Source organism: Dama dama, chromosome X (genome assembly GCF_033118175.1).
Source record: "Dama dama isolate Ldn47 chromosome X, ASM3311817v1, whole genome shotgun sequence".
NCBI lineage: Eukaryota > Metazoa > Chordata > Mammalia > Artiodactyla > Cervidae > Dama > Dama dama.
In genome coordinates this window covers 33045340-33280615 of record NC_083714.1, presented here as the reverse complement: position 1 = coordinate 33280615, position 235276 = coordinate 33045340, and the positions used below count along the sequence as shown (strand labels likewise).

General features: G+C 39.8%; 4 protein-coding genes across 10 annotated transcripts; 2 read left to right on the top strand and 2 right to left on the bottom strand.

The window, feature by feature from the left end:
- The first annotated feature begins 24614 nt into the window (after window positions 1–24614).
- On the top strand, window positions 24615–102282 carry LOC133052602 (fibrous sheath-interacting protein 2-like). Its single transcript, XM_061137533.1, has 20 exons — window positions 24615–24788; window positions 25486–25575; window positions 25781–25920; window positions 26998–27139; window positions 27759–27869; window positions 28288–28435; window positions 48068–48136; window positions 50851–50951; window positions 53617–53662; window positions 54758–54843; window positions 56694–56754; window positions 60819–60855; window positions 64230–64263; window positions 88095–88262; window positions 90866–91357; window positions 92497–92597; window positions 93967–94013; window positions 96080–96123; window positions 98209–98275; window positions 100579–102282. Exons 1-20 carry the CDS (start codon window positions 24615–24617, stop codon window positions 100722–100724), a joined length of 2304 nt encoding a protein of 767 aa, XP_060993516.1. The 3' UTR covers window positions 100725–102282.
- A 5351-nt stretch (window positions 102283–107633) lies between these two features.
- On the bottom strand, window positions 107634–117118 carry RBMX2 (RNA binding motif protein X-linked 2). The gene is made up of 6 exons (XM_061137108.1): window positions 117054–117118; window positions 116740–116855; window positions 115580–115631; window positions 110512–110641; window positions 108744–108921; window positions 107634–108288 (listed from the first exon to the last, which is right to left on the bottom strand). Exons 1-6 carry the CDS (start codon window positions 117116–117118, stop codon window positions 107729–107731), a joined length of 1101 nt encoding a protein of 366 aa, XP_060993091.1. The 3' UTR covers window positions 107634–107728.
- Window positions 117119–125559: 8441 nt separating this feature from the next.
- GPR119 (G protein-coupled receptor 119) lies at window positions 125560–130413 on the top strand. The gene has a single exon (XM_061136286.1). The coding sequence runs from the start codon at window positions 125728–125730 to the stop codon at window positions 126730–126732; it is 1005 nt and encodes a 334-aa protein (XP_060992269.1). The 5' UTR covers window positions 125560–125727; the 3' UTR covers window positions 126733–130413.
- Window positions 130414–140463: 10050 nt separating this feature from the next.
- On the bottom strand, window positions 140464–177259 carry SLC25A14 (solute carrier family 25 member 14). 7 transcript variants are annotated; one of them, XM_061136248.1, is made up of 12 exons: window positions 177164–177226; window positions 176784–177033; window positions 175814–176547; window positions 171752–171845; window positions 170242–170389; window positions 167648–167742; window positions 166299–166384; window positions 161016–161111; window positions 151039–151163; window positions 150126–150261; window positions 141916–141996; window positions 140464–140907 (listed from the first exon to the last, which is right to left on the bottom strand). In XM_061136248.1, exons 4-12 carry the CDS (start codon window positions 171813–171815, stop codon window positions 140866–140868), a joined length of 873 nt encoding a protein of 290 aa, XP_060992231.1. In that variant the 5' UTR covers window positions 171816–171845; window positions 175814–176547; window positions 176784–177033; window positions 177164–177226; the 3' UTR covers window positions 140464–140865. The 7 variants fall into 7 exon arrangements, with proteins under 7 accessions (XP_060992231.1, XP_060992233.1, XP_060992229.1 ...); XM_061136250.1 differs by lacking the exon at window positions 176784–177033 and having other exon boundaries at window positions 177164–177227; XM_061136246.1 differs by lacking the exon at window positions 175814–176547.
- Between the last annotated feature and the right edge of the window lie 58017 nt (window positions 177260–235276).

The following is a 235276-nucleotide window of genomic DNA, read 5'->3' as shown; positions in this document are numbered from 1 at the left end:
GGTGTGGTCACTGCAGAGGCCTGAGAGGATGGGGTTACTGCCCAGAGATCAGAGATGGGGTCACTTCCCTGGCCCAAGTAGGTGGGTTATTGTTCAGGCCAGAGATGGTGAGGTCACTGCTCGGAGATCAGATGGTATTGTCATTATCCAGAAATCAGAGGGTGGGATATCTGCCCAGACATCAGTCTCTGCCCAGAAATCATTAGGGGAAGTCACCGTTCAGAGATCAGAGGGTGATGTCACTATCAAGAGATCAGAGGGTGGGGTCAATGCTCAGAGATCAGAGGCTGAGGTCATTGCCCAGAGTTCAGAGGGTGGGGTCACTGCCCAGAGACCACAGGGTAAGGTCAGTGCCTTGATATGAGAGGGTGAGGTCACTTCCCAAAGATCAGAGGGTGTGGTCACTCTCCAAGCCAGAGGGAAGGCGTCACTAACCAGAGACACTAACCAGGTGACATCACTGCTGGGGTCACTGTCCAGGCCTGAGAGGGTGGGGTCACTGCCCAGGGCTCAGAGGCTGGGGTTACTGTCCAGGCCTGATAGGGTGGGGTCACTGCACTGAGATCAGTGATAGTGATCTATCACTATCCATCACTGGATAGTGATGTCACTGTCCAGGGATCAGAGGGTTGGGTCACTGTCCTGTCCCGAGAGTATGGGAGCACTGTTAAAACATTGGAGGGTAAGGCCACTGTCCATGTCTGAGAGGGCGGGGTCACTGGCCAGAGACCAGAGGGTGGGGTCACTCCTCAGAGTTCTGAGTATGAGGTCACTGGCCAGAGACGAGAGGGCAGGGTCAGTGCAGAGAGGTCAGATGGTGGTGTCACTGCCCAGAGACCAGAGGCTGGGGTCGCTGCTCAGAAATCGTAGGGTGAGGTAATGCCCAGAGATCAGAGGGTTAAATCAGTACCCAGAGATCAGAGCACGGGTTCACTGCCCAGAGATCAGAGGTAGGATCTTCCCAGAGATCAGAGCGTAGAGTCACTGTCCAGAGATCAGAAGGTGATGTCACCCTCCACAGATCAGAGGGTAGGGTCAGTGTCCTGAGATCAGAGGATAGGGTCCCTGCCCAGAGATGAGAAAGGGGTGGGGGTCACTGCCCAGAGTTCAGAGGGTGATGTCAGTACCCAGAGATCAGAGCATGGGTTCGCTGCCCAGAGATCAGAAGTAGGATCTTCCCAGAGATCAGAGGGTAGAGTCACTGTCCAGAGATCACAAGGTGATATCACTGTCCACAGAGCAGAGGGTAGGGTCAGTGCCCAGAGATCAGAGGGTGGGGTCACTGCCCAGACCACAGGGTAAGCTCAGTGCCTTGATATGGGAGGGTGAGCTCAATTCCCAAAGATCAGAGGGTGTGGGCACTCTCCAGGCCTGAGAGGGTGAAGTCAGAGCCCAGTCACAGGATGATGCCACTATCTGGAGATCAGAAGGTGAGATACCTGCCCAGATATCAGAGGGCGGGGTCACGGTTCATGCCTGAGAGTTCGGGCTCACTTCCGAAAGACCAGAATGTGGGAGCATAGTCCAGGCCTAAGAGGATGCAGTCACTCTCCAGAGATCAGAGGGTGGGATCTTTTCCCAGAGATCAGCGCGTTATGTCACTGCACAGGCCTGAGAGGGTGCTGCGGTTACTGCCCAGATATCAGATATAGACCAGATGGTGAGGTCACTGCACAGAGATCAAAGGATGAGCTGTCTGCCCAGAGATCAAAGGGTGGTGTCACTGTCTAGTCCTGAGAGTATGGGATCACTGCTAACACATCCGAGGGTGAGGACACTATCCAGGCCTGAGAGGGTGGGGTCACTGTCTAGAGATCAGCGTGTGGGATCATGACCAGAGATCAGAGGGTAAGCTAACTGCCTAGATATCAGAGGGTGAGGTCACTTCCCAAAGACCAGAGGGTGTGTTCCTCTCCAGGCATGCAGTGGGGGTTCGCTAACCAAAGTCAGAGGGTGAGGTCGCTGCACAGCCCTGAGACGGTGGGGTTACTGCCCAGAAATCAGAGATGGGGTCATTGCCCTGGCCTGAGAGGGTGGGGTTACTGTCCAGCCCAGAGAGGGTGGGGTCAATGTCCAGAGAACAGAGGTTGGTATCTGTGCCCAGAGGTCAGAGATTCAGGTGACTCCCCAGAGATCAGAGGCTGGGGTCACTGTCCAGGCCAGAGAGGGTGGGGTCACTATCCAGAGATCAGACGGTTGGGTCAATATCAAGAGATCAGAGGGTGATGTCACTATCAAGAGATCAGAGAGTGGGGTCACTATCCTTAGATCAGAGGGTGGGGTCAATGCTCAGAGATCAGAGGCTTAGGTCATTGCCCAGATATCAGAGCATGGGTCACTGCTCAGAGATCAGAGGGTGGGATCCTGCCCAGAAATCAGAGGGTGTGGTCACTGCAGAGGCCTGAGAGGATGGGGTTACTGCCCAGAGATCAGAGATGGGGTCACTTCCCTGGCCCAAGTAGGTGGGTTATTGTTCAGGCCAGAGATGGTGAGGTCACTGCTCGGAGATCAGATGGTATTGTCATTATCCAGAAATCAGAGGGTGGGATATCTGCCCAGACATCAGTCTCTGCCCAGAAATCATTAGGGGAAGTCACTGTTCAGAGATCAGAGGGTGATGTCACTATCAAGAGATCAGAGGGTGATGTCATTATCCAGAGATCAGAGGGTGGGGTCAATGCTCAGAGATCAGAGGCTGAGGTCATTGCCCAGAGTTCAGAGGGTGGGGTCACTGCCCAGAGACCACAGGGTAAGGTCAGTGCCTTGATATGAGAGGGTGAGGTCACTTCCCAAAGATCAGAGGGTGTGGTCACTCTCCAAGCCAGAGGGAAGGCATCACTAACCAGAGACACTAACCAGGTGACATCACTGCTGGGGTCACTGTCCAGGCCTGAGAGGGTGGGGTCACTGCCCAGGGCTCAGAGGCTGGGGTTACTGTCCAGGCCTGATAGGGTGGGGTCACTGCACTGAGATCAGTGATAGTGATCTATCACTATCCATCACTGGATAGTGATGTCACTGTCCAGGGATCAGAGGGTTGGGTCACTGTCCTGTCCCGAGAGTATGGGAGCACTGTTAAAACATTGGAGGGTAAGGCCACTGTCCATGTCTGAGAGGGCGGGGTCACTGGCCAGAGACCAGAGGGTGGGGTCACTCCTCAGAGTTCTGAGTATGAGGTCACTGGCCAGAGACGAGAGGGCAGGGTCAGTGCAGAGAGGTCAGATGGTGGTGTCACTGCCCAGAGACCAGAGGGTGAGGTCACTGCCCAGAGATCAGAGGGTGATGTCAGTACTCAGAGATCAGAGCATGGGTTCACTGCCCAGAGATCAGAGGTGAGATCTTCCCAGAGATCAGAGGGTAGAGTCACTGTCCAGAGATCAGATGATGATGTCACTGTCCACAGGTAGCAGCTAGGGTCAGTGCCCAGAGGTCAGAGACTAGGCTCACTGCCCAGAGATCAGAAAGTGGGGTCATTGCCAAGAGTTCAGAGGGTAGAGTCACTGCCCAGAGATAACAGGGTAGGGTCATTGCCCAGAGATCAGAGGGTAGGGTCACTGCCCAGAGATAGATGGTGTTGTCAATATCTAGAGATCTAGGGCAGGATATCTGCCCAGAGATCATTCTCTGCCCAGAAATTATGGGGGAAGTCACTGTTCAGAGATCAGAGGGTGATGTCACTATCCAGAGATCAGAGCGTAGGGTCACTTCCCAGAGACGACAGGGTAAGGTCAGTTCCTTGATATGAGAGGGTGAGGTCACTTCCCAAAGATAGAGGGTGTGGTCACTCTCCAGGCCACCTGGGAGGGATCACTAACTAGATAGAGAACGTGAGGTCACTGGGCAGGCCTGAGATAGTGGGGTCACTGCACAGAGATCAGAAAGTGGGTTCACGGTCCAAGCCTTTGATTTGGGGTCACTCCTGAAAGATCAGATGGTCGGGTTGGTCCAGGTCTGAAAGGATGCGATCACTGTCCAAAGATCAGAGGGTGGGGTCACTGCCCAGAGATCAGAGGTTATGGTCACTGTACAGGCCTGAGATGGCAGGGTCACTCTACACAGATCAGAGGGTGTGGTAACTGCCCAGAGATCAAAGGGTGAGGTCACAGTCCAGGCCTGAGAGTGTGGTCACTCCTAAGAGAACAGAGGGTGAGGTCACCGCCCAGAGATCAGAAGGTGAGGGCACTGTCCAGAGAGAACAAGTTGGTGTCACTCCCCAGGTCTGAAGTGTGTTGCCACCGCTCAGTGATTAGAGTTGGGGTCACTGCTCTGTCCTGAGAAGGTGGGGTCCCTGCCCAGCGATCAGAGTATAGGGTCATTGCCCAGAGATCAAAAGTTGAGGCCACAGTCCAGGCCTGAGAGTGTGGTCACTCCAAAGAGAACAGTGGGAGAGGTCACTGCCCTGAGATCAGAGGGTGAGGTCACTGCCTAGTGATCAGAGTGTGGGGTCACTGTCCAGGCCTGATATTGTGGGATCTCTGTCTAAAGATCAGAGAATTTATCACTGCCCAGAGATCAGACAGATGGGTCACTGCCCGAAGATCAGAGGGCAAAGTTACCACCTAGGGTGCAGGGGGCCAGGCTGCCTCCTGTTTGTCTGAAGGCAGAGCCGCTCCCTCAGTTTTGCAGAGGGCAGGGCTCCTGCCCATGATGGAGGCAGGTGGCCACTGGGGAGTGTCCATGTTCTGGGTTCCAGAGAGTGGGGCTCCCTCCTGGGTCCAGGGAGGGACCCCCAGAGCTCCCACCGGGAGTCTCTCCACAAGGCTAAGAGGTTCAGACCTCCTCCTTTCCTGAGGGCAGGGCCTCCTCCGGGTTCCAGAGAGCAGGGCTAAGTCCTCAGATGCAGAGGGCAGCATAGCTGCCCAGGTCTGAGGGGAGGAACCTCCACGCAGGGCTTGGGGACACCACCGAGAGCCAGGGGGCCTGGCCACCTCTTCTTTCCAGATGGTGGGCTGCCACCTAGAGCTGAGGTGGGCCAGTGGCTAGAGCCACAGAGAATTATTCTAAACCCGTTATTCCTAATGGAATTTGCCCTGTTGTGTTACAAACTGTTTTAAAGCAGCGACAGCTTTTTTCCCTTCCAATTTCCCTGTTTGGGAATGGAAATGTTTGTCCTATGCCTGTCCCACTGTTATATCTTGAAAGCAGGTAACTGTTTTCTAGGTTTCACAGATTCACAGCTGGAGAGGAACTTTACCCCAGGATCGACCCATACCTAATTTAGATGATATTTAGACATTATTTTGGACTTAAGTTGATCCTAAAATGTGTTAAGACTTTGGGGGTGATTAGAATGTGGTAATTGTATTTTTCATGTGGAGAAGACATGAATTTGGTGGGGGAGACAAAGGGCAGATTGTTATTGGGTGAATTGTGTCCCCAGAAAAGGATATGTTGACGTCTTCACCCCCAGTGTTTCAGGATGTGACCTTATGTGGAAATAGAGTCATTCCAATATAATTAGTTAAAATAAGGTCACATGTGGGACCATGGCCCCACGAACACCAAATTTTTAGGCTTGTAGCCCCCAAGACTCTGAGACAGCAAATTTCTGTAGTTTTAAACCATCCAGTTTGTGATACTTTGTTACGGCAGCCGGAGAAAACTAATGCAGACTCTGATACTCCATGCTATCCTACACATTGCTAATGCTCCATCCTACTCATGCTCTGAATCCCCAGACTAGACCACCCTTCTGTGAAAATACCCTCGTTGACCTGCTTGGGCTCTGACACTCCATATTGAGCTGCTCATAAACTGCCCATAAATGTGATGCCTTCCTCTCTCCTCCTAGATTCTGATTCTTTACACCAAATCAAAGAAAGAAAGAGTGAAGTCGCTCAGTCATGTCCAACTCTTTGCGACCCTGTGGACTGTAGCCCGCCAGGCTCCTCCATCCATGGGATTTTCTAGGCAAGAATACTGGAGTGGGTTGCCATTTCCTTCCCCATATCAACCCCCATAGAAAAACATCCTTCTCAGGCTTTGACTCCACCCCAGGGTGCCTTCATCTATGGTTTTCCCCCTTACCACAACTGAGCAGCCTGACCCAGCACCACTCCTCTGCTTGGACAGCTATCTTGCTCTGTCCCAACTATTGACTTTAGGACTAAATTTTTATAGAAGAGATGGGAAGTGAAGGAAAGGAAGGGGTAAAAGAAGAGTCAGACTTGGCTTTAAGAAATAAAATATGAAAGATGAAGTCAAAGCCTCTTTCATATTCTTTCATGGTCTCATTCACCTCCCTTTCCCCCCAGGGGTACTACTATCCTAAATGTTTTGCTCTTTCATGCAGGACATTGTACTGCTACTACTACATAAACGGTTACCCATAAACATGATTCAAATTTCAAATAAATTTTATCATTCTGCAGTTTATTGGGTTTTGCTCAATATTACGTTTTTAAAGTACTCGTTGTTACTACATAGCTCCAAGTCTTTCACTTGTTACTGCATAAGCATAAATTACTGCATAAACATGAGTGTAGCATAATTTTTATTTACCCAATCTCCTGTTGATAGGCATTTAGTAAGTCCCACTGGAAAATCCCATGGACGGAGGAGCCTGGTAGGCTGCAGTCCACAGGGTCGCCAAGAGTCGGACACGACTGAGTGACTTCACTTTCACTTTTCATATTCAAACATAGGAGAAGGAAATGGCAACTCACTCCAGTTGCCATTCTTGCCTGGAGAATCCCAGGGACAGGGGAGCCTGGTGGGCTGCCGTCTGTGGGGTCGCACAGAGTCGGATACGACTGAAGTGACTTAGCAGCAGCAGCAGCAGTAAGTCCCACATTATAACTGTGGGTTTGTCATATTTCCATTCTCTACATCATTTTTGTTTCATGTATTTAGAGACTCTGTGTTTTTGTGCATGTACATTTTAGAATCATTTTGTTTCCTGGTGGATTGATCCTTTTAGCATTATGTAATGTGCCTCTTTGTGTCTACCAAGTAAAGTCTACTACATCTGATATAAATATGGTTGCTCTTGCTTTTTTAAAAAATTAATATTTGCTTTAAATACTTTGTCCCATTATATTACATTTAATTTACATATGTCATTATATATGAAGTGAGTGCATCTCTTATAGACATCATACATAGTTGGAGAATATTTTTAATCCACTCTGCTAATCTCTGTCTTTTAATAGGTTTGGGTTTGTTTTTTTTTAGTTTTTTTTACTAAAGTATAGTTGATATACTAGTTTCAGGTGTACCACATAGTGAGTCAACATTATATACATTAAAAATTGATTACCACAATAATCCTAGTAACCATCTCTCACCATACAAAGTTATTGCAATATTATTGTGCTGCATATTACATCCCTGTGATTATTTCACGATTGGAAGTTTGTGCCTCTTAATCCCCTTAACCTATTTCACCCAACATCCTACTCCCCTCCCCTCAGGAGACCACTAATTTGTTCTCTGCTATCTATGAGTCTGTTTCTGCTTTGTTTCATTTGTTCATTTGTTTCATTTTATAGATTTCACACTATATATACATGTCACACAGTATTTAGCTTTCTCTAACATTTCAGTTAGCATAAGACCTTCTAGGTCCATGCATATTGTCACAGATGGCAAGATTTCATTCTTTTTTTGTGGTTGAGTGATACTCCATTATGGGCTTCCCTGGTAGCTCAGACAGTAAAGAATTCACCTGCAATGTGGGAGACCTGGTTTCAAGCCCTGGGTCGGGAAGATCGCCTGGAGGAGGGCATGGCAACCCACTCCAGTATTCTTGCCCGGAGAATCTCCATGGACAGAGGAGTCTGGTGGGCTCCAGTCGATGGGGTCGCAAAGAGTCGGACACGACTGAAACTTAGCACACACACATGGTAGTTCTAGTTTTAATTTTCTGAGGAAACCTCCTAATTGTTTTTCACAGTGGCTGTACCAATTTTACATTTCCTCCAACAGTGCATGAAGGTCTCCTTTTCTGCACACCCTCTCAAACACTTGATCTTGTTATCGTGGTGACAGTGACTCTGACAGGCGTGAGATGATACCTCATTGTGGTTTTGATTTGCATTTCCCTGACGATTACTGATGTTGAGCATCTTTTCGTGTGTCTTTTGGCTGTCTTTCTCAGAAAAATGTGTATTCAGGTCCTCTGCCCATTTTTTTAATATGACTGGGCTTTTAAAATATTGAGTTGTGTGAGTTCTTTACATATTTTGGATACTAACCTCTTATCAGATATATCACTTGCAAGTATCTTCCCCCATTCAAGAGGTTGCCTATTCGTTTTGTTGATGGTTTGCTTCACTATGCAAAAGCTTTTTAAATGGTAATCCTTTTGTTTATTTTTGCTTTTATTTCCCTTGCCTGACGAGACATTTCCAAAGAAATATTGCTAAGACCAGTGTCAAAGGGCATACTATACTGCCTGTGTTTTTTTCTAAGAATTTTGTGGTTTCAGGTGTTACATTTAAGTCTTTAATCCATTTTGAGTTTATTTTTGTGTAATAGTGTAGAAAGTGGTCTAGTTTCATTTTTTATAGCTGTCTGGTTTTCTTAACATCATCTATTGAAGAGACTGTCTTTTCCCCTAAATACTGTGTTTAGATTATTTACATTTAAGGTAATCATTGCTAGGTTAGGTTTTAAGTCTGCTATTTTTTGGTTTCTGTTTGTTTCCTCTGTTTCTCATTACTCTGTCTTCTATTGCTTTCTTGTGGGTTACTTGAAAATTTTCAGGAATCCATCTTGATTTATGTATCATGTTTTTAGTCATTTGAATAATTTTTTTAATGATTGCTCTAGAAACTGCAATATACATAGGTAACTTACCAAAATCTACTTTGAGTGACACATAGGAAACTTACTTCCATTTATGTCCCTTTACACTGCCCATTTTTAAAATATAATTGTCTTAAATATTTCCTTTACATATACAAACACCACATCAGATGGTGTTATAATTTTTGTTTTAACCATAAAATATGATTTAAGAAACATAAAAAAATAAGATAGTCCATTATTCTTATCCCTATTTTTACCCATTTTGATGTTCTTCTCTCCTTTCTGAAGTTCTGAGTCTTCTTATAATTTCTTTTCTCTCTATGGTTCAGATTGGGTGAATTCTATTGATCTCTCTTTAAACTCACTGAGTTTATCCTTTGTCTTTTTCACTCTGCTATTGAGCCCATCCAATGAGTGGGGTTTTTTAAATTTCCTGTTACCGTATTTTTCAGTCAGTACTATAATTTCCACTTAGTCCTTTTTAAAGCTTCTATTTCTTTGCTGCGATTTTTCTATTTTTTATTTCAAGAAAGTATATAATTGCTTATTGAAGCATTTTTTGATGAATGTTTTAAAATCCTTGTCAGATAATTCTGACATCTGATTCATCTGACTGTTGGAGTCATATTCAAGTTGTGATTTTCCTGATTCTCAGGATGATGAAAAACTTGCTGTCTAAACCTGGATATTTTAAGTATTATAAGGCCTGGATCTTGTTTATAAATTTTGCTTTAGGAAGCCTCCCCTGACACTGTTCTAGCAAGGGAATGGGGGAGGGGTGCTGCCTCATTCATATCAGGGTTGGGTGGAGGGGGGTGTTCTAATGTCCACTAGGCTACCTTGCCACCACTCTAGCAGAAAATGGTAAAGGTACCTCGTTACTGCTAAGTGGTGGTGGAACTCTACATTTTCTGTGTGGAGGTAGAGGAGGTTAAGTGGTAGAAGGAGAGGAGATTGTTACTGACCAGTGAGTCTAAAAGTCCCACCTCCTGAGTCAGCTTCTCTGACATTACCCCAGCAGCAACAGCTGGGACACCACATTACAGTCTGTCAAGGTGGGGTGGCAAGGTGTTCTACTCAGCCTTATCTGCTGAGGGTACGGATGGAACCAGAGCTTTTGTCTGCGGTGTTTGCATGTTACACAGTTGTCTAAAAGTTTTCTGTCTCGCTAGGCTGTCCCCTTCCTGCTCTTTGGCTGAAGAGAGCAGGATTTTCTTGAGACTCTTTGTTTGCACTCATTGGCTTTTCTGGGTTGCTAGTTTCTCCAGTCTTCAGTCTGGGACATATGAAGAGAAACCCAGGAAATGCATCTCAGGTTTTAAGGTCTCCAGAGGGTCTTCCTCTTCTATTTCAGAGAAGATCATTTAGAGTCTTCCTGTGTTTTTTTTTTATATGCAATATATAAGGTTTTTAACTACACTTAGTGGGAAGAATAGGGAAAAGTATATCTGTTCTACCTTTCCAGAAGTGGAAATCTTCCTCTCTGTTATTGATTTGTAGCTTATTTCTATTATGGTCTGTATTAGGTCTCCAGGGCTGCCATAACATTGTACCAAAAACTGGGTGGTTTAAAACAACAGAAATTTATCATATCACGGTTCTGGAGGTTTGAAGCCTGAAATCAAGGTGCCAGCAGGGCCATGCTCCTTGTAAAACTTATAGGGGAAAGTGCTTCCTTTCTTCTTCCTGGCTCCTGGTGGTTGCTGGTAATCCTTGACATTCCTTGGCTTGTAGCTGCAGCACTTCAGTCTCAGCTTCTGTTGTCACATGGCAGTCTACCTTCATGTGTCTCCTTAGAGGGATGCCAGTCATATTTGATTAAGGGCACCCAACTCCAGGATGACCTCATCTTAACTAATTACATCTGCAATGATCCTATTTCCAAATTCTGTCACATTCTAAGGTATGACTACAACATATATCTTGGGAGAATACAATTTAACCAAAAACATTATCAAAGACTATACTTTCATCATTTAAATGCTTTTGAACTTAAGACTTGTTTTATGGCCCAGAATATGTTCTGTCTGTCTTGGCACTTGAAAAGAATGTGTGTTTGGGGGTTGTTGGGTGAAGTGTGGTATAAGTGTCACTTGGGATGTGCTTGTTGACAGTTCAGTTCAGGTCTCCTATGTCCTTTACTGATTTTCTGTCTATTTGATCATCAGTTACTGAGAGTGGAGTGTTGAACTATTTCCACGTTGTTGTTATTGTTTAGTCACTCAGTCGTGTCCGACTATTTTGCGACCCCATGGACTGTAACCTGCCAGGATCTTCTGTCCATGGGATTGCCCAGGCAAGAATACTAGAGTAGGTTGCCATTTCCTTCTCCAGGGGATCTTCCTGACCCAGGGATTGAACCTGCATCTCTTGCATTGGAAAGTATATTCTTTACCACTGAGCCACCAGGTAATAACCTATCTTTCGCTTTTCTCATGTCTATCAGTTTCTGCTTCATGTATTTTAAAGCTTTGCTTCTTGTTACTTCATTTCTTTCTTTCTTTCTTTCTTTTTTTTTTTTTTTGCCTTTCTGTGGGTTACCTGCACATGATTTTAGGATTTCATCTTGATTTATTTTTAGGTTCCACCAGGTTTTTTTTGTTAACCGGGACCCCTAACATATTTTTAGCTGTGAAGCCAGAAAAAGAGTAATAATGAGGTCCCAGCTTTCCTCATCTCCACTAATTCCCCCTTCACTGTCTCACTTCATCAGATGGCCCTGTAATCTCCTATTTGTCCACTCTTGCCAGCACTTCAGCATAGATGCTTAGTGACAGTTTCTCAGATCTTCTTTCTCTCCAACTCATCGAAAGTTGTGTAAGGTCCAATGTTATTTCATAAAACATATAGTGGCTCTGCCACTCCCCCAACTGAATCCTGAGAGAGGATAAGAGGTCATGTGGAGAGAAGGGCCCAGACAGTCCAGCTATTCCAACCTTCAGAGCCAAGGCCCCAGATACATGAGTAGAGCCATCTTAGACGGCTGAAATTGGTACTTAAAAATAACATGTTTTTGCAAAAAAGAAAAGAAGAAGAAAGAAAAAAAAACTAAAACAGGTGTATTAACTTTGGGACTTAGTTGTGGGGAGAGGCTAGAAAAACAGCTAGGAAAATGTTACTAAAGGCTGGGAAATGGGTGAACAAAGTACAGTCTCTAAGAGTAGTGAGGAAACTGTAATAGAAGGTTGGAAAATGACATCTCATGTCATATGGGTAAAAAACAATTGGCAAAACTGTCACCTGCAGTAAATGGAAGATGGAAAATATGTACCTAATGAACTTGTGTATCTACCTAAGCAGAATGTCCAGTCAAGCAGAATGCTGATAGTGCCATTTGACATTTAGCTGCGTGAGATAATGTACACAAAGAGAGAGGTGAGCCGAGCAGCATTTGCAAACAGAATTTTAGAGGAAATATAGAAGAGCCAGGATTTTCTGGGTCAGGAAATAAAACTTTTGCATTTCTAGTTTTCCGAGCCAGCAAAGATTAAGAGTGTAACATAAGATCCTTTGTGAAGACCCCAGAAAGATATAAGTTGGTGCTTAAGAAACCTTTTCAAATAGAAGAAAAGGCATTGTATATAGGCAGAACACTGACATAAATCATACCTATATGTTTTTTGGATCTGTCTCCTGAGAGAAAAGAAACAAAAGCAAAAATAAACAAATGGGACTTAAAAGCTTTATGCAGTAAAAGAAACCATCAACAAAATGAAAAGATAATATACTGAATGGGAGAAAATACTGACAGATGATATGACCGTTAAGGGGTTAATATCCAAAATATATAAACAGCTCATACGTCAACATCAAAATCAAAATCAACATCAAAAAACCAAGCAATCCAATTTAAAAATGGGCAGAACTGAATAGACTTTTTCCAAAGAAGACATACAGATGGCCAACAGGCAAATGAAAAGTTACTCAACACAGCCAATCATCAGAGAAATGCAAGTCAAAAGCACAATGGGATATCACCTCACACCTGTCAGAATAGTTTTCATCAAGAAAGACTACAGATGACCAATGTTAACAAGGATGTGGAGAAAAGGGAACCCTAGTACATTGTTGGTAGGAATATAAATTGGTGTAGTTACTATGGAAAACAGTATGGAGGTTCTTAAAAAAACCTGAATATAGAAATAGCATATGATCCATCAATTCCACTCATGGATACATATCCAATGAAATAAAAAACACTATTTCAGGGCTTCCCTGGTGGCTCAGTGATAAAGAATCTGATTGCCAATCAGGAGACAACGGTTCAATCCCTGATCCAGGAAGATCCCACGTGCTGCAGGGCAACTAAGCCCCTGCACCACAGCTATTGCGCCTGCACTCTAGAGCCCGGGAGCCACAACTACTGAGCCCTCATAACACAACTACTGTAGCCCACACACCCTAGAGCCTATGCTCCACGACAAGAAAAGCCACCGCAATGAGAAGCCTGCACATCACAACTAGAGAGTAACCCCCACCCCCCCCACGCACAACTAGAGAAAAGCTTGAGCAGCAACCCAGCAGAGCCAAAAATAAATAAATAAAAAATACTAATTCAATAAGATACATGCACTTCAATGCTCATAGCAGCACTTATATGGAAGCAATCTAAGTGCCCATTCAACAGATGAACAGATAAAGAAGATGCAATGGAATATTAGTCATAAAAATAGAATGAGATTTTGCCATTTGCAACAGCATGGATGGACCCAGAGGGTATTATTCTTACTGAATCTTAAGTCAAATACGGAAAGACATATACATATGTTATCGCTTATTAGTGGAATCTAAAAAATAAAACAAATTACTAAATCCATGGCTGATTCATATCAATGTATGACAAAACCCACTGAAATGTTGTGAAGTGATTGGCCTCCAACTAAAAAAAAAAAAAGTTTAAAAAAAAAAATAAAAAATAAAAAAAAAGAAAAGAAAATGAAAAAAAAAATAAAACAAATTACTAATATAACAAAACAGAAACAGACTTGCAGATATAGATAACAAATTAGTGGTTACCAGTGGGGAGAGGGAAGAGAAGAGGAGCAATACAGAGGTAGGGGATTAAGAGGTATAAACGATTATGCATAAAATAATCTACAAGAATATATTGTACAGCACAGGGGATATAGCCAATATTTTATAATAAATTTAAATGGAGTGTAATCTATAAACATATTGACTCACCATGCTGTATACTTGAAACTAATAAAACACTGTAAATCAACTACACTTCAATTTAAAAGGTCACAGCCCTTAACGTGCTATCCAAAGTAGAAAGAAGCCCATCTCAAAAAATGTGTGGGTATAACTTCCATTCTATGCACTCAGATTCATATGAACTCCATACTTTATTCCTTTAAATCTATAAAATTACACTCTTTAAAAATTGGGCTTCCTAGGTGGTGCAGTGCTAAAGAATCCTCCAGCCAGTGTAGGAAACACAAGAGACACAGGTTTGATTCCTGAGTGGGGAAGATCCCTTGGAGTAAGAAATGGCAGCCCACTCCATTACTCTTGCCTGGAAAAATTCCATACACAGAGGAGCCTGGTGGTCCCTGGGGTCGCAGAGAGTCAGACACACCTGAGCGCACACACACACATACTTTTTAAAAAATTATGTTGTAATATATTTTTTACAGAACTTATAATGACTTCTTAAAATTTATTTTTAATTGGACGATAATAGCTTTACAATATTGTGTTAGCTTCTGCCATACAACAACATAAATAAGCCATGAGTATACACATGTTACCTCCCTCTTACTGAGCCCCCAACTGAAGATACTATATAACACAGGGAATTCAGCCCGGTGCTCTGTGACAACCTACAGGGGCGGGATGGGGGGCACGGTAAGAGGGAGGGAACGCATGTATACTCATGGCTGATTCATGTTGTTGTATGGCAGAAGCTAACACAACATTGCAAAGCAATTATCCTCCAATTAAAAATAAATTTAAAAGTCATTATAAGCTCTGTAAAAATATATTACAATATAATAATTTAAAAAAGTATGTGTGTGTGTGCTCACATGGTAATGTATATGTTAGGGTTTCCCTGGTAGCTCAGAAACCTGGTTTCCCTGGTAATGAATCTGGCTGCAAAGCAGGAGACCTGGGTTCAGTCCCTGAGTTGGGAAGATCCCCTGGAGAAGGGAACCACTACCCACTCCAGTACTCTGGCCTGGAGAAATCCATGAACAGAGGAGCCTGGCAGGGGTCCCAAAGAGTCGGACACGACTGAGCAACTTCACTTTCACTTTCAATGTATATGTTTCCATGCTACTCTCTCAATTCATCCCACCCTCTTCTTCCCCCGCTGTGCCCACTAGTCTGTTCTGTACATCTGCCTCTCTATTCCTGCCCTGCAAATAGGTTCATCAGTGCCATTTTCCTAGACTCCATATGTATGTGTTAATATACAGTATTTGCTTTCCCCTTCTGACTTACTTCACTCTGTATAACAGGCTCTAGTTTAACCATCTCACTAGAACTGACAAAAATGCTGAACCCACATTCTTAAGAGAACTGAACTAGCAAAACCCCTTCAAATAGATCTAAGAGGGCTTGAGATTGCTCCGTTTGCAAATTCCAACTGTGCCCCCAACTTTCTGTGGGTAGGGAGGGAGCAGGCTGAGAAAGCCACTAAGCTGCAAACATAGGCCATTTTTTTTTTTTATGAAAGTATGACCCATGGGGCCATGTCAAGAGCCCAGAGGATGAAAATAAGAACTATGAATAACAGTAAACTAGGCAGCCACTCCAAGGGAATAGAATGAGGATTGAGTCAAGGATTTCTCTGCTCCAAGAAAAGGGGGACCTGGCAGCACGTACCCAGGTGGTTCTATGGTTGCTATGGGTCGATGACTCCTTTGCACGTCTCTTTTCAAGTGGGAGTGTTTGCTGTAGTTATATTGTTCCCATATCACCATTGTGGTTGGAGGGTGGTGCAGATAACTTGTGTGGCAGATTGCATTTTTCCATATATGGGCACATTAATATTTAGATTATCCTATATGCTGTTCTCACAATGTGACATTGATAGCTCTCCTCAAGATGGTGGCATCCATGTTCCTTGCCTTTGAGCTTGGGTGGACTTCTGCAACTGCCTCAGCCAAATAAAATGTGGTGAAAGTGAGACTTCTGAAGCTGGGTCACAAAAGGTAACAGCCTTTGCCTGGCACCCTCTCTCACATGCTCTCGCTCTCGCTCTCTCTCCCCTTGCCCTGGAAATGCAGTGCTGTGTTGTGAGGAAGCCCAGTCAATATGAAGAGATTAGTGTGGCTGTTCTAGCTGACAACCACAGACAGGCTCCCAGCCAACAGCTACAAGCACACATGTGAGTAAACAGAGACTTAAGATGACACTAGCCTTGACTGAGAGGGTCTTCCAACTGAAGCCCCAGACATCATGGAACAGAGACAAACTATACCCTCTGGTGCCCTGTCTGAAAGAGAAGCCAAGAAGGTAATAAATTATTTTGCATTGTTTTAAGCCACTAAGTATAGGGGTAGCTTGTTATGTGGCAGTAGATAACGAATGCAAAGTGTTTTACAAGAAGTTACCTCTGGGTGTGACTGTAGATGACAAAATCCTGGACATTGAGCTGAGGCTATAATTGGATGAAATATCTGAGGTCTTAGGAGAGGTAAGTATATTTTGCCTGTAGGAGGAACACAAATCACAGGTACCAGAGAGAGGACAGTGCTGTATTGTCATATTAATCACCAACAATGGTTAATCCCTTGCTGTATTGACCACCGGCTTGACTGTGTGACTTGCTTTGGCCCAGATGATGAAAGCAAAATCTTGAAACTAGTTGTACTTTGGGGTTTGCCCTTTCTTTCTGCTGGGGAATCTAAGACCACCATGTGAAGCAGCATAGCCTTGGCTCCTAGAGGATTAAAAAACTCATAGAGTGAGAGCCCAATTATACAAGTCATTCCAGTTGAGGCCCCAGAATTAGCCAGGCAAAGACAGGGCACAGTCATGCAAGGCAGAGGCGCAGAGTCACAAACGGGCTGGTTGTGTGCTGTTCTGTATTTCTGTAAGGTCAGGTTTGAGAGGTAGTATTGCAATAGGGTCTTGTAGAGGTAGATAGGGACCAAGTCACAAAAATGTTTTATGCTTTGTCTTCATACTTTCTTCCTTAGGATCATTAGGGGTTTTAAGTAAGGGAGAGACATGATCAGTTAGCAATTTAGAAAGATAATTTTGGTGGCAGAACGAAAGATGGGTGAAAGGTGGGAGATATTCAGAGGTTGTGATAATGGTGTGGTCAAGAAGTGATGAGTGGCCTAATTGGAGCAGTGGTAGAAAAAGTGGCAAGGAGAGGAAAAATATGGGAAATATTTAGGAGGTAAATACACTAGGGCTTAAGGATGGATTGAATGTCAAGATCGTGGAGGAAAGGGAGGCATCTAGGAGCATTCTCTGGTGTCTGGCTTTGGTAGAACTGGTACCAGTCACTGAGAGGAGATATAGGAAGCATAATAAGGCCTTTCCTAGTTTTGTCCTAGTGAGGGGGGGCTGGGTTGAGTCTTGAGTATGTCAGTTTCAGTTGTTTGTCAGACATCCATATAGAGATGTTTGGCTGGCAGTAGTGTATATAACCAGGCTAGAGTTTTAAATGCAGGAGTTGTAGTCATATATGTGAAAATAAAACATGAACACATACAGTGTATTGATTAAGAGTATAGCTTTTGGGTTAATTTAACTTGGATTCAAATCTCAGCTTCATCACATATTAACCACAGTCACTGAGAAAAATGTCTTCATCTACAAAGACGGAGTAAATATCGACAAGGTTGTTGTGAGGATTAAACGAGGCAAGATTTAGCATAGAATCTAAAATTAATAAATTCTCAATAAGTGGTAGATATTGTTACTAAATGACCAAGAAATAACAAAGAAGTAGACCAAAACCATGGAGACAAGAAGTGGCCGACGGGCACTTGAAAAGATGCTCAACATCACTAATCATCAGAGAAATGCAAAGCAAAAGTACAATAAGATATCACCCCACATCCATTAGGAGAGCTAGTATAAGAAGGAGAGAGAGAGAGAGAGAAAAGGAGGGAGGGAAAGAGGGAGGAAAGAAGAGAAGAAGGAAAGAAGGAAATAACAAGTTTTGGCAACAATGCGGAGAAATTGAAACTCTTGTGTACTGTTGGGGGCATTGTAAAATAGAATAACCACCATGGAAAACAGTAAAGATCCTTAAGAAATTTAAAATACAGTCACCATATGATCCAGCAACCCCACTTCTAGGTGTATATCCAAAATTTTTGAAATAGGGTCTCAAAAAAACATTTGCACATCCATGTTCATAGGAGTTCTATTCACAATAGGTTGTCTGAGGAGGCCTTACAAATAGCTGAGAAAAGAAGAGAAGCAAAAGGCAAAGGAGAAAAGGAAAGATATACCCATCTGAAGGCAGAGTTCCAACAAATAGCAAGGAGAGAAAAGAAAGCCTTTCTAAGTGATCAATGTAAAGAAATAGAGGAAAACAATAGACTGGGAAAGACTAGAGAACTCTTCAAGAAAATTAAAGATAGCAAAGGAACATTTCAAGCAAAGATGGACACAATAAAGGACAGAAACGGTACGGACCTAACAGAAGCAGAAGATATTAAGAAGAGGTGGCAAGAATACACAGAAGAACTGTACAAAAAAGATCTTCATGACCGAGATAACCACAATGGTGTGGTCACTCACCTAGAGCCAGACATCATGGAGTCCAAAGTCAAGTGGGCCTTACAAAACATCACTACAAAGCTAGTGGAGGTGATGGAATTCCAGCTGAGCTATTTCAAGTCCTAAAAGATGATGCTGTGCCGGGAGCCAACACATGAGACCCTACCCCTAAAAAGGCCATAGGGGATAAAACCTGACAGGCAAGGTGGATCAGGTTTTCAGGGGTTTTCGAAAAGGCCAGCTCACGAGATCCCACCCATGACAAGGTCATGAGGAGAAAGCCTGACAGGCAAGGCAGACCAGGTTTTCAGGAATTTCGAAAAGCTGCCCCCAGCGCTCACCTTAAAGATGATATCTGTCTTTCTGATGCCTGCCTCAATGGACTACTCCCTAATTTCTGTGACACAGGCAGAAGGCCTTCCCCGATCTCTTCCCAAATAAGAATCAATTTAGAACTTTAATCAATAAGTTTCCCAGATGGTGGTATTTTATGAGATTATTCAGGGTGAAAGGAGTGTTTTAATTTAAACTCCTTTGCTGGTAGTTTGTTAGCCAAATGCATTTATGCCCTTGGTACTAATATGCATGATTGCTTATAATATCCTAATCATAAAATAGCATAAAGAGCCTGATTATATAAAAGCCCTAATAGATATAGAGCCCTTTTAAGGGGTAAAGGAGTCCTATTAGAAAACATAAGAAAAATTATTCTATAGGTGGTTATTGGGTTGTGATCTGCTTGCTGTGTTTTTGCTTACTGTATTTTTGCCTTTAATGTGCTAAGGTTGTGTTATAGAAACCATTGTTATTATAGTTTAAGATCTAGAGATATAAGGACTTAGCCCTAGTGTGGTAACAATGAGATGGTTGTTAATTGTCAGTCAGGAGTGCTAGGCAGAAGCTGCCTCACCAAAGTTGCAGAGTCAGTATGGGGTAAACTTCTTAGATAAATGCAACTGACAACTTTTGCAGAAAGATTAATTTTTGTATTAACAAGAATATAATTCTACTCTGTCCTATTTCCCTATGACACTGTTACCTTTCAGTTAAGGTCACCATAAAAACGGAAAATAGGTTTACAATCACCTGACCTGCATAAAATGCTAATAGCCCCAAGGCCAGAAGATCATGTGCTAAGAATTACTATAGAATTAGAAAGCAAAAAAAAACCAGTTGTCAAAAAGTAAAACACAGACTTGGCCCTATCAAGGCTGGTCTCACGTGTCTTCTCTCTCTCTCACCGATGCCATTCATCCTGAGGGTACCCCCTGGATCCTGCTGAGGCTGGACCCTGGCAATGCTGTGAAAGTGCTACACCCAATATGCCAGCAAATTTGGAAAACTCAGCAGTGGCCACAGGTCTGGAAAAGGTCAGTTTTCATTCCAATCCCAAAGAAAGGCAATGCCAAAGAATGCTCAAACTACTGCACAATTACACTCATCTCACACATTAGCAATGTAATGCTCAAATTCTCCAAGCCAGGCTTCAACAGTATGTGAACCGACATGTACCCCAATGTTCATCGCAGCACTGTTTACAATACCTAGGACATGGAAGCAACCTAGATGCCCATCGGCAGAATAATGGATAAGAAAGCTATGGTATATATACACAATGGAATATTACTCAGCTATTAAAAAGAGTGCATTTGAATCAGTTCTAATGAGGTGGATGAAACTGGAGACTATTATACGGAGTGAAGTAAGTCAGAAAGAAAAACACCAATATAGTATATTAATGCATGTATATGGAATTTAGAAAGATGGTAACGATGACCCTATATGTGAGACAGCAAAAGAGACACAGATGTAAAGAACAGACTTTTAGATTTTGTGGGAGAAGGCGAGGGTGGGATGATTTGAGAGAATAGCATTGAAATATGTATATTACCATATGTGAAATAGATCGCCAGTCTAGGTTCTATGCATGAGACAGGGTGCTCAGGGCTGGTGCACTGGGATGACCCTGAGGGATGGGATGGGGAGGGAGGTGGGAGGGGGTTCAGTATGGGGAACACATGTACACCCATGGTTAATTCATGTCAATGTATGGCAAAAACCACTACAATATTGTAAAGTAATTAGCCTCCAATTAAAATAAATTAATGGATTTTTTAAAAAAAGAAACACTAAAAAAAAAAAAAGAAAAAGGTGTATGAACCGAGAACTTCCAGATATTCAAGCTGGATTAGAAAAGGCAGAGGAACCAGAGATCAAATTGCCAACATCCATTGGATCATAGAAAAAGCAAGAGAGTTCCAGAAAAACATCTACTTCTGCTTTATTGACAATGTCAAAGCCTTTGACTGTGTGGATCACAACAAACTGTGGAAAATTCTGAAAGAGATGGGAATACCAGACCATCTTACCTGCCTCCTGAGAAATCTGCATGCAGGTCAGGAAGCAACAGTTAGAACTGGACATGGAACAACAGACTGGTTCCAAATCAGGAAAGAAGTACAAGGCTGTATATTGTCACCCTGCTTATTTAACTTAAATGCAGAGTACATTATGTGAAATACTGGGCTGGATGAAGCTCAAGCTGGAATCAAGATTGCCAGATGAAATATCAATAACCTCAGATATGCAGATGACACCACCCTTATGGCAGAAAGTGAACAGGAACTGAAGAGCCTCTTGATGAAAGTGAAAGAGGAGAGTGAAAAAGTTGGCTTAAAGCTCAACATTCAAAAAACTAAGATCATGGCATCCAGTACCATCACTTCATGGCAAATAGATGGGGAAACAATGGAAACAGTGACAGACTTTATTTTCTTGTGCTCCAAAATCACTGCAGATGGTGACTGCAGCCATGAAATTAAAAGACACTTACTCCTTGGAAGAAAAGCTATGACCAATCTAGATAGCATATTAAAAAGAAAAGACATTACTTTGTCAACAAAAGTCCATCTAGTCAAAGCTATGGTTTTTCCAGTAGTCATGTATGGATATGAGTTAGACTATGAAGAAAGCTGAGTGCTGAAAAATTGATGCTTTTGAACTGTGATGTTGGAGACTCTTGAGAGTCCCTTGGACTGCAAGGAGATCCAACCAGTTCATCCTGAAGGAGATCAGTCCCGGGTGTTCATTGGAAGGACTGATGCTGAAGCTGAAACTCCAATACTTTGGCCACCTCATGCAAAGAGTTGACTCATTGGAAAAGACCCTGATGCTGGGAGGGATTGGGGGCAGGAGGAGAAGGGGCCGACAGAGGATGAGATGGCTGGATGGCATCACCGACTCGATGGGCATGAGTTTGAGTAAACTCCGGGAGTTGGTGATGGGCAGGGAGGCCTGGCGTGCTGCGATTCATGGGGTCGCAAAGAGTTGGACAGGACTGAGTGACTGAGCTGACCTGAACTGAACCCAGAGACAAGAGCTTTCCTAGTGGCTCAGTGGTAAAGAATCCGCCTGCCAATGCAGGAGATGTGAGTTCAATCCCTGAGTTGTGAAGATCCCCTGGAGAAGGAAATGGCAGCCCACGCCAGTGTTCCTGCCTGGGAAATCCCACAGACAGAGGAGCCTGGTGGGCTAAGGTCAAAAGAGTAGGACACGATTTAGCGAATAAACAAGAACAATACACTGACAAAGACTGATACATTCTGGTTTAATTTAAATTAGGGCTACTGATTTCAGGTTGAAAGGTAATCTCAACTGTGGTCCTCCTACACCAAGTCTTTTGGACCACTTCCCCATCTCGCTTGGCCCTTGAGGCTTGTGTCCTGCGCATGCGCCGGAGGTCCCAGGTGGCAGCTAGAGAGGTCACAAGGCCCCATCCCCTCACTTGAGGGCGACGCCCTTTGGGGAGGCGCCCTTTTAGGACGTCAGCGCTGCTGCGTGGAACCCAGCATTGTGAGGGGCGTGGCCTGGAGGAGGTGTTACCCTCGTGACCACTAGCTAGGTTGCCCAGACTAGATGCGGGCGTAGAGCTGGAAAGGTGTGCGCGCAGAGAAGAAACCGAGACGGCTTGTGGCACCCCAGCCCCCGGCTCCCTGGGGGCTGATGGGTGGCCATGGACCTGTACCTCAATAACTCCTACAAGGCTGCTCAGGCCGCCGCCTCTAAGGCGGCCGCCAGCAGCCTAACTGCCGAGAGGGAACGGTGTGACTCTGTGAGTGGGGGCTAGTCGGTCATCCTCCTCCTGTTTCTGGCTCCAGGGCTGGGTTTTGGGAGGGAAAGAGGGCAGGCAGACGAAAGACTACAGGGGAGGACTCAGCAGAGGCGGGTGGGTCTTTGAAGCTGGGTTTCCGGCTCCCAGACCCTCTGCAGTGACTAGAGCTCCCTCTGGCCGAGATTAGCTTTGAATGGAGCTCAGAGATTGGGTTGGTAACAGGGGTAAACTGGGAGGCCTTCGGGTTATCAACAGGGCGGTTTCTTTCAACCCTGAGTGTGTGTCTTTGGTTTATTTGGAGGTATTAGCCCATTGAAGTTTAAGTAGATTGGTCTAAACTAAAATAACAGTACTAGAAACAAAAAACAAGGTTTCCACTTTTATCTGACAGGACTCGCAAAAAGACCCCACTCCAGAGGTCGGAGCCGCTAATCTATTGGATCTTCCTCTTGGGGTCAAACTTCCCGTTATTCCAGGAAGTAATAATGTATTCTATACTACAAATTTAAGTGAAAAGGTAAACTAACTTTTAATGGTGCTTAAGTGATTTTCTTGACTGTTTTCTGCTTACTATTAAACATGAAACACTGCTATTATTTTGCTTTGAGTCAACTTCAGTTTCACACACCAAGTGAAGTTAAAATGAGTTGACATATTCAGTGTCTGAACCTCACTTTAATGATAGAAGGCCTCGTGATAGGCCTCCGCCACCCAATTCAGCCTTATCTCCAACCCAGACCTCAGCTGTGAAAGGTCTGGGTCTTTTCTCCCTGTCCACACATAGTATGATAATTTCTACTTCTGTGCCTTTGTCCATCTGGGTCCTGAAACCTGGCACGCTCTCCTCTCCTTCCTGACCTTCAACTGGAGCCATCTTTCAAGAGCTACTATATGAAGCCTTTCCCCAGTGTCCCAAACCCCAGCGGTTTCATCTTTCCTTAGAATTTACATTGCCCTTGATCTGCATTCTCTCACTCAGCACTAAAGTACTGTTTCTGGTTCAGAGTGCTGCATGCACTGTTTAAGTCCTCTGCCTAACACTCCCCACCCTGCCCTTAGCTTTAGGCCAAGCCTGGAGGGGGTTCGGAACTCTCTGAGTCCCAGAGTTCCCTGTGTGCTTTGATCACAATAGCAAAAGGTTCTAAAGGAGTGATTATGACATCCTTACCATTCTCCTCTCTATGGTGTCATCAAGGGTACATAGGGGGCTCCCTGGTATTTCTGATACTTGTCAAATATATATGATTTTTTTAAGTTTTATTGCTGGAAAGCAGTATAATTTCTATTTTCAAAACCAATACATTCTACCCCTTCCCACAAATTAGCATTCCTAAAACATACTCAAAGCCTATTTGACTACAAGGGATAACACTCCTTTTCAGTTTGTAAACATAGCTCTCTTCATTGGTTTCTTGCTCCACTATCTTCTATTTCCCATATTTACATTGTGTTACTCTTTTATTCACTTGTCAGCTACTTATTTCCTCATTTTTTCCCCATACTTATACTGATTTGCTCTACACTTTATTATATTGATTCCCCCCAAATACATGTATTTAATTATGATCAGGTACTATATTCAACTACCCTAAATACTAACTTAGTGGGATCCTTCTTTATCTTTTAACAATATCTCCTCAAGGAAGTAACATTATATTTTGCACATTTAGTTGGTTTTTTTTTTTAACTCTACCCTTGACCACCTTGTAAGGTGAAGCTATGACAGGTAGATGGTAGCAGAGTTTAGACTAGAACCACAGTCTCCTAATTTCTTAGGCCGTGCTTCTTCACCTGACCTTGCTGCTTCGTGAACTACAAATCATTTTAGCTGAGTACCACGGAAACAGAATTTAAAGGTCTTTCATGTTGATTTAAATGCAAGTGGAAGGAAAATTATAGTATTCTACTGTCTTCTTTTCAGATCAGCCCACTGTCAGTATTCTCTCACTTCAGATTCTTCTTGCATGTTTTATTTTCAATGAACAGCCTAATCACCTTAACAAATTGAGGTTTAACAGTGTGATTTCATTCATTTTACATATGTAACACTTTTCAATCTATGTGTTTGCAGCTTTATCAACCTTCTTATGACTTTAACCTGTCTGATCCTTATTGTCGGCTTTTGGGAACTGGCTATAAAAGCCTGCACGATCCACATTTAAAATCATACTATAGGCGAAAAGATATCCTGAGGAGATTAAAGAAAGGCGGCTATGTCACCAGCAATAATAAGGTGGGTTGAAGTTTGCTTCCGGTTAACCAGCATAAACCCATGGTCTTGATAGAAGCTTGCTTCTGTGCTTCACTGGAAACCTGTGTCAACTTTTAATTGAGCAATAAAGAATACCTGACAGAAAACTCAGTGAATTACTCAATATTTGAGTAAAGAGAAATCAGGTGGCTGCTTCTAAATAAAATTGTTCCCACTTGATCATTTTTCTTTGATAAAAGCAAAAGATAAACACCAAATGATTTGAATATGTAAAGATATATACATACACATTTATGTATGCATTTTCTCTCAGCTGTATTATTAGTGCCTTTCCTTTGGCTCTAAAAGTATTAATGGCACTGTATACCCATCAAGGGATATTTCCAATACCCTTTGAGAAGACTAGAGACAAAATGGAAACCTAACAGAATACAGCTTGATAGAATAAATTCTTCTGAAAGTTAAACATCATTATTATACTGACATTTTAATAACATTTATTTTGTGTGAACCATATTATTGAAATAATATTATTTAGGTAGACATTTCCTGGTGATACAGCCACTGTAGAGAGATACCGCCTTCTAAATTATTACCGAAATGTGCTATCACTACCCTTGATCCCAAAATTGTTACTAAAATGAATGTTCTTGTGACTCTTTTCTCTGGAAAATTTCATGATTATTACAACTTTCTGTTTATATATTTGTTTTTATAGGTTGTTTGCACCTTGAAGGAATTGAATAAGTACAGGCAGTATCTCACCAGTTTGAAGTTAGACTTTGAAAGAAACTATGTCAGAGAACAAGTAAGTTAAATACTTGAATTAGTTTTATTTGAGGCCTGTAAGAAAGTCTCTATGTAGGTTGTGGAAGAAAGACTTAAATGCAGGTTAATTAACCATTTGTAAACTACAGGACGTTTACCAAGCCCGAAACAGAAGAAGTCATATCAAAGGACAAGGTTATTTCTGGCCAATATAAACACTGTAATTCTTTTTTTTTCCCTCCCAGAAAATGATTGAAAAACAAGTAAATAAATTGTATAAAACCAAGAGAGCCTGTGACAGTTATGGCAATACACAGTTCCAAGATTGGCTGTTACAAGAAAATAAACAAACAACTCCAGACCAAGAGCTGTTGATAAAGCAAAGGTATGACCAAAGTTAATGCATATTTCTGTAGACATATTGTAGACCCCAGAAAGCCGTAAACGTACTAGAAATAATTGAAAGCAGAATTTAAAAAGTATTAGACACAATTTAACTTCCTATAGTCTTCAATGTGGACGGAAGAGAAAGGAGATTAAGAGAGAGCAGGGATTGGAAACTTTGGTACCATAGCTAGGAAAGAGTTTCTACATGAGAAAATGGAGTCATGAGGAAGCCAAGAGGTAAGACCAATGGATATTTGAAGAACAATGCCGAAGTACAGCTCCCTGAGCTTGGGAAACCCAAGTTCATAGTAGTAGAGGGAAAGGTGTGATTAGTACATTTCAAACTTAAGTTTAAGGAAATTACTGCAGGATAAAACAGAGAGAGTTGCTCTAACTTCATCTGATGCTAATATAAACAGGTGTTATCCCCCAACCAACCATGTATGTTCATTTAGCTGTTACTCACACACATTCAATCTTATCATTCAGCAGCTGAGCCCATGCCCTAGGAGGCAAAGGGATGAGTTATAGTTCCTTCTCTTTTTCCTTTATCAGGGGTGAGGGCCAGTTCCCCATCACCTAACTCTTACAGTCCGTGGATTCATGTCATGATATGCCAGAATATATACTGATTCACCAAAGTGGCAGACTGGTAGTCTGCAGACCTGTCTATACATGAGAGATTGTTCAAGGGCTTGAGAATGACAGAGAGGCCAATAGCCACTTCTTTTTTTAAAGAAAATTCAAATATACTTGTTTTTTGAAGTCAGTCCTTAAGTTGACTTCAGCCGTCTTTGGAAACTCATGTTACAGAGCTCCTGAATTATGACTTATCTCTGTATAAGATGCTTTTAATCAGTCTGTTCTACATTTTGCCACTGTCCCAACCACAGTAACAGTCTGATGAGTACATCATGGTGAGTTGGTGGATCAGGCTAGCTTAAAGAACTCTACATTCCTATAGTTTAAGAAATAAAAAGCAACCCAGAAGGTGGTTTGAGATATCAGAGTAGATAATACTCATCATAAGGGAAACACCCAATTTATCTTCCCTTAAATTTTCACTTTTACTTAGATATTTAGACATGATCAGCTTGGAATTAAACAAGCTTGAACACACGGCAGAAAATCAGAATGTACTCCGGATAAAGGAAGAAGAAAGACGACATCGGGACCACATTAGAAGAAAACTTAGTCTCCAGAGACAAATTGAAGAGGTGAGAAACACCAAATTATAAATATTGATGGGGAAATTATGTGTGATTGTTTTATTTATAAACATCTTTAGCAGTCCCACCATATTACCTGAAGTTATCTCAGGTCTAAGAAATAAACCACTGCTTAAAAAATCATAATTATTTTAAAATAATAAACTGCTATTAATCTTGTATCACCATTATAACAGACAAGCTTTTACCTAACATAGTGAGACTGATACCACAAATGACATATCCATCATAGTATAGACACACTTCATCTGCTCCTAAAGTTTTAGAATTTAACTCTAGTGAAAAATAATCATGTCTGTATTCTCAACGCTCAGACAAGGCTATTTGTTCAGGCTCTCTGTCAGAATACATTTAAGGGCAACATATTACATATGCTAATTCCTCGAATCTATAAGAAAAAAATCACCTTTCCAGCATCTTTTTAGATCTACCTTTGAAGCATAAGCCATTCTAAAGCCAATGTAAGATTTTCATTATAGTTGTCCAAGTTCCTATAAGGGCCTTAAAATTTGACCTAATTTGCTTATTGACCAAAAAAAAAAAAAGCAAAAAAAAAAAGATTATAAAAGAGAAGCCCTGCTGACTACCATGGCATTGTGCTCCTTAGGAATGGAAAACAAAAGAAATGTTACTTCTGTCAAAGATTGGAGAAGAAGTAAAGAGAGAAGCAAGGGTTGAAGAACAACGTAAAAAAGTTAAAGAAGATGCTCACCATAAGGTAGAGTGACCTTTGAACAATAACTTGAGCTGTTTTGAGGAAAGGGTTTTGCTCATTTTGATGCTTTAAGGTGTGGATTTTCAGAAGTGACTTAAATTCACAAGGATAACTATTGATGGAAAGAGCCAGTCTGGTCTGAACCTGGACTTTAAGGGCTGGTCTAAAATGGGACCAGTCTCCAAGAAAGTAGGCAGTGAGTTCAGTTGGACCTAGTTATTAAAATATATCCTTCAAGCTGGACAGCAAAAGGAAACTTACCCTTATTACCTTCCTAGCTCTGTACTCTTTGTGACTTTAGAAATCTCAAGAATGAGGGCTTCCTTCAAATGTACATCATATTTGAAGTATCTGTTATGCATTTCCAGTGGCAAGTTGATATTAAATTTTAAACACTGACTATGCATTTTTTAATATTTAGAAAAAAGCACTACTCGAGAAAAAAATCACTTATCATTTACAAAAAATGCAAAGGAGTGACCTTCAGAGAGAAGGGTCAGAAGCAAGTGTATTTCAAAACAAAAGTCAAGATGAAACAGAAGGTGAGAGAGAAACAATAAAAGACAAAGGTAAGTAGAATATGCTTAAATATTTATTAATTATCAGTGGCTTTGTAAAAACCCCTCCATGTGGTAATATAGTGAGGTGACAAAGCCCTTGCAAAGAGAAATTCTAGAAGCTCACACTTACAGGCACTTCCCAGTTACAGGTCAAGTTGTAGAGAATGTACAGACACCCACACACATTCACACAATATTGTTATGTTACCGACATTATAACAGATTACACACTTCTGTAAAGTGGCTCAGCAGACAAGACTGCCTTTACTAGGAGTTTAAAAAAGAGCCAGTAGAGGACACAGAACAACAACAAAAAGGGAAAGAGGAAACAAAAACAACAAACAAAAAAAAACAACAAAAGGGAAAGACAGTTATATACAGATAGAGAAAATGTGCCAGTAAGATAAAACATTACCCCCAAACAGACTGAAACAAAGAGGGAGACAATGAATGAAAAATAGAAGGAAAATTTTAACTGAGGTCCACTAAGAAAAGATTATACAAAAGAGTTAGCTAGAAAGAGAAAGAGAAAAAAAATTGAAGTAGAAAAAAAGAAGAGACGTTTAAAATATCCTAAGCAAGAAATAGAAAGAACAAAAAGGTTAAAAAGGAGAAAATATGATACAAAAAGAGAGAATGAAATGGAGATACAAAGAGGAGGAAAGTGAATGAATGAATAAGAATATTGAGCAGAAGAAGATAGTAAGAAAATACACACGTGCATGCTTACACACACACACACACACACACACACACACACACCCCCCAAAGGGAGTGGAAGGAGACAAAGGCAAAGAAACAAGAGAAAAAGACAAGTATGAGGAAGAAAGGCAAACAAAGAAAACAGAGAATGAAAGAAAGGGAGCAAGAAAAAGACATACAGACAAAAATAGAGAAAGAAGTAGGAGGGAGAGAGAGAGAATAAAGAAGTTTAAAAAGGATATGTGAATAGAAAAAAGTAAAGAAAAAAAAAAACCAGAATGTGAGAGTGAGAAAAAAAATTTGAAAAGGAGCCAGTAGGAAAATCTAATACAATTTGGGCAGGGAGTAATTAGGGGAAAAAATGAGAAGTTAGTAAAAGAAGACAAACGGAAAGAGAGAGACTTAAAAAGGAGATGCCAATATGAAAAAGCAGTACATTGAAGATAGACTGAATGGAATAAAAGGATCCAGTAGGAGAGGGAGAATAGGAGAAAAGGAAAAGATTAATATTAAAAAGGAGGAAGTTTAAAAGTCAGTAAAAGACAATATGAAAATAAAAAATGAAGAAAAGATAAAAAAGGCAAAGAAGGAAATGAAAAGAGAAGAAATAGAGACACAGAGCAAAAGGGAGAGAAAAAGTATAGTACAATAAGGAAAGAGAAGGATTTCAACAGTTACCGAAGACTAACATTAAATAAGGGGGGAGCAGGAGGTGGAAGGGAGAGAAGATGGATAGATGGAAGGCAGAAAATATGAACATACTTCAAAAAGGAAGAGCCAATAGCCAGTAAGAAAAGCAGTACAGGAAAATAGAGAAACCATGGAAGAAAGAGAGAAGGGACAGAGAAAGAGAGAGGAAAGAAATATAGAAAAGAGGTAAATAAGTTTATAAAATAGGAGTCAGTAAAAAGGCAGGACAAAAAAAATAGAAGGAAAGAAGAGAGAAAGGGAGAAGGAAAGAAGACAGTTTGAAAAGAGAAGCCTGTAAAAAGAATAAAATAGGAAGAAAGAAAAGGAAGAAGGCAGGCATGCAGGCAGGCAAAGAAAACAGAAAGCAAAAGAAAAGGCATGAAAAGGAGCTATTAAAAATGGGAATAAAGTATACTAACACATATATATGGGATTTAGAAAGATGGTAACAATAACCCTATATGCAAGACAGAAAAAGAGACACAGATGTATAGAACAGACTTTTGGACTCTATGGGAGAAGCCGAGGGTGGGATGATCTGAGAGAACAGCATCGAAACATGTATATTATCAAGTGTGAAACAGATCGGCAGTCCAGGTTGGATGCATGAGACAAGTGCTCAGGGCTAGTGCACTGGGATGACCCAGAGGGATGGGATGGGGAGGGAGGTGGGAGGGGGGATCAGGATGGGGAATACATGTAAATCCATGGCTGATTCATGTCAGTGTATGGGAAAAACCACTACAATATTGTAAAGTAATTAGCCTCCAACTAATAAAAATAATTGGGGAAAAAAAGGAAAAAAAATGGGAATAAAGGGGAAAAGGAAGGAAGGAAAGAAAAAAATTTAATGAATAAGTTATAGGAAAAAATAAAATGGAGAATGTGACTGTGTGAGAGAGAGACTTTGAAAGGAGTCAGAGGAATAAAAAAAAAAAAAAAACCTGTAAAATAAACATGCTAGATAATAGATAGGTAGAACCAACTTTTAAAAGAATAACCCAGAGGGCTTTCCTGGTGGTCCAGTGGTTAGGACCCTGTGCTTCAAATACAAGAGGCCCAGTTCAGTCCCTGGTCAGGGAAGTAGATGCACGTGCCACAACTAAGAGTTTGCATACCACAACTAAAGATTTCACATGCTGTGACAAAGATCAAAGATACCACATGCTACAACTAAGACCTGGTACAGCCAAATAAAAAAATACTTTTTAAAAGAGTAACCCATAAATAAATGAAGGTACAAAACAAGAGAGCAGATGAGAGAAAGAAAGAAATGTTTCAGAAGAGGAGCCCTTAAAAGTGAGTTTAAAAGGAGCGGGATGGATGGGGAAAGTGCGGGGAGGTGGGGAGGGTTAGGAGGGAGGAGGGAAAACAAAAATGTAAAGCAAAAGGATGAAAGGCAGCAAGTAAAAGACAAAGAGAATTAAATCAGAAAAACAAAGAAAAAGAAGGTAAGTGGTTAAAGGATGGGACAGTAAGGGAAAAGTAAAATAAAAAGAGGGAATGTGATCACATAAGAGGCTTGAAAAGAAAGAGCAAGTAAAAAGATTCAAGTACAATTTGGGGAAGAGGGCTGTTTAAAAAGTAGACTTCCAAGGGGGCTTTCCTGGTGGCTTCAGTTCAGTTCAGTCACTCAGTCGTGTCTGACTCTTTGGGACCCCCATGGACTGCAGCACTCCAGACCTCCCTGTCCATCACCAACTCCCGGAGTTTACTCAAACTCATGTCCATTGAGTCAGTGATGCCATCCAACCATCTTATTGTCTGTCGTCCCCTTCTTCTCCCGCCTTCAATCTTTCCCAGCATCAGGGTTTTTAGCAGTGAGTCAGTTCTTTGCATCAGGTGGCCAAAGTATTGGAGTTTCAGCTTAAACATCAGTCCTTCCAATGAATACAGGACTGATTTCCTTTAGGATGGACTGGTTAGATCTCCTTGCAGTCCAAGGGAATCTCAAGAGTCTTCTCCAACACCACAGTTCAAAAGCATCAATTCTTTGGCACTCAGCTTTCTTTAGAGTCCACCTCTCACATCCATACATGACTACTGGAAAAACCATAGTTTTGACTAGCCGGACCTTTCTTGGCGAAGTAATGTCTCTGCTTTTTAATATGTTGTCTAGATTGGTCATAACTTTTCTTCCAAGGAGCAAGTGTCTTTTAATTTCATGGCTACAGTCACCATCTGCAGTGATTTTGGAGCCCCCCAAAATAAAGTCTGTCACTGTTTCCATTGTTTCCCCATCTATTTGCCATGAAGTCATAGGACCAGATGCCATGATCTTAGTTTTCTGAATGTTGACTTTTAAGCCAACTTTTTCAGTCTCCTCTTTCACTTTCACCAAGAGGCTCTTTAGTTCTTCTTCACTTTCTGCCATAAGGGTGGTGACATCTGCATATCTGAGGTTATTGATATTTCTCCCAGCAATCTTGATTCCAGCTTGTGCTTCATCCAGTGCAGTGTTTCTCATGATGTACTCTGAATATAAGTTAAATAAGCAGGGTGACAATATACAGCTTTGACATACTCCTTTTCCTATTTGGAACCAGTCTGTTGTTCCATGTCCAGTTCTAACTGTTGCTTCCTGACCTGCATACAGATTTCTCAGGAGGCAGGTCAGGTGGTCTGGTATTCCCATCTCTTGAAGAATGTTCCATAGTTTATTGTGATCCACACAGTCAAAGGCTTTGGCATAGTCAATAAAGCAGAAATAGATGTTTTTCTGGAACTCTCTTGCTTTTTTCGATGATTCAGCACGTTGGCAATTTAATCTCTTGTTCCTCTGCCTTTTCTAAATCCAGCTTGAACATCTGGAAGTTCATGGTTCACATACTGTTGAAGCCTGGCTTGGAGAATTTTGAGCATTACTTTGCTAGCGTGTGAGATGAGTGCAGTTGTGTAACAGTTTGAGCATTCTTTGGCATTGCCTTTCTTTGGGATTGGAATGAAAAGTGACCTTTTCCAGTCCTGTGGCCACTGTTGAGTTTTCCAAACTGGCTGGCATATTGACTGCAGCACTTTCACAGCATCATCTTTTAGGATTTGAAATAGCTCAACTGGAATTCCATCACCTCCACTAGCTTTGTTCATAGTGATGCTTCTTAAGGCCCACTTGACTTCGCACTCCAGGATGTCTGGCTCTAGGTGAGCAATCACACCATCGTGGTTATCTGAGTCATGAAGATCTTTTTTGTATAGTTCTGTGTATTCTTGCCACCTCATCTTAATATCTTCTGCTTCTGTTAGGTCCATACCATTTCTGTCCTTTATGGAGCCCATCTTTGCATGAAATGTTCTCTTGGTATCTCTAATTTTCTTGACGAGATCTCTAGTCTTTCCCATTATATTGTTTTCTTCTATTTCTTTGCACTGATCACTGAGGAAGGCTTTCTTATCTCTCCTTGCTATTCTTTGGAACTCTGCATTCATGGGTATATCTTTCCCTTCCTCCTTTTCTTTTTGCTTCTCTTCTTTTCACAGCTATTTGTAAGGCCTCCTCAGACAGCCATTTTGCTTTTTTGCATTCTTTTTCTGGGGGATGGTCTTGATCCCTGTCTCCTGTACAATGTCATTAACCTCTGTCCATAGTCCATCAGGCACTCTGTCTATCAGATCTAGTCCCTTAAATCTATTTCTCTCTTCCACTGTATAATCGTAAGTGATTTGATTTATGTTATACCTGAATGGTCTAGTGGTTTTCTCTAGTATCTTCAATTTAAGTCTGAATTTGGCAATAAGGAGTTCATGATCTGAGCCCCAGTGCAAAAAGAATAGAAGGAACTTTGAGGGTGAAAAAGAGAAGAAAGAACAGTTTTTTAAATGAAGCCAGTAAGAAAATCAAGTAAAATTTTATGTGGTGTGTTGCTGAGGTACAGCTAAAGTGTAAAAACCAATAAAAAATACAGTAAAATGAAGATAGATGACTTGATACCTAGGTAAGCACATAGCTATACGTAGGACTGTAACAAGAAGCCAATAAAAAAGACAATACAGAAAAGAAAAGAGAGAAGAAGTAAAGAAGAGTGTTTAAACAGTGGAGACACTGAGAGGAGAAGGAAGGAAGAGAAGGAGTGGAGAGGCTGTTGCGACAGAGGGAACAGGCTGTTAGCGGGAGAAAGATACGGAGAAAAGTCATGAAGGACAAAGGAGAAGAGTGTGGAGGGAAAGTGAGAGGAATATAGGAAGAAAGAGGGAGAGAGAAGCAGTGGGGAAAAGCGAAGAGGAAAGAGAGGGAAGGAGGGAGAAAAAAGGCTTGCAGGCCAGCAGGCGAAGAAGACAGAAAAGCTTGAGAGAAAGTCATCAAGAGACATAGAGAAGGGGGAGGGAGGGAAGGAAGACAGGAAAAGAGAAGAGAGAGACAGTGAAAAAAGGGAGCAACAGATACACAGGAAAGAAGGAATGGAGGGAGAGAGGATGGAAGGAAAGAAGGAAAGGGGGGAAGGAAAGGATGGAAAATGGAAGGAAAAGAGGAATGAGAGGAAAAATAAGAAAAGGACAAGTCATTCAAAAAGGAAAAGGTAAGAGATTAAAGATGCGCATGAAAGTGTTTGAAAAGGAGTAGCCACTAAGAAAAAAATCAAGTACCATGGTCTGTACAAGTGAAAGAGATTTAAAGATGAGAAGGAATAATTTTTTAAAGACCCTAATATATAGATAAAAAAATAGACAATTTATAGTTCGGTAGCAGGCAGTCAGATGGTCAGAACAGACTATAAATAGGAAGTACCAGTAAAAAAAGAGGTATTAAAAAAAAGCATAAGAAAAATTGAGCAAAAAATGAAAAGCAGCAGGCAGGAAGAAAAACGGAGTAAAAGAAGGTGGGAAGAAGGGATGGAGGGAAGGAGAGCAGGCAGGCAACTTGAAATAGAATGAATTGATAGGATAAAGTAAAAGGAGAAAGAGTTTGAAAGTGAGAGAAGCGAAAAAAAATAAAAAATAAAAAAAAGAAAGAGAAGCTTGAAAAGATGGACTCAGTAAGAAACTCAAATAGGACTGTGGGGATGAGAGATTTAAAGCGAAGTTGGGTTGGATGCATGAGACAAGTGCTCAGGGCTGGTGCACTGGGGAGACCCAGAGGGATGGGATGGGGAGGGAGGTGGGAGGGGGGATCGGGATGGGGAACATATGTAAATCCATGGCTGATTCATGTCAGTGTATGGCAGAAACCACTACAATATTGTAAAGTAATTAGCCTCCAACTAATAAAAATAAATGGAAAAAAATAATAAAGAGAAGTTGTTAAAGAAGACAGTAAAAGATAGATAAACAGATAGAAAACAGATTATAATTTTAAAAGAAGCCAAGTAAGAAAGATAATAAAGATAGTGTTGAAAAGAGAAAGATGAGAAGGAAACAAAAAAGTGTAAAAACAGGTCCCTGTAAAAATACAGTAAAATCAAGCAAGAAAAAAGAAAAGAAAAGAATGCATCCATACATGGAGGCAAAGGAAACAAATACAGAGTGGGAAAGAAAGGGAATGAGAAAGAGACATGGGAAATAAAGAAAGAAGGGAGGGAACAAAAGAAAATAAAGAGGATGCTAGGAATAAGTAGAAAAGAAGAGTAAAATAAAGGAGACAAAGAGAACAAAAGAATGATTGAAATAGGGAGAGGAGATTGAAAAAGAGGACCCAGTGAGAAAATTAGCACAGTAGGTGGGGAAGGGGAATTCAAAAAGAAGTCAGTCACAAAAGAAAATTAAATAAATATGTATATACAGAGATAATTAATAGACATTTTTAAAATGAAAAAAGCAAGTCAGAAAACTGAACAGGAAAAGCAGAAGGAAGGAGAGAGGGAGGGAGGAAAGAGAGAAGAAGGGGTAAGGGAGGATGCATGGTCAGGGAGGGAGACAGAAAGGAAAGGAGGGAGGCAGGCAGCCAGCAGACAGAGAACAGAGACACAGTGAAAGGGAGAGCTAGAGAAACACAGCCAGGAATAGAGGAAGGAAAGGAATTAGGAAAGAAGAGGTTTAAAAGGAAGAGACTCAGGTACAGTTGGGAAAGGGGAGAATGACAGATTTTTTAAGTCAATAAAAATACAGTAAAATGAAGATGATCGATAGGTACATAGCAAGGAAGATAGGTAAGTACACAGGTTTAGGTAGGTGGAATTGTAAAAGGACAATCCAGTAAAGACAGTATAAAGGAAGGAGAGGAGGGGAGCGGGTGGGGAGAAAGAGAAGTTTACAAAGGAGCCAGTAAAAACTTAAGAAGGAAGGAGAGGGACTTTCCTGGTGGTCCAGGGGCTAAAACATTGCACTCCCAATGCAGGGGGCCTGGGTTTGATCCCTGGTCAAGGAACTAGATCCCACATGCCACAACTAAGATCCAGTGCAGCCAAATAAATAAGTCAAAACATTATTTTAAAAAATGGAAGGGAGAGAGGGAGGGAAGGAAATAAGGAAGGCAGGGAGGGGGAGCAGGGAGGGAGGAAGGAAATCAATTTAGAAAGGATGTGTCAGAAGACAATTATATGAATAAGTAGAGAGAATGAGAGAGAAGGATACAGTAAGAAAATTAAGTATAACTGTGCAGGGTGGGGAAGAGTTGTAAAAGGTAGAAGTCAATACAGAAAGAGTACAATGAACATAGATCATTAATAGCTGGATAGATAGCTAGGTAAGTAGGTATTTATGTATGTAGGTAGGTCTATGGATATAAAAAGAGAGAAGAAAGTGGGGGAGGTAGGAATGGAGGGAGGGAGGGGTGAATAAAAGGAAGAAAGGGGAGGGAAAGAAAGTTTATAAGGGAAGAATCTCTGGGAAAAGGGCTAACATAAAGAGTGTGATCGTGAGAGGCAGCGAGAGAATGCTGAAAAGGAGGAACTAGTGAGAAAATAAAGTCATGGACAGGAGAAAGAGATCTAAAAATACATTAAAATAGATAGGAAGACTGGATAGAAAGATAAACAGATTTTAAAAATAGAAGCCAATAAGAATGGCAGTATAAAAGAGCTGCAGAAGACAGAAGAAAAAATTTTAGGGGGAGTCACTTAAAAGGTATAAGAAATTAAAATAGATAACCAACAAGGACCTACTGTATAGCACAGAGAACTATATTCAATATTTTGTGATAACATAAGGGAAAAGAATCTGAAAAGTGTGATTCATAGAAACTGAATCACTGTACACCTAAAACTAAGACAACGTTGTTAACCAACTATATGCAATAAAGCATAAATAAATAAAAATTTAAAACTATAAGAGGGGAGGGAGGGAGAGGAGGGATAAAAGCAAAGGTTTAGAGATGAGACTGCAGGAAAAAGTTAAAGATAGAGAGAGTGGGCGGGGAGCCCAGGCAAGGCAGGGCATGGGCCTTGTGACTCAGCCTCTCATGGGAGCAGGCCTCCATGGCAGGCCCTTGCCAAGCCCAGCTGCCAGCCCGGGGGCCTGAAGTCACCACTCCTGTTTATAGCCTGGGTTCTTCTGGGGTTCCCTATGCAAATTCCAAAGGAATTGGTTATCTAGCTGGTTTCCCCATGAGCCTTTTCCCTCAACCTATATCTTGGAGCACATCCCACCTTCCAAACAGGTACCCTGCTGACTGCCCACTTCCAACTCCTGTCGCCCCCTGCCCCGACCACTGTGCCAATGTATGCAGCCCCAAGAATGCCTGCTTACAGCTCTGTGCCCCCTCCGTGGTCACCCCACAAACATTTGCAGATAGAGCTGTGTAGTCACATCACGGAGGGTCCACAGCTGGTGCTGCAGGTCGCATGTCTCCAACCAGGACTTTCTTCTTTATGCTCTAGTATGTATGCTTAGTCACTCAGTTGTGTCCGACTCTTGGCAGCCCCATGGACTGTAGCCAACCAGGCTCCTCTGTCCGTGGGATTCTCCAAGTAAGAATACTGGAGTGGGTTGCCATTCCCTTCTCCAGGGGTTATTGCTCTAGACAATTAGCTAAACACTACCACGGCTGACCCAGCAGGTCCCAGCGCACTCAGTCTCCAACTGACTCTGTGGGTTGGTCTTAAAGCAAATCCTGTTTGGTGGGCTGTCAGGCAATTTTTTAGCTAACTGTAATTAAACAAAGGGAGTATTAATCTATTCTGAATCATATCTAGTTGAATGCATGTTTAAAAAAACGTAAAAACAAAGCTCATGTAATTTATCCACAGTGACTGATGCAGAATCATCATATGCAAAACTCAAAAGTATGGAAAAGTATTTTACAACTTCTGTCACTAATGACTGTCATAATATTTGTAAAGTCTTAAAGTTAAAAAAAGAGAGACTGTGTGAGTAAGAATATCAAGTACAATTGTGTGTGGTATGGGAGAGATTTTAAAAGTACAAGTCAGTAAAGAGACAGTAAACATACATAGATGATTGATAGCTGGATGGACAGCTAGGTATGTAGGTATGTACAAAGGAAGATAAATATATGATTGATGGAAAGAAAAGACAGAGATAGATTAATCCAAACATGCACACATATAGAAAGGGCATTAATAGGCAGAAGCCAATAAAAAGAAAGAAAAACTTAGAAATGGATGGAAAGAATGATTTAAAAAGAGGATACTAAAAGAGAATAAAAGAATGGAAGGGGGAAAGTTAGAGACAGAGGAGGAAAGGAAAGACGGAGAAAGAGTAAAGAAGGAATTAAGGAAGGTAGAGGGTGAAGCATTGAGGGAGAGGATGGGAAAAGAACATTAATGAACAAGAAAGAAATGAGAGAAGAAAGGAAATATGAAGGGGGCAAGAGAGTGGGGACGGAAGAAAGAATCAAAGAAGGGAAGGGGACAGATAAAAAGAAGACCGAGGCAGGAAAGAAACAGAGGTTATAGAGTCCCTAGAAAAAGAGTAAAATCAAAAGAGAAAAAATGTGAGTGTGAGATGAGAGTGATACATGGGTTTGATCCCTGATCTGGGAAGATCCCACATGTTGTGGAGCAACTAAGCCTGTTTGCCACAACTACTGAGCCTGTGATCTAGAGCCCACGAGCTGCAGCTGCTGAAGGCCGCGTGCCCAAGAGCTCATGCTCCACAATAAGAGAAGCCACCACAATGAGAAGCCTGCATACCACAACTAGATAGTAGCCTTCACTTGTCGCAACTAGAGAAAAGTCCACACAGCAATGAAGACCCAGCACAAGCAAAAATAAATCCATAAAACATTTTTTTGAAAAGAGAGAGAGAAGAAAAGAAAGGGGAAGAGAGAGAAAGAAGTTTTTTAAAAAAGAAAATAAGAAATATCATTACAAAAAAATTTAAGAGAGAATAAAATAAGTTCTAAAAGGAGGACCCAATAAAGAATGCATAGAACAAGAATGACAGAATAAAATATGATGGAAGTAAAGAGAATGGAGGGAAAGAGGGAGAAAAGAAAATCAAGACTTTTGAAAGGATGAGGGAGCTTCCAGTTCAAGATGGCAGAGTAGAGGACATGCGCTCATCTCCTCTTGCAAGAGCACCAAAATCACAACTAGCTGTTGAACAACCATTGACAGGAGGATGCTGGAACCCATTAAAAAAAGATACCCTACTTCCAAAGACAAGAAGAAATTGCAATGATATGGTAGGAGGGGTGCAGTCACGATAAAAGCAAATCCCATACCTGCCAAGTGAGCAGCCCACAAACTGGAGAACAATAATACCAAAGAAGTTCTCCCACTGTTGTGAAGGTTCTGAGCCCCGCATCAGGCTTCCTAGCCTGGGGATCCCGCAAAGGGACTGAGACTCCCCAGGGAATCTAACCTTGAAGGCCAGTGGGATTTGATTACAGTACTTCCACAGGACTGGGGGAAACAGAGACTCCACTCTAGGAGGACATGAACAAAATCTTGCACATGCCAAGACCCAGGAGAAGAAAACAATGATCCCACAGGAGATTGAACCAGACCTCCCTGCTAGTACTGAGAGTCTCCTGTGGAGGCATGGGTCAGCAGTGGTTCACAGCAGAGATGGGGGCGCTAGCAGCAGCAATCCTGGAAGGTGCCCCTTGGTGTAAGTCTTCTTGCAGGTCGCCATTAACCCTACCATAGAGCCTGTAGACCCCAGGGCTGGGTCTTGCACACTAAGTAACTTCAGTTGTGTCCAACTCTTTGAGACCCTATGGATTATAGCACACCAGACACTGTCCATGGGATTCTCTAGGCAAGAATACTGAAGTGGGTTGCCATGCTCTCCTCTAGGGGATCTTCCCGACCCAGGGACTGAACCTGTATCTCTTATGTCTCCTGCATTGGCAGGCAGGTTCTTTACCACTAGGGCCACCTGGGAAGCCCTAGGGAGGGAGGGAGTGCAGCTCCATCCATCAGCAGATAATTGGATTAAAGCTTTACTGAATATGGCCCTGCCCACCAGAGCAAGACCCAGTTTTTCCCACTGCCAGTCCCTCCCATCAGGAAACTTGCACAACTCCCCTAGCCTCATCCACCAGGATACAGACAGAAGAAGCAAGAAGAGAACAATCCTGCAGCTGCCAGAATGAAAACCACATCACAGAAAGTTAATCAAAATGAAAATGCAGAGAGTTATGTCCCAGATAAAGGGACAAGATAAAACCTGAAGTGGAGATAGGCAACCTCCCACATAAAGGATTCAGAAAAATGATAGTGAAGATGATCCAAGATCTCAGAAAAAGAATGGAGAAGATGCAAGAAATGTTTACCAAAGACACAGAAGAACTAAAGAACAAAAAACCAGATGAACAATACACTGGAAACAATCAGTAATAGAATAACTGAGGCAGAATGGATAAGTAACCTGGAAGACAGAATGGTGGAAATCACTGCCACAAAACAGAATATAGAAAAAAGAATGGAAAAAAAAATGAAGACAGCCTAGGAGACCTCTGGAACAACATTAAACACACCAACATTCACATTATAGGGGTCCCAGAAGAAGACAGAAAGGACCTGAGAAAATATTTGAAGAGCTAATAGCTGAAAGCTCCTCTAACATGGGAAAGGAAATAGTCAACCAAGTCCAGGAAGCACATAGAGTCCCAGGCAGGATAAACCCAAGGAGGAACACACCAAGACACATAATAATGAAACTGACAAAAATTAAAGACAGATAAATATTAAAAACAAGGGGAAAACGACAAATAACATACAAGGGAACTCCCATAAGGTTATCAGCTGATTTCTCAACAGAAACTCTACAAGCCAGAAGGGAACAGCATTATATTAAAGTGATGAAAGGGAAGAACCTACAACCAAAACTCTACCCGGCAAGAGTCTGCTTCAGATTTGATGGAGAAATCAAAAGATTTGCAGACAAGCAAAGTTAAGAGAATTCAGCACCACCAAACCAGCTTTACAACAAATGCTAAAGGAACTTCTCTAGGCAGGAAACACACGAGAAGGAAAAGACCTACACAAAATAAACCCCAAACAATCAAGGAAATGGCAATAGTATCATATATACTGATAATTACCTTAAATGTAAATGGATTAAGTACACCAAACAAAAGACATAGACTGGCTGGGTGAATGAGAACATGTGCATATATGCACTTCCACTTACCATATCACTCTACTGAACCCCAAAATTGTATGTAATTTTTTTATATTGTTAGGATAATCATGTTTCCATTATGGCTTGCAATTGTAATTATCTTTTATTTTTTTATGGAGGTGAGTTTTTTTCCATTTATTTTTATTAGTTGGAGGCTAACCTTTTATTTTTTGTCTGACTATTGATTGTGAAAACTGATGAACATCTTTTACTATTGTGGTTACCTAACTGTTATTCACTTAATACCATTGTATTATGATTGGTCAACAGAAAATAATAAAGTTCTACATCACTAAAACTACCATTTAATAGAAAAACTTGTAATCACTTTTTAAAAACCAGATGCATATCAGAAATATCTTGGAATTTTTTGAAAAATACAAATGCCCAGGTATTGCTTTTTTTCTCCAGAGCTTCAGATGTGTTTCTAATGAGCAGCTATGTTTAAAAGCAACTGGACTATATGATGATCTTTTACTTTTATCTAGTTTGTTTCACTTTTTCTATTTCATATTTAGTGCTCCCATTTCATTTAGTTTATGTTTTCCAATGTCTTTTTTTTTTATTTTTTGACGTTCTTTCTCAAGCCTTTATCAAGTGTAGTAGAAGAGCTTTTGTATACGTATAGAGAGAGATATATAGTATGGGTAATATATATACATATATTTTAGAAAGCTTATGAATTTTTGCCTAGCTAAAAAAATTATGACATTTATGGCATTCCACTTACTATGAATAGAATGCTAGATTTCTAATTTATATATTCACTCAGAAGTTTGATATAGTTCCATGTATTTTGCATCTGGTATTCCTGCTAAAAGTCTAGAAAGTTTATCACCTTAGTGATTTTTAAAAAATTTGAATGAGGCTTGAAACTTCTAGTTCAATTCTGAGGATATAAAGAAATACTATGTTGTAAAAAAACAAAAAAAAAACGAAAATCAACATGTGATACAGTTACTAAATAAAGTGTAGACTTTGTCCAAGTTTCACACACACACAAAGAGTGGATATATGTATAACTGATTCACTTTGCTGTGCATTTGACACTGACACAACATTGTAAATCAACCCTACTCCAACACATAAAAATTGTTTAAAGGGATGAGGCTAGGAAAAAATATTAAATAAAAAACAAAATGTGAGTGAGAGACACTGAGGAGATTAAAAAGAGATGCTGATAAAATTAAATATAATTGAAGGCATGGAGAGAGAGAGATCTGAAAGAAATCAGTTTAAAATGGTAAAATAATGATACATTGATGACTATCAGATGACAGGTTGATAGATAGATATTCATAAAGGAGAAAGCAGTAGCAGTAAGACAGGACAAAGAATACAGAAAATGAGAGAGAAGAAAAGAAAGTTTTTTTTCAAAGGAGATGTTAAAAGAAGAAAGGAAGAATCAAATTCTATAAAGGATGAGTCAGGGAAAAGAATGGCATACAGAAGGAGAAGGAATGTAAGAGTGTGATGGAGGATCAGTAGGAAAACCAAGTACAACTGTGTGATGTGCGAATAGTTAAAAGTAGAAGGCAATAAACTTAACATAAAGCTAAATGATTGATACCTATGAGGATAGCCAGCTAGATAGGTAGGAAATTTAGGTAGAAGGAAGTTTTTACAGGAGAAGGCAGTTGTAAGGACACGAATGTATAAAGAAAGAGAGAGGAAAGGAAAGAAAAAAGTTTTAAGAGTAGTAATAGAAGAAGGGAGCAGGGAGGAAGGAAAGGGGAAGGAGGAAAAACAAATGAAGGAAGACAAGAGGGAGGAAGGGTGGTAGGGTGGATGATGAAAGGAGGTAGGAGGAAGGAATAAAGACGTGAGGAAAGGAAGGAGGGACAGGAAGGAAAGAGAGAGGAGGGACTTCCCTAGTGGTCCAGTGGCTAAGACTCCAAGCTCCCAATGCAGGGGGCCTGGGTTCCATCCCTCTAGGTAGGTAGAACCTTAAAAGGACAATCCAGTACAGACAGTGTAAAGAAAGGAGAGAGGAATGGGGAGCGGGGGGCAGGGAGAAAGAGAAGTTTAAAAAGAAGCCAGTATAAAAGCTTAAGAAGGAAGAAGAGGGACTTCCCTGGTGGTCCAATGGCTAAGACTCTGCACTCCCAATGCAGGGGGCCTGGGTTTGATCCCTGGTCAGGGAACTAGATTCCACATACCATAACTAAGACCCAACCAAATACACAAATATTTTAACCATAATAATAAAATAAATTTCACTTTAAAGAGAAATAGTGATGAAAAGAAAAATCTTTAAAAATAGGAGACAATGCAAAGAGAATGGAAGAAGAGTGGAAAGAGAGAACTAGGGAAGGAATGGAAGAAGGAAAGAGGAGAGAAAAGGGATGACAGAAGGAAGAGGTAAAAATAGAGGAGGAAAGACAAAGAGAAGAGGACAATGAATGAAGCAGAGCTAGAAGGGACAGAAAAAAAGCTTTTAAAGAAGGACAAAAAGAAGAGGCAAGATAGAAAGGAGGAAGTGGGAGGAAAGAGAAGTCTAAAATGATGAGCCTGTAGAAAGTGTAAAATATAAAAGAAATGAAACAGAGTGTGAAGGGCTTGAAAAGGACACATTAATAAGAAAATTAAGCACAATTGTGGACAGTGGGGAAAGAAATCTAAAAAGAAGCCAGTTAAAATATTTCAGTGATGACTGTTTGAACACATAACACGTGAATGATGGGGTTATTGTAGTTGTATTTACCCTTCCTTTGTTTATGTAAGTCTCAAGGGAATTGGGGTAGTGGGTTTGGACACATGGGGTATAAAAGATTTTCACAAATGCTGGTCGGGGCCCTTGGCTAAGAGGAGACTCTGCCTTGGGCCCGCCGGTGTAATAAACTGCACTCCACTATCAAAAAAAAAAAATATTTCAGTGATATAAGATTCATAGATGAATTGACAGGAGGGTAGGTTGATAAGTAGGAAAGTATATAAAATATAAATAGATAGAACCATAAATAGGTGATTGATAGATGATTGATGGTTAGATGGATAGATAGGTCTTATTTTTAAAAAGAACTGAGTTTTTAAAAGTCAGTGCATAAAAGATAGAAAAAGAGAAAGGGAAAGAAGTTAAAAAATATTTTTCAAAGGGGCCAGTACATAGAGAATAAAAGAAAAAGGGAAGATGGGCAGGACAGGATAGGATAGGGTAAAATAGGAAAGAGAAACAGGAAGGCAGGGAGGCTGCATGCAGACAGGCACAGAGAAGAGAGAAATACAGAAAGAACAAGAAAATGAACAGAAATAGAATAACAGAAGGAAAGAATGGAGGAAGAAAGGAAGACAGATGAAAGCAAAAAAGAGAATAGGTTTCAAATGGAATAAATTATAAGAAAATGTAAAATAGAGAAAAATACGAGAATGAGAGAAAGGAAAGAAAAAAGGAGAGTCAGAGACAGAAAGGAAGAATGTCTCACAGGCCAAAAAGTTTTAAAAGTAGGAGCCAATTTAAGAGTGAGTGACAGCTGGATACAGAGCCAGCCAGCTAGGTAGATAGATAGGTAGAAAGAACAGGTTTGTAAAGGAGAAAGCAGTAGTAAAGATAATAGCAAAATGTATAAAGAAAGGGAGAAGGAAGCAAAGAAAATGTTTTGAAAAAGAAGTAGTATAAACAAAGCAAAAGAAGAATGGAAGGAAGGAGGAAGGGAAGAAAAAAGGAAATGGGAGAGAGAAGGGGGAGGGAAGAGGAAGGAGACAGGAATGAACAGAAGGAGAGAAAAGCAAATGAAAGGATGAGAGAGAGAGAGTGTGGGTGGATGCATGGAGAAAGGAAAGGAGGAGGCAGGGGGAAGGAAGAAAGACATGAGGAAAGGGTGAAGGGTCAGTGGACAGCAAGCAGGGAGGAAGGAATGAAGTGGGGGGGGGGGGAAGACATGCATGCAGGCAGGGAAAGAAGAGAGACAGGCAGAGACCATGAAAGAAATGGAGTGAGGAAAAGACAAAGAAAGAGGAGAAAGTGAGAGGAGGCAGGAAGGAGGAACGAAGAAAGGGAGGATGTAGGGAGCAAGGAGAGAAAGCTCTAAAAAAGAGGAACTCAGTTAAAAACAAATAAATAAAGATTCATGGAGAACAGCTAGGTAGTTTGGTAGGTTGATGGACAGATGGGTAAGTAGACAGGATTTTATGTAGAAGATCTAGTTTTTAAAAGTCAATATTAAAAAGATAAGTGAAGAAGAGAAACAGGTTTAAAAGAGGAAACCCAAAAAATGAATATAAGAGGAAGAGAGGGGGAAGGAAGTAAAGGAGAAGGAAGGAAAGGAAGAAGGAGGTCAGGAAGGCAGGAAGTAGGGGAGATGGGGAGGGAAGGAGGAAGGCAGGCAGGCAATAAGTTTACAAAGGATGGGACTTGCATGCTGGCTCAGTGGATAAGAATCCACCTGCCAATGCAGGGGACACAGGTTCGGTCTCTGGTCCAGGAAGATCCCACATGCGGTGCAGCAACCAAGCTCATGTGCTACAACTACTGAGCCCACACTCTAGAGCCTGTGAGCCGCAACTACCGAGCCTGTGTGCTGCAATTACTGAAGCTCTCATGCCCTAGAGTCTGGCTCTGCAATGAGAAGCCTACCCACCACAACTAGAGAGTAGGCCCTGTTTGCTGCAACTAGAGAAAGCCTGCAAGCAGGAACAAAGACCCAGCACAACCAAAAATAAATAAAAATTTAAAAATAAAGGATGAGTCAGTAGGGAAGACAGCTAAAGAAGGGAAGAGAATGTAAGAGTGAAAATGTAGGAACCATTTTCCTACAAAAAACCTAAAACAGTTGTGTGGCAGGGGACAGATTGTAAAAGTAGGAGTCAGGAAAGCAAAGACAAAAATAAAGAAAAATAAATGGTTGAGAGCTGAATAGGTAGGTAGGCAGTTATACAGATGATAGGTAAGTAGGGAGGTAGGTATATCATTTTTAAAGTGGAAGCCAGTAAGGAGGAAAGCATGAAAAAGAGAATGAGGAAGATCAGGAAGGAAAAAATAAAAGGGGAGCCAGCAGAAAGAGAGTAAAAGGAGGATGGGAGGAAGGAAGACAGGAGGGTGGGAAGGGTAAAGATAAAGAAGGAAGGAAGGAAGATAGGAAGAAAGGATGATGGAACAGAAATAGGAAATAATGAAGAAAGAAAAGAGGTTTATAAATGATGAGTCAGTAGAGGAAAGTGAGAAAAAGCAGAAAAAGACAATGTGAGAATGAGGGGGAGAACCAGTAAAGCCAAGTACAATTGTGTGTGATGGAGGGAGATGGGTTTAAAAAGTAGAAGTCAGTTTTTTTAAAAAGAGAATACAATATAGATGGATAGACGGCTAGGTATGTAGAGGGATAGGTAGGTATGGCAGATAGGTAGGTAGATGATAGGTAGAAACATACATACATACATACATGCATGCATACACACACACATAGAACTGATTTGGAAAAGGAGAAACCAGTGAAAAGTCAATATGTGAAAGGTAGAGAGTTGGAAAGAGAAGAAATGAAATTAAAATTGGATCACTAAATAGTAAAAAGAAAGAGAAAAGAGAGGACAGGAGACAAGATGTGTTAGGAGGGACAAAAGAGAAAGAAAAAAGAACCAGATAAAAAGAAGTTTTAAGGGAAAGCAGAAAAGACTTCACTTTTTAAAAAAATGAGCAAGAGAATGGGTTCAAGAGAACTTTTAAAAAGGACCAGTCAGTAAACACAATGTGAGAGGGAAGAAAGAACGAAAAGTTCGTGAAGGAAGAGTCAGTAACAAAAGCTCATGGTTCAGTTCAGTGAGATGAGGCTGTAACCTTCTGCCTCTGAGACAGTACATCACTTTAGCAGCCAGCTTTCTCCCTCCATCTTCAACTGTTAACTTCCCCTTCCAGTAGGAAGAAAGTTTCAGGTAGGCACCTTAAACAGTGCCCACCTCAAATGCTTTTTGAAAAAGAAAACATAAAAGAACTTGATATTCACAGTATTACAGAGGTGACAGGAGAATGAAGATGTCTATTTCACATGTGAAATCGACATATCACTGTAACAAAGCCATCATGTTCTACCACGTCAACACCAAGGAATACACATAACTCTAATGAAAACCCAATTAGCACACATATAGTTTAGAATCCTTTTGTCTATTTCTGAATGATTAGAAACAGGAACAGCAGTCATCTTTTTCACAAATCAGGTATATATATGTATGGTTGCCTCAGCCAGATTTTTGAGGCACAATCAAGAATTGTCATGGCCATTGTGGGGTCTCCAGCACATGGCCTCCAGGGTCTCTAGCACAGGTATTATACTGGTCTGCATCCCTACACAAAGAAAAAGCCATGTGCTTCTTGAGCAGGACAGAGGGATGGAGTTTTTTCCCTTTGGCCAGAAGACAGTTCTGCCCCCCACCCCCGAGTAGAGCTTTAACTATACAAGATAATATTATAAAAGTGATTGTCCTGCCTCCCCTTCACATCTATCCTAAGGTTTCTTAACCTTGCCACTATTGGCGTGTTGCACTGGATAATTATGGGGACCATCCCGTGCATTGTAGTATGTGTAGCATCATATGTGGCCCCTATCCACTAGATGCCAGGAGAAATCCCCCTCTCTGATTTGTAACAACCAAAAATGTCTCCAGACATGTCCCAATTCCATTGTCCTCTGGGGTACAAATTTGCCTCCCACTGAGACCTACTACGTACCCTCTGCAGTTTCTCCCCATATACAGATTAGGATATGGTTCTCCCCCTAGTGGGCATAAAAGGATAAATAGAATCTATCTTGAATAACTTTGTCATCACCACTATTAATTTTTTTTTTTTATTTTAAGCTGCTTATCCAAAGATCAAGAAAATGAGTGTCACTGTCGGTCACCAGACGTCACACCAAGGACAAAAAAGTAATTGAAATAATTAGAAATACTAAAATAGTCATTTGTGCTTCTTTCCCAAAGGTGTTGTCTGGGGCAAGAGGTGTGGCTTATGTTTTTACTCCTCTAAGTGTCAGCAGTATGAGCAGCACTGAGGCACTCATTATAAAAGCAGAGTCTTAGGCACTGCCCCAGTACTGAATCAGAACCTGCATTTTCACAAGACCCCAGTGCATGACATGCACATTGACTTTTGGGGAACACTGGCTTCCATAGCCCCATGAAGGCAGAATAAAGTAAGGGTGCTTGGATGACTATTTGTCCTCTGCTTCCTCTGGTCTTCAGAGACATGCCCTATCTCCACTGAGATAGTGCTTGGCCTGTCATCATTCACAGTTAAATTGGCTATCACTGCAATGACTCATGGTCTGGTCTCGCTGGGCTTACTAGAACCGTCTGGATTTCCCACTCCACCTGAGTCCTGACTGCCTGCTCCATAACACTCTGGGAGGAGCCTTCTTACCCCCAGCCCAGTGACTCCTCTTGACGAGCTTCCCAGCTAGACCCTCAACCCTTTCTCGGCCATGTGTATACCACGTGGGAACCAAGAATGGCTTAAGAAAGCAAAACTTCAATCTGTATGTAACATTCTTATTAAAAAAATATCTGAAACAACAAAAAAAAAAGAAAGCAAAAGCTCAAGGGGAAATAGGGAGAAGTTGGTCAAATGGTACATTTTCAGCTGTAAGATGAATAAGGTCTGAGGATCTTATGTATAACATGGTGACTATAGTTGAAAACACTGTACTGTATAATTGAAATTTGCTAAGAACAACAACATGATAAATATGTGAGGTGATGGATGTGTTAATTAACTAAATGGGGGGGGAGAAATCCTTTCATGGTATACATATATATCAAATCACCACAATGTACACTTTAGCTATCTTACAATTTTATGTGTCCATTATATGTCAGTAAAGCTGAAATGTTTTAAAACTGAAAGAAAAAGAAAGCAAAACCTCAGCGAGAGCCTTGCTCTGCCTGACCACACTGTATTACAAAGTTTGGAGTCCATGACCCCGGTGAGGAGGAAGTCGGAGTAGGGGTAGCCAAGGAAATCTCTTTCTAGAGTCTTAAACAGAGAGCTGAGCAATAGTTCTTTTCTCTCCATTAACCTCAGTTATCAGAAGCACCAAGGCCCAAAGTAAGTAAAATGTGAAGCCCTGTCTGATTTCTTTGGTCTCCACTCACTCTCACACCTTCCCATTTTACCACCACCTCTGAGATGCTAAAGGAGTGGACATTTTCCCCCTAACTTTCCTAAAGTTATATCCTTTTTCTTCCTGAGCCCAGATAACTCTTATTTGGTAAGCTAAGGGTATCTCCAGGACACTATGAGGAATTTTCTCAACTAAGTATTCCAGCATGTTTCCACACAAAAAGGAAGATAAAACTTAAGGAAATTCTTGAGACAACTGCATGGCTTGCAAGGCATAATGTTTTGGTTGTGTCATCATTTTGGGGGATGACAGATACTGAATATTACCTGGGTGTTCATCATGGCATTTGTCCTGTTAAAAATTCTAACCTCTCCTTCCTTCCCTAGCTCCACCCGCAGTAAGTGAAAGCCTATGAAAGATGAGGGTAGAGATCTTGAGGGTAGAGATCTTGTACTTAGAGAGTCAAAAATGAAAAAGTAATATAAAATTTAAAATATAGCCCTGTTGCATAATGGCTGTTTCTCACTTCTCAAGCCCCAAAAGTGAGTACAACAAAAGGTGGTCTCCAGACCTACATCTAGAAGGCATGATCACCATAAAAAAAAAGTAAAATATAGAAAAACATGTAATATATGTAATGTGACACTGAAATAAACTTGGGCAAAAGCCATGAACAAACATTTTACTGAAGATACACAGATGGCAAATAAGCACACAAAACACTGTTTAATATCATTAGTCCCTAGGGAAATACAAATCAAACCACAATGAAATACCACTACACACCCAGTAGAATGTCTAGTAGAATTTAAGTAACTGACCATACCAAGTATTTGCAAGGACTTGAAGCAACTAGAACTGTCTGACATTGCAGATGGGAATGTAAAATGGTACAACCACTGTGGAAAACATTTTGGCAGCTCAAGTTAAACTACATCTGCCATGTGATTCAGTCATTTCACTCCTAGGTAGGTGCCCACAAGATATGAAGATGTATGTTCAGATAAAGACTTGTACATCAGTGTCCATAGCGGCATTATAGTCAAATTGGAGACAACCTAAATGCTCTTCAGCAGGCAAATGGATAAACTAGTGTATCCATACCATGGGATACTACTCAGAAATAAAAAGGAATAAAGTGTTAATACAGGAAACAATATTGATGAATATCAAAATATGCTGAAGGAAGGAAGCCAGATCACCACCCTCCCCTGACAAAAAAAGGGTGGTACAACCCCTGTTTGATTCCATTTATAGCAAACTCTAGAGAATGCAAACTAATTTATAGTGAAGCAGATCAGTGATTGCCTGGGAGATAGGAGTAGAGAGAGGACACAGGAAACTTTTGGGGATGATGTAAATGTTTACCTTGATTGTGGTGATGGTTTCAAGGGTTTATATATATACATATATATATGCCAAAGCTAAATGGTACATTTAAAATATGTTCAGTTTACTGTACTTCAGTTATAGTTCAATCAAGTTTAAAAATTAAATGATTTCTCTTTTATTTGCCTATAGGACCATCCCAGCATTTGTATAGTTCTCTAAAGACTCCTGAAAGAAGATCAACCTCCTTGCATTCTCCACATGATATACAGAGTAACACAACAGAACAAAAGGTAGAAAGCTGTATGTCTCAGGTGCTTTGTATTGGCCACTCTGGTTAATTTTTCTTCCTAGGGGATATCCCCATTCACTGGGCATGGTACTGATTGGCTAGAAATAATGGAGTTCTACACAGATCTGAACCGTCTTCCTGGTAGAGAAGGTTCTGAGTCAGCTTCATGCTAAATGTACCATGTAGTTGAGCAGAAACTAACAAATATTTGATGATGATAACGATGATGATGACGATAGCTAATGTTTATTGACAACCTGCTGTGGGCCAGGTCCTAGTAGAAGGTAGGGGAAGGTGGAAGGAAGGGAAAGGGGGGAAAGTAGGTGACATAGGATACAAAGATAGAAAAGACATCACTGCTCTTGGGGATGCACTGTCCAAGGATCAGACACATAAACAAAAGTCCTTACAGTCAAATGAGAGGAGACTTTCATTTTGTATAAAATATGAAGCACAGAAAGTGTGGAGAAATAGCCCTGCCTAGAGAAATCTAAAAAAGCTTTATAAAAGGAGGGCTTCATTGAATAAGGTCTTGAAACATGAGTGGGACATTTTCAGATGAGTAGATGTGAGGATATAGTGAGGCAGTATTGCAGACAGGCTTACAGTGTTAAGTAAAAGCATGAAAGTTCAAGCCAGCAAAACCAGAGCAGTGGAACAGAACAGACTGAAATGGTAGGTTGAAGCCAGAGCTTTGTATCCCTTGCTGAGGTATGAATTTATTCTCTCAGTAGTAGAAAAAAACATTGCCGGTTTTTGAGTAGGATGTGAAATAAGAATGATTTGGGTTTTAAAAGATACTCTAGTTGCAGTGTGAGATAGCTACACAGAGGAGATTAGAGGAAGGATAGTTATGAGTCTACTGGGATAGTCCAGATAAAAATGATAAAGGCCTGAACTAAGGCTGTGACAATGAGGGTGAACCAGAGGCCACAGATTTAAGATATTTCAGAGTCAGAGTATTTCAGGATTTGGTGACTCAACAGATGTGTGGACCCAGACAAAAGGAGATGACAATGATGGTGATGATTTAATTTTTGTGTGCAGGTTTTGTATGCTCTCATAGTGCTGAGGCCTACTTCTATCTCAGAACTCATTATCCTCCATCATATTTGTCTGTCTTTTCTACTGGGTGATAAACTTCTTGAGGTCAGGAATTATGTATCTTAGTTCCAGGCAGTGTACTCCATAAATATTAGACTGGATTAAACTGGCCTTATCTGAAATAAACAGAACAATTCTATGCTTTCTGGAATGGAGCACTGGATTATTATTATTGGTTATAGGATTATTATACCTATAACCAAAATGTGGAAGACAGACAAGTAGCAAGTTTGAAAAGATAGGAAAAGATAGCGTCAGTTCAGTTCAGTCGCTCAGTTGTGTCTGACTCTTTGAGACCCCATGAATTGCAGCACGCCAGGCCTCCCTGTCCATCACCAACTCCCGGAGTTTACCCAAACTCATGTCCATCGAGTCAGTGATGCCATCCAGCCATCTCATCCTCTGTCATACCCTTCTCCTGCCCCCAATGCCTGCCAGCATCAGGGTCTTTTCCAACGAGTCAGCTCTTCGCATGAGGTGGCCAAAGTATTGGAGCTTCAGCTTCAGCATCAGTCCTTCCACTGAACACCCAGGACTGATCTCCTTTAGGATGGACTGGTTGGATCTCCTTGCAGTCCAAGGGACTCTCAAGAGTCTTCTCCAGCACCACAGTTCAAAAGCATCAGTTCTTCGGCGCTCAGCTTTCTTCACAGTCCAACTCTCACATCCATACATGACCACTGGAAAAACCATAGCCTTGACTAGACGGACCTTTGTTGGCAAAGTAATGTCTCTGCTTTTTAAAATGCTATCTAGGTTGGTCATAACTTTCCTTCCAAGGAGTAAGTGTCTTTTAATTTCATGACTGCAATCACTATATGCAGTGATTTTGGAGCCCCAAAAAATAAAGTCTGACACTGTTTCCACTGTTTCCCTATCTATTTCCCATGAAGTGATGGGACCAGACGCCATGATCTTAGTTTTCTGAATGTTGAGCTTTAAGCCAACTGTTCACTCTCCTCTTTCACTTTCATCAAGAGGCTTTTTAGTTCCTCTTCACTTTCTGCCATAAGGGTGGTGTCATCTGCATATCTGAGGTTATTGATATTTCTCCCGGCAATCTTGATTCCAGCTTGTGCTTCTTCCAGCCCAGCGTGTCTCATGGTGTACTCTGCATAGAAGTTAAATAAGCAGGGTGACAATATACAGCCTTGACGTACTCCTTTTCCTATTTGGAACCAGTCTGTTGTTCCATGTCCAGTTCTAACTCTTGCTTCTTGACCTGCATATAGGTTTCTCAAGAGGCAGGTCAGGTGGTCTGGTATTCCCATCTCTTTCAGAATTTTCTATAGTTTATTGTGATCCACACAGTCAAAGGCTTTGTACCTGGGTACAATATAAGCTTCATTTTAAACTAGTTAAAGTGAGGTACCTATAAAAGATATCCAGCAAGAGGTTAATAATGTGTATTAGCATTGAGACCAGCACCTAGTAGAGAGGTAGAGATGAGGGGAAGGGGGAGATAAGATATTGTATTATTCTGATTGCTTTAGAATCAGCAAAAGTGTCTTCTAGAAGAATAAGTACTAATTAATTTTTTTCTTGAATGTTAAACCATACAGAAAGATAGAGAAACAATTAGGACATCATATCCTTCAAATGATGGAGGTAAGAAAATAAACAGTATTTATAATTGCTCTGATATCTTTTGGTTAAATAATTCATTTTGTCATATAGTCTTCAAAGTTGTGCTTTTTTCCCTGATTATAAGATACATTATTAATTTGATAAAGGAAGATAGAAGAATTATTCATGGTGGTAAATATAAGCATCACCTTTATAAGTGATTGCTGGGAGAATAGCCCTTCTGGAATCGACAAGGTGTGAGGAAGTTAGAGTCTGCTGTGCCTGCCCCTGTAAGTTCCCGACAATGTGGCCATTAGAGAGTGCCAGTGAAGAGAATTCTCCCCAGGAAGGTCTCTTTCACCATCTTTTCTCCCCAGACATAAAAATCCACCCTGTTTCCCATCTCCCAGGGCTGGGCTGGAGATTAGCTAAGTCTCTATTCATCTCCGTAAAAGATTCCCATGCATACCCTCCACACTTACTAAGAGCTCTAGGACATCTTCAGCTGGGCGGCCCATGAGTACCTCAGATCCAACACATGCAAAAGCAAATTCATCCCCAAACCAGCGCTCTGCTCCTCTTAACTTTATTCAGGCACAAAACCTGAGTCATTTTTGACTCTTTGCTATTTGCTCCAGTCTAGTCTGCCTCCTTAAATTCATAACTTTCCCTTCCTTTCCATTCATGCTTCCTGTGCCATTAAGCACTGTAATAATTAGTCTCCAATCTCTTTTTCTTGGTGATCTGTCCTACATTTTGCTATGAATGTAACCTTCCTGAAATACAGCTTTGGACATATAATTCCTCTACCCAAAAGTCCTCTATGGTTCCCCTTTGCTTACTGAATGAAGTGCAGAACAGTTTGTTCTAGGGCAGGGGAGTGGTGGGAAGTTTAGCTGGCAAAGTAACTTAGAGCCAGTAGTCAGGGAGTTCAGGCTTGTCCCTAATGGCATCAGTGGGCCCCTGGAAGCTGGTAAGCAGGGGACTTCAAAAAAAGGCATCTTATACTTGGAGATACTGCCTTAACTTCCATAAATAAATACATTCTTGATTATGGTAATTTTAGACTTTATGGCAGCCCAGCAAGAAGAACTATATAATTTTTTCATATTTAAAGTTACCTCTTCTTTTCCCTAGAAACTACTACACTTCAGAGTCCAGATGTTTCTGCGAAAACACCAGGTGTCTATAGATACTCTCTACAGGATACTTCAAAACAACAGGCAAGTATACTTTTCTTTTGTCCCAGATACACACAGAACCAATGAAGTATAAAATGAGGATCAAGATTGACATAACACAATTTCATTCATTAAATAACAATTCAGAACAGTCTTATTCCCTGAAATTAACCATCCTATAGTAAGATTTTATTTTAAAAAATTGAAATGCAAATCCACAGTAATAATCCTGTTACTTCAGACTTCCAATGCTTATGGCTATCTGTTGGGTTAGTGTTGCCATACTCTAAGTGTAGGCAATATCAATAACAACTAGTAAGCTAACAAAAGAAAAATGGTGAGCTTGAGATTTTAAATGTGTTAAATAGATCCAAAATTTGAATATTTGTCTCAATTCTTAATAGAAATTACCAGAAACAACGTGAGTGTTCTCACTTAGCTCTTAGGTATGTAGGCTTCTTAAAAGATGAGCTTCAAGTCCATTCACACAGGAAGCAACATATTGGACTTTCATGAATCATTTCTCTTCTCATGCTGATGGGTTGTACAGAAACAGCCATACTGCCTCATCCTCTCCCCTTTGTAGTCAGTGATCACTCAGTTGATGGTGGGAAATTGACAACAAACATTTAGGGTACAGCCTCTGGTCACAACATCTGTCATTTCTGTGGGTCACCAATTGGTCATTCACTTTCAGACTCAAACCCACATCCTTGGCTCCGTTAGCACTGTATTAAATGACTCACCTGTTCTAAAAAGTTAACAGATTTTCCTATATCCTATGTTAAATGCATAGTAAGTGACAGACTCAATTATATATAACTCTTCAAATGTAACATGTTAGCCACGATATGCTTTTCTATATAAACAAATATTTATGAAACCCCTGCTATGTCCAGGGTACTGTGCTACTGTATTAACATCCATAATCTGTATTCTCAGTATCTGAAGAAAGAATCTTAACTACCTTAAGACAGTATATTAGTTGCACATCAGGAGTTAATAACTTTTCTCACTTGCCTCACTGTGCATGTATGCTAAGTCACTTCAGTTGTGTCCGACTCTATGTGACCCTATGGACAGCAGCCCACCAGGCTCCTCTGTATACAGGATTCTCTAGGCAAGAATAGTGGAGTGGGTTGCCATTTCTTTCTCCATGCCTCACTATAGAGTCAGGAAAAAAAAGTATTTCCTGAGTGTAGTATGGATGGCAAACTTAATACTACCAGTACATATGTTACCCCCAAAATAAGCAATAAACAAATTTAGACCATTTGTTTTTTAATGCTTTAAAATACATTGGACAATATAAGTCAAATTGTCACAAATACCTAATTCATTTTGATAAATAGTATGACCACTTTTATCACAACAAAATCCAGTACTATTTTCCAGCTTATCTCACCCATCCATCAGTGTCAAGAAATGTACTTCTGGTGGTTTGTGTTCAGTTCTCAGGCCTAGGGACAAACAAAGTCTACTCTGTTGGATTTCTCTTCCTGTATGATTACCTAAGCAGGTAGAGCTCTTGGCCAGCTGAGAGAGCCACATCCCACCTAGGCAGAAATGGTGCTGTCTGTCTTCCAGCTCCCTCACAGCATTCCCCCTGTGCTTAACTTCCTTTAAAACCCACACATATTCTTTTTAGCTGTTCAACTGATTACCTTCCATGCTGGTCAGTGCACTTCAGTTAATTAATTTTAGCATACTAGGAATTCTGTAAGCCTTTGAATTATGTAAGTAATGGAAACCAAATAAAATATGTATATTTATGATAAATAGACTTCTAAAATCACTTTATTAAATTTCTGTGAGACATAGGTGGTGTTCAAATTCTTTGAAAACTCCTTTAAGGATTTTTTTTGTTTTCATTTTTCTTGTGGCATGTATAGGTGACACGTGCTGATTTGAATGAGGAAAAGGCCAAGAAATCAAGCTTAAACTATGAGCCAGGTAAACATTATCAACAGCTATTAAGGAAATCCTGCAATCCATTAATACACTCGACTAACATTTACTAAGCTTTTGCTACACGCCATGCACTGTACTAATTATTGAACAAAGTAGAGAAACCATGGTTCCTACCCTGGATTTTACAGTGTAGTATAGAACAGTCATGCCAGTAATCACAACACAATATAATAAGTGCAATAAAGGAAGTAAATACAAAGTCCACTGGAAGCATAGGGGAGACAAGAAAGCTTTTACAGAAGATGCCACAATTGAGCTGAGACATGAAGGATGAGAAAGAATTTTCTAAGCAAACAAATGGAAAGAGAACTTCCAGGAGAAAGGAATACATTTACCAAGATATATACATTAGAGCCTAGTGGGTTTGTGGAAATGCAGATTTTTTTTTCAGAATTGTTTTAGCTAAAAGTTCAAGTCAGAGAATTACAGAAGATGAAGCTTGACTGGTAGATATCGGTTGATCATTAAGATTCTGGTAAGTTGTGCCAGGAGATCTACCTTTTATTCTATTATCGAAGTGCAACTATCGAAGAATATTGACAGGAACCTAATATGGTCCGAATTTGCCTTTTCTACCCACAAAGATAGAAAATGAACTTCTGGTTACCAAAGGGGAAAGTGGGTTGGGGGGATGAATAAATTAGGAGTTTGGGATTAACAGGTACACACTACTATATGTGAAGTAGATATACAACAAGGACCTACTGCATAGCATGGGGAACTATATTCAATATCTTGTAATAACCTATAATGGAAAAGAATCTGAAAAGGGATGTGTGTGTATATATATATATACACACACATGTATATATATATATATATATATATATATATATATATATATACATATATATCTGAATTACTTTGTTGTACACCTGAGACTAACACAACATTGTAAATTAATTATACTTCAAAAAATGACCCAAAAAAGAAAGAAAGAATTTGCCTTTTCTAAAAAAGGAAAGCAGAATTGGAGGTAAGGAGACTTAAGACAATGAGACAATAAAAATAATAGCATAAAAATAATAGCACTTACTATGTACCAGGTACTATGCTAAACTGTATTCTCTTCATTTAACCCTCTGAACAACAAAACTATTTTACCTACCATTTTACACATGAATAAACTAAGTCTCAGAGTTGTAAATTATCATGCCCAAGATTTCACATAATATGTGGCAAAGCCAAGGTTTTAAAAGCCAGGTCTATCTTACTCAACCAATCCTAACCACAATACCACACTGCCCCTTATTACAATTAAGAGGCTATTATAATAGTCAAAGCTAGAAATGAGTCCTGAACAAAGTCAGTGGCAGTAAAGATGAAAGGCTGGGCACAGATTTGACTCAGACTAAGAAAGTCAAATGGATGAGATCTGGCTACTGACAGAATATGGAAGAAGAATGAATTGAAGACAATGCCCATATTTCTAGTACGGGCAACTTAATGGATTGTGGTGCCACTCAATAGATAGGCAGTACAGAAAGATGAACAAGTTTGGAAGACAAATATTTAGTTCAGCTTTGAATATATTGAGTTTGAGCTGCCTGAGGGCATCCAAGTGGGACATCTCAGTGGAGCAGTCAAGGGGGCAGTTATAGATATTGGTCTGGGATGCATGGGAGAAGAAATGAAAGGAACACCTTATGTCAAAACCTATGGGAAATAATAAAAGCTGTTCCCATAGGTTTGATATAAATGTTCTTTTTAAGGTAGATTATACTTTCTTCTCTTTATTCCATCTTTGATCTAAGAGTTATCCTTAGGTTATGTTTCTTAATTATAAAAAAATTCATATTTTCAGTCACATTTTAAAGGTTAGATTCAGAGAATGTAGCCTGTAAATATTTGACACATTGAAGTTGTTGATGTTTTCTTTGTGGCCAAATATGTGATTGATATTTTGAAAGTGTTCCGTAGACATAACAAAAAATACATATTCTCTATTTAAAGGCTGCAAGGCTCTAAATGAATTTTAAATTCTATTTATTGATTATATTATTCAACTGTTATACGTCTTTACTGATCTTTTGGTCTACTATTTGCTGAATAACAAATCACCCTAAAACCTGGCAGCTTAAAAAAACATTATCTCACAGTTCCTATGGTTAGGAATACAGAAACAACTTAGCTGGATGGTTTGGATTCAGAGGCTCTCATGAGGTTACAGTCAAGATGTCATCCAGGGCTGCTACGGTCATCTAAATCTTGATTGGGACTGAAGAAGTCACTTCCAAGGTGGCTTACTCACATGGCTGTTGGCAGGAGCTCTCAGTTCCTCGCCATGTGGGCATCTGCATACATCACTGAGTATCCTCATGATATGGCATCTGGCTTCTCCCAGAGTGCGTAGTCCAAGAGGGAGGGGCTGAAGCCACACTATATTTTATAGCTTAGTCTCAGCACACTCTCACTTCCACTCATCATTTCCACTCTATTCATTGGAAGCAAGTCTCTAAGTACAACCCACACTCAAGGGGGAAAAGAATTAACGTCCACCACTTGGAGAGAGTATTATCAAAGAATTTGTAGACATATTTAAAAAACACCACAGTATCATCTTTACACTTATTTTTTCAGGTTTGTGCACTATTAATTCCAGCTCCTTCCTTTCAAAACTGTATACACTCAAACATACACTCACACACAAAGAAACTTAAGAAAGTACACAGAATTGAAGCAAACTTTGATGCAGATCATGGAATTCAATTGATTTGAATGAATGAAATTCAATGAATTTCATGAATTCATTGGTTATTCAAAATACATGTTATATTTATTGGGAGAAAAATATCTATTCACCTTGACTTTGAACTGACTTTTAATTGGTAACATTACTTTTTATTATTCAAAGTGTTCTGTTTGTCTACGACTGTTTAGTCATGTATATGCATAACTGATGGCCTTCCTCAATGACTCAGAGGTAAAGAATCGGCCTGCAATGCAGGGGACACAGGTTCAGTCCTTGAACTGGGAAGGTCCCCTGGAGAAGGGCATGGCAACCTACTCCAGTATTGTTGCCTGGAGAATCCCATGGACAGAGGAGCCTGGTGGGCTACAGTCCATGGGGTTGCACAGAGTTGGACACGACTGAAGTGACTTAGCATGCACACACATGCATAACTGACATACACCATACCAGTATTCCTATGGACATACTCTACATGAAGACTTGCTTTAGTATCATTATCCAGAAATAGTTATTAAAATCCACTTATGGAACTTTGCTAGATGGCATACAAAGCATGTTAGTATTTAAGTGGGAAGAGATTAATGACAGGAAGACTAATGAACAAACATTGAGCCAACACATATGTTAAAGAATTAATTGAACAGACAAATGTTCTCGAGTGCTTACTATATGGCAGGCACTGTAAACTAGTACAATACAGCATAGTAAGTCCTATAACAGAGGGATGTACAGGGCGCTTCAGGAGCTTGACAGAGAACACCTGTCCATCTGGGCAGATATAAAGGAAGACTCTCTGAAGGAGGTGACACAAGCTGAATGAGTCCTAAAGGATGGGAAGTTTTAAAAAGGGACACTCGAGTTACAAGGGAAATAGTGAAGGCAGAGGAACTGTATGTTGTTCAGTACTTCTGGAGCAGAGAATGTATGTAGAATGGTGACTATAGATGAGGCTGATGAGGTAGGCAGTCACCCCAAATCTTAAGGTATATTTGATGCCTGTCTGGTAGTCCCTGGAGGATTTAAAAAGAGTGTTGACAGCAGGGAATGAAAGACCTATTAAGGGACTTCCCTGGTGGTCCAGTGGGTAAGACTCCGAGCTCTCAATGCAGGAAGTCCAGGTTCGATACCTGATCAGGGAACGCGATCCCACATGCTGTAACAAAAAAATCCCATATGCCACAACGAAGATGGAAGATCCCGAGGCTGCAACTAAGACCCAGCACAGCCAAATAAATAAAGTATTTTTTTTAAAAAAAAGACCTACTAAGATATGTCATTTACAATTTTACAAGTAGCCTGTGAAGGATACCAACAAATGGTAATTTTCTTTTTCTCTCTGAAAATTCATCTGCAGCTCCTGGAGTCTCCTTTATTCACGACTCACCAATTAGGTAAGTATCTAAGAAAGCTAATAAAGGAATGTGTTATTTTAAAGTAATATTTACATTATTACACAAGAGTGCTGCTTGAATCCTCTACTCGTGTAGTTTTACTTGTCTGTAGTAAAACTCTCACCTTTTGCAACCTCTCAGGACTAAGCTAAAATTGTAAAGTAGGCAAAGTTAATCATTCATGCTCTTCCAGTTCCTTCTCTGATCTCACTTTAGTCCTGGGCTCTCCTCATAGGCAATACTTTGACTCCTCTTTCACGTAGCACTACTACTTCTAGGATCTGGATCTGTTCTTTTCCCCTGTCCCCACTCAAAAATGCATTACTTGTACCATTTGAAGTTATTGGTTTTCAAATGATGATAAATTAGTTTACCATGTAGTATTAATGATGTAATCTGTTACTCCCTAAGGATATTTGCATTTTCATCCAAAGTAAATCAATCTCTCATGATCTAAAATAAAGGCCAGTGGAGAAGTTTTCTTTTGGCCTGGGGCCTTTCAGCTCTCAAACACTGATGGCCACCCATTCTGCTGATGTTCTGTTCCCCTCAAACTTGAATAATATGCACATAATATACCTCCTGATGGAACACATATACCTAATACTATCATCTTTTATAAACCCTCAACAAAACCAAATTAGGTTCAGGATAATTTTATAAATCCCAAACTCTGATGAATTGGTTAGGTAAAGGGAAGTAGTGTATGGTGGTAAATGGTGTTGATGTTCAGACCAGGCTTCTTAGAAAAGGATTTTGAGGTAGGAGTAATTGCAGTCAGTTTGATTTATGGAGAGCTCATGGGGTACAAGGATGCTGAAGGAAGGAAACTGACTAGCTCAGTATCAAGGTAGTTTCAAGAAATAAAAGTGAGAGAATGTGTGCATTATAGAGTGTTAATTCTTGCCTGCCTCTTCTTCCTGTCTCCACTATCATCCTAGACTACAGAACTACAGAATCACTTGAGTCTTTTCAACAGCAAATGTTCTGGATGGCCCTTTATTATAAAAATCAGTTAAGATGAAGAACTGTGCACAGGACCCAGAGCTGCTCTCTCATTCCTCACAAATACACAGGTTAAGATACCTTTAGCTGAGCCTAGGACAATTCCAAGCCAGAACACAAGAAAACACAGCTAGAATACCATCTGGTATAGCTCTGCCCATTGCACTCAAGCCACACCTCTTTACCTTACAGAAAAAAATATGGGTTCAAGGCCTTTGGCTTAGTCCTCTTGATCTGATGCAGCTCCTTGCTCCCTAAGACTCAAGTGTGGGTGCATTATGTCTGTTCCATCACCTACCTCCTCTCTCTTCTCTTCCTCTACCTCCTTAGTTCTCTATTTTTTCTAAGGCTAACATAAAGGACATACACAGTAAACTTAATAAAATAGAATTAGGAACCAAAAAAATCAGGACAAGAGGATGCCAATGTTATAAGATGGTGATGGGGTAAACAGTAGTAATAAATGGATTTGGTGATAGAATGGACCACACATATGTATGCTCAGCAGGTATCAGGCATCACCCCAAGCTAGGAGCCTGAGGTACCAATAGAGGGTCACCAATTAGATTAAAACTTAGATATTCAGAAGGATTAGGCAGATGGACTAAAATTTAGTCTTGTTACATTAATCTTCAAGGGGTGGTTGGCCAGTCATTTTCTGGACTAAAGTAAGGTTGTATGGAGGAAAAGTCTAGGAACAGAAAGGTTATGTTTATAGTTTTATAACATGGCAAATTAAACTGTGAAAAACTGGGCCTTATCTTTGGGCCTTCTAAACTAATTGTCATTAATATCACTGCCCTCTTTATTTAAGAAGTAAAGAGTTGGCAGTACAAACGACCTAAACCTTTGACACTTTAGTAGTATCAACCTATCAGGGAAAACCACCGAAGACTAGAGAAAAGTGGATGTAATATCATGGCACTCCTAGGATTGTGGTGGAACTTTGCCACATAACAATGAGTTCATTTGCATGTTTCTGCTCAGTTGACTCCAATGAGAAACTGATAATTAGTGGCAAACTGCAGATTTGTATCCAATATTACAACTAGTTTCTAGTGGTCTTATTATAAGGTTTTTTTTTTTTATCTATACGATTAGTTTTGTTTTTAAGTTTGTGCTGTTTTCTTTTATCTAAAAGTATGCCTTTGGGACAGAAAGTCTGTGGAAACAGGTAGAAACACACACAGGACTCCACTTGCTGCCTATGGTATGAGGTTAGGGAGAGCAGGAAAAAAAAAGAATCTGGGTGCATTAGATTGTAGAGGATCTACAAAAAGGAAATTGTGCTGGAGATGGCCTGAGAAACTGGGTCTCAGAAAAATTAATAAAGCCAAAGGATAGGAACTATGTCACTGATGGTGAGCCTTCATGTTCCAGGTTCCATATTGCAAAAAAGTATTAATCTGAGGATGGGCTATTGCTGCCTAACCCTAGCTGAGAGACCTTTTCCTACTAGTGTTTAAGTTGTCATTACACAGTCTGACTGTATGTCTCAAAATTGGATTGTTAGGCCTTGATAGAAAAAAGTAAATTTGATAACATAAGGGCAGGCCAAGTAAAAATGAAAATAGAGCACTATGCTTCCTTTAAGAGGGTCAAGAGGTTATGGCAAGTGGTCCATGGAAGCAGTAAAATATGAAAGTAAATCAGACTTAAGCTTTGTTTTTTTTTTAACTTATCCTATAATCTACATGATTTTGTTCTTCTCGCTACAATTTAATATAATTTTGGTTCCATGTAGTAGATCAGAATAAATAACCCTGATTAGAACATAGAAGAGAATATTGTGATACCAGAAAGGGGCTCCATCTAATTTGGCTTTACATGTGATCTGAAACCCATTATTTTAATGTCATTGTCCGTAATCATACATAGATCTTTTCCTACTGTGGGGTGAGGAGAGGAGATTAGGAATTTTGAGGGGGTGAGTAGAAAGTGAATTATCAGAAAGCTCTGATCAAGCAGGGCAAGTGGAAAGAACTAGCCCATTCCCTGTCTTTCCAACCCCATGCTCTTCTCAGCTCACTACAGAACAAACATGGCTAAGGTGGATCAAGAGTGGCAATATCAAGTGTTAGTTTATACAGAACCTATTATTCTACTGTTTATGCAGCAATTATTCTGCATAATAATTCTTCTGGGTAATAGAGCATGTCCTATGCCCAGGGGCCAATATCTAAATAAGAGGCTAAATTGAGGGATTAGATTAAAAAAATAAAGCTTAGTCTTCTTTGTGAATTGCTGGGGAGAAAACAAAACTCCCAAGCACAAAACAGGTAATCTGATTCAATGATTAGGAATTTGGAGGAAACTTACGTAAGTGATTAACCATAAGTAATAAAATCAATCTCTTTTTACTTTTTCAGACAAGACTACCATCCAAATCGCTGTCAAGAAAAAGTATGTATGATGAAATTCACTATAGAGCAATTAAGGATATTTTCTAATATGTTATTAGAGAAAAATCTGTGAATCAGACAACCAGCAAGATCATCTGTTGATTGTAGTTAGTTTTCCTCTTTGCCTTTTTCTCTTCCTTGACTTTCATTCTCTGTTAATCTTGAATTTTGCCAAGGTCTGAAATTATTTTTCAAAGAGTTATTGTTATGGGGGGTACAAAGTTACTGTTATCGCCATTTTGCCCAGGGGCCTCAGGAGGGTAGATTGGGGGAGCTTTGGGAGGTTTAATCATCACAAAGAAAATATCCAATACTACACACTCACTCCATAATGGGAAGGCATTACAGGAAATGCCTTTGCAGACCCTTGCAGATCTGGCTCAAGGGCTGAGTACCCTGCCCCTTAGGTAAGTGAACCAGGATGCCTAGATCTATTTCATAATTCTCCTGGGAGTAAGAAGAATCTTAGGATGGCTACTCCATCAAAAGAAGGGGATCACAAAGAGAGCTGCAACTTGGACCAGGCGAAGAGCATAAGGTAAGTCTGATAAGCCCCAACTTTGGGGCTAGACAGAGGGATCATGAACTAGAAAGGGGTTCAGGGGAGTAGCACATTCACATACTTTTTCACACGTACATGAGAGTTTCATAGACTGTCCAACAAACACAAAGGCTGAGACATACTGGCACCAGGAAGATATTTCTTGATTTAATAGTATAGTGAAAATGAGCTAAAAATCAGATTCTACTTATCACATTTCACTTCATTAAAAACTTGACAAATGTCCCAATTTTATATGTCAGAGTTGGACACACTTCTTCTCAGCTACTCTAAGAGTAATCATGTAGGTCTACTTACTGTACATTATCTCTGGTAATAAGAAAATAATATGTATTGAAATGCTTAGCTCATATGTATTGGAACAGATTTCGATCAATTTAGACCAAGAAGGTGAGTAACTTATTTATTAATGTTTAAATGTGATTCTTAGAAATGTCTGATTTAGGTCATGTTTATGTAAAACAAGTGTTTTTCAACCATATGCTGTCATTTCAAACTGTTAATATGTTCTTCAAACTCAGTAGCCATTTTCTGGTCTGCACGGTAGGTGAAAAAAAAATGCATTACAAGAACTAGATAGTAGTAATGTTTGCATAACACTGTGAATGTACTTAATGCTGCTCAACTGTATAATTTAAAATGGTCAATTTTATGTTACGTGCATTTTATCACAATAAAACATACATTAAGAGATTTGGGAAATGGATTCTAATAACACGACTTTTCCAGGAGGTGTCCTTCAAACCTTCTCTAACTGGTCAGGAGAGAATATGCTGCATTCAGCAAGGTGTTAACTTTTCTCTGAATGTTGGCCTAACCTTGAACAATCTGAGGCTAACTTCAGAGATAATTGTGAAGTAACAACCACATGATAGGGAATCCGGTGCCCAAATGCCAGGATATCAAACAATGCACAGCTAAAATGTCAGGCATCCAGCCTTTGCTGCCACTGGCTTATAGCCATAGCATTGAGAAACAGTTCCTGTGGAAGGTACACATGCTTGGTCTGGCTGTTATTGAGGATAATAACAACTTTAAAAAGAATGCTATTTTATTATAGGAAAAAGGATTTTTATGACCCCCAAATATATCTGCAATAAGTAAATGTACACAAACAGTTATAGAGTCTGGCAGGTGCACTTGTTATCTGCCCCTGGTCCCCTGTCTATGCTGTAACAATAAACAGAATTAACCATGAGGAAATGGCTGTTCAAGTCCAGGCCCTGGGTTTCTACTTCAGCACTTACTGAAAGAGACCCTAGCTTCCCTCAAGTGCTCCACCTTCTGGCTGTTTGAGCCAAGTTTGGGCTCAGCCTTTTTTCCTTCTGATATTAATGTGTTTCTTTTTTTTTTTTCCCCCATTTATTTTTATTAGTTGGAGGCTAATTACTTTACAATATTGTAGTGGTTTCTGCCATACATTGACATGAATCAGCCATGGATTTACATGTGTTCCCCATCCCAACCCCCCCTCCCACCTCCCTCCCCATCCCATCCCTCTGGGTCTTCCCAGTGCACCAGCCCTGAGCACTTGTCTCAGGCATCCAACCTGGGCTGGTGATCTGTTTCACCCTTGATAGTATACTTGTTTCAGTGCTATTCTCTCAGAACATCCCACCCTCGCCTTCTCCCATAGAGCCCCAAAGTCTGTTCTGTACATCTGTGTGTCTTTTTCTGTTTTGCATATAGGGTTATCGTTACCATCTTTCTAAATTCCATATATATGTGTTAGTATACTATATCGGTCTTTATCTTTCTGGCTTACTTCACTCTGTAAAATGGGCTCCAGTCTCATCCATCTCATTAGAACTGATTCAAATGAATTCTTTTTAATGGCTGAGTAATATTCCATGGTGTATATGTACCACAGCTTCCTTATCCATTCGTCTGCTGATGGGCATCTAGGTTGCTTCCATGTCCTGGCTATTATAAACAGTGCTGCAATGAACATTGGGGTACATGTGTCTCTTTCAGATCTGGTTTCCTCAGTGTGTATGCCCAGGAGTGGGATCGCTGGGTCATATGGCAGTTCTGTTTCCAGTTTTCTATGGAATCTCCACACTGTTCTCCATAGCGGCTGTACTAGTTTGCATTCCCACCAACAGTGTAAGAAGGTTCCCTTTTCTCCACACCCTCTCCAGCATTTATTGCTTGTAGACCTTTGGATAGCAGCCATCCTGACTGGCATGTAATAGTACCTTATTGAGGTTTTGATTTGCATTTCTCTGATAATGAGTGATGTTGAGCATCTTTTCATGTGTTTGTTAGCCATCTGTATGTCTTCTTTGGAGAAATGTGTGTTTAGTTCTTTGGCCCATTTTTTGATTGGGTCATTTATTTTTCTGGAATTGAGCTGCAGGAGTTACTTGTATATTTTTGAGATTAATCCTTTGTCTGTTTCTTCATTTGCTATTATTTTCTCCCATTCTGAAGGCTGTCTTTTCACCTTGCTTATAGTTTCCTTATGAAATATAGATCAATGGAACAAAATAGAAAGCCCAGAGATAGATCCACGTACCTACGGACACCTTATCTTCGACAAAGGAGGCAAGAATATACAATGGAAAAAAGACAACCTCTTTAACAAGTGGTGCTGGGAAAACTGGTCAACCACTTCTAAAAGAATGAAACTAGAACAGTTTGTAACACCATACACAAAAATAAACTCAAAATGGATTAGAGATCTAAATGTAAGACCAGAAACTATAAAACTCCTAGAGGAGAACATAGGCAAAACACTCTCCAACGTAAATCACAGCAAGATCCTCTATGACCCACCTCCCAGAATATTGGAAATAAAAGCAAAAATAAACAAATGGGACCTAATTAAACTTAAAAGTTTTTGCACAACAATGTATTTGTTTCTTGAGCTGTCCTCTGCCTCCCAATCTAAGACAGTTTGCACTGATAATCTTTTATTGGACCTAAGCCCGTTCATTTCCCTTAAATCATCAGTGCTAATTGTTGCCCATTGATTAAACTTAAGTAGCTGTGGTGATTTGCATATGCAAATCAACACAGTCAATTGACCAAGAAAGGCAGCAGCAGACCAGCCAGGGAGCCCACAGGCTGACCTTTCCACAGTGAGGCTTTATTTTTCACCCTCATCTCCTAGCTAAACAGATGCCTAAGTAAAAGGAGGCTCTGTCCACAAAGGCATATACATGTTTGAACTGCAAATTTGTTTCATGAAATAGTTTGTTGGAGGCAATCTGGTTTTTTTTAAGTATCGCTTGGATCATAAAATAGTCTTACCTCTTGCTAGAGCATTTGTTTTCTATGAACTTGGCTATTTTTTTCTAACCAAGAAACCATTTACCTTCAGTAATAAACTATTATATAGTTCCAAGGGATTTTTTTGTTTTTTTCTGCTTTATTTTTCAATGGGTGTACTACTTTATTAACATTTAAATTTCACCAACAGTGAGCTCAAGTATATGCTAGGCATATGTTCAGATTTTTGAAATAAAGATAAAACGGACAGACAGCTTTAAAATAAATATTCAACAATTAGACAATCTAGGGGATGGTATAAGTATACATTTAGGAGCACAAGTATAGCATCCAAGAGATTTTGAATCAAAGGAAATCTTATTCAAAAAATAGATCACAGCCATAGAGAATAAACAAACTTGAAATTAATCCGGTGTTCTAAATAGATTTCCTATGTTCTCTTTATACACCATGGCTGGATTCTAACTATGCATTGTTTGATATAAGGAATTAAGTTAGTTGCTATCCCTAAAACAGAGTAATTTATACATGATTTCCCTTCTATCCCCACTCACCTCCTTTCTAGGTAACTTCTGAAGAACTGAACAGTATAATTCAAAATATAATGACCTGGGTCGTGGCTGCGGTGACCAGTGTATTATACCCAGCCATCACAAAATATGAAGAAAGATTGCAAAATATTACATGCCCAATGCCTGATAACTCCACCCTCTCTTCTGATGGTGAGAGTTGCTGCAGCACATGCTGTGAGACATCTCTGTATCAAACAAGTAAGATGGTTCAGGCAGGGCCCTGTACAGAGGCAGCTGACAGGTCAATAGAGCAACGAGTGGCGCCATCAAAATCATCTTTTGCCCGTAAAGAAAGAACAGATGTAGAAACAACATATCACAGGAAAGAACACTTGGAAAACAAACCTAAAGCCCCCAAACCTGACGCACCCAAACCTAAATATAATGAGGTATCTGAATCCCCCAACCTTAAACCCTGTAAATCCGACAGTCACCTTGTTGTACGGATTGAAACAGGCACTAGGAAATGTAAAGATGCTACCACTGAAACAGATGGCCTAGAATGCCCACTGTCTTCGGATGAAAAAGCAAAAGCTATCAGTGAGATGCAGGAGTTAAATAATGTTTTTGTTAACTTTCACCATCATCTAAAAGAGGAAGTTGAGTTGATTTTAGGAAACATTTTTCAGGAAATGGTGTCTGAACTAACCCAGACCATCCCCACCCTTCCCTCTGTTACAACCGAAGCTTTGCCTGCCCAAACTGACACTGACAAAGAAGACTTGCTCTCCAATGTTGATATTTCCTCAGCAGCTGCTGAAATTATGGAAAATGTGTTTGAAAAGTTACAGTCTGCAGTTAAGAAAACATGTACTGAGGAATTTTCACCAGAAAATGTATCAGTTCACTTTAAATCAAATTTAGTCAGTGGAGAACACTGTATTTCTCCAAAAGAAAAAACTTCAGAAGTTTCACTGCCTTATGCTTTGGAGAACATGAATGATGTTGCAGAGGATATGGTTCGTGTGATTTTAGAAAAGCTGACGGTCCTTGCATCTTCTAAGCAAAGTGAATTGGCTCATCTTAAAATCACTACTGACCCAGCTTATCAGCAACACAGAGAAGATCCAATGTATACGTTCCTTCAAAGAGCCAGCAAACGGAAATCCAGTGCTAAGACTGATGCTGCCAGTTTGATTGGCAAAGAAGAAATACAAAATTTAGTGTCAAATATTTGTTCCCAGTCCTCTCTGGTTGGTTATATAAAGGAAGCAATCAGCACTATACTAGGTTATATACAAGTTGGACTTAATAATGAAAGGCTAGTTGCAACCAAAGAAACAGTGGTCATCCTACAGCTACTTGATGCTCTCTTGGCTCAGCTCCATCAGAAACCAGTGAAAACAGATGTCCAAAAGAGCAGACACTCCAGAATGAGCAGTCCCTCTGGCACAGAAGAAAGGAACAGACTCACCAGCACTGGAGTAGCTAGTGCTCCTAGGTGTAGGAGCCCGTTTCCACCTATTAATGTTCCTGGTATGGTCCTTTATTCTGAAGACGAAAAGGAAGAAATAGACAGAATTGTAGAAAATGTATTGATTTCATCTACCAAAGATGAAAAAGCAAAATTACAAGAACAGGTTCCTGACTACTGGTTAACTGGGGCAAATGCTGATTTTAAACGCAAAAGAAATATGAACTTACCTACAAAGCCTGCTTATCGACGCAAAGTAGCATTTCATGATCAGGGATTAAATACTGACCTTCCAACTTTTAATAAGGACCCTTTAAAGGACAAGCCAGGTTTGAATAAAGACATTTTGCTTTTCAGCCAAGATGAAACATATCAAATACAAAAAGCCTCAGAAGATATAATTAGGAGTATCTTAGCAGAGCTACTCAAAGATCTATCTTCTGGGCCGTCTGATCACTCAGATTATGAAGATGGTAGAGAGGCTTCGCTTCTTACCTCAAGAAAACCACAAGATCCATCACATCAAGAATGGATGGACCAGATGTTCTCTGTGTCAGAAATCCATATGGTATCTCAAGATATTGTAGATGATATATTAAAAATACTTCACATAACTTCTTGTCATATTATCAGACATTCTTCATCAGTACATCAAACTTCTCTAAATAATGCTGACGTACCAAACGAAGAGTCATTACAAATATGGTTTGACAGTAAAAGGAAGATGAAATTTTTATCTGCACTTAGCGTGGACCCTACAAAACTTCCCTGGGTAGAATCTGGAACAAGTGGCTCAACATCAGAATCTGTAGATAACCTTATTGATAAAATCATTAACACAATTTTTAAGAAGTTGAACTCATTTATTTGTCCAAAATTACAAACCTGCTTCAAACCAGAAAGCCACGCTACCCATTCAAAGCCTGCTCCCGACAAGAAATCTTCGTTTCGATCTCACCTTAGTACTTTCACAACTAAAGTGGTAAAAATTGTTTTGGATGCTATCCATAAAGAACTACGACACAATAAGAAAAATCTAAATGTTAGGAAGAATAGCCCTCCCAAGAACTTTAGAGATACAGGATTTTTTGCTGACGCTGAAAATGAATTAGACTCTGTTGTCACAAAGCTAAATAATGACATTATGACAAGTTCATTAGCTACTTGCATTTGTGAGGTGTTAAGTGGAAATACAGATAAAAGTAATATTTTAGTCCCTTCAGATAAGCTAAGGTCTAAAATCTCACATGGGACTGATGGCATTGATCAACAAAAACTTTTGCCTTCTCATTGCCCTTGCATGCAGGAGGAGGTTCACCAGTGTACTAGATTTCAAGTGTTAGACAGAATTGGAGATGCCTTGTATGACATGTTATGCAAGCTCACTGGAGACCACCCACATTCTCCCCTATCTGATGAGCAAAATACAGAGGGGATCAATAAGAATTTGAGAACAACCAGTACACTGCGGTCCAGTATTAAGCTCATTTCTCATACAATTCTAGAAGGTATTGTTTCAAAACTATGTGGTGTTGACACAGATGGCATTTTCAAAAATTCAGAATTTAAAGCTATCTCAGAGCATATTGACACTGACAGCCTGTCATTTGCTTTGCTTCTTGAGGAAATGAGCAGATGCTATGATGTAATTTCAAGCATAGCATCCAGTGTGACCTGGCCAGGTAACCAAGAGGTAACTAACAAGGGGAAAACTACTGCCCCCAAAATAGTAACCACAAAAGAAAAGCATCTGAATAAACTGAAAACCTTAGCTTCGGACATCTTTGAAATGGTTTTTGCTACGTTGGAAGGGTTTGCCAATAGAAATTTAGAAAATCTTGGTGGAAATAAAACGAACAAGACATACTGTGAAAATGAAAATACCAACATTTGTGGTAACACACATGAAAAACGATTGCAGTCGACTTTATACAGGCATGCAAAGAAAGTGTCAAGTACTATTTTGAAAGCTCTTCAAACCGAAATAAACATGAACTTGCCAGATTTGGACACATGTATAAGTAAGCCACTACAAGAGAAACAAATACTTAAGAGTTTAGTCAATTTCATTTTAGAGGCAATTTCTCCAGATACGTTTAATGAACCTGAACCAGAAGAGAGAGGCATTAAAAATTACAGATATAGGCCAATCTATGGAAATTTTCTTCCTGGAGGAGCTGACCCAGATTCATATCTAGAAGATCCTGCAGATACAGAGAAAGAAAGTGCTGGGGAGGAAAGACCAACAGAAGATGAAACTAAATCAGATTCTCTTAAGCAACAGGAACTAGAAAAAACACTAAAAACTTTTGAAGTAGAACTCAAAGAGCCAAAGAAGTCCCCACTTGTGCCCATTGTAAGAAGTATTTTGAATGAAATTTTTCAGAATGATTTAATTGGTCAGTTAAAAGCGTTCACTCTTCCCCAGTCCCATTTATGTGACACTCCTCATGCTGATGATGAACCATTTGCTCAAACATCTGTTGAATCCCTGGATAAAACAGTGGGCCCTTTAGTATCTGAAGCAGATGTAACCATTGTTGCAGATGATGTCATTAGAACCATATTTCAAAAACTTTATTCTGCTGCCATGACAGATAGAAATGAAAGTGAAAATAGGTATAATACTATCACCTTTCCAGCAGATATCTCTTTTCCTAAACATACCCGTGGAGGAAAGTCCCCTGTTTGTTCTACCATACTGGACAGAAATCCATGCACACTTCAGTCCACTTTCAATATTGGTAAACTGACCAAAATAAATTTAGTTGAAGATATTATACAGTCAATATTAACAAATTTAGAAGCATTTGCTACTTCAAAAGTAAAGGCTCTCTTTTGTCCTCACATTAGTTTCACAGTTCCTATGGCTTTACCTTCACAGCAGGATGAGATTGCTTTACAACAACCATGGTTATCAACCAAAGATTCATATTCTGAAGACCAATTTTCCTGTTGCTCAATGGATCACAGTAAATCAGGAAAGACCACCTCGATATGTCAACTGAGTGCCTCTAAATTAAATATGTATGCAACAGAAGTGGCTAGACAAATTTTACAAGGAATCAAACATAAATTAGATCAAGACCTAAGAAGTCCATTCTTAACTCATAGTGTTGTGGCTTTTGAAAGTATTCCAAGTCAAGTTGTTAACACAGTGTTAGATATTGTGTCTACTAAAGGCAAATATGAAAAAAATGTATTTGACAGAGAGACTGATCCAGTTGCGCCAGAAGATATTATTGAAAAGCTATTCAATAAAAGTGATTATCGTAAAAAACTTCAATTTCAAATACTAGATACCATTGAAGGTATCTTAATTGACATCTGTGAGGAAACAATAGATGAGAATAATCTCCCACTTGCTGTATCCACTCTTAACTGTAATGTAAGTCGGAGACATTTAGAAACAAACTCTGAAAGGGACCCTAGGTATGTAAATAAGGCTATTCTTACACTTTTAGTTCCTAAGGAGTGCGTTGCTATGATTTCCAATGATATGGTGGATATTGTTCTTCAAAATCTCACTTCTGCTATCATGGTTTGCATCAGTGCAAATGATTCCATTTCTCCAATATTGTCTACAGAATTTTCTGATGCATTTTCCAAAGCAGAGCATCAACAATCCCCTAGTAAAGACTCAGTGAATGGAAGGGCAGAGCGTCAACAACCTATTGTTACAAACTCAGTGAATGAAAGGGCAAAGCGTAAGCAACCTCCTGTTATAGATTCAGTGAATGAAAGGAAAAGGGAGAGATTTCCGTTTGCAAGAAAAGGAAGAGATGTTCAGCTGAAATCAGCTCTTTCTGATGATAATCAGACAACTGTACTTAAGAAACAAGATGCCAAGAAATCTACTCCTGATCCATGTAAGGAAAATGCTCACTTTATTACTAAAACTATTTTGAATAGATTAAAATCTTTTGCCACAGAAAGAATAGATTTGCTACTTATTCTTGATCCTGAGACTAGAGAAAAACCAGATGTTGGCTCAGAATTTACAAATTGTAAACAAAATGACAGTGTGTTTCTTGAATCAAACCAAACGCCATTAGATGTGACTGTCCCGAAAATATCGACAGCTGGAACCATTCTCAGTCAAGAGGTCACAAATTACACATTAGCTAATTACAGAGAAAACCGTAGACCTGCAATTCATATATCACAAGCTAGTCTTAAGGAATATGCTGACCTAATCGCCAATACCATTTTGACGCTTATAAAAAATGACATAGACCTAGAAATCCAAAAGATGTATACATATCAAAACAATACTTCATTTCAAGAAAACATCATTGCAAGTGAAACTGTCAACAACATCTTAAAGAGTTTATGTAATAAAATATCTTTGAAGGCAAGTGGCTTTTACTTAAAGCAGGACCCTGATCTTTTTACCCAACTAGCTGTACAAAATGAAATAGTGCCAGGTCAAAGAGAAATGGAAGACCACACCAAACTGTCTGTCTTTTCAAAATACTCAGGTGAAAACCAAAAAACACCAGAAGTGGAAAACCAGAGAAGGACATTGGAAGAAAAATTTAGAAATGGAGAATCTGGACAGGAAAAAACAAATTCTTTATTAAGTGTAGTTAAGGAAATTTTAAAGAAGGCATATCAAAGGGTATGGGAAAACACAGAACGTTGTTCTCCATTTAATGAACTCCCCCACTTTACATCTGATTCTAAAATTAAAACATCTGCACAAAAAAAAGCCTTACAGTCACATATAAGCAGTGTTGCAAATGACATAGTTGAAAGTGTTTACAGAAAAATGTTCTCAGTAATTATGACCTCGTTATATGAAAACAGTGAGACCAGAGGAGAAATGGAAGCCTCTGGCAGTGATGGATTACTGATGAATCCATCATGCTTTAGAGAACTTAAACAAGCAGAAAAAAGCAGTGATCCCCCTAAACCTGTGATACCACGAGTTTATCCTTACACAGGCATTGGAAGTGTCAGTTCATTAGAAAACACCTCATTGCAATTTTCTCCGTTGCGACTGGGCGAACACTTGGTTCAACAGGTTCTCAAAAAGATCTCAGATTTTGCTCTGCTGAATCTAGAAGAGAGTTCATCCCCTAAAGGTCAATCTGATGAAATTCTGAGGCCATGCAGTTCTAAAGCTAGCCCCAAGGGCAGCCCTAGGGCAAGTGTTAAGACAAATTTTAAAACAAAATCAAAAGTTACCTCTTTAGCTAAATTTGGAACAAAACCACAGCTCAGACCTATTGGAGCTAAAGCCCAAAGCAAAACCAAGTTAGGTCTTAGAGAGAAGACCCTAAAAGGTAGCTGGTCCAAGACTTCCGTTGGGCTCCCACACCTACTGTCAATAGGGGAGGCCAAAACTCCCTCACTAAGAGCAAAACTCCCCACTGCAGAGCTAAAAATGTATGCCAGGGATATAGTACATAACATTCTGCAAACAATTGTGAATGAATTTGAAGAGGTGAGGCAAAATAGAGCAGTGGTAAATGTAAACACTTTACTTTCTGATCAAATTGAGAGAGCAAGTGGAATAGTGAATGCAGTTTTGCAAGGACTACATGCTATGAAGAATAATTTGGCCAATCCAATAAAAGGCTCACATTCAGATGATATCAAACTTCCACGGGGGTATTTTAGTACAACCTCTGCTGCAAATCCAGAAGCCCATTTCACTTTGGAGAATGTTTCTTCACAATTAGACAAACTCTTTCCCAAAGAAGATATTTTTAAACAAATGTTTGACAAATGGCAAACAGAATCAAGCAACATGGAAAACGAAAAAGATAAGCTACTGATGATAGCCAAGGCTGTTTTGAATCAAATTTCAACAAAAGCAGGAGAATTAGAACAATCTGTTTCACTTTTAACTTTGTCACTTCTTGAGCCTTGTGAAAGCAGGCACCATCATTTTAAAAGAGCTGCTTCTAGAGTTGAGGATTCTCAAGCACAAATTAATATATTTGGCCAGGAAATCATTAAAAAACTATTTGAAAAATTAGAGTTGTGCTTCTTGACTCAGATGTTCACAACAGATAGTAAAGAAACACTACAAAGCAAGAAAGAAACTGCTGCTAGAAGAAAATGTGGTTCCTTAGGAACAAACAATCTCAACAATGTACCAACTTATAACACAAAGTTGAAAGACAAAACACTGGGGATTGCTGGCCACCAAATTACTCAAGAGATCTTGGAAGGGGTTCTGAACACCTTAGAGTCATTTGTAGACCTACAGTTTAAACATGTCTCTACATATGCTTTTTCTGAACTTGTGAGAACACCTATTGAAAACTTCTTTGCTATGCAACAGAAACCACCAATGAAAACAATATTTCCCAAGTTACAAACACTGACTACATTTCCTGATGAATCTAAATCAAGTAGTATGATTTCCCAGGAAAACATAGACAATGCCCTTCAACAGCTTTACTTTTTCCATTCAGAATTGCTTACTTATGCTGTTAATACTGTCACTGACATGCTTAGTATAATTAAGAACAAACTAGACAAAGAAGAATGCCACAAGGAACCATCTTCAACTAGCATATTTGAAGAAAACATCGTAGCAAATCAGATCATCAGCACACTGATGGACCAGTGCACTTATTTCTATGAGTTGATGATCAAAAACCATCCAAAGGAAAATCTGCTCCAAGGAGCTAAAAATGCCTGCACTGTTAATTGCTCCCGATTTACAACTGGACCAGAAATGTCCACTTCAAAGTCAAAGGGAATTAGCTGCTGGGATGATCCTCCACAAATCTCCAGCTTGTTGTCTTATTCAGAGGAAGATACGAAAATAAAGGACAAGACTTCCTTAGATGTACCTGCATGTGTCAGCCACTCTATAGGAGATTCAACTAAAACCATAGAGCCAATGGAAGGGCTCGAATCAGAGTTTAAACCATCATCTTCTAGAAGTGAAGCCCACGTCTTCAGCTACTTTGATCAAGCTGTGAAAAGAGACTCCTCTCTCCCAGAAGACACTGTCTCACAAATTTCATCTCAGAAATCCAGTGACCCTGCACGGGCAGCACTAGAGCACCCCATGTCTTTCAGAGAAACGGAAGAGGGTGAAAATCAAAGAGTGCTTCACTATGAGCCCCTCAAACCACTTGTTAACCCAGATGAAATACAGACTACCATTTCTCCACTCAAAATATGTTTAGCTGCAGAAGATATTGTCAATACCATGCTGACAAGTTTTGGCCTTTCAAATCAAACATTACACACTACTGAAAATACGGAAACCATGAAGCCGTTTTTTATATCAAAGGAAAGCCTTCACTGCCTAACATCTGAACAACTAAAGAATGAGAAAAGCCTGCTTAAAATATGGGAAGAAAGAAACAGCTATGGAACTGAAGAAGAAAACAAAGGCCTTGTGGCAAGTGGAGAAGATTCCGTTTTACTGGAAAAGTGGAAAAATAAGTACCTGAAGTTAGAGAAAACTCTTGAAGAGCCTGGAGTCATTGCTTTTGCTGACTGGGAACTGGGACCACATGAAGTCCACCTAGTAGCAAGATATGTTACTACATCAGTGGTCACACATTTCAACAACTTTGAAACCAGAGGTGAGTGAGGGATGACTTATAAAGAGATAGCATGATTTTAGGGGCAAAAAAGTCAATGACAGCATTAAGAGTGTTGTTTTTAGCCCTCACATGCAAGAAGCTACATTCACCACTTCTCTGAAAATAGCCTTAGATTTGGGATGGCTGTTTATCTACCTGTATAGCTGTGTGTTTTTCAACTGGGCAATATGCTAAAAGAAAAAATGTTACCCATTTGCATAATTTTTATATGGAGGAGTGTTTTTCAGTTTTCCCTATCTACAGATGAGATTAAATAGGCATAATTTAAAGTGGGATATTTTGGGGGTTTTCCCATTTATTTTTATTCGTTGGAGGCTAATTACTTTACAATATTGTAGTGGTTTTTGCCATACATTGATATGAATCAGCCATGGATTTACATGTGTTCCCCATCCCAATCCCCCCTCCCGCCTCCCTCTCCATCCCATCCCTCTGGGTCTTCCCAGCGCACCAGCTCTGAACACTTGTCTCATGCATCCAGCCTGGGCTGGTGATCTGTTTCACCCTCGATAGTATACTTGTTTCAGTGCTATTCTCTCAGAACATCCCAACCTCGCCTTCTCCCACAGAGTCTAAAAGTCTGTTCTGTACATCTGTGTCTCTTTTTCTGTTTTGCATATAGGGTTATCGTTACCATCTTTCTAAATTCCATATATATGGGTTAGTATACTGTATCAGTCTTTATCTTTCTGGCTTACTTCACTCTGTAAAATGGGCTCCAGTCTCATCCATCTCATTAGAACTGATTCAAATGAATTCTTTTTAGTGGCTGAGTAATATTCCATGGTGTATATGTACCACAGCTTCCTTATCCATTCGTCTGCTGATGGGCATCTAGGTTGCTTCCATGTCCTGGCTATTATAATCAGTGCTGCGATGAACATTGGGGTACACGTGTCTCTTTCAGTTCTGGTTTTCTCGGTGTGTATGCCCAGGAGTGGGATTGCTGGGTCATATGGCAGTTCTATTTCCAGTTTTTTGAGGAATCTCTACACTGTTCTCCATAGTGGCTGTACTAGTTTGCATTCCCACCAACAGTGTAAGAGGGTTCCCTTTTCTCCACACCCTTTCCAGCGAGATTTGAATTTTAAATGGGCTTCCCAGCAGAAGTAAAGATTTCACAGGTGGGAAATAGACATTTGAAGAAAACTCAGTTCCTTTCTTGACTAGGTTTTTCTATTTCTTGAGTAAGGTATACCCAAAGTGAAATTCATATATAAAATATTGCCAGTATTTTGAATGAGCAACATTGTTCCTTAATGCATGTTAAAACAATACCACTGTTTTCTGTTTCAAGGTCCTGTTGATGAAAAAGTATCTATTAGTTCCACACTACTAAGCAAAAAATATGAATCAAAACAGCCTCTAAGAAGCATCAACACTGATTCCTCACTTAATCAATTTTGTGAACATCTCACTGAACTGGTTATTTCCTATATAATTTCAAGCATTTCTGATTGCACCAAAGATGGTGAAACAAAACAGAAATCACTAGGAAATGACGACACAACTTGTAGCGAGGTTATTTTAGTTCATTCCCAAGTGTTTGAGCATCGGTCAATTTCTATCAGAGGACTTGCTTTAAGCATTTCTGAGGTCATTATTCAAATCCTTTTAAATAGTGACATATTAAAGGAAGATGTTACAAAAGTGGTTTCTGTGAAAGCAAAATATATTTATTGCCCAAAAGCAGCTGTGGCTGATTTCAGCGATCTCTTTCAGGATCTCTTAATAGGAGTGATCCATGTTCTGTCCAAAGAAATAGGAATAAATCATCACCTTGACAGCAAAGGAAAAAACAAATCACTCTCCACACCTAAAAGCCATCGTTTGCTTGTTTGCAACAAAGCAAAAACTATGAAAAGACAGATATGTGCCAAAGGTTGGAAATCAGCTCCTACTCACCATCTTAAGCAACTAATACAGAAAAGTAAACTAAATTCTCTAGCTTGTAAGTTAAACACTCTGGTTGGCAGCCTAAGATCTCCTGAATCCAAAGAAGTAGTCAACAAAATTTTCAATATTGTTTTCAATTTGTTTTTGCCAGATGAATGCCCAAATTGGGATACAGATTCTGGTAAAACAGCAAGAAAAATGTTCTTATCTTCAAATAACTCGCAAAGTCATAGAATTCCTAGAAATAACCTAGGGCTCTCCCCTAAATCAGCTTTTCTCCTGAATGTTGTGTGTGAGAAACTTATTAGAATGCTCTTGGAAGAGTGCACAGCCAGCAACTTCCTTATGAATAGTCCTTTTTCTGACGGAATATCAACAGAACGTCAACTATTCAACACACTTCAAAGTATAGATGATTATTCTGGCTTAACAATGGACTATGGCTTGCCATTTGAGGAATATGACATGCCAGACCTTTTCGAAAATCTGGCAGAAATAGATCAAGAGTCTATGCTTAATATTATTTCCCACAGCTTGGTAAAGTCCTTAATGGAAAAATTGTCATGCGGTATACAGCAACCTCCCAGAAGTCCACCAGTTACAGACAAACATTTAACATACAGAACAAGTGAGAGACCTCCCAGTTTCCCCAAAGGAGAAAGGCCAGAATTAAAAGAATCAAAACAGGGTAAAAACTCTGTGCGATTCATGAGTTATGATAGCAAACCTCTGACAGGACCATCAAATAATCTTAGGGTGATTCATTCCAAGATGCAAACCCCATTCAGTAAGCAATTTTCAGGAAAATTCCCTTTTCTACCTCCTCTTCGAAGACCAGATAAAAAGGCAACAGCCTTTCTTAACATACAGTATCCAGGAGGCATGAACACGGGCGTGTACTCTGCCACATTTCTGGAAGAAATAATTGTGGACATTTTTCTTAATCTCACCACCTCAGTGCAGGGCAAAAATGTGAATGTCACTGAAGCCCAGCTTAATGAGATGAATATAATAGATATCAACTGTGTGGTGAATGAGTTTAATACCGCTCAAGTCACTGTTTTACGGGACGTTGAAGAAAAGATGTGTTTTCCATCAGTCTATAAAGAAACTGTTAGTAAGATTGTTGACTCTGTTTATAATGATGTATTATGGGATTATACATTGCAAGTTACCTGTAGTGATCATTTGGCATATGCTGCCATGTCAATAGCAGAACAGATAACTAGTGGCATATTGAAAAACAGTATAGACTACCAGCTCCCATTGTGCTTTATAAGAAAGCTCATGCCTAATTCATATTACCCTCTCAAAGCTGAAAATATACTACTGAAACTTCAAAACAACCTAAGTGAACTTAATTACCAAAGTCAACATTCAACAGGCTATATCACCATGCTCTCATACTCATTTTTAGCAGATGTCATCAGAAGACTATTATCTCAGCTCATTCCATCACCCAGTGAGGCTTCATGCTTAGGAAGTAAATACTTAAAGACTTCAGATTTTAATGAGCTATCCACCTATATAATAAATAAAGTTTTGTTAACCATTTCAAAGCATAAGATTTGGCTCACTAAATATGATTATCAATGTGTATATACAGAACAAAACCTTCAAAATATGGTGGAGTCTATTTATAATAATATTTTGCAGATGTCTGACTCACTTGGGTCAATACAGAAAAGTATAGAAAGTCAAAGCCCAATTATGGTTGACCGAATGGCCAGTCTTATTATTCAAGAGATTATTGAAAATCATCTTCAACCCTTTTTGTCTGAAGAGGGCTTACCTCATTCAACGTCTCCATTGGATGAAATATCAAATATGGTTAAAGAGGTTCTCGTTGAAGTGACAGGGTCACACAGACCCCAGAAGCCATCATCACTAGGTATAAGCTTTTATCCTAATGCATTTGTAGAAGAAATTGTTGCCAGACTATTATCAAAGGTCTTCAATCCAAAATATAACATGGAGTATGATTTGGATAAAATGACCCAAAAAATAGTAAACTCAATAAACAACCATTTTAACAAGGCTAAAATCTGCATTCTTCATGATGACCAAGAGCAGCCATTGCCCACTGTAGATACAGACACCATGGATGAACTTGTCGATTCAGTTTATAAGAATGTTCTGAAACAGCATGGGCTGGCTGTTGGTAGTAAAGAACTCAAAGACAGTGATATTTTTGCAGAAAATATCACCAATTTAATTGTAGCAGCTATATCTGATTATCTTTTTCATCCGCTGTTTTCTGGAGATTTGTCAGCTTCTTCCTACACTATTTTGACAGCTGAGAACATAATTCAGAAAATCTTTAGAGGCATCACTAAACCTACCCAGCCAAGCCAGCATTTATCTCCATATAAGACTTTGCTGCCATACACATTTTTAGAAGAAATAATCAGAGTACTATTATCTAGAATCTTTCCTTCTGCACCTAACATGGTTCCATACAGCAAAACTCCAAAAGATAGATCAGAAATTAATCACAGTGAAATCTCTTCAAAGTTAATCAGTGATATTAGGATGAAAATTTCTCAACATGAGATTCGATTTTCAAAAGATGAAGATGAAACTGAATCTGTTCATTCAGAGGAGGATGTTCAGCGTCTCGTTGATTCCACACTCAGAAATATCGGGCAAAACTCTGGGTCTCAAGAAGCAGTTGAGCACGATATCACAAGCAGTGACAATGTTTTTATTGATAGAATAGCAAGTTTTATCATTAAAAATATTTGCCAACAACATCTTCATCCATTTTTGTATGGAAAGTTGCCATTTACTTCATCATATAGATACTTTGATAGTACAAGAAGAAGACATTCTTTTTTTGCCAGTGTTTACCCCTCAGCCTTTTTGGAAGATGTGATCTCTGGAGTTTTAAGAAAAATATTCCACAGAGCATTAGGTATTGTACAAACAAAATCACTAAGAGATTCAGAAAAAGAACTGTTGGAAACAGCCGAAAAATTCATATATTTGATAACAGAAGAATTCTCAAAAGTTCAAGTTAGTACCCTAGAAAATGCTGAGGAACAATTGTGTTTGCCACCAGTAGATAGAGACATAGTGATAAAAATTATCAATACAGCATATAGCAAAGTTTTACAAGAATATGAACTGGAATCTAATAAGGACTTTTTCAGTGATACCAAGACACTGGCTGAGAGGCTTACTAAAATTATCCTGGCTGAAGTTTTCGATTTCCAAATTCCTCCATATTTCATAGCAAAGCTGCCTTTCAAGTCATATTCAAAACTCAATGCTGATGTTTTGATAAAGAGAGTTCATTATGCAATCAATACATTAAGACTCCGAAGACAGACTTGTACAACATATACCACCATATTGTCACATACACATTTGGAAAAAATAGTAACTCAGGTTTTATCTCAGATAAATCTATTGAACTGCAGTGCAGAAGACCCATACTTTTTGCAGTCAGACTTCAACAACACAGTTGTGAGACTGATTGATGAAATCATGTCAATAATTTCTAAACATGCAATATGCATCATTAAAGGTGGAAGTGAAAAACAAAATGTAATTTCAGAAAACAGTATCCAGGCTATGGTTGATGCCATATATATGGACATTTCTCATTTAAAGCTTTACCAGTCTCTTTTGAAAGACAAAAAAGGCATAAGTAATATACCTGTAACAAAAACAGCAAGTTATATAATAAGGGAAATATTTAACCATCATCTTGAGTCATTTTTACCTGGAGATAAAACTCTTCCTTGTACAAGGGAGCAAATTTATCAGCAGAGAGCAATAGATCCTAAACAAAGAGAATTATCCTTCATTGTGAATTCAGCTGTCTTTTTGGAGGAAGTAATTTCTGAGCTTTTATGCAAAATTCTTTGTATATTCTCATATGTCTTGGCTACTGAAAATCCATGTAAAGCAAAAGCCAATGTTACAGATATTGTTACAAGATTAGTAAAATCAATTGTGCTGGAATTCACCACTTCACAAATTTTAGTTGCAGATCACTTGCATGAAAATCTCTATTTTTCAGAAGGATACAAAGAAATGGTTAAAAAAACTGTTAATATTATTTATGAAAAAATATTAGATGATTATCAATCTCTGGTTCATGTTTATAGAGCTATACAAAACGATGCTGTTAGTTTTGGGGAAAAAATATATCATCTTCTGTTAGAAGAAATTTATGATTATCAGGTGGAGTCATTAGTTTTAGGAAAATTAGCAACTTCGTATTCCTTCCTCCAAGAGGAGAATATCATCAGAAATGTACTCAACACCATCAACAATGATAGCCATGACTTGCCATCATGCATTACTGTATTGCCTCGTTCCCTTTTAGAAAATATGATTTACAAGCTTCTGGCACGTATGTTTCCTTCACCTGAGACTGAAATAGAGCCAAACGAGGAAGAGGTGCCACCAGATTATGAGTTTGTGAATGCAGCTTCAAAACTAACTGATGATATTATAACAGAAATTTCTGAACATGAGATTAGACTTGCCAAGGCAGAGGAACATGTGGAAAATTTGCAATTAGGGGCAATTGATGACTTGGCTGACTCTATATGTAACAATATTATTAAAAAAATTAAGTTTGAAGATGAAGTACAGAAAGATACATACAAAAGAGGAGGCTCATTCCTTGGGAGAATAGCTGGTTTCATTATGAAGGAAATTGTGGACCACCATCTGCAACCATTTCTATGTGATGAAAAATCATTTACCAGTGACTTACCCAGAAATGATGATGTCACTGAACTCTTGAATCCCATTAAAGAAAAAATACAGTCTTTCCCCCAGACTTCTGTATACTCTGCTACGTTTTTGGAAGATGTCGTCATTAACCTTGTTCGCAAATTTTATACTCTACCAAGAATTGCTGAAAATCCTAAGGACAAAGAGATATCGGAAAGAAGTATCATGGGCCTGGCTATTAAATTTGCAAATGTTCTGATAGGGGAATTTAGGAAAAGCGAAATTAAAGTTCTAACAAATGCTGAAAAAATGTTTTCATTTCCACCAGTAGATAAAGAAACAGTTGATAAAGTATGTAATTCTGTGTATGATGAGGTGACAGAAATATATGGATCTAAAAATATTCAGAAACATGATAGAAGTAACATTGTTATAGAGATGGTTGCTGCTTTAACCAAGAAGGCAATCTCTGCTTTCAAGATTCTGCCACTGTTTTCAGGAGGCTGGTCTTCCACCTTGTTTTCATTTCTAGATGTGGATAGCATCATGCAAAGAATTCAACACCTACCATATAAAACCTTTACAAAGATAAACAGAAGCTTGAAGGAGAACCCAGTTTCTTCACTAGAACGATCATCTACACTTACTCCCCTAACCTCAGAACTGAAAAACAAAATGGACACTTTGGAAATAGATGGCAGAGCAGTTAATGGAAAAGAGAACTTCAAAGAGAAGACATCAATGAAAATAGGCAGCATCCAGCAGCCAATATGTATTAATATAAGTAGTATTATGAAGAGCAAAGTAACTACCATAGCATTAGAGGCAGTTGGAGGTATGGCAAAGAAAAAGAAAGGGGATGAAAAGAAAAAGGAAACTTCAACTGCAAAAGATGAGAACATATCAAAACTTACTTCAACAACAACCAGTGTGAAAAGTAAAGTTACTCCGGGGCTGGATTTGGGTACAGCATTTACAAAGAATGAAATCAAGAAGAAAGACCGCATGGCTAGAAAAGATGAGAAAGGGCGAGGTGATGAGCTATACCAACATCTTTCACCAGCTATGGATGACACAAAAAACAAAGTTGTCCTGGAACCAGGTTTTGAAATATGTGGTAAAAAGAAGAGTGACAAGAAAAAAGGAAGTTCATTAGGAAAAGGGGATAGACCTCTTGAATTATCATCTCTGAAATCCAAGGTGAGAAATACAGAGATCCAAGAAAAGAGGAGGGATTCTCCAGCTTACCCAGCTACAAATGACAAACAGATCTTACATTCTAAACATGCCCAAAATGTCCCTGTAAGCATTTACAGAAATGTTTTAGAAACATCTTCTCTCCAAGGACCAGTGGATGATTTAAATTACCCAAGTCTTCTAGGTGAAAATGCAGCATATGTAACTCAAGCTTGTGGCAAGGATTTTGCCCAGCCTGCCTCACTGAATTCAGCTAAAGAAAATGTTCCTGCAAAAGAGGAAGAGAGTGAGATCCAAAGGCAACCTCATAAATGGGACAATCCTCAGAACCTACTAGAAAATAAACCCAGGATTTTCCCTGCTAACTTTTTAGAAGATGTTATCTCTGAAATAGTTAACAAACTGATTTTTCCTTCCTCACTGGATACACATGATGCATGTCAAAATGTAACCAATGATGTAAATCCAGCTGAGCTCTATGGCATGGCTATGAAACTGATTGATTCCCTGTTAAAGGAATTTTCGGATGCTCAAATTAAAGTATTAAACCCAGATCAAGGAAGTAAGTTCCTTCCATCTGAGGATAACATTTCATCAGTTCATAAAGCACCTCTCAGGCAAAACGAACTGTCTGTGGTTAAAAGACCTTCCAAGAAAAAGGTAATTATGGATACTATACCACCCATACATAACATGGCACCTACAACTAAAATACCTTCTTCATATCAGACACCTTTTATGGCTAAAATACCATCAATTGATAAAATGTTGGTCAATAAGATTGTTCACTCCTCTATATGCAATATCTTACAGGATTATAGATCTCAACACTCCATCTGCGAGGACATAAATTTTAATGTTGAAAAATTAGCAAAAAGGCTAGTTAATGCAGTAATAGAAGAAATTCTTCAATATCAGCTAAACTTGCTACTTTATGATGATGTTCCAGATTCAGAATGTTTGCCTCTAGAATCTAAGAAAGTTATGAAAAAGGTCCATAAAATGGCCCAGACAGCCTGCAAAGAATGTCAAACATCATCGCCATATACCATAATGCTGCCTTACGAATTTTTAGAAAGGATAATTTCTTCTCTTCTATCAAAAATTTTCTCAACAGTAGCCAATGCTAAAACAGAAATATCTGAAGATAATTTGTACACAGAGTTAGATTCCCTTCAAATGAAGTTAGCAAGTACAGTTAAAACAGAGATCTCCAAAGATGAAGATATGATTATACAGTATGTAAAATCTTTACATCTTAACGATGAAGAAATTATTCAATCAGTGGTTCAAACTATTTATAATAGTCTCTTGCCTCAATTTGGATCTCAAGAGAGCATACGAAAGTGTATTAGCAGTGGTTGCAAAATCCTTTCAGAAGCCATAGTTAATTTAGTTGTACAGGAAGTGACTGGAAATCAGTTACAAAACTATTTTTCTGGAGAATTAACACCACTTCAGTGTACAGAAATTGATAATACTATTGAAAATATCCTTAGAGGTGTTATCCAAACCAGTGAAGTTCCCCAGCCTCAACCATCCCGGGCTTACAAACTGCCTTTTAGCATAATAGAAGAAATTGCTGTGAAGTTTTTGTCAAAGCTTCTATCTATGTTTCCAAAAGCAGAAAGGGAACAAAACAATCCTCTGAACACTAAAATGCAAGAAATAAGCTCAAAAATCTTAAGTTCATTCCAACAATATATCTCTAAAAGTCATATTACAGTAGTACCACAGGTCATAGAGTCAGCCACTGTATCTTTAACAGATAGTGCAACTATTGAAAAAGTAGTTACTTCTGTTTATAGCACTGTTTTAAAGCACTGTGGCTCCCATATTTCAGTGTACAAAGATTTAATGGGTAAGAGCAATGTCCTTTCTGATATAATAGGATTTTTAATGGTGAAGGAAATTTCCAGTTCCGAATTTCATCCTCAAGAACAGGATGAAACATCAAGTTCAGAGTTAGTTCTAGAATCTGTCAAAATTATGGAAAAAGTGGCTAAGATTATTGATGATCTGAAGTCAAAGTCTCCCACCAAAAAAGAGGCTGTATTAGATGCCAGGTTTTTAGAAGAAACAATTGCCTTGTTCTTGGCTAAACTAGTCAAGTTGCCAAGTGCCTCAAGCAAAGATGCTGAAAACTTATCAAAGCCTGAGTTAAATAAAATTGCATCTCAATTGACAAAATCCGTGACAGCTGAAATTTCCAGAAAAAACATTATTGTAGTCGCCAATCCTGAAGAATTCTTTTTAAATCCAGAAAGCATAGAAATGATTTCTCAGATGGTTGATTCTGTTTATAATTGTGTACTACAACAGTCTGGAACACATGAAGAACTTTATCGTGATATGAAAGATACAAACCACATCTTTCCTAAAGAAGTAGCTTCTTTAATTATCAGGAAAGTTTCCAATTGTCCATTAGAAATGATTAGCTCAGGAGATCCATGTGCTAATCTCTTTGGTGATTTGGACATTGATCGAATTGTTGAAAAGGTGCATGAATATGCTATCAAAATAGTACCTGGACTAGAGCAAAAAGGGTTAGATCAAGGTTTAAGGCAAGAGGAGCTTTCAGTTAGGATAATTCCGCACCTCGGCAAACAACCAATTAATATTGATCCCGACATTGTTGCAGAGCACTTAGGGGTCATTTCTATTAAAACACAATCTCTTGACAAGCTACAGACAGAGTGTTTAGTTAGAACTGGACACAGCATTGAAACATTGAGAAGAGCATCAATAAGTGGGAAGAGTTACTCAACTGAGATACCTGTTGCGGGAAACAGAAAGAAAGAAAAACGCGTTTCTTTGGATCAGATGGGACGACTGAATATAAAGCCTTTAGAGGTAAGTGCAAAAGGCAGTGGTGAAAGGAAATGAGCAGTTAGTAAGACCTGTCTGTCCTTCTGTGATTTCCTTTTTCAGGGAGGTCTGTGGGAATGCACTTGTAAAGTCTGGTCAGTTTCTCTTGCCCAGCCCAGTAGAATTAGGGACCCTGATTCCTCCAGTACTCCTCTGCTTTCCTGGGCCTAACGCATCAGCAATGTGGCCCATATAAAGGTGGCAGGCTAGTTTCCAGGAGCCAGTCAAACTGAACTGCCATTTCTTGAACAATGGGAATGCAGAGAAACACCTTAATAGCAAAACAGAGCTGATTGGAATTGTAGTTTTCATTTGGCAACTCAGAGGAAATACAATTCTGACAGTTACCACAGTTCTTTTTAATGGATATACATTGTCATGGTACTACATGAGTCCAAAAGGGCCAGTTAGAATATCAGCTAAACTAGTCTCTATTGGATTGAAATCCTCAATCTTAAAGCTCCTCAGAAGTATTGTTTTCACTTAGTAACATTTATCAACAAACATTAGACCAAAAGCTCTTCAGAGTTTTCTTCTTATTTCACTTTTGTTCCCTTTGTTTCCCAGTTCTCTATACACATCCTCAGCACGAACTAAGTTTCTTTCCCATTCTAGCCTTGTTCTGGATCGAGTTGTCTTCGTGCTGCTGTTTTTATGAACTAGTTTCTCTGCAGTCCCATATTTGGGCTCCAAATGTACTTCAGTAATGGGGATCTGAATTGCCAAAATGCTGTCCTTAGTGCAATGCAACTATTTGAAAAAGTAGTTCGTTCTGTTTACTGATCTTAGGGGCAGTGTTGCCAGGAGATAGAGTTCCACTGATAAACCCCATTTTCTCACTGAATACCAAAGTCCCTAGGTGTAAATGAGCCTCTTGCACTGTGCACTCACACACCTGTGGCTCACAAACAGAGCAGAGTTCTATGGAACTAGCCTGCCTGGAGCCTAAGCCCAGGAGCATGTTTTCCTTAACATCATTTTCCAACTCACTGAACTAAGTCTCAGAGCTAGTGAGTACATTGATGGGTACTTTTTTTGTTTCAAATACTGAGACTGTCATACACTGATGAAAATCCCCTTGGTCCTTAGTTTCTTGGACTAGATAAAGGTCCTTTCTAGCTCCCAAATGTCCTTTTCTCTCTGGGCTTTCAAAATTATATTAACATTTACTTAGTAGTCTTCATTTATATGTAAGTATAAATGGGCACAAAATCTGTCTAAACTATAGAACATGATTCTTATGTCATTACTTCTTAACCATCTGCAGACATACCCATCAGTTCTTCTTGGTTACCTGCTTTCTTCTCTTACATCCTTTATCAGTAGTTTAACTATCTCTTTATAGCCCAGAGGAACTTGAAAGAGAATAGCTAATCCAAAACAACTACCCCTGCTAACCTTAAGGGAAGTGAAAGTTGCCTTAAGGAAAGTAGACATAGATAGTGCAGCATGCTTCAGTTGTTTTTGATTCTTTCCAGCTATCTGAATAGCAGTGTCATGATGAGGATGAGGGTTACAGAAAGAACAGATTGGTTTAGAAAACCCATACAACTCTGTCAGAAATCCGCAAGCCAGGCCTCATTTGCTATTTTGAGGTACCAAAACTTCCTAATACACCAGACACATGCCTATTAAAGCTCATACCATGCCACATTCCAAAGCCATATACAATGATCTTTTTAATTTTTTTTTGACCCCTTTCCCTCCACCAGCACAGATAACCAAAATTGATTATTTCCATTTCTTACAGAAGTTATTTAATTTTGTTTTGCACAAAGGATATTCCTTTAAGGCAGCATTTATCTGAAAATCTGGTTTGCAGTGTTACAGAAAGATCTAAGATTGATAACTCAAATTAACTTAAAAGTTCTGTGGCATCAAAAGGCTACAGAAATGGGAAAAGTTATTTGTTTAAATGTAATGGTCTCTTCCTTAATCTGTCTTTAACATTGCAAAATGGAAAGTAACATTTGACTAGGGAAGTGAGGAGAATGAAAATTTACTCTTTGAAGCTTCCTTTGGAAAATATGTTCCAAGGATTAGGGTGTTGGGAGGGGTGAGGAGTGAACATTCAAAGTCCTTCACAATTTTGCCATTATTCATCAGTTTTAAAAATCCAGGTCAGCCAACACTTTGTCTTTTTCATGAAAATTTCTTATTTAGATTGGTGTGTTAGTTCCCTAGTAAGAAGTTCAGAAAAACATGTTATTGTGTCTAAATCTCTTATAAGACTTTCAAAGCAAATGGTGAAAACAGTGTACTTAAAGTATGCATTTTGCATTTCTTGATGAGTAAAATGTAAAATTTGAAGCAAAAGGAGGAACCTTAGTTAGGGTCTCTTCTTTGAACTGGATTGTTAATCTTGAATGCAAAAAAAGGATTATAGAAAAGAGCAAGTATTGCTTGTGGTTTTCATTTATTTTTTCTTTTAAACATATGACTAATATATAAGTAAAAGGCACTTAAATAATTTTACTACATTGAAATAGAAACCATGTGAAAGTTGCCTTACTATTTAATACAACAGAACCACAGCAAAAATGACTGAACTGATTGTTTTTTAACATTCATTGTCTCTTTAATTCCAGACTTCTAGTAGGAATTCATTTCAGAGTTTAATAAAGCCCGACATCACCAAAGTGGAGCTTTTAAAAGATGTCCAAAGCAAAAAAGATCTTATCATTCGGTTAATAACTCATGATATTAGTCAAGAAAATTTAGAAAGGAAAGAAGAAAGCTTAGCTTCTGATGAAGATGAAGTTGTTTTACGAGAGGTTGTTAAAGAAGAAGAAGAATTTCCAGAAAACTCACTCGAAGATCAAGTAAAAGAAGACATGAAGCTCACTACCAGCACAGTGGCTCACCCTAAGCCACCAATTAGCAAGTGCAGTCTGAAAAAACTTTTGTCAGTAGGAAAATGTCAGCCCAAATCCAGTGTAACTATAATTACTGAAGGGTCACGGGCAAAACAGATGGAATCTGAACAGACACTAATGAGAACTGTTTCTAACATTGATGTAACTACCTCAGAATGCTTGACTGACACAAACTCGCCTTGGGAGAAAAAGACACAACTGAGCGTAAGTGAGAAATGTAACTATCAGTGACCAGGTTTCTATAGAAAGGGTAGAGAGTTTAACAAACTTAGTCCAAGTAATACACATTGGGTAGGAAGGTAAGGGCATCAACTGGATCCCAAGTAGTCTCTCCCAACTCTGATGATATTTACAACAAAAGGGAAATGATTAACAGATGAAGCCAGGAGCCTCAATTGAAGAAAAACATCATGGAAAGAGTCCTAGGCTGTTTAGAAGGACAAGAAAAACAGAAAATGGAGACTGGTTAGGAGAAATACAAGCTAATTATTTTAAATGATAGGTTGTGGGGGTTTTTTGTACACTGACCTGTAAATATTCATTGGAAGTTTTGTGTGTTCCAACTCCATTCCAGTGGGCAGGACCAGAAGAGGGACTTGAAGGGGAGTAAAAACATTCATGCAAATTCAGCCTATCTGGGTTTGAATTCTGGCTTTGTCACTTAGTAGCTATGTGACTTTGGGGAAAGTTTTTAACCAACTATCTTAAAAATTACTTATCCAGCTTATTAGTTGAATATGTTGAATATTCCCCCTGTAAACAGCCCTTAAACTCCAGCTCTTATCCCTGGTTCTGTACCCTTCTAGTGATGATCTGGGCCTCACTGACCTCTTGGGTTAGCCCTACCCCAAAAATTGTACCTTACTCATATGTATGGGGATTACACATGATTTAGAATTTCCTAGTAAGACAATCCCATGGATTATCCATTTGCAGAAAACCTGGGTCCAATCCCTGGGTTGGGAAGATTCTCTGGAGAAGGGAAGGGCTACCCACTCCAGTATTCTGGCCTGGAGAATTCCATGGACTACAGTCTATGGAGTCGCAAAGAGTCATACATGACTGAGTGACTTTCACTTTCACTTCTTTCCAATTAACTCAGAAGCAGCAATGAACCAGAAAAAACAAAACACAGGGATATAACTCTGGCCAGTTCAGGAGTTCATCAGGTCAATAGCCTTACACAAACTCTATGTATTGGGATCTGTTTACTTACTAGAAAGTCATGTGAAATTTCATGGCCAAAGTGTGCCTGGTCAGAAAAGCTGACTACATAGATAACTAAGGAAATGTGGTATATTTTATTTATTATAAACTCTCTTTTGTGTCTTGTATTTTTCTAGGAAACAGAAATGAGATCTAGCACTGAACCAACACATCACTTCATCCATAGAATGATGAGTGCATCTTCATATAATGAAGAAGATCTGCCTTCATTTTCTAGGTACAGTCAGTTAAAGTAATACTAGTTGGCTAAGGAAATAGAAATCTGAAATGAAGATTATGTTGATGGGAAGAATGAGCCCCTCAAGTAAACCTGTGAGGAAGCCAGTTTAGCTTCACTCCTCACTCCTTTCCCTAACTCCCCTCTGTGTTTACTTCCTGGGCTCTCCCTTCACATCTTCTCTCCTATTCCTATTTATCTGGTCTCTACTTTCTTCTCCTGGGACCTACTTTCTAGCAGTGATCTGTAGTATAGTTACTTTGAGTCTTTAATGTGTTAGGTTCTTGGATCTGGGAGACAGGATGTGCGTCATCAGTCCCCACACTTAGTTCATGTATGCACCTAAATGCTCAGCAGGGTGGCACTGTCAGAAGAACCCCAAGGACATAGGGGGCAATGTAAATTAGAGCACTCAGGGAAGAATTCTCAAAAGCAGTAGAGTTGGAGTTGGGCTTTAAATGATGGATAAGATTTAGATAAGACCATCCAGGTTGGAAGAGACTAACATAAGAGAAAGGTTGGACCATGTGGTATCTGTAGGGACGGGGGGGGACAAAGTACACTGAAGTCTTAATAGTTTTTCTAGAATAGTCAAACCATGTCTGAAATTGCCCTTGTGTTTATAAGAATATTCACAAACTGGGAACAGTAGCAGTCTGTTTTTGTTTTTTAATTTTTTAAAAACTTTTTATTTTATATTGGGGTATCACCAATGAACAATGTTGTAATAGTTGCAGGTAGACAGCAAAGGGATTCAGCCATACATATCCATGTATCCATTCTCCCCCAAACTCCCTTCCCATCCAGGCTGCCACATAACATTGAGCAGAGTTCCCTGTGCTAGACAGTACATCCTTGTTGGTTATCTGTTTTAAATACAGCAGTGTGTACATGTCCATCCCAGCCACCCTAACCATCCCTTCACCCCACCCTCCCCCCGCTGGTAACCATAAGTTCGGAACAGTAGCACTTTGTATCATGGGAGAAATAGGACATAAGGAAGAAAATCAACCCTGTTCCAACTATATTCTTTTCTACCTGGCTTCTTTTTGATCTGATGCCATTTTAGGACACCCACTCCTGGCCCACCACTGGCTTTATCTCCACTCACACTTGTCTTAACATACATAATTAGTATTGCTGGCAAATCTCAACTATTGGTATCACTGCATAAGACAAGTGGGAACATATAAAACCAAAGTCAATGTAGCTGTCATTTTTGAGAACTCACAGACACAACATTCCAGGTTTGCATCTATATAAAGACTTGGACAGATGGTTCTTTAACAGTCATTATTATTCATTAATCATTATTCATTCCTTCATATAAAATACAAAGAAAATGAAATGTCTTGTATCTTTTCTTTAGTTTTGATGACGAACGTCTGTCAGATCCAAGTGCCAAGGTTACAGAAGGTTGGATTGATTTTTTTTCTTACTTTAAATTAGATTGTATTTTAAAAGAGAGTTGGTTCATTGCATTGATGAATACTGAGTTTTCCAGTAGGCTGATCTAAATTGGGGGAATACTGAGTCAGTTAACCAGTTAGTCTGATGAACTAGTTTGTTTTTTCTGAAACACTAGTAAGATTCCATTAATAATTGTGGTGAAAAGTATGTGGTGTGACTATAAGTTTACAGTTACCATGATCCTGTGGGAAATATCCAGGAAATAAAGGTTTATCACATCTACATGTAGACTACAGCCCATGCTACTAGGATTTAATCATCTCTTTGAGAATGTATGCTTGCTTTGTATAACTAGGTTAGCCCTAGTAAAATATATTTAAAAGCTTTTAAAGCTAAAAATTAAACCTACATTTATTTGCTTGCATTAAATCCTGGCTAGGGTGGACCCCACTTTAATTCTGTCTCTGTTAAAACTGACTCATTAAGATATTTATGAGTTGAGTTTCAGCCTCTATTCTTTTAAAGCTCAAAGGATCGATGTGGTTCTAACAATGGGACAGCACTGAGGTAGGGGTATCATGTTTACTGTAAAGATTGCCTGAAAACTCCAACTACAGAGCTGGAGTTGGCCTTGGTTGTTTCAAGCCTGCACCCACTCAAGAAGTTACTCAAGAAATATATCCTCTCCATTTGAGAGTGGGAATAACATTCATTAAAAGATGAACCACAGAATGGAGGTAAGTTTGCCAGAATTCCATAAACAGGTCGTTGTCAGAGGATGATGCATCACTGGTGTGTTTCCTATATTATGGAATCATAAGCTGTCAGAGCCAGAAAGTAGCTAGTATAACCTTATTTTACAGCTGAAGAGACTGAGGTTCAGGGTAGGGAAGTGACTTGTCCAACATCATACTGTCAGCCAGAATATAGATCCCAAGTCTCCTAAATCTGAATTCAGCATCAGTTTTCTTCAACTACACTGCAGTGAGTCACACTTAGTTCCTATGTCCTATGGTAATATTTAATATTGCACCTGTACAGTTCATGCATTCATTCACATTCAACAGAGTCACTGAGCACTTTCTTCGGGCTGGACACTGTTCTAAGTTGTGGAGATACAGCTGCGAATTAGAGACCAAGTCTTTACCTCCTTCTAATTGGGAAGGGGATATAAACACAATAGGGCTTCCTCTGGGGTGGTGAAGAGTTGGACAGGACTGAGCGACTGAGCACAGCACATAAACACAATAATTCTAGATAAGAATAAGTACTTCCCGTTTCACCTAGGATAAAAGCCAGGGTCTTTACAATGGCTTACAAGGCCACGCATGGTCTGGATTCCACTCTCCCCTCCTGGTGACCTGTCTGACCACCTCTCTTTGTGATCCCTCTTAATCACTCCACTCCGGCCATATGAACATTCATCTTCTTCAGATCTTTGCTGAAATATCATATTTGAAGTCAAAAATTCCCTGAACACTTTCCTTTAAAATTGAAACCCCAATGCCACCCCAGCACTCCCTGCTTTAATTTTATCCCTAGCATTTGTACCATCTGAAAGCTTTTTTAAAAATTTGTTTATTGACTCTCTCCCTTCCCTAGAATGTTAGTTCCATGAGGGCAGGGATTTTTCTCTGTTCACTGTATCCCCACGTGTCTACAAAGAAGCACAGAGATACTCAGTACATATTTGTGAAATTCATGAATGAATATGGAAAAAAATAAAGAGCCCAAGTGATATAGAATGACTGGCTAGACTAGTTTGGTCCAAGAAGTCTAGAAACATCAGATCTTAATAATGGGAAGGAAGTGACCACAAGAAGATCTGGGAGCATAGGGTCCCACACACAGAGTTCAGCAGGTGCAAGGGACCCTAGATGGGATGAGCTTGGCATGTTAGAGGCATCTTCCCTAAGACCTGTGCCCAGAATTTGAGGATCTCACCTCTTTCGGTTTCTTCTGCTTGCCTAGATTCTGCGATTCTCTGATGAAATTATTGAGGTTATTTTTTGTGCCAAAATGCATACATGTCTCAGAAATAACTGTTTTCCAATATTGTGTTTTGATCACAGAGAGTCTTGAATGTCCACCTCTGGAGAATTTGAGCAGTCTTAAGGTAAATATTTTTCACTGGCTCCCCTCATTGTGAGCCAGTGGAACCCTGACAGAAATGAGGGAGTGCCATAAAGTAAGGGTGTGGTGTGCCTTGAGGGGCCTCAGGAAGCACTCCCAGTTGGGGCCAACCCCTGGTTGAAGTCATTGTCCCTGAGTAAGTGCATAGAGTAAGCCCCTTAGCACCTGAGGGCAATGGCACGCAAGGAGTGAGTCCATGAAACTGGAGGGCCTGGTGGGGGCAGCAAGGGAACAGATGCTTCAAAGAGGAAGGGGCACTGGCTGAGGGAAATGAATGCTGGTTCCAACTGCTTTGCAGGGTACCCTTGCTAGGCAGCTCTCCAAAAATCTGGCCCACTCCTTAGTGTGATCCCAGGAAATTCCCTCCACCTAAAGCCTTCTTAGGAAGTCTCTGAGGAGACTGAAGCTACAGATCCTCCTCTCTGTTTTGTATCACTTTTGCTTTACTCTTGGTTCACTTTAACCATCCCCCAGCATGCGTGTACACACACATAAACACAAACCATCCCCCTTATCCTGCATTATTTTCTTCACAGCACTTAGGTCACCATTTAGTCACTTATTCAACATTTATGAAGTGCCTACTGTTTGCCAGGGGCTAGAGATTCAGCAGTAAATAAAATTGTCAAATATTCCTGCCCTCATCCTCTGGCAGAGGATTCACTTGAGTATAAGCTTCATGACAGCAAGGGCTTGTCTCTTTCACTCATAACTGTATGCCCAGCACGTAACACAGGACTGAGATAAAGTAGATGCTCAATAAATGTTTGTCAGAAGAACAGCCTTAGCACCATCAGAGTCAAATTTCAACTAAGTCAGGAGTGCCTCAACTCCTACGCCCATGAAGCAGATGGACAGCCCTGTGTGGGAACTATTACCCGGAGCAGAGGTTCTCAACCCTGGCTGCACCCTGGAATCAACTTTAACAACTGACACCCAGCGTCCCATCCCCAGAGATTCAGATTCAGTTGATCTGGGTTGCAGCCTGGACCCTGGGTGATTTTGATGAACAGGCAGTGTTGAGAACCACTGAGTTAACGGACTTGTGTCTGGCCATTTAGTAGCATCTGCCCCCTCCCCTCCTTCCTTTAGATAAGGAATTCTCAACCTGGCTTCATGCTAGAGTCACCCAGGCAACTTAGAAAAGAGAACACTGCTTGCCTCAGCCTCAGGGATTCCTGTTCATTTGGGGCGGAGTCCAAGCATGCCTATTTGTAATATTCCTCCAGATGGTTGTGTTGTGCAGCCAACGTTGAGAACCAGTTCCTTAGATTGTTCTGTCCCAGTTTATCCGTTTATGTATCCTATCCTCAGTATCGTAATCCATAAACTGCCTCAAATCCAAAACTTTCACCGTAATACTCTGCTCTCCACACCAACGATGGGTGTTGGTGTGGAGAGTTTCTCTCATCTTGCCTTCATTGATTTGCCCCATCCTGTTTAACCACCCTCATCATGGCACACCTACCCTGCAGCCCAGCCGCCTCCCCCAGGCTATTGCAGGCCCTTCTGGGACCCTGCTGCTTCTGCATTCCAGGGGGTGAGGAAGATCCACAGAGCAAAGCCAGCACCTGGGCCACCATCTCTGCCCTGCCCCCTCCAGGCTGCTGCAACCTCACACTACCACTTTCTTGCTCCAGAGGTTCAAAGAAGATTGGGGTAGTAAAATGGACCTCCCCTTTCCTCCTCCTTCCCTTAAGACCTCCACTATCATTATCTTTGCTCAGAGAAGGATGGAAAATGTTTTATTTGTTCCAAGCTCCAGGAGGCCAAGGGCAGCATGGCTGACATTGTTTTGTGACCTGGGACACGTGAGCCCTTGAAACTATCCGCCAGGGGCAGCCCTTGTCTGAGTCTGGCGCCAATCCTGGGTGTCCTAATTAGCAAGAATTATGAGAAGTCGTGCCTAGGGATAACCAAAGTCCCAGAAGATAATTCTTTGAGACCGAGGGGCCCTGAGATTACTATGTACGATGCCACAATGATTGTGCTCCCTTCAGGGTTTCTAGTGTTCGCTGTCCGTCAAAGGGCAGAGGCTTAAGCTAGTGTTACACCTTTGTCTTGGCAGTTTATCACCCACTATCAACGCAGAAGTAACCTGACCAGCCAATATCCCTCAAACGATGACACTTCAGGTACAACAAATTTATCATTTTAGAATGAAGCTCTCAATTATGTCATTTTGAACATAGGAGTTTTGATCATTCACCCCCCTTGCCCATCACATTGAATGGCTCTTGCCTTGAAGCACACCCACCCACCACCAATATGAGGATGAAATAATATGACTTAGTATGTATGTGTGTGTGTGTATGTGAGTTTTTCAGTCATGTCTGACTCTTTGTTACCCCATGGATTATAGCCTTCCAGGCTCCTTTGTCCATGGGATTCTCCAGGCAAGAATACTGGAGTGGGTTGCCATTTCCTTCTCCCTTAGTATGTATGTAGATTGCAATTTGCAGGTTATTATGCAGTTCTCTGACTCAAACCTCACAGCAAAGGGGTAACAGGTACTGGGAGTAACATTTATTAGGGACCGGCCATGTACCAGGCATTCTGCTAAGTGCTTTTCTCACATCCACCCTGTGAAGCATCATTTCCATTATATTGACGAGGTAACAGTCACTAAAGCTTATCATACCATGTTTCCTTGCAAGTCTTGAAGGTGTCTCTCAGAGAGGAGAAAATGGAGGCAAATGACCTGCCTGAGGTGGCACAGCCAGCAGGTGGCTGAGCCAGGGCTCAAACATCACAGGTCTTGAGGCTCTATCCCATATTCTTTTTCCTGCCAAACAGGGGCCACATCTCAGAATCACATCTCAGAACTAAGCAGTGACCAGGAACTGCCTGCAGAGTTCAGTGATAAGTAGAAAAGATCCCATCTAGGTTTCCAAGTAGCATGTCCAGTCAAAGAGTAAAATCACATTCTTCTGTGACTTCAGTTTGATGGGGACACCTCCTCCCAACCCCTACATTCTACACATTAGAGGAATTCACTGAGAAGCAGTTCAGATAACCTATTTTTGCTCTGATAAGGGCTTTTGGAGGAAGAAATGCAGAAATGGCTCACCCTGTACTAAGGTGCTCAAAGTAGTAAAGCTCCCCACAGAGGACAGTTTATTTGAAATTACCATACCTGCTTAGGAAAACCCACCAAAAAAGAGGGGACCAACACAGGCTCATTACAGCTTATTTTTCACGAATAGGATTTTGGGGGAATCAAAATCAGTTCATGGTAAGATGTGTCATTCCATGGCTCTTGGCATGTGTCATGGCCCATCCACTTTGGCCACCAACACCCAGGTACATTTCTCTCTTCAAGAGTGACCAGTACCAACCAAGTGAAGTCCATGGTGCTGCCCACAAAACAGATCAAAGCAGCAGCAGAATGTCTTGAAGGAGACCTAGAAATGGTGACCAGGCATCTACATTTTTAACAAGACCCACAATTGCAGAAACAAAGCTTTATTTTTCCCCTCAAGATTTTCAGAATGTGGCCTTGCAGTATATGCTTGAATTCTGTAACTAAGTCTTTGTCTAACTTTTTCAGAAGAGATCTCTCCATTCAAGCCTTTACCTTTGCCTTTGCAAATTTTGGCTTTTTCCTTATTAATTTCTTGTTTTTTCTTATTTTGTTTAAGCTATCAGCACATTCCAGTACTGCATTATTGATCTGAAGAGCTAAACTATCCCCCCCTTATTTGGGGTTAAATTTGCTATCTGATACCTTAGTTTTAATCATAGATCCTTAAGGTTCCTAAGGTTATATTGCTAAAGAGAAAAACTGAGGAAATGTAAGAGGTCTAGGAGAACCATGTCTTTTACTAGAAATAAGGTATGTGCTTTACTGCCCTGTGTCTTTTTATGACATCCTATCACAATGTATCAGCAACAAAGATAAATGCTCATTTCTGTCTTTACAGATACAACAATCATTTTGTTAATATAAACTATGAGATGCTTTAAGAGCCCTTTGCACAAGACAAGTGGTATAGAAAAATGAGTCCAAATGGAGACTTTTATTGGCCACACAAGTCCTGTATAGCTCACATAACAAACAGATCACTTGCGGTCAGACAACTGAAAATGTACCCAGAGTGAGTGAGAAACGATAGCCTTTTGTAGTGCACAGCTGCTTTTGCCTGGACATTTTGAAATGGACACCAGTGCTGTTGAGAGTTGAAAGTTACCTTCTTGTGTGGAATTAGCTCATCAGGCTACCCACGTGACCTTAGACAAGGCATCTGACCTCACTGGGTTTCTCCTGCTTTCTTCCCAAGGCTGTCAGAAGGAGCAAAATACTCTTTGTGAAAGCACTTTTAAAAACAAAAGCTATTATATAACTACTTATTTCTGAATCCTAAATGATCACTCCCTGGGCCTGATAGCAATTGGAAAGCCTGGTAACTGATCACATTTCCCTTTTGGTTGTTCACAGACTTTGAAAAGCACCATACTTCTTCGAGACAGGGGTCTGAAATGATGAGGAAGATATCATCAGCTTTCTTGAAAGTGTTTTCAAGATCTAACACCAGTGTTCCGAAACCTTCCTCACCCTCACCCCCTCACCAGGACAGAAAGTGAGACTGTAACACCCAATAGCAATAAGCATGTTGACCTTCCTCAAAAAATAAATGGTTGTTAAAGCTGACATTGTGTCCTACACATTGATTCTTATAAATATTGAAAATAAGAGCAAAGAAAGCATAAAAAGGCAGTTGGAGAAAAGGAGGGTTTTGATAAATGCTTCTGACAAGCATTTTGGGATGAAAAGAGCAGCTTTGTGTCACATATAGATGCATCTAGCAGGTAGTGTGGGGTTGAAGCTCTGCTCTTGAGGGCCCTGCAGCCTTGCTGGGAAGATGATAACTAACTTCAAAGCAAAAGTGTGATACCAATAAAACAACGTGTCATCACATCTTTCAGGCACCCTAGGTGTTCAAAGAAGGGAGTCATCACTGTGGGCTGGAGTGGTCAGGATACATTTCCTGGAGGAACTGGAATTCAGACAATCCTCAAAGGACCGTTAGGATTAGGGAGGCCTTGACGGCATCAGGAAGGCTATCCCCTCAGGTCACACACCTGCATACACTGCTGCCATGCCTGAACAATTTAGCTCTGGCCCACAGGACATCCTACGATGATGGAAATGGTCTGTATCTGCTCAGTTTGGTACAGGAGGCACCAGCCCCTCGTGGCTATTGTCACTAGCATGACTGAGGAACCCAGTCTTTCCATTTTATTTCAGTTTAAATAGCCACATGTAGCTAGTGGTTCCCTTATCAGACAGCACAAGTCTAATTGGTACAAGGCCTCAGGGACAGCAGCCAACTCCAACTAGGTTGAAGGATTCCCTGAAAGTTCATTTCCAAAGTGTATCCTCAAACAAAGACGTATAGAGATCTAACTCCTCAGGAGGGCTTTGAAGCCTCCAGGCATCCTCTTGGTCCCTTTAAGAGACATGAACCACCAATGTGGCCAGAGAGGAGCTCATGGTTTCCAGTCATATTTGTGCCGCTGCACTTGTCAAAACCCAATTGATGGAGAAAGGATAAGCCCCATGGAGAACAGCAAAGTCAGGGAATCACAAATAGAAAATTGGAGCCTGCATCTGCCAGCTGGCCTCAAGCAGTACTTGGCTAGAAACGGCTTCCATGAGACAGAAACACATGAAGAAGATCACTCACTAGTCATTCTCATACCCCAGCTTTACCCAGGAATTTAGGTCAGTGGAAGGTCTCAGCCTTATACTAATGCCCAAGGGAAATATTTCTATGCAAGTAAATTTCCTTTATGCTGTACCTATAGTCCAGAAATGTTAACTGAAGTTTAATAAATAGAATGGCAGGCAGTTCTGCCCAAATATCACATATATCTAAATTGGGCTGCCTTCATCTCATTTTCTGTCCTTATATACTGAAGTTGATCACACGCGGCAGCATAAGTTCTAAAGTTAGCTTTTAAAGATCCACAATAATGACAAGCACTGATCTTACATAAGCCTTTGTTTTTATTAAAAAGTAATACCAAAAAATAAAATTTTTTTTTAAAGTAACAGCAATCTAGTTTGGAAATCTATAGTTATAAAAGCTACAGTGAAAAGTTTCCCTCTCCTCTCCCAGCTGTTGCCTGGTTCACCTCTCCCAAAGCAATCTCTATTACCAATGGGTCCAGTATCCTTCTCAGAGATAGGCTATGGATAACAAGTGTATTTTCATATGACTTTAGCAAGAAGTCTAATATCCTCCCTCAAAAAAGGCAGAAAACAGAGAGGAAGAGGGAGGGAGGTGAGAATGGATGGAGAGAATGCGTGCATGCTATCTGACAGCTACTATGTCCTAATATCACTGCATTCATAGTCTCAAATAAAGTCAGTCATTTTTTAAAATGCTCTTTTGTCTAATGAACTAAATGTCAAAAGGTGAGCACCAGAATGAGAGGAAAGGTGCTTACCATAGCTCTTCAAAGTCTGCTTGCCAAAATACATTAAGAATGTATGAGCTGGTAACTACAGTCCTTAGAGATAGAACCATTTAAATATTAAAAAAATGAGAGCACTAAAATTAACAATGCAGTGAAAGAAAATGCAAATTAGAATAACTCAAATGTATCACAATATATGTTTCAGAGAAGAAAAAAGGAATAAAATGATAAAAATCCAGTGTTGCCCAGATGTAGGAAATTACATTTGAACTCTACAGTGGTGAAAGTCGCTCAGTAGTGTCAGACTCTTTGCAACCCCATGGACTATAGCCTACCAGGCTTCTCCATTCATGGGATTTTCCAGGCAAGGGTACAGTGGTGACAATCCTACAAATTTGATCTTTCTGAAAAGCAATCTAACAATAAGATGAATTATGGTTCCAGCTGTACTTTTGGACCTGGTAACTACATTTAGGGAAATTTTGTCCAAGGGAATAATATAAAGTGAAAAAAAAATGTAAAAGACTATATAAAAATGTACATAGTATTACTATTAATTATGAAGAAAAAACAGTCCTAGTGGGACACGTGTGGTGTATTATCAGGAAAGAATGCTATACAGGCACTGAAAAATGACAAGAATAGTGAAAATATAAACACAAAGAAATGCAGATATGAAATAAGTAAAACCAGCACACAAATAAGATGTGAGCACAAAATAAGACCCTGTTCGGGCCTCCCCACACAGGGGCGCTGGAAGGGGAGGCATCAGTACTGACAGGAGCCATGGGAACACTGGGTTTGGTTTTCAAGGGTGCTGTATCAAGGGTGCTGTATCAGAAAAGCAAGAATTCAGACTTAGAACTCAGCATATGGGATTTAGAGGACTTCCCAAGTGGCTCAGTCGTAAAAGAATCCAGCTGCAATGCAGGAGACACAGGAGATGCAGGTTCAATCCCTGGGCAGGGAAGATCCCCTGGAGGAGGGCACGGCAACTCACTCCAGTATTCTTGCCTGGAGAAGCCCACTGTCAGAGGAGCCTGGCAGACTACAGTCTAGGGTTGCAGACTCAGACACGACTGTAGTGACTGAGCACACGCGCACACACACACACATACAGAATTTAACCCCCAGGTAAGAACTGCAGGGGGTGGGCAGTTTCCACTGAGGTGGCTCACAGAAGACTGGAGAAAGTGCTGGTCACCACTAAGCAAAGTAGAAACACCTGAGCTGTCCTGGCAAAGGACCAAGGAAGGAATTAAGAGGCCAAGGGGAGTAGGTATCCTGGAGAAGAGAGATTACATGAGGTAAGAAACCTCACCAGAGGGTAGTATTCCATAGCAGGGTCCAGAGGATATCCCATTCACCGAGGCACACATTGGTGAGAGGGGCACCAGTATCATTAGGTTCAGAGGTGGCCTCCTCTGCAGGCCAGGGATGGCTGTAAGAGACCATCACAGAGCTGGGGCCCCACAGTAATAAAAACCTAGGAAGTGCCAAAGAATTGATACTTTTGAACTGTGGTGGTGAAGACTCTTGAGAGTCCCCTGGACTGCAAGGAGATCAAACCAGTCAATCATAAAGGAAATCAATCCTGAATAGTATTGGAAGGACTGATGCTGAAGCTGAGGCTCCAATACTGTGGCCACCTGATGCAAAGACCTGACTCATTAGAAAAGCCCCTTGAGCTGGGAAAGACTGACGGTGGGAGAAGAAGGGGGCAACAGAGGATGAGATGGTTGGATGGCATCACTGACTCGATGGACATGAGTTTGAGCAAGCTCCAGTTGGTGATGGACAGGGAAGCCTGGTGTGCCTCAGTCCACGGGGTTGCAGAGTCGGACATGACTGAGTAACTGAACTGAACTGAACTGAGTGGTGCTTATCCACCAGAAGCCAGGAAGACACAAATACTAAAGTGAACCTCAAGGTCAGAAGGGCAGCCAAGCAGGCTTCACCCACATGGGCTCATGGAAATGGCGCAAATGGACCATGGTGTCCCTAGAAGCAATACAGAGAGCAACCAAGGGTTATCACTCAAGATCTACAAGCTGAAAAAGGCAAAAGTGGAGAAACAGGGGGCCAAGGGAGGTTCTCCCCAATAAAAAGTCCAAATTCCTTGCTCAATTTCCAGACATCAGTCCATCCTCAGATCTAGAAGAGGTAGCGGGGCCCCTAGAAGGAAGGACAATGCCATGTAATGCTTCTCCCAGCACTAACTAATGAAGGGACCTAAAGCCACTCATTTGGGTGTATGTACACTGGGGCAAGAATAGCCAGACATTTGAATACTGGATGCAAGATATACATGGCATATGTAGATATATACACACATACATATATGTATACCCTGTTTCTCTGATAAAACCCTAATTGATACATAAATCAAATACATATTCCATGGAGATGCAGTAGATCAGCACTGCTGTTGAACACCTGACTGATGCAGACAGTGGTAGGCTCTACGGTAACTCTGCACCTATGGCCATATGGGGATTCCTGTATGACCAGCTGAAGGAGGAAACAGCTTGAGCCTGGTTTACAGATGGGCCAGCACTCAATATCTAAGTACAAAACAAAGATGGGTGGTATCTATATAACAGCAGATACGTTCATGGGGGAGAAGGAACATTTTTCCAGTGGATGGAACAAGCAGGGCACTTGACTTGGTGTGGAAAAAGTGACCCAAAGTGAGACCGTTTATTGAATACATAAGATTCCTGGAAGTGGCCAATGGCTTGACCATCCAATTGGAAGCCTGGAAGGAAAAGGGCTGGAAGATCAGAGACAAGGCAATCTGATGCAAAGGCCATGGACTGACACATGGGAGCATGCAAAGTGTGAAGATTTCTGTATCATATGTTAACAACCACCAGAAAACATCTGTTATGGAAAAGGCACTGAACTACCAGGCAGACACAATGACTCAGCCAGGTGCAGGGGCCTTCATCAGTTACTACACAACTGGCATGATGGACACGAGCAGAGTGGTCACGATGACTGACAGAAGTCCAGCAGCAAGGATGCCTGTTTACCAAGGCTCATCTAACTGGGACTCCTCTGACAGGTGACTCTTGATCAAGGGCTCACCACTGGTCTTGCTGAAATATTCTTATAACTCCATTGCTGTCTAAGACTTCCTACGTAACTTCCTTCTTTCCCTCCCTTTCTACTCCAGAAGTTAGACATACATCATAGTCTGACAGCTTTCCCAATCTCCACCAGCTCCCTCCCCACTCTCCATCATGGACATCCCAACCACCAAATTTCTTGCACATCTTATCTAGGACCCATACAAACATACCAGTTAATCTAACTTGGTACATTCACTATTAAAGCTCTAGTCCTCTGTTTTACAGTGTCAGAAATTTCATTTCAATAATTCAGCAGAAGTATTAAGGTTTTGTGGACTGTTCCTATCAAACTCATAAAGGATTGATTAAATAAATAGAATAAAATAAATAAATAAAAGGAATCTCAAAATGAGAAAGAACTACCCAGCAGACCAGACAGATATGCAATGGAGCTGACAAAGTGTTTCCACCTCACCAAGAGCTACTCGTAAAGCAGACTAAGCACAGAGGCAGGTTGGTATACCTGAAACATGAAAAGGGAGCTGGCTAGCCAAAAGGTGGAAACCCACATGTCTATCCATTCAGGAGTGGCAAACAAAACATGGAATATCCATACAATGGGACATTATCCATAAAAACAAAGAGGTGTCTGGAGAAGGGAATGGCTACCCACTCCAATATTCTTGCCTGGAGAATTCCATGGACAGAGGAGCCTGGAAGGCTACAGTTCATGGGATCACAAAGAGTTGGACATGACTGAGTAACACTTTCACTGATACAATATAGATGCACCTCAAAAATATTATACTAAGTGAAAGGCACCAAACACAAAAGGCCACATGTATGATTCCACCTACATGAAATGTCCAAAATAGGTAAATCTACAGGGACTGAAAGCAGATTGGTAGTTGCCAGGGACAAGGAGGAGGAGGGGATGGGGAGGAGCTGCTTAATGGGTATATAGGGTTTCATTTTGGGGTGATGAAAATATTTTGGAACTAGATAGGGTTGGTGGTTTTATAACACTGTCAATGTACCAAACTGCACTGAATGTTCCCTTTAAAATGGTTAATTTCAAGATAAATATCGTATACTAACGCATATATACAGAATCTAGAAAGATGGTACTGATGAACTTGCAAGGCAGCCATGGTTGAAATATAGAAAACAGACTTATGGACACGGTGAGATGGGAGGAGAGGGTGATATGTACGGAGAGTAACATGGAAACTTTCAATAACATGTAAAATAGATAGCCAATGGGAATTTACTGTTATGTCTCAGGGAACTCAAACAGGGGCTCTGTATCAACCTAGAGGGTTGGGATGGGGAGGGAGATGGGAGGTTCAAGAGGGAGGGGACATATGTACACCTATGGCTGATTCATGCTGATGTGTGACAGAAAACAAAATTCTGTAAAGCAATTATCCTTAAATTAAAAAATAAAATTTTTTTAAATGGTTAATTTCATGTGAATTTCTCAATAAAATAAATACATAAATAAGTTACAAGGAAAAAAATGTAGACATATCAACAAAACAAAAATTGCAAAATTAAAAAAAGATCTCTACAATTTCAAAAAACAGGGGGCATGTAGGCAAAAATAAGGAAGGAGCAGACTGATGTTAAGAATCCTTATCACATTCATAGCAACCTGTCTGAACCTAGTTAAGCCACACTTCTCTGCTCAGTGGTTACAGCTGCCAACTGGAAGGGTTCTTAACATGTAGCACAAAGACTGGAATTCTAGAACTGTCTGGTATTTCCCCTTCCTGGCCATTTCATCCTAAATTGGGGTCATGAATTCAACGGCCATATTTATGAACCCAGATTTAGAATACATGCTCTGGTAAGTACCAAAAGTACCGAGTATACTCCCAGGGACAATGGATTCTGCTCAAAAATCCAGGACATTTAGCTGTTAAAAAACTACAGCTCTTTTGATGATTCTTATACTCAAGGGATCAAAAGAATTCATTCTCAGAGACTTTACATGTAAAAACAGTAAAAGAATAACTGAATTTCATTGTATTTGAAAAATACAGTTCATTTTTAATTCTACTGTGCTGAATAGCTGAACAGGCTGCGGCATCAGTGATGCCTGCGCTCCCTGGGATTAGAGGACTCCCGGTCCCGGGAGTGCCGGGACCTTTTGTGCCGGTGGGATTTATCTCGGCTCCTACTTCTACTCCTGTGACTACGCCCCACAGAGCGCCTGTCATGCCGCCCCTCAGAGCGCCTGTCATGCCGCCCCTCAGAGCGCCTGTCATGACGTCTGGAATGCATGTCTGAGCTTCGACCTCTGTCTCTCTCCCTGTGCCTGTCTTCTCTCTCTTCCCTCCTGCTTGATGACTTATGTTCGTGCTTGGACTTCTCCTTCCTTGGCTCCCTCTCTTGGTCCTCCGTTCCACCACGGCAGGTCGTCCTGACCTCAGGGGAACTGGGGTGGGACTTCTGCACCTCCCTGGACTCTGACTTCTGACCCTTCTCTGCCTTCTCTGAGTGCTTGCCACTGTGCTTTTTAGAGCCAGGGTCATCCTTTTCCTTTATCATCTTGCTTCTGGGCAATGAAGAGGAGGCTGGCTGCTCTGCCTGTACCTCCCGGCCAGTCTTCTCTTTGTCTTTCTTTTTTTTCTTTTTTTCCTTTTTGTCTGGAGGAAAAGAGGGGCACAATCAGTAAGAAAAAGAAGATGGAAAAGATGAAGGACATACAAAAGGAAAGCATGTTTGGCAGCAGCGTGAAACACTCACGGTCTCTATTTCTAGAAAAGTGCCTCCAAGAAGCCAAGCTGGATGTCTGTCACACTTAATATGTCAGGTTGCTGTATAAGGGAACTCCAGTTTTTAATTCTCTCTCTAAATATCCTACCCAAACAGTCACATTGTTAGTTACCAGAGGGTTAGGACTTCAGTGTATGCATTTTGGTGGCCAGAATTTAGCCCACAGCATTAGTCTTCTGCTGATACTTCTCCTTTCCCAGTTAAAGTAAGGTTCCCCACACCTGCCCCCTTCACACTTGAGAACTGACTACCAACTCTCTGTGAAGGCTAAGAAGAGCAAACACTAAGCCTACCCAGAATCTTCTCATAAGCCTTAACCATTTACCTTTTTTGTGTTTTTTGGTGGGTTTCTCATCTTCAGAGCCCTCAGATGAACTTGGTGGAGGAGTATGAGCCCCACAGCCCCTCTCCTGCAGCTCTCTGGTCACCTCATCCATTTCTTCTGAGTCCTTAGGAACTCGATAGTTAGATACATGATCCACTCGGATAGTTCTCCCTTTGATCTAAGACAGACGGGCAATGCTTTAGCAAATAGCTAACTCCTTGCTACCAAACACAGCCTTCTATCTATTTGAACCCAGATGCAGAAATCCATGATTTGAACCATTCCCATTACCCTCTTGTTAATTCTGTTTCTCAGAAAATCTCAAAAGCAGACCTACTCAACTGATGTGTCACAGCACACATCCCTACACATTCGCTTAGCCCTAGGGGCAGTCAGGTGGAGCCTGGGGCAGCTGGAGATCCTGGGAGCCTCATAAGTTTATCCCAGAGTTCTATATAAATATCTCCATGTTATAAGTGTGCCATGAAGTGAAAAGAGCCTGGGAAGTACTGCCCCAAAGCATAAGCAGCATGGAAAACTGCAAGAGTTTAGATGCACAAACATGAATTACCTTCTATCTGTAACATTAATTTACAGTGAAACGCACTGTGAAAAAGCCTGGAAGCTAAAGGGAATTCCTAAAATTCAGCTCAATGCTACAGCTGCTTTCTCAACACAACTGGATGAGGCCAAAGCAGAACAATAGCTGGGAGGGGGTAAGGAATCTAGAAAGGACTACTTTCTTTTCTCTTAAGCCCTCACTCCTTGCTCCACCCCCACCACACTGGAACCACTGGCTCATGCTGATACTATCACTGTGAACCACAACTCTCCAGGTGAACAACAAAAAATAAAACCCTCACTTAAAACAAAAACATTCAGGCAGATACAGACTTATTCTACAGGCAATGCCATCAGAAATTTGAAATGTCTGGCTCTTACTGTTCCATTCAAGAGCAAGTTTTTACTCTTACCCCTAAGCCCGAGTACTTTCACCTATCCCATTCCACCATAAAAGGTAGAATAAAGTCACCTTTTATGGTGACTTCCTTTCACTGCTGGTGCAATCAGTGACAAATTCTCCAAGTCAAGAGTCACCCCTTCAACCTGTGACAATGCTCATTCAATGGCAGTGCTTTTCCTAAATGAGCACAGGGAGCATGTGGAACATAGATAACCCTGACTTGCCCCATCCCCTTCTCATGTCTCTCTCATGTCATCACTTACCCTGTCTCACTTACAAGGGTGGAGGAGAGAGAATAGAGGACAGAAAACTTCAGAATGAGTTACTTTCATAGAATTTGTCATCAGATTTTAACTAGAGAATTTTCAGGGCCCAGTACTGCTAAGTCAGTGACATACATGACTATGTCCTCAGCCACGAAACCATGATAGAACCCCAAATTCCCTGATACAGGACAGCATGAAATAGCAGTGTTTGCTCTCCAATATAGCAGAAATGAGAGTGAAGTGTGAGGAGGAAAAGGTGAGAGACAGATGCCTGGTTGGGTGCAAGATGAAGGGGAGTGGGGGGTCACGGTACCTATGCTCCTGAGGACATAGCTTGCTAAGAGATGGGGAAAAAGAATGCGTGCTGACAGGGTCATGAGCCAATGGAATTATTTCCTGGGGTCATTTCCCGGTCAGTATGTCCCCACACCTCTGCAACCCAGCTGACCAGTATTGCCCTTGAGCCTGTAGTCATCAGCTGGGAAATGAAACTGAAACCCTACACAATGGAAAAGTTCTGCTCAGTAAGCATACTCACCTTGATCCCATTAAAATTGTCAACAGCCAGAATTGTGCTCCTCTGGTCTTCATAGCAGAGGAAACAGAATCCTTTGGATTTCCCAGTCTTCTTGTCCCGTACCAGATTAATGTTAACAATCTCCCCGTATCTATTTAATTCATAAAAGAGTAAAACACTATTGATTTAAAATGTAAAAACTTTCAGATCAGATGACAAAACAGAATTCAAATAATATAATCTGTACAGGAGACACACTGAGAACAAGATGACAAAGAAAGGTTAAAAATTAAAAGTTAGAAAAAGATATATCAAGAACACCTAATTTAAAAAATGGGTGGTAGTATTAAGATCAAAGATGAACTCAAGGCCAACCAAAAAAAACATTTAAATGTGACTAAGAGGGCTCTTTTACTCAGAACAAGGTCCTAATACATAAGTCATGAAATTTTATACATGTTAACACATTCAAAATTTTAATTAAAAACACAAAGAGCAACTAAGAGTGAAAGTTATGAGAGATTTTAATACACCACTTTGAGTTCACAACACATAAAATTGAGAAAAATAAGTCAGAGGAATTAATATAAATTTATATAACTACAAATAAATATATACTTAATAATATAACAATTACATTGTTAAAAATATTAACATCAGACTAGTAGATATACAGATATATTTGATTGTACAAAAAGAGTTTCTTCTCAAGAATCCATGAAGCACATATTAAAATTGACTGTAGACAAGATCTCAAAGTAAACCCCAATCATCTCCAAAAACAGCACAGACCATGTTCTCCAATCATAATGTGAAACAGCTGGGAACAATAATTTCAAAACAAAAAATGCCCTAACTAGAACTTGAAACCTATTCTCCAGGCTAACTACTGGATGAAAGAGAAAGTGAAATAAAATAAAGAAATCATGGTAGACTATTTAGAAAACAACAAAAATGGGAATATATACCAAAACTTAGTGACTATGTGTGTTAGCCGCTCAGTCTTGTCTGACTCTTTGTGACCCCATGCACTATAGCCCGCCAGGCTCCTCTGTCCATGGAATTCTCCAGACAAGAATACTGGAGTGGGTTACTGTTTCCTTCTCCAGGGGATCTTCCTGAACCAGGGATCAAACCCAGATCTCCTGCATTGCAGGCAGATGCTTTACCACCTGAGCTACTAGGGAAGCCCACCAAAACTTACAGGATGTGGCTAAAACCACACTCAGGAAAATCTGTAACATTAAAGGATTTTATTGTTAAAAAGGAAAGGGGAATTCCCTGGCAGTCACAGTGGTCAGGACTTGGTGCTTTCACTGCCAGGGTCCAGGTTCAAACCCTGGTCAGGGAACTAAGATCCCATAAGCCACTGGGGAGTGGGAGAGAGTAAATCTAAGGAACGTAGGTGGAAGTTAACAAAGACATAATTTAATTAAAAAGAAGATAGAAAAAATTCTCATTATACAAATTCCAGAAAAGTTAAAGCTTCATAAATTTAAAACTACAGTCATAAAAATACAACAGTAATTGATGGAAATGTTATAACATGATCACATACATACACCTCAGCCCAAAATCTAGCATCTTACTTAAAAGAAAACACTAGAAATGATTCAACTATGGTATTCAACTATTTAACACTATTTAATATTGTAGGTATTGGCCCATGCAATTAGACAGGAGAAAACAGATATAAAAAAAGAGTAAATATATGTGTATGTATAACTGACTCATTTGGCTGCACAGCAGAAACTAATACAACACTGTAAATCAACTATAATTTTAAAAATTAATTAAAACATGAAAAAGTAAAGCTATCTCTGTATGAAGATTATATATGATGATATATATAGAAAACCCAAGAGAAGCAATGATAAACAATGATAAAAACAAACAATATAACAAATCTGTAGGATAACAGGATATAAAGTTAACAAAAATAAACCACTCTCTTACAAACAATAATCATAAGATATAAGGAAAGAGGAACCCCATTTGTAACAGCAACAACAAAAAGATAAAATACTTAGAGATAAATTTAACAACAAGCAATGTACAAGGTCTATGCAAAGAAAACTCTTAAAAACTACTGAAAGACACAAACCCAGTTTTCAATAAATATAAAGACATCTCTTTTTCTTGCATAAGATGATTCAACATTATAAAGATATCAAAATCACCTCCCAAGCTAATACTTCTGTATAAGGGTGACACTCCAACATGCTGGGGGAAAATATGGAGTTTTAAATAAATGCTGTTGGGACTAGATAGCCATTTGAAAAAATATGAAATTGGGTCCATATCTCACACTACACATCAGAATAACTCTAAATGGATCAGATATTTCTGATGAGTGGGAAGAAATACTTTCTAATTATGACTCATATCCAGAAGCAATAAAAGACTGATAAATTTGACCACATGAAATACTTAGAGGACAGACTATACAGGGACAGCATGAGGGAGTTTGGGGGATGATGGAATGGTCCTTCATCCTAATTGTGAGGGTGATTACACAAATCTATTCAAGTATTAAAAAAAAACTCATAGGACTGTACATCCCCTAAAAAAATCAATGTTACCATAAGATCATTTAAACATACGAATAGATGAATGCATAAAAATTTAAAAATAATAATTTTGCAAAGAAAAAAAATCACAACAAGCAAAGTCAAATGACAAACTAGGAGAAAACGTCTGCAATTTACATCACAGACTAAGGCTAGAAAGCCATTTTTTTTTCCTTTTGCTATAAAGGACATTATCAGGACAACTGAAAGTCAAATAAAGTCTATAGATTAGATAACAGTGTAACAGTGTTGATTTCCTGAATTTGATTACTATCCTGAAGTTAAATGTCCTGGTATTTTGGGAAATACACACTGAAGAATTTAGGGGTAAAAAAAAAAAGAATTTATGGGTAAATGTGCATCATGTCTGCAATTGATCCCCAAATGGTTCAGAAAAAAAATAATATGCATATAGGTGGAAAGAAATAACAAAGCAAATGTGATAAAATGCTAACATCTGGGGACTCTGAGTAAAGGGGATATAGGTATTCTTTATTCTATTTCATAACTTTCCTGTTTTAACCGAGAAACTATTTCAAGTATTTCAAAATAAAAAGTAAAAGAAAAAAGAATATAGGAGCTGGCTTGACAGGATAAGTACAGACCAAACTGGGACAGTTTGAGCATCAAGAAATAATAATAATGGCAATGTAGTATAACACATCAAATTAAAAAAATAAGTCCACAGCAATACAATACACGATAAAGTGTTAAAAACAATAAGTTAATATCCTTAATACATGAAGGGCTCTTGTAAAATCAGTAGGAAAATGAGGAACACACCAACAGGGAAAAAATAGGCAAATGATCTTAATAGACAATTTACAAAGAAAAAGAATAAGGGCCTATAAATCTACGAAGAGATGTTCAACCTCCCTGATGATGAAATAAAGGCAAAGTAAAATAATAATGAAAAGTCATATGGCAATATTTTCTTAAAATAACCATTATTGATTAGGATTCAGGAAAATGAGCATTCCAGTCAGAGTGAAAACTGATACAACTTTTTCAGAGAGTAATTTGACAATGTTTATAAATTAATTTCATGAAGGAAACCATCAGGGAGGCATACAAAGATGTATATATCACAATGTACACTGCAGTATAATTCATAACAGCAAAATACTGGAAATAATGCCCAACATTGAAAAGAAGACAATAAATACACAAAGATGTTAACATTTTTTCCTTAAAGTACATTCTTACTTTATTCTTCATACTTTTTTCTTTTTCCCAAATGTTCTACAACAACTATACATTACTCTGATAATCAGAAAACAAAGTATTTTTTGAAAGCCACTGTTATCAGTGACACAGGTAATCTTCATGGAGAGCAATGTGTGGAGCCAAAACAGAGAACTGGAATAAACACACACACTAGTGATCATCACTCAATGCAAATAAGACAAAAACAGCTCCCAGGTGAAAAACTGGACTAGGCACAGCTACCACAAAGGGGTGGAAGTTATAGGCTGTACCTACTGTGAACTTCCCAATACCCAAGAGTTGGAAGAAGCAGCCTTAGGCCCTGCTAGGGCCCTCTACCATGGCCTTTTTCTTGCCCAGTTTCTTTCCCACAGCCTTCTGTCCTATATATGGCCCAACCAGTCAGCCGGGGACCTCTGCCCACTGGATGGTCCAACCATTCCCTGCCATGGCAATGCCTCTGCCAGGGTGTGCCAGCCACTGTCTGCTTGCCCAACCTCTTTTATCATGGTCCTCTGCCTGAGGACTCCACAGTCCAGGGGTCATGGCTCTCTGCTGCTGTGAGCTGCCAAGGCCTTCTGGCATCTATGGACTAACTACTCTGTGTAGCTTTGGGGTTGTACCCAACCCCTCTCCTACTGGCTGCCACTACTAGTGTGAGCTGCCAAGCCTCTCTCCCACCGATTGCTGCTGCTATCACCCCATAGCAGAATGAAGAATACAAGGTTCTCCTATTCATTCTTATCCCTCATCAGCCTGTGATTCTTAGTCTCCAGTTAAAGAGACTGGCTCTGCTCACTAACCTTACACTCAACTAGAAACAAACAACAACAATGAAAAAACTACTGCCTAAACCTTTTGCTTTTTTCCCAGTTCCTCTGTGCTTTGTCCTAATCCTACAGTGCCACACAGGTGTGGGCCCAGAATGGCCCCATGATCATGAGTTACCACTATTTTATAAGAGCCCAAGGAGACGGGCCAACAGAGTACCTCCCCAGGAGTTCCAGTCTGTTCCAGTGGAGGCCTCAGTGAAAAGGCAATAAAAATAGACCAGAATCTCCAAGACAGGCTCCTATATCAACCAACTTCTTGGATTTGGCACATTGGAGAGTTCCAGAACCATGTCCTGGGACTGATCTAGACTAGAACAGAAGCTCCAGGCCTCCCCATGCAGGGAGGCCAGTCAGTCTAGAGTTAAAATAAATGGGCTTTTGTGATGCCATAAAATGCATTACAGAAGCAAATTATTCTGAGACCCAGAAGGTAAGAAATAAAAAGTGACTTACTAAAAAGAAGGAAAAAAGGTGACTTACTGTGAGAACACACAGATGATGTCCCCTTCAGTCAGTTCATAAGGAAGTCCCCCTCAAAAAGAAAAACACATTTCAGTTCAGCAGACACTTAGCAAGTGTCTACTATGTACCATGCATGCACTAGGCCAGGCACTGGAATGCAAATCAGAATAAGCAACCGGGCCTTCCCTCAAAGAACCTAGTCTAATGCAATGACAGAAGGACATAGAAGATGTAGCAGTAACACATAAAAAGGAGTGATTAACTTTGAGTGGAAAAGCTGGGGTCACCCCTAACCAAACTAACCCCCTCACACCCAAAATCTTCTGGACAAAGCAGATAGTTTCCAGCACAAAACTTGGCTTCCACAAACATATCTTGAACTCATGTGCTGTCTATCTGCAAATTCACAGCTAAGGTCCAAAATCAGTTTAAATATGCAAATATTAACCCCACCTCACAAAGACTAAGCATTATAAAGTCAATTGCTAAGCATTTCATAGGAAATAAATTTCCCTGCAAATGTTTCCTTCCTCATCAATAGAATGAGGATATTACAGTTCTAACGTCACAGAATTGTTATACTAGTTAAATAAATGGAAATAAAATGCTTAAAACAATGTCTGGTGCAATAACCTCTTTGAATAAATTGTCAAATTACCGCATGTGACACTAAGTGAATTAGCGATGGTGATATGGCCACAGATAGAAGCCAGGAGATAATTAGATGAGGAAAATAAATTCTGAGGGAAAGAAAACGAGGAGGGGAGGGAGTCGGCAGTAATATGAGATAGGAGCTAAGACCATGAGTTCTAGAGTCCCATAGTTTTGGCTGTTCCACTTCCTAAGCTATGTGACCTGCAGTCATTAACTTCTCTGCACCTGTTTCTTTAGCTGTATAAATGGGGAGGGACAGGGGGATGATGATAACGGTCTCTGAGAAACCAAGTGGCACGATTCTCAGCACAGTGAACGGCCGGCAGTACCTATTAGGAGCACTGACTTGGCAGAGACAGCAAACTAGAAATGGGGAGAAAACAGACAAGGAAAACCCCGGGAGACAGCGGAAGGGAATAAATGTGGGTGGTGAATATCGGGAGGAATGAAAGGCGGGAACGCTGAAATGTTAGGAAGCAGGGCAGGAAAGGAGGCGCCCTACGGGAAGAAAACGTGGGCCTCACCCAGGAAGATCCAAGCGCTGTCTTTGTACTCGGAGTGCCAAGACACCTTCTCCGCCACCCCCAGTTGGACCTCACGCTCATTCAGCTCATTAATCAGCTTCACTTTAGTTAAAGGGCTGTAACCGAAGGAAAAGCGGACATGTAAGCGCGCCCCGGCCTGAGGTAAAACCGAACAAAACCGAGAGACTAATTTTCTAGACTCCCCGCCTCTCCCGCCCGTCAGCCCCGCAGATGCTCTACCACCTCAGCCCCAGTGGGCTGCCCCCGGGCACCAGTTCCCCCGACCCCTCCTCAGAGGGCAGTGGAGGCCTTACTTCATCTCCGCGGGTTCGGCCTCAGAACCTAGGAAGCGACTTCCGGGAGAAGCCGCAAGACGCATGCGCGGTCCCGGCGCCTCGCGCCCATTGGCTGCCGCGGAGCTTGCGCCGGAAGAGAGCTGGCGCGCCGGGGGCGTAGCGCTTGAGCGCTAGAGCCCGAAGCGGCTTTCCTTGTTCGGGGGAGCTCGCTCTTTAATCGGAGAGTTTTTCTCTGGTCCGTTCGTACGTTCCTCCGTAAAATTGGGCAAGGGTGCGAGCCTGGTTCTATTCCAGGACTCCTAGCTCCTGGACGACACCTGGCATTGATTAGGTTAGCTACAAATGTTTGCTGAATTAAGACTGAAAAAGTGCTTGATACGGCGACTTGAATCCTAGCCTTCGCTCCCAAATTCCGCCTCCATCCTTCACTCCCAGTCAGTAATTCACACGCGCACCCCCAGCAAAGCATCCTTGTTCAAGAGTGACGGCAGAAAAGTAAAGAAGATATGTGAGAGGGTGAATCTTTTTTTTTTTTCTCTCAAATCCCAATGCATAGGCAACTGACAAGTATACCTCTGTAGGCTGAATTGAATACCCAGATTTGTGTGAAAAGCTGCTACCCCTTTTCCACAGTCTCCTACGGGAGGTAGAAATTCGTATTGTTAAATTAATAGCTAACAGTTGAGCAGACAATACTAAATTGTGTGCTAATCAATTTATATGCATTGGCTTTCTATCCTCACAACAGCCCTGTGATGTCTGTGATACAATTATTCTCTCCATTTTGTAGAAGAAACTGAGGTTCAAAGGAGTTAAATATTAATGGTTTAAAAGGTACTCTGTCTACCCATCAGGTCTGGTTGATTTATGAATCCATACTGAGCATCTGTATATGTTCTGTACAGCAAGTCTGTAGACAGAATTGTAAGGTTGGGTTCTTTGCCTTCAAAGAGCTGATGATATCATTGAGCATACAGGATATATCTGCTTGATAGATTTCACTCCAGAAATAATCAGGAACCTGTAGAAGAGGTGGTGACATATAATGTGTAAATAAACCATATTGAAGATTTAAATCCATCTTGCACATGTCCACATCAGTATCTGGTCTTAGACCATGCATGGTCTAAAAGTGAAATTCCAGAGCTGTGTAGTTCTCTGTGTAGGCCTAGCTCAGAATCCCTGAAACTAGCCACTTCATAAAAGTACTTTGATGATGACGGTGATGATGACAACTGTACCCTCAGTGGTTCACCATGTACCCAATGTCTTGCTAAGAAGCAGAACAGAATCTGCCCATAAATGACAGTTTCTCTTCATTCATTCTGTGTCTCTTCCCTTCCCCCACTCCAACCCAGCTATTCATTAACTTGGTAGAATTACATTGGCAATGAAAACTAAACAGTGACAGATTGCACAGGGGTTTTATCTGCTCCTGGAAACCTTAGGTTGCCTAGTTGTAGGGCTGAAGTAGTCACTGCAAAGTGGTAAACTAGCTTGCAGCATTATCTGGCTGAATTCTTCCAGCAACTGTGAAATGGGAGAATTGGAGCAATACCTAGGCTTTGGTCATCAGAGTTCAAAAGGAAGCTGAAGCAAAAGAGAAGAGTAAGACCAACCAAATAACAGACACCTGGGATGGCAAACTCTGGTCCTCCTCTCAGACATTAAATTCAGAGGGTCCTCTGGATTCTCCTCCGCTTTCCACTCAGACTTATGGAAATCTAGGCATCATCTTACCTACCAGTTCCTACCAATTGGAAGTACATCCATGGAGATGTCCCAGGCAAACTGGGAAGGTTTTCAGCTCTCCCAGCTTCTACTCCTTTCTTCACCAATAACATTCACTTGCACCTACTGTACGCAGAGCTCATTTCTAGGTTCAGTGGGTAATGCTAAGGAAATTGACGGCAGTCCCCACATTCAAGGAAAGGCTCAACAATATGGCTAGTCAAATTCATCTCTCCACTTCTGACCACCACACTATACCCGCAAACACTTTCCCTCCTGACTTCTCTGTTTCAGGGAATGTTATCACTATTTTCCTGGTTGCCCATGTTCAAAAACAGGGATGTCATGCTTGTATTCCCTATTGCTATTCACCCAAAGATATCTGTCCAATCACCAATTCCTAATAATTGTGCCACTTCAGTGTCTGTCAAACACATCCTGTCTACTCTCAGTGATGTTCTGAGTCATTGTCACATGCCTCCTAGCTCTTTCAGTACTCTTATAACTGCCCCAGCCCCTATTCTTCAGTCTTTTCTCCAACTGCCCCCCCCCCCCGCCCCATGAAGCCTCAGTTTCAGCCAGGCTCCACTTCTATCTGTTATCTCAAGGGCCCCTTTCATTATCCAACCTAGATACCTCTTCTGAGAGATCCATATATCCCTGGGCCACTCACCTCACTCTGATTGAAACCTGCCCGAGCTCCAAACTCCAGTCCAAGCATTTCTCGTTCAGGAAACTTTCCCTGACCTTACCAGCCTGCACTGATGGCTCCAACTTCTGAACTCTGCAGTTCTTCACAGCTCTTTTATGTTCTCCCCGCAGAAAGACTGTGAGGTCCTAGAAGGTAAAGACTGCATCTTTAAGCTCTTAGTACCTCAAAGCCCAAACACATCAAGTACACAATACAATTATTGGTTAGTGAGACTGAAAATACAGCTATGGTTACATTTATGAAAATAGATGAGGGTAAAGGGAAAGAGGCTTTTATTTCCCTTTGTCCCTTTCTACACCATTATCATTTTCTTACTTTTATCCAGATATCTTTTCTTTATCACATTTTTATTGCCATGTTACCTTGGCAGAAAGAGCATGACCTTAATTTTCTTGCTTTTGTCTTTTATTCAGCCATTCAACAAATATTTATTGAGCAACTATTATATGCTAGACACTGGTATAAGTGCTGGAGATATAACAGCAAACAGAGGAAGTGGAATTCCTGTCCTTATGGAGTTTACACTCTTATTGAGGAGAAGGAAAATTACATGAATATACATCCAATCTTGATAAATACTATGAAGGAAAAATAAAGCAGCATTGGTGACAGAGAGCGGGAGAGTGTTGCTATTTTATAAGTGGTGTCAGTCAAAGAAGCCCCTTCCCCAGTAAAGTGACATGAAGGCAGAGATCTACAAGAAGATGAGGAGCAACACTTGGAGATTTCTGGGTGAAGAGTGTTGTAGGCAGCAGGAACAGTACGTGCAAAGGTCCTGAGATGGGAGTATGTTTTAGAAACAACAAGCATGCCAGACTGGCTGGAGAGGAGCAGGCAAGGGAAAGAATGACAGATTTTTGTTCATTTAATAAAATCTGATTTAGTACCCACCACATACTAGACACTTTTCTAGGTACTTTACACATATTAATTCATTTACTTCTCACAGCAATCCTATGAAGGAGATACTATTGTCCCCATTTTGCTGATGCAGAAACTGAGGCACAGAAAGGTTATGTCACTTGCCCTAGGTCACATAACTGATAAATGGGAAGCCACAGGATAGTGTGGCTCCAAAGTCTGTATCTTTAGCCTCTAAAGGGGATAAATGAGGGTCACAGGATAAATGGGGTCAGGGGAGGAGATCAGGCATGAACATATGGGGTGGCAACTTTGGATTTTACACAATGTGAGGTGAGAAGCCACTAAAGGATGTTAGTCCGACTTACATTTTAGCAGGATCACCTTGGCCGCAGACTGGAGGTGGTCAGGGGTAGGGAAGTCAGGGGTGTGGAGGGTGCATGGAAATGCCTAGGATAGAAGCAGTAAGACCAGTTGGGAAGCTCCACAATAATTCAGGCAAGAGATGATGGTGGTTTGCCTCAGGGTGATAGCAAAGGAGGTGATATTCTATGCTGGTATCTTTTTACGCTAAAAAATAATAATAACACGTCTAACACCAACATAAAGTCATATCCTGTGTTTGTTAGTGTTCAGGTACTGGTGTTGAGGTCCTGGTCTAGATGCTGGGGATACTACAGTGAACAAAACTACATGATTCCAGCTCACAGAGTTTCCAGACAGTTACATATGTGAATAAATATACAAAAGGATGAATGTTGCAGTGAATACATGAGTGAAGTGCTACTGGAACTAGATAAGGCATCAATTCATTCTGACTGCTTGGGGTCAGAAGAAGCTGGGGATGGAAAGCAGATTGTTGTGTACTACAGAAAGGCAGATAACAGTTGAACTGGACCTTGAAGGTAGTCACCTTGTAGATGGAAGATAGGGAATGGGCAAGAGCATCTCAAGCAGAGGAACCAGCAGAAGAACTACCAAAGGCAAAAGATTTGCATTTTTACAAAGTTGTCAGGTCATACCAATGTTGCTGATCTGGTTCACCCTTTGGTGCACAAGACGCTAGAAGACAAGGCTTCCCTAGTGGGTCAAACAGTAAAGAATCTGCCTGTAATGCAGGACACCCGGGTTAGATCCCTGAGTGGGGAATATTCCCTTGAGTAGGAAATGGCAACCCACTCCAGTATTCTTGCCTGGAGAATGCCATGGACAGAGGAGGCTGGCAGGCAACAGTCCATGGAGTCACAAAGAGTTGGACACAATTAGCTGCTTTATTTTTCCTCCATGTGCTATGCTTAGTTGCTCAGTCATGTCTGACTCTTTCCGACCCCATGGCCTGTAGCCCGCCAGGCTCCTCTGTTCATGGGGATTCTCCAAGAAAGACTACTGGAGTGGGTTGCCACGCCCTCCTCCAGGAGATATTCCCAACCCAGGGATGGAACTCAGGTCTCCCACATTGTTATCGAACCCAGGTGTCCCACATTGCAGGAGGATTCTTTACCATCTGAGCCACCAGGGAAGCCATTTTCATTCACTGTATTTATCAACATTGGATGGATATTCATGTCATTTTCCTTCTCCTCAATAAGAAGGTATACTCAACTAAAGCCTTTTCATGGACTTCCCTTGTGGTCCAGTGGTTAAGAATCCGCCTGCTAATGCAGGAGATATAGGTTCGATCCTTGCTCCAGGAAGATCCCATATGCAGCAGGGCAATTAAGGCCATGTGTCACAACTGCTGAATCTCACATGCCCTAGAGCCTATGTTCCACAACAAGAGAAGCCACTGCAATGAGAAGCCTGCACACCGCAATGAACAGTAGCCCCCTGTTCATCCCAACTAGAGAAAGCCATCATGGAGCAACAAAGACCCATTGCAGCCATAAATAAATACAATCTTTTAAAAAGCCTTTTCATATCCATCATAATCTCATTTTCATCATCCCCACAACACTGAGATGTAGGTATTACCGTCCCCATGTCACACATGAGGAAGTCAAAGCTAAGTCAGAGAAGTGAAGTCATTTGTCCACACAAAAGCACAGGAATTAATGTAGGGGTGGCCCCCAGGTGGCCTGAATTCAGAGCCTGTGCTTTTGCCATTGGACAGCGGTTCCCACCCCTGGCTGTATATTAGAATCACTTGTGGATCTTTTAAAATTCCAGATGCAGAGGTCACATCTCAGACTAAGGCCATAAGAATCCCTTGGTGTGTGACCCAAATGTCTGTACTTTTGGAATCAACAAGTGTTTACACTGCACAGTTAAAGTTAAGAACCATTTCCCTGGAGCATTTCACTAGCGGCGCATAAGCATAAGCATCACCTGGGAGCTTGTTAGAAATGCAGATTCTTGGGAACACCTCAGAACTAATGAATCCGAAACTCTGACAGCGAGCCTCAAGAATCTGGGTGTTGGAAAAAAAAAAAGAATCTGGGTGTTAACCAGCCCTGGGGACCCTGATGCACTCTTGAATTTTAGCATGGCCTTGAAACAGCCATCTTGACTCCACACATAGAGTCAAGGGGCTGGGGAAACAAAAGCGTGCCTTAGATCCAGGTTTAAAATTAGACCAGGTGCTAAGCGACTGAAACCAGCCTCCTAATGGATGTACCAAAAAATAAGAACTGTTCAGGTTGGCAACCGGAATACCACTCCACTGGCTTTCTGATCCATATAAGAGAGACATCTGCCAAAGGCCCTCTCAGACTGTCAAAACATCCTGGAATATAATATTTGCTTCCAACTCTGCACCCTGCTCTCCACGCTCTCACTTAAAACACTAACTTTTCCCATTTGTGCTCTGACCCGAATTGAGTAAATAAGCTTCTAATCACTCTTCTCCCCACCCCTCTCTTCTTGGTATCCAAGATGAGAGTAGCATGCAAAAGGTTAGTTCTAATGTACCTGAGCAAATGGATATACAATCTAAAATAAGAATGAGCTACACAGCCACCCTCCCTGGGCCCATCTCACCTGCCTCAGCAACACTGCTGTCCTTTGGTCTAACTCTATTGCTGGAAAATGGAAAATTCCACAACCAAACATTAGTGCACTTTCCAGAGTACAGCTCACCTCGCCTTCTCCTGTCCCAGAGATACCTCAAGTCAATAGGATCAAGAAAAACAAGGCCAATATGATCCTGCAGTCCCACTTCTGGGTATATATTTGGAGAAAACTATAATTCAAAAAGATACATGGACCCCAATGTTCATTGCAACATTATTTACAATAGCCAAGACATGGAAATAACCTAAATTCCCTTCAGAAGATGAATGGATCAAGAAGATGTGGCATATATAGGCAATGGAATATTATTCACCCATAAAAAGGAATGAAATTGTGCCATTTGCAGCAATATGGATGGACCTAAAGATTATCATACCAAGTGAAGTAAGTCAGAAAGAGACACACAAATATCATATGATATCACTTATATGTGGAATCTAAAATATGACACAAATGAACCTATCTATGAAACAGAAACAGACTCACAGACACAGAAGACATACTTGTGGTTGCCAACAGGGAGGGGGGAGGAGGAGGGAGGGATTGAGAGTTTGGGATTAGTAAGTGCAAACTATTATATGTAGGATGGTAAACAACAAGGTCCTACTGTATAGCACAGGGAACTATATTCAATATCTTATGATAAACCATAATGGAAACGATCATGAAAAAGAAAAAGAATGTGTGTGAATTTGCTGAATCAATTTGCTGTACAGCAGAAATTAACATTGTAAATCAACTATACTTGAATAAAATAAAATTCTTTAAAAAGAAAGGCAAGGTCACAGGATCAAGAAAGTACAAGGCAGGCACTTTCCTGGCAGTCTGGTGGTCAGGACTCCACACTTCCACTGAAGGGGGCACAGGTTCAATCCCTAGTCAGGGAACTTAAGATCCCACATGCCACTTGGCACAGCCAAAAAGAAGAAAGTACAAGGCTGGCAGCCACAACTCTTGACCAGAGACAGAGTCCAACATATGGCAGAAATTTTCTCAATGAGTATACCCAACAGACAGCAGCTTTCAATAGGGAACGGGCTCTCTTCTAAACTGAATGACAGCTAGTAACAATTCTCTTTTGCTTCTCCAGCCTTTCTGAACCCTCAACTAATCAAGCTTTGAGGGATGAGAAATAGGGGACCAGCACACCCTATTTGAAAGAATTAGAATCTGAGGTGTTAGGAAATGAAAGATAAGAAACCATGTGTATAACTCTCCTGAAAGTATGCTGGACCTAAAATAGCTTGCCTGCCCCACTTCCCACTTCAATGGATTATGGTCATCGTGCTCAATTAAAAGCAGTCATATTACTCAGCCATTAAAAAGAATTCATTTGAATCAGTTCTAATGAGATGGATGAAACTAGAGCCCATTATACAGAGTGAAGTAAGCCAGAAAGATAAAGACCAACACAGTATACTAACACATATATATGGAATTTAGAAAGATGGTAACGATAACCCTATATGCAAAACAGAAAAAGAGACACAGATATACAGAACAGACTTTTGGACTCTGTGGGAGAAGGCGAGGGTGGGATGTTTTGAGAGAACAGCATCAAAACATGTATATTATCTAGGGTGAAACAGATCACCAGCCCAGGTTGGATGCCTGAGACAAGTGCTCAGGGCTGGTGCACTGGGAAGACCCAGAGGGATTGGGTAGAGAGGGAGGTGGGAGGGGGGAATGGGGTGGGGAATACATGTAAATCCATGGCTGATTCATGTCAATGTATGACAAAAACCAGTACAATATTGTAAAGTAATTAGCCTCCAACTAATAAAAATAAATGGAAAAAATATATAAAATAAAAGGGATAAAAAACAAAAAAATAGAAGCAGTCATAATAGTAACTGAGAATTCATTATCCCAGAAAATGCTTAATTCAGCTGAGATTATTTGTCAAGATAGTATTTGAGGCTTAGGAAGAAAAGAAGTGGACATTTAAAATCAAGTTATAGAGAGAAAAACGTGTGATTAGAGTCAATTATATCTTCTGTGAGACAGGAGACATGATGAATGCCCTGGTCTGTCCAAACAAAGTCCTTGAAACATTAGTGAGGGGAGAGAGCCTGGCGAGACAACAGGAGGCAGGTACTTGGGAGTTGTCTAGTAACTTGGTTGTTGGAGGAGGGACTAGCTCAGGGCCGAGGGATACATCTGCACTGGGGTTGCTGCCTTCAGATCACTGGAGAGGCAAGAGTCTGAGGACTGAAAACCAGAGGAGTGATTCTCCATGACCAGCAGGATCCTGAAGACAGCCAGCCGCCAGCCTGGACTGCCAACTCTGAACACACAGCTCCGTCTCACCCAGCCCGCGAGAATTTGAGCTGGAGGGCCAGTATCCCCCGGTAAGTGGAAATCCTGCCACTTCAAGATATGGAATCATCTGTCTCATTTGGAGTGATCCTTGCTGTCCTGGCCTCCCTCATTATTGCTACTAATGCCCTTGTGGCCATGGCGGTACTGCCGTTGATCTTCAAGAATGATAGCGTCAGTCTCTGTTTCACCTTGAATCTGGCTGTGGCTGATGCCTTGCTTGGCCTGGCCATCTCTGGCCTAGTCACAGACCAGCTCTCCAGCCCGGCTCGGCCCACGGAGAAGACGCTGTGCAGCCTTCGGATGGCATTTGTCACTTCTTCTGCAGCCGCCTCTGTCCTCACGGTCATGCTGATTGCCTTTGACAGGTACCTTGCCATCAAGTGGCCCCTCCGCTATTTCCAGATCATGAATGGGTTCGTGGTCGGGACCTGCCTTGCCGGGCTGTGGTTGGTGTCTAACCTCATTGGTTTCCTTCCCCTCGGGATCCACGGATTCCAGCAGACCACCTACAGGGGGTCCTGCAGCTTCTTCGCTGTGTTTCACCCGCGCTTCGTGCTGACCCTCTCCTGCGTCGGCTTCTTTCCAGCCCTGTTGCTCTTTGTCTTTTTCTACTGTGACATACTCAAGATCGCCTCCATGCACAGCCAGCAGATCCGCAACACGGAGCATGCGGGAGCCCTGGCCGGGGCTCACCGGCCCCCACGGACCCCCAGTGACTTAAAGGCTGTGCGCACAGTGGCCATTCTCATTGGTAGCTTCACGCTGTCCTGGTCCCCATTCCTTATCACGGGCATTGTGCAGGTGGCCTGCCAGGAGTGCCGCCTCTACCTGGTGCTGGAGCAGTACCTGTGGCTGCTCGGCGTGGGCAACTCCCTGCTGAACCCACTCATCTATGCCTGTTGGCAGAAGGAGGTGCAGCAACAGTTCTCCAAGATGGCCCTGGCTATGAAGAAGGGGCTCGCCGCATGCCTTCTTCTCTTGGCCAGGGATGGGGACCCAGAGGGGCACAGGGAAAGTGTGCGTTACATCACCACCATGTCCCACTTAGAGCCTGAAGGCTAAGATGGTAAAGGCAGACCAGTTTCAAAGTGCCTCTCCCTCGCTTCGCAGAGCCCCAGCTAGGAGATCAGATGGAGCTATGGGGGGAAAGAGAGCACTTGCTTCTGGCAACCGACCACCCCCTGTACCCCTGCACCCCCTCACCCTCTATAATCAGCTTCCCCACTTGCAAATCTCCATTCCTCCCTGCCCTTCTTTGGCAATGAATCTGTTTCTCCTATACAGGTATACTTACTTAAAGCAACAAGTGTACTACTGGAAAGGCTTAAGCTCAAATCTTATTTTTGAACACACGAAAACAGCATTGTCTAATAGAAATCTATTGCAAGCCACCTATGTAATTTTAAATGTTCTTGTAGTCGTGTTAAAAAGGTAAAACTAGAAACAGACAAAATTAATGTCAATGTTTCATTTATCTCAATATACCTCCAACTTTATTATTTCAACCTGTAATCAATATAAAATATTATACTCTTTTTCATGCTAAATCTTTGAAGTCTGCTGTGTATCTTACCTTTATGGAACATCTCAATTCAAACTAGCCATGTTCCAAATGCTGAAGAGCTACACATGGACAGAGGCTATCAGATTAGACAGCACAGTACTAGAAAAATGAGGTTCTGTTCTTTGTAACTGTTTACTATAGTGATTGCTTTGATAAAACGAGGAGTCCTGCCCTCCCTGATGTAATCAGACATTTTATGTAGTGAGGTTGTATAAATGTAGGAACCGGAAATAGATACTAAAGCTGGTCTTTAGTATGGTGTTCAAGAGTGTTTCTTTGACAAATAGCCAGTCTTGTGATTCTTTCTGCTGCTAACCCCCTACCCACTCAGCCCACCACCTTCTTAACTCTGTGGTGCCCCTTTCCCTCTTATGTCACTTGTAGCTTCTTGCTGGTGACAATGCTGAACCACAGATTCCAAGACACTTAAAGGAAAGAAAGGGGCAGGTACCAAAACACGGCACTGCCAAGCTCTCCACACTGGGCCCACTTTGCTCCTCAAAGCTCAACCTTCTGCCATTTACTCCCAAATCTGCATTTCCCTAAGAAATTCAGTTGCATAAGAGGATGCCTCCAAAATGGCCCAGGAGACCAGCCTCATCCTGCTCTCTTGTGGGTACAGAAAATGACAGTTGGCAACTGGGAATTATGCTCAGGCTCCCTCTGGGCAACCCTGGCAGCAGAAACTATAAGAGCATAGTGGGGAAGAAATCTAGGAGCCATGTTCAGCCTACTTGAGTTTCCTATAACCCTTACTCCAACCTCCTAGTCTCCACAATACATTCCTCGGAAGTTTGTCTCCTAAGGCCCTAGCTTATTTCCCTAGAAAGCTGCCAAGTGGACAACAAAAATGGGAAAGGAAGAAGCCAAAACAGTACAGATTGATTTGTCTGGGACCTGGTGCCAAACAACCTTGGAAGGTTAACCCCTCAATATCTCTACAAATGATGACTTGGGGATACACCGGAGCCTAATGTGTAATGCCTAACTCTAAGAGGCCTCTGACAATTTTCATTCCAATCTCAAACTATGATGCTCAGAACCTGGATGGAATTGGCCTCTCAGAAGGATGCTTTGCACTTGGGTTTTCATTCCCCTTCAGTCTTAGATTAACCCCCAGCTTGCTCTCCTCAGTTGTTCTGAAGTTAACGGTCATCCCTTTTCATGTCCATGCTCTTGAAAGTTCCCTTCTCCCTTTCTTCTCTTACCTTCAGACCAAATGGCATATTTTTCTCTGATCTCTTCTAATACACATTAAGCCTCCTCTGGTAGATCATTTTGCAAGTTGTTCTGCTTGCTACTCTGACCTAGAGCAGCACCGTGCTTGCCTTTGCCATAGTAACCTTTATGTTCCTACAACTGAAAAACTTTCTGGCTCTCGAGTGGATGATGGAGTCCAATATGCCTTGAAAGGCTAAGCACCCAGCAAGTACCAGTTATGCCAGCTTGGACTGGGTTATGAGTTACTGGGAATGAGGTAAAACACAAAGGGTAACTGGGTTTGAGGACAAAATTGAAAGCAGGCTCAAATCAATGGTCTCCTTATTAGTGGTTCAACGCTTAATTTTCTGGCCTTGCTGCAAAGGCTTGATCTTGCCAAGGTAACACAAGCAAAGTGGAATGGAATTTAGTTACAGGAGAAAGGCAGGAGCTGAGCGGAGGCCAGCTGATTGTTGTGCTATGAGGTTCAGCCTAAAAAAACCCTGCTATTCCTGGAAGTCGGTGTGTCCAATGGGAAAATCGCAGGTTTTGAAGTCCAATCGACCAGTAATCAAATTATGATTCAGTCGTTTAAGTTCTCAAAGCCACAGCTTTCTCATTTGTAACATTGGGGGTAATTATACCTACTTTATTTGGTTATTGGTGAAGATTAACTCAGACACTGTATGTAAAAATGCCTAGTAAACCCAGCACATTGTTAGTGCTCAGAAAATGTTCTCTTCCTCTTCCTTAAAAATCCTGAGGTATAAAATATCCAGCTGATTGATTCAAGGGAATCAGTCACGTTTGCAGGCATTGTGACCTCTAAGACAAGGACTATCAGGCTCCAAACCATGAATTCCTCAATCCCTGAATAAGGGTTTTGAAAAATGAGTGATGAGAGGTGACTCAGGCTGGAAAAGACAAACATCAATCTAATATCTTAGCAGGATCAAGACAGAGGAGATATAAACTGGGCACTGTTATCATATACTTGTGTTTAAGAGTAACCGCAATCAAGAAGCCTGTGTTTGATAAGCCACCAAGAGCAGAGATACAGAAAGCTCTGTACTGCCCTAATGGCTTTCTTTGAGGCAGGTTCCTGTACAGATAAGGGAATGCACTGGCGTGGAAATATTTAGATTTCATTCACGCATCCAATGTTGTCTCCTGATACACTTGCAGAGAAGCCAGATCCTGTTCAGCAATTTGATCAAAATAGCCAAAAGATATTAATACCTTGTAGGACAGAATGTGGATCAATTGGGCTCATCAATCATTTCCATGAACAGCTTACTGTGAATCTGTTAAAAAAAAAATACTGTGACATGGCTAAGTTTTATGCTAATTCCTTGGGTAGCTAATGTTACGCATAGCACACCTCTGTTTCAGAGGACAACCCTCAAGAACAGAACACACAGCCCTCTGGACACGGGCATTTTGAGTTGTCTCACAAATGTTCCCTGATCCATCACCACCCCCCTGCTTGTCCACATGACCAAACAGCCATCTCTGGGAGCTGGCTAGCCAGACTTGGCCTTGGGATACTGTCACCCTGTATGATGAAGTGTTTGCTGGTTCACATGGGAAATGAACTTGTGACTTTGATTTCATCTGCACTTGCTCAGTCACTGGCCAAAGTGAACAGAGCCCAGTGAAAACAGCAGGCTCGAGAGATACTTCAAGGATGCACAGAACGAGAAGAAAGATGGTGCTGACAGCTGGGCAACAAGAACAGCAACTGGCCCCACACCTTAGCTGCCATCAGCCACTCATTTTGTGATTCCTTCAGTACCTTCTATGTCATCCTTCAAACTGCTGACTGGTCTGAAATTCTTCTCCTTTTAATTAATAAATCTTCATTTGTTATTTCTTGCAATCATATAAAGTCAATGATGGTACCTATAAGTGTCAACTGCCATTTATTCATTCATCTGTCTACCTACCCCATGAATGTTTATTGAGAGCTAGGTGCTAAAACTACCCCAGATTTCCTGGATTTCTTTTAGAGATATATATTCATGTATACATGATGTTCATTACTCTTTTCTGATTATAATTTTTATTCATTTTAGAAGTTTTTGAAAATATAGAAAATTATAAAATTACCTATAATTATACCATCCAGAGATATTCACTGTTACTTTCCTTTATCTGCTTTCTTCACTTAATATTATATTTGCTATTTTCCTATGTCATTAAACTTTCTTCAAAAACATGAGTTGTAAAGGTTGCATGTTTTTCAACATGAGTATGTAATATTTTAACCATTTTTCTATAGCTGTACATTTGTTATTTCCAATTTCTCACTGTTATAATACCACTTCAAACACCCTTGTGTATAAATATTTGTCAGGCTTCCCAGGTGGCTAAGTGGTAAAGAATCCATCTGCCAATGCAGGAGACATAGGAGATGTGGGATCAGTCACTGGGTTGGGAAGATCCCCTGGAGGAGATAATGGCTACCTACTCCAGTATTCTTCCCAGGATAATCCCATGGATGGAGGAACCTGGTCAGCTACAGTCCATGTGGTTGCAGAGTTGGACATGACTGAATGACTGAGCACACACACAGCCATAAATCTTTGACATGTCTGTTTAATCCCTCAGGATAGAATTCTCTGAAGTAGTATTACTAGGTCAAGGAGCATTAAACACTTGTAAGAATTTTGATTCACACTTTTGCTGGCATTTCTTGGAGGGTAATGTTTCCCTGGGGGCTTACCAGATGCCTCAGTGGTAAAGAATCCGCCTGCCAATGCAGGAGACATACATTCAATCCCTGGATCAAGAAGATCCCCTGGAAAAGGAAATGGCAACCCACTCCAGTATTCTTAGCTGGGAAATCACATAAACAGAGGAGCCTGGTGGGCTACAGTACACAGCATCACAAAGGGTCTCACATGACTTAGCAAGTAAACAACTACAACAACAAGATGTTTCCCTAGGATATTTGCTACAAGAAGTCAAAAGTGAGCCATAAATGAACAGGTCACACTGGTATGAATATCTCAAAGAAATGAATGTGCATGGCTTCCTGAAAGCATAATCCATACCAAGAGGGCTCATCAGTTATTTTGTTTGTTTGTGTTTACAAAAGAAAACCTGTCAGTATGCTCTGCCATGGGGTTAATCTGCAAATCCAGAAATCTGGACTAATGGGACACAGCAGTTTAACAACCCCCCCTCACAGGACAAAGGCATCCTTGATACAGCGCCATGTGATATAGATACCAATTTCAGTGTGTTTTCACTCTTAAAATCTTCTGAGAGAGTTGCTTTATGCAATACCATAAAATGCTAAGTAGGCATAAGAATATGAAAATATGATCACATGGAGCCAGGAGTCAGCTGTTGATGCAGCTGAAGCCTCGAAGCCATAGTCTCACAGCCTGGCTGACCGGGAAAGATGTGTTCCACCTAACAGATCCACTGTGGCAGGCTAAAGTGAAGGAGGGCTTCACAGGCAACTAGGCAACTGTATGTTCACTGGATTTCCAAGCTGTTGGGACCATAAGCCGCCATTGAGCTCAAAGAGCCCTCTCATGAGGAGTCCTAGAAATGACTGATGCAGCTGCTAAGGGTCTGAGTCTGTTTTAATGCACAAAGCAGTGCCTGTTTCTTTCAAATGCCTTGCACACAATGGGGTGGGCAGGATTCATTTGCTCCAAAGCTCCAGAGGGACTAAAATCACACCAAGAACCTGGGGGATGGGGGCAGTCTCTATTTTTTTAGGTTTGCTTTCATTTGGTGTATGTTACCCAATAGTTTCATGATTGAATTATATTTCCCATTTACTATAATAAATCCATATTGGTTCCAGTTCTGTCTTGATTGTGTTGACACTATAGCACTCAAAGGATGGGGACTTCCCTGGTGCTCCAGTGGTTAAGACTCCGCACTTCCACTGCAGAGGGTGTGGATTCAATCCCTGGTTGAGGAACTAAGATCCTGCATGCTACATGGTGCAGCCAAAAAAAATTCAGTAAAATAAATTTTTTAAAAGATGATGAACAGGCTGAGATAACAGTCATTGGCCCAATAAAATGCCATGCTGTCTTACAAATGTGCTTTTATGATTCATAAAATTTGCAGATTTTCCCACTGAGCCATTCCACAAATACTAAAGCATATCCTATGGAAAAGCAAACTGATGTCATTTCAGAGGTGGTTTAAATGGTTAAGAAAATTGAACCAAGAAATTAGAGCTGAAGGCTATGAGGTTATTTCAAATGTGGAAAATGGGCTCATAATCCAAAATTCCAACTACCACTTTAAAATTATCAGGTGCCCTAGAAATCTTATGCAATGATGTGTTAAATTGTTTTTCTTATTTACTATATAAATAGGAGAGCCAAGGATGCATGAAGAGTGCTTATAATGAGTTAGGCACAGCCCCAAATGCAACTGAATTGTTTTTGATGCTGAGGCACTGAATAGAGAGAAGAAATATCCTTTATTGAAACCTCAGGAATTAAGATTAATGTGAGTAGCCATTCTCACTGAGAAGATATGATGGTATTTTTAAAAAGCAACTTTATCACTCTGGCTTATATGCAATATTTTGATTGTGCTAGGCTAACAAAAATATTAGCCCCTAAGTTACACGTGTTAGTGGATAGAGAAGAAGTATTGATAAGCAGGTTCTTAGAAGTTTTATCCCTCCTCCCATAAATTTGTTTACAAGTCTAACAGCATACTTCTTTGCATGGGAGAAGAGAGGGTGAGAAGGCTAGTCACATATCCAAATTGTTAAATTTGAAACTAGTGACATACATCTGTATCAATAACTCCAAGTTCTTCAATCAATAGTATAACATACAAACAAGAACACACCCCTCTGTGTATGGCTCACTTAGACTGGGGAAGAAGAGTGGGCTAGTGATGAAGCAGGTCATGGAGAAGAAAGGTCAGCAAAGGAAAGATAAAGAAGAAAAATAAAGTAGAAAGCAGATAATAAGAGGAAAATGATATATTTGCAGTCCCAGGTCTCCTGGAAAGAATTTAAAATCTAATATTACAGTCAAGTGTCCAAGAGTGACCAACCACAACAACTATTGACCTTCTCTCTCCAGAGGTGCTATAAAGACATGGAATGAAATCAGTATTCTTTGCTGCTCACCTGCCATAAATTTTAAGTGACCCTGGATAAGGCTGAGTCAGTACACCTCTAGCATGGTACCATAAGCATGGGCTCATGACCCACCCAGACTGCCTGGGTTAGAATCCCAGCTCTGCCATTTTCTAGGATCAAACTATTTTACCTTTCTGTGCCTGAGTTTCTCACCTGAAAAATAAGAATAGTACCTATCTTATAGGGTGACTGAAAGGATGTCAACAGTTTTATAAACATAATACACTTAAAACAGTGTCTGGCACATAATAAAAGCTCTAAGAGTTAGTTATTACTATTATTATCTGAGTTGTCTCACGCTCTACCTTCTCAAAAAAGAGGGGGGCGGGGAGAAGTTGAAAATTTGTTCATCTTACACCCTGCAGATTTTGATTATCATTTTATCCCCTCAAACCTGAGGTTTCCTGATCAGACATTTCAGTTGTTTGAAGCTTCACATTACTGGTAACATGATAGATTTGCTTATTCCAGAGGAAAATATCCCTGTGGTCATCTGGAGTTAACATGAATCAGTCTGTAGTTTGTTACCAAGCAGCTTCATTGAAACTCTTCACTAGTCATCCTAATCAAGATAACCTACATGCTGTATTTGTCTTTTTTTTAAAGAGTTTTACTGAGATATACTCTACATACTATAAACATCACCTGTTTAAAACATATAATGTTTCTTAGTACATTTACAGCATTGTACAACCATCACCATAATCTAATTCAGAATATTTTCATCCCCAAACAAAACCTTATACCCATTAAGCAGTGCCTCCCTCTTTCCCCCCGGCCCTAGGCAATAATTACTTTATCAATATTTTCTATCTTTATAGATTTGCCTATTCTGAACATTTAACTGGAAATATATAATATGTGGCCTTTTGAGTCTGACTTCTTGCATTTAGCATGTTTTTGAGGTTCATTCATGTTGCACTAATATGTCAGCACTTCATACTTTTTATGACTGAATAATATCCCATTGTATGGATATACATTTGTTTATTCATCCGTCTGTCAATGGATACCTGGGTAATTCCCATCTTTTAATTATTGTGAATAATGCTGCAGTGAACACTAGTGCACAAGTGTCTGTTTGAGTCTCTGTCTTCAATTCCTTTTAGTATGTACATAGGAGGAATTGAAGACAGAGACTCAAACTGTTAGAACTGGACAAGGAACAACAGACTGTTTCTAAATAGGAAAAGGAGTACGTCAAGGCTGTATATTGTCATCCTGCTTATTTAACTTCTATGCAGAGTACATCATGAGAAACGCTGGGCTGGAGGAAGCACAAGCTGGAATCAAGATTGCTGGGAGAAATATCAATAATCTCAGATATGCAGATGACACCACCCTTATGGCAGAAAGTGAAGAAGAACTAAAGAGCCTCTTGATGAAAGTCAAAGAGGAGAGTGAAAAAGTTGGGTTAAAACTCAACATTCAGAAAACGAAGATCATGGCATCTGGTCCCATCACTTCATGGCAAATAGATGGGGAAACAATGGAAACGGTGACAGACTTTATTTTGGGGGGCCCCAAAATCACTGCAGATGGTGACTGCAGCCATGAAATTAAAAGATGCTTGGAAGAAAAGTTATGACCAACCTAAACAGAACATTAAAAAGCAGTCATTACTTTGCCAAAAAGGTCCATCTAGTCAAGGCTATGGTTTTTCCAGTGGTCATGTATGGATGTGAGAGTTGGACTATAAAGAAAGCTGAGCGCCGAAGAATTATGCTTTTGAACTGTGGTGTTGGAGAAGACTCTTGAGAGTCCCTTGGACTGCACTGCAAGATCCAACCAGTCCATCCTAAAGGAAATCAGTCCTGAATAGTCATTGCAAGGACTGATGTTGAAGCTGAAACTCCAATTCTTTGGCCACCTGATGCGAAGAACTGACTCATTTGAAAAGACCCTGATGCTGGGAAAGATTGAAGGCAGGAGGAGAAGAGGATGACATAGGATGAGATGGCTGGATGGCATCACCGACTCAATGGACGTGAGTTTGAGTAAACTCCAGGAGTTGATGATGGAGAGGGAGGCCTGGTGTGCTGCAGTCCATGGGGTCACAAAGAGTCAGACAAGACTGGGCGACTGAACTGAACTGAACTGAACTGATGGCAATTCTATGTTTAGCTTTATAGAGGACTCATCCAACTGTCTTCCAAAGACAGCTGCACCATTTTACAACCTCTCCAGCAATGTATAAAAGTTCTGACTTTTTCATATCCTTGCCAACTCTTGTTATTGTCTCTTTTTGATATGTTGGACTTTTTACCTGGGAAAATAATTATTTCTCTTCTGAACCAGTGGTGCCTGGTCATCTTTGTGTTGCCCTTATAAATTCAGAGCATTTAAAAATTAATAGACTTTATTTTTTAGAACAGTTTAGGTTTATAGATAGATTGAGCAGACAGTACAGAATTTAGTCTTATTTTGTTCCTTGATATACAAGATTTCAACCAAGGTCCTTAGTGTCTTTAAAGATGATTTCCTTGTACTCACTGACTCCAAAGATTTCCTTCTCAATCTACCTTCAAAAGACCCTGGGTGGATCTAGTTCACATCTGACATACCCTTATAAGTTTTTTTCCAATCAAAAATTGCAATTCAAAAATACAATGGGGAGCTGCTACTTATAGGAATTCTATGGTGAATATTTTTGTGAAACAATGAGTTCCTCAGGCATGTGAAATAATCCCCTTCAAATGTGATGTGGCCAGAGGCAGACTCTGACTCACTGAGGTGCCCTCACTATAGCCTATTTCACTATAGAAATGGGTTAGCCCTTAAGTGTTCAATCAAAATGCTCTATTCATCATACTGGTTACCTGGGGGGATACTGTATTTATCCATGACTAAGACAGGATAGGAATACTACACCAAAAATTAAATTAGCAAGTCAAATTCTTGAATTTGAACTATCTGCTCATGATATGGCTACTTAAAGGCAGCAATCATTAATGCTTTGGCAATTTGGCTAAAGATCTCATTAGCTTCAAACCCTATTTCTTCAAATTTCATGTTGAAAATAACTTACCTCCTTGTCTCCTTCACTCTTTTTCTATCACCAGAATATTGATCTTTTTTAGACAACTGTTTTGTGAAGGACTGCCCCAGGCTCAGTTCTTGAACCTCTTATCTATTGATGCTTACTCCCTTAGTGATCTCATTCATTATCACAGCTTTAAACACCATCTACATACTGATGATTTTCAAATATACATCTCCAGCCCATATCCCCCCTGAACTCCACACTTCAATGTCTCGCTGCTTAAACCGCATCTCTCCAAAAGTCTAACTGGCTCTTCAAACTTAACATGTACAAAATTATTGCCCCCCACCCCTGCCAAAAAAGCCTTGAACCTTCCAGAGTCTTCTCCATCTCTATGACAATACTGCCCTTCTCATGGCCCAGGCCTTGGAGCTAAAACGCCAACCTCTGCTCTCTTTCTCTTTTAAAGCCCAAATCCTATCCCTTAGCAAGTCATTATTCACTCTTCTCCAACATAGAGGAATTTCAACCACTTTTCACAGCCTCCACTGCTACTCTCATCAAAGCCACCATTACTTCTTGCTTGAATCATCACATTAGATTCCAGGCACACTCTCACCTGAGGGGTCTTGCATTTGCTTTAACCCTAGATTGGATTCTTCTCTCAACCTATAGACTTCAATCCAATTTGGCTTTCTTAGTGTGCAACCCCACCCCTATATTCCCCATATCTTTCCCCCACTTTATTTTTCTATAAACCTTTTATTGCCATCCAATATACTATATATTACTCATTTATCTTTTTTTTCTCATTTATCTTTTCATGATGTCTCCCTTTGTAAACTATAAGCTCCATGAGGCATGGATATTTGTTGAATGAACAAATGAACAGATAATCAGTTTAAAAGGTGACATGCATCTTCCCAAGCACCTCTATTCTCTCTTAAATAACCTATTACCCACCATTATCTAGTAACTCCAAATTTAGTTTCATTTCATTTAAATCCCACAGCATTTGCTGAACCTTTGCTATGCTTTAGACATTTTTATCAGGTCTTTGGATACAGATCAACTTATTTAACAAATACTTGCTGAGTATATATAACTGTACTCAGCACTGAGAACACAGCAGTAAATGAAACTGACAGAATCCCTATTTTTGTGGAGTTTACAGATTAATGGGAGATATAGTTATTATTAATCAAATAATCACATAAATATAATGTGTAGTTATAAATTCATGGTATAAGGAATTACAATGATGAAAGTGATTTAGATTAGTGGAGAGGAAACCAATGGAAGGTTTCTCTGAAGGAATAACATTTAAACTGAGCTGAAAGTTAATTTCCAATATATACACACCCTACCAGAAATTATCTTTCTTGTACAAGAAATTATACCACTGTGAAAAAAAGTGGCTTCCTTTTCGTTCATCTATTTGGAAAGGAGTAGAGTATCTGACTGGTAGTCTTAAAAATAAACAATGATAGCTACTGGGAAGCTGCTGTATAATACTCTCTAATAGTGCTCTATGATGACCTAGAGAGGTGGGATCAGGGGAGGGAGGTTCAAAAGGGAAGGGATATATGTATACTTACGACTGATTTATTCTGTTGTATGGCAGAAACTAACACAACGTTGTAAAGCAATTATACTCCAATTAAAAATAAAAAGTAAACAATGAGGTATCATTACACACCTATAAAAATGACCAAAATCCAAAACACTAACACCAAAAGCTGGCAAGGATGTGGAGAAATAGTAACTCTCATTTATTGCTAGTGGGAGTGAAAAATGGTATGGCCACTTTGGAAGATAGTTTGGCAGTTTCTTGCAAAACTAAACAGACTCTTCCCATACCATCCAGCAACTGCACTTCTTGATATTTAACCAAATGAGCTGAAAACTAGTGTCCACATAAAAGCCTGCACATGAATATTTATAACAGCTTTGTTCGTAATTGCCAAAACTTGGAAGAAGCAACCATAAGTCCTTCCATAGGTGAATGGATAGATACACTGTGGTATGTGCAGAAAGAAAAAAAGAGAAAATGAGCTGTAAGCCCATGAAAAGACAGGGAGGAACCTTAAGTATATATTACAAAGTTAAAGAAGCCAATCTAAGAAGGCTATATACTGTATGATTCCAACTATATGACACTCTGGAACAAGCAAAACCACAGAGACAGTAAAAAGATCAGTGGATCCTGGGGATTTGGGGAGAAGGAAGAATGAATAGACAGAACACAAAGGATTTTTAGGACAGTGACTCTCTACCGTATGATACTATAATGGTGGATACATGTTATTATACATTTGTCAAAACCCACAGGATGTATGACACTTAGAGTGAACCCTAATATAAATGATGGATGTGAGGTGATAATGATGTTCCAATATAGATTCATTGACTCTAACAAATGAATCACCTTGGTAAGGAATTTTCATGAGGGGGAAGCTGCACATTTGTGCGGGTAGGAGGTATGCAGGAAACCTCTACCCCTTCCACATGACTTTGCTATTAACCTAAAACTTCTCTAAAAAAAAATAGTCCATTAAAGTTTATTTTGAAAAGGCAGTACTTTAACAAATAAGAAGGTACTGTGGGGTGGTAGAATGAGACAGAGAAGGAATCTGACAACTATGTGCTAGCCTCAAACCTGCCACAATCAGACTATGTGACTTAGGACACATTTTCTTGGCTTTTCTGGACCTTGTACATAAAGGGGAGTAGATCTCAGTGGATCCTAACCTGGTTTGGGTTGCTTCCTCCCAGGCTACCCTTCACACCAGGGTTATCATCCTAAAAATCACAAGCTGGTTATACTATCCCCTATTTTCAGCTTCCTTTGCCTGCCTCCTCCAGGATAAAAGCCAAACTCTTTCTTAGGGATATATAGAGAGCCTTCATAATTTGATCCTTTTGGCCATGCTATAATTTCCTTTCATTCTAGCCCATATTTCTTTACAAGTGCTCCTCAAAGTGTAATCCAAGGATCGCCCACCATTGAATGCCTGTGACAAAAGCAAATACCTCTTCCCCACATAAGGTTAGAATCTCAGTTAATAGAACACAAGAATCTATATTTTTTGCAAGATCTCCAGGTGATTCTGCCTCACATGGTATTTGAAAACCAAAACCCTGTATTTTAGCCATGCTGAATGCCGCCACCCCCATTCCCCTGCCTGGAATGTCCTTCCCTGCCTTAATCTACATAGTAACATCCACTTTTTAGCACAAATGGCACCTCTCCTGTGAAGCCTTTAGCCCAGCCCCTAGGCAATGGACTGTTCCCTCCTCTGTGCTTCTATAGCGCTTAGTTCATTTGTCAGACATTACCTATTGTACTATACTTAGAATCTATTTACATGTCTGTTTCTCCTCGGATGTGACCTCTAAAGTAGTGATTATGTCTTAATACATTTTTACATCCCCAGCATCTAGGACATACTAGACATACAATAAATGTTTGCTGAACAAATAAATGGCTGGATAAAGATAAAGAACTAAACTATTCCTTTCACAAGCATTCGAGTGCCTACAATGTGGTAGATACTATTCTAGTATAAGAAAGTAGCCAGAAATTTTTGCCTGTAAGGCAATTAGAACCTTGGACACAGGGTTCTATTTTAAGCCTCTTTCAGCATTTTATCTGTGGAAACTGTCCAAATGAGCCCCTTGTTTGCTTATTCACTCTTTAGGTTAGAACCACTTGTCTGATGTTTACAAGCGAGTGGCATTATAAGAATGAATGGCAGTGGGAAAGCACAATGCGCTTAGTCTGTTCCCATAAATGTGCTTTAAGAGTCCAGACTCAATTTCATAGTCACCTTATCTTTATCAATTTCCGGAGAATGTAACTTAAAGAGTTGGCAGATGAGAGAACAGTAAATGAAGACAAAGCCAAAGTGATTCTGTCAATAAATACTTTAATGAGAACTGAGGTCTGTAACATACATAGCAGTAATTGCCCTGGCCTATGCCTTTTGCTCTAGCCCAAGTCTGGGGCTAACAAACTACATTTAACCCACATTTGAAGAGAAGGCCATTTTGAGTATCATCCATCAGTATCCATCTTCACAGAAGATACCAATCTGGGGCCAGAGTCTCAATGTTAATACTTCCTCTCAGGGAAAAGTTCACATGGCAACACAAACACATAAGCAATTTTGAACCATCTTATCATTCTTCCACCAGAAGGGCCTTGGGAGACCAATGGTTCAGTAAACACTTACAACTTGATCAAAATACATTAGAACACAGAAAAAAAGGGGAAAGAAGAGTAGAAAGGTTGGCAGGGTTTGGCTCACGTCCTTAGATTTGAAGCCTCTTGAGCTGCTCATATGTAATAAAAAACTGAAGAGTAAGTCATGGAAGATCACTGGAATGATACTGAAAGTCAAACCTGGTTATAAATTGTATACTGCATTCTCTTATTGGGATATTTAGTCTCTGCTATTCTAAGTTGTACTTGCTTAAAAGTCTTTTTAAAGACTACATCTGGCAAATCAAGCATGTGTTGAGTGCCCATCATGCACCCATTTTAATTGTTGGCATTTAGCCATATAAGCATATTAAAAGTCTAACATACTTCTATTCTTTAGGGGCAAATAGGCCGCACATACACACACACACACACACACACACACACACACACACACACACACACACACACACACACACACACACACACACACACACCCAAGAACATCAACAACATAAAATTCAGTGCTAGAGTAACTGTTACAGACATTAGATGATCAGGAAGAGGAATGGAGACACTATCTCCCTCAACCTACAGACTCCACAAGGGCAGGGAATGACTTTTCAACCCTGCAGTGCTCACCACAATACAAACACCACCACACACACCATCCAACTCACGGCTCTGCACACAGGAGGCACTCAAACACAGCTAAAGGAAGGAAAGTTACCCAGGAGGAAAGAGCCCCCCTTGGCTCTGGATTCCTTTGTTCTATGAGTATTTTCTGTCTTATTATTTCCCCAGCTACTCTGGTCCTATACTTAGGGATAGGAAATGTGGACTACCGCAGCATAGATCTTCCTGTGGATACCTCATAGCAGGGTTTTCAAAACCTTCCTAGTCCCTTCCAGATTTGGCTGTGCTTGTTGTTTGTTTTAAAGAGGAAAAGAAATTTTGGCATTTCTTTTCTAATCCCTTTAGCTTGTATTAGACTCCAACTGAAAGCCATTTCTGTACTTAGTTCCATGTGCAATGGTCATCACTAGAATAGATTCTCACTTGCCTAAAAGGCTCCAATAATCACAATTTTCCTTCCCATAGCCTCAAATTACCTGGGAGCTTGAAGCATGTGCTTTCATTCTCATGTTCTCAAAGGATACAATGATGTTCCAGGGTCCAAGTCGAAGCCAGTTTGGCCAAAACCCTTTATAGAGTGCAAAAAAGCCCTCGTGTTTCCACATCTGAGGGAAAGATATAAAAGAAATAAGAGTGAATTCTCCTTACACTTTACATCTGACAATTACCATTATTATAGTACTCATCTTCCATGCCCCTCCCCAACAACCTAGGATCCATGAATGATCCTTTTTGCTACAGACATACATTTTTAATTAGTATGGTATTCTAAATCCATCCACCCACTCATTCAACAAATATTTGCTAAGTACCTACAACATGCAAGATACTCTTCTCAGTGTTGGGATAATAGTAACAATAGTAAACAAGAGAGAAAGCAGCTGTGGTAGCCAGCCTCCAAGACGGCCCTCAATGATAACCATCCCCAGTTATTCATACCCTTGTGTAGTCCCTCCCACACATATCAGGATTGGTCTGTGTCACCAATAGCATATGGCAGTAGTTAACAATGCTATGCCATGCTATAAAAGATACTTTGCATTTAAGAAGGTTTTGCCCTGTTCTCTCTTGGATAATTTGCTCTGGAGGAAGCCAGCTGCCATATCATGAAGAAAGGCCCACGTGAGGCGCAACTAAGGTCTCTGGCCAACAGCCAGAAAGGATACAGAGCCTTCCTGCTGACAACATGAGTGATCTCTGAAGTAGATGTCCCAGCACCAGTCAAGCCTTTAGATGATTATAGACCTAGCTGACATCTGGAAAATTACCTCATGAGAGAGCCTAAAGCTGAAATCACTCAGCTAAGCTGCTTCTGAATTCTTGATCCACAGAAATTGTGGGATAATAAATGTATGATGTATTAAGGCACTGAGCTTTGGAGTCATTTATTACACAGCCATAGATAACTTATATGGAAAAGGCAATGGCAACCCACTCCAGTACTCTTGCCTGGAAAATCCCATGGACGGAGGAGCCTGGTAGGCTGCAGGCCATGGGGTCGCTAGGAGGTGGACACGACTGAGCGGCTTCACTTTCACTTTTCACTTTCATGCATTGGAGAAGGAAATGGCAACCCACTCCAGTGTTCTTGCCTGGAGAATCCCAGGGACGGGGGAGCCTGGTGGGCTGCCGTCTATGGGGTCGCACAGAGTTGGACACGACTGAAGCGACTTAGCAGCAGCAGCAGCAGATAACTTATACATTCTCTGCCCTCATAGAATGCACACATGCATGTGTGTGCTCAGTAGCTTCAGTCATGTCCAACTCTTTGTAACCCAATGGACTGTAGCCCGCCAGGCTCCTCTGTCCATGGGATTCTCCAGGCAAGACTACTGGAGTGGGCTGCCATGCTCTCCTCCAGGGGATCTTCCCGACCTAGGGATTGAACCGGCATATCCTGTGTCTACTTCATTGCAGGCGGATTCTTTACCACTGAGCTACCAGGGAAATCCCATAGAATGCATACTCTAGTGGAACTGATGAACAAATATACAAATTAATAATATTATATTAAGAAATGATAAGTACTAATATGAAAACTAAAGCAGGGTAGGGGAATAGGGAATTGGGCAAGTCACTGTCCTTTCTGAGTCTGTTTCATCACTGCAAATTCTGCATATGTAATGCCATGGCTGACTTTATAGGAATGACTGAAGGATTAGGTGAGGAACAATGTGAAATGTTTTGAATTTGAGTTTTCTGTTTTATACGATGGAGGTCCTACATATACCAACTGAGTGGTTATTAGAATTAAATGACAAATAATGCATACCAAAGGTCATAAATTGATGATGTGTGTTAAATTCAGTCAACAGAAACAGTTCCTGTTTAATGGATAAATATTAAGTAACTCCTGTGTGTAAGATATCATGTTCTACATTGAAAAATGTTATTTTGCCCTCTCACTGGTGAAGTAAAACCCACCACTATACAAAAAAATGAATATATTTGGATAAAACAACAATATGAGAATCCAGACTTCTAAATATCCCTTATCCTATACTATAGATTAAGAAGACTTGATATGATTATCCTTACTAACCATTTTGGAAGCAAACAGTAACATAAGGATACTATTTATAAAAACATAGTGGTAATATGCTTGTCCCAATGGATCATCAGCAAATGCTAAAGGTCTCAGACCAAAATTGATGTTGGAAAATTGTGAAAATCAACCAAAATAAATCCTGGAGGCAGACAGCCTCCTAGAATCACAGACTGCTAAGACAAGGGACCTTAGAGATACAAACCAATCTCATCACCTCTCACTTGGAACACCACAACAAGCCTCCTAACTGGTCTATGATCTCCACCTAGGAAGCCAAGCAATCTTTTAAAATTATAAATTAGACAGTGTCATTTTCCTGCTTAAAGCTGTCCAATGACTTACCAGTAGATTTGATTCTAATTGTAAATTTTCTTCAGCGACCTACATGATCCTAAATGATTTAGCCCTGCCTCTCTCCAGTTTCATTTCCTAATACTTTTCCCTTCATTCATCTCACACACACAGTCACACCAGCCTTGTTTTTAACCCTTGAAAGTGTCCAGCTCATTCCAAACTCAGAGCCCTTGTACCCATTCCCTCTTTCTGAAATGCTTTTCTCTCAGATTTTCTCGTGACCACCCTCTTCTCATCATTCAGACCCCTGCTCAAATAAATGTCACCCCCTCACACCCTTTCCCTCACCATCCTAGCTGAAGAAGTTCCCCACCACCATCAGAGTCACTATCTCATTACGCTATGTTAGTTTTTTCATAGCATTTACTTCTTTATGAAATTACACCATTTATTATCTGCATATTGATTCTCTGTCTCCCTCAACTAGAATGTAATCTCCAGGAAAGCAAGAGAGCAGGGACCATGTTGGTCTTCACCATTCTACTCCACTAACAAACACTCTCTGGCATAGTCAAGTCTCCACTAAATATCTGAATAAATATTTGTTGAGTAAATGAACACACAAACTTTTACACACACACAGTCACTAACAATCTCAGGAGCCTAATGATTCCTTGCTGAGTTCCAAAACAGGGACCAACTTCTGAACATTGGAACTGGGATGCACCACTCTTTGGCTTGAGACAGTTGAGTAAAAACAAACAAGAACTTCTGTAGATACACAGAGACAAGAGGCTACTTTATGAAGTTATACATTCATTCAATAAATAATTTGCTGTGGATAGAGAGATACATAAGATATGTCCCTACCTTCATGGAACTTACGTCCACTGGGCAGACAGACATTAAAAGCAACTACAATTGACTTGAACAACACAGTTGTCAGGGACACCAACCCTCTGTGCAGTCAAAACTCCTGGTATAACTTTTTGTCAGCCCTCCACAACCACATATTCAACCAACCACAGGTTGTGTAGTACTGCAGTAGTTACTACTAAAAAAAATCTGCATGTGAGTGGACCTGTGCAGGTCAAACTTGAGTTGCTCAAGGGTCAACTGTACAATAAAATGTAACAAATGTCAATAAATGTGATACAGCAATACAACAGAATATTACCCAACCATAAAAAGGAACAAACTATAGGCATACTTCATTTTATTGCACTTTACTACACTTTGCAGATAATGGATTTTTCACAAACTGAAAGTCTGTGGCAACCCTGAGTTGAGTGACTCTATGAGCACCATTTTTCCAACAGCAGTTGTCCATTTTGTATCTCTCTGTCACTTTTGGTAATTCTCATCATATTTCAAACTTTTTCATTATATTACTTTTTTGTTATGGTGATCTGTGATCCGTGATCTTTGATGTTACTATTGTAAAGAGATTACCACTCGCTGAAGGCTCAGATGATGGTTAACATTTTGAGGTATGTACATTGTTTTATTTAGACAATACTATTGCACATTTCACAAACTATTATGTAATGTAAAAATAATTTTTACATGTACTGGGGAACCAAAAAAGTTCATGTTGCTCACTTTATTGCAGTATGTGCTTTATTGTGGTGGTCTGGAAGCACATCTCTTCTAGAGCTATGCTTGGATTGACACATGCTACAGCATGGATGAACCTTGAAACATGTTAAGTGAAAGGAGCTGGTCAAAAACCTCACATATTCTATGATTCCATTTATATAAGATACCCAACAACAGGCAAATCTACAGAAATAAAAGTACATTCCTGGTTGCTTAGGGCTCGGAGGATAGTGGGATAATAGCTAAAAGGCACAGGATTTCTCTTTGAGGTCATGAAAATGTTCTAAAATTGACTGTGGGGTTGATGGTTGCACACAGCTCAGAACATACCAAAAGCCACACAAATAGGTGAATTTTATGAATTAGTGAGTTGACCCTCAAAAAGATGTTTTTCAAAATATAATAAATGCTATGGGAGAGCAAGAACATAAAACTACACACACATATATAGTTTAATGGTCAGGGAAGGCACTTATGAAAATAACGCAATCTTATGGCAGAAACCAACACAACACTGTAAAGCAATTATCCTCCAATTAAAAATTTATAAATAATTTCTTTATAGTATCATCCTTCAATTAAAAATAAATAAATTTAGCAAAGAGAGAAAAGATCCAACACGTCATATGGCACAGCCAAAAAAAAAAAAACTGTTCAAAAATGTTTTTAAAAAAATAAAAAGGAAGAGAATTCTAACACATGCTAAAAAATATTAAAAAATAATGCAATCTGAAGAATGAGTAGGAGCTAGCCATCTAACAAAGTACATGGCATGGGTGAAAACTTGGCAATGAAACAAAGTCTAGTACTAGAACTTGTTCAGTCTGTCTGGAATATAGAATCAAGGTAGCAAAGATAAGGCTGTAAGAAGTAAAAAGGGATCTAATAATATGAGCTTTGTGTCAATGAGAAGCAATTCAAGTGTTTGCAGATAGAGGTTAAGAGGATGAGATGTACAGCTGCTCATTTCTACATCAAAGAGGAATGCATCGTTCCATTCACCCAAGTGTACTCTTACAAATAAAATAATAAAGTATGATGACCATATAGAGCAAAGTTGTTTTAATAGCAAATAAATGAATGGCTGGTAAAGGTAAGTACATAAAGGTTACTGTCAACATGAAAATACATTTCTGACGATACCATATGGCATAGTAGTTACGAGTATAAACTTTGGAATCAGATGAACCCTGATTTAAATCCCAGATCTGCTACTTACTAGGTATATAATCTTGGGTAAATACTTAGCTACCCTGAACCTAAGTTCTCTCATTTATAAAATGGCAAAGATATTATCTACTCTATATGGTTGCTGCTAGTTAAAGAATATACTCTAGTGTGTGGTACATAATAAGCACGCAATAAATGCTAACTATTACTGTATTACTGTACCCTCTATCTCCTCTTAGCCAACCCTCTTGAAAGAGTATTTTACACTTGTCTACTTATCCTCACTTCCTATGTGTTTATCTGTCTCTCCCTATTAGAATTAAAATGTCATGAAGGCCAGGACTTTTTTGCTCACCAACCTAGAACAGTACCTAGCACAAAAGACACTTGAGCAATTTTGCAAGAAATGAATGAATGGTTAAACATACTCTCCAATGGACAGCAATCTGGCTTTTGCAAACACCAACCCAGCAAACCTTCTCTAGAAAATATTAAACCCAACAGACTTTGCAGCCCTTATACTGGATCTCTCTATCCCAGTTATTTAGTATTAAATAACTTCTCATCCATTCTTGAAACTCATTTCTCCTTTGCCTTCTATGACAATAGTATATCTTGTAAGTTCCCTCATATCTTTTGAACTGTTATCTTTTGGTGTCTTTCCTGAGTTCCTCATCGGTCAAGCCCTTAAAAATTGGGAGTTCTTTCTTTGGCCCTACTCTTCTCTCTATACCAGTGATTGTCAAGTGGAAGGGTGAGCATGTTAGAAAGGAGGACTTCTGCAAAACTCTACTCTTCAGAGTATGAGAATCATTGCTTCTGTGAATCACTAGCAATGGAAGGAGCATTACAATACTCCAGTGTGTGACGAAAGCAACAAACTTGTGAACTCTTCTTCCTGCTCTCCTTGGTCTCCCCCTCCACAGTTATATAACACCTGTACACTACTGTTTCCTCAAGTTCTTACCTCCACCCCTGAACCTCCAAGTTAAGACTAGGATATCCAAATATATTCACTGGGTATTCCCCACGCACCTCAAACTAAGTATCACAGAACTGTGATGTCCCCCACAAAACCTGCTCCTTTTCCTGTAACGTCTCTGTCAATAAAAGTCACCACATGGTCACCCAAACCAAAAACTGGCAAGTTATCTCTGACACCTTCTTTCTCCCCCACCTCTCCACACCAAATCAACCAAATCCTGTTGACTTTATCAATTAAATTATTCTCAGCTCTATCCCTACTGTTCATGCCAAGTCCAGTCTCTCATCACCTCTTGCTCAGGCCACTCTAAGAGCCTCCCACTAAGTTTCCCTATCCCTAGGTCAGCAGTTCTCTAAGTGTGGTCCCAAACTAGCAGCATCAGTATTGCCTGGGAACTGGTTAGAAATGCAAATTCTCAGGCCCTACTCCAAACTTACTGAATCACAGTCTGGTGATGGGGCCTAGCCATCTGCATTTTAACAAGCCCTCCAGGTGGTACAGATACATGTTAAAGTTTTCAGGCTTATTCCCTTGGTTTTGTGGTTTTCAACCTTGGGTGAACATTGCAATCACCTGAGGAGTTTTGAAAATCCTGACAACCTGGTTCCTACTCCAGACATTCTGAGCAGTGGTCCCCATCCTTTTTGGCACCAGAGATCAGTTTTGTAGAAGACAATTTTCCCATGGACTGGGAGAGCAAGATGGTTTTGAGATAATTCAAGCATATTACATTTGTTGTGCACTTTATTTCCATTACTATTACATCAGCTCCATTTAAGATCATCAGGCATTAGACCCCAGAGGGTGGGGACCCCTATTCTGATGTCAATGGTCTAAGGTGAGCACAGAAGCTGAGAACATTCCCCAGGTGATTCCAATGTGCACTTAAGATTGCGAACCACTGTCTTAGATCCACTCTCCACAAAGCCAGCATGATCTATTTAAAACACAAATCTGACCTGATTAAATCTTTCAACAGCTCCTCATCAACTAAAAAAAATAAGCCCAAGCATTTCAACATAGCATTTAATATCCTTTATAACTTAACTAACCCTCAGCCACCAACATAGGGAAGGCACCACGGTGTAGTTAAAAATGTTGGTTTGAAACCAATGGTCTGAGTTGAAATCCCAGCTCTCCCACCTACTAGCTGTGAAACCCTGGGCAGATTAATTAACCTCTTAGTGCTTCAGTGTGCTGTAATTGTGAGGATTAAATGAATGAATACATGTAAGTCTCGTTAGAACAGTCCCTGATAAAGCACTCAACAGATGTGAGTTATTATATTCAGTATTCTTCCATCTACAGGAAACCTATCCCCAAATTTCCAAACTGGACTAAAATTTCCTTCCATAGAGCCCTGAGTTTATCACTTAACAAGATGTGTTGATTATCTGTCTGTATACCTGCAGTACACTGTAATTTCTCTGTTTCTACTAAAATGGTGCCTGGGGACATCCCTGGCGGTAGTGAATAAGAATCCACCTGCCAATACAGGGGACATGGGTCCGATCCCTGATTCAGGAGGATGAAGACCCAGCACAACCAATAACTAACTAAAAAATAAAATATTAATAAAATAAAATGGTATCTGATAGATAATAGTTAACTGAACTGATAACAGCAGAGAAACCATATGATAGTATCATATTTTAGCTCCAAATTTGCTTTTTTAGAAGTATTATTACTAGTGGTTATATAATGCATAATACCAGTATGATTCTCAGCTTCCTACAAACATAACACAGCAGAAACTTTCAAAGCCAAACTGGGAACAATAGTACAATACTGAACTAGAATCGAGTATCAGATTTTCTATTACAGCATCTCTGCCTTGTCTGAAGTGGGCAAATGTGGAATACGTCTGGTCCTTTTCATCAGTAATTCTACATGGTGCTATTGATAAGGTATCCTGAAGTCTTAAGCATTCAAACTGGAATAATAATATCAAGGACCACTAAGCATCAGCAGATTACCAAGGAGATAGTTTTCCTACCTGGCAATTACTCTGAGAGGCTACTAAAAATAGACATAATGATTCTTCCATCTTCAGAGCAGCAACTAAGAATAAGGACTGCAAGAAGGTCTGAGACATCAAAGAAAATCGAAAACACAATCCAAGTTCACTATGTGCATACCTTTAAAATGCCATCCAAAGTGCCCTTATAGAGGTCCACATGTCCCACAATTGCCCTCTGGTTCATCATGCGAGTTCGTACCACATCAACTGGATTGGAAGCCAGAGCTCCAGCCAAGCCACATGTAAAGCTGGAACTAAAGATAAAAACTGTAAGAAGACAGATTGCCCCACTTCCACCTCTGCCCGCGTAAACAGAAATTAGGTCAAACAAATGTACAATGAGTCAGACATCACAGAAAACCTGGCACTTGGTCTTTTATTACAATCTAAAGAGAAAGGAAATCTTTACTAAAGAAACATTAGTCAAAAGCTGTCCCCTTCACTTTTCAATCCAAAATTCAGATGGCCTTTAAAAAAAAGAGAGAGAGAGTTTGTAAGTCTAGCAAGTTTCCTAAGCAGGAAGTATTATGCATCATCTATTAGTTATGTAAAATTTTCAAGTCACAACATCATATGCAAAAGGAGTTTGAGTAGTAAAATATCATAAAAGTTGTAAGATGAAAAAAATGTAAGATGAAATGAGCAACATTTCAGTCCAAAACTGTGGTCTTGCTTCATAAACCCTATAAAATTTCACCCTTTTATTTTTTTTATCATTGAGAAAATTTGCTTTCTGACCCAAAATTAATCAAAGCAAATAATAGATGAGTTTAAAAGGTACAGAGTCTATATGAACAAATTCAAATACTGCAGACATCTGGAATTAGACACTGCTCCCAAGTACCAAAGTGCCTATTGCATCTGGAATCTCTGTACGTTTATCAGAAGGCTTGAAGTTCTGGTGATAAGAGAGAAAAAGGTATTTAGGCCATATGTACTCATTACCAATTCTAGATGAGGACTTCAGTGAAAGATGCTTTTTGTGCTTGAAGTACTGACAATATGGAATGAACACAACCTATCTGACTTACACAAAGTGAGTTAAGATTGTGTCTCCCATCAGCCCTGACAATATCAAGTGCTTCTTCGTAATATCATACACTGGTAGCTCTACTCCCACAACGATGGCAGCCCGCTGAGCAGTTGGGACAACACCCTACAAAACATAAGTGACATGAGACACTGGGGAAATACATTGGTAGTGAGTTAAGTCAAAAGGTGAACAAAATAGGTCAGGAATTTGAAAATGGCAGAAAAAAATCCAAGTCTGCAGCATAAGATCACTCTTTCACATCAATTGCATATACTGAAACATTTATAAATGCCCAATTCACTTACTGTACTAAAAACAAAATCATTGATATGACACCTAAAGCACAAACAACGAAAGAAAAACAGATAAATGGACTTCATCATAATTAAACATTCTTGTGATTAGTAAAACAACAACCCACACAATGGGAGAAAATATTTGCAAATCATATATCTGGACTAGTACAAAGCATATATTATATTAATATATGGACTAGTATCCAAAATACATAAAGAACTGTTACAACTCGACAATAAAAGGACAAACAACCCAATTTTTAAAATGTGCAAAAGACAAAGACAGAAATATAGATCAATGGAACAAAACAGAAAGCCCAGAGATAAATCCACGTACCTATGGACACCTTATCTGCAACAAAGGAGGCAAGGATACACAACGGAAAAAAGACAACCTCTTTAACAAGTGGTGCTGGGAAAACTGGTCAACCACTTGTAAAAGAATGAAACTAGAACACTTTCTAACATCATACACAAAAATAAACTCAAACTGGATTAAAGATCTAAATGTAAGACCAGAAACTATAAAACTCCTAGAGGAGAACATAGGCAAAACACTCTCTGACATAAATCACAGCAAGATCCTCTATGACCCACCTCCCAGAATATTGGAAATAAAAGCAAAAATAAACAAATGGGACCTAATTAAACTTAAAAGCTTTTGCACTACAAAGGAAACTATAAGCAAGGTGAAAAGACAGCCTTCAGAATGGGAGAAAATAATAGCAAATGAAGAAACAAAGGATTAATCTCAAATATATACAAGCAACTCCTACAGCTCAATTGCAGAAAAATAAATGACCCAATCAAAAAAAGGGCCAAAGAATTAACAGACATTTCTCCAAAGAAGACATACAGATGGCTAACAAACACATGAAAAGATGCTCAACATCACTCATTATCAGAGAAATGCAAATCAAAACCACAATGAGGTACCATTACACGCCAGTCAGGATGGCTGCTATCCAAAAGTCTACAAGCAATAAATGCTGGAGACGGTGTGGAGAAAAGGGAACCCTCTTACACTGTTGGTGGGAATGCAAACTAGTACAGCCTCTATGGAGAACAGTGTGGAGATTCCTTAAAAAACTGGAAATAGAACTGCCATATGACCCAGAAATCCCACTCATGGGCATACACACTGAGGAAACCAGATCTGAAAGAGACACATGCACCCCAATGTTCATCGCAGCACTGTTTATAATAGCCAGGACATGGAAGCAACCTAGATGCCCATCAGCAGATGAATGGATAAGAAAGCTGTGGCACATATATACAATGGAATATTACTCAGCCATTAAAAAGAATTCATTTGAATCAGTTCTAATGAGATGGATGGAACTGGAGCCCATTATACAGAGTGAAGTAAGCCAGAAAGATAAAGACCAATACAGTATACTAACGCATATATATAGAATTTAAAAAAATGGTAACGATAACCCTATATGCAAAACAGAAAAAGAGACACAGATGTATAGAACAGACTTTTGGACTCTGTGGGAGAAGGCGAGGGTGGGATGATCTGAGAGAATAGCATTGAAACATGTATATTATCAAGTGTGAAACAGATTACCAGCCCAGGTTGGATGCATGAGACAAGTACTCAGGGCTGGTGCACTGGGAAGACCCAGAGGGATGGGATGGGGAGGGAGGTGGGAGGGGGGATCGGGATGGGGAATACATGTAAATCCATGGCTGATTCATGTCAATGTATGGGAAAAACCACTACAATATTGAAAAGTAATTAGCCTCCAACTAATAAAAATAAATGAAAAAAAGATGTGCAAAAGATCTAAATAGACATTTCCCCAAAGAAGATATACAATTATATACTGCTGGTGGGAATACCATATAGAGCAGCCACTGTGATAAACACTTAGGCAATTCCTGAAAAAGTTAAACATAGAATTACTCTATGACCAATCAATTTTGCATCCAGATATACCCAGGAGAATTAAACATGTATTTATGCAAAAACTTGTACATAAATGTTCATAACATCATTATTCATAATAGCCCAAAAGTACAAATACTTATTAATTGATGAAAGGATAAACAAAATGTGGTATGTACATACAATAGAATTATTATTCAGCCATAAACAGAAATGAAGTACTGATAAATGCTGAAACACAGTTGAAACATTTAGAATAGTATGCTAAACTAAAGAAGCCAGTCATAAATGCCACATATTGTATAATTACATTTACATGAATTGCAAGAATTGGGAAATCTATAGAGACAGAAAGCAGATTAGTAGTTGCCTAGGTCTGGGAGGCTTGGAGGTTGTGAGAAGTGACTATGAATGGGTATAGGGTTTTTTTCTCTGATGATGAGATATTCTAAACTTAGATGGTGGTGATGGCTGTACAAGTCTGTGGATATCCAAAAAACATATACTTTAAGATGGCAAATTTTATGGTATGTGAATTATCTCAATAAAGATGTTGGGCTTCCCTGGTGGTCCAGTGGTTGGAAAACCACCTGCCAATGCAGGGGACATGGGTTCAATCCCTGGTCCGGGAGGATCCCACATGGCCAGCAGTAACTAAGCCTGGGAGCAACAACTATCGAGCCCGCCCTAGAGTTTGTGCTCCACAACAAGAGAATCCACCACAATGAAAAGCCCACACACTGCAACGAAAAGTAGCTTCCGCTTGCCACAGCTAGAGAAAGTCCACGCACAGCAACAAAGACCCAGCAAAGCCAAGAATAAATAAATAATTTAAAAAATAAAAGCATGAAGCAAAAGTCAGTAGGGAGAGGACAGCTTTTGAGTTTAATCCACAGAATTTAGAATGTGCACAAAGGATACACTACGATCACACAAAAGTCATGACATAGCCAGGGAGAAGGCCAAGACAAAGTATACTTCCTTACAAGTCCTCCTGCAGTAACACTACCAGCTTTTCAGTCACAAGCACACTATTTCTCTCACAGCTTACATGACAACACAGGGTTGCTAGAGCATTAAAAAGTCATGTTTTTGAAGAATAAGAATAACACCACAAAATGCTTATAAGGCTAAAGAAGGGAAGAGATAGCATTATTCTAACTGGACTTCCCAGGTGGCTCAGTGGGTAAAGAATCTGCCTGCCAATGTAGAAGACATGGGAGATGCAGGTTCGATTCCTGGGTCAGGAAGATCCTCTGGAGTAGCAAATGACAACCCATTCCAGTATTCTTGGCTGGGAAATCCCATGGACAGAGGAGCCTGGTGTGCTATAATCCATAGGGTCGCAAAGCATCAGACATGACTGAAGTGACTGAGCATTCTAACTTTAGGAGGAGAGGTATATATACAAATGACACATTTATGTAAAAATTTTTACAAAGAATATTTTACTTTTATAACTGTTTAAATATCATTTAAAAAACGGAGGGACTTCCCTGCTGGTCCAGTGGTTATGACTCCATGCTTCCAATCTAGGGGGCATGAGTTCAATCCCTGGTTGGAGAGCTAAGATCCCACATGCTGTGTGACATGGCCAAAAAATAAAATTTAAAATAATTTGATAAAAAACTGAAAATAATATACCAGGAGGAGTAACTGCTTTCTGGGATACCTGTTAAAATTAGAGTTCAATCTTCTCTAAATTCCCAAACGCAATTCATAAAGTGGACGTGATGGAGCTGTGCTATCAGCAGATGCTTGATTCTGCTGAACAGACTGGTTCGCCCAGCAGTACCTTCCTCTCTGACCCTTCCACCTGCTCAACTCTGTTAGGAGGTAGTCCCAGAAGACTAATTTGGTGAACAGTATGGCCCCAAGGGGTGAATTTTGGTCACAGACATATTTTGCATGGCCTACACAGTGTTTCTTAGAAGGCTGAATTAGCTGTCAACATTAAAAAAAAAAACACCAAAAAAAAAAAAAATACCGCAGGAATGGATACTTCACACAGGAATGCTGATTTTCAGCCTCTCTTGAAAGCACCATGGACTCCCATGGCACATGGCAGCAATGAACAGGGCAAGTGCTCTCCAAGTCACCGCTCCACTATCTCTCCAACCCTGACCTAAGCGCCAGTCACTTTCTTACTGTACTCCTGCTGTTATTTCTAACAATGGAGTTAGGAAGAAAGGGAAATGCTTCCAGTGAAAATGAAATGTTTCCAGTACCCATGTTATTACAATCAAAGCAAGAAAATAAAATACAGACGAAAAGGGCCCTGTGTTTGAAGAAAAACGTAAACATACTTCCCTGTTGAAATGAAAAAAAGATTCCTGCATTTTAATATGTAAATAATACATGTCTGTGTCAAAAGAATGTGCTAAGTTGCTCAGTCATGTCCGACTCTTTGCGACCCCTGGATTGTAGCCCGCCAGGCTCCTCTGTCCATGGGATTCTCCAGGCAAGAATACTGGAGTGGGTTGCCATTTCCTCCTCCAGGGGATCTTCCTGACCCAGGGATTGAACCCACGTCTCTTACACTAGCAGGTGGGTTTTTTACCACTAGCGCCACCTGGGAAGTCAAAAGAATACATAATCCAATGTATTTCACTTCTTTACCTTACATGTCTGGATGATGTAAATAGCCTGGATTGTAAAAGTAGCCATTTTCAATTCCTCAAAAAATTAAACAGAATTATCATACAACCCACAGCAGTCCCACTTTTGGGTATATACATAAAGAATTAAAATCAGTCTTGAAAAGGTATCTGCATATCCATGTTCACAGCAGCATTATTCACAAGAGCCAAAATACAGAAACAAACTAAATGTTCATCAATGGATGAATGGATTAACAAAATGCAGTGTATGTATGTAATAGAGTATTGTTCAGCTTTAAAAAAGGAATTCTGACCCATGTGACAACATGGTTGAACCTTAAGGACATTACGCTAAATGAAATAAACCGGTAATAAAAAGACAAATACTGTATGATTCCACTTACACGAGGTACCCAGAACCATCAAATTCATAGGGAGATAATAAAAGGCTGGTGGCCAGGGGCTGGGGGAGGAGGAAATGGCACACTGTTGTTCAATGGGTATAGAGTCCCAATTTTGCAGGATGAAAAGAATTCTGGAGACTGGTTGTACAACTATGTAAAATTGTGTTATACATATTTTATTACAATTAAAGGATTATTTTAAATAAAAATAATGTAGTTGTACAACTATGTAAAATTGTGTTATATATATTTTATTACAATTAAAAGATTATTTTAAATAAAAATTAAGTAGTTATGTCCCCCTGACAAAATCTTCAATTCTATTTATTGCTCTGTCTTTGTCTTTCTCCTAGCATTAGTTTGTGAAAGAGTTCTAGTTAGTTCCATTTTCTGGTTTTAAATTAGACTAATCAAGATACGGTACCTCAAAGGGCCTTTCTATCAAAAAGCAAACCTCAAGTGTCATTGATGGATGCCATTGATGAAAGGTTATTAAGTAACAGAATATATGCATGTTGTTGTTAGATATATTACAACACTGTTTATAATAGCCAGGACATGGAAGCAACCTAGATGCCCATCAGCAGACGAATGGATAAGGAAGCTGTGGTACATATACACCATGGAATATTACTCAGCCAGTAAAAAGATTTCATTTGAATCAGTTCTAATGAGATGGATGGAACTGGAGCCCATTATACAGAGTGAAGTAAGCCAGAAAGATAAAGACCAATACAGTATACTAACACATATATATGGAATTTTAAAAGATGGTAATGATAACCCTATATGCAAAACAGAAAAAGAGACACAGATGTACAGAACAGACTTTTGGACTCTGTGGGAGAAGGCGAGGGTGGGATGTTTTGAGAGAACAGCATTGAAACAAGTATACTATCAAGGGTGAAACAGATCGCCAGCCCAGGTTGGATGCATGAGACAAGTGCTCAGGGCTGGTGCACTGGGAAGACCCAGAGGGATGGGATGGAGAGGGAGGCGGTGGGTGAGGGGGGATCAGGATGGGGAACACATGTAAATCCATGGCTGATTCATGTCAATGTATGGCAAAAACCACTACAATATTGTAAAGTAATTAGCCTCCAACTAATAAAAATAAATGAAAAAAAAAGATATATTACCATAAACATGACCTGCTAATTGCAAAGTGGGGAAAACTTATCTTTTATTATGGTAAGAGGTGGTGGACAGTATCTTGACAAGTGAACAAACTTGGCATCACTAACTTGGGGACAACCTAATGTTATGTGCTTCTTGTTGTGGTGCAATATGACATACAGGGTCACCTATGAAGCTCTCTTACCAAAAACATTTCACATGCATCTAACCAAGCCAACAGATCTAACCTCCAGCATACAGGAAATACAGGGGAAATGCAAGGAAAATTTTATAAGAAAACTGAATATGGACTGGGTATTAGGTATTAGGGACTTATTAATTTTCTGAGGTGTGACAATTTGTTGTTGTTGTTGTTGTTCAGTCACTCAACTCTTTACAACCCCATGGACTGCAGCACGTAAGGCTTCCCTGTCCTTCACCATGTCCCAGAGCTTGCTCAAACCCATGTCCATTGAGTCAGTGATGCCATCCAACCATCTCATCCTCTGTTATCCCCTTCTCTTCCTGCCTTCAATCTTTCCCAGCATCAGGGCCCTTCTAATGAGTCAGTTCTTCACATCAGGTGACCAAAATATTGGCGCTTTTATTGTCATTATGTAGGAGAATGTCCTTATTCTTAGGACATGCATAACCAAGTACTTAGGGGAGTACTATGATGTCTGCAACTTCCTTTCAAATAGTTTAGCAAAAACAAAGAGTATGTGTGTGGGGGGGGTATGCATGTGTATATATATATACACGTAAGTAGATAAAGCAAATATGACTAAACTTTGAGTCATTTAATCCAGGTGTGTAGGTTCTGTTCATTGTTGTGTTCTTTCAACTGTTCTGTATGTTTGACATTCCCTGGTGGCCCAGAAGGTAAAGAATCTGCCTTCGGTGCAGGAGATGTGGGTTCGATCCCTGGGTTGGGGAGATCCTCTTGGGGAAGGCATGGCAACCCACTGCAGTATTCTTGTCTGGAGAATACCCATGGACAGAGGAGCCTGGAAGGCTACAGTCCATGGGGTTGCAAAGAGTCAGACATGACTGAGCGACTAAGCACAGCACAGCACAGTTAGGGAAAATTATAAAGAAAGAATAAAAGTGAGTCTCTCCCTTTTAAGAACCTATTAATGAATTTCCCTTTATACTCTGTACTACTAGTAGCCTTATTTAATATTACAAACTTAAGTGATTAACATAGGATACAAAGTTATAGGAACAAAAAAAAAAAAAAAACCCAAAGTACACATAGAAGACTGGAAGATAATATGACAAAATGTTAACAGTGATATTTCTAGTTAGTGGGATTACTGGATATTTTTCTTCTTTATATATTTTCTCAATATTTTATAGTATATCTTTTAACTTTTATAATGTTAAAGGGACCAATCCAAAGAAATGGAGAAAAACAACAAAATGGGAATGACCAGAGATCTCTTCAAGGAAATTAGATACCCAAAGATGGGCTCAATAAAGGACAGAAATGGTAGGGACCTAACAGAAGCAGGAGATATTAAGAAGTGGCAAGAATACACAGAAGAATTATACAAAAAAGATCTTCATGCCCCAGATAACCACGATGGTGTGCTCACTCACCTAGAGCCAGACATCCTGGAGTCCAAAGTCAAGTGGGCCTTACGAAGCATCACTACAGACAAAGCTAGTGGAGGTGATAGAATTCCAGTTGAGCTATTTCAAATCCTAAAATATGATGCTGTGAAAGTGCTGCACTCAATATGCCAGCAAATTTGGAAAATTCAGCAGTGGCCACAGGACTGGAAGAAGTCAGTCTTTATTCCAATCCCAAAGAAAGGCAATGCCAAAGAATGTTCAAACTACCAAACAACTGCACTCATCTCACACGCTAGCAAAGTAATGCTCAAAATTCTCCAAGCCAGGCTTCAACAGTACATGAACCAAGAACTTACAGATGTTCAAGCTGGATTTAAAACAGGCAGACGAACCAGAGATCAAATTGCCAACATGTGCTGGATCATAGAAAAAGCATGAGAATTCCAGAAGAACATCTGCTTCTGCTTCATTGACTATGCTAAAGCCTTTGACTGTGTGGATCACAACAAGCTGTGGAAAATTCTTCAAGAGATGGGAATACCAGCCCACCTCACCTGCCTCTGGAGAAATCTGTATGCAGGTCAAGAAGCAACAGTTAGAACTGAACATGGAGAACAAGACTGGTTCCAAATTGGGAAAGGAGTACGTCAAGGCTGTATATTGTCACTCTGCTTATTTAACTTATATGCAGAGAACATCATGCAAAATGCCAGGCTGGATGAAGCAAAAGCTGGAATCAAGACTGCCAGGAGAAATAGCAATAACCTCAGATATACAGATGATACCACCCTTATGGCAGAAAGTGAAGAGGAACTAAAGAGGCTCTTGATGAAAGTGAAGAAGAGAGTGAAAAAGCTGGCTTAAAACTCAACATTCAAAAAACTAAGATCATGGCATCTGGTCCCATCACTTCATGGCAAGTAGATGGGGAAACAATGAAAACAGTGACAAATTTTATTTTCTTAGGCTCCAAAATCAATGCAGATGGTAACTGCAGCCATGAAATTAAAAGATGCTTGCTCCTTGGAAGAAAAGCTATGACCAACCTAGACAGCATATTAAAAAGCACAGACATTACTAGCTAGTGGGATTACTGGATATTTTTCTTCTTCATATATTTTCTCAATATTTTATAGTATATCTTTTAACTTTTATAATGTTAAAGTGATCAATCCAAAGAAATCGAGAGAAACGATAGAATGGGAATGACTAGAGATCTCTTCAAGAAAATTAGAGGTACCAAGGGAACATTTCACGCAAAGATGGGCACAATATGCCCATCATATTGTGGTTCCTCTTGAGGTTCAAGAGGGAGGGTATATATGTATACCTATGGCTGATTCATGTTGAGGTTTGACAGAAAACAACAAAATTCTGTAAAGCAATTATCCTTCACTTAAAAAATAAATCATTTTTTTTTAAAAGCAGAGACATTACTTTGCCAACAAAGGTCCATATCATCAAAGCTATGGTTTTTCCAATAGTTATGTATGGATGTGAGAGTTGAACCAGAAAGAAAGCTGAGCGCCGAAGAATTGATGCTTTTGAACTGTGGTGCTGGAGAAGGCTTTTGAGAGTCCCCTGGACTGCAAGGAGATCAAACTAGTCAATCCTAAAGGAAATAAGTCCTGAATATTCACTGCAAGCACTATGCTGAAGCTGAAGCTCCAATGCTTTGGCCATCTGATGTGAAGAACTGACTTATTAAAAAATACCCTGATGCTGGGAAGATTGAAGGCAGGAGGAGAAAGGAACAATGGAGGATGAAATGGTTGGATGGCACCACTGATTCAATGAACATGAGTTTGAGTAAACTCTGGGAGTTGGTGATGGACAGGGAGGCCTGGGGTGCTGCAGTCCATGGGGTCGCAAAGAGTCGGACACGACTGAACGACTGAACTGAACTGAAAGGCAACTGATAAGTTTTGGTCCTTTCAAAAGTGATAAGGAACTTCTTACCTTCTTATCTTTTGGGGGTTATCAAGAATCTTGCATAGTATAAGGTGATAATTCACAATTTTATGCCTTTATATAAAAGGTCTTCTTCACAAATTCCAGCTGTAAAGAATAATACCAAGAGTACTCACCCTCCACAAACCCCGGGTACCTTCTTGTTGGTATATATCAATGAAGCTGCCAATCATGCTGCCTTGGAACAAGCTTCCTTGAGCCTGCATTCGAATCTAAAATCGGAAGAGGTGCACATTTTGTTTTGTCAGAGAACCAAAATGAAACGTTTCACTCATTTAAAATGAAGAAAACAGTATTTGGGAATTATCAAAAAAAGTCAGCCTGCTATTATGATGAAATTAATGACTTAAGTTATGTATAGAAAGCATTATTTGTGTCAAAGTATATTTTATAAAGATGATTTTCATCAGTCTCACATTTTTCATACTAAGTCCATCATTTCTGGAGTTGGAAGAAAATTAGGGGAAAAAAAGAACAAGTACTCAGAGAGGGTAGAAAAGAATCCATTTAAACTATGATTAGTTTAGTGAAAAACTAGAAACAACCTACATGTTCAAAAATAACAAAGGATTAGTTGCATAAAGTATGAAACATCCATTTAATGGAATAGTATGCAGCCATAAAATTTGATTGTAGAATAATATTTGTGGATATTTGAAAATGTCAACAATTAACTGCTAGATAGAAAAAGCAGGTTGCAAAGCAGTATGTATGGCATATCATTTTTATCAAAAATACATAAACTTAAAAATAACCATATGCACAACCAAATGTTGATGGTAGCTTAAGTTTAAGTGACGAAGTCACAAATGGGCATTTCTCTCTTTTGTGTTTTTACTGCCTTCCACTTTATGCTACATTGAACATGCATTGTTTATTGAGGTGTAAAAAGCGGGGGGGGGGGGGAGTTTTAAAATATAATTTAATGCTCACAAGACCTTACATTGAGTTTTATTGTAAAAAGCATGACACTGTATTCTGCAAAGTAGCCTCTGAGAGGGTACAAGAAAGGGGAGATAGCATTGACAGGCCATGTGAAAGATCTGGTACAATTTACCACTGAGAGCACACACAGATCATAGCAGTCAGTCTTTAAATTCTAGTGGACCAAATGCAGGCCTGATTTTCATGAAGCACAACTCTAGGTTTTAATAAATCTTCTTGTTAAGTCATGGTACAGGCATATGTTTTTATGTGGAAAGTCAACTGCTACTAAGAGTGTAGAAATAAAACCTAAACCATATTAAAATGAAATAGAAACTATCACAAAGACAAACTGAAACCATAAATAACCGATGCTAAGTAGAGGACTTTTTTATGGAGGTAGTTCCTGAGCAGGGTTGGGATGACATCGAGGTAAGTGTGGCACTTTCCTCAGCCACAGAATGTAGCAGGAGGGTGTAAAAAAACCTCAGTAATTCAGATAAATGATATTTCAATGCAATATTTTTAAAAATCAAAATGAATGTACAAAAACCTACGATGAACCAATCATCAAAATTGTAACTAAAGACAGGATCCAATAGGGCAGGATTTAATGTAAGCAAGTGAGATGGATTGTACAAAATATGGCTATTTTGTTTCATCATGAAATTTTTACACTCATTTTAATTTTTAAAAAAGATTGCATAAAATGTTATTTCTCTTGATTATTGAGGTTTTTTTGGGCACATCCTTACATTTTGCACCCAAGCAGAGTATCTCATGTGTGTTGTCCTAGTCCTGACCCTGTTTCTGAGCTGTCTTAAAGGACAAATTCATGAGGAAAGGGGGAAAAATCATTGCAGGCAAAAAGAGAACTACATGCACACAGGCAAAAAAGCAGCACATAGTTCAGAGAGAGAACCATTCAAGGATAAGTGAAAGGATTAAACAGATCAACAGTGATTATAACTCCTAATAAGATTGTGACTACCCTGGTCCCCCACTCCCCAGGACCACTCACCACTCAGCCCTACCTAAGTATAAGAAAGGAAAAGGCAGACTGTAGCATTGGTCAGTGGTTGCAACTGTACCAGACAAGTCAGAGGGACAGGAAACTGAAGTGAATCTGAAAAGCACCTTCTAACAAGTATAATTACATGGCAAATATTTTAGAGTTTTAGGATACAGTCAGTTATCTTTAAAAATACTTAGTCTGTACACTCTAAAGTGATATAAAAATTCTGTAGGTAAAATTTTCTCAATTAATCCAGGAACATCATTTTCATAGATTCTTCATCAACCACCACTGGTTTCTTTCATGTGTACTGTTTTTCAAGTCACTCTCTCGGTTCTCAAAACTCTCTGAATCACAACAGATGCCCTTTCCACTTAACCTAGCCACCTGTGGTTTCAAATAAATAAAGTATATGTTCTCTTACTTTTTTCCCCTCACATTTCCCCTAAAATAATTTTTTAAAACTTGGGATCTTCTTATACATTTTAATCATATATTTAGTAATTTTAATTATCATAAGTTTAAATGAGTTAATAAGTTGGAAATGTTTACCACTCTATCTCAAATATAAGATATAGAGTGATACTACTAAATCAAATTCAATTATTAGATTAAATCAAATATAGATTGATATTACTGATATAATTAAATAAATGTTTCATTCTGTGTTCTGAGAAATACTGAAAGAAATCCAATTATATTGTAAAAAACTCTGTACCACTAACCTATAATGTTCTGGTCCTGAATTCAGAATATCTCAACATAAGCCAAAATATATAATTTTAAAGCTAAATCTCATCCTTAATAGAAATATGGATAAGACAGGAAAAGACATCGACATCATAGACTTAAGATACCTCAATGAGTCATTAAAGGAGGTTTCTCTAAAACTGTCTTTCAGTGTATCCCTTTGCTTGCTATTCCAGCTTACACTACAGGTCGATACACCATACTAAGATTTGGGATGGGTGGGGGAATATGCCTTTCTCTTTTGAAGTGGGGAAAGGGTTGTTATAAACATGAGTTCATTTTTACATCGGTTTTTGAGAAGGGTATAAAGAAAGTAAGGGATCTGGAAATTGATTCCCTTAAAATTGCATAGCCCCCCTAAAGACTCTACCAGAAAATTACTAGAGCTAATCAATGAATATAGTAAAGTTGCAGGATATAAAATTAACACACAGAAATCCCTTGCATTCCTATATACTAACAATGAAAAAACAGAAAGAGAAATTAAGGAAACAATACCATTCACCATTGCAACAAAAAGAATAAAATACTTAGGAGTATATCTACCTAAAGAAACAAAGGACCTATACATAGAAAACTATAAAACACTGATGAAAGAAATCAAAGAGGACACAAACAGATGGAGAAACATACCGTGTTCATGGATTGGAAGAATTAATATTGTCAAAATGGCTATTCTACCCAAAGCAATCTATAGATTCAATGCAATCCCTATCAACCTACCAACGGTATTTTTCACAGAACTAGACCAAAGAATTTCACAATTTGTATGGAAATACAAAAAACCTCGAATAGCCAAAGTAATCTTGAGAAAGAAGAATGGAGCTGGAGGAATCAACCTGCCTGACTTCAGACTCTACTACAAAGCCACAGTCATCAAGACAGTATGGGACTGGCACAAAGACAGAAATATAGATCAATGGAACAGAATAGAAAGCCCAGAGATAAATCCACGAACCTATGGACACCTTATCTTTGACAAAGGAGGCAAGGATATACAATGGAAAAAAGACAACCTCTTTAACAAGTGGTGCTGGGAAAACTGGTCAACCACTTGTAAAAGAATGAAACTAGAACACTTTCTAACACCATACACAAAAATAAACTCAAAATGGATTAAAGATCTAAATGTAAGACCAGAAACTATAAAACTCCTAGAGGAGAACATAGGCAAAACACTCTCCGACATAAATCAAAGCAAGATCCTCTATGACCCACCTCCCAGAATATTGGAAATAAAAGCAAAACTAAACAAATGGGACCTAATGAAACTTAAAAGCTTTTGCACTACAAAGGAAACTATAAGTAAGGTGAAAAGACAGCCCTCAGATTGGGAGAAAATAATAGCAAATGAAGAAACAGACAAAGGATTAATCTCAAAAATATACAAGCAACTCCTGCAGCTCAATTCCAGAAAAATAAATGACCCAATCAAAAAATGGGCCAAAGAACTAAACAGAAATTTCTCCAAAGAAGACATACAGATGGCTAACAAACACATGAAAAGATGCTCAACATCACTCATTATCAGAGAAATGCAAATCAAAACCACAATGAGGTACCATTACACGCCAGTCAGGATGGCTGCTATCCAAAAGTCTATAAGCAATAAATGCTGGAGAGGGTGTGGAGAAAAGGGAACCCTCTTACACTGTTGGTGGGAATGCAAACTAGTACAGCTGCTATGGAAAACAGTGTGGAGATTTCTTAAAAAACTGGAAATAGAACTGCCATATGACCCAGCAATCCCACTTCTGGGCATACACACTGAGGAAACCAGATCTGAAAGAGACACGTGCACCCCAATGTTCATCGCAGCACTGTTTATAATAGCCAGGACATGGAAGCAACCTAGATGCCCATCAGCAGATGAATGGATAAGGAAGCTGTGGTACATATACACCATGGAATATTACTCAGCCATTAAAAAGAATTCATTTGAACCAGTCCTAATGAGATGGATGAAGCTGGAGCCCCTTATACAGAGTGAAGTAAGCCAGAAAGATAAAGAACATTACAGCATACTGACACATGTATATGGAATTTAGAAAGGTGATAACGATAACCCTATATGCAGAACAGAAAAAGAGACACAGAAATACAGAACAGACTTTTGAACTTTGTGGGAGAATGTGAGGGTGGGATATTTCAAAAGAACAGCATGTATGCTATCTATGGTGAAACAGATCACCAGCCCAGATGGGATGCACGAGACAAGTGCTCCGGCCTGGTGCACTGGGAAGACCCAGAGGAATCGGGTGGAGAGGGAGGTGGGAGGGGGGATCGGGATTGGGAATACATGTAAATCCATGGCTGATTCATATCAATGTATGACAAAACCCACTGGAAAAAAAAAATTGCATAGCCCTTGGAAAGAATGTTTAAAGGTTAGCATACTCTATAGTCTGAAGACTAATGGATTAATATATATCATAATAAATTGACTACTATTTATTGAGCATCTACTACCTACCATGTGTAATGATAGTTTACATATATTATCTTTAATTCTTAACAACTTCATGTATTATATACTGAATTATCTTCATTTTACAAATGAGAAAACTGAGGCTTAAAGCAGTTAAGTGATCTGCCCAAGGTTTTACAGTTGGCAAGTGACACAGTAGGGATTTGTGACCAAATCTGATACAAAGCTCATGCTCTTTTTGCTTCACACTGAATACACCCAATGCAACCAGACTTCTCTTACCTTCAGCACATCGGTGGGATTGGCTATAGCAGAAGATATCACTCCTGACACTACTCCACATATCATATTAATTAAAAGAGTTTCATCTGTAAAAAGGAACAAGAAAAGGAAAGGTCTGCTTATAAGAGGCACTGAGAAGAGAGTTTCTGAAAAGAGAGTACTGAGCTATCAGAGGAAGGGAACCATAGTCAAAGAAATGACTGTAGAAATGAACTACAAAGCTTATAAAAATAAAGAAACTCAAATATTTCTAGGTTCCAAAGGAGTACTGAAACAAAAAATTTGTAAAACATAGATTATTTTAAAATATTTCTAAAATACACTGGAATATATCCTATTATTCTATATAACTGCCAATATTCCATATAAATTCAGAAAGTGCAAATAGCACTTTAATCACTTCAAACATCTAAAGAAAAAATTTTAAGTCTCTTTCTAGATAATTATCAATTCTAAAGACTCAGAACCAAATATTAAAAAATAAAATCTTATGTCTAATAGAAAAAAATTTCCTAAATACTAATTTTAATTGGCCTTGATAACTACTAGCATCTGTTTATTTACAGAAGATTTCTGTAGTTAAATGTGAAAAACTAGTCATTTGGAACTAAATTCTCTCAGCTAGAAAAAAGAACAAAGAAACCACAGAGCATATTATTCTAAAATTCAATCTTCACCATGCCTCCTCACCATGAAGAGCCTACGAAGAGAAACTAGGTAAACCCAAGTGAAGAATATGTGAGAGGAAATTATTTCAGGACTAGAATACTTCAAGATCCTTAAAGAGGAGGCTTCAGAAAAAGCTGATTTAGAAAATAAAGCAATTCAAAGGACATTACTAACCGAAAAGCTCTCCAGCTGTCCCCAACTATGCAACAGCCTCAGGCCTGTAGTAAAATAATCATTTTAGTACAGTATTTAGCTGAAAAAGCTATAGCAGCAAATAGACATATGGTAATGCTGAATGTGGGTTAAGATGACCATATTTTATGTATATATAAAACCACTCTATCTAACCAAAGCTTATTAAAACCCACAGCTAGAGGATTCCTTATAGTTGAAGTTCTCTTATAGATGAGGACAGCATTAATTTTCTCAACAAGTTTGTTCCATGTTCCCTCTGTGATGACCAGAAGCCTTTTTTTGTTTGACAGGAAAAGGGACAAACTTGAAGAGCAGATCCCTCAAACCTATAGTGGGATTAATCTCAAATCAGTACAAGCTTAGTTTGACCTTGCAATGACTATTATCCATTCTCAGACACCCCATGATTAACACTTCTCACTAAGCACAATTTTAACAATCCCTTTGAGTGTTATCTCAAAAGAGAATGAGGAGTCTACACTGACCTTCTAAACGTTCTACAAATAATCTCTTCAAGCTCTGGTAAATGCCAATTTTAATGGTGCCATATGATGCCTGTCTTAGCAAAGCAGGAGCAATTCTGCCAAAGAGAAAGAAAGAAAAAAAAGTTATCCTTATCGTATACTTGCAGATTATACATATCTAGACTGCCTATTCACTTCCATCACCCACCTCGTTCCATAAAAACAGCAAAATATGCATTCTTTTCAAGTATCCATGGAACATGTACCAAGAGAGCATATTTGGGTCATAAAACAAACCTCAAAAAATTTAAAATAATTGATATTATATACAGTATGTTCTCTCACCATAATGGAATTAAACTGGAAATCAGTAAGGTAAGGAAAACTCACAAACACTTGGAAATTAAATGGTACTTCTAAACAATCCTTGGGTGACATTGGTGTATTTTTTAAATACATAAAATTGAATGAAAATGAAATTTCAACCTTTTACAATATGTGGGATGCAGCCAAAGCAGCGCTGAGAGAGAAACTTATAGCACAAAATGCTTACATTAGAAAAGAGGGAGAATCTCAAAATCAATAATCCAAGTTCCTACCCTCACGAAACAAGAAAAAAGAAGAGCAAAATGAACCCAAAGCAAGCAGAAGGAAGTAAATAATAAATGGCATAAATTAATAAATTTGAAAACAGGAAAATAGAGAAAAATCAATGAAAAAAAAGTTATTCCGAAAAAAGTCGACAAAGTTAATAAACCTCTAGTAAGGGTCATGGTAGTAACAGGAGAAAAACAGTAAGTCACCAATATCAGGAATGACATGGGGAATAGCACTACAACCCTACAGTCATTAGAAGAATGGTGGGCCAGTTGTAAAGAATCCACCTGCAATGCAGGAGACCTGGGTTTGATCCCTGGGTTGGGAAGGTCCCTTGGGAGAAGGGAATGGCTAATATTCTTGCCTGGATAATCCCATGGACAGAGGAGCCGAGCGGGCTATAGTCCATGGGGTTTCAAAAGAGTTGGACATGATTTAGCGACTCAACAACAATAAACACCCTTATGCCATAAATTCAACAACTTAGAAGAAATGGATTAATTCTCTAAGAACCACAAACTACGAAAATTCAATCAATATGAAATAGATAATCCAAATAATCTCGTAACATCTAAAACATTTTTATTTATAATTTAAAAGTTTCCAAAAAGGAAATCTCCAGGCCCAGATAATCTCACTAGGGAATTCTACCAAACATTTAATAAATTAACACCAATCTTACACAATCTCTTCCAGAAAACAGAAGGGGGAACACTTCTCAACTTATTTTATGTAGCTAGCATTACCCTGATAACAAAACCAGAAAAAAACAGTATAGAAAAGGAAAACTACAACCCAATATCTCTCATGAACTTAGATACGAAAATCTTTAACAAAATATTAGCAAATTGAATCCAGTAATGCAGAAGTAGACACTATTACCTGCTTCATAGATTTTTTTTTTGAAAATCCACATTAATTCCTAGCAGTTGCAGATACAACTTTAATCTTATCCAGGAGACACCAGAGCCAAGATTTCACTCTATTTAAGTTCTGCTTATAAACTGGAGACATTCTCACTCAAACCTCCTTTGAGATTCTTCCATATTGCAGAATTAAACTTTAGCAGTTATAAATAGAAAGACAGCAGCAATTCAAACAGTTAAGCTTTTAAAATGATGACAAAACATGCATATTTCTGGCTTTATTGCTTGCTATCTGAAAAAAATATCTTGTGATTATCTGTGCCGATGAAAGAACAAGGTAAAACACATGATCCATGACTCACTTGCTTCAGGATGTAATTCTTGATTTTTTTTCCCCAAGTAAATTATCTTTGAAATTAAGTCCAACATAAGTTAATAATAAAATTGATATCCATTCCCAGAGCAATAAACTGGGACCCTAGATGCAGAAGTGGACTAGTAAATTGGCAGCAGATTAAACAACACAGTGGACAATAAACCACCAACTTATGAATAATCAACAGATTATTCCCCCCCTAAATGGTGGGTCTCCCTCTCTCTTATTCTTCATTTTCTGTTTAAACTGCCAGAATAGTATTTCTTAAAAGAGGAAAAAAAATTTAAGTCATGATTTGGCAACTCAGGAAGAATATCATAGCAATATATACTGTCAAGTGGTGCTCTGCTATTCCTGGTGGCTATGGATGACTCTCAGGAAAACAGGACAAAGCCAGGGCTACACTGAGAGATCTATTTTAAAAATGTATCACTTATAGCCAAATGAACACAAAATCCAAAGCTCAAGATTTACAAGCAAGTGAAATATAAATTGGCACATCAATATTGAATTACATTTTATGGCAGCTGGATGGGATGGGAGTTTGGGGGCAAATGGATACATGTGTATGTATGGCTTAGCCCCTTCACTGTTCACCTAACACTATCACAACACTGTTAATCAGCTATATTCCAATATAAAACAAAAAGTTTAAAAAATACTGAATTACAAGTTGAAATGGTGAATGTAAAGGGCACAAACTATCGAATGCTGAACTACACGGATTCTCAAAAAATTATTTCTATTCATGATGTAAGGAAAGAATCCATTCTCACCCTGAATACAGAGCCAATACACCTTCTTCTTTATAGATTCGGAACAAGGCATGAAACATTCCTCGATATTTTATCTCTTTGAAGCGCACATCAATACTTTGGCCTTGAACTTGAAGTCGCGTTTTGGTCAGGTCCACAGGGAAAGTTCCTATGAAGTAACACACTCATTTATAAGTTTTTCCAGAGAGTCATAGTTAAATTTTGGATGAATTCAGGCCAATGGTAATTTTTAAAACATAAGGCAAACATAAGGCATAGATCTTCACTAAAATATCACTATCAGAGGACAAGGGCTGTATATGATAAAGTGAAATGTACTATATCTAGGCAGCAGGATTTGACCCACAGTATAACTGAAACTGTGATATAATAAAGTGCTTTAGCATAGTCCTAACATACTATAAATGCAAAATAACTTACATGTTGTTTTAATTTCATCTTAACATACAATCTGGCAATTATCTGTCTCTTCCTTCTGCCCCACCTCCCACCTCATCTCCCCACTTCCCCCTCATAAAATCTCCGCAAATTTTTGCAAAGAAGATAGGAAAGCATAGGATCGCTGCTCCATATACTCTTAAAAACTGTTACAAAGTTTTGTGGGTTTTTCTTTTATCTGTTTATAAGAAACAGTTTTCTAGCATTATGCAAGATAATAGTAAAGTCCTAAATAGGACTAAATAGCCTACTCATGTGGTTCCTTGGGTAATTCAGGACTAACTAGCACAGTTTAGCAGGAAAATTTCTTTAACTAAACTTCTTTCTCTTATTATATCAACATAGACAAAGTAGTCATTATATTGGCAAAATGTTTCAAGGACTATTTCAAGGTCTAAAACTAACACAGTGATTATGCAACTCTGGTCACTGATGACCCTGATATCATAACACCAGAGTTCAAGACAAGAAAGTCAAGAAAAGCTAGTGGGGTCACTTAACAAACAATTTAGGAAAGAGAATCTGGAAAATGAAAAACAATCTAAAAAGTACTTCAAAATTAAAATCAAAAAGAGAAGAATCTGGTTTGATCTTGTTGGTCAATTTTCTTCCAAAATGGGGAAGAGGTTTGGAAAAAAAAAGGAGTTTGAATACTTACTGAGAAATTTATGAACAACTTAGCACAAAGGAAAGGCCATTAGCATAAGAATATAGCATAAACCGCTATCTTACCGAACTCCTCTATATTTTCATGCATACTTCTTAAGCCTAGCAAATTAAATAATTAAACCACCAAAACAGCGTCCTAAGTTTGACTTTTCTTAACGTCACTTGCAGTAGTAGTACTTTCCCAGAAAATATTACTTGATAGCATTGAGACAAGTTTTTTTCTTATTTTTAATTGAAGGATAATTACAGTATTGTGTTGGTTTCTGGATGATCCATGTTGATGTATGAGACAACAGTTTTTAAAACAAATAGGGCAAGCTTCTTTCTCTCCCCTTTTAACCAAAAATAACATTACCATATCTATAGCCTAAAGGAGCAGATATGTCAGTTTCCACATTCTTACCAAACTCGGCAACAATAGAGGCAAGGCCGCCATATACAAAGGGTTTCCAATTCAGACCAGACATCTCATGGCTTACAGTGGCACTTTTCTGGTGCTAAAAATAAACACAAATCAGAGCAAGGCACAAGAGTGAGGAGCACCTGTCAGTGTATGATCACAACTTAGAGCAAACAAAACAGACATAGAGAAAAACCCTACCAAGTGGAATGACACAAAATGAAGGCTCCTGTTTTATGTGATAGATGACCATGATTGTGTTCTTTACTGCCTTTCCGTAGGGCTAAGTGTGCGATTCACTCAAATGTCAACCTGTGCACTTCACGTTCTCTAGTTTCTTTCGTGTTTTATCCCCATCCCACCTGAAGAAGAAGTTTCAGTCCATCTAACACACCCAACTTAGACATTCAACTAGACTATTGCAAGTGAAGGAATCTGGAGTTTAAATTACATAGGCTGAGGCATCTCCTAAAAGCAGTTCATGGTACTGTTAGCTTGATTCAGGTGCAAAGCACGGACTGGCATCACTACCCTCTCATATTCTTAGCCCTCTCATCTCTCCACTAAACTTTATTTCATCTAGCTACTTTCTAGCTACACAAAACCTCCTCCCACTAGGCCCAGGCCAAGTTAAGCACCTTTTCACCCTCCTTGTTTCTCTGAGGAATGACAGCAACATGGATGATGTCTCTCTTCTCTCTGACATTTAACATATATCCATCTAGTGAATCTCCTTGTCCCTGTCCTTTTAAAGCACATAAATACAAATACTGTTTTTCTTTGATGCTTGAGTTCTTTAACAAAGTATTCCACTCTCAGTCCTCCTTACCTCCCTCCCCCTCCTGCCCCCATTAGACCTGTCACCTTCAATCTTTTCAGCCTATTTTCTTTTCCTGCCACTCCCAGCTATTTCTCTCTGGAATTTTATTTTCCCCACAGCTCTGCCTTCTCAGGAGTGGTTTTCAAATTTTAATGGGCACCAGAATCACCCAGAAGGCAGATTAAAACACAGATTGCTGGGCCTTACTCCTGCAAGTTTTTGATTGGTGGTCTGGGTCTGGCCTAAGAATGTGAAAATTTGCAAACAATGCTGATACTTTCAAGCTTTAAGACCTACTGCTCTAGGCCTTGCCTACTAAATTCTGGTCCAGCTGGAAGCTATTTTCTTAGGATGGCTTCTCAGATTTCTCTTAAATGTTCCTTTTTCAGATCTTCAAGGTCTGCCTACTATTGAATTTCAAAAGCAACTTCAACTGGTCTTTGGCCAGGAATGAGGATTCGAAAAGTTAGACTTGCCTAGGTTTAAATCCTGGCACCATCACTTATTCATTCTGTGACCTCAGGCAAGTTATTTAACCAAGTGTGCCTGAGTTTGCTGAATTGTAAAATGGGGATAAAAATAAGTACTATATTATAGGATTGTTGTGAAAATTAAATAAAACACATAAAACTCAGAAAAGTACCTGGCACCTAATTCAACAACTATTAGTTACCATTATTACATTTTTTGAATAGTTAAGTACTCAAATATATATATTTTAACAGATAATACTTACTGCCCACCTCCCCTACTGCCCAATCTGGGATTAGCACTGAATTGACAGTCTCTTTTTAGAGGAGACAAGGTTTTGTTTTGTTTCCGCACAAGGAATCCTCTGTAACTAGCACAGAAAAACAGCTTTCCAGAAAGGATACCTAACATGTAAACAAAGGTTTAAGAGGCCACAAAAATAATTACGGAAACTTCCTTTCATGCATAGTATGAGCAGCCAGTCCATCTGACATACAGAGTCGGCAACACATAGCTCTTTTGGAGGAAAACTGTTTAAAAGAATTCTAAAAAGCCAAGTAGGAATAAGTACTTTAAATATCAGCTGCAGGTTGCAAGAAGAGTCTTGAGTACTAAATACTACCTTATCAACATTTTCAATTATGCCCATATTTTAAGACTACAAATAATAGCAACACATGACACATACAATGAGAGGAAAGACATGGAAAAGCAAGGAACTGGCATATCCCTTTTCTAAGTTTAGGGGAGGGGGAATGCCCTTTCCATTCACTAATTTAGAGAGTCCCCCAAACAGTCAAACATTTCAAAAGGCAGCTATGCTTCTCTTCAAGGCTCTCTCTTTATAACTTCTTTCAACTCTTCATTATAGAAGAAGCCTGACTTGACTACCTGCTACCCAGCCTTTCAATAAAGATGTACTCAGGGTTCAGAGAATACTACTAATGCAGTTAAAGGCAGGGGGCAAAGCCACAGCAGGGAGCAGAAAGACCACTCACAATCTCTGGTCAGTTAGCCCAGTAGTTCTTTAATGAAATTTTCACAATTGTGAATTGAAATAAAGAAAATAAGGGCACCAAGTGCCTTTTTTCAGCTAAATGTATCTCATTTAAGGACTATTAAAAGATCAAGTTCTTCCTACTCCTGGAGCATTTCTCAAAAATCACCTTTCTTATATGAAATGTAATAGTTGGTAGTTGATTTTGTTTAGTGTTCTTATTTGGCAAAATAAGACTGGCTACCCTAATTTGTGCCCCCTCCCCACACTTTCATTTCAATTTTACTGGTCCATGAAGCCTAAAAGTCTGGGACCACTGCCATCTTCCCACTCCCATCGGATAGTAAAATTTCTTTCCCCCCAATGCAGGGAAAGAATCTTGTTATGAAGAAATCCTGTATCATCTTTAAGTCTGATTTTAGACATTCCTTCCTCATACTGAGCCAAAAGTCTGTCTTCCTCTAGTTTTCACTCATATTTTGGAGGCAGTATGAATAATTTATTCTTTTCCCCTAGGGGAGTCCTTCAAATAGTTAAAGACAGCTACCATTTTCGCCTACATCTTATTTTTTAGGCTAAATATCTACCAATAATTTATTTTTTATTTTTTATTAGTTGGAGGCTAATTACTTCACAACATTTCAGTGGGTTTTGCCATACATTGATAAAACTCTATGGCTGATTCATATCAATGTACCAATAATTTTTGTTGTTCCCCATATTACACTTCAATTACTATAGATGAAAATTGCAGTCGCTTTTATGGGAGTCATATCACACTACTGAATCATTAAAATGTCAGCTATAATCGCCAAGTCTTTTACATAAGGCTGAATACATGCATGCATGTTATGTCATACTTATTCCACAGCTGTATAATGCTCTTTTGAGCCTTCATTTATCCCTTCTATATCTTAAATCTCAGGCATACAAATAATGACTAGGATGAGGTTTATGTGCTGGTTGCCTCATGTTATTTTCTCTCTTAACTAGGTAAGATCCCTGAAGGCTGGCACCTGGTCTCATAGTACTTTTTATAACCCCTAAAATAGCTTACACAGAATTGGGTACACATCCATTAAATACTTGGTTGGTTCCAGCGTGATGTCCTTTATGAATGTATACAGCCTGTATCTAAAAGGTTACAGGGGAAATCAGAAAGATAACTTGCTGGACCTGACCAATACTACACACTCTGTACATGACACTTTGCTGATCCTCAGAGACTCTCTCCCTAGGTTTTTGTTGCAGAAAATTACTTGTGTAAAATACTCCCCAAAGGATTTTGATTTGTGGGGTCTATCCCCAGATATGGGTAGAAGAAGCCACATCTGAGTTAAAATAGAAATACAGTACCTTAAGTATTTTTATTGTGTAAAGAAGCCAATGAAAAATGCCTTCAAAATGCAGACATGTATTCTGAAATCTGACTAAGGAAAATTTGATAGCCTAAAGAGTGAGAAGAATGTCCTAGAACACAAGTTACATAATCCTGTCACACTACTGCAAAGCTCTGGTCAGAAAAATCCAGGCGCTTTTCTTGGTTTCCCCTTTAAGAAAGAGTAAGCATTAGATATTCTCAGATTCAGAAGGTAAAACAGAGACTCAAGCAAATGTTTACTGAAGGCATACTAAATGCCCAAACGTGCTACAGGTACAAATGCCATGTTTTAAAAAAACCACATAACATGTTCTAACACCATGACAATATTTATGTTTCCTGGATAATTAAGGAGATGGGTGTGGGGATAAAAGTTGTATGAAATACAGTACTTGCCTTTCAAGAGCTTATAATCCGGTGGAAGAAATCAAAGTAGTTCATCAGAGAAAAAAAAGTGCTAAACTATATAGCACAAACTTTAAGTGAAGGACAAGCATGGAAAAGGAACCAATCCACGTGAGCTTGAATAATTTGGAAAAGCTTATGGAGATGAGAGAACTTAAAGTGGGCCTTGATAAAGGGCAGGCAGAATATTAACAGGTGTACGTAAAGGAGAGGGTAAGGGGAGAACAGGCTGTATACAGACGGTATACAAATTTGGAGAAAGACACAGCATGTGGAGGCAAGCATCAGTATGGTTTGTTCTCAGAAGGAAGAATGCAACCCAACTGGAACAGAGAATTATTTTATATCGAAACAATATATTGTTTACATATTGTTTATATTGAAACAATATCAGACAAACAGTATGATAACGAACAGAGTCAGTTGAAAGGTATGAAATCAAAGTGAGTGTGGCAGGGTGGAAGGGATACTGTAAATTTTTGAATAGACTAGTGACCTGAGGAAATCTACCACATTTTCGTTAGCCTACTAGGGTTGAAGCAAGCAATGCGTTACAAACGGGAGAGGCAGGGAAACTAGCTTAGGATGGTGTGAAATAAAGCAGACAAGATGTTTGTTGGCAGTAAGGTTAGAGATAAACTTCTAAAATGGAGACACAAAGGAACTTGATGATGTAGGGAATGAAGGTGAGGGAGGAGTTGATGATGACTTGAAGCGCCCCTGGCCTGAAAAAAAAAAAAACAAGGAAACACTGACAGAGAACTACAAATGTCCCTGCTGTTACCTTGTCTGAGAAGCTAATTCATATTCATAATGGCTGTCATCCCAATCAGTTAGCTGAACTGCATTTTAATAGATGCCTTCAATGCCTTGATCTCAAGGAGTTACAGGGGATAGAAACTGAAAGGGAGCACCTTTCAACAGCATCCCTCACACTAGTACAATGGAGGTGTTTGCTTACTCCGCTTACAATCACGGCCGCCGTTGCAAACTTCACCCTTAGAAAAATTAGGATTATTCCGGGAAAGATACCCATTCACCCTCTGGGTAGCAGGATCTTGCCAGTTCCTCAGCTGTCAGAGCGAGTTCGTGGAGAGAAGGGAGGCGCCTTAATGAGGCGGCCTCCCTGGGGGGTCGAGGAAGCAGGGTTCAATCGAAGAAGAAGTAAAACCACCGATGCCAGAAGAGTGAAAAACAGGGAAGGGACTCAGCTGAGGGGAGAGAGAGATCAAAGGACCGTTAAGCCCCTCCCAGGTCGGGAACCAGGCCAGCCCGGCCCCGCGCGGCCTGGCGCGGCCCAGCCCCGCTCCCCAGCCTGGAAGTCCAGGAGCTCCCCCTCACCTGCTCGGGCTCATCGGACGACTGGGAAGCCGAGGCTCCCACAGTCGGAAGCGCCACTGCAACGCCAACCCGGAAGCATTGATACCAACGGAAGTAACCAAGCTGTCGCCTCGGCAACGGTGGTACAGCCATCCCAACTCCGCCCCTCTGAGCCTAAAAACGGAGGCGCGAAAGAAGAGGCGGAAATGACAAGGGTCTTAACGAGGGAGTCGGGCAGGCTACCGGCGCGAAGGCCCAGAGGGGAAAACCTGACTTTAGGGAAGTGCAGGGACAAGAGGCTAAGGCATGAGAATTTGGCAGCTTCTGCAGCTAACGTGGGTGCAGTGATGCCTTCTTACAGTATCACGACCCACCTCGCGCGTGCAAGGTCTAGGGAAAGAAGCGGGGTGGCTACGAGGGGCGGGGCGCCTGCGCGCAGAGTACGGAAATGGGGGAGCGTGAGGGGGCGGGGCAAAGATCTTAAAAGTGGGAAAAGGCATGAGCGGTATTTAGAGGGGTGCCTGAGCTAGGGGAGGGGCGGGGGTAGGAAATGGGGGCGGACGAGACTGAAATAAAGATCAGTAAGCAAATAACCTCAACATCAGGTCTGAGGTCGCCAGGCCCTCAAAGCATGGTTCAGTTCAGTTCAGTTCAGTTGCTCAGTCGTGTCCGACTCTTTGCCACCCCATGAACCGCAGCACGCCAGGCCTCCCTGTCCATCACCAACTGCTAGAGTCTACCCAAACCCATGTCCATTGAGTCGGTGATGCCATCCAACCATCTCATCCTCTGTCGTCCCCTTCTCCTCCTGCCCCCAATCTTTCCCAGCATCAGGGCCTTTTCAAATGAGTCAGCTCTTCACATCAGGTGGCCAAAGCATTGGAGTTTCAGCTTCAGCATCAGTCCTTCCAGTGAACTCCCAGGACTGATCTTTAGGATGGACTGGTTGGATCTCCTTGCAGTCCAAGGAACTCTCAAGAGTCTTCTCCAACACCACAGTTCAAAAGCATCAATTCTTCAGCGCTCAGCTTGCTTTATAGTCCAACTCTCACATCCATACATGACCACTGGAAAAACCATAGCCTTGACTAGACGGACCTTTTTGGCAAAGTAATGTCTCTGCTTTTTAATATGCTGTCTAGGTTGGTCATAAATTTCCTTCCAAGGAGTGTCTTTTAATTTCATGGCCGCAATCACCCTCTGCAGTGATTTTGGAGCCCAAGAAAATAAAGTCAGCCACTGTTTCCACTGTTTCCCCATCTATTTGCCATAAAGGGATGGGACCAGATGCCATGATCTTAGTTTTCTGAATGTTGAGCTTTAAGCCAACTTTTTCACTCTCCTATTTCACTTTCATCATGAGGCTCTTTAGTTCTTCTTCACTTTCTGCCATAAGGTGTCATCTGCATATCTGAGGATATTGATATTTCTCCTGGCAATCTTGATTCCAGCTTGTGCTTCCTCCAGCCCAGCATTTCTCATGATGCATATAAGTTAAATAAGCAGGGTGACAATATACAGCCTTGATGTACTCCTTTTCCTATTTGGAACCAAAGCATGGTTAAGAAAGAGCAAATTAGAAGCAGAGAAGGGAAACATAAAAAGTTTTAGATAAAGAAATGAAGAGTGGAAATACTAACAGGGGAGTCCGAGAGTTAATCTGGACCTCACAATCAGCCAGCAAATGATAAGAGGGCCTGGTGACCAGCTTCAGGCTCTAGTCACCCCCAGGAACCAGAAGGGACAACTTCAATCACCCTAGGTGATTACGTTAACCATTGGGCTACACTTCTAAGTCTCTTGCGTGAAGGATCCATAATCACACAGGAATACAAAATAGTATGGTTTAGATGTTGAGTAAAAATCAATGCAAAGCACGTGGCCCTAAATGATTATTTGTTAAATGAATGAATGTCCAGAATACCTTTGTTCCCAAAGGATCATTCTCATTTTAGTTCACATTTTGGTTTTTTGCCCCCACTTAAAAAATTTATTCAGGCAACACACATAGTATCAGCTGACACTATGGAATACTTACCAAGGGTGGTGCCGAAAGCTTTCTTGTGCACAAAACTACCCTATGAGACAGGGGCTATTATTTCCCCCTTTTGATAGATAGGAAAAGTGAGGTCTTAAGAAGTTAAGAGAGTAACCTGGTGAGTGGCAGAGCTGGTATTCAAATTCAGTTCTGACTTAAGAGCCCAAGCTCTTAACCACTATGCTACACTGCTTTCAACTTTAGTAATAGCCTTGTTATCTTCAGAAACTTCCTTACTCAAAATAATGTGAGAAACCTGTACATGCATTCCAAAATGTGAATACCCTTAAATTTACATCTCAGCAAAGTACTCTCTTCCAGTCAGACTAAGCGGGTTACAGCTTAGAGTCTTTCTAAATTGTAAGGACTATATTCTCTCCCGTGACATGAACCGTATGTCTAGCTGTAGCTGTGACCTGAGCCTGTCCCTCACATCCAGACTGCCCAACCTTGTAGAATTATGGCTGTCCTTGTGACCGAATCACTCTCTTAGCTTTTCTGTAAGACTGTACTGCACTTTTGTCGCCTCAGCCACTGCCAGCTAATCTCACCAAACACCTAGGTAAACTTCGTTAAATGAAGTATTGTTTTCAAATGACTTATTTTAAAAGATCTACAATAGATGAATTTTAAAATAGCATCTGTAGAAACAACACTATAAACATATAGCACACTTTTATTTAACACATTTGCAGTTTGCTTAGTTTCCAACATTTTTCTAAAGCTGCAAATTTTTAAAAAATCTAATTTGTCAAAGTTGGACACTTTTTAATCACTTTCTGTTTATTAGTATCTACCACATGACCCAAATTTGATTACACTGTCTTGGGTTATGCAGTAGTTGTGGGTGCCAGGAATGTTCAAATTTTGATCTCTCCAAGAGATCAGCTATTCGAGTGAATAGAATCCTTGAATCGTCAAGTCGGAAGGAGATTTAGAGGTCCCTTCTATAATATTCATTACAGACAGTTGTCCAGTCCCTGCTAGAATACTTCCAGTGTAAGCATAGATCACAAGTCAACCCATTAAGCTCTTTGATAGTTCTATTTGAAAACTCTCACTTATGTTGAACGAAAAAGTGCTTCCATCTTTATACTCTCCCAAGAGAAACACCTGGTCTTAAAAAAATGAAAAAAGAATTTTATTTGGAGTCAGAAGCCCATTTTTTAACTAATCGAGGTGAAGTTCACATCACTAATACAATATTATGTCAATTATATTGCAATAAAACTGAGGGAAAAACAAAAAATAAATAATAGTGATAACATTTTTATTTTCATTAAAAGTCACAATTAAGAGAGTGAAAAGGTAAATCCCAGACTGGGAGAAGAGATTTTTAATCCATGTATCCCACCAACTCTCATATCCAGTATAAATAAAGAACTCCTAAACTCAGCAATCAAAAGACAGGCAACTCATTTTTTTTTAATAGAAAAAATACTTGAAAGACACTTCATGAAAGTCTGGAGAGAAAAGGGAGACAGGAGTGTCTTTTAGGGCTGTTTAAGAATCAGCTGTTTATCTTTCTCTGACTTACTTCATTCAGTATGACAGTCTCTAGGTCCATCCATGCTGCTGCAAATGGCATTATTTCATTCTTTTTATGGCTGAGTAATATTCCATTGTTTCAGTGATTCTTAAACAGCCCTAAAAGATACTCCCTCCTCCCTTTTCTCTCCAGATTATTGTGTGTTTTGCAATAATCTTGCAGTGACCCACCTGTAGTGACTGCCTGCCTCCTATCCTGTTAATAGCCAGTGTGTTTTTATCTCAAGACTTGACTGGGGAAGAATCCATGTCCAAACTCACTCAGATTGTTGCAGAATTCACTTCTATGCAGCTGTACCACCAGGGCTTCATTTTCTTGCTGGCTGTTGGCCAGAGGCCATTCCCAGCGCCTGTAGCAGGCCCAGTTTCCCGTGATTTGGCCCTCTCTATAGGCAGTTCACAGGCGATTCTATAGGCCACTTGTTTCTTCCAAGCTGGCAGAAGACGAGAGCCTAAGATGTGGTTTTATCAACACAGGATATAGTGGGACTATTATTTTCTGTGAGGAAAGAATATGCTTATTTTTCAAAAGTACAATAGCTTCGTTTTCTGATTATAAAAAAGTACATAATCATTTTAAAACTTTATACACAAAAAATGAATTATACACAGAAGTCAAAAGATGGTATTTAGGGCTCCCCTTATGGCTCAGCTGGTAAAGAATCCACCCGCAATGCAGGAGACCTGGGTTCGATCCCTGGATTGGGAGTGAAAAGATGGTATAAATTACCTGAAATCCTAATATCCACAGATACTCCTCTTAATAGTGTGGAGCAACTCTTCCTAGTCTTTCTACGCCTACACATTTGCTTATTATACTATCATTCTTGTGATTTGCGTGCTCCTGTCAGACGTTCCTCTGGGGTGGCCTCATGTGCTAAAGTCAGTGTTCCAAGCTACCTCTAATTTCTGGTCCCTCTACATTGCCCCAGTTTTTAAAGTTATGCATCTTTATGGAAGAAAAAGGAAAATACAAAAACATAGACAAAGAAGTACTGGTGGCTCAGACGGTAAAGAATCTGCCTGCAAAGCAAGAGACCCGGGTTTGATCCCTGGGTCGGGAAGATCCCCTGGATAAGGGAAAGGCTACCCACTCCAGTATTCTTGTCTGGAGAATTCCACAGACAGAGGAGCCTGGCAGACTATAGTCCATGGCGTCGCAAAGAGTCAGACACGACTGAAGGGATTAACACTTCTTTTCACTTTCACAAAAATATAATGCAAACGTCATCCCCACTACCTAGATAATGGCGTTAACATTTCTACATGTTTCCTTCCAGTCTTTCCATCATTTATATAACTGTATACAAGGCACAAGAGTGAAGGATAGGGAAACCCAGCGTGCTGTAGTCCATGGGGTCGCAGAGTCGGACACCACTTAGCGACTAAACAACAATACAAGCCACACAAACCTTGTCTTAACCTCCTTTCCTCCTTATAGACCTCACTCCCTCACTCACCCACCTTGCTGATCCTGGAGAGTCAAAGTCTCCCTTTCTTATTAGCCTCATATTCTTTCCAGGATGCCAAAGCAAGAAAATCCTCTTCTAATCCTGTGACACCCTCTAGTTATTGCCCAATTACCTTCTATTCACAGCCCTTGTAAAAAATTTAACAATATTTACTTAACCCAATATAACCAAAATAATATCATTTCAGAATGTAATCAATATAAAAAGTATTAATGAGTTGTCTTACAGTTTCTTTTCTTTATACTGAGTTCTTGTGTATTTTACACCCACAACTCATCTCAGACAAGATATATTTCAAATAGCTATATATGGTGATATGGCCACCACAATGGACAGCAGAGATCTAATTCAATGCTCCATCTAATGGAGTATCACAGACCTTCTCCAGCATCCCCTCACTCTAAAGAATCATCTGCTGCTAAGTCACTCTAGTCGTGTCTGACTTTAGTCGTGTCGCGACCCCATAGACGGCAGCCCACCAGGCTCCCTCGTCCCTGGGATTCTCCAGGCAAGAATACTGGAGTGGGTTGCCATTTCCTTCTCCAATGCATGTAAGTGAAACGTGAAAGTGAAGCCGCTCAGTCGTGTCCGACTCTTAGCAACCCTGTGGACTGCAGCCTACCAGGCTCCTCCGTCCATGGGATTTTCCAGGAAAGAGTACTGGGGTGCCATTGCCTTCTCTGAAAGAATCATCTAGCTCCCTGCTATTCAAATGTCATCACTAGGCTTCTTCATCATCACCTGGGGCTTATTAGAAATGCAGAATTTCAGGCCCCACAAAGGACCTATTTAAATTACAGTCTGTATTTAAACACTATCCCCAGGTGATTCATTTGCATACAAAACTTAGGTCTGATCCACCTCCGGTTAAACACATCCAGTAGCATGGACTCACTCACTATCCCATCCCTAAGGAAGCCCATTCCATCTTCAAATGGTTCCAAGTATTAGAAATATATTTGTAAGCCCAGCATTATGCTAAGCACAGCACATAATTATCTCATTTAGGCCCAGCACTCTGAGACAAACATCCCAAATAGTCAAAGCCATGTTTTTTCCAATAGTTGTGGACAGATGTGAGAGTTTGACCATAAAGAAGGCTGAGTGCCAAAAAATTGATGTTTTCGAATTGTGATACTGGAGAAGACTCTTGAGAGTCCTTGGACTGCAAGGAGATCAAACCAGTCAATCTTAAAGGAAGTCAACCCTGAATATTCATTGGAAGGACTGATGCTAAAGCTGAAACTCCAATACTTTGGCCACCTGATGTGAAGAGCCGATTCACTGGAAAAGACCCTGATGCTGGGGAAGACTGAAGGCAAAAGGAGAAAGGGGTGGCAGAGGATGAGATGGTTAAATAACATCACCAACTCAATGCATATGAATTTGAGCAAACTCAACCAACTTAGCAACTGAACAACAACTTTATGAAATAGTCTAATTTTGACTCCTTTTGTTATTTTTGCTGCTGTCATTGTTGTTTATGGTAAAATATATATAATTTATCATTTTAATAGTTCAGTGGCATTAAGTACATACAGTGTTATGCAAACAACATTGCATGCATGCTCAATCACTAAGTCATATCTGACTCTTTGCAACCAGTTGGACTGTAGCCCACCAGGCTCCTCTGTCCATGGAATTTCCCAGGCAAGAATTCTGGAGTGCGTGGCCATTGCCTTCTACAGGGTATCTTCTCCACCCAGGGGTCAAACCTGTGGCTCCTGCTGCCTCTCCTGCATTGCAGGCATGTTCTTTACCACTGCCACATGGGATGAGTCACTATCCATTTCCAGAACTTCCCATTATTTCAAACATAAGCCCATTAAACAATCACTTCCCTTTCTCCTCTCCGTGCAGCCCTTAATATCCACTGTTCTTTCTGTCTCTCTGAATTCTAGGTATCTGAATTCTAGGTATCTGAATTCTAGGTATCTCACATAAGTGAAATCATACAATATTTGTCCTTTTGTATCTAGTTTATTTCACCTAGTACAGGGTTTCAATGTTAATCCATGTTGTACTCTATTTCAGAATTTCCTTCCTTTGTACAATAATTATTCCATTGTATATATATACCAACATTATAGAGTGAGATTAATTAAGATGGCAGAATAGAAGGACATGTGCTCATCTTCTCCTGCGAGAACTCCAAAACTACAACTCGCTACTGAACAAGCATCAACAGGAGAATGTTGGGTCCCACAAAAAAAAGATACCCCACGTCAAAGGGCAAAGGAGAAGCCCCAGCAAGACAGTAGGAGGGGCAAAATTGCATTTAGAATCAAACCCCTTACCTGCCACAGATGCTCAGAGGGCTCAAACAAACCTTGTGCACACCAGGACCCAGAGACCCCACAGAGACTGAGCCAGAACTGGGTCTGAGTGTTTCCTGCGAAGGTACGGGTCAACAGTGGCCTGCCGCATAGGCAAGGGCTCTGGGTGCAGCAGACGAAAAGCGAAAACAACAGCCAGTTGTGGACATGACTGGTGATGGAAGTAAAGTCTGATGCTGAAAAGAGCAATACTGCATAGGAACCTGGAATGTTAGGTCCACGAGTCAAGGCAAATTGGAAGTGGTCAAACAGGAGATGGCAAGAGTGAACACTGACATTTTAGGAATAAGCAAACTAAAACGGACTGGAATGGGTGAATTTAACTCAGATGACCATTATATCGACTACTGTGGGCAAGAACTCCTTAGAAGAAATGGAGTAGCCATCATAGTAAAGAAAGGAGTCCAAAATGCAGTACTTGGATGCAATCTCAAAAACGACAGAATGATCTCTGTTCATTTCCAAGGCAAATCATTCAGTATCACAGTAATCCAAGTCTATGCCCCGACCAGGAATGCGGAAAAAACTGAAGCTGAATGGTTCTATGAAGACCTACAAGACCTTTTAGAACTAACACCCTTTAGATATTCTTTTCATTATAGGGGACTGGAATGCAAAAGTAGGAAGTCAAGAGATACCTGAAGTAACAGGCAAATTTGGCCTTGGAGTACAGAATGAAGCAGGTCAAAGGCTAACAAAGTTTTGCCAAGAGAATGCACTGGTCATAGCAAACACCCTCTTCCAACAACACAAGAGAAGACTCTACACATGGACATCACCAGATGTTCAATACTGAAATCAGCCAAAGATGAAGAAATTCTATATAGTCAGCAAAAACAAGACTGGGAGCTGACTGGCTCAGATCATGAACTCCTTATTGCCAAACTCAGACTTAAAGTGAAGAAAGTAGGGAAAACCACTAGACCATTCATGTATGACCTAAATCAAATCCCTTATGATTATACAGTAGAAGTGACAAATAGATTCAAAAGATTAGATCTGATAGAGTGCCTGAAGAACTACGGGCAGAGGTTCATGACATTGTACAAGAGACAGTGATCAAGACCATCCCCAAGAAAAAGAAATGCAAAAAGGCAAAATGGTTGAGAAAAGAAGAGATGCTAAAGGCAAAGGAGAAAAGGAAAGATATACCGATTTGAATGCAGAATTCCAAAGAATAGCAAGGAGAGATAAGAAAGCCTTCCTCAGTGATCAATGCAAAGAAATAGAGGAAATAATAGAATGGGAAAGACTAGAGATCTATTCTAGAAAATTAGAGATACCAAGGGAACATTTCATGCAAACATGGGCACAATAAAGGACAGAAAAGGTATGGACCTAACAGAAGCAGAAGATATTAAGAAGAGGTGGCAAGAAGAACTATACCAAAAATCCTTCAAACTAGGCTTCAACAGTACATGAACTGAGAACTTCCAGATGTTCAAGCTGGATTTAGAAAAGGTAGAGGAATCAGCAATCAAATTGCCAACATCTGTTGGATCATAGAAAAAGCAATAGAATTCCAGAAAAACATCTACTTCTGCTTTATTGACTATGCCAAAGCCTTTGACTGTGTGGATCACAACAAACTGTGGAAAATTCTGAAAGAGATGGGAATACCAGACCACCTTACCTGCTTCTTGAGAAATCTGTATGCAGCTCAAGAAGCAACAGTTAGAACTGGACATGGAACAACGGACTGGTTCCCAATTGGGAAAGGAGTACGTCAAGGCTGTATATTGTCATTCTGCTTATTTAACTTATATGCAGAGTACATCATGCAAAATGCCGGGCTGGATGAAACAAAAGCTGGAATCAAGATTTCTGGGAGAAATATCAATAACCTCAGATATGCAGATGACACCACCCTTATGGCAGAAAGTGAAGAAGAACTAAAGAGCCTCTTGATGAAAGAGAAAGAGGAGAGTGAAAAAACTGGCTTAAAACTCAACATTCAGAAAACTAAGATCATGGCATCTGGTCCCATCACTTCATGGCAAATAGATGGGGAAACAATGGAAACAGTGAGGACTTTATTTTGGGGGGCTCCAAAATCACTGCAGATGGTGACTGAAGCCATGAAATTAAAAGATGCTTGCTCCTTGGATGAAAAGCTATGACAAACCTAGACAGTGTATTCAAAAGCAGAGACATCACTTTGCTGACAAAGGTCCATCTATTCAAAGCTATGGTTTTTCCAGTAGTCATGTACGGATGTGAGAGGTGGACTATAAAGAAAACTGAGTGCTGAAGTATTGGTGCTTTTGATCTGTGGTGTTGGAGAAGACCTTTGAGAGTCTCTTGGATGGCAAGGAGATCCAACCAGTCCATCCTAAAGGAAATCAGTCCTGAATGCTCATTGGAAGGACTGATGCTGAAGCTGAAACTCTGATACTTTGGCCACCTGATGTGATGTGAAGAATTGACTCATTGGAAAAGACCCTGATGCTGGGAAAGATTGAAGGCAGGAGGAGAAGGGGACGACAGAGGATGAGATGGTTGGATGGCATCACCGACTCGATGGTCATGAGTTTGCGTAAGCCCCTGGAGTTGATGATGGATAGGGAAGCCTGGCGTGCTGCAGTCCATGGGGTCACAGAGAGTTGGACACCACTGAGCGAATGAACTGAACTGAACTGATACATGTATCACATATTGCTTATCCATTCATATGGTGATGGACATTTGGGTTGTTTTCACCTTTTGGTCAATGTAAATAATGCTGCTTTGAAAACTGGTGTACAAGAATCTATGACTCCTTGCTTTGAATTGTACTGGTTGACTCCTTGCTTTGAATTCTTTGGCCTACACCTAGAAGTGGAATTGTTGGGTGATAACGGTAATTCTATATTAAACTTTTCAAGGAACCACCAAACTGCTTTTCATAGCAGCTTCATTATTTTGTTATAGCTTTTCTAAAAAAAAACAAGAACAGCTATTGTGGCTTTATTTCTGATCAGAACATTTTAAAAATATGCTCTTTTAAGAAAACTGGAGTACAGAGATAAGATTTTTGTAAAAATCTATAATCCCATTATCCTATAAAACTCTTCACATGTTGATAAATGTTCTTTCTGAATTTATTTTTATGACAACTGTTTCTTAAAATAAAGGTTTTGTTACCATGGAATTCTAAACATGTTTTTGAAGGAATAGTATTTTGGAATTGTGCTTGCCTTAAATATACACTATTTTTCAAATAATTTGCAGCCATCAGAAATTAAGTTTATGAGAACCGTGTAATAATAATAATAGTAGTAATAAACTCTACCTTCTATTGACTATTATATTTCAGAAACTTTTCACATGCCGACTCTATTCCTTAATCCTGTTTAGGCTTTCCCACTGATGGGCTAGGTTTCACCAGCTGTGTGGTCTTGGACACGTACCCACCCTGCCTGTTCCTAAATTTCCTCCCCTGTGAAAACAATGCTCCTATTAGCACCCACCTCCTGAGTTTCTGAGCATTCAAATGTGATGATCTGTGTAAGGCACTTGGAATAAAACCTGGCACACCACAAGCATTCCAGACATGCCTTTTCACCAAGTAAATTCCAGGTCCCCGGAAAATTTAAACATGAAAAAGAAAATCAAACCATGACAGTAGTAGAAGAAAATTCAAGTGAACACTTTTAAAACCCTGGGGCTGAAGAAGTGTTTCTAAGCATGCTATCAGAGGCAGAGACAACGAAAGAAAAGGATTATTAGAACTGACAACACAATAAAAATTGACAGACTAAAAGCTCTTTAGTATACAACAAGCTTCATAACTTAAAAAAAAAATACAAACACTGAAACGTATTTTCCTAGAAAAATAGACAGAAGATAACAAGCAGCAAAGCAAGACAGTCTGCTGCGGGCAGTTTTCCTGCGGGGACATTCTGCTGGGCCCTGTGACACCACTGCCCTAGTGCACTGCAGTTTCCCGTGTCCCATCCCAGTGCACTGTGCCACTCAGTCTCCAGGCCTGCTCTCTCCTCACCTTCAGTCCAGAGGACCTTCACTTTCTATCTGAGTCCTTTCTGCATTGCTTACATTTTCTTTTCCGAAAGTGTCACTTCCAATCTGAAAACAGTAAAGAAAAAAAAATCATCTTTATAAAAGAGATTTTATGATATTAAATATATTTGCATATTCAAATCCTGAAAGAAAAGTAGATTTTAGTTGAGCTTTTTTCCTCTATAGTCTGGAGCTGAGGATAAAGAATCTTGTGTTCTAAATGCCTTCCTTCTCTTTATCTATGGATACATATACAAATACATCTAGATTGATAGACATGTGTCTATATATCAGATTCATTCATTAATTCACTGATAAGTACCTACAAGCACCTACTGTGTGCCAGGTACTCTGCTGGGCATGGGAAATCTAGTGATGAACTAAAAACAGCCCCTGCCCCCCTGGAGCAGACAGTCTGGTTGAGGGAGGAGCAGGCAAAAAGGAAGCAAATATTCAGGTTAATAACATATTATCAAGTGTAAAGAAAAATGAAGTAAGGAAAGGAGGCAGAGAATGGCAGGGGCTGCTGTCTCAGATTAAATGGTCAGGAAGGCCTCTCTAATGAAATGATATTTGAGGAGAGGTGTGAAAGAGGTGAGAGAGGGAGCTCCAAGGATCTTTGAGAATATTCTAGGCAAAGAGAACAGCAATAGAAAAGGCCCCTAAGCAGGAGTAAGCCTGGTGTGTTTGAGGAACATCCAGATCACCAGAGTGGCTGGAGCAGATGGATAAAGAGGGACAGAAGTTAGAGATGAGGTCAGAAACATAAAAGAGTTGGGGCAAATCAGATAGGGCTGTAACATCCCGGTGACAACTTTGGATTTTATTCTAAGAGTCTGAGAAAGTTGACATTGTCAGAAAAGAGCAAACCCACAAAAAGTGGAGGTATTTATTCTTCACATTTTTAAATGAAGAAGAGAGTAATTTCCATTAAAACAAATGGCCCCAGGTTATATGTGATTATAGACCCAAATGGTGCCCAATCCCCGACCCTCTTTCACTGCCCCATCACTGAGACCTGTGCCTCAAACTGCAAGAGTTAACAATAGGCAAATCTCATGCTTGAGTGTTGTGGGTACAGAGTTCACACAGCAGGCTTGGTAACTTACTCCTTGCCTGTCTCCAAGAGAACCATGACTGATCCTTAGCCAACCCAAAAGAATGGGTCTGTCAGAGTGTTCTTTATATCACCAATGGACTGATGATTTTGTTGTGTACACCTGGAGTAGCAGACACTGTTGTATCATCTTGTTAGGGTTGCTTTCAACAGAAATATCAAGATTGATGACATGAACCTGTTTTCATTGCTTGAGTCAACTAGAATGTTAGGGTGCTGAGGTTTCTGGTCATGGCCAGTTGTTAACAACTGAAAATTATGAACACACAAATAAGCAGACTTATTGTGGTGAACATTTTACAATATATACAAATATTAAATCATTATGCTGTACATCTGAAATTAGTATGTTATATGCCAATTATACCTCAATAAAAATAAAAATTCTACTGCTAAAAAGAAAATGAAATCAGAAAAATTTATAGGATGTAGCTAAAGCAATTGTTAGAAGAAAGTTTATAGCACTAAATGTCTATATTAGAAAACATTAAGGACCTGGAAACAATGACCTTAGCTTTCACACTAAAAAATTAAAAGGGATTTCCCTGGTGGTCTAGTGGTCAGGACTCTGTGCTTCCACTGCAGGGGGAATGGGCTTGATCCCTGGTCAAGGAACTAACATCCTGCATGCCTCGTCGTGTGGCCAAAAAAGAAAAAAGAAATTAAAAGATAAAAAGCAAATTAAACTTAAAGTAAGCAAATAAACCCAATATAAAGATGACAGAATTCAAACATCGTGAAAACAGAAAAACAAAGAAAAGCTGGTTCTTTGAGAATGTCAATAAACTATAAAACATAGATCCTACAAATATTGTGTCTAAAATGATCCCCACTGATGCCTGCCTCCTAGTAGTCATGCCCCTGTGTAGTCCTCTCCCCTTGAGTGTGAACTGACCTAGTGACTTGCTTCTAACCAGTAAAATATGGCAAAGGTAGGGGGATGTCATTTCCATAACTAGGCTATGACTCCATCTTGCTACCCTCTATGGCTGACTTGAATGAAACAAGCTGCCATGCTGGAGAGATAACATGGCAAAGAACTGAGGGCCACCTCTTGCCAACATCCAGCAAAAAGCTGAGGACCTCAGTTCAACAACCCACAGGGAACTGAATCCTATTAACACTCATGTGAGCAGAGAATTGGATTCTTCCCTAGTCAAGTCTTCAGATGAGACCCTGGCCCTGGCTGACACTCTGATTACAGCCTTATGGGAGAACTTGAACTGAGGATCCAGCTAGTGAAAGTGAAAGTGTTAAGTTGCTCAGTCGTGTCTGACTTTGTGACCCCATGGACTGTAGCCTACCAGCCAAGAATACTGGAGTGGGCTGCCATTCTCTTCTCCAGGGGATCTTCCCAACCCAGGGATCGAACCTGGGTCTCCTACACTGCAGATTCTGAGCCACCAGGGAAGGCCAGCTAAGCTGTACCCAAATTCCTGAACTGAAGAATCTGTGAGATAATGAATATGTATTGTTTTAAGCTGTTAAGTTTTGGGTAATTTATTATTTAGAAATAGCTAACTAGTACGAATGTAAAATGATAAGGAAATACTATCAACAGCTTTATGATAATAAATTTGACAATGAAAAGGATAAATGGAAAAATTGTTTTAAATACACAAACTATCAAAGTTCATTCAAGAAGAAATCAGGGGCTTCCCTGGTGGTCCAGTGGTTAAGAATCAGCCTTGCAATGCAAGGGACACCGGTTTGATCCCTGATCTGGGAAGATTCCATATGCCTCAGAGCAACTAAGCCTGTGTGCCAAAACTACTAAGCCCACACTCTAGAGCCTGTGCTCTGCAACAAGAAGCCACTGCAGTGAAAAGTCCGTGCGCTGCAACGAAGAGTAGCCCCCACACATGACAGCTAGACAAAGCTTGAGTGTAGCAACGAAGACCCAGTGCAGCTAAAAATAAATAAATCAACCTTTAAAAAAAGAAAAGAAATCAGTAACGGACATATGGATACTGGTGGGGAAGATGGGTTGAATTGAGAGACTGGGGTTGACAAATATACACTAGTATGATAAAATAGATAAATAATGAGAACCTACTGTATAGCACAAGGAATTCTACTTAATGCTCTGTAGTGACCTAAATGGGAAGGAAACCCAAAAAAGAAAAAACGAGATATAAGTATACATGTGTCTGATTCACTTTGCAGTACAACAGAAACTAACATTGTATGGCAACTATACTCCAATAAAAATTAACTTAAAACATTTTTAAAAAAGCTTCCAAAAGAAGAAATCAACAACCCAACTAGCCCTACAGCTATTACAAACATTAACTTGTAGTTTAAAAACTTTTCCACAAAAGAAACTTTAGGCCCAGATGATGTCACTGGTGAATGTTCCTAAGCATTTAGTAAGAAATTATTGCAATTCTACACAAACTCTTCCAGAAAATAGAAGCTACCAAATTACTTTCCAGCCCATTATATGAGACCTGCATTACTCCAGAATCAAAATCAAAGACATTATAAGACAGAAAACAAAGAACAAGATTCCTCAAGAACTTATATGCAAAAATTTTTAGCAAAATTTTAGCAAGTGAAGTCTAGCAATATGTAAAAAGGATACTTCATCATGACCACATGGGATTTATCTGAGGAATGCAAATTATGTTTGACAATCAAAAATCAATCACTGTAATCAAAACAGTATAGCCCTGGCACAAAAACAGCCATATAGATCAATGGAAGAGGATAGAAAGCCCAGAAATAAACGCATGCACTTAAGATCAATTAATGTATGACAAGGGCTTCCTGGGTAGCTCAGCTGGTAAAGAATCTGCCTACAATGCAGGAGACCCCAGTTGGACTCCTGGGTCAGGAAGATCCCCTAGAGAAGGGATAGGCTACCCACTCCAGTATTCTTGGGCTTCCCTGGTGGCTCAGATGGTAAAGAATCTGCCTGCAATGTGGGAGACCTGGGTTTGATCCCTGGGTTGGGAAGAGCCCCTGGAGGAGGGCATGGCAACCCACTCTAGTATTCTTGCCTAGAGAATCCCCCATGGAAAGAGGAGCCTGGCAGGCTACAGTCCATGGGGTCACAAAAGAGTCGCATGACTGAGTGACTAAGCACACAGCGCAGTGTACAACAAAGGAGGCAAGAATATACAATGGAGAAAAGACAGTCTCTTCAATAAGTGGTGCAGGGAAAATTGCACAGCTATATGTAAAAAATGAAATTAGAACATTCTCTAACATCATGTACAAAAATAAACTCAAAATAGATTGAAGACCTACATGTAAAATCAGATAATATAAAACCCCTAGAGGAAAACATAGGCAGAACACTCTTGGACATAAATCACAGCAACATTTTTTTTTTGGATTGTCTCCTACAGTAATGGAAATAAAAACAAAAATAAACAAATGAGACCTTATTAAACTTAAAAGCTTTTGCACAGCAAAAGAACCCACAAACAAAATGAAAAGCCAACCCACAGAATGGGCAGAAATATTTGCAAATGATGTGACCAGCAAGTAATTAATTTCCAAAATACACAAACAACTGATACAGCTTAATATCAAAAAAACAACCCAATCAAAAAATGGGCAGGAGATCTAAATAGACATTTCTTCAGAGAAGACATACAGATGGCCAAATGAAAAGATGTTCAATATCACTCATTACTAGAGAAATGCAAATCAAGACTATAATGAGGTATCACCTCACACCATTCAGGATGACCATCATCAAAAAGTCCACAAACAATAAATACTGGAGAGGCTGTGGAGAACAAGAAACTCTCCTGTATTGTTGGTAGAAATATAAATTGGTGCAGTCACTACTGAGAACAGTATGGAAGGTCCTTAAGAAACTAAAAATAGAACTACCATATGATCCCACAATCCCATTCCTGGGCATTTATGCAGAGAAAACTGTAATCTGAAAAGATACAAGTACTCCAGTGTTCACAGTGTAGCACTATGTACAATAGTCAAGACATGGAAGCAACCTAAATGTACATCAATAAATGGATAAAGAAGATGTGGTATACACAAAATGAAATATTACTCAGTCATAAAAAAGAATAAAATAATGTCATTTGCAGCAACATTGATGGACCCAGAGATTATCATACTAAGTGAAGTAAGTCAAAGAAAAACAAATATATGATATCACTTCGAGGAATCTTAAAAAATTATATAAACGAACTTATTTATAAGACAGAAGTAGACTCACAGACATAGAAAGCAAACTTTTGGTTACCAAAGGGGCAAGTAGAGGGAAGGGATAAATTTGGAGTTTGGGATTAACAAATACACACTATTATATATTAAACAAATTAATAACAAGGACCTACTGTACAGCACAGGAACTATACTCAATATTTTGTAGCAACCTATATGGGAAAAGAATCTGGAAAAGAATATATATGCACACATGTGTATATATATAACTGAATGACTTTGCAGTACACCTAAAATTAACATGACATTGTAAGTCAATCATACTTCAATAAAAAAATCAATTAAAAACAAAAAAGAATATGTATATGTATAACTAAATCACTTTACTACACACTTAAAACTAATACAACATTGTAAATTTTACTTCAATTATAAAAAGAAAATCAATCACTGTAATTCACCATATTAATAAAAGCATAAAGAAAATACATAATCATCTCATTAGACACAGAAAGCATTGGACAAAAGAATAAACTTTCTTAGCAAAAGCATAAAATCTCTTAGACTAGAAGGGGTCTTCCTCAGTCTGAATATAGCCAACATCATATTTAATGAGAAACTGAATGATTTTCCCCTAACATCAGGAACAAATCAAAGCTATCCACTTTTACCACTTGTATTCAATATTATACTAGAAATTCTAGTCAGAGCAGTAAGACAAAAAAAAAAAAAAAAAACATGCATCTAGGGTAGAAAGGAAAATGTTATGTCCTCATTATTCAAAGATGATAAATTGTTGAAACTGAAAATCTTAAAGAATGTATTAATACAAGAAAGCTACAACAATTGACAAATGAGCCTAGAAGGGTTACAGCATATAAAGTCAACATACAAGAGTCAATTGTATTTTCATATATTAGTCAGACACTTAGATTTTCAAAATAATTTAAAACTGCATCAAAATATGAAATACTTAGGGATAGATGGAATGAAAAATGTGCAAGACCTAGACATTGAAAACTACAAGACTATGAAAGATCACTAAGCAAAATTAAAGACGGGTTAAATAGAAAAAGATACTATCCTCATGAGCTGGAAGACTCAATATTGATATGATGTCAGTTCTCCTCAAGTTGAGGAATAGATTCAACACAATACCAACCAAAATCCTAGGAGGCTTTCCAGTAAAAATTGATAAACTGATTCTAAGATTCATAATTGATATGCAAAGGACCTAGAATAGACAAAACAATTTTGCAAAAGAGTGGCAAAGTTAAAGACTTACACTATCTGATTTCAAGATTTATCATAAAGGTAAAGTAATCAAGATATAATAGTACTTGTGGTGGGGTAGATGGACGTATTGGTTGGCTAGGGCTGCCAGAGTAAAACGCCATGGACTGGGTGACTTAAGAGAAATTGATTCTCGCCCCCAGTTCTGGAGGTTGGAAGTCTGAGATCAAGGTGTCAGTAGGGCTGGTTCCCTCTGAGACCTCTCTCCGTGGCTTGGAGATGGTGGTCTTCCTCTGCACACCTGTGTCCTAATCTCTTCTAAGGATACCAGTCATACTAGATTAGGGCCCACCCCAGTGACCTCATTTTAACAGTTCGGCCCATAAGTCAATACACATGAAATACTTAGAAACTTATACAGAATAAGCCCTCAATAAATGATGGCTGTGTTATTATTCCAGCTATGACCCCTACCACCACTACTGCCATCTCTGTGGCCTCAAGTCACACACACTCACTCCCTCCAGCCCCAGGAGCTCCAGGCCTCCTCTTAGCTGTCTCCTCGTCAGCCTGCTGCGTCCAAACCTGTGGTCCGTCTACCCCAGTCCTTCCTATCTCAGGAGGCTCAGCTCCTTACCACCACTGCCAGAGCTTCTCTGCCTTCCCCTCTTTCTCCTTAAAGTTCCTGCAGCTTACCCTGTCTTCCTACTGATTATCCTCGTCTGCTGTGCCTGAGAAACCTTGTCTTTTTTGAACTGTGCCTCTGTTATGTTTTCTAATATAGAAATAGTGTTTTTACACCCTGATTATAAAAATAAGTTGTGCTCAGTTTATAAAATTCAGATAGTACAGAAAGGTTTAAAAAGAAAGTGAAAGTCACCTCGAGTTAATGACTTAGTAGTCTCACTTATATCTTTCGGAAATTTTCATATGTATATATATGTGTGTGTGTGTGAATATGTTTGCGTGTGTGTATTTTTCTTGCTTCTAGGACAATACTGTAGGATGTATCATTGATTTAATTACATACCTTTTAGAGAAAAAAGAATTACTGCATTAAACATTTATGGTCATTGTTATCACTGATTTCAGACACCGATTTCAGACTGTTGAAATGTGAAAACTATGTACACCTTAGATTCAAGAAAATATTATATAAACATGTATCTATGTTTTTTAAAAAATGGAAATCTATGAATACTATTTTATGATCTACTGTTTAAAAATCTAAACAACAAAGCTTGAGTCACCTTTCCTCATCAATAAAGTGATAGCACCATCAAAAAAAAAAAAAAAAAAAAAAAGATATAATAGTACTGCCAAAAGGATAGACACAGCGATCAACAGAACAGAACAGAGGGTCCAGAAGTTGACCCATACACATATGGTCAACTGATTTTCCACTGAGGTGACACAGATAATATTTTCAATAAATGGCGCTGTAAAAATTGGATAATCTTACACACACAAAAAAAATCACTTCACTCATTTTATGTTCCATATAGCAATAAACTCGCAGTGAATCATAGACCTAAAGGTTAAATATTTCTTGAAATGTTATGTAGCAGTTAATTTCTGATACAAAAGGATTCTATGGTATAAAAAAATGTAAAGAATTAGATTCCCCTCTTAAAGATGTATATTTACAATATCCAATCAAAAACTGAGAAATTTCAACAATAAACAAATTGGCCTAATTTGGTTTCACCCAGTAATCACAAATGTATTTGATCATGGAGCTATTTATCTGCACACTAGTAATATTCTATAAAATGCACTTTGGAAACCATGGTCTTGTCCCAAACTTTTGCTTTACACTCGAGGAATGGGATATCTAGATAGAGTGATTCACTTGACCAAGACCACTTGAATAATGGAAGATGTCTCCAGACCGAAATCTTCTGCTCCTTGTATTACACAACAGATTATCATTTTCATTCAGTTTAGTGTATGCCTTGAAGGCCTCATAAACAAGTGTTGCTTGTATTTCTGTGTTTCCACTACTCTGGGCTGTCTGTATTATACCACTTATCAGCATATAGTACAATCACTTGTCTTTCCCATGGAATTCAGCACTCTTGCCCAGGGAATGTGGACTGATCATTTTTATTTTGTCCAAGCAGTTCCAGTGGCTTGAATACAACAGAATCTCAATAAATGTTTCACAAATGAAAGGAGGGGGCAGATTTCTATGTAAACAGTCCAAGGACAAGAGTACAGATATCTAAGAGTGTAAGACTCCAAGTTGGAAAAGAGATACTGAGCAAAAGTGATACAACGGAGGGAGATAGGATTGGTGGAAAATTAAGAACTGCACAGCAAGAAATCAGGAAAGAAGAAACAATTAGACACAGTGGTATCTTTAAAGCAGAGAAGATATTTGGTTCAGGGCAGCTGGTACCTTACTGCATAATTAGCTATGCTAAAGGCCAAGAAAATGCCTTGCTCCATGCAAAAAAAAAAAAAAAAATGCACAGTAAGACATAATAACATTAAAATAATCATTTCAGTTAGGTAACATTGGATATATATCATAAATAAGTAGAGGTTCAATATATTGAGGAAAATCATTTCAAGCTTGTTATTCTCAAAATAAAAGTACTAGAATATATGAAAACAAAAGCACATCACGAAAAGGACTTCCCTGGTGGTACAGGGGCTAAGAATGTCAATGTAGGGGACACAGGTTCAATCCCTGGCAGGGAAGACTCCACAAGCCTGCAGAGCAACTAACGTCCATGGACCACAATTAGTGAGCCTGTGCTCTAGAGCCTGCAAGCCGCAACTACGGAGCCCATTTACCTAGAGCCCATGCTCCACGGCAAGAGAAGCCACCCCAATGAGAAGCCCATGCACCTCAGCGAAGAGTAGCCCCCACTCACCACAACTAGAGAAAGCCTGCAGGAAGCAACAAAGACTCAGGGCAACCAAAAATAAATAAACGAAAGGAACTAATATTTATTGAGCATGACAAACTCTTGACAGACATACCCCATTAGGTCTCATAACTACCCTGTGAGGTAAATATCTCCCTTTCCCTTTAAAAAGATTTGAGAAACTGAGGCGTTCTGTCTTCTAAGAATTTGCATTCTGTCATAAGAATCTGGGGTGACCCAGTTTTTTTCTCAATAATTTCCTAAACCAAGAAAAACCTCTTAATGTAGGGAACTTCTCCAATCTCTCCAATTTTACAAACAGTTTAATTTTCCTGACTTACAGAACTTTGGTTGAGCACTTAAATAAAATGGTTAAGAGTCCATATCTTGCTCAGAACAAACTGCAGGAATTCAAAACAGCTGCCTCTCCAAGGAGCATCCAAGACTGTTAAAAGACTTCCCAACATGGTTTGTATCAAAATCAATTTGTTACTTTTCATGGGAACAGAAGTAAAAAGAGGAATGAGTGTTTATAGAGTGCTTAATAAATTCCACATATTCTACTAAACAATTTATAAAGCTTCTTTTATGTAATTCTCACACTCCCCTTACAGATAAGATAGACCTTGCTTCTGGAATGTTGATAAAAATTTACGTTTCAAAAGTTTGAAAAACAAAGCACAAAAATGGGCTAAATGTTTAATAATGGAGTTAGTCATAAATACACAGAAAGTAAACTTCAAGACAGCACTATTCTAGGAATAAAAATCTCATTTAATTTTAAATCTGAATTTCTATTCATTTGTATCATTTATTTCATTAACATTTTAAATAATAGTCCATAAATATAAGGCAAATGCATTGAGTGATACTACTTCCCAACAATAAGGTGGTTCTGTTTTGAAAAACTAGTCACTTACATGAGAGATTTTAAGATCGTTAAATTTGCATTGTAATTTTTTGCCTCTGAGCTTCATTTCGGAAGAAAGAAAATCTCACTACATTTACTCTACGTTTACATATATGCAGTCAAAATTGTGTTCAATGACACTACCACACACAGTAAAGATTCACCATATGACAGTTCGATAGAACAAGTGTTGGTTCCGCCTCTTATGCAGTTAACAACAAAATTCAACCCATTAATTTAATAACTTAAAAAATATCAACCAAAACCAAGGGGGTTTTTAAGGTAGTAAATTATTTCCTGTGTCAAAAATAAAAAGCCAAAACGATCTTAAAATAAAAGTGCCCAGTTAAAACTGACTGAAAATTCTAGCCCTGTACTTTCTTATAACTGGCATCTTTCAGATGTCACGTGGATGCCTGCTAAGTCGCTTCAGTAGTGTCTGACTCTTTGCAACCCTATGGACCATAGCCTGCCAGGCTCCTCTGTCCATGGAGATTCTCCAAACAAGAACACTGGAGTGGGCTATAATTTGCTTCTCCAGAGGAATCTTCCCCATCCAGGGATCAAACCGGGTCTTTTCCATCTCCTACATTGGCAGGCAGGTTCTTTATCACTAGCGCCACCTGGGAAGCCCAGATAGTATTAACTGTATTAATCTGATCTTGGAGAAGGGAATTAAAAGGGATATTGAAAAAAAAACTAACCTTTTTTCATATAAGACCTCAAATACCTAAATTCCTAATAAGTATCAGGGTCAGAGAGTGACTCATGATTTCACTGTTTTCAACTGGTTAAATCAAATGACCCCTCTGGCAGTCAAATTTTAAATCTGCAAGTCTAGACATTACATCAAAATTCAGATGTCCAAGTCAGGGAAGCTGGACTCTGGCCCCGAGAACTACTGCTCAAAGCAGATGGAATTCAAGCTGCCTAACCTCCAGATCGCTTCCCGCCCCCCCCCCCCCGCCCCCGCATTTTTCTCTTTCCTTTTTTTGTTTGTAAACTTCCGCAGCATTCCAAGATGCCGCGGAGTTCTCACACCGAACTGGAGTGGAGCAGGTTTTTCAGCTCCTAGGTCCCTACAGTACGCGCTGCTGCCGAGTTTCATCTTAGGACCCCTTCCAGCAGGTCCTAATCTGGGGAAAGAGGTTCAGTGAGAGACCACCAAAGCCAGAGTGGGGAGTGGGCAGATGGAGCAGGGCGTCGGGAAAGAGGAAGAAGGTTGGGGTCCCGGGCTGATCCCCAAGGTCCCCTGCTAGTTTCCAAAGCGGTGCGGGCGGGAGGCGGAAGAGCCCAGGCCGGGTGAGAGTCAGTTGGGCATCCCTGCCAGCTGGGCGGCCGCGGCGGCGAGGACAGACAAAAAGTGACCCGCTCGCCCCTCAAGGATAGAAGGGCCCTGATGCTGGGAAGGCGCCGGTGGCAGGGCCAGGTCCGAGCGGCCGCCGGATATCCTCAACGGGGCCCTGGAGTCAGAAAGCGGGTCCAAGGAACGTTGTTAAAAAGAAAACAATTCAAAAAAAAAAAAGAAAGAAAGAAAGAAAACAACGTCTCGCTGTCGCCCAGCATCCTCCTCCCTTGGCTTGGCTTCCTCCCACTTTTGCCCTCGTGCCCGCGGCCGACCAGCTCGGCACCTACCGAGACCAGAAGGCTCGCTGGGCTCGGAAGCCACGCTCTGGCCCACGCGCCCCTGAGCCCGGGCCCCGGCCCCAGACCCCCACGTCGCCCGCGGACTCGCGATCCCGGACTCGTGGCCCCCATCCCTCCCAAGTGCAGACCCGGCTAGGTGTTCCCCGCGCTACCGAGGAGCGCGGGAGTGGGGGCGCGGGCCAGGGTCACTCCTCTCCCCGTCGCCAGCCCGAAACTGCCGGCCGCCCCACAGTCGCATCCAGCCACCCGGATTCCAGTTCCTCGGGTGGGGAGAGCGCCTCTGGTTCACCCAGAGCAGGGGCTCTGAGTCCATGCGAGGGAGGCGGCCCACCGTCCGGGTGGCCCCTTCCTCCCGGAACAGAGCTGGTGGGCCGCCTCGGGCGGGCATTTTTGGCGCTGGGGTGGTCTCAGCACCGGCGTGGCCCCAGCGCCCGCTCTGGCGCGCCCCCTTCGCCTGGAAGAACCCCTGGTTAACCCGTTAGTCCCTGCCTCGCTGGCGCCACCAGCGCGGGGAAGTAGGGACCCGCCGGAGGCTGAGGGGCGGGGGGCGCAGAAAGGCCGGCGGGAATCTGAAGCGCGGGGGAGGGGAAGGAGATGCTGCACAGCGGGAGGACAAAGCCGCCCGTGGGGGAAGGCGGGCCGGCCGAGAGGCTTGCGGGCCCCTGGGGCGTGCGGGGCGACGGGCACCGGGACGCCTCCAGCCTTCTGCGCTCTTCCAGCTACTCCCCCTGTCCCGAAGCGGAGCCAGAAGGAGATGCAGCTGCGGACGCATCTGGATCCGCTGCCCAGGCCATTGATGGCTGCCGTCCCCGAGCCAGCGGTTCTGGCTGCTGGCGACTCAGGCCGGGGCCGGCTATGCTGCGCTTGGCGAAGAAGATGCGCGCCTGAGAGAAGGGAGGCCAGGCTACCTCGGGCTACCCTCGGAGTAGGTTTAGGTTGATCACATTCGGTGCGGAGCCCAGAATAAAGGGCAGAATAAAGGGCAGAAACTCCCTCAAACTCGACAAAGCAGTGTGGGCTTCAGGTTTCCAAACACGGCACTCACAGAGCCCCTCACGCCCAGAATCATTTCCTCCCACCAGAATCCAACTTTTCATCCATTGAATAACAATTGATTCAGAGGGAGAAATAGCCAGCTCCCCATATCCTCAGTCATGGCGACTTCTGTGTGGGTACTGACTGGAGAATTTTTCATAGTGAACATGTCACAGAACTGCAGTGGGACCAGTCCTTGGAAACGGATCAGGACAGTCCTCTTCATTTTACCATTGAGAACCAGATAGGTTCTATCACATAGCTGTTGCAGGAAGGGGGACCCCTTCCAGGGCCCGAAACTGGGCTCTTGTCTAACACTCGGAAATGAATTGTCCGAGGAGACACATGCTGACAAAGCAAGAGATTTTATTGGGAAAGGGCACCTGGGTGGAGAGCAGTAGGTAAGGGAACCCAGGAGAACTGCTCTGCCGCGTGGCTCGCAGTCTTGGGTTTTATGGTGATGGGATTCGTTTCCTGGTAGTCTTTGGCCAATCATTCTAATTCAGAGTCTTTCCTGGTGGCACACGCATCGCTCAGCCAAGATGGATGCTAGCAGGAGGGATTCTGGGAAGTGGATAGACACGTGGTGTTTCTTTTGACCTTTCCCAAACTCTTCCGGTTGGTGGTGGCTTATTAGTTCCGTATTCCTTATCAGGATCTCCTGTCATAAAACAACTCATGTAAATGGTTACTATGGTGCCTGGCCAGGGTGGGCGGTTTCAGTCAGTGTGCTTCCCCTAACATAGCCACTATCTGGCACAACTTCTGAACTTGGCTTGAGGAAGAATCCAAAAACGGAAGAGAAAGAAAAGATAACTGAACCTCCATTTAGTTCAATTCAGAATTCAGAAAGAAATACCAGCGACAGCCAGTCACCCTTGGGGTCAGTGAATTCAGTAAAGAATGGTAAGGCCCAGGCAGAAGAGGCTGCTGAGAAGGAAGACACATCCAGAGTAATGAATTCAAGGAAACAGCATGGCAAGAAGGAGCCGTTGGTACTCTGAGCTGGATGGATACAGGGAGGTTGATTCAATGGAAAATATACTTTCTTAAAATGGGAGTTGTCCAGCAGGGAAGGCAATTGTAGCTTCATTGTTGTTTAGTCACTAAGCTGTGTCCAACTCTTTGTGACCCCACGGACTGTAGCCCGCTAGGCTCCTTTGTCCATGGGATTTCCTAGTCAAGAATATTAGAGTAGGTTGTCATTCCCTTCTCCAGGGGATTTTCATGATGCTGTCAGTGGCTAACCCAAGACCCTGTACCAGACAGACCCTTTGGTAACTTCCCCAATATCCTCTCCTTATCTTGGTGGCCACCTCCTGTTCCTTAATGTCACATCCTTGCCCTAACTCCCTCCGGAATATATGATTCCAATCTTAGCAAATTAGCACAATTCAAATCCAAATTAATCAGCCTTGTCCCATTCCTTGCCACTGGCTGGCTATGAGCATACTCTAATTGGGGCAGGTGAGGGTAGCAATTTCCTGGGGCTTTGGAGTAAACTTTTTCTTTCATTATCTGGAGGAGTGTGGAAGCAAGCAACCGCCTCCTCTGCATGTGCTCAAAGAAACAAAGAGCCCCTGATAACTGCGGGCAGCCACGTATCAGCAATAAAAAAGAGCCAAGTCAAAATAAAGCACACATCAAGAAGCACAGGCAGAAAGAAATCTGACTCTGGTGTCATTTTTGAGCCTCTGAATCAAGCAGCTTTTGAGTCTATGTCAACCCTCATTGATTACGGTAGTGAGATTTGAGTTTTCTGTTGACTGTCATTTCACATTTCTAACTAATACAGGCCCAATGATCATTTTTGATAGCAAAGACCCAAGCATCAAATGAGCAGATGGATTAAATAACTTTTGAGGCCCTATCCCAGTGATAAGAGACTACCGCATTTGAGTGGTAGAGCTAAAAGGAAATCCTGGAGAAGAAGGAAGCCCATAACCTGATCTGAGAGATTCACGTCTGCTTTCAAGAGTAATGAACAGCCAACTTTTCACCCTTTACAGACAACTGATTCAGAGGGAGAAACAGCCATCTACCCAAATCCTCAGTCATGGCAAGTGACTCCTGTGAGGGACTGATTGGGAGAACTTTTCATAGCTATTGTGGCCCACAATATTTTTATTTTATACTTTCTTTTTCTTAGTAGACTGCAAATCCCATGAAAGCTGGGGTTGCCAGGCATTTTTGTATAACATACTACAAAGCAGACACTCAAAAAATGGGAGCTGGAATGACATCTGTCAATCATTTGACATAACAGAAAAAAATTTATGCCACAACGCAGTCTTTGCATGTGTCATTTTAAATTATTTTTAATGATACATTTTATTATTCCCACCAGGGGATTTCCTATAATAACTCTGTACACTTGGGACTAGAGGGAACAATATGATTTTAAAAATTGTTTAAGAGCAATCAAACCCTTCAGTTCAGGACATGTCAGTTATCACTGAACTAAAATCCAAGATTTAGGGGGATTCCCTGGTGGCTCAGTGGTAACGAATCCACCTGCTAATGCAGGGAACATAGGTTTGATCCCTGATCCAGGAAGATCCCACATGCCCTAGAGCCCATGCTCCACAACAAGAGAAGCTACCACAATGAGAAGCTTGTGCCCCACAACTGGAGAAAAGCCCTCACAGCAACTATATATATATATATATATATATATATGTGTGTGTGTGTGTGTGTGTGTGTGTGTACACATGTATATATGTATGTATGTATGTATGTATATACACATATATAAAATAAGACTTATGAGGTCAGTTTTTTAAAAAATCCAAGATTTTAATCTACGTTATCATAAGCCAGTTTACTCCCACTATTCTCCTCTATCAGCCAGCAATAAAATCCCATCTCTGGGATTCCCTGCTAGAAAATTTATTTAGATTTACTCTCTGAACATTGGCAGATACAAAGATCCCTCTAAACCTTGCTAGTATTCTTGTTTATTTTTATTAAGGTAAAATTCACATCATATACAATGATCCATTTTAAAGTGTTCAATTTGGTGGCCTAAATGGCAACCCACTCCAGTACCCTTGCCTGGGAAATCCCAAGGACCAGGGAGCCCATTAGGCTATAGTTAATGGGGTCGCCAAGAGTTGGACACGAACAGAAATCCCTTGCATTCCTATACACTAACAATGAGAAAACAGAAAGAGAAATTAAGGAAATAATACCATTCACCATTGCAACAAAAAGAATAAAATACTTAGGAGTATATCTACCTAAAGAAACAAAAGACCTATATATAGACAACTATAAAACACTGATGAAACAAATCAAAGAGGACACAAACAGATGGAGAAATATACCGTGTTCATGGGTTAGAATAATCAATATTCTGAAAATGACTATACTACCCAAAGCAATCTATAGACTCAATGCAATCCCTATCAAGCTACCAACGGTATTTTTCACAGAACTAGAACAAATAATTTCACAATTTGTATGGAAATACAAAAAACCTTGAATAGCCAAAGCAATCTTAAGAAAGAAGAATGGAACTGGAGGAATCAACCTGCCTGACTTCAGGCTCTACTACAAAGCCACAGCCATCAAGACAGTATGGGACTGGCACAAAGACAGAAATATAGATCAATGGAACAGAATAGAAAGCCCAGAGATAAATCCACATACCTATGGACACCTTATCTGCAACAAAGGAGGCAAGGATATACAATGCAAAAAAGACAACCTCTTTAACAAGTGGTGCTGGGAAAACTGGTCAACCACTTGTAAAAGAATGAAACTAGAACACTTTCTAACAGCATACACAAAAATAAACTCAAAATGGATTAAAGATCTAAATGTAAGACCAGAAACTATAAAACTCCTAGAGGAGAACATAGGCAAAACACTCTCCGACATAAATCACAGCAGGATCCTCTATGACCCACCTCCCAGAATATTGGAAATAAAAGCAAAAATAAACAAATGGGACCTGATTAAACTTAAAAGCTTTTGCACAACAAAGGAAACTATAAGCAAGGTGAAAAGACAGCCTTCAGAATGGGAGAAAATAATAGCAAACGAAGCAACAGACAAAGGATTAATCTCAAAAATATACAAGCAGCTCCTGCAGCTCAATTCCAGAAAAATAAATGACCCAATCAAAAAATGGGCCAAAGAACTAAACAGACATTTCTCCAAAGAAGACATACAGATGGCTAACAAACACATGAAAAGATGCTCAACACCACTCATTATCAGAGAAATGCAAATCAAAACCACAACGAGGTACCATTACACGCCAGTCAGGATGGCTGCTATCCAAAAGTCTACAAGCAATAGATGCTGGAGAGGGTGTGGAGAAAAGGGAACCCTCTTACACTGTTGGTGGGAATGCAAACTAGTACAGCCACTATGGAGAACAGTGTGGAGATTCTTCAAAAAACTGGAAATAGAACTGCCATATGACCCAGCAGTCCCACTCCTGGGCATACACACCGAGGAAACCAGAATTGAAAGAGACACGTGCACCCCAATGTTCATTGCAGCACTGTTTATAATTGCCAGGACATGGAAGCAACCTAGATGCTCATCAGCAGACAAATGGATAAGGAAGCTATGGTACATATACACAATGGACTATTACTCAGCCATTGAAAAGAATTCATTTGAATCAGTTCTAATGAGATGGATGACACTGGAGCCCATTATACAGAGTGAAGTAAGCCAGAAAGATAAAGACCAATACAGTATACTAACGCATATATATGGAATTTAGAAAGATGGTAACGATAACCCTATATGCAAAACAGAAAAAGAGACACAGATGTATAGAACAGACTTTTGGACTCTGTGGGAGAAGGCGAGGGTGGGATGTTCTGAGAGAATAGCATTGAAACAAGTATACTATCAAGGGTGAAACAGATCGCCAGCCCAGGTTGGATGCATGAGACAAGTGCTCAGAGCTGGTGCACTGGGAAGATCCAGAGGGATGGGATGCGGAGGGAGGCGGGAGGGGAGATCGGGATGGGGAACACATGTAAATCCATGGCTGATTCATGTCAATGTATGGCAAAAACCACTACAACATTGTAAAGTAATTAGCCTCCAACTAATAAAAATAAATGGAAAAAAAAAAAAGAGTCGGACACGACTGAGCGACTTCACTTCACTTTAGTACATTTACAATGCTATGCAGCCATCACCCCCATCCAGTTTCAAATCCTCTCATTATCCCAGAACAACACTCCATACCCGGTAAACTCTTCCCATTCACCTCTCCATCCATGCCTTGGCAACCACTAATCTGCTATCAGTCTTTATATACTTGATATTCTGGATATTTCACATTAAGAAAAATCATACAATATGACCTTTGTGACCTATTGCGTAACACATGGAACTCTACTCAATGTCATGTGCCAGCCTGGATGGGAGAGGAGTTTGGGGGAGAATAGATACATGTGTATGTATGGCTGAGTCCCTTCGCTGTTCACCTGAAATTATCACAACTTTGTTAATTGGCTATGCCCCAATACAAAATAAAAAAGTTTAAAGTTTGAAAAAAATAAAAATAAAAAATACATATGACCATTCTGTCTAGTTTCTCTCATTGGGCATTATGATTTCAACAACAAAAAGATAAACAGTCAAGTTAAAAAATGGGTAATGAAAAAAACCGGGCAAAGAACTTACACAGACATTTCACCAAAAATGGCTAATAAATACATAAAAAGATGTTTGACATAATTCTAATGCAAATAAAACTACACTGAGACACCAATTCACATCCACTACCATGCATATTCAAAATAACAAGTTGGTGAGAATGCAGAGCAATTGGAAGACCTTTGCTTTGCTAGCAGGAAAGTAAAATGATGCAGTTACTGTGGGAAACCAATCTGACAGTTCCTCAAAAGTTGAACACATAATTATTTTCTCAGTCTGCTTGGTTGACTTAAACAATAGACATTTATTTTTCACCATTCTGGGGGCTGTGAAGTCCAAGATCAAGGTGCCAGCCAATTCCATTCCTAGTTAGAGCCCTCTTCCTGGCTCACAGACAGCTGCTTTCTTGTATGTTCACATAGGAGGAGAGAAATCAAGGGGAGAGTGTTTCTTCTTATAAGGGCACTAATCTCATCATGTGGGCTATACTCTCATGACTTCATCTAAACTTACCTCTCAAAGCCCCCACCTCCAAATATCATCACATTGAGGGTTAGGGTTTCAATGTATGAATTTTAGGAAGACAAATATTTAATCCATAGCAAAGCCATACAATCCATCAATTCCACTTCTGTATATATGCTCAAAAGAATTGATAGCAGAGACTCAAACAGGTGTGTGTACACTCATTTTCATAATAACATTATTCACATTAGCCAAAAGGTCAAATGTCCATCGACAGATAAATGAACAAACAAAATATGGTATACATGTACAATGGAATATTATTCAGCTTTAAAAAACAAAGGAGGGGTACGTCCCTAGTGGCTCAATGGTAAAGAATCTGCCTGCCAATGCAGGAGACATGGGTTGGATCCCTGATCCAGGAAGATCCCACATGCTGCAGAGCAGCTAAGCCTGTGGGCCACAACTATTGAGCCTGTGTTCTAGAGCCCGGGAGCCACAACCACTGAAGCCCACATGCCCTACAGCCCCATGCTCTGCAACAAGAGATGCCACCACAATGAGAAGCCTACACACCACAATTAGAGTGTAGCCCCTGCTTGCCGCAACTAGAGAAAAGCCTGTGCAGCAACAAAAACTCAGCACAGACAAAAATAAATACTTTAAAACAATGAGTGGGATTCTGATACATGCTACAATGTGGACAAAACTTGAAAACACTACACTAAGTGAATAAGCTAGACATGAAAGGACACCTACTATGTGATTCCACTTATATGAGTTATCTACATTACACAGATTTACAGAAAAAGAAAGTACAATAGAGGTTACCCGGCACTGAGAGGCAACAGAAACGTGTAGTTATTGCTTAATGGTTTCAGTCTTTCTGTTTGGGGTGATGAAAAAGTTATGAAATAAGATAGTGGTGATGGTAACACAATAATATGAATTCATTTAATGCCACTGTATCATAAACTTAAAATGGATAAAATGGCTTTGTTATACATATTTTGCCACTATTAAAAATAGCGTAATACACCAAAAACCACTGTACTATACTCTTTAAGTCAGAAAATCCACTATATACAAATTATATCTCAATAAAGCTCTTTTGAAAAATCCATGATCACTCCCTCTAAAAAAGTATCATCAAGGAAAAAAGTACTTAAGAAAATATTTAATATATTTAATCAAGAAATGCAAGATTTGTACACTGGAAAATACAAGCTATTCTTGAAAGAAATTAACAAAGATCTAAATAAGCAGATAGCCCAATTTAATAGAGAGATAATATGGTTAAGACAGTAATTGTTCCCAAATCGATCTTCAATTTGAAGAAAGAACTATCAAAATACCTTTTTTATAGAAGTAGATGAGCTTATCCTAAATTTCATGTGGAATTCCAAAAGACCTTGACTAGACAAAATAATTTTGGAAAAGAAGAACTATGGTGAAGGATTCACACTACTCAATTACACAACTTAGTATAAAGTTGCAATAATCAAAACAGTGTTGTTTCTCTATAAGGAAGGAAAATATATAACAGTGAAATAAAATGAGAATCCAGAGGTAAGCTATGTCACTATGGGCAACTGATTTTCAGCAAGGGTGACACATTGATTCAATGGGAAAAAATAGTGTTTTCTGCATATCATTCTGTGACAATATAGATACTTATATACAAAAGAACATACTGATATTTGGCCCCTACCTCAAACCATCTATAAAATTCACTCAGATGGATCAAAACCTAAAATATAACCTAAAACTATAAAAATTTAGAAGGAAACATATAAGTTAAATCTTTGTGAATTTGGATTAGGAAATGATTTCTTAATTATGATACCAAAAGTACAAGCATGAAAAGAAAAAGTAAATGCCTTGGACTTCATCAAAATAAACAATGTTTGTTTTTATGAAGTTAATGGCCCCTGAAGATCCTTTCCTAGTTGCACCATTTCATTAAGGATAATAAAATGATGACATTCTATCATTTCTTCTCCATTTATCAACTAGAATACTTTTATAAAGAGAAACATCCTCTTACTAACTCTGTGGTTATCCTCAAGTACAATATGCCCTATGAAAGGCAGGATAAATACATCATTCTCTTTTGTTTTCTAGTTTTTAAAATGAGTTGATTCCCTAGCGTTGTTTTACAGTATCCATCTGACCTAAAGCATTGAAACAGACTTGATATGTTTCAATCCAATAGTTACTGTTCTCATTGATATTCAGATTTTCCCCTCTTTGAACAACAGGAGGGATCTTCAAGTTGCTCCTGAATTCTTTTCAGCAAGATCCAGTGATCACTGATACTTTTCTGATATGACAAGATATTTCAGGATCACACTGTAATTTCCTGCTCCAATCCTAGAGACAGCTATACCTCCAAGGAGACCTGGAAAAGATGGTTTTTAATGGCCACATCTTTTGAATGTACTTCTTATTCAACTAGTCCACTATTTGAAGGGAAAGAGCTTTAGATAGTTTCTGTAACTATTCTATATTATAAATTAAGTATTGAGCTATTTTATAGAAATAGCATGTACAAGTGACTGATAATGACCTTATAACTGTTTTCTCTATTATTTAACATTGATATTTAACAAAAGCCTAGTCAATTGACCCATTTGGGGCCTAACCTATTGTTTTCCTGAAGTTAGCAGTCTCTGAAGATCTTTTCCTCCTTTTACCGCTTCATTAAGGATAACAAAATGATGACATTCTATCAATTCTATAATGAAAGTGTTAGTGTGTTAGTTGCTCAGTCGTGCCCGACTCTTTGCGACCCCAGGGACTGCAGCCCACCAGGCTCCTGTGTCCATGAGATGTTCCAGGCAAGGATACTGGAGTGGGTTGCCATTTCCGTTTGTTATTATAAACATTCACCTATTATAGACATTTGCTTCTACAGTGGGACTTGCAAACAATGAATCAAAAGGTGGAAGCAAAAAAAAAATAATTAGGAAAATAAAAGGTAGCAGCAAACATTAAATAAAACCTCTAGAGAGGAAATTAAGTATATTTTAGGCCCTAATACTCATCAGCCTCAAAGCATATTCTGCTTTTTCCTGGAACTATAATCCCTCTGACAGTCCCCGGACATTTCATCACCAGTCAAGAGGATAATTGTATGCACGTGCTCAGTCATGTCCGATTCTGTGACTCCATGGACTGTGGCCTGCCAGGCTCCTCTGTCCATGGAATTTTCCAGGTAAGAATACTGGAGTGGGTTGCCATTTCCTCCTCCAGGGGATCTTTCCAACCCAAGTATCGAACCAAGATTTCTTTATGTCTTCCGCATTGTCAGGTGGATTCTTTTTTTTTTTTTTTTTCTGATTTCAAACTATGTTTAAAATATATATGCTAATCAAAACAATGTGGTATTGGCATAAAAGCAGGCACATAGATCAATAGGACAAAACAGAGAACCCAGAAATAAACCCAGGCATATACGGTCAATTAATATATGACAAAGGAACAAAGAATATACAATGGAGAAGGGACAGTGTCTTCAATAAATGGTGCTGGGAAAACTGGACAGCAACTGTCTCATACTATTCCAAAAAGTCAACTCAAAATGAACTATCGACTTGAACACAGATCTGCAACCATGAAACTCCTAGAAGAAAATAAAGGTAATAAGCTCTTTCACATTGGTCGTTATGATGATTTTCTGGATTTTACACCAAAAGCAAATGCAACAACAGCAAAAATAAACAAGTGAGGGTATACCAAATTAAAAGCTTCTCCACAAAAAAATGGAAACCATCAACAATACAAAAGACCAACCTACCAAATGGGAGAAAATATTTGCAAATTAAATATCTCATAAAGCATATGTAATAGCTCAGATAGTAAAGACTGCCTGCAATGCAAGAGACCCAGGTTCTATCCCTGGGTTGGGAATATCTGAAAAGGGGTAAATATCTGGAATACATGAAGAACTCAGTAGCATAAAATGGAACTAAACAGACATTTTCTTTTCCAAAGAAGACACACATGTGGCTGACAGAAACATGAAAATGTGCTTAGCTTCACTAATCATCAGAGAAATGCAAATAAAAATCACGATGATAAATTGCCTCCAAACCTGCTAGAATGGCTATTATAAAAAGATATGAAATGACAAGTATTGATGAGGATATGGAGGAAAGGGAACATTCATGCATAGTTGGTAGCAATGCAAATTGGTACAGCCATTATGGAAAACAGTATGGAGGATCTTCAACAAATTAAAAATATAATGACCATACGATCCAACCATTCTACTACTTCTGGAAAAAAGTGAAAGTGAAAGACGCTCAGTCATGTCCGACTCTTTGTGATTCCATGGACTATACAGTTCACGGAATTCTCCAGGCCAGAGTATTGGAGTGGGTAGCCTTTCCTTTCTCCAGGGGATCTTCCCAACCCAGGGATCAAACCCAGGTCTCCTGCATTGCAGGCAGATTCTTTACCAGCTGAACCACAAGGGAAGCCCACTTCTGGCTGTTTACCCAAAGAGAGCAAAAACACTAACTCAAAAGATATATATATGCACCCCCATGTTTATCGCAGCACTATTTACAGTAGCCAGCAAATGAGGACAACCTAGGTGTTTCAAGATGGAAGAATGGATAAACAAATTGTGGTACATGTACACAATGGAATATGTGGCAAAAAAAAAACAAAACAAAAAAGGAAAGAAATCTTGTCATTTGCAAAGACATGGATGGACCTTCAGGGCATTATGCTAAGTAAAACAAGTCAGAGAAAGATAAATGCTATTTCGCCTAATTTATATATGGAATCTAAAACAGCAACAAACAAAAGCAAAACTGAGCTCCTGCATACAGAGAATAGACTGGTGGTTGCCAGAGGCAGCAAGTGGATGGATGGGTAAAAGGGGTGAAAGTGGTCAAAGGGAAAAACTTCCAAATATAAAAATAAGAAAAACATTTTTATCAGATATAGAATTTACAAATATTTTCTCTCATTCTGTGGGTTGTTTTTTCAGTTTCTCGATAGTGTTTTTTGAAGCACAAAAGTTTTAAATTTTTTACCACTAGTGCCACCTGGGAAGCCCACTACAGGCTATAAGAAGGTCTAACATTGAAAAACTGATTGTACCAAGTCTTAGTGAAGTTGTGGAGGAGCTCTCATACATTGTTGAAGAGAGTGTAAAATCACTCAACCATTTTGGAAAATAGTTTGGTAGTTTCTTTAAAAGTGAAACAGGGGGACTTCCTTGGTGGTCCAGTGGCTAAGACTCTGTGCTCCCAATGCGTGGGGCCAGGTTCCATCGCTGGTCAGGGAACTAGATCTCACATGCCCGAACTAAAGATCTCACATGCCTCAACAAAGATCGAAGATTCCGCATGTCACAACTAAGACCTGGTGCAATGAAATATTTTTTTAAGTGAAACATTACTACCATATGAGCCAGCTATTCTACCCCTATGTATTTACCAAAGACAAATGAAAGCATATATCTACACAAAGATTTGTATACAACTGTCCCGAGCAGCTCTATTTGTAATAACTTAAAACCGGAATAACTGAAGTGTCTAGCAGAATACTATTCAGCAGCAGGAAGGAAGAACTACTGATACATGCATAAGATTGAATGAATCTCAAAATAACAGTGTTGAGTGAAAGAAACCATGCAAAAATGAGTATATAGAGGATAACACTGGGTAAGAATATGATAACTGAAAGGTGTTTGTTGTTAACCTTCATTGGAGGGAACTCACTTCTTGTTCACCTATGCAAGAAGCTTTTACCTAGGAAACTTATCCCTTATTCTTAAGAATTATAAACAGAAAGCACTCTCTCCCAACCTTGCAAAATTCCTTATTTGGTTGCTTGGCAATAGGTGTATTGGCTGAAATGTTAGAGTGAATTAAGCTGTCTTATAGTTGAAGTACTCTCCAGAGGAAAGCCAGCACATATTTTCAAATTTTCTTTTTTTTTTTTTTTACCATGTATTTTCTTTATTTAAGATTTGTTTAATCCATATTTTGAAAGGAATGCAAGTCTGATTCTATGGGATAAAGGTGTTGGTCAAAGTTCATTAAGTATAAGTAGTTGCAATTCATAGGTCTATTGGGGGAAAAAGACTTTATTCTATAGTACAGTTAAAAGAGAAAGCCACCCACTTCTCAAATTATAAAGACCTCAGGCTTGGAATGCTTGCACAGAACTCAGTGTGCTGGAAACTGTGTAGAGTTTACATGTTCTGCTGTTACGCTATTTATTATCTACCATGTCAAAACTGTTGTACATGCATTCCTCTCACCCATTATGTTCCTTTTTCTTTTTGTTCATTTTCTTAACTGCAGAGAGAGGGGCATGTGGATGAGCAGAGTTGCCAGATAAAATACAGGATATACGCATACTAAAAAAAGGAGTCATTGTTTATCTTGAAATTCAAATTTAACTGAGAGTCTTGTGTTTTTATTGGTTAAATCTGACAACCCTAAGGATGAGTAGAGAGTTAACAGTGACTAATCTCGGGAGGTTAAAAAGGACTACATATTGTACAAGGTAGAGTAGCACTTCTAAAACTTTAATAGAGTGTACATAAGAATTATCTGGAGCGCTTGTTGAAAAATAGATTCTAATTCTGAGGATCTGCAGGAGAATCTAAATTTCTAACAGTTGATGCCAATGATGCTGGTTTCTGGATCACAGTTTGAGCAGGGCTCTACTGGAAATTTGAGTGTGTGTGTGTGTGTGTGTGTGTGTGTGTGTGTTTTGGCTGCCCAGCATCTGAACTTGCTTTCTGAGCATAAGGAATTCACCAACATATTTCTTGAAGGAACGTGGAGCCAAGCTCTCACTATGAAAGCAGAAGGAAGGTGTCAAATACTCATTTTACCAGACTGTTTTGCAGCCTGGATTTAGTTCCATAATCTACATGGGGATTTAGTTCCATGATTTACACAAAGCAAAAGGCAAAGGCGAAAGGAAAAGATATACCCAACTGTATGCAGTTCAGTTGCTAAGTCATTACCGACTCTTTGCCACCCCATGAACCGCAGCACGCCGGGCCTTCCTGTCCATCAACAACTCCTGGAGTCCACTGAAACCCATGTCCATTGAGTCAGTGATGCCAACCAATCATATGATCCTCTGTCGAGCCCTTCTCCTACTGCCCTCAATCTTTCCCAGCATCAGGGTCTTTTCAAATAAGTCAGCTCTTCGCATCAGGTGGCCAAAGTATTGGAGTTTCAGCTTCAGCATCAGTCCTTCCAATGAATATTCAGGACTGATTTCCTTTAGGATGGACTGGTTGGATCAGCTTGCAGTCCAAGGGACCCTCAAGAGTCTTCTCCAACACCACACTTCAAAAGCATCAATTTTTCGGCGCTCAGCTTTCTTTATAGTCCAACTCTCACATCCATACATGACCACTGGAAAAACCATAGCCTTCACTAGACGGACCTTTGTTGACAAAGTAATGTCTCTGCTCTGTAATATGCTGTCTAGGTTGGTCATAACTTTCCTTCCAAGGAGCAAGCATCTTTTCATTTCATGGCTGCAATCACCATCTGCAGTGATTTGGGAGCCCAGAAAAATAAAGTCAGCCACTGTTTCCACTGTTTCCCCACCTAGTTGCCGTGAAGTGATGGGACCAGATGCCATGATCTTCGTTTTCTGAATGTTGAGGTTTAAGCCAACTTTTTCACTCTCCTCTTTCACTTGCATCAAGAGGCTCTTTAGTTCTTCTTCACTTTCTGCCATAAGGGTGGTGACAGCTGCATATCTGAGGTTATTGATAATTCTCCCAGCAATCTTGATTCCAGCTTGTGCTTCCTCCAGCCCAGCATTTCTCATAATGTACTCTGCATGTAAGTTAAATAAGCAGGATGACAATATACAGCCTTGATGTACTCCTTTTCCTATTTGGAACCAGTCTGTTGTTTCATGTCCAGTTCTAACTGTTGCTTCCTGACCTGCATACAGGTTTCTCAAGAGGCAGGTCAGGTGGTCTGGTATTCCCATCACTTTAAGAATTTTCCACAGTTTGTTGTGATCCACACAGTCAAAGGCTTTGGCATACTCAATAAAGCAGAAGTAGATATCTTTCTGGAACTCTCTTGCTTTTCTAATGATCCATTGGATGTTGGCATTTGATCTCTTGTTCCTCTGCTTTTTCTAAAACCAGTTTGAACATCTGGAAATTCACAGTTAACTTCACAGTATTGGTGAAGCCTGGCTTGGAGAATTTTAAGCATTACTTTACTAGCATGTGAGATGAGTGCAATTGTGTGGTAGTTTGAGCATTCTTTGGTATTGCCTTTCTTTGGGATTGGAATGAAAACTGACTTTTTCCAGTCCTGTGGCCACTGCTGAGTTTTCCAAATTTGCTGGCATATTGAGTGCAGCACTTTCACAGCATTATCTTTGAGGATTTTAAATAGCTCAGGTGGAATTCCATCACCTCCACTGGCTTTGTTCGTAGTGATGCTTCCTAAGGCCCACTTGACTTCACATTCCAGGATGTCTGGCTCTAGGTGAGTGATCACACCATCATGATTATCTGGGTCATGAAGATCTTTTTTGTACAGTTCTTCTGTGTATTCTGTGTATTCACCTCTTCTTAATATCTTCTGCTTCTGTTAGGTCCCTACCATTTCTGTCCTTTATTGAGCCCATCTTTGCATGAAATGTTCCTTTGGTGTCTCTAATTTTCTTGAAGAGATCACTAGTCATTCCCATTCTATTGTTTTCCTCTATTTCCTTGCATTGATCGCTGAGGAAGGCTTTCTTATCTCTCCTTGCTATTCTTTGGAACTCTGCATTCAAATCGGTATATCTTTCCTTTTCTCCTTTGCTTTTCGGTTCCCTTCTTTTCATAGCTATTTGTAAGGCCTCCTCAGACAAGAAAGTGGAGAAAACCACTAGACCATTCAGGTGTAACCTAAATCAAATTCCTTATGACTATACAGTGGAAGTGAGAAATAGATTTAAGGGACTAGATCTACTAGACAGAGTGCCTGATGAACTATGGACAGAGGTTGAGGTTCGTGACATTGTATAGGAAGGAATCAAGACCATCCCCAAGAAAAAGAAATGCAAAAAAGCGAAATGGCTGTCTGAGTAGGCCTTACAAATAGCTGTGAGATAAGAAAGCCAGAGTTCCAAAGAAATCAAGGAGATAGATAAGAGCCTTCTTAGGTGAACAATGCAAAGAAATAGAGGAAAACAATAGAATGGGAAAGACTAGAGATTTTTTTCAAGAAAATTAGAGACACCAAGGGAAAATTCCATGCAAAGATGGGCACAATAAAGGACAGAAATGGTATGAAAGAAACAGAGCAGAAGATATTAAGAAGAGGTGGCAAGAATACACAGAAGAACTGTACCAAAAAGATCTTCACAACCTAGATAACCACAATGGTGTGGTCACTTATCTAGAGCCAGACATTCTGGAGTGTGAAGTCAAGTGGGCCATAGGAAGCCTCACTATGAACAAAGCTAGTGGAGGTGATGGAATTCCAGCTGAGCTATTTCAAATCCTAACAGATGATGCTGTGGAAGTGCTGCACTCAGTATGGCAGTAAATTTGGAAAACTAAGCAGTGTCCACAGGACTGTAAAAAGTCAGCTTTCATTCCAATCCCAAAGAAGAGCAAATGCCAAAGAATGTTCAAACTACTGCACAATTGCACTCATCTCACACGCTAGCAAAGTAATGCTCAAAATCCTTCAAGCTAGGCTTCAGCAGTACATGAACTGAGAACTTCCAGATGTTCAAGCTGGATTTAGAGAAGGCAGAAGGATCAGCGATCAAATTGCCAACATCTGCTGGATCATAGAAAAAGCAACCGAATTCCAGAAAAACATCTACTTCTTTTTTTTTTTTTTAGGTTTTAAAATACAGCTGTGTTTTTATTTTTCATTTATTTTTATTAGTTGAAAGCTAATTAATTTACAATATTGTAGTGGTTTTTGCCACACATTGACATGAATCAGCCATGGATTTACATGTGTTCCCCATCCCGATCCCCCCTCCCACCTCCCTCCCCATCCCATCCCTCTGGGTCTTCCCAGTGCACCAGCCCTGAGCACTTGTCTCAGGCATCCAACTTGGGCTGGTGATCTGTTTCACCCTTGATAGTATACTTGTTTCAATGCTATTCTCTCAGAACATCCCACCCTCGCCTTCTCCCATAGAGCCCCAAAGTCTGTTCTATACATCTGTGTCTCTTTTTCTGTTTTGCATATAGGGTTATCGTTACCATCTTTTTAAATTCCGTATATCTGCGTTAGTATACTGTATTGGTCTTTATCTTTCTGGCTTACTTCACTCTGTATAATGGGCTCCAGTTTCATCCATCTCATTAGAACTGATTCAAATGAATTCTTTTTAATGGCTGAGTAATATTCCATGGTGTATATGTACCACAGCTTCCTTATCCATTCGTCTGCTAATGGGCATCTAGGTTGCTTCTGTGTCCTGGCTATTATAAACAGTGCTGCGATGAACACTGGGGTGCACGTGTCTCTTTCAGATCTGGTTTCCTCGGTGTGTATGCCCAGGAGTGGGACTGCTGGGTCATATGGCAGTTCTATTTCCAGTTTTTTGAGGAATCTCCACACTGTTCTCCATAGTGGCTGTACTAGTTTGCATTCCCACCAACAGTGTAAGAGGGTTCCCTTTTCTCCACACCCTCTCCAGCATCTATTGCTTGTAGACTTTTGGATAGCAGCCATCCTGACTGGCGTGTAATGGTACCTCGTTGTGGTTTTGATTTGCATTTCTCTGATAATGAGTGGTGTTGAGCATCTTTTCATGTGTTTGTTAGCCATCTGTATGTCTTCTTTGGAGAAATGTCTGTTTAGTTCTTTGGCCCATTTTTTGATTGGGTCATTTATTTTTCTGGAATTGAGCTGCAGGAGCTGCTTGTATATTTTTGAGATTAATCCTTTGTCTGTTGCTTCGTTTGCTATTATTTTCTCCCATTCTGAAGGCTGTCTTTTCACCTTGCTTATAGTTTCCTTTGTTGTGCAAAAGCTTTTAAGTTTAATCAGGTCCCACTTGTTTATTTTTGCTTTTATTTCCAATATTCTGGGAGGTGGGTCATAGAGGATCCTGCTGTGATTTATGTCAGAGAGTGTTTTGCCTATGTTTTCCTCTAAGAGTTTTATAGTTTCTGGTCTTACATTTAGATCTTTAATCCATTTTGAGTTTATTTTTGTGTATGCTGTTAGAATCTACTTCTTCTTTATCGAGTATGTCAAAGCCTTTTACTGTGTGGATCACAACAAACTGTGGAAAATTCTTTTTTTTCCCAATTATTTTTATTAGTTGGAGGTTAATTACTTTACAATATTGTAGTGGTTTTTGCCATACATTGACATGAATCAGCCATGGATTTACATGTGTTGGAAAATTCTTAAAGAGATGGGAATACCAGCCCACCTTACCTGCCTCCTGAGAAATCTGAATGCAGGTCAAGAAGTAACAGTTAGAACTGGACATGTAACAATGGATTGGTTCCCAATTGGGAAAGGAGTAGGTCAAGGTTGTATATTGTCATCCTGCTTTTTAACATATATGCAGAGTACATCATGCAAAATGCCGGACTGGATGAATCAGAAGCTAGAATCAAGATTGCTGGGAGAAATATCAATAACCTCAGATATGCAGATGACACCACCCTAATGGCAGAATGTGAAGAGGAACTAAAGTGCCTCGTGATGAAGGTGAAAGAGAAGAATGAATAAGCTGGTTTAAAACTCAACATTCAAAAAATGAAGATCATGGTATGTGGTCCCATCACTTCATGGCAAATTGATGGGGAAAAAAATGGAGACAGTGGCAGATTTTATTTTCTTGGTCTCCAAAATCATTGCAGACGGTGACTGCAGCCATGAAATTAAAAGACGCTTGCTCCTTGGAAGAAAAGCTATGACAAACCTAGATAGTATATTCAAAAGCAGAGACATCATTTTGAGGACAGAAGTCTGTCTAATCAAAGCTATGTTTTTTCCAATAGTCAGGCATGGGTGTAATAGCTGGACTATAAAGAAAGTTGAGCACCGAAGAACTGATGCTTCAAACTGTGGTGCTGGAGAAGGCCCTTGAGAGTCCCTTGGACAGTAAGGAGATCAAACCAGTCAATCATAAAGGAAATCAGTCCTGAATGTTCATTGGAAGGACTGATGCTGAAGCTGAAGCTCCAATACTTTGGCCACCTGATGTGAAGAGCCGACTCATCTGAAAAGACCCTGATGCCAGGAAAGACTGAAGTCAGAAGGAGAAGGGGGTGACAGAGGATGAGATGGTTGGATGGCATCATCAACTCAATAGACACAAGCAAACTCCGGAAGATAGTGAAGGACAGGGAAGCCTGACATGCTGCAGTCCATGGGGTCGCAAAGAGTCAGACATGACTGAGCAACTGAACAACAAAAACATGGGGCCAATCAGAAGCACCTACATAGGAATTTGAGTCAAGGACTAGTAACATGTTAACTATGAAAGCAGTGAGTTTTCTCTCTTGCAACAGCCCCAGTTGCAAACTGGCCAAATTGTAAACCCAAGGTGGCAGTGGTGGTAAAGGAAGGGGCAGAGTCCAGGATACCTGGGAATATCAGAAACAGCAGTCTTCCCAGTGGGGGGAATCTGCAATGTGATTTTGAGCAATTTTCCTTGCTCCCCAGCTTACTTCTTAATCCTCATAATGATTCTGTGAGCTGTTCACTTCCTTTTCTAACCTTAATCACTCAGAGTTGGTATTTGTTGCTTGAAACTAAGCACTCTGATCCAGTCAAAGGGTCTGTCAGAGGCTAGCTGGCTTGCACAGCCCCACCAACTGGCATGTGAGATGCAGTCTAGGTCACCACTCAGTGAGATCTTTGCTTCACAGGGTGAAGACATTTCAGACAGAGGGGCAACCTCCACTTGTGGGAAGGGTATCTATTTCCTGACGTACACGTCTCTGTCCCTTCTTTTATTAGTACCTCTGGTGATGGCTGGACTTCCCAGGTGGCGCTAGTGTTAAGGAACCCGCCTGCCAACGCAGGAGACTCGGGTTCGACCCCTGGTCAGGAAAATCCCCTAGAGGAGGTCATGGCAACCCACTCCAGTATTCTTGCCTGGAGAATCCCATGGACAGGGAAGCCTTAACACAAAGCAACTTAGCACACACGCATGCTGGTGATGACTGGTCTTGGTTTAATAGAACTAGATTCATTCACATTCTATCCCTGTCACTAACTAGTTAGTTATGTGATTTGGGACAAATTACTTAGTCTACATTTCCTTGACTGTTAAAGGAGGACAAGATTATTTGATTTTATTATTCACTTATTCACATTATTTCATAATTATTTTTACAACCTTATTGAGATACAATCTGCATATTCTAAAATTCACCCATTTCAAGGGGAATTTAGGGGAAAATGGATACATGTATATGTATGGCTGAGTCCTTTTGCTGTCCACCTGAAACTATCACAACATTGTTAACTGGCTATACTCCAATATAAAATAAAAAGTTTTTTTAAACTATAAAATAAAATCCACCAATTTCAAGTGTACAATTGAATGACTTTTAGTAAATGTACCAAATTGTTCAACCATCTCCATAACCTAGCTTTAGAACTTTTTGTCTCCCCAATAAGGTCCCTCAGGCCTATTTACAGTTAGTTCATCCCCATATCCACCTTCAGGGCTGACCAGCCACTAATTTATTTCCTGTTGCTATAGATTTGCTTTTTCTGGCCATTCTAAATAAATAGAACCATACAGTCATAACTATTTGTTACACAAGCTTTTTCTGCTCTACAACAAGTTTCCAAAAGGCATGTATCTAAGGATAGAAATCAATAAAACTGAAAACAGGAAAACAATAAAGAAAATCCATGAAACAAAGAGCTGGATCTTTTAAAAGATCAGTTAAATTCACAAACCTCTAGCAAGTCTGACAAAGAAAAGACACAAGTACCAATATCAGGAATGAAGCAGGTAGTATCACTACACATCCTGCAGACTTCAAAAGGAGAGAAAGCAAATATTGCAAGCAATTCTAGAGTTTAGGTGACATAGCTCAATTGCTTGAAAATCACAAACGAAACTCATTAAAGACAAAAAAAAAACTACTGTGAATACTCCTATAACTACTAAAGAATGTTAATTCATAATTTAAAACCCTCTCAAAAAGAAATTCCAGCCTCAGATAGTTTTACTGAGTAATTATGGGTCTTCCCTTGTGGTTCAGACAGTAAAGAATCTGCCTGCCAATGCAAGAGACCCGGGTTTGATCCCTGGGTTGGGAACTTAAAAATTATACCAAACATTTAAATGAAAATACCATTTCTATGCAACTTCCTCCAGAAAAGAAAACAGGAGCTAACACTTCTCAACTTATTTTATGAGGTTGGTATTACGCTAATACCAAAACCAGACAACGAGCACAAAACAGGAACTACAGACCAATATCTCCCACGAATTTAGACACAAAAATCTTCAACAAAATCTTCTAACAATAGACTAAAAAATTATGAACAAATTACAACCATGTGGGCTTTATTCCATGTACAAAAGGCTGGTTAAACATTTAAAGATCATTCACTGTAACCAGCCATGTGATCAGTCCCTCACTCCAGTTCTACTATTCGCAACCCCATGGGACTGTAGACCATCAGGTTCCTCAGTCCATGGAATTTTCCAGGCAAGAATACTGGAGTGGGTCGCCATTTCCTTCGCCAGGGGTTCTTTCCGACCCAGGGATCGAACCCATATCTCCTGCATGGGCAGGCGGATTCTTTACTGAGCCACCCGGGAAGCCCCGTAACCAACCGTATCAATAGGTTAAAGAAGAAAAATCCTATGATCATGTCAGTTGACGCCGCAAAGCATTTGGTCAGATTTAACCCCCATTCATAGAAAAAGGAATAGAGAGGAACTTTCTCAGTTTGGTAAAGAACATCTACAAAAACCTACAGCTAACATTATGCTTCACAGTGACAAAGCAGCATACTTAACCACAGAGGAATGAATGCTTTTCCTGGGGGCGCGGAATCCACCCATGGAGACGGCGGCACTAGGAGAGAAGCTGCGGTCCAGTCCGCTCGCCTCCTTTTGCCCTAGCCTCTCGGAGAACGAGCCGCCCGCCAAAGGGGACTACTTGTCCTTCCGCCTGGTCCTGCGCGGCCGGAGGCATGAGGGTCTGGGGGCCTGGGGCCCCAGCCCAGTTGTCTGCCGGAATGAGTGGCAGGAGATTAGCCTAGGGCTAATCCAGAATCGTCTCAGACGAGCAGCCTCGACCCTCACGGACACTCCCCTTCCCACCAGCTTGTTTGCTTGCCTTTTTTCCTTTCTCTCTTTTTCTGTTTTTCTTTCTAACTTCCCCAGCGATTCTCCTTTGAACCTTCTCCAGTTGTTGACCCTGTCTTCTAAACACCTTTATAATTCTCTTTCTCTCTCTTTTTTTTTTTTTTATGTTTCTGTTCCCTTTATTTTATTTTATTTTATTATTATTATTTTTTTTCCAGTGGGTTTTGTCATACATTGATATGAATCAGCCATAGATTTACATGTATTCCCAATCCCGATCCCCCCTCCCACCTCCCTCTCCACCCGGTTTGAGGATGAATGAGGAAAAAGAGCGTTCGTTAGAATAGTAACTAGCATGTTTGTCAAGGTTTACACTCAGCATTCCACCACCGTCCAGGCTTTCCTAACAGACCGCAGGTCGAGTGGTGCCGTGGAGACTTCTCGTTGAGGAAGAAGACCGTACCCGTCATAATTCTTTAGAGATTCCATGGTCTCTTTCAACATTCTTGACTGTTCTCTTTTAATAAAGAGAGTCTTAAATTGGTGAATTTCGCACTTGGTTTTCGTCTGTGGTTCATTCAGAACATTTAATATCTTATTCTTTTTATATCTGGGGGTGGGGGGGGGAACGGCACGACCACCTCTTGCACACATTTGCAGACCTATGAGGCAATTGATATACACGTTTGAAGGAGGCAAATACTAAATTGTGCCTTGTGTTCTCACTTGCGTTATATTCTCCTGAGACTGTGGCTTACCTGTAAGCCCATGCCATTGGTATGGGTAATTAGCAGCCTAATAAGAGGGAGTAAAGAAACTGCTATCAAAACAAAGACCTAAATGTAAGGCTAGCCTCTTAGAGGAAAACGTAGGCAGAACACTCTTTGACATAAATCTCAGCAAGATATTTTTTGATCCACTTTCTAGAGTAATGAAAATAAAAACAAAAATAAACAAATGGGACCTAATTAAACTTAAAAGCTTTTGCACAGCAAGGGAAACTATAAACAAAACTAAAAGACAACCCACAGAATGGGAGAAAATATTTGCAAACAGAGACTAACGAGGAATTAATCTCCAAAATACACAGACAGCTCAGGCAGCTCTGTGTCAAAAAAAAAAATAAAAAATAAAAAACTAACCCAACAAAAAATGGGCAGAAGATCTGAATAGACATTTCTCCAAAGATGTGCAGATGGCCAAAAAGCCCATGAAAAGATGCTCAACATAACTAATTATTAGATAAATGCAAATCAAAACTGCAGTGTGGTATCACCTCACACCAGTCAGAATGGCCATCATCAAAAAAGTCTACAAACAAACCAAAAAAAGTCTACAAACAATAAATGGTGGAGAGGGTGTGGAGAAAAGGGAGCCCTCATAACACTGTTGGTGGGAATGTAAATTGGTACAACCACTATGGAGAATAGTATGGAGGTTCCTTAAGAAACTAAAAATAGAACTACCATATAATCTAGCAATATCAGTCCTTTGCATATACCCAGAGAAAATAATAATTCAGAAAGATACATGCACCTCAAAGTTCATTGCAGCACTATTTACAATAACCAGGACATGGAAACAACCTAAATGTCCATCAACAGAGGACTGTATTTCTGCTTCAGATAATATCATGGACCCTTGGTGTCTAATTTATCCTGACTGTGTCTAAAGTGGAAGTAAAGCAATTCAGAAATATGAATCTGAGAAGGTGAATGCAGCAGAAGTGAAATGAGAACGTTTAAATGAAAATATAAACCCCACTCAATCTGAATGAATTCCTCTATCACCTTGCTTCAGGAAAGAATCTGTAAGGGTCTTAATGATTGCTTCACTCACAACAAAGTGCACAACCCCAAGTGAGTCACTTAATCTCTGTGTCTTAGTGTCTTTGATTTTACAACAAGGTTAATAGGACCAAAATTCTCCTATACTTATAGGAGAAAAGAGAATCACACTATTTCTGAAATGTGCCTAATAATTGTCAATCAATTATCAAGAGAAATTTATGGAGCCCTGGATACATCCTTCATTATATGCCCAAGTCCTGGTAATCACTTTACATATAAATGCTCAAGAAATCTTTATTGCATGTATGAATGAGAAAATAAATCAATGAGCCATCTACTGTGTGCCAGGCACCTGAGATAAATTCCTGCCTTCAATGAACTATTCAGTAATTGTGTAGTCAAATAAGACATCCATAGATAATGTTATTTAGTAATTTAACATAGTAAATGCCAAATGAATGTTATCATCCATCATCTTCAAACTAGAATTTCCAGATTCTCAACTTCATTTTGAATTCTTCCCTAAAATTTGCCAGCTTAAGAATATGCCTATGATTTTATCACAGAGAAATATTTAAAGACTTTCAAAAATAGAAATATATTTCATGAGGATAAAATTCTATAGAGAAATGGAATGAAAATGTAAGTTCAAAAGGAAGAAAGAAAAATATAAAACATTTCAATCATTCCCCAAAATTTCCTCATGCCTCAATCTTTTGAATCTCTTCTTCCATCCCCAGCTCAAGTACAGGTACTCATTGATCTGTGCATTCTGTCATTATAGATTCATTTACATTCTGGGATTTTAATCAAATGGAATCACGCTCTATGTATTTTTCTAATGACTTCTTTCAGTCAGCATGGTGGTTTTAAGATACATCTATATTGTTTCATGCATTAATAATTGTTCTTTTCCATTGATGCTTTCCATTTTGAGGATATACCCCAATTTCTATTGTATACCACAATTTGTTTATCCATTCATCTGTTGATAGACATTTGGGTTGTTCCCAGTTTGGGCTCTTACAAATAGAATTGCTATGAACATTTGTGTACAAGTCAATTTGAACATATGTTTTCATTTCTCACAGATGCATATCTGGAAGTGGAATAGATGGATCATATTGTAGGCTTATGTTAAAAAATTTCAGAAACTGTCAAACTGTTTTCCAAATTGGTCGTACCCATGGTACATTTCTACAAACAGAGCATGAGATTTCCAGTTCCTGCACATCCTTGCTAACACTTGATATGGTCAGTTTTTAAATTTTTGTGTATTCTAATGGGTATGTCATGGTATCTCAATGTGGATTTTTATTTCCTTTCCCCAACGACTAATGACTTAAAGTATATTTTCATGACCTTATTGGCCATTTGTCTCTTCTTTTTGTCAAATGTATGTTGAAATATTTTTTGCATTGTTATTTTATCTTATTATTATTGACTGTGTGCATATTCTGGATATTTCCTTTGTTTGATACATGTATTGTGAGTATTTTTCCCAGTATCTGGCTTACCTTTTCTTTTTCTCAATGGTAAATTTTAAAAATTAAAAAAAAACTTACTGGAGTTTTGCATTTGTGTTATACCTATAGATTTGGGGAGAATTGTCACTTAACATTATTGAATCATGGTATATTTCTGTACTTTTTAATTTCCCTCAGTTTTGTTTTGCAATTTCCAAGTAGAGAAATTCAATCAGATTTACTTATAAATATTTTATATTCTAATGCTATTGTGAATAGATTTGTTTTTGAGTTTCATTTTCCAGTTGTTTGCTCTTGATATTGTTGTTGTTGTTCAGTTGCTAAGTCATGTCTGACTCATGATCCCATGGAGCACACCATGCCAGGCTTCGCTTCTTTTACTATCTCCCAGAGTTTGCTCAAACTCATGTTCACTGAGTCGGTGATGCCATCCAAACATCTCATCCTCTGTTGCCCCCTACTCCTAATGCCCTCAACCTTTCCCAGCATCATGGTCTTTTCCAGTGAGTTGGCTTTTCACATCTGGTGGCCCAAGTATTGGAGTTTCAACTTCAACGTCAATACTTCCAATGAATATTCAGGGCCGATTTCCTTTACAATTGACTGGTTTGATCTCCTTGCAGTCCAAGGGACTCTCAAGAGTCTTCTCCAGAACCACAATTCAAAAGCATTCTTCATTCTTCAGCGCTCAGCTTTCTTTATAGTCCAACTCTCACATCCATACATGACTACTGGAAAAACCATAGCTTTGACTAGACCGACCTTTGTTGGCAAAAGTTGGTATATAAGGATGCAATTGATTTTCTACATTAACCCTGTATTCTGTGACCTTGCTAAGTTGACTTATTAGTTCTAATATTTGTTTTCTAGATTCTCTGGAATTTTCTACATTAATAATCATATCATCTACAAATAGGGATTTAAAAAATTTCAGTGTTTTCAATTTATTTATTTATTTTTAATGCCTGGGACCTTCAATACCATGTTGAATACAAGAGAAGATGGTAGCATCCTTGCCTTGTTCCCATCTTAAGAAAGAACAATTCCCTTTTGCCATCAATCATGATGCTAGCTATTGGTGTTTCATAGATGCTCTTTATTCATTTGAGGAAGTATTTTTTTTTTTACTATTTCTAATTTTCTGAAAATTTTTAATCATGAGTGGACATTGGATTTTGTCATATGCTGTTTCTACATCTATTGAAATGACTGTACGGATTTTCTTTTTTATCCTGTTAATATGGTGAATTACATCAATGGATTTTTGAATGTTAAATTAACCTTGCATTCTGGAATAAACCCTACTTAGTCCAGAGGAGCCTGATGGGGTACAGTCCATATGGTCACAAAGAGCAGGACACAACTGAGGGACTGAGCATGCCTGCAAGCAGAGTCTTGAAGTATGACTCTTTATTTAGTAATGTTTTGTTGAGGATTTTTGCCTCTATATTTATAAAGGATATTGATATGTAATTTTATTTTTACAGTATCTTTCTCATGTCTTGGTGTTAAGGCTATGCTAGCCTTACAAAATGAGCTAGACGGTGTTCCCTCTTCCTGTTTTCTGGAATGTGTTTGTAAAATTGGTGCTATTCAGTGATGAAGCCATGCAGTTTCCTTTTGGAAGTTTTTTAATAACAAATTCAACTTGTTTAATAGATAGAGGGGTATTCAGACCTTCTGCTTCTTGTGTCTATTTTGGTAAACTATATTTTTCAATAAATTTGTCCTTTTCATCCATGTTGAATATGTTGACATAATGCCATTCACAAAGTTTTCTTATCCTTTAACCACTGTAAAATCTATGGTGACAACCCTTAGTTGTAGTTGTCATTACTATATATGCATTATGCAATGTATGCTAACATGTGATAGATTTATTATTGTTAAAATTAACTAGTATATAAATATTTAAAAATTTTAACACAAAAAATATTATAAGTAACTTGCATAAATAAAAACTCCTTGGTGTCTTCAATTAATTTTTTAAAGCTGCAAAGGGCTTCTGAGAACCACTGATGTATAATATTCCAATGTCTCTATGTGCCATTATTTATCTATCTATTCTATGGTTGATGGACAACCGGTTTTTCTAGAGGTTTTGGTTATTACAAATAAAATACGATGGCTATTCTTATATATATATCTCAGGGTGGATATGTATACTCATTGCTCTTAGATATCTAAAAGTGGAATGGCTAGGTCTCCTGGTATTAGTATTTTTAAATGGATAGTAGTGAATATCAAACTCTGTTGAATTCAGATTCCTTTGAATATATTTCAAAGATAATATTCTGTAACATATATTTATGCAAAGGGTGTCAGTTTTAAATTCATCTTCAGCTCATTGCTCTTCTTACTTGACACATTCCCCTTGGTGAGGTCATATACATGCTAATCTGTCCCAAATCTTTTTCTCCAACTCAGAATTATCTCTTGAGTATTAGACTTCTATATATGACAAATTGCTGGACATCTTAATGTCCCATTCATGATCCACAGAGCAACAACCCAAACATATCTTAAATGAAACTTGAAACTGGCTATTCTTCCCATATTCTCTACCCAGAAGCCCACACTAGAGAACTGGGCCTCATCTTAGGTTCCATCTTCACACTTAATCCCCACAACCAGGCAGTTACCAAATCCTCTCAGTTTTTCTGCCTAAATGTTACTTAAATTCTTCTCTTCTGCCATCCTATTGTCACTGTCCTTTTTATTTTCTTCTACACCACCACAAAGGCACCCTAATAAGTCTTCAAGCATCTAGCCTTTTTTCTGTTATCTTAACAAATATTTTAATTTTTTTAAGTTACAGGTGTAAAATAATAGCAAAAGGGAAAAGAAAGATATCAGTTACTGAGTTTCTACGCTTTATCAGGTACTATGGTAGGCACATATTACCTATATTATCATATGTTATTTTAAAATGGTCCTGTGGAGTAGATCTTTTCCCCTATTTTAAAAATGAGGAAACAAAGACTCAGAGTAAATTGCTTACAAATACTACCATATTTACAGATGTGGATAATAAATAGGAGAGGTCCAATTTAAAATCAGGTCTCTGGTTGGTGCATATAGCCTTAATTCCTTCAAGTCTCTTCCACTCTGAGTCCAGAGAAATCAAAGTAAATCACAAATCTGCACTTCATTCTTCCATAAAAATTTTCAATGGCTCCCTATGTCTGTCCACAGGGTTAAAGTCCAAGTTCCTATGTAAGGTATTCAGTGCCCTCATTCATCTACCCCTCCCTCACCCCCATCTACCTCTTCATCTAATTTCCCTCCCCTGGCCCTTACTCACAAGTAATACTGTGTGATTTCTCGTTCTTCTGAATATATTTTGCTGTTTTGTGTCAGTTTAATCCCTTGGAAAAGCAGATGTCAGATGGGACTGGACATGCAAAATATTTATTGGAAGAACCATTTGTAAAGGATAAAAAAGGGAGCAAGCAAGAAGAGGTGGGAAGAGCTTAGAAACCATGTTACAAGTCTGACACTTGTGAAAGAAAAGAGGAAAGAAAGTTCAAGTAGGAAGAGCCTCATAATGCGATGCAGTTCTAAGAAAGTCTTGGACAAGGCGGATGCGGAGTACTCAAGCAAAAATTGTGCATTAAAAGAATCTCATAATAGGCGGAAATGGACTGGTACTAGTAACCCTGCTGTGCCCAGTCATTGTCTGAGAATTCCCCAGGGGGAAGCACGGCCTGGTGGAAAAGCTGCAATGGACTCAAAGTTACTATAGCTAGAGTCTGTCGGTCATCAATGATCTCCAAAGCAGGTTCTCTCACAGGGAGATTGGAGTGGACTATTGGTGTGACTGCTACATGATCTTACTCCTATAGGGTTTGTCCATTCTTCTCTCTACCACTATAATTTAAGCTCAGCCATCAGGTCCTTCAGGAAGCCTTCCCTGACACACCCAGGCTGTGTCAGGAGCCCTCTTGGAGTATATTTCTATTATAGCGCTATTATACTTATGAATCTGTTTCTACTACTTGAACACAAGCAACTTGAAGGCAAGGATTGTGTCCCATTTTTCACAATATTCCCAACACATGACCTTGTGCTCACTTAGCATTTGCTCCATGAATGAATGAGTAAATGAATAAATAAATACCCAAACTCAGTTCTCTTACCCCTGATGCATAACATCTGCTCTAAGCAAACTGGTCCATTGACTGAGTCATGGAAGCATTATTTTTGTTTATGTCTCTTTGTTTTCCTTCATGGCTCTCATCTTACCTAAAATTCTCTTCTCTGTCTTATTGAGTTATGTTCATCCTGTAAGACTCTGCTTAGTCTAAACTCAGCTTAAGACCAGGCCTTTCACATCTATTTCCATCTGCTCTAGTTTCCTATTCTCTGAATTCTCACTGTACTTGACAGTCTGAACCACATACGTGATCATAAGAGTTCTTGCATTGCTCAATAATTATTTCTGGGGTTTTGAGCCTAGTTTGCCAATTGGATGGTAATGCCATAAGAGAATGGTCTATGTTGTATCCCCCCTTCCCTATCGCCCCTTTAATATAGAGCATAATGCAAAGTACTGTTTACAAAATTTTAAACCTTTCAACAAAGTCAGTCTCTGCATACAGTTACCAGAGGAGTGTGAAACTCTCTTTTCCTAGAAATTACTGTATATAAGTGAGTTGACCATCCTTGAAACTTGTTCAAGAGCCCTCTACTGCCAAGTGATTCAATCAGAAATGTGAAGGACATAGAAACACTTAACTGAGATCTTAGAAGCCTATGTAATTATATTTTTCCCACCAAAATTTATATGACAAGACTGATTTTTTTTCTTAATGAGAGATTCATTCTAATTACTCTATTGCACTTCTTCTACATGAAGGTAGCATTGTTTGACATTCCTCTGTTATTTGATATGTCCTCAAGAATCTCTGATCCCAGCATATATGATCTATTTAGTCATTAATTCATTCAACATATATTTGCTGAACATCTGAAGAGGTAGGTCTGTATAATGGCTAAGGTTCCAGATACTAGAACCAGAATGTCTGAGTTCAAATCCTGGCTTTATCACCTTCTAGTTGTGTGAATGCAAACAAAGTACTTAGCATCTTTGTGTCATCTGTAAATGGGGATAATAAAAAAGAATATATACTTGTATTGAATAATCAATATTATAAATTGCTGAGAACAGTGTTGGCACAAGACAAGTGCTATATAGTTTTTAGTTATATAAACTATTACAATTGTAATCATTACTATATACCCACTATCTCTACTGCTGCTTCTCCCTTCTTCTTGCATACAACTTCTTCCATTCACTGAAATGTTCTGAGAGGATATTTTCTCTAGAAGGCCCCTCTCTCATAGTCAGCATACATTACTGGGAACTTTGGTTATTTAATCAGATGTACTACTTGATCTCTTTGGTTTTTTTCATACAATGAGAAACAGAACAGGAAAATTTTAATGTGTGACCATTGAGTACAAATAGGAAGAGTATTAATTAGACTGGAAATAAGGAAAGTGAAAGTTTTAGCCTCTCAGTCATTTCTGACTCTTTGTGACCCTGTGAACTGTACCCTGCCAGGCTCCTCTGTCCATGAAATTCACCAGGCAAGAATACTGGAGTGAGTTGCCATTCCCTTCTCCAGGGGATCTTCTTAACCCAGGGATTGAATCAGGGTCTCCTGCGTTGCAGGCAGATTTTTACCATTTGAGCCACAAGTGAGTGTATGGAAACAAGGAGACCTAGGTTCTAGTACTTGTCCTGTCATTTTTCTCTGCCTTTTGTGCGATATTGGACAACTCTTTTTAATCTTCAATTTTCTATTAAAAGAAGCAACAGTTAGAACTGAACGTGGAACAACAAACTGGTTCAAAATTGGGAAAGGAGTACGTCAAGGTTATGTATTGTCACCTTGCTTATTTAACTTATATGCAGAGAACATTATACAAAATGCCGGGCTGGATGAAGCTCAAGCTGGAATCAAGATTGCTGGGAGAAACATCAATAACCTCAGATATGCAGATGACACCACCCTTATGGCAGAAAACGAAGAGGAACTAAAGAACCTCTTGGTGAAAGTGAAAGAGGAGAGTGAAAAAGCTGGTTTAAAATTCAACATTCAAAAAACTAAGATCATGGCATCTGGTCCCATCAATTCATGACAAATAGATGGGGGAAAAGTGGAAATAGTAACAGACTTTATTTTCTTGGGCTCCAAAATCACTGCAGATGGTGACTGCGGCCATGAAATTAAAAGACACTTGCTCATTGGAAGAAAAGCTATGACAAATCTAGATAGTGTATTCAAAAGCAGAGACATCACTTTGCGGACAAAGTTCCATATAGTCAAAGCTATGGTTTTTCCAGTAGTCATGTATGGATGTGAGAGTTGGACCATAAAAAGGTCAAGTGACAAAGAATTGATGCTTTTGAACTGTGGTGTTGGAGAAGACTCTTGAGAGTCCCTTGGACTGCAAGGAGATCCAACCAGTCCATCCTAAAGGAGATCAGTCCTGGGTGTTCATTGGAAGGACTAATGCTCAAGTTGAAACTCCAATACTTTGGCCACCTGATGTGAAGAGCCGACTCATTGGTAAAGACCCTAATGCTGGGAAAGATTGAAGGCAGGAAGAGAAGGGGACGACAGAAGATGAGATGGTTGGATGTCATCACTGATTCAATGGACATGACTTTGGGCAAACTCTGGGAGGTTGTGAAGGACGGGGAAGCCTGACGTGCTGCAGTCCATGGGGTTGCAAAGAGTTGGACATGACTGAGTGACTGAGCAACAACAATTTTCCATTGACTCATTTTTAAAATTAGTTAGTTGGTCTAGAGCAATAGTTTTCAAACGTTTGTTATTTATTTGTATCAGTGGAAATTTTTTTCACATAAATATTAGATAGAAGTTCAAAATATAAACATGGAGTTGCTGCTTTAGTTAAAGAGAAGATGAGGAGCTTCCAGAGACACCTGTTAGTTAAGCATTGGGCCATAGGCACTGGAACCACAGAATTGAATCAGTGTTGTGCTAGTAAATCAGTTCTCCTAGAACAAGTAAGCCTTGATCAGTAATTTTCCTACCATAGCCAACTTTCAAGGCACAAGAATTGCCATGCTTTCCTGTGTGCAACACTCTTTAGGAATAAAACCAGTCCATTAGCCCAGGTCAGCTAATTACAATACCTACCTAGCGAAGAGCAAGTCTCTGAAGGTTATGCTAGAGGTAGGTGAGGTTTCAGAGAAAAATAAGGGCAAGAGGTAAGAATAAAAAGACATAGAAAGAGACAGTCTCTGGAGAAGGCAAACTCAGGTAGGTGTCATAAACACACAAAATCATCATGAATTTCCAGGATACTGGAGTGTATTGGCAATAGGGGAAGAGACATGGAAAGGGAAGAAGAAAAAGGAGTTGCAGACAAACTTCTTTCACGATGTCACCATTTTGCTTGGAAATGGCCTTTTTTAACTAGTGGAGGGAAAATGGAATCAAGGCTATCCCACAAAAGATGCAACACTCAAATGTTTTTCTATTGAATTTGGATTTTTAAAATTTACATTTGAATATATGTTGTAGGAGTTCTCTTGAAAGTAAATATGACATGACTCAGGAGAAGTTGAGTAACTAGTTTTCTTCTCCTGCTTTGCTGTTCAATTACTTGCTGCAGCCCTGCTTCATGTTATCAACAATTCTTTTTCAATGTGGTATTTAATTTTTTCATAATTGCCATCAGCCTGCCTATTAGTAGCCACCCCTCCATTTGCATTGACAACTGACCATTTCTCTCTTTTGTGTAGAGTGCAAAATCGAAAATCTACTTCCAACTAATAGTGTTGAGTAAGCCTCTCCTATATATAAATGGAACCTCAACTGCTCACTTGGCACTTCTTAGTATAGGAAAGAGAGTAATGTGAGTTTGAAAGGATGTCTCAGACTTCCCTGGTGGTCCACTGGATAGAAGTCCACCAGTGAAGGAGACATGAGTTCCATCCCTGGTCTGGGAATATTCTACATGCCATGGCAACTAAGCCGGTGTACCACAGCTGCTGAAGCCCAAGTGCTCTACAGCCCATACTCCATAAGAGAAGCCACTGCAATGAGAAGCTGATGCATCAAAACTAGAGAAAGCCCATGTGCAACAATGAAGATCCAGAGCAGCCAAAAATAAATAAATAAATATTTTTAAGAGCAAGCAAACCATGAATAGTTACTTTAAATGACTCAATAAATTTATTTAAAAAAAAAAAAGAAAGAAAGAAAATTTGTCTTTGTAGACAAACTCAATGCAAGGTATAAAGGTATCCATGAAGCTGTGGATTAGGTGATTTAGGTATAAACCATCAGTAGTCTTCTTATACTGACGCTGTAGTTGCTCAATAAAGTTATTGATATCAGGACATTGAGAGTATGTGCTAAGTCATGTCAGTCATGTCTGACTCATTGAGACCCTTTGAACTGTAGCCCACCAAGTTCTTCTGTCCATGGGATTCTCCAGGCCTGAATACTTAAGTGCCCTTCTCCAGAGGATCTTTCTGACCCAGGGATTGAACCTGTGTCTCTTATGTCTCCTGCATTGGCAGGAGGATTCTTTATCACTAGCACTACCTGGGAAGGGAACAGAGAAATGAGGCAAGTGGGACAATGCTTAAGTGTTAATGCTTTATTTACTTATTGCAATCAGTGACTTTATTCAAACTCAAATTACCCTCTTTATAGGAGAGGGTAATTACATATTATATATACATATTAACTACCATGTCCCTACCCGCCCACTCCCCAACTACCCCCCACCACAGTCCCAGGCTACCACTAGTCTACTCTCTAACTATGCATGGTAGTTAATATGTAGAGGATTTCTGGAAATTGACCATGGTGATGGTCATTGATATCTGTGATTATGATTCAAAAACTGAACTGTACACTTTAAATAAATGAATTGTATGATATGTGAACTCTCAATAAAGTTATTTTTTTAAAAAGTCTTATACACCAATGTCCATAGCTGCATTATTTATAATAGACCAAAAGTGGAAACAACCCAAATATCCATCAGCTGAAGAATGGATAAACGAAAATTAGTACGTCTATACAGTGAAATATTATGCAGTCATTAAAAAGGAATGGACTACTGATACAGGCTAGTAC

Coding starts and splice junctions, on each gene's coding strand:
- LOC133052602 (XM_061137533.1), top strand. CDS start 24,615: ATGTGTTTGCAGCTTTATCAACCTTCTTATGACTTTAACCTGTCTGAT. Junction 50,952..53,616: donor GTAACACAACAGAACAAAAG/GTAGAAAGCTGT, acceptor TAAACCATACAG/AAAGATAGAGAAACAATTAG. Junction 94,014..96,079: donor AAGTGCCAAGGTTACAGAAG/GTTGGATTGATT, acceptor TTTTGATCACAG/AGAGTCTTGAATGTCCACCT.
- RBMX2 (XM_061137108.1), bottom strand. CDS start 117,118: ATGCGTCTTGCGGCTTCTCCCGGAAGTCGCTTCCTAGGTTCTGAGGCC. Junction 115,632..116,739: donor CAGCGCTTGGATCTTCCTGG/GTGAGGCCCACG, acceptor TTTCTTTTTGAG/GGGGACTTCCTTATGAACTG. Junction 110,642..115,579: donor ATCATCTGTGTGTTCTCACA/GTAAGTCACCTT, acceptor TGAATTAAATAG/ATACGGGGAGATTGTTAACA.
- GPR119 (XM_061136286.1), top strand. CDS start 125,728: ATGGAATCATCTGTCTCATTTGGAGTGATCCTTGCTGTCCTGGCCTCC.
- SLC25A14 (XM_061136246.1), bottom strand. CDS start 176,858: ATGGGTATCTTTCCCGGAATAATCCTAATTTTTCTAAGGGTGAAGTTT. Junction 151,164..161,015: donor GTACCCGGGGTTTGTGGAGG/GTGAGTACTCTT, acceptor TATGTTTTGTAG/GGTGTTGTCCCAACTGCTCA. Junction 140,908..141,915: donor TTGGACCCTGGAACATCATT/GTATCCTTTGAG, acceptor CTTACTCTTCAG/TTTTTTATTACATATGAGCA.